At 38.2% G+C, this 285,922-nt stretch overlaps 3 protein-coding genes and 1 long non-coding RNA gene across 4 annotated transcripts; 3 read left to right on the top strand and 1 right to left on the bottom strand.

The window, feature by feature from the left end:
• Positions 1-9,682: 9,682 nt before the first annotated feature.
• On the top strand, positions 9,683-17,297 carry LOC125229019 (alpha-tocopherol transfer protein-like). The gene is made up of 6 exons (XM_048133779.1): positions 9,683-9,879; positions 10,794-10,944; positions 11,848-11,952; positions 12,670-12,817; positions 15,326-15,533; positions 17,043-17,297. The coding sequence occupies exons 1-6, from the start codon at positions 9,756-9,758 to the stop codon at positions 17,195-17,197; spliced, it is 891 nt and encodes a 296-aa protein (XP_047989736.1). The 5' UTR covers positions 9,683-9,755; the 3' UTR covers positions 17,198-17,297.
• Positions 17,298-42,445: 25,148 nt separating this feature from the next.
• Positions 42,446-186,546, top strand: LOC125228620 (semaphorin-2A-like). Its single transcript, XM_048133269.1, has 14 exons — positions 42,446-42,936; positions 156,919-157,006; positions 161,918-161,969; positions 164,759-164,929; positions 165,638-165,908; positions 166,218-166,448; positions 169,091-169,236; positions 176,579-176,694; positions 178,097-178,251; positions 181,788-181,968; positions 182,457-182,732; positions 183,235-183,369; positions 184,937-185,045; positions 186,272-186,546. Exons 1-14 carry the CDS (start codon positions 42,807-42,809, stop codon positions 186,341-186,343), a joined length of 2,133 nt encoding a protein of 710 aa, XP_047989226.1. The 5' UTR covers positions 42,446-42,806; the 3' UTR covers positions 186,344-186,546.
• On the top strand, positions 150,971-152,005 carry LOC125228621. The gene is made up of 2 exons (XR_007177311.1): positions 150,971-151,355; positions 151,767-152,005. It is a non-coding gene; the product is annotated as an uncharacterized LOC125228621 (long non-coding RNA).
• Positions 186,547-243,405: 56,859 nt separating the features above from the next.
• LOC125228514 lies at positions 243,406-245,204 on the bottom strand. The gene is made up of 3 exons (XM_048133107.1): positions 245,108-245,204; positions 244,498-244,665; positions 243,406-243,915 (listed from the first exon to the last, which is right to left on the bottom strand). Exons 1-3 carry the CDS (start codon positions 245,186-245,188, stop codon positions 243,727-243,729), a joined length of 438 nt encoding a protein of 145 aa, XP_047989064.1. The 5' UTR covers positions 245,189-245,204; the 3' UTR covers positions 243,406-243,726.
• Positions 245,205-285,922: the final 40,718 nt, after the last annotated feature.

Raw genomic sequence — 285,922 nt, 5'->3', positions numbered from 1 at the left:
CACGTAGAATTACCTAGACTAACACACATTCTAGGACTGTTGTAGAAAATTTTCTTTTATATGTTGTAGTTTTTTTACTTTAATCAGTAAACCTGAACGCATTTGCCACTGACGGCCTTATTAAATAAGCTAAAGTGAAAAAAGCTCACTACGTGGGGATTATTGGGACAACATTGCACAAGCAAAAGTCGCATTTATTCGATTTTATTGTTGAAAGATGCCATCAAAAGAAACATGGTACCTACCCTTAATCTAACTAGGGTAAATTGCCAATACCTGGCCCCCTTATTAGTAACTGGCCACATTGTACTAAAAGTAAACTCGATATGTATATTGGTAATCAGTCTTCATTTTAGCATAACGTGCCGAGTTATGAAAAGTAGACAGTAACAGAAATTGTAAAAATGAACTCTGTTTATAGGTGAAGACAGTTCATTTTTAATTCAGAGTGGTCAGTTATAGGACTGACGCTGTCCAGTTACTGGCAATTTACCCTATTTTTTTTATTTGATTTATTTATCTAAACAACACTTAAATACTACTTTAGCGAAAACCACTAACGGTTATTACTGAGGTTACTGTCATTCATCACTTTCTGTAAGGTGCATAAGGGTAATTCCGAAAGTCGCATAAAAATCACCATTATTTTCATCATATCAAGATTCCCTTTCGAAATTACTTGAGCATTTCTGTCATTTGTAATTGCCATAATGCACCTTACCTAAATATATTTATTCACTAAGGATTTACCATAAATCTTGTTTAAAGGGTTCTCTTAAATAGCTCGCAGACCTAGGTTACCTATCCCCCGTCCGATTTTAATGTCAAGTACCCTTTTCAATACGCTATTCGACGTTGATCGAGTGTAAATGGTTTGAGCACTAGATATTGAATGGTATCGACATCAGTATAAAAAATGTGATTTATAGACTAAATTGAAAGGCTTCTAAATTGGATTTGGGAGTTATGTCATCTACGTTTAAAGATTAACCGAAATAATTTGAATTTACGAGAGTTAAGGCCGGTTGCATCAAACCGTCTGTCACGCGTTCGTTAAATTTTATTGTATGGGAAGTTCCATAGTCGTCTGGTGTGTGACGATGATGTGTCTGTCAAATGTGGTTGGTGCAACTGGCCCTTAGTCTGACGATAAAAACTGGCCAGTAAGGATTTTGAATTAGGAATCAGCTTATGGCACTGGTCCCACCGCGAGCTAGTAAGCTATGAGCTATCGGCTATAAAAACGAACAAAAGATAGTCGCTCCCGTGCAAATAAAAGAGACACGGCGATGTTTATAGTTACTCGCCCAGCGGTGAGCTATCAAAATAGCCGTGTCTCTTTTATTCGGAGTGCTTATCTTTTGTTCGTTTTTATAGCCGATAGCTCATAGCTTACTAGTTCACGGTGGGACCAGTGCCTATAGCTAGCGATTTTCTTACTTCGAATTCTCAGGGCTGGCAAGGAGCAAGCCCCGGAATTTCAATATTTTAAGCAATAGGATAGCTTAATCACACATACACATACAATCACGCCTGTATCCCATAAAGGGGTAGGCAGAGCACATGAAACTGCTAAAGTTACAGTGCTACTCTTGGCAAATAATATTATGTTGACCTGCTTAAAATTTTTGCATACAAGACTTTTTTGTTATTTATGTCTTTCTAAACCATGTTTGTACCTATATTTATAGTTTTTAAGCATTATTTAAGAGAATTGTGATTGTTTTAATTTTAGATATTTTTCTATGAAATAAATTTTATCTTATCTTAAAAAAAATAAAAAAATAAATAAATAAATAAGGGGTTGAAAGAAAACGAACCTGTGACATCATGTGGATAGCTTAATATGGGTTTAAAATTTGATATTGGGTAAACCGTTACAGTAACGGACATATTTTAGGTAAACATATTATGAAGAGGCTTGATCAAGTGTGGTTATGGATTTATTAATCTTAGAAAGTTAATTAATCAAATAAGTGTTTGTTATTTGTGTGGGGTATTGCTATGATTGTCAACTCCTTGGCAGGAAACTGAGTACACACGTAGGGTAGATGGAGTTTTAATTGGTCAATTGGGATGGTATGCAGAAAACTAGGTGTTTAGGACGCATTCAATAGACTTAGGTAAGGTCACAGACCAACTCCTATAGACATCCATTACAAGACGACTCGCGGTCGCCAGCCTTCCTATTATTTGCACTGATATAAGCGCGGGCGCTCGCCGTGCCCGATCAGTATCGACCAAGTGACAGACCCGAAAGCAGCGCGTGTTTTTCGCACTAAAAAATTGGAAAAGGGTATTTTGATGCCTTAAAGATGTCCACCTGTAGTGTGAAATGGTGTGGAAAGGTAACAAGAAGCTCAAATTTAAAAACAGACGGCATTACATTCCACAAATAAGTCATATTTATAATTTATTCAGAGCCGGCATAGGTCAACTTACATTGGCCACTTACGCGTCAGTAGAGGGACAGTCATACTTCTGTCCCTTTTCATCTGGCGCGACTGCCCGCCGTCCTTGAAACGGCCAATCACAGCGCGCTTAACACATTCCCCGCCCGCTCCTCGCACCCCAAACACTGGTGACTCGTATCGCGAACAAAATATACAAGATTTCTACTCTATAGGAGGTTCTCTGTGGGTAAGGTCAATACGGGTAAGTGTGTCAAAAGGGGATCAGTAATCAGTAATCAGTAATTTATTGCAAATTCATAGGTACATAAAGTTATTACAGTATTTATTTTGTGAACATCTATGAACCCTGTAAGGGCACTGCAAATTTGTATCCTTATTGCTAGCTTACTATCTAAATTCTAATTAGTAAACTTATTAGTCTTATTACTAGATATATCTTTATTTATAGTTACAGTAATATTTATGAGATCTCTTTTAAATTTAATGTAGTTTAACTTTCAAAAAACTCTTGCATATTATAAAAGGTGTTTTCTAATAAATATTTAGTTAGTTTTTTGGTGAATACTTTGTCCAATTTTTCATTTTTTATTTCTATGGGAAGTTTATTGTAGATCTTAATGCACATAATATATGGACTGGAGCTATGGATGTTTAAATTTGAAAATGGGACGGGAATATTATTTCTAGGGCGTAGATGTGAGATGCTCGGATCTTTTGGTACTGGAAACAAATTATTATTTTTCCTTTTAAATTTACATATTTCGAGTATGTATAGAGAGGTCAGTGTTAGTATGTTAAGTTTGAGGAAATGGGGTCTGCAGCTATCTGTTTGTTTTAAATTGGTTAGGATTTTTATGCATCTCTTTTGTAAGATAAAAAGATCGTGAATGCTTGTGCTGTTGCCCCACAAAACTATGCCGTATCGGAGCCAGGAGTGCGCAAAAGCATAGTATGCAGATGGGGAAGTGTGTCCTTCCCATTTGACCTGTTTAAACACTGATCAGTGTTCATTGAGAGTTCAATACGTTGATCTCTAATCGTGAGTAACAAATAGCAAAAGGATGAACTCACAAAGCCACCTGTGACAATGAGTAACAAGGCCAAATGTGAAGGCCAGACCCATTTCACCTTATGACACACTTACCCATATTTATTTATTTATCGTATGGCAAATTGTTTAAATGCAACATGGGGATTAGTTAAAACAAAACATCATTTATTTTTTGTATCCAGGGGACCGATTTTTGAAACAGACTTTCGAACGGCGAATTCATGCGTTTGAGATTCAAAAATCGGTCCCCAGTTTATTGTTCATATCCTGGATATCAGTACACAATTCATTTGACACGAAGTAAACTGTGGCCGAACCTGCGCTTTGAGTGGACGCAGTGGCCTGTGGTATCGACTGAGTTGCTCACTGGCCACGGCCGCGGCCGCGACGCCTGAGGCTGCAGTACAGAATATATTATAATAGTACAAGCTGCAGCTAGTGTTGGGCCGCTGCTAGGAGTAAATACCCCCCAAATGTGGAATAACATGTATTATCTTAATAGGCCCTTTGTACGGTCCTTGGAAACCTAGCCCCTATAAACTTATCGGGGCTCCCCTTTTCCCTCTCAAATCTATTGCCAGGGTGGCTAAGGCATACCTAACTGTTAAATATGATATCGTCACTACTTTAAAAAAAACTTGTATCTTCGTCTGTCAATGAAACGAAAATTGTAGTAAGTATGTATGGAATGCATATAGACTTACTGCGTTTTAACTTTGAGAAGCAGCGTGAGATACGAGATTTTTTCAAAGTAGTGACGATATATACTTATACTTACTCTTTTTAGGGTTCCGTAGTCAACTAGGAACCCTTATAGTTTCGCCATGTCTGTCTGTCCGTCCGTCCGCGGATAATCTCAGGAACCGTTAGCACTAGAAAGCTGAAATTTGGTATCAATATGTATATCAATCACGCCAACAAAGTGCAAAAATAAAAAATTGAAAAAAATGTTTTATTAAGGTACCCCCCCTACATGTAAAGTGGGGGCTGATATTTTTTTCATTCCAATCCCAACGTGTGATATATTGTTGGATAGGTACCTATTTCAAAATGAATAAGGGTTTACTAAGATCGTTTTTTGATAATATTAATATTTTCGGAAATAATCGCTCCTAAAGGAAAAAAAAGTGCGTCCCCCCCCCTTTAACTTTTGAACCATAAGTTTAAAAAATATGAAAAAAATCACAAAAGTAGAACTTTATAAAGACTTTCTAGGAAAATTGTTTTGAACTTGATAGGTTCAGTAGTTTTTGAGAAATATACTACCTTACTTGGTGGATATTCCACGAATCCGCACGAAGCGCTCTGCTTCTTCTTTTCTTATGCGCACTGTCAAGGAGTGGAATTCCTTGCCGGCGGCTATATTTCCGAGCTCATATTAACCCGGCAACCTTCAAATCAAGAGTGAACAGGCATCTTCTGGGGGAGCTCACTCCATCGTAGGCCACGTCTTTGCCTTTGGCTAGTCTGTGGTCAAGAGTAAGCCCATTTATAATTAAAAAAACCGGCCAAGAGCGTGTCGGGCCACGCTCAGTGTAGGGTTCCGTAGTTTTCCGTATTTTTCTCAAAAACTACTGAACCTATCAAGTTCAAAACAATTTTCCTAGAAAGTATTTATAAAGTTCTACTTTTGTGATTTTTTTCATATTTTTTAAACATATGGTTCAAAAGTTAGAGGGGGGGGGGGGGGGGGGGACGCACTTTTTTTTCCTTTCGGAGCGATTATTTCCGAAAATATTATTATTATCAAAAAAACAATCTTAGCAAACCCTTATTCATTTTTCAATACCTATCCAACAATATATCACACGTTGGGGTTGGAATGAAAAAAATATCAGCCCCCAGTTTACATGTAGGGGGGGTACCCTAATAAAACATTTTTTTCCATTTTTTATTTTTGCACTTTGTTGGCGTGATTGATATACATATTGGTACCAAATTTCAGCTTTCTAGTGCTAACGGTTACTGAGATTATCCGCGGACGGATGGACGGACGGACGGACGGACGGACGGACGGACGGACGGACAGACAGACAGACATGGCGAAACTATAAGGGTTCCTAGTTGACTACGGAACCCTAAAAAAAGGAACCCTACACTGAGCGTGGCCCGACACGCTCTTGGCCGGGTTTTATTGGTTAAGTTTCTGTCAAATTTCAGCAATTATTTATGTACCTAATATTCTAGCGTATCCGAAAAATGGCCAGTCAGAGAAAATATCCCCTAATAGCCCATCCCTTACATAGCGGTTACATCAAAAAGAAATCAACAAATACAAGGGAGGTTTCCATGCCACTGCATTTAATTCGTATTGTTGCAGAAGCGGGTCTATATTAATTCGCATAACTGAATACTCCTAATATGAATTGGCATACCGTTTATTACGCATAACGTTTAATACGCATATCATTATTTCGCATAACAGATTTCGTATAATGCTAATGCGCATAATGTAAATTGTTATAACAATGAATTGGTATAAGTATAATAAGCATAACTTTGTTTCGTAGAATGTTTAAATGGCATACAAGAAAATTATATTTTCACCACACTAACGGGTTACGGCTTACTTTTCTGTTCGAAAACAGATAGCAAAATTGCATTTTATTCACAAGAGTGCAAAGTAATTTCATACAAATTTTACCTTGATGTCTTAAGCTAGCTGATAGAATTTTACCTGTAAATGATGATTTTGAATCATAAATATTGAAGAAATCGATGGATTTGATTTAGTTTGATGTTTTATAGTCAGTATTTTGTTCGTGTTGGGGTGGTGAAAAATTTGGTTTTCAAACTCGGTGGCAATGTTTAACGTGCTAACGTAACGTACGAAGGTTAATGTGCCTTGAAACCCTCGCAACGCTCAAGATTCCACTTGTTGAACCACTCGGTACGCTCGCGGTTCAACATTGGAATCTTCCGCTTGCTCGGGTATCAGTATCGGCACGTGCGATCAGTGAAAATCTGAACGATGAAATGATATTATTTAAATACTATCCATTTTCAATTTCTTTAGTAAGGTACAGCGGGGCAAATCTAGACTAAAAGGCAATTGTAACTAATCCATTTTTTCCATTATTACACTATTTCCATTATTCCATTATTACATGTAGGTACCCACTGAACACGCTTACTACATAACTGGTAGACACTCTATTTTCTGAAAAACACTTATAAAAAACGAAAAAACTTAATAAGTAATGTATAAATAAAATAAAGACTCCTTAACTCAAATAATCTTTTTAATTTAAGATTAGCAGATAAGTTCATAGTTGCATGTAGGTATATGTTTCTTAAAAATAAACAGTTTTTTTTAATAATGCAAACATTGTAAAAAATGGAAGAAATTGACCAGTTACATTTGCCCCCCATTCGAGATTTGCCCCGCTGTACTAAGGTACCCCTATTTTTTTCATGCTTAATAAGTGAGACAGAATAAAATTAAACACTCAAAATCGAGCGCTCGAAATTGGAAAATCAGCCCCTGATTGATCCAATCGCTTGCTCCATACTGTTAGTATGACAATTCATTTTAGGATAATTAAAGTTATACGAAATAATAGTATGCAAATTTCAATTATGCAGATTCATTGTTATGCGAAATAAGAATTATGCATTTTTAATGCTTATTCAATGTTATGAACAATTATGTTATGCCAAATCTGTTATGCGAATTCAAATTATGCGAATTAATGATAGGCGAAATAGAGGGCACCCTGCAGAAGCGATATAGTGTTTTCACCACACCAACTGTTAAAGGTTTACTTTGCTATTCGAAAACAGAATGCAAAATAGCATTTTATCCACAAGAGTGCAAAGTAATTTCATACAAATTTTAACTTGTTATCTTAAGCTGACTGGTAGAATTTTCCTATTATTGATGATTTTGAATCATAAATGTTGGATAAATTGATGGGATTTGATTTAGTTTCATGTTTTATAGTCAGTATTTTGTTTGTGTTGCTCGGCGGCAAAGTTTGTTTAACCTGCGTGCCTTGAAACACTCGCAGCGCTCAAGAGATTCCACTTTTTGAACCACTCGCTACGCTTGCGGTTCAATATTGCTGGCCAGCGACAGCAAACTGGATATGTTTCACAGCACGGAGCCGCAATTCCTTGCGATCAGCGCCCGTCACTTGGAGTCTATAACTACTCCAAGTTCGATCCACGTGTGAGTACCTACTATATTATGTACTCTATGTTCCGCCACACTATTTTATATAAGTGTACCAGGATTATTCATGTTTATACCCTCCTGTACGACTGACATGTTTAGCTAGGCTGTTAATGTTAATTTAAGGAATAAATAAATAAAGAAATAAATAAATAAATAATATTGGAATCTTTCGCTTGCTCGGGTATCAGTATTGGCACGTGCGGTTAAACAACAACTTTGCCCCCTTGTAAAATAAATAACTATTTATACTCTTTACTTTTAGGTACCTATTTAAAAGAACGAAAACAAATAATTTATACATTGCGGGTAGTTACAACATTTATCGGTCAACCAACTAAATACAGAAACCAAGCGGACCTGTCACTGAGCAACCTGTCTTTAACTTTAATTTAAATATTTTAATTTAACTTAAATTGATTTATTTCAATCTTCATAAACATTACAACTAAATAACGATAAACTAATTAATTAATTAATTAAACTTAAATTAAAAATTAATCTAAATGAAACTAAATCTTTATTCATTTATTTATAAACAACATAAAAATAATACAATAAACACTTAAATTAAAACTTACAATAAAACTTATAAATAAAATATTTGGCCCAGGTCTTGCTCGTTGGGTAAGGTGCCCAGAAGGCTGGCCGCAAAATGCCACTAAATCTTAAAAATAACAAAATGAGATAACTAAATTAGTCCAATTTTATTTAAAGTTAAAAAGTATTCATTATTAAAACTGTACTTCAAGTATGAAACAAATTCGTTTCCGATCAGCGTGCTTAATTTTCAGTCAGTTGAATAGTTTTGCAGTTCAATAACCACAAATAATTAAAAAAATATATATGTATATAACTTGAAAATTCACATTCATTCAAAAATCCAATCATGTTCGGCGACACGATTTTTTCATGCTCACTTCATTTAAATTTTACGATGAAATCGGAATATCGATTTTAATTTCCAAGAATATACTATATTAAGACGATACGGTAGGGGTCAATTCTCCATACAAACGCTCTCGACTATTTCCTCCCTGGTTTTTGAAGATAGAGCAATGATTTTTTCAACACAGATTGTTATTATTTTTATCTGTGTCGGACCGTTTCGATTTTTTTGATATTATGCTTTTTAAAGATTCTAGAGCCAATCAAAAAATTCCAAAAACAGCCTTTTTCATTGTGGCGCAAAAAAAGGTGTGACACTCAAGATTGGTAATAATTAACCAAAAAATCTAAACGGTCCGACATAGATTATTTCATTGTTATTCAGATTCTCAAATTTCGTTTCGATTGATTAAGTTTTGAAGGAGGAAAGAGTCGAGAGCGGAACCTCGATTTTAAAGATTTTTTGGAAATATCTTTTGACTGAGTTGTTCTTAATGGACAATTTTTTTTCGATAAATCTAGTTAATAACACTTGTATATTTAACTAAAATTTCCAAGTTGAAAGGGGGCCTCCTTTCCATTTTAGCATTTTCGCTACCATATCCTCTTAAATCCTTGTAAAATATCAGTATCAAAGATAAAGTTCAATCAAACAAACATTACTTTATTGCACATTAAAAATTGTACATAAAAGGCGAATTTAATGCCAGAAGGCATTCTCTACCAGCTAACCTCTGGGCTAAATAGAGATTAATAAGAGCATATGATTAATAAGTGCAGGAAATAGAGCAATGACGAGAAATGGAATACATATTAAGTAACCATAAATGCATAATATGACCCTGCAAGGGCCCAGCAATCTCTCAACTAATTGAACTACCTAATACATATTTAGCTAAGTTACAAATTATGCATTGAATGACTGAAGGATTGTTCATTACAATCACTACGCAAACTATAAGTATTATAAAGAAATATAATATATGCTGTTATTATTAGAACAGTGACAAGTACCTACACAACTATCAATTGATATTATTGCCAATTTCGATACAAAAACAAGAATATAAGCACTAAATTGTCGCCTGAAGTTTTATTTGATCCGATCGCTGTCTGACCTTGCACCAATCTATTCATGCAGACGTGACTCTGAGTTTCCGAGACACGCTTGTCTGTGTCCAATTATAGATAAATTAGATTCATACGGCTATATTGTAAAGTGAGCGAGATGGTTGTCGTAAATATTGTGGAAAGGGAATATGAGAAAAATCCGGAGATGAGTTCGGGGGATGTGAAAAACATAAGAGAGTGGATGATGACTCAGCCTCATTTGCCACATGAACATATTACTGGTAAGTGAAAAATAAATATATTTTCCCTTCACTAGCTCGGAAACACGTGTTTTGTCCTTTAATACCAGCGGGTAAAAACTCATTTTATCCACTAGTGGGTAAAGTAATTTGACCTTGAATATAGTCAAATTAACTGCTTTAAAATTGATAAAAGTAGGTGAATCTAGTAATGAAGATGATTTACCACCTGTGGAACTACTGGAAGCATTGATAAACGCATTTTTTGCGTTGTAGTTTCCTCGCTATAGTGAGGGGAAAAGTTTTGTGTTACACTCGGGTGCAAATGTATTTTACTTCTCGTGTATTGAAAAACTCGCTAAGTTCAGGATTCTAGTCTCGAACCACTCGCTTCGCTCGTGGTTCAACTATATAATCCTTTCACTTGCTCGTTTTTCAATTCCACACTCGGCGTTAAAATACAACTTTGCCCCCTTGTATAACAAATAACTATTTTATTTGGGACTGTGATGGAAATCACAGAAGGATAGAATAAGTTGCCAGCGATTTGATAGCTTCGCCAGCGCAACAGTTATTTTAAACGTCAGCAAACTTCTCAAAATTAAGTTGTTAGGCAGGGCTGTCAAAATCGTTGCTAACTTAGTTTGGTCTGATTCTAAGCATTTATAAAGATCTATTTTACTGATTCGCTTTGACATAGTGATAATTACATATAATTATACTGCAAAGTAAATATGATAAAAAAAATTAACTTTATTCCTCGTTGACTAACTCTAAAAAATAGGGTAATTCCGAAAGTCGTCTAATTACGAAAGTCGCATAAAAGTCGCCATTATTTCCATCATATAAAGATTCCTCCTTCGGAATTATCGACCATTTCTGTCATTCGGAATTACCCTGATGCAGCTTATAATATTTATAAGTAGCTATTTTCACGAATAACTATTATTTTTCAGATCTTGATATAATATTGGCATATCATAGATGTGACCAAAATGTGCAAAATACAAAAAAGTTAATCGATCTCAACTTCTCATTACGAAATTTGTTTTCGTTTTATCAAAACCGGAAAATAAACAAATCATTGGAAAACGCTTTGAAAACTTGGTGAGTAACTACTTATTTATGTAGGTAATAAGTTTAACTGTAGGTACAATAGTTTACAATTAATTAATTTTTGGCACACTATTTATTACTAGCCACCTTACCATGTTTATTACTTGTCGAGGTTTTGAGGCAAAACAAATAAAAGCAGTACCGATGGTTGATTGGTAGAGAATGCCATTAGGCATTAAGTCCTCCATTTGTACATTTGTAGGCGACTATGGGATATGGGTTAAATTGTGGCGTAGGCGAGAGGCTGGCAACCTGTCACTGCAATGTCACAGTTTCGTTTTCTTTCAACCCCTTATTTGCCAAGAGTGGCGCTGAGGCTTTAGTGGTTTCATGTGTTCTGCCTACCCCTTTATGGGATACAGGCGTGATTGTATGTATGTATGTATGTATGTATGTATGTATTTGTACATTTTTGTTTCATTAGTGCAATAAAGTTTAAATAAATAAAAACAGTACACTGAAAAATTAATAACTTTGGCAGGACTCGAACCTGCGATCTTCTGTATTGCCGGCGCAGCCGCTATGACCAACTAAGCAACGGAGGCGAAGTTGTTCATAGCGGCTGCTCCGGCAATGTATCTGGTCACAGGTTCGAGTCCAGCCGGTGTCAATTTTTCTATCCATTAATTTTAAAATACGTGATAGAGTCACCGGCAAAAATAAGTGACGATTTCTGTATCTTGTCGCTTTTAATCATTTGACAACTTCGTATGACGGTATTTATGCCGGTAACAGTATATTCTCTTATTATTGAACTACCCCAAAATCCAAAAAAATAACTCTTCCATATAACATGTTAAGTTCTCATACTGCCAAAATTTAGCCCGTGAAATTATTACTTGTGACTAAAACACCTTGTATAATATTTTTATAACTCGTGATCATTTCTTGAAGGTTGATTACTCCGTTGAAAACTCGGACGAAAGATGGATATACAGCCATTTATTGTCAAATATTAGACACGGACCCCGCTAAATTTGTGTACAGCGATGTAGTCAGGTAAGACCAATGTTCAATTTGTTCAGACAGCAGCCGCACTTCTAGTTACTGGGTACACTTTGAAGTCAGCATAGAAAATAAGCGACGCGTACCTATATTTCTAAATGTAGAAAAACAAGACTGGAAAATTAATATATTTTAAGTATTATCAAAATGCGAAAGCTTTTCCATAGTAATAAAGAAAATTGATAAGTCCTGAGGAGGGGGAGGTAGTCTGCTGGATTGGGGTGGGGGGAGTTATATATATGCATTATAGCTGCAAGCTTAGTTAATTAGATACAGCCACAAAGGACGTCGTCCTGATATGGCTCCCTCACACCCAGAAGGGGGAAGTGTAAGAAAAACATAGTAAAGTTAGCTAAGCAAGCATATCTAAATATATAGGTAAAAGAAGAAACTGACTGACTGACTGACATATCAACGCACAGCCGAAACCGCTGGTCCTAGAGATTCCAAATTTGGCACGTAGGTTCCTTATAAGGTGTAGAGGAGCACTAAGAAAGAAATTTTCAAAATTCACCTCCTAAGGGGGTGAAATGGGGGCCTAAGTTCAACGTTTGAATAAGATTACTTTTAGTACCTACGCGGGCGAAGCCGCGAGAAAAAGCTAGTTCATTGGCATTATTATAAATGGCATTATTTCTTGACTTTTTTAAAACATGTGTGGATCTTCGCTCAAGCATTTTATAAATTAATAACCTTTGGTATTTATTTCAGAGCTTTTGTAATGGTAATGGACCTCTGGCAGCTGGAGGAGGGCACTGCAGCAGGCGTGGTTGTGATACTCAATATGGACCGGGTGCTGATGGGCCATCTGTACAAGATAGACCTCACTGTGGCCCAGCATTTCTTTTATTTCTTGCAGGTTGCTTTTTATTTCAATGTGTATTTATTTATTGTAGACTGAAATAAGCTCTAACAAGTGAAAACTGTCCTAGAACACCTTGGTTCTGATTACAAATTAATTGAACAGAAATTCGCCTAAAAATACCTAACATATTATGAATAACCTAATTACAAAATTAAAATTTCAAAAAAACCCCGACCGCGACATAGTGGACCGATTTTCATGAAACATGGCTAAGAACATTTCCGACCAATTCAGCTTTCAAACAAAAAAAAAAACAAGTCTAAATCTAACTAAATCCGTTCGGGAGCTACGATGCCACAGACAGACACACGCACAGACAGGCAGACAGACAAACAGACAAACACGTCAAACTTATAACACCCCATCGTTTTTGCGTCGGGGGTTAAAAATAAAAATTATCAATTTCGTAAAAGTTGTATGGGAACAGCTTTCTTGGGTAAGTGGCTCTTCTAGTCAGTAATTTATGTTTGGTTGTGATTGATTAGCATAAAAAAATGATTGTAAAATTAAGTAATTTTTTCTCAAACCTAGTAGGCTTGTGCCGTTTCGTTCGTTAATCGGAGCGCTCCGATCTCGTTCAATCGCTCCCACGAACTAGTTCGCTCTTTTAGGTCTTTTGCTCATTTAGTTCAGCCAGACCAGCGACTACTACGGTCGGAAAGATCAGAATGAATGGAAACGAATAGTGTCAAAATGATACGAATAGTCCACAGATAATAACATTCCGGGCCTAAAGGTTGTAAGTAACCGAAGCTTAATATGAAAAATTGATGTTTTTGTGTTGTTCTGCTAAGTAGCTCTCGCTCTCGGTCGGCGCAGTCACACACTCGTTCTCGTTCCGAACCGCTCGCGGTCGCCGATCCTATACTGAACTAAATGAGCAAAGACCGATTCACAGAGCACGGAAAGATTCAGTTCATTTCGGTCATTGATGGGATTTTATTCTTAACAGTTTATAGTTCGTGAACGACACAAGCCTAAAACCTAGTGTTTTGTTCCAAAATCTGTAATCGCTTATCTTCAGATATTTGAAATCAAGGGAATGTCGTTATTGAGTAGTAGCACGGGAACTGGTAGATGTCCTCACTATAACCATAGAGGATCGACCCATACAAAAAGTAGGAATCAAATGAAATAGAGTATTTACTGTGATATTAATAGAATTTCTGTTGCGCAATGATAGTTTTTTTACACGCAGTAGTGCGAGCAAATCAAGCAATGATTCATTTCTTGTCTGGTCGAAACTCTTAGCTTGGATTTAGGTACTGAAAATCGTCATACGATACACGTGCGAAAAGGACATTCACAACTCGTGTCGATTTAAAACACTCCCTTCGTTCGTGTATTAATTTATCGCTACTCGTATCGATTTTCCTCTTTTCCGCACTCGTATCTACAAGTATTTTGTTTGGGTTACAAAAAAAAACATTTTATTTACTCTACTACGTTTTATTTATGTCTCTTTAACATTACAAATTTGTAGACACTTATCTATACAAAAATCTTGACAAAAGAAGTACAGATCGCTGAAATTAATGTTGATAGTAATATTATTGACGACTACTTCAACAAGTGTCAATTGTGAAATGCCGCAAAATACTAGTTGCTCTATAGAAGACCATAATAATATGATCCCCGATCCTTTACAACCCAGCAGCTCGGTACGCACGTTACATTTTTTTTAAATCTTCTTTAGTGAGGGCAACTGAGTACGACGGCATATTTAATTGTTTATAAAGTTTGAGGATACCTGGAAAAAATTAATACAAGAATTACGCCATTTTGAAAACAGCTTTCGGTCACGCGTGTACGCTGCGACCATTTTGCGACCGTTTGTCGACCGTTTGGTGACCGTTTGGCGACTGTTTTTTACATGGAATATTACCGTCTTAATCCATATTTTAACAACTTTATTGGTTTTCTAGGCATTATTTTTAATATTTCAGTATAGTGTATGCACCGGAGCACTAAAACTTCACCAATCAATATACATAACACGCAAACACCGAGTAGTCAATAATATTATTACTGGTTAAACTGAGGTAAATTGATGGCGCTTTGATAAATTTAGACTTATTTTATGAAATCACTCGAGCAATTTAATTGGCCATGGGAGTATTATAGAGAGTTACTGTCAAAGTAAAATGTGTAATCACAGTGCATATACTGCCATCTCTCGACACAAGCTTATAACTTTTTAACCTCAGTTTTGTCAATTTGGCCCATATTCTTAGCCATCTAGCCGAGCGTTCCCCAAAGGTGTAACGCTATCTAGGCCACCGTAACTTTTTTGCTATGGCTTTGAGGTACGTTTTTTTCTTAGACTTTATCCGTCTATACGGAGTTACATATGTCTTTGCTATAATGAATGCAAGATTAAAAACAGGAGGACTTTGTTTTGTTTATATGTATTAATATTATAATGACAATGACATCGGTGGTTGTATGTTTATAGAAGTTATGCATAGTAAGTGGAATAGACGATTGCCACCTTGTTTTCAGGAAGCAATGTTCGTCCGCCTAAAAGAGTTCCACATCATCAACGCCCCAAGTTTCGTTGACCGTCTGCTAGTCATGCTGAAGCCGTTCATGAAGAAGGAGTTGCTACAACTGCGCGTGCACACCGTCGGCACCCAGTCTTTGGACGAACACTTCGGTTGTGAGGAGCTTTCGAAAGAAATACGGGAAATTAATGGCGTGAAAATTAGTAGTAAGTCGTTTAATGTTAGGCTTAGAATAAATTTGAATTTAAAAGTGGAAAATGTCGGAACTCACGTCGATTTACCGAGTTATCAACTAGATGGCGCTGTCGTCGAGATAGATCGCGCCAACGTTTGGCAACGTGGAAGCACCCCACTCTTTTTCAATTTCTTTTAATTTTGGTTAATGTCTTAATATTTATATTAATCTTATTATAAATAACAATTAATAATGATAATTGATTGTTGGATTTTGTAGTCCAGTAACACAAACTGTTCTACTTAAAAATATTTTCTACTTTTTACTTCGATTGCTATTGTAATCATTTCATTCAATACAATTTTTAGGGACAGAAACCAGATCCAAACATAGACAAATATTAGCTAATTGTCACTGCTACCAACTTTTGCTGACCATATAAATAGGCATATGTGTATTTTGAGTGTCCGAATTGCGTGTCATTGAAACGATCACTGGTTGTTATGACGTCCACGGGCACTTGATGCCAATTGAGTTGTTATTAACGTACGTGTCATTATCTGATCAGGCAGCTGCATCAGAAGGACCGCTTAATGGTAGTTTACTCGTATTGAAAGCTGTTGTTTGACATGAATTACACAGATCATGCATTGACCTGTTTATATGTACAATACCTGGGCGACTGAGCTTCACTCAAGAGTTCTAAAATCCGAAAATTCGCTTTTCCCGGATCCTAAGACTAAGTTAGATCGATTTTTCTCCCCGAAATACACATATAAATTAACAAATTTCAGCGAGATCGGCGGTATATATAAATAAATAAATATACTTATATTATAGAAGAATTGCTCGTTAAGGTATTAGATATAAAATTGGTAGAAAATATCATCAATCTGTTCAGCCAGCCTAGCCGAAATGACTATCGTTGACGTCAAACGGCCATCGAAACGCAATCTGGCTCTGTCGCGCCAATTCGGAAGAGCGATACAGATAGCTGAGCATTTCTTTTTTTTTTGCCACTTTTATGATATTTTTGTGTGATATTTTTGAAAAAAAAAAATGCTTATTCTACTCAGAATTACTAGCTTTTTCAATCCCAGTAGTTAAAAAAATTGTCCCATACGATTTTTTCTTAATTTGTTACCATTTTCCGTACATGTTGTATGGGGTAACAAAAAAGGAAAGTAACAAAAATGTATGGAAATGGGACACTTTTTGTCTCCCAGTGAGATTGAAAGTACTCGTGATTCTGAGTACAATTGACCTAAAATTCCCTAAAACAATCAAAATTTTTTTAAAGGCAAAAAAAAAGGAAATGCTCAGCTACGATAACGATATTATCGCGTGTGTGAAAACATGGCTAATAAGACTCCCGACTAATTCAGCTTTCAAATAAAAAAAAACGAAATCGAAATCGGTTCATCCGTTCGAAAGCTACGATGCCACACGTCAAACTTATCGTCGTTTTTGCGTCGGGGGTTAAAAATGAATGTGTTATACGTTCGTAAACTGTTCTTATAAAGTGTGATTTGCATTTCAGATGAAACTTGGAGAAAACTACAAGAAAATGAAAAGTTTTTTGAAGATGAATCTAAGAAACGAGTTGATGAAGCTAAAAGGCCTGGAGAGTCGGTATCAATCAGTAAAATATTTAGCAGCATGGAGGGCACTTTCAGGGCTTTGCAAATAGATTAAATAAGTATTTATACTAATACACTCTAGATATTACGTGCCCACTAAAAAAATATCGTTGAAACTCCATGACTTCAGGCCCCGTAGCCGAATGGCATTTCTCCGACGCCAAACGAAAGCGATACGCCGCTGGCTCTGTCGCGCCAATACGCAAGCGCGATAGAGATATATATCTACTAGCGCTTCGTTTCGTGAGCGTTTCGTGAGCGATTGTGCCATTCGGCTAGCCACCCAGGTGCCGTAGCCGAATGGCATTTCTGCAACGCGAAACGAAAACGAAACGCCACGAAAGGTAGTCCGGCTCTGTCGCGCCAATACGCAAGGGCGATAGAGATAGATATCTACGAGCGTTTCGTTTCGTGAGCGTTTGTGTCATTCGGCTACGCACCCAGGTTCATGGGGTCCCAGCGCTCTTAAGTTTTTTGCGCACACAGCGTCTGGTTGACGTATCTGGGTGGCTGAAAAACTGGTGACTTATCACTCCATCCACCATCAGCAACACAACATACGTATCAGTACGGCGATACAGTGAGAAAAGAACATGGTATCGTCCTCGTTACAATACTTCAATGGCCTATTTTTTAGATAAGTATAATATAAGCTAGTTATTAAGCTTTATGTTAAGTCTTAATATCATACTCTCACAATCCATACTAATATTATAAATGGCAAAGTGCGTGTGTCTGTTTGTTTGTCCGTCTTTCACGGCAAAACGGAGCGACAAATTGAAGTGATTTTTTAAGTGGAGATAGTTGAAGGGATGGAGAGTGACATAGGCTACTTTTTATCTTTTTATATGACGACCGGTCTGGCTCAGTCGGTAGTGACCCTGCCTGCTGAGCCGCGGTCCTGGGTTCGAATCCCGGTAAGGGCATTTATTTGTGTGATGAGCACAAATATTTTGTTCCCGAGTCATGGATGTTTTCTATGTATATAAGTATGTATTTATCTATTTAAGTATATATATCGTCGCTTAGCACCCATAGTACAAGCTTTGCTTAGTTTGGGGCTAAGTTGATCTGTGTAAGGTGTCCCCCAATATTTATTATTATTATTCTCATTATTTATTTTCATTCTCTAGGCTACTAGGTTTTTTACAATATGTATATAAAAATAAAATATAAAAACATTTACAAAACAATATAAAAACATATAAACATATTATAAAAAACCTAACCTAGGGTGCCGCCAGCAGCGGGGCAGGGCCCAAGCTGCCGGTGGTTAGGGCTGCAGAGAGAGGAACCGTCGGACTATCCGCGCCGTGTCCAAGATCACCGCCTTCTGCATCTGGCCCTTGATCCAGCCACCGAGCGAGAGACTCTTAAGATGTTGGTCGAGATTCTTCGCTATGAGACCGTTCGCTGAAACGACTATCGGAACAATGATCGTTGAATCAACATCCCACATGGCGGTTATCTATTATTATTATTATTTATGGTTCCTTTATTTATCTTTTTTCTTATGCTAGGTTTTTTACAATATGAGTATAAAAGTAAAATAAAAAAACACTTACAAAACAATATAAAAACCAATATATATTATTTATTATTATTATCTCTTTCTAACGCGAGCGAAGCCGCGGGAAAAAGCTAGTACTATAATAAGTTGACATTTTATTGCTTGTAAGTAGTATGATTACTTGATTATGATCTTATCAGACCACTGTTAGTACCAAGTACCAACATTGGTCTAAGATCCGCTATAAGAAATTTATATTGCCGTATCTCTCGATATTGTTATACATTGAGTCATATATTACTAGTTCTTACCCGCGGCTTCGCTCACGTTAGAAAGAGACAAAAAGTAGCCTATGACACTCTCCATCCCTTCAACTATCTCCACCTAAAAAATCACGTCAATTCGTCGCTCCGTTTTGCCGTGAAAAACGGACAAACAAACAGACACACACACTTTCCCATTTATAATATTAGTATGGATGACAAGACATAATGCATCATTGTACAGTAAGTTGCTGAGAAAACTTACTTCATATTTAGAAGCAAGTGCAGCTTTTATCTGAAGCTTATTTTACAGTTGTCTATTCCTAGGTTGGTGAAAGAATAATATTCAGCTTCCCATTTTACTTGTCAGGCCGGGATGAAGATATTTTTGTATTTTTATTCAACTCATAAAATACTTTGTTATTTTTAATATAGGTATTTTATTTTAGTCAACATTGTAATGCAAACAATTTCTATTGAATTAAACATTTGTACCCACAAAAATATATCTATTTCAATTTATAATTTAGAGGTAGATTGAAGTTACGCTTATATTTTTACAAAAATATCCACCAAAACGGAAATTAGACTACAACTATAAAGGTCATCAGAATTGGCCATCAATTTTCATAATTTATTTTTGTAGGTGTATCCTACTTTTTTAAACATTATTTGTATGTTTGTAAGTATAACAAAGATCATCAGAATTGGCTTCTTGGATTAAATGTGCAACACTTTAACCTCACATACACAATGGGGCAATTCTTTTATCGAAACAATAACGCTTCCCCAGAAGTCCAGATTCCGTACAAAGCTGTACAATGCGAGCGGGAGAATTTGCGGTGTACTGCATTTTATAAAGCGGGTTACGTTCTGTTTCTCGGTGTTGCCATATACGGAGAAATGCGGAGATCTACGGAATAGGCGAGACGACTAAAAAAAAAACGAATTAGTCCGTCAGTTAGATTATCAAAGAATATTAGACACGTATTTTTTTCTTTTTTCTCGTAAACGAGAAATGACGACGGTACAGTGCGTTGAAGTTTCGCGTGACGTCACGCCTAGGTACAATTTTTACTTAGAAGTGACGTCACAAGCCCCCACTCAGGAACTTTGATGCTCTATATCTTTGTATTTTATCATTAATTAGAAAAAACCAAAAATATGTGTTCAGTATTTTTGGACGATCTAACTGACGGACTAAACAGAATGCCATTTTTTATGTAGTCGTCATCCCTATTAACGCCTCATTTTATGAAAACAAACCCCTTATTTTATGGAAACAATATCGTTATAAAAACATCGTGATCAAGGAACGTGATATACCGGGACTGACAAAGCCCATACAAAAAAGTGTATATACCTACCCCTGAAATGCATGGGCCTTTTAGAGATAATACTAGATGGCGCTGTTTCGTAGCCTGAAAGTGCCAAAAATCATATTTTCCCCAAATATTTTGCGAGTTTTTATTTTTTATAAGAACAAATGACATATTTCTTTATTTTAATTTCATGATATCACGACAATACATATATTGAAAAAAAAAAAGAAACTTGTAGGCATCATCAGTGTGGTTATGATAGTATTTAATAGGTGGCGCTAAGAATTGAGGTACGATTATTAGTAGGTATGAAGATTGTCAATCTTGAATCATTCTTGATCGTGATTTTATAATATATCTGTTAAACAAACCAAGGGGTATTGGGGACGGTGCTACAAAATGTATACAGCCAGGCAAAAAAGAAATAGGGGCGCCAACGTCTATATAAATCGCTTTGCATCTGGCAATTATTTTGACACTTCTGTTTAAGAAAAGTAAAAGTAATAGCTATGTTAAAAAAATAATTCAATTTGTACTCTTCTTGCCAACAATCTAACATAAGTTAAACTTCGTTAGCTTTATTAGTACCCCCAGTTTATAGTTTTTGGTTTCACAACAGTCACACGATGAAATTCAAATTAAAAATGTGTCGCGGTAAATATGCTTTTTGAGTAAGACTTCTGGCAACACAGTTGAGTCGTGCTGTTCCTCACGTCGTGTTATATCGATTCAATGATTCAGCGATGGCGTAATGGCTCAAAATAAACCAGGAGCTGCAATCACTGCACCATTGTCTCCCCACCTAAATGTGCCACAAAAGAAATTCGATTGTATCGCAAAGTTTTGTTGAAGTCCGGGTGGAATTGCATTATACCAAATACCTGGAATTGTTTTCTTAATTATTTTACCTGACTTCGACGGATAATTAAGGTTGCATTTGACCGGAATCCTGTTTAGTTCCTATAATAAATAATAATTCAGATCTATCTCTGAATCAGAAACCTATAAGTACCTTGGTATGTCACAGTCGTTGGGTATTGAGGATGTTGGCATTAGACGGTCGGTGAAGGAGCGCTTTTTCAGTCGGCTGACAAAAGTCCTTAACAGTCTTTTGTCAGGAGGCAACAAAGTGCGCGCCTTTAACGCCTGGGTAATGCCTCTACTCACATACTCCTTTGGCATACTAAGGTGGACACAGACCGAGCTGGACGCCCTGGATCGGAGGGTCCGGTCACTGCTTACCACACACCGTATGTTACACCCGCGCTCGTCTGTTATGAGATTGTACATCCCACGGAAGTGCGGAGGTCGAGGCTTCCTAAACGCCAAAAATCTCCACAACCGTGAGGTGTACAATCTCAGGAATTACTTCCTTAACAACGAGTGTGGGATGCATCGTGATGTGGTGGCAGTGGACGGAAACCTCACGCCGCTCTCCTTGGCGAAAGAGAACTGGCGCAAACCTGTGGTACTAAGTACTGCGGACCGCAAGGCGGTATGGGAGAGCAAGCAGCTACACGGGCGGTTCTACAAGGCCCTCACGGGACCCGATGTAGACCTGCTCGCATCGGTGAACTGGTTACGATTCGGGGACCTCTTCGGAGAAACTGAGGGTTTTGCCTGTGCAATTGCGGACGAAGTTATGATGACGAACAACTACCGGAAATATATCCTGAAGGACGGCACGGTCGACTCAGGCATATCATTTCCGGTTGTTCTCATCTTGCTAACGGTGAGTACTTGCACAGGCATAATCTCGTAGCCCGGATCATTCACCAGCAGCTTGCTCTTCAATACGGCCTTGTGGGCCGCGAAGTACCGTACTACAAGTACTTACCTGCGCCAGTTCTTGAAAATGGCCGTGCCACGCTCTATTGGGATCGATCTATTATCACTGACAGGACTATTGTAGCCAATAAGCCTGACATTGTGATAATAGATCGACCGCAACGCCGGGCCGTGCTCGTTGACATCACCATCCCCCATGATGAGAATCTCGTGAAAGCCGAGAAGGACAAGTCCAGTAAGTACCTAGACTTGGCTCACGAGATAACCACCATGTGGGATGTTGATTCAACGATCATTGTCCCGATAGTCGTTTCAGCGAACGGTCTCATAGCGAAGAGTCTCGACCAACATCTTAAGAGACTCTCGCTCGGTGGTTGGATCAAGGGCCAGATGCAGAAGGCGGTGATTTTGGACACAGCGCGGATAGTCCGACGGTTCCTCTCTCTGCAGCCCTAACCACCGGCAGCTTGGGCCCTGCCCCGCTGCTGGCGGCACCCTAGGTTAGGTTTTTTATAATGTGTTTATATGTTTTATATTGTTTTGTAAGTGTTTTATTTTATTTTACTTTTATACTCATATTGTAAAAAACCTAATCTAAGAAAAGAAATAAATAAAGGAAATAATAATAATATCTTTTCTCCCTGATGACCTGGCCCCGTAGCCGAATGGCATTTCTCCGACGCCAAACGAAAGCGATACGCCGCTGGCTCTGTCGCGCCAATACGCAAGCGCGATAGAGATAGATATCTACTAGCGCTTCGTTTCGTGAGCGTTTCGTGAGCGATTGTGCCGTTCGGCTAGCCACCCTGACCACGAAACAGCTGAAAAGATGTTTTTATACTGCTTGCGTAGATTTACTAGGTAGGTATATTCAAAATGTTGGTACCCTCTGGTAAAAATCGAAATGACGTAGGTATTGTTTTTAGTATAATAAATAGGTAAAAGTATTAGGCGTCTTTATTATGAAAATGTACCTAAACAAGTGCCAATATAGAAGAAAAAACCATAAGTTTTCGACGAATTATCAATTTTATCCTTACGAACGTAATGAGCGAGAGTCAGCCATCGGGCCAAACAGAGACATGTAAAAATGGTGCAAGGTGCCTTATGTGCTATATCCATACATGACCCGCCGCAGGTAACGCAATAACAAAATGTGCAGAGCGGTCTCGCTACGATACCACACGATACACTCAATATTTATAAATTTTCATCTTGACATCTTAATTTCACAATTTGTCACAAAATCGTTTTCTTCAACCCCTTATTTGCCAACAGTGTCACTGAAGCTTGAGTAGTTTCATGTCTACCCCATTATGGGATACCGGAGTGATTGTATGTATGGATGTATACGTGTATGTACATCTCAATTTATCCGGCCGCTTAAAGCTCGTTATCTCATCATGAATATTTCAATATCGCCCTTTAAGTACAATGCCCAATGCCCATAGATGCAATGCAACTGAATGTGAAAGGCTTCAATATTAAAATTGGCGGGTTGAATAAAGTGCATGTGCTGTTACATAGTAAATAATTCTGGCCGGAGTTTCGGCATCCGCACTTGCAATAAAACGAACAATGCAATTTAGGTAGTGCTGCATTCACGCGATGCTGCCTGTAAAAGTTGGTAGTTACCACACTCCATCCGGCCCGTCGATTACCGCGAGATATAAAATACTAGCGGCCCGCCCCGGCAGCGCACGGGGATTATCATAAAAATGGTTAGAGTAGTTAGTTATCCTTATTTAAAAGATCAGACCGGCGCGAAGATCGACCAAACAGACGGTGGGCGCGGGCCGACGATGTAACCCAGGCCACAGGTAAACAGTGGATGACGCTAGCCCTAATACATATATGGAGAAAGATGGAGGCCTTCACCCAATGAGGGTTTTATAAAAAGGAAGAGAATGATACAGACACAATAAAAAAAATGTGAATCAATTAATGAATAAATGACTTTTATTTATTATCTATTTATCCGTAAAAGATAAACACATGCCATCGCGGACTTTTTGTAGACATATTAGAGAGGCACAATTTCGCCATAGATTGTTTTGATATAGCTCAAACGGTTTGGGCAGCGTTTTCGATTAAAGCTCTCAGCCAGTGGGATTTTGTCCGAGTCGATTAGAAAATATTGTTATATTTCAAGTTTCAACCAATTCATACAAAATCTCTTACATGTTCCTTTACTTGGCTCATATAACTCTTTCTTGGCCTTCCCCTTACTCTCTTTTCATTTAATTTCCCTTCTATTATGTTTCTGATGAAATGGTCGTGTCGTAGCAGGTGGCCTATCATCTTTCCTCTCCTATTCTTAATAATATTCAATAAGGTCCTCTTTTCCTTCACTCTATGTAGGACTGCTTCATTGGTTACCAGGACACTAAAAGGCTGGCTTCGGATCGACCAAAGTGGAGACAACTTCATCAATCTGCACCGACAAGAGCCCCGCTCTTAAATTGAATAATAATACAAAATCTCAACAAATTATATACCTAAACCTTCCTTAAGAACCACTCTATTCGTAGGCGAAAATCGCATGAAAATCTGTTCAGAAGGTTTTGAGTTTATCGCGAACACACACACAGACAGATGTGGCGCGGGACTTTGTTTTATAAGGTGTAGAGAAAAGTGGGGTAACCAAATCACAACGCCGCTACATATCATAGTCAGGTGCTGGTGTAACAGAATGTATTGAAAAACAAAATATCTGCGCCGAGAACACATGTTCCAACGATACTCTTTTTATATACACGTCCAGTGTTTTATGCGTGTGGATTCGTGAAATATTACAAGCTAGTGCAAAATAAATACAGGGTGAAATGAAAAGGACCAGGGGGCCGATATTTGAATCTTGGCCATTCGATTTCATGAAATTCGTTCAATAATATCTCCGCTACGATTTAAATTATACTAACAGAATCGAAAACGGGTGGTCATTACCACTACTTTTAAAATAACTAGGCGTCCTTTTTCAAAAATAACATTACGTCGTAGTCTTTCAAACGGCGAATTCGTGTGTTCGAAATTCAAAAATCGATCCCCAGCCATACTTTGCATGGTGACTTTTGAGGTCATAATTGAACAACTTTTTTATGGGGCCAATGCTGAAATCGCGAATAAAAATTTGCCTGTTCCATAGAAATGAACGGCATCACGTCAGTCGGAATTTATGAAACGGCAAATTTTTAGGGTTCCGTCCCAACCGCCGAAATCAGTTAACATTATACTGAATTATACCTACCTGAAAAACCAACATACTATACAGGTCGCGCAAATTAGTTAGCGAATTCACCGAGAGATGGCGCTATACACAATAATGCTCATTAGTACCTATACTTAAAATCAAGTCTTTAGATTTATATAACAAACATGAAATTATTTTAACTTTTGAAAGTTTGTAATACGGATAGGTGCGGAATACGGAACTCTCGGTGGGCGAGTCCGACTTGCACTTGGTCGGTTTTTTTTTCGCGATTTCTACATGGTCCCATAATAAAAGTTGTTCATTAAGACCGCAAAAGTACCTATACAAAGTATCTTCCTTTTTATTTCACCCGGTATAAACGAAGTAAATAAGGAGGTAACATCGTGATTATGTTATTGAGGGCCCTGTGGGTTTAGGTTCTTTTCTTCATGACTGTACGTGTTTGGGGTCGCGGGTACTGTGTTTTGGATGTTTGGAAAGGTCTTCCAAAGAAAAAATATGTAGGTACACGAGTTTGTAAAAGTACTTAATTTAGAATAGTCACTTTGATATTTAAGTTTTTAAAATGCATAATATTGTCTTCGGTTACCGCGATAGTTACTCATGAAATAAAACTATGGAAACTATGGAATTTAATCCGTTTCCATAGTTTTATTTCATTTTTAAAATGCTTCAAGACTTAATAACAAAGCGCTATATTTTTAAAATATAATGTGCTAGTCCCCTATTGTACCTTCTTTAAAAACGGTTTATGGGACAGTCACAGAACATTTTAAAACCGTGGAAACAGAATAGTATTTTATCCGAAAATTGTTACTAAGGACGCCACGAGTATTTTTTGACTCGGTTAAACACCGTTGCATACAATACTTTTCTACGACCATGCACTTACTTTTTAATAGTTTTCTATAACAACTTTCGTGAAATTCGCACTATTTCCTGTATTTTGACGCGTCGGCCTCCCCTCTGTTTCTGCACTCACCCTGTCGCTCGCACTCCCCCGCGCCGCCGCCAGCCCCCGGCGCCCCGCGCACCCACGCTATATCCTTTAAAGGCTTCCTAACAATACTTTAAGAGCTACATCGTATGCGTGGGTACGCGGGGCGCCGGGCGCCGCTGGCATCTTTTATATAGGGTTTTAACGATCTATGCACGGCACTGTAAATGACGAATAACAACACGGGAGTAGAAAATCTATATTAAAGTTTTAGTAGGTAACTACCTGTTTGAATTACTAGTACAGTAACTGTTTTACAATCAATATTTTTTTATAATAATTATGTATAGTAAGATCAAACGCGTACCGTACCAAACACCCCGGGTCATAATAGTGCCTATTGCCTTGGAGTTTCATTTTCACGACCATACGCAACCGGTAAAGTAAAGTAAAGTTTATTCATTGTTAACTGTGTACATAAGATGGTATGATATACAGGAAATACAGTATCAACAGTTGCCTATTTCGAGCGTACAATATTCTTAAAAAACAACTGACTATATTAGCTTACTGGCTAACTTAAAATTACTACCCGGGATATTTCAGAAAAAACTCATTTAGGTTGTAGAAAACATTTTCTATCAACCAATGTTTTAACTTAAGCTTATATCTATTACCCTCCAACATCTCCGGTTAGCAAAATATTTGTCAATCTTATACGATTTGTTAGTTTTTCATGTATTTGTGTCACTAATATGTTTTTGTGATGGGTTACAGGCACTATTCCTCATAAAATGCCATCGGATTTGTGGAAAGCGTATAAAAATTGCAAAGAGCGGTGTGCGCTGCCCGCGCGCCGCATCACTGCATAAAACATGCAAATTGGACCACTTTGCTGGTGTGCCTAAGTTCACTCGCTTTTGCACTTTTATGTAAAACCGAGGGCCATTAGTCATGTAAATATTATTAAACGTGCTCGCCGCCACAATACTGAGCCTCTATCATAACTTTTTAGAATAGAATAGCGTAAAAGTTATGGAATATCAGGTTCACTGTACATGGATAACCAATAATACAAAATTTGACGCGGAATTTTAGACCAATGGTCCAATGAAGGAAACTTATTACATACTTATACAAATTTTATCATTAAAATATGTATATCATTTGACATATGCACTAGATTTTTAGGGTTCCGTAGTCAACTATAGGAACCCTTATAGTTTCGCCATGTCTGTCTGTCCGTCCGTCCGCGGATAATCTCAGTACCCGTAAGCACTAGAAAGCTGAAATTTGGTACCAATATGTATATCAATCACGCCAACAAAGTGCAAAAATAAAAAATGGAAAAAAATGTTTTATTAGGGTACCCCCCCTACATGTAAAGTGGGGGCTGATATTTTTTTTTATTCCAACCCCAACATGTGATATATTGTTGGATAGGTATTTAAAAATGAATAAGGGTTTACTAAGATTGTTTTTTGATAATGTTCATACTTTCGGAAATAATCGCTCCTAAAGGAAAAAAAAGTGCGTCCCCCCCTCTAACTTTTGAACCATATGTTTAAAAAATATGAAAAAAAATCACAAAAGTAGAACTTTATAAAGACTTTCTAGGAAAATTGTTTTGAACTTGATAGGTTCAGTAGTTTTTGAGAAAAATACGGAAAACTACGGAACCCTACACTGAGCGTGGCCCGACACGCTCTTGGCCGGTTTTTCTTACATATTGTCTATTTGTGTACGGGTGAAGTATTAATAATTCTAAAAAAATAAATTAATAGTTTAAAAAACACTATAAAACACGCTTTTATAAATGCACGTAAACGCCAAAAATAAATTATGGATCGTTCAAGTTGTCTCTATTTGTGAGCTGAAGTTTAAAAACTATGTGCTTTTAATTATAATATTTGATTGTAAAAGCGTGGGGCGCTGGAACAGGAAAGACATTTTGTATAACTTGCTGATAAATCAAATTATGCTATGTTACGGGAAGGAGGTTACACAGATTGACGCGCTAACTGCAGTTGCAGCATGACTAGTAGGTTCTACATTAAACAGTCAAATCAATTAAAAGTCAGTGTTCAAAGTAGGTACCAGTTTGTCGAACTCAGACAAAATATGCGCTAGTAGCGAGGAGAGTCAACAGCCACCGACACTTAGAACGCCGCTTTTTTCCGGTAATCAAAGTACAAAAGGGGAAAGTGTCTACAGTGACAGGAGGCAGGTTCTTGTTCGTGGACGAGATATCTTTGGTTCTCTTTGGTAACTCTTAGGCGGCATATGTAAACGTTATGTTCTTATGCAACTTCATTCGCCAGGAAGTTCGGATTAGTATTTGTTTACAAGAAAGTCTTTCCTGTTCCAGCGCCCCACGCTTTTACAATCAAATATTATAATTAAAAGCACATAGTTTTTAAACTTCAGCTCACAAATAGAGACAACTTGAACGATCCATAATTTATTTTTGGCGTTTACGTGCATTTATAAAAGCGTGTTTTATAGTGTTTTTTAAACTATTAATTTATTTTATACTTTTTAGTCATTAATAATGAAATACTTTTAACATTTATACATAAATTTATTTCAAGTAGGCGGATTTTACATGCCATTTGTGGCTTAACGTGTACTTATTGCTAATTGCAACTTAATAATAACTAGCGGCTACCTTCTTATTACGGTATTATCATAAAAATGTTTATACCTAGTAAGTTATCCGTAAAAGATAGACATGTGCCATCGCGGACTTTTTGAAGACATTAGAGAGACATACTTTCGTCATACATTGTTTTGAAGCTCTCAGCTAGTGGGATTTTGTTTGACTCGATAAGACAATATTGTCACATTTCAACTAATTCAAACAAAATTTAAGTATTTCTTTTTTGCCGAGCCCCCCTTTATTTGCTCTTAAGGGTCACAAGAAAACCCTAACGCAACTTATTTTAAATACAACGTTTATCTTTATTTTATGCGGGGGGGCTTCGCCCCCCGAGCCCCCCTTTGTTTGCTCTTAAAGGTCACACGAAAACGCTAACCCAACTTATCTAAATACTACGTTAATCTTTCTTTTATGCAGGGGGCTTCTCCCCCCGAGCCCCCCTTTTCGTTACTCTTAAGGGTAACAAGAAAACCCTAACCCAACTTATTTTAAATACAACGTTTATCTTTCTTTTATGCGGGGGGCTCCGCCCCCCGAGCCCCCCTTTGTTTGCTCTTAAATCTTAAAGGTCACAAGAAAACACTAACCCAACTTATTCTAAATACTACGTTGATCATTCTTTCATGCGGGGGGCTTCGCCCCCCGAGCCCCCCTTTTCTTTAGTCTTAAGGATCACAAGAAAACCTTAACCCAACTTATTTTAAATACAACGTTGATCTTTATTTCATGCGGGGGGCTTCGCCCCCCGAGCCCCCCTTTGTTTGCTCTTAAAGGTCACAAGAAAACGCTAACCAACTTATTTTAAATACAACGTTGATCTTTCTTTTATGCAGGGGGCTTCGCCCCCCGAGCCCCCCTTTGTTTGCTCTTAAAGGTCACAAGAAAACGCTGACCCAACTTATTATAAATACTACGTTGATCTTTCTTTCATGCGGGGGCTTCGCCCCCGAGCCCCCTTTTCTTTAGTCTTAAGGATCACAAGAAAACCTTAACCCAACTTATTTTAAATACAACGTTGATCTTTCTTTCATGCGGGGGGCTTCGCCCCCCGAGCCCCCATTTGTTTGCTCTTAAAGGTCACAAGAAAACGCTGACCCAACTTATTCTAAATACTACGTTGATCTTTCTTTCATGCGGGGGCTTCGCCCCCCGAGCCCCCCTTTTCTTTACTCTTAAGGATCACAAGAAAACCTTAACCCAACTTATTTTAAATACAACTTTGTTCTTTCTTTCATGCGGGGGCTTCGCCCCCGAGCCCCCTTTTCGTTACTCTTAAGGGTAACAAGAAAACCCTAACCCAACTTATTTTAAATACAACGTTTATCTTTATTTTATGCGGGGGGCTTCGCCCCCGAGCCCCCCTTTGTTTGCTCTTAAAGGTCACAAGAAAACGCTAACCAACTTATTTTAAATACAACGTTGATCTTTCTTTTATGCAGGGGGCTTCGCCCCCCGAGCCCCCCTTTGTTTGCTCTTAAAGGTCACAAGAAAACGCTGACCCAACTTATTCTAAATACTACGTTGATCTTTCTTTCATGCGGGGGCTTCGCCCCCCGAGCCCCCCTTTTCTTTAGTCTTAAGGATCACAAGAAAACCTTAACCCAACTTATTTTAAATACAACGTTGATCTTTCTTTCATGCGGGGGGCTTCGCCCCCCGAGCCCCTCTTTGTTTGCTCTTAAAGGTCACAAGAAAACGCTAACCCAACTTATTCTAAATACTACGTTGAACTTTCTTTCATGGGCTTCGCCCCCCGAGCCCCCCTTTTCTTTACTCTTAAGGATCACAAGAAAACCTTAACCCAACTTATTTTAAATACAACGTTGTTCTTTCTTTAATGCGGGGGGCTTCGCCCCCGAGCCCCTTTTCGTTACTCTTAAGGGTCACAAGAAAACCCTAAACCAACTTATTTTAAATACAACGTTGATCTTTCTTTCATGCGGGGGGCTTCGCCCCCGAGCCCCCCTTTGTTTGCTTTTAAAGGTCACAAAAAACGCTAACCCAACTTATTTTAAATACAACGTTGATCTTTCTTTTATGCGGGGGCTTCGCCCCCGAGCCCCCCTTTTCGTTACTCTTAAGGGTAACAAGAAAACCCTAACCCAACTTATTTTAAATACAACGTTTATCTTTCTTTTATGCGGGGGCTTCGCCCCCGAGCCCCCTTTGTTTGCTCTTAAATCTTAAAGGTCACAAGAAAACGCTAACCCAACTTATTCTAAATATTACGTTGATCTTTCTTTCATGCGGGGGCTTCGCCCCCGAGCCCCCTTTTCTTTAGTCTTAAGGATCACAAGAAAACCTTAACCCAACTTATTTTACAACGTTGATCTTTATTTCATGCGGGGGCTTCGCCCCCGAGCCCCCTTTGTTTGCTCTTAAAGGTCACAAGAAAACGCTGACCCAACTTATTCTAAATACTACGTTGATCTTTCTTTCATGCGGGGGGCTTCGCCCCCCGAGCCCCCCTTTTCTTTAGTCTTAAGGATCACAAGAAAACCTTAACCCAACTTATTTTAAATACAACGTTGATCTTTCTTTCATGCGGGCGGCTTCGCCCCCCGAGCCCCCCTTTGTTTGCTCTTAAAGGTCACAAGAAAACGCTGACCCAATTTATTCTAAATACTACGTTGATCTTTCTTTCATGCGGGGGCCTTCGCCCCCCGAGCCCCCCTTTTCTTTACTCTTAAGGATCACAAGAAAACCTTAACCCAACTTATTTTAAATACAACGTTGTTCTTTCTTTCATGCGGGGGGCTTCGCCCCCGAGCCCCCCTTTTCGTTACTCTTAAGGGTAACAAAAAAACCCTAACCCAACTTATTTTAAATACAACGTTTATCTTTCTTTTGTGCGGGGGCTTCGCCCCCCGAGCCCCCCTTTGTTTGCTCTTAAAGGTCACAAGAAAACGCTAACCCAACTTATTCTAAATACTACGTTGATCTTTCTTTCTTGCGGGGGGCTTCGCCCCCCGAGCCTCCCTTTTCTTTACTCTTAAGGATCACAAGAAAACCTTAACCCAAGTTATTTTAAATACAACGTTTGTCTTTCTTTTGTGCGGGGGCTTCGCCCCCCGAGCCCCCCTTTGTTTGCTCTTAAAGGTCACAAGAAAACGCTAACCCAACTTATTTTAAATACAACGTTGATCTTTCTTTCATGCGGGGGCTTCGCCCCCCGAGCCCCCCTTTGTGTGCTTTTAAAGGTCAAAAAAAAAACGCTAACCCAACTTATTTTAAATACAACGTTGATCTTTCTTTTATGCGGGGGGTTTCGCCCCCCGAGCCCCCCTTTGTTTGCTCTTAAAGGTCACAAGAAAACGCTAACCCAACTTATTTTAAATACTACGTTAATCATTCTTTTATGCGAGGGGCTTCGCCCCCCGAGCCCCCCTTTTCTTTACTCTTAAGGATCACAAGAAAACCTTAACCCAACTTATTTTAAATACAACGTTGATCTTTCTTTTATGCGGGGGCTTCGCCCCCTGAGCTCCCCTTTGTTTGTTCTTAAAGGTCACAAGAAAACGCTAACCCAACTTATCTTAAATACTACGTTGATCTTTCTTTCATGCGGGGGGCTTCGCCCCCCGAGTCCCCCCTTGTTTGCTCTTAAAGGTCACAAGAAAACGCTAACCCAACTTATTCTAAATACTACGTTGATCTTTCTTTCATGCGGGGGGCTTCGCCCCCCGAGCCCCCCTTTTCTTTACTCTTAAGGATCACAAGAAAACCTTAACCCTAATTATTTCAAATACAACGTTGATCTTTCTTTTATGAGGGGCTTCGCCCCCGAGCCCCCTTTGTTTGCTCTGAAAGGTCACAAGAAAACGCTAACCCAACTTATTTTAAATACTACGTTGATCTTTCTTTCATGCTTCCCCCCTCGACCCCCCCCCCCTTTTTCTGTTCTTTTCTTCCGGCTCCATCATCAGACCTTGAAACCTAATCGTAGTCAAAGTTCATTACAAGACTTTTCTAAGAAGCCCAAAAACAGCTATGATACGATGTTCCATCATGTAGTTCCAGCTCATATCTTCCGGCTCCATCATCAGACCTTGAAACCTAATTGTAGTCAAAGTTCATTACAAGACTTTCCTAAGAAGCCCAAAAACAGCTATGATACGATGTTCCATCATGTAGTTCCAGTTCATATCTTCCGGCTCCATCATCAGACCTTGAAACCTAATCGTAGTCAAAGTTCGTAGTAAATGATTTTGTTCATTACAAGACTTTTCTAAGAATCCCAAAAACAGCTATGATACGATGTTCCATCATGTAGTTCCAGTTCATATCTTTCGGCTTCTTCATCAGACCTTGAAACCTAATTGTAGTCAAAGTTCATTACAAGACTTTTCTAAGAAACCCAAAAACGGCTATGATACGATGTTCCATCATGTAGTTCCAGTTCATATCTTCCGACTCCATCATCAGATCAGCTCAACAGTACCATATTATTGTATTGTCATCGGAACTACATATAGCTGCCAATTTTCATTACGCTACGATCCTTGGAAGATGGTTAAATTAGCCTCCGCAGATTCCATTACATAGTTAGTTACATACACGACGACCTAATAAAAGCGTGTTAAAAATAAAGTAAACTAGTCGTAAATGCTTGATTTGATTATTGAAATACAAGTACTATTTGTGTCGAAGTCTAACCGAAGGTCTTTTGTTTGTACCTTTACCAATACGAGTAAATAATTAATCAGGCAATAGAGGGAAAAGGGACAAGGCAGAGAAACAACACATTTAGGTTGAAGTCACATCTATCAGCACCGAGTCAATATGACCCACTGATAATACAAGCTTTTATTTTATTTTTATTATTATTTTCAACTTGCCTTGTTAGTGTGTTAGTGTGCGTCAAAACGTAGAAGCAAAATTTGACCCACTTCCCGCTTTCCGATTGAGCAAAAATTTTGCACACATATGTAAATCACGTGACAATGCAATATTATGGTATCATGGAGCTGATCTGATGATGGAGCAGAAAGGTGGTCATAGGAACTCTGCTATGAAACGTCGTATCCCCATCGAGTACCTAAAGAAACGTCTCGGAGAGCAGTAGATAACTGTTGAAAGAAATGTACAGTCGGCTTTAAAAGCTTGTGCCAAAAATGTTTTTTTTTTTTTGAATAAATAAAATTATGTATGAAAAATTGCTCATTAGTATGACGATATTTACGCGTCGGAAAGCTGAAAGCATGCGTACGCATTTTCATACTAACGAGCGATTTCTTATATTTACACAAAATGCGGCTCGAAGCCGATAGATGTGACTTCACCCTTAGCGTGCTAGGACATGGGATTCTTCAAGAAGGGGTATTTAGGGTTCTCAAAGGTCGGCAACGAATAAGTGACTCCTCTGATGTTGCTTATGTCCATGGGCGGCGATGGCTGCTACCCATCAGGCGGCTCGTCTGCTCGTTAGCTACCTGTATAGGAGATTCATCAGAACATCAGATCAGAACTGATAAATGATAATTTAAATTTGTATGTAAAATTACAAAGTCATCATCCTCTTTGCGTTATCCCGGAATTTGCCACGGGTCATAGGAGCCTGGGATCCGCTCTGACAACTAATTCCAAAATTTGGCGTAGGCACTAAAATTACAAAGTATTAAATATTAAATATATTAATCAATCAATCAATCAATATCATTTATTGCAAACCATGGTATTACATTAAAGATGTTACAATACGAAGGAGGTCGCATGGCACCCAGGTAGCGTATGGCAATATTGGCAATTATACATTAATTATTTACTAAATTATATCTAGATTATTCCTTAATTTATTAGTGCATTTTCAGAATTTGGGTCCCCCCAATTAGCAAAAGTTGTTAACAAAAATTAACTTGCTGTCAGTTTTGTGACGGCGATTAAGCATAAAATCTGTCTAAAAATTTACCTTTTTCACATTTTGAATATAGATTATCGTAAACTAGAACTTTCCTTTGCTAATCCGCGAATGGATAACGTGCAAGTCAATCAGTGCTAACCTGTTATAATTACTTGCGTATTTTTTACATGCAATTAATTTTCCCACCCTCCCACCGCAAAAATATGTTGGGATGGGAAAATTAATTGCATGTAAAAAATACGCAAGTAATTATAACAGGTTAGCACTGATTGACTTGCACGTTATCCATTCGCGGATTAGCAAAGGAAAGTTCTAGTGTACGATTAACATGGATTTCCGCAAAGTAACGCCTGATTCCATCGATTATAGATTATCGCTTAAAGTTTATGTAATTAACACAAAAACAATATTTTTATTGAAATTTCATGCTTAATTTTATTATCGTCACAAAACTGACAGCGAGTTAATTTTTGTTAACAACTTTCGCTAATTGGGGGTCCCAAATCCTGAAAATGCTCATTATAGCTACTCACATTATTACATACTTAGGTACATTATATAAATACACAAGAAATATATGAGAATAGCGGCTTGTAAAAATCACAAACTTCATAAAATATTGATGGATAAAACCAATATCACAAGAACCTTTTCAATCCAAATTTTGAGTAGATTAAACGCGAAATTGGAGAATCAAGTCTAAATTCCAAGAAACACTTATCCCTCGAGTAAATATCGGCTCAGACAATAATACACTACTTAAACGAATATAATTAGCCAAAAATGTATTTCGAGGTTTAAATTAAGTTTTATTTTTGGATGATTTAGTTTATGATATTGATAATTATGATTTATTTGAGTAACAGACTAGCCGAGGCGGAGACGCGGTCTATGAAGCGATTTCACCTATAACCACCTATAACGGTTTTGAGCCGTACCACATTGACGTTTAATCCATATCCATACTAATATTATAAATGGGAAAGTGTGTGTGTCTGTTTGTTTGTCCGTCTTTCACACCAAAATGGAGCGACGATATTGACGTGATTTTTTCAATGAAAGTAGTTGAAGGGATGGAGAGTGACATAAGCTACTTTTTGTCTCTTTCCGACCCCCCACTGCCCTTAAATGGGGATGGAAATTTGTCTGGAGCATTCCGCAATTTTCGAATTTAACGCGAGCGAAGCCGCGGACAAAAGCTAGTATATTATACATAAGGACTAATCTTATGTTGAAACTAGTAAATTTTGCCCTTATGGTTAGCAATAATCTGGCTTACGTGGAAACGTCACATATAGTTATATCAGATCAGACATTAGATAATAAACTACTTACGTAGATAATTTGTTTAAAAAAACAAATGAGAGATAAAACTTCGTAAACTCAGAGAAAAATGAGCTGACCTCCGTGCGTCTCAGTAGATAAAGTTAGTTTTACCGGCGCCCTAAAGCGATTAAAGCGAGGTTCCCACTTCATCAATTACCGCCCCCGCGTCCTGGCTCAGGGATAGATGTTGCAGAAGGAAACAGAGCACCACTGATACAAACCAGTGTTCCACCTATGATTCCAGTCGACTTCGCCGAAATGACAATCTTTGACGCTGTAAACGCCGATCAGAACGCAGTCCGGCTCTGTGGCGCTAATAAATACAATCATCATCATCATATCAGCCGAAAGACGTCCACGACCGGTCTGGCTCAGTCGGTAGTGACCCTGCCTGCTAAGCCGCGGTCCTGGGTTCGAATCCTGGTAAGGGCATTTTTTTTTTGTGATGAGCACATATATTTGTTCCTGTCATGGATGTTTTCTATGTATATAAGTATGCATTTATCTATTTAAGTATGTATATCGTCGCTTAGCACTCATAGTACAAACCTTGCTTAGTTTGGGGCTAAGTTGATCTGTGTAAGGTGTCCCCAATATTTATTTATTTATTTTACATAGGCCTCCCCAAAGATTGCCACAATGACCTGACTTGCGCCACCCGCATCCAACGGACTCCTGCGACCTTCACCAGGTCATCAGTCCACCTTGTGGGGGCCTACCCACGCTGAGCCTTCCGGTACGCGGTCGCCACAACACAAGATAATACAAAGCATTTATTCATGATAAACCACAATTACAACCGATGAAAATCACAGGATAAAAAACAATTAAATAATGTTTGCCACGAATTGGTCCTCCTCCTTCCATAAGCCTCAGCATAATGTCAGCATAAAGTCAGCGCTGATCTTCCGGCGAGACTATTTGTGGGCCACGGACGCAAACGTGCAACATGGGGGTCATGGGGCCCATCTCGAAGCTACAAGTTACAATTTACGAGCGGTAGTCAATGTCTAATATGACAAGTTGGAAAGAGACTTCCGCTTGTAACTTGTAACTTTCAGTTTTGAGAAATGGGCTCATGGTCTTAACCCTGAACAGAATATATAATAGTACAAGTACCATTAGGTGAAAGTCAGCGCCATCATAATAATAAGGAAGAGTAATATAGATTGTGAGCGATATAGACTGGATAAAATATCGCGCGCGTTCGCTAGTTGTTTGGAACAGCGGTGCTGACTTTTCCAGCGCCCGGTGACACGCCTCCTAACATCAGCTTTCAGATGAAAACGTTTTGTTCCTCTCCAGTGATTGATATCGGACCATACATAAATCAATTCGTAGTTAGAACGCATCTAGTACTAGAAATTGAAGCATGCGGTGTAATTGAAGCATGCATGGTCAGGAACGTAGGGGATTTACCCCCTTTCCGTATCCTAGGACTTAACCGAATTTTCGAAAACTATTGGACGTCGCCGTCGACAGAAAACTGTCTCATCCCTTATCTGCATGAAATCCTTGAACCCGAGACGGGGTATTAGGAATATATGTACTAATGTATACTGTATGGAAACAAGACGTTTCGTTTGTTTACAAAAGATTGACGTCTTGGCTAGGTCCTCTGGCTGCAAAGTCAAGTTTCCAATCGCTCCATAGCGAAAGAAACGCAACTGACTCAAGGTGCGTAGCCAACGTTCTAATTGCTAACCTCTTCTGTAGCGAACAAAATGTAACTGCATTGAAAAGTTATAAAAGACTAGTTCGCTGTTTTAGCGCAAGCGATCTTCACTTAGGCTAAGCCGACTGTCGCTCTAATACGGAACAGCTACAAAGATACACTTCGGAGTGTGACCGATTGACATCTTGCCTACACCCCCTGGTATTGACTAAGATATTGTGAAGAGGTGGATGGCAGCGGCGAACCGGAGTGCGACCTTTCCCCTTAATGGATACCGAAACCCCGCTTTTACGCGAAAAATCTTTCGGAAAATAAATGAATCCATACCGTATGTAAATGGGACGGCGTCGAAAGTTTTTATTGAAAAACTTGAACTGATGAAAATGGGGCCGCGACGTTAAAGATCTCCTCGCGCCCCTTATGAAATATTTACTGAGATCGACCGTTCTTGCAATGTGGTCTGTGTTACTTTTCAGTCAAGTTTATTATTAGATAATATTTTAAGTATTGAGATTTATCCAAATGTCGTGAATGGTATTATGTTATTAGAGTGTGGCGAACCTCTTTTGAATCTTTGGGTTAGCTTACCTCCGCCTACGAACGCACGCCGCTAAGATAATGTTTATACCTCGTTGTCAAAATACTATTATTATACTCTTTGGTCAAAACTGACTTATGTTATTCTAGATTTTTGATTTGTCAATAAATAGTTCAAGTTATTTTGATATTTATTTAATCTAAATAGTAGTCCCACAAGAGTAAATAACACATATTTGTTACTTGCAGTGCACCAATGCACAATTACTGTACAATTATGTTTTTATTAATAAATTATTTGTATTTGTATATGTCAAATGTCAAATGTCAAAATGCGTTTTGTGAGAAAAACACGAAAGTCGAACAAAAATGGGTGCAGATGTATATGAAATTACGCTTGTATCACAAAAAGGGATACAGACAGAGCACAAGTTTCTGTGCCATTCTTAGTAATTGAGAGGGACGGGGGGGCGGGGGCATATCCTACAATCGAGTTGTTTGACACCCACGGGAAGAAAGGGGGTTGAAATAACCCATCAACACGAAGAAATAATATTAGAATTTGCTATACATACATACAATCACGCCTGAATCTCAGAGGGGTAGGCAGAGATCACGGATTTCCATTTACTACGATCCTGACAAACCAATTTCGCTTTACACACTTTCATAACGTTTTTCATACACGCTCGTCGGTTTCGAGTACTTCTGACCTGGCCTTTTCGCAATATTTCCCGATTTGATCAAGAAAAGTTCGCCTAGGTCTTCCACTTCCAACTGACCTTTCCACTCTTTTTCATATACTTTCTTCGTTAATCTCCTCTCATCCATTTTCTCTACATGCCCGAACCACCTTAACATACCCATCTCATCTCATATCATTTGCTATAATGTGAAGTAAATGTACATGCCGAATTTTCCGCGTGTCGCTTAAAAACGAGAGAGTAACTTATGTGTTCGTAACTTCCTAACGTCCATATACGTTATACAGTAGATCGCACACTGGCCGTGAAGGGTTAATATAACTTTACACGAAGTTACGGCGAAAGGGTGCTGTTGTTATAATTAAGTTATTAAGATTAAGACGTAAGGGGAATGGCCGCGTGAAATCGCTTTTTTTACAAATTTAACCCTCATTTTCCTCTTTATTACCAAAATAATTTTATTATACTTAGGTATATTGACCGGGATATAGACCGAGATTACTTTTTTGATTTTTCTTGAGGTCCCGATATTTGGTCATGGCCTGTCCAAACACTACACTCACCGTGACCAACCAGTTTGAACGTGACCAGTGCACTGCTGAGAGTGAACGCAGCCGACGCGCGAATGAGGGTAGATCGCGCGCTGTCTACGCAACTTTGACATCCACCCGGCGTCTTCAGTTTCCCGTGATAATGATGCATGCTGCGTCGAAATATCGGAACCTCAATTCAAAAAGGTAATCACGGTCTATATCCCGGTCAATATAAGTCTCACGAAATCATTTTACCACAACCTTTTCTCCCGTGGCTATCATAGAAGTCGACGTGGGCGATGGGCTAGCAACCTGTCATTTCAATATCACAACCTCGGTTTATTTGAACCCGTTAATTGCTAAGAGGGCACTGAATCTTTCTGCAGTTTAATGTGCTCTGCTTTTTGGGAGTACCTACAGGCCTGAATTTATGTATGTAAAGCCGGATGCCAACATTGCCAACTTAAAATAATTTCATGTTTTCATAATTCATATAACTCTAATGACTTGACTAGAAGATAAAAGTATAGCTGCTAATTAGCATTATTGTGTATAGCGCCATCTCTCGGTGAATTCGCTAACTAATTTGCGAGACCTACAGGTCGTTCAGGTTCGTTATAGTAAGGCGGCGGAATTGAAAAAAGTCGTCTCGTTTTGAAATTGATGTGACTGGAGAGTATACTGCTGACAAGTGGTATCGTTGTGATCGGTAGACTTTACTGAGTACGAAATAATGACTTGTCGCATTCTCAGACTGTAGCTGTGGGGGGGTATTCCCGATGAACTACAGTATGGGGTTCTTCAAAAAAGGAGTGTACAAGTTTCTAATGGGTCGGCAACGCGCACGTGACACCCCTTGAGTTGCGGGCGTCCATAGGTTACGGTGACCGCTTTCCATCAGGCGGGCCGTATACCTGTTTGCCACCGACGTGGTATAAAAAAAAATTTGCAAGTGGGCTGTTTTATGTTTTGTATTGAAAAGACAAAATTCTGAAGTAAGGTGAACGTTGGGCAGGGTATAAATTTTCAAGGGATTGTGCGACATCTGATATTTTTAGGGAGGATCATAGATTTTCTAGGGAGGAAAACGAGGCCTACATTTGTATGAAGAAGCGGCCGCTCCTTTCCTCTTAAAGGGCGGCGGAGCACTGGGCAGCCGCAGAGGCTAAGTAATTGATAAAGCTAACCCCGCCTTAATCATGGTCAGCTCAGGGCGGGACTTATCGACAAGTTCACAGACTACTTAATAAATAGATTAGTTGTTAGTGCCCTCGACAGAGACCTCCTCAATTAGTAAAGGTTCATAACCTGTGGAGCAAGTTAAGTTGGTTTGTGATCCCTAAAGGCGGCCATTGACGATCACTCCGCGGATGGCAACGGTCTGTCAGGACAGGAAGGACTGAAGTGACTAATATTTTTACTAAGCATTTTTAAATTTGCCAGCGCTTTGGTGCAAACTGTAATGCTGTGTAAATTGTATATTATATTAATGTAGGATGTAACTGTTGGTAGTTAATAAAAATAATAAATAAAGCGTTTAAGGATCTCACCCTATTTAGTTTTCAGAAGATTTTATTGACCTGTTTTTAGTTCAATTTAAGTCGATAAATCCTTTTTCGTGTGTGTTTGCGAATAAATTATGTTTTATTCTAAATATGTTACTTATGAATATAGATTAAGGTACAGTGGGGCAAATCTCGACTGGGGGGCAAATGTAACTGGTTCATTGTTTCCATGTTTTACAATGTTTGCATTATTAAATAGAGTGTCCACCGGTTTTATATGGAAGACGTGTTCAGTGGATACATGTAGAACTCAACATCATAGTGCAATAATGGAAAAAATGGATCAGTTACAAATGCCCTTCAGTCTAGATTTGCCCCGCTGTACCTTAGACAAACTTCCTACAAAATGTTTAGATGAGCTTTTAATATAATAAATTATGCAAAATAATATATGTTGACTTAGAAACTTAAACTTCAAAATATTATCAGGATTGTTAATAATTCTAATATTCTAACCTAAATATTAACAATCTAAAATGATAAGAATCAACATTACATGATGTGTGAATTAAACTGACGTCAAACAAAAACGTTGCATTTGATACTGACATATCCGATCCATATCGTATCTAGAGTATATTTTTGACGTTTGTTAAAGTCAGAATCAGTCCGCTCATTTCAACGCGCCATTAATTTGCTACTTAAGTCATTAGACACGAAAATAAATCAATTTATGCTTTTTTACGTAACATATCGTCACTACTTTGAAAAAATCTCATATCTCACGCTGCTCCTCAAAGTTAAAACGCAGTAAGTCTATATGCATTCCATACATACTTACTACAATGTTCATTTCATTGACAGACGAAGATACAAGTTTTTTTGAAAGTAGTGACGATATTTAAATGCAAATAAAATAGGGCGATCGTAGTTTGTTTCGTGTGACTGGCCGATATTTCCAGCGAGGCGACGACTTGTTTAAATTCCTCCGTTATTTACGACCACATGTCTCCCGTGACTCATACAAGCTAGCACTAGCTCGCTAATAAACATACACAAAAGAAAAAAATAAACTACCAACTTCCTTTCGCGTGCTTACGAACATAAAAGTTTTTCGTGCGTATCCTAACGAAAACATAAATTAGGTAAATTTACTACGTTTTATAGAGAGCATCCCCTTTGTTACAATATGTTCGTAACGACCGGGGGTCAACGCAGTCAGATCTCCCCCACGATTTGGAAGCCGCTCCGGATCGGCGAAATTATCAAAACTTTTTAACTTACAAGTTTCCGTAAAGTCTTGTTACGAGTGGAGCGGTTCCTCGTGGAGCTTTCAAAGTTCGAGTCGTTTCAGGTTCGTGCCGTCCTTGTTTGCCGCAACGAGGGGTACGCAAAGGCAGAGACGAGTTTCGGTTAGATCCGTTGTCTCATGTGGCGAGTTTACCGGTTTCGAGTCCTCGGTCGGCAGTCAGTCGCCGCCGCTGCGATGTCGGGGGCGCACGCCGCGCCGACGCTCGACTTCTGCCCTGACGATCGCGAATTCTTCCCCAACTAATAAATCAAGCGATACCAACAAAGTAAGCGCTCACGAACAGATTATAACTCGATATGAGATAAGGAGCGCATGCTAGTGATTAATCGTTAAAGTCCGTTCAACTCTTCGGAATCAACCGCAATCCCGATTTCGATTTACGCGTAATGTAAACACGTTTGAAGTTTTCCGGAATAAGTTGTTGACTTTGGTAATAGTTATGGATGCATTGTTTGAAGGATTGTTAGCGATAATGTAGCCCATCTAACTAGTGTTTGGTGAATGTGATAGAAGGACTTGAAGATGGGTGGTCAGTGGACTTTCGGGGCGTTATGGACTTTGCTGGCTGTGGTGCTGGGGGACTCATGGACGGCCTACCAGGAGCAGCCGTGCTGCCGGCCGGTCGCGCATCACCGCGTGAGGCATCATCGAGGTGAGTCACCCTCTAGACCGCAACCTTTTAACCTGCGGCCGATTTTTGAGTCTCACGCGTTCGAATTCAGAAAATTGTCACTGAAATAATAAGCAAGTTTCCGTTTTCAACCGGCATTTTAGTGACAAAATCCCGTATGCGAGATTCAAAAAAATCTCCCTCTCACGGCGTTCGAATTCAGAAAATTGTCACTGAAAATAATAGGCAATTCACCGTTTTCAACCGGTATTTTAGTGACAGTGAGACTCAAAAATCGGCCCCTGGACGGAGTCATCGTGTGTAGACCACCAAACCTACAACTGTCGGTAATTTGGAGACAATTTGGTATTAAAAGAACAGTGATCTATGTAGTTGTGAGGTTGTGATTGTGACCGATATCACAGAATATAATAATAGTACAAGTACAGAAGGCTCACTCCTTTGATATTCACACAATGCCGCCATTCTAAATTCTTACCTACATTAACAAACGGACCGCACGCGAGCAGCCGACATTGAATTCTATTGCACCGCGCGAAGGTCGTCTCCACTGAATGGGCCGCGAACTCGCGGCCTCCGGCATGTACTTGTAGCGTGGCGGTAGAATTGCGGAGTGAGCCGCCCCTGCCGATATCACGATTTTAAAGATGGTTGTTTGTCACTGTGGTTCGTTATCCTTGTAATTTAGTTAAGTAGAAAACGAAATGCTGTTCATCAGCGATGTAGCGTTAATATTTAAAAACTTTAATATGCACTGACTATTTAAATATTTCTTAAAATTGTTTCAAATGAACAAGCGTGCTCTATGTAATTTATACTTTGATAGGAAATTAATTACTTACTTTTAACGTCGATGTATCAGCGTTAAAGTGATAAGCAGGTTTTCTTTAAAGTTATTCTGTTAGTGTACAAGTTTCTAATGGGTCGGCAACGCGCAGGTGACACCCCTTGAGTTGCGGGCGTCCATAGGTTGCGGTGACCGCTTTCCATCAGGCGGGCCGTATACCTGTTTGCCACCGACGTGGTATAAAAAAAATCTTATACCCATTCAAAAATATTTAAACTTGAACTTAATTTAAATTTCAAAAGGGTAAGGTTATTGACCGATAGACAGGCAACTAATGTTTGAATACGGATAACTAGGTTTACCTTTGTTCTCGAGTTGTGACTAATCGGAGACCCGCAATAGGTAGGCGTACAGTACACAATTGCCTTTAAAATTGTGAGCAAGGAATATTTAATATTCCTTGCTCACTGGAAACATGTGGACTGCCAATTCCGTTACACAATGATAGTTTACATTTACATTTTAAGTTGTCCACCCCACTTTTTTGTAACATGGGTATTTTTTACGCGATCCATACTCAGAATCGCGATGTCTTTCGATCCTGATAGGAGACAAAATATGTCCCAAGACTTGCATAGATCTGTCAAACCTTCCATTTCGTTTTGTTACGGCCATAAAAAATGTAGGTATGTATAAAAAAATGGTAACGTAATGGAAAAAAAACCTTGGGACACTTTTGTTCTCCTATTAGGATTGAAAAAGCTCGCGATTCAGAGTGGAAACCATATAAAAAAAACCAAGTTCAAAAATGGCCCATTTGCACTTTAACTATCCAAAAATGTCTATCGGATCGGATAAGGTGAAAGTACTAGTGCTCGACGATGAACTAGTATTCGACATAAATTTGAAGAACGAATACTTTTCTATATTCATATTAAACCTTGTCACTTTGACTTAAAGTGCCCCTGTCGAATACTAGTTCAGCGTCGAGCACTAGTACTCTCACCTTACCTAATTTCAGTGTCAAAAATCACGTATCTTCATACAAAATTACTTTTGGCACTGATATATCCTATCCATATCGCATCTAGAGCTAATAGTTGACATTCCTTAAAGTTTGAATCGGCTAGATATTTTTACTTTCGTTGTTATTGTTAATCCCCGGAAAGCTCGACTGCTTTCCCATACAAGAGGAGATTTGTTCTCATTTCAAAACTATTTACGAATGGGAATTGGGAATTTTAATAACATATTCTCATATTCTCATTATTTTGCATAATGGCATTTTCGCGAATAAAGATTCAAAATCTTAGCATAGGTCGTTTAAATATTTTTTCCCCTCACTAGCTCGGAAACACGTGTTTTGTCCTTTAATACCAGCGGGTAAAAACGCATTTTATCCACTAGTGGGTAAAGTAATTTGACCTTGAATAAAGTCAAATTAACTGCTTTAAAATTGATAAAAGTAGGTGAATCTAGTAATTAAGATGATTTACCACCTGTGGAACTACTGGAAGCAGTGATAAACGCATTTTTTGCGTTGTAGTTTCCTCGCTGTAAAGTTTTGTGTTACACACGGGTGCAAATGTATTTTATTTCTCGTGTGTTGAAAAACTCGCTAAGTTCAGGATTCTATTCTCGAACCACTCGCTTCGCTCGTGGTCCAACTATAGAACCCTTTCACTTGCTCGTTTTTCAATTCCACACTCGGCGTTAAAATACAACTTTGCCCCCTTATATAACAAATAACTATTTCCTACTCAGAATCACGAGCCCTTTCGATCCTACTAGGCGGAAAAAAGCGTCCCAAATATAATTTTCCACTTCGTTACCATTTTTCAAACACTTTGTACCTACAGCGGTTATAAAGTGGAAAGTATGCAAAATAATAGATAATTTTGGGACCATTTTTTTGGTTCTCGTTTTTTATCCTAGATCGAAAGGGCTCGCGATTCTGAGTAAGAAAAACATAAAATTTAACTACATTAAAAACAATTTTTTTGGTGATTCTTCTCGCGAAAATGCCCACAAACATGGTGTCCATGGGCGGCAGTGATCGCTTACCATCAGGCGACGTGTCTGCTCGTTTGCCTCCTATCGTTTAAAAAACTATAGGTATAAATAGAACAAGTTTGGATGAAAAACTTAAAATTGCTCACCAGGGAGTGTACAAGTTTCTAATGGGGTGGCAACGCGCATGTGACACTCTTTGAGTTGCAGGCGTCCATTACCATAGGGTTACGGTGACCGCTTTCCATCAGGCGGGCCGTACGCTTGTTTGCCACCGACGTAGTATAAAAAAAAATAACCAGGAAGCTAATCAAATAGGTAGATACAGAGTGTAACAAAAATGGTGGTGATCCGTTTAAGGGCGTACTCAGTATCGTATTCTTATCAGGAAAAAGTAGAAGAAAATTTTTTTTTCGCTAAAAAAATTTTCACTTTTGTATGAGCCGGACCGCGCGAATCGGTCGAATCTCCATACAAAGATAAAAAAAATTTTTGCGAAAAAAAATTTTTATCCTACTTTTTCCTGATGAGAATACGATACTGAATACGCCCTTAAACGGATCACCACCATTTTTGTTACACCCTGTATTTTACTTTCCTTAAATAAGGCAGTTTCAAAGTGACGTCTACCAACGAATGTCTAAATTTAGCGTTAAATTGCATGTTAACAGATGTCCGCGTCTTGCAGCCGACGGAACTATAAACCAAAATAAACTCGGAGAGAGGCAACTTACGAACGATTCGAACTTTTAGATACGACAAATATAAGCTAAGCTCTGAAGCCACTTTAGACGAGCAAGTTCTTGCTGTAAGTTTTGAAACAGAAGTATAAAGTACAAGAAAGAGAAGATATTTGCCACTCACTCTTACTTATAGTTGCGTCTCAAAACTCAGCTTTACAACGATATGGATGGATCGGATATGTCTGTGTCGAAAATGGGGCGTTCCATGAAATAGTGTACCGTTGTCCCTTTGCATACGCGAATTTTCTGCAAAATGGCTGTCGTCAGAGAATTTTTATCTAATTGTAAGTTAATGTGAAAAAAATACACAGAAAAATGATGGCGTGTCCGACTGTTGAAAAAAAATCGCAACATACGAAATAAGTATATATGTTTGTATGGGACAGCCAATGGAATGCTCCAAATGGCTTCAAAAAAAAACCTAACTTGATACTGATCCATATACATATATTATGTAGTATATGAAGTAAATATTTTGACATACTTATCCTATTAGTTACCTATGGGATTTACTTATACAAAAATCAAAAGTTTTCACAAGAACCGGCTTAGAAGGACACTCGTAGCTATCCATACTTACTAATATGTATTATAAATGGGAAAGTGTGTTTGTCTGTTTGTTTGTCCGTCCTTCACGGCAAAACGGAGCGACGAATTGGCGTGATTTTTCAAGTGGAGATAGTAGAAGGGACGGAGAGTGACATAGGCTACTTTTTGTCTCTTTCTAACACGAGCGAAGCCTCGGGCAAAAGCTAGTTAGGAATATTTTAGTAATTTCTCGTCCAAATGCTCAAATACCTAAATAGTTACTGTTTGCAAATGAAGGGTAATTAAAACACGCAATTATCTAATTATAAACGTAACTGGATTTCTGAGTTCGTGTTATGTTGCTATACTTGCTACCTACGTATTAAAATTCTAGCAAACTACTATTATAAAGGTATATTAGAAAACATAATAATATTACTGACAATACTTTAACCCCCGTATTCATAAACGTTCACTAAAATTATCACGCCGATAAAGTTCGTTTGTCCCTTTCCGACGTATTGGTGTGATAGAAAGGGACAAACGAACTTTATCGGCTTGATAACTTTAGTGTATGTTTATGAATAAGGGGGTAAGTGTTCATTTCCTAAATTAGGGTACAAGTACAGTCAACCAATCTGAATCCTAGGTGCCACTCTAAAACCTTTTCACAGTAAAAGTCAAACTGACTTCTATAACAAATAAAGCACGGTGTCAATACCACAGGGTTCTAGAGTGGCCTAGGATTCTAATTGGTTCTGTACCAGTGCTGGATAGTGTCCCAGTAGATGTTAGCTTCATTTTTACGTCTCTATGGAATGTAGAAGTATAAGGAAAGGAATTTGTCAAAGTAGAACAGTCGAATAATGACGTGTCAAACCCTTATGTACCTGCAATTGCAGCGCCACCTATCTATGGTTCTATATGTGCAATTAAAATTTTTAAACGTTGTCAACTGTCAATAAATGTGACATAAGGGTGTCATCTATTAGACTTGACGGTGTCGACTGTCAAACACTAGTACTATTACCTAAATAATATTTTTGTCAAATACTTAGTCGAAATTTAAATAAATTTTAGAAAGATTTTTGAATAGCTGAAATTTGGAGAATGAGCAAATAGATACGATTTATAATAATGAAATATTTAAAATCTAGAGTTTGGTCTAATTAAGAAGTTCAGTATGATTATAGTTAATCATGAATATTCTAGTTTCTCTGTGATATATTTGAAGTTTTGAGCGCATTTTCGTGTCGAGCGAGATGGACATTTCATATTTAGGCTTAGGCTGAGAGGAGTAAAGATTTCAAAAATATGGACAAGACATATAATTTCGAATAATCATTCGTTTGATTCTCCTTGATGAACTCGATTAGTTGATGAGTTCGCATTTATTGGTCGCATAATAAATTGCATGCTTTGGGCTTTTTGCTCGCATTCGTGCACAGCGCGTAGCTGTATTGTTGGCAAGGTATTAGGGTTGGTTGGTACAACTTGACGTCCCTTTAAGTTCGCTACCACAGATAACTACTTGATTTTTGACAACTCTAATTTACCAGGACAATTTTACCCGAGTTGCAACAAATTCCCCGATCACTGACTATTATTCTGTGCCACTGGCGCCTCTGTGCTGATAGCATTTTTGGCGCCCATATGCCTGTCCTTACGAAGTATTATATAAGTCAAATGGGTCGAAGTGAATTCTTTTGGGGAGCGGCGGACAGTCTCCGTCATTAGCAAGTAATAAGCATTCCTCAGTGGCGCCATGCAATAAAAATGCTAGATATTAATGCTCGGTCATGACGCTTATAAGTTTTCTCAAATATGGCCTGTTAAGTTTCATAACAATTTCATTTCTTTGTTATGTTTTTTGTAGGCCTTTTTAAAGGCTCTTCTTATCTGAGGAACATGTCTTCGGTATTACGAATAGAATACCATAAAGCGGACGGCTAATATAGTATGCATTTAGCATTGAAATACAAATACAAAATGTGCAGCGTGGGGTCGGAAGTTAAATATTGCACACGAGAGTAAGTTAATTCACGACGACGGCTTGCCGAAATGATTTAAAGACTCTAGTTTGCAATATTCTTACGGCCCGGGTTATCAACAATGCAATGTAAATTACTGGAAATTTAATAGGTAAACCACAAGGGAGAATGTTTTTTTTTTTGTAACTCCCGCTCAGTCTGCGTGCAAATGCACATTAACTGTGGGAATGATACATTTTTAGTGGCTGTTGTCACATCATCTAAGTTTAGTCATTCGCTTGCCTTTATCCCAATTATTTGGGGTCGGCACAGCATGTCTTTCTCTCCCATACCTCTATCGCCCGTCATCTCATCATCTACTTGCTTTTGTTTCATATGCCTCACACATTCCATCCATTCTTCGGTTTTACTCTCCCGTACTTCCTTCCCTTTTCATCTAAGTTTAGTAATACCTAATATCTCTCATTGTAATTTCAATTCGATCCCTCGCAGCCATTCGGAATTGTATCTTTAACAAGGAATCGCGTGTGAGCAAAAAACGTGAGGATACAAACGGGTGCCGGGGAGCGGGGTGCGGGGCAAACCGGCTGCGCGGGCGCAGGTAATTGACTCCGTCTGCCGACTTGGCTAAATTGAGTTATAAACCAGTCATAGGCAAAACTAAATGGTCGTAAGTTGAACGATTAACGACGTGATTCGAACTTTAAGATACGTCAAATATTAGCTCTAAATGTGATATCGATTGGTTATTTTAGTGCCCAAAGTGATGATGTTTTTGTTTGAATAACTATCTACGTTGAAATAAAAACATATGATGGCATATCAGTAACTAGATTTTGCCCGCGGCTTCGCTCGTGTTAAATTCGAAAATTGCGAATGCCCCATACATACTTCCATCCCCCATTTTAGGAAGGTGAGGTTTAAAAAGAGACAACAAGTAAATTAGTAAGTAGCAAAGACCTATATAACTTCGTAAAGACCGATAAAGTCTAAGAAAAAAACGTACCCCAAAACCATACAGAAAAAGGTACGGTGAGCTAGATGGCGATACACCTTTGGGGTACGCTCGGCTAGATGGCGCTAATATAAATATTTGACATTTTAAAACATATCAAGCTAAGAATATGGGCCAAATTGTCAAAACTGAGGTTCAAAAGTTTTAAGCTTGTGTCGAGAGATGGCAGTCTATGCACTGTGATTACACATTTTACTTTGACAGTCATTCTCTATAATACTCGATCCTCTTTGGTAAGTAGTAAGACTCTCCATCCCTTAAACTATCTCCACTTAAAAAAATCGTCAATTCGTCTCTCCGTTTTGCCGTGAAAGATGGACAAACAAACAGACACACACACTTTCCCCTTTAAAATTTTGTGTGATGCATGTCTAGGTCTACATGTAATTTCTCCGTTTTTTTGACGTACCTATAATAATGTATTCCAATCGGTGCGCAAGTCACAATCCTGCCACCAAACGATACGATTAGATTTTTGAACCAAATGGCATGTTATTTGGCATGAACATTATGTAGGTGACAGAGGAGTCTCAACTATCAGCCATCAGCAATAGGTAATTTAGCCTGTCGAGAATTAGAACGTTTACCTTAACTGTTCCTTTGAACTGTATGATTACAATTCTGATAGGTCACCATAGAACCGAAGCCATTATCCCAAGCAACTATTGCAATTCAATTCAATTGTTGAAATTTCTATGTATGACGTCAACGTCACAATGAATGCATCTTCCAGTAGGTAAACGAACCTAAGTGCGTTTTCACATTATCCGATCCGATATCGGATGTAGGACCGATATCCCATACCAATTGAAACTCTCCGACATCCGCCACCGGATCCGTTAAAGTGAAAACGCACTAAGTATAGGTGGAACCTCATTACATTACCAATTAAGTGACTATTAAGTAAAAATTCGAGTTTTTATTTCACGTAACCTAAAAACGTCACAAAAAAAGTTCATGTGAGTTGGTAAGGTGGCGTTTATTATTTGTGCGACGGGTTTTTAAGAATCTCTTTCATACCTCTGACCCTGGTCACCCTGGTGCGATGACGTCATATTTGCCAAAATACCCCCCGTGGTCCACGTGAAACTGCATCGCTTGACTAATTCTGACTGTGTACTCAGCTGCAGAGAAAAGTGACTCCCTCTACATAGAAGTTTGTGAGCAAAGGTGTACTAAGTATTGCTTTGTGTTTAAGTTAGTTAATTGTAGATGTAGATCCTCTAATTCTCGCCTGGTTAATGGACACTTCCTAAGACAAATCATACACTGCCAAAACGTTATCACTTATTAGATCTCATTTGGAGCTTCTAACTCTGCACATTTTAATTTTATTGTACAAGCCCAATTGTTTGAATAGACCGGTTATAGTTTGGATTTACATATTTAAGTCATTATAACTTATAACATAAGCCAATAATGGTATTTTATGATACTGTAGTTGTTTCAATTACTTTTATTAAATAGATTTAAAATGTTCTAGTAAATTATACTAATTATGTAGTCTCCAATGAAATAAGGTTTGCATATTTGAGACTAAATACTACCTATACAACGAAATTACGGAATCAATATTAATTCATTACAAAATTAAATTTAAATCTATTCTCTACATAAACCATTGCAAATAATGGGTCACAAAATACTAGGTAGTCAGAAAATTACCGGTGACAATAACTTATTCCTTCTATTTTTAGATGTCTCCCGTAATTTATCTTCGAAGTCGCGCTCAGTTTAAAAGCTTCTGCGGGTAGTCAACAATGGGACATTAATCTTCACGGGACCAACGACACTGGACAATAATGTACAATAACGCGCTTTCTTCATTGCGAACCACAGAGAACCTCCTATAGAGTAGAAATCTTGTATATTTTGTGCGCGATACGAGTCGCCAGTGTTTGGGGTGCGAGGAGCGGGCGGGGAATGTGTTAAGCGCGCTGTGATTGGCCGTTTCAAGGACGGCGGGCAGTCGCGCCAGATGAAAAGGGACAGAAGTATGACTGTCCCTCTACTGACGCGTAAGTGGCCAATGTAAGTTGACCTATGCCGGCTCTGAATAAATTATAAATATGACTTATTTGTGGAATGTAATGCCGTCTGTTTTTAAATTTGAGCTTCTTGTTACCTTTCCACACCATTTCACACTACAGGTGGACATCTTTAAGGCATCAAAATACCCTTTTCCAATTTTTTTGTGCGAAAAACACGCGCTGCTTTCGGGTCTGTTACTTGGTCGATACTGATCGGGCACGGCGAGCGCCCGCGCTTATATCAGTGCAAATACTAGGAAGGCTGGCCACTGCGAGTCGTCTTGTAATAGATGTCTATAGGGGTTGGTCTGTGTTGCGAACACATCACGCGACCATAGTCGGTCTTGCCTGAATCTGAAGCCATCTTTGACGCTAGAGTACTGAGGTTTTAAGTGATTAGATGTGTCAAATTGGCGCGTTATGAATGTTACGATGAATTACAAAATCTGTATACCGACAGACCGACACCAAGATTCTGTTAGAATCAAGTTAGAATAATAGTATTACCTCTAGAAGCCGATTTTTGAATTTCGAACGCAACGCACGAATTCGCCGTTCGGAAGTCTCTGGAAAACGTCGAAATGCTATTTTTGAAATTTTAAATTTCAATTACAAACTGTAACTGTCATTCGAGCGAGCGCGATAGTGTAGTGTTTATTAGTTAGTCAGCTGCAGAGATAAATAACGTAACCTGCTGGCAGTAGCAGAAGATTGTATGTTAATAAGGTGTGCAAGTATTGCTGTACCTACGAAGTATTACGTCCTATCATATGTCGGAAATGGTAAAAACTCATTTTACACTTTGCTATGCTTACAGAACAAACGAGTTAACCGTACTATAAAATGTGTATGACCCTATTGTTTTAGCTGTCGGTATGTGGCATGAATGGTATGATGTGGTGAGGTTGACCACAATGGCCCCCAACAATGTCTGGCGTGTGGTCCGATGGCCGGCCGCGGAATCGCTCTGACAGCCGATCTTATCGCCATCGCTATCGCTATAATATGACCCATTAACATTGAGTTGATTCGGCGTCGGATACCGCTGGTGGTGTGAGTTTACTCAACAGTTTAACCACAATACTCTTTATAGTGTATAATATTGTGTCAATTTTAATTCTAATGGTCTTTAATAATAACCTGATTAACAAAGGATATTTCCTGTGATTTCTAAAGTGCCGTTAAAGCAAGTTTTACCCACTTTGTTGGAATATGGAAAATGTTTTCTGTCACCCACTTATAATCAATAAGTCCTATCTTTTGATTGGTCTCATTAAGACGTACGTCACTCAAAAATACCTTAAGCAAAGTAGGTTTATTTGGGACTTTGAGAAGCGGCCTAACAAGACTGAAAATCCATAAATATGTCAAAATTAAAACAAAAATTTAACCGTTAAGCAAAATAATTGGTATTAAGAACACCGACGTGAAATGTATCTCACTCCCCGTCGTATATCTGTTCAGTTTCCGAGACACGGCGATATTGCATGGCATCTTACAGGGATTTCCTGCACGGCGTTAACCGAGCTTTATTGGCCGTGTACCGAGTCGCACCGAGTCGTGTGACTCGACTCGACTCGAGCCCGTGCAAATCGAACTGACAGTCTTGATACGATTGACGCACGCCTCGTACGAGCCACTTTATCTAGGGTAAATACCGCGTGCATCGAGTAATTTGAACTGTCTGTAGATGTCAGTTGATTGAGAGCTGAGGCGTGAATGAAGTTGAAAAATGTTGGGTTCGAAATGTGAACTAACATTGGATATTTATAATTATGACACTTACCAGATTAGGAGAAATGAAGATGAACAAACCATATATCATTACAGGACTCGATTCAAAAAGGACCAGGGGCGGGCATTTTACGTTTAAAAACATATATTTATTAAAAAGTTTTGCAGATCTTCATGATTTTTTTGTATGATAAAACGTGACATATATTCGAACGAGAATTTAAAAGCTTGTCAACTGGCCAGCACAAAATGCCAAACGTAAGAAGGTTTTATTGTATATCGCTAACAGTGGTGACGCAAAGGAAGGCGGAGCAGGATAGGAGGAAGCACCTATTTCAACCAGCACAAAACCCTCAGTTCCATTCAAGCAAAAAAAAGCCGAAAGGCTATCAGAAGATTAAAGCAGCAACCTTCGACGAATTCGACTTTTCGTGGATGGCGATGTATTCGTTGTCTCGAAGACGAGTTTAGTATTAGGTACATACATATTCGTATTAGTAGGAATATATGTATAGTAGGGATAGAGATTACAAACTTCTTCGTCGCCAGTGCGTGAACTACCCAATAAATACCTCGTAAACGGCTCATAGCGTTCAGGTAAAGTTGCTCAGTTTTAGTTTATCTAACTTAACGTTGCACCGTTGTCTTATTTCGACGTTGACAGGTTGTAAACGTGGTGAAATACGGCCCGCTTTATGGTCCGACGTGAAGATGCATGCGTTAGTTTCAACGGAAAATTTACTGTGAAGAGAATTTAATTGGGCACTAAAAACAACGCGGTACAAACAATGTTTACAACAGTGAAGCTAGATTGCATTTTGGATGGAATGATATAGTGAGTTGGTTTATTAAATATTTAAAAAATATAACAAGGTTGAAACGTGGTAAATTAAATTCAATAACCAACCCCGTTGAAATATAAATTGGCAAATGTTTTCCAATTTTTGTGCAATTCATACCCGCCGGGTTGTGTTTATGGCAACGCTTAGTTGAGTGGAATGATTGTGTAAAACTGTTGGACGGACTCCAACGGGCGCGAGAAACAAACGACACGAATAAAGTCAAATAAGTGAACGGCTGACTCCCGCTGCAGCAGGGAAATCAACTGGTTTTGTCCAAGTCCATATTTTGAAATACACTGATATGAATATGGTGGGATGAGACTCGTCCAAATTATGGGAACAAATATAGCTTTGCGTGGTTTTCTGTTACCTTTTAACTGGACGGCGTTGAAGACTTCAAACCAACGCCGTCTTTGAAGCGTCGTTTTTTTTTATACCACGTCGGTGGCAAACTATACGGTCCGCCTGATGGAAAGCAGTCACCGTAATCTATCGACGCCTGCAACTCAAGGGATGTCCCATGCGCGTTGCCGACCCATTAGAAACTTGTTCAATCCTTTAAAATTGATAATGAGCAATATATCGTAAAGTTTAAATTAGAGCTTTGCGTCATCGATTTTGCCTCTATCTACCTAAGTTTGTAAAAAAGCCGGAGGCAGAAAAACTTTTTTCTTTCTACGATAGGCCAGACGTTTCAGGTGAAGTAGGTACAATGACATTGTCGGACTTCGCTCGACATGCCAATGAGCAGGCACACTCAAAGGTTATGACAGATGGCGCCACCTTAGTAGTCCATTGCACAGATAAAGAATTTTATACGCGAGAGCGATACGATGATTATTTTTTCTCTCTCTCACATATGAATGACAGTAACATGCCTAGACACTTGCACAGGCGCCGCCTGGCGGGATAAAAGGTCAGTGTGCTTTCTCATTCACTTATTTTTAGGTGATTAGGCTAAGCTATTCCACCTTACAACTTGTATAGGATACTATTAGTGAGAATAAGTACAATAATCACACATTTCAATTTGTGTCAGTTAAATTATCATTAAGATAATAATTTAAATTGTATACCTATCACATTGTTATTCTCGTGCCACATTGTGTAATTAATAACTTTAAACTAATATTGGAAACTGTAAGATACTAATATTGGAAATTAAGAAAACATGTTGTGACCATATTTGATTGAATGACTGTTTGTTTCATAATAAAATAAATAAATAATAATTTAAAATTAAACTTTACGAATAGATGCATCCTATAAATAAAGACTGTATCGTTAAGTATGAAGACAACTTTGAGTAGCCGTATTTATTTGCTATTATATTTTTTTCTTATAACAAGCCATGGGCTTAATAAGGCACATAATAAGGTACACATTTTGTCCTAGAAACTCGACGTAAAGCATATGGTTTAGACAGTATTGACTTAATCCTCCCGAGTACCAATTACGATTCCGGACAAATGCTACTAGAAAATTCACAAAGTGCGTAAAAGACGATACGATTTCGAAAAAAAATTGTATGGTGCGAACCTCAACGACACATGATCCACAAAGCAGAATATCTGGACATAGTCTAGCCCCTGTTATTTAAAAAAAATATAGTTCAGGATCTGTGTATGGCGGCCATTTAGAGAATGTGGCATGGTGCTTACTCTAACTCCGACTTTGATGTCGAATTTGACTATCATACATTGTTTATATCGATCTGGTTTAAGCACTGTTCAAACACCATGAATGTCAATTAGACTTTGGCCTATGGCTAATTTTTTTATCTGTTTCTCTCATCCTGCTAGCATCAAAAATTTACGGCAATCCGGAACGTTGCTCAAAATTGCGTTTTTTTTAATTATATAAATTCGCCGCATTTATTCTACAAGTACCCAATTGGAAAAACCATGAAGAGGACTCTTATAGAATATATTTTGGCAGCATATTAACCTTTGTTTGTTGAAATCGTACAAAGAGTCATTGAAATATTCTCAAATTAAGCCAGATAGGGGTTGTCCGAAATTTATTTGCTAGACCTTAATGAAAGTACCATAAAGTCCCTAAAATAAAAAAAATATCAGACCTTCTTATATCAAATAGTACTTACCAATACCTTAAGATCATACTCTCGGAACATAATAATACAAAATTATGCACATGTCAACATTTAGACGAGGTTTGTTTTGTCCTTATACTTAACGATACAGTCCTTATTCTAAAATATTATAAACGACTACTGTCTTTAAAAACAAATAAATCCCGATACTAATTCCCCTCGAGCCCGCGGATTCTTATCGTAAATGAGTTCGTCTTATCTTCCGAGATATTCTTGGTCAATAATCCATTCTGTTTGGGTTTATACCAACCTATACTTAGGTACATTACAGGCGTTCCTTCACAGGCGATCGGTAATCTAACGGAAGTGATAAGAACGCCGAGGAATGCGATGGTTTCCCCGCCTAAAGGTCAAATTGTTGTTTATATAATAGGCTATAGTTTTAGCTAGGTCTATTTCCTTTGTTATAATTTATATTTATGGGCAGTCAGTGGAAAAATCCATTAAATCGTAAATATCATGTGTAACATGTTGAAACATTAAACTAAAGTGACAGCTTGGCTAAAAATATTAGAAATCAAAAAGTGGCAACATCGTAGTGTCGCTCCATTGCTTCCAAAGGGATGACACTATATATACATGGTGATTTGTTTCGTTGGATTAAATCTTATGTAGAAAATCGTACACAGTCAGTGGTAGCGTCGGGATTTATCTCTCAAAGTAAATATATCAGCTCAGGCGTGCCTCAAGGCTCCCATTTGGGACCTCTGTTGTTTATTTTATATATAAATGATATCGTAAAGTGCATCTCCCACTCTCACGTTCTTCTTTATGCAGATGATGCAAAAATTTATAAAGTTATTCGCAATTCTTCTGATTGCGAACTTTTACAAAGAGATCTAAGTAATTTTGAGATATTTTGTAGAAAGAATAATTTATTTTTAAACACAGAGAAATGTAATACAATTACTTTTTCCAGAAAAAAGCATTATCTTATTTCAATTACAAGTTATGTAACCATGACCTGGTAAGAGTAAACGAGATTCGTGATCTTGGAGTAGTCATGGACGACAAATTATCATTTATACCTCATATTGATTCTATCCTATCTAAGTCTTTTAAGCAATTAGGTATGATACTGCGAATTGGTAAACCTTTTAGTAATACCTTAACGCTAAAAATTCTTTATAACAGTTATGTACGAAGTCGGATTGAGTTTGCAAGTGCGGTCTGGAAACCCTATTATAGCATACATATTAACAGGATAGAAAGATTGCAAAAAAAGTTCCTAAAAGCACTTGATTACAAATGTGGATCTGAATACAAAGATTATGTGGAATCCTTAAACCGACATAAAATGCAGACGCTTGAGTGTCGGAGAGACTGCATTGATTCTGTTATCCTATATAAAATAATAAATAGCCATATAGATGCCCCTAGTTTGTTGAAAGACATATGTATAAGAGTTCCAGGTAATAAAGAACGCCGATGTCGTCTCGGGTTCAAACATTTATTCTCCATCCCAAGAAGTAAAACTAATTATTCAAAAAATACCTTTATTAAGCGAGCATGCGCACTCTATAATGAGAATAACATCTTAAAAACTGTAGACGTATTTAATAGTACCATAGGCTCTATAAAAAGGAAGTTCAGTTCTAGTAGTATGTCTATATAAATAGAATAGAAATAGAATAGATATTATATCACATTTATTCAAAAAGTGTTTTATACACGATAAACATGTTTCCTATTGTATGTAATTAATCAGTATCTGAATTTTTTGTAAACCAATTTTTGCTAAGACTGTTTACTAAGACTAAATCTCACACAAGTTAAGTAGGTATTGATTGTGCTTTTAAAAAAATATTTGTTAAAGAAAAATGGAAACTATAGGTCTAGATTAAGAAAATAAACTGTATAAATATTTTTGTATGACCGTTTGTTTCATATCTAAATAAATAAAATAAAATAAAATAAAAACTATATAATGTTGCCACTTTTTAACCGACTTCAAAAAAGGAGGAGGTTCTCAATTCGACTGAATGTTTTTAACTTCTACTCTTTTTAGTCTGACTGTATATTGTCACTTGTATAGGTATATAATAGTTTCCTTAGGTTGTTTCAGTGAACAAGTAAATGATTTTTCACCACACCAACTGGTAATGGCTTACTTTGCTATTCGAAAACAGATAGCAAAATTGTATTTTATCCACAAGAGTGCAAAGTAATTTTATACAAATTTTAACAAATTTGGCTGGTACAATTTACCTATAAATGATGATTTTGAATCATAAATATTGAATAGATTGATAGATTTGATTTAGCTTGATGTTTTATAGTCAGTATTTTGTTCGTGTTGGTGTGGTGAAAATTTTGTATCACTCGGTGGCAAAGTTTGTTTAACCTTCGTGCCTTGAAACCCTCGCAACGCTCAAGATTCCACTTTTTGAATTACTCGCTTCGCTCGTGGTTTAATATTGGAATCTTTCGCTTGCTCGGCTATCAATATTGGCACGTGCGGTTAAATAACAACTTTGCCCCCTTGTAAAACAAATAACTATTTCTACGTTTATCAACGTTTTTCTGATAAATCAGTCAATGGCTAAAGGTAAAACAGCAAGCACCCCGTTTTTGGAAAAGTCGCACAATCGAGATACGCAATTCCGATAGTGTCATGTCGAGAGGTACTAAATCAATAGTGGATTTAGGTCGAATCTAACCATACGGGCTCCATTGTCACTTAAGGGGAGATACGCGTAATCTCTGCGTCGTGTCGGCATGGTGTCGGAACTGACAGCTTTTGTATGTTATTATGGTATCTATCTACTCACATTGACATTATCGTAATATGTTACGTGTTAAAGAACTCCACGGTCAGATAAAAAAATGACATTGAACAAGATGGAACAAATCATACCAATCACCTCGGACACTGGCGATCAGACATATGAAAGAGGCGCGTTCCTAGCTCACAGTCTAAGCTCGTGTAGGTGAACGCGTACTATGCTTGTATGAGTGAAATATGACAGGAAATGAAATATGAAATACCGGCAGGACTCGAACCTGCGACCTTTGGTCTTCCCGGGGCCATCGCGCTTCCAACTGTGCTGCAATGGCCCCGGCAAGGCCAAAGGTCGCAGATTCGAGGTGTGAATTTTTCCATTTTTTCCTTTTATTTAAAAATAGGTATGATCGCTCGCAGACGTTTTTGCATGATGACAAAACAAACGTGTAAATTCATTATACGCGATATAAATTGTTTCCATAGTTATTTCATGAGTAACTATGGCGGTAACCGAAGACAATATTACTTCTTGTTTTATTTTCCTATGGTGTAAATATGTCTTTACAGTGATATCGTAGGCTGCTGTTGCTCGCTGGCATCGCTCCAGTCGTTTCAATTTTCCCGCGGGAGTCTGTCTGTAAACACCCTAAATGATAAACGGATAATTTAACGGTTCAGAGGAACTGGAAAAATTGTGCATCCATTTATTTCGTCGGCCATACGAGCGTGAAGACGTTCGTTGTGGAAATTTATGAGTTCATGTTGGAGGTCGCCTTTAACATTTTAGACTATCGCGTATTGTTTTATATCTGTTGATATTGGTAGTTTATTTGCTCTTTGTGATTTGTGAGTTCAAATTTTTTAACCCCCGACGCAAAAACGAAGGGGTGACGTGTCTGTCTGTCTGTTTGTCCATCTGTCTGTATGTGTCTGTCTGTGGCATCGTAGCTCCCGAACGGATGAACCGATTTAGATTTAGTTTTTTTTGTTTGAAAGCTGGGAAGTCGGGAGTGTTCTTAGCCATGTTTCATGAGAACCGGTCCAATATGTCGGGGGTTTTTTTTAATTTTAATTTTGTGGTTAGGTTGTGTTGTAGGTTGTTGTGATGGGGGATATAATATATGTTGTTGTTTCGTTTCTATCTAAATTGCATTGGGGTAATTTTGAAGCACAGAAATGCTCTGGTAATTTCGAAATGGGAATCTTGATATGATGGAAATAATGGTGAATTTTATGCGACTTTCGAAATTACTTCAATGCACCCTATAACTTTCTTTATACATATACACACACAAACATACGTATATAAAGTAACGCCGGTATTCCCAAGAGGAAGCCGGGCGCGTAAAACGACTCAAGTTTTTCACAACTGAACCCATATCCCACAGTTGATTTCTACGACACCCACGGGGAGAGGGGGTTAATTTATTATCTGTAGAAAACTTTTAAACTTTCGACGGGATACAATAATAAAAAAAACTCTCTACTTATTGTTGTTTTAAACTCACAAAACAGTGAAACCTTTAAGATAAATAATAAATATTGGGGACACCTTACACAGATCAACTTAGCCCCAAACTAAGCAAAGCTTGTACTATGGGTGCTAAGCGACGATATACAATTATACATACTTAAATAGATAAATACATACTTATATACATAGAAAACATGTATGACTTAGGAACACAAATAAATGTCCTTACCGGGATTCGAACCCAGGACCGCGGCGCAGCAGAGTCACTAACGACTGCGCCAAACCGGTCGTCAAATCTACTTATTGTTGTTTTGAACTCACAAAGCAGCAAACACATTTACCTTTTTAGATGCAGGGGATAATTTCGACTTACCCGCCTGTCGAATCTGTACGAATCTAAACAATGTCCACATGGTGGCCAGTGGTCACGCCATTTAATAAAAAAAAAATTAAAACATGGAAATAATTCCGATTAGTTGATATGATCTGTAAGTCTAAATTGTCTCCCTGTACCTAAATTGTAAGTTCACCGTTATTTTCTAAGTTAGAAATATAATATTTATGGTTACTACGAGTATAATTACCGCTCTTCAAAAGCTGGTGTCTTGATGATGGTCATAAAGCTACGTCTATCTATACAGCCTGCTTTACGATTATTTCATGTGCTATTAAGAGATGATTAAGTTTAGAAAGCTGATGCAATGCTAAGCAATGTTTTGTAATCAATCTGTCATTAAAATACAATAATATTATATACGGTATATTATAACATTTATAACAATATGAGTAAAGTTTATCATTTTTTAAGTTTGAAATAAGCTTCGATGTATTTTTCATTATGTAAATATAATTTTAATTTTAGGCCTACGTAGCTACGACGTAGGTACCTTTTTTCGTGTATTTGAGTAATTTAATTTACCCTTTAGAGAGCAAAGTAAGACTTTTCAGCATGTGTATAAAATAAAATAAAGTTAAAAATGCATGCGGGTAAAAATTGCGTTTAGAATGTCTAACACGATCTCAGAGCTAGTAAGTGCACGTTTATTAAATCCGCAACTATGTCGCCATCATAGTTTGACATACCCTCTACCATGAGATTTTGAGGTGAATACGTTACGCGACAAGATATTAATTATTTAGATAAAGTGAATTGCGACCTGTATCTTATCTCATATCGACGCTATAATTCTGCATCAAACTAATCTTTGTACTTTTTGATGCACAGGTACGGTATTTTGCCGTTTCAAGATACAAAGTATTTATTTGCCAGAATACAGTGAGGGCATAGATGGTAACATACAGTCAATGGTGGTGGTGGTATTTTTTTTTCTTTATTTGAACTTTTTTTTTAATTCGTTGGTACAGACGCAACTATGGGAACAAATCAAATTATTTTTAACAAATATTTTGATGTGTTTTTTAAGTAGTCACACTACTATATATAAATTAAAAACCGGCCAAGAGCGTGTCGGGCCACGCTCAGTGTAGGGTTCCGTAGTTTTTCGTATATTTCTCAAAAACTACTGAACCTATCAAGTTCAAAACAATTTTCCTAGAAAGTCTTTATAAAGTTCTACTTTTGTGATTTTTTTCATATTTTTTTAACATATGGTTCAAAAGTTAGAGGGGGGGGGACGCACTTTTTTTACCTTTAGGAGCGATTATTTCCGAAAATATTAATATTATCAAAAAACGATCTTAGTAAACCCTTATTCATTTTTAAATACCTATCCAACAATATATCACATGTTGGGGTTGGAATGAAAAAAAAAAATATCAGCCCCCACTTTACATGTAGGGGGGGTACCCAAATAAAACATTTTTTTCATTTTTTATTTTTGCACTTTGTTGGCGTGATTGATATACATATTGGTACCAAATTTCAGCATTCTAGTGCTAACGGTTACTGAGATTATCCGCGGACGGACGGACGGACGGACGGACGGACGGACGGACGGACGGACAGACAGACATGGCGAAACTATAAGGGTTCCTAGTTGACTACAGAACCCTAAAAAAGATGAAATTAATACAATTTAAATATATGTTATTGAACCATAGAATGCCGTTCGCTAGTTTGCAGGTGGTACAGCGACATCTAACGAAAAATGTGGACATCAAAAAATACTTATGTAAGGGGATGAAAATCCGTAGAGGGGTGGGGCGTGTGCGAGAGCGTAGTGAAAGGCGGCGTGTAGCAGACTTAGGCTTTTATTTCCAGTCGGCACTATGCTAAGTACAATAAACTAGGTATCAAAGGCCGTACAGCGTCCTTGAGGACAGCAGTCGAGCGCTAAGGGAGCGATGATAGATTTAGCCAAATGGTCCACCAAAGTCCCGATACGGTACATAAGGTGTGCACGAATTGACTCCTAACTATTTCTCAAATAAAACATTGTTCAGTACATGAGGTCATTATCCCAGGAAAAATCTTAATAGCGTCAACTAGCTTTGGGATGCGCCACAGCACAGCGACACCTATTGAGTTTTGTTTGTAACAGATAAGTTGATCTTAGTACTAACATTGTTGTTTGTTTTTTACATGTTTGACTACTTATTTACAATCTTTACATTTACTAGTTACTTCAGTAAAATATACAAGTTACGGGAACGGCGTTCCATGGCTTAAATATTTAAACAACGAAGCTCAATATCACAATATTGATACCCCTTGCGCCATCCGTTGACGGGCGGCCAAACTAACAATTTGACGAATTTTGTCTTAGAGTTACATATTGACATGGTTACTATAAAATTCTAGGCACCCGTTAACACATGTTGCACTAGGTTTTAGAATTTTAAGTCTACGGAAACACTTAAATACTTGCTAAGTTCACTCGGAAAACCAGTACCGGTGGCGCCATCTAGTAGCGGCCGGTTAAACTAAGCTTGTTTGCACTGAGTTTATACGTTTTGGTAAATGTTCGCGTTACACTTATACATTTTACGAAAACAAGTCATTGCCCAGTTTGCGGGGGTAACAGTGACATCTAGCGAACGACAGCGAACAACTCTATCGTTGAGTTTCCTAAACATATCCTAAGTACATTGGGTTTCTCAACAATAAATAAATAAATAAAATTTACTTTTTCTTTTGACTGAAAACACCGTGTTGATAACCTCTCTCTCCCTCCCTTTCTTCCCTTGGCTTCTGGCTGGCTTCCTAAACTTTGACGAGCCATAACATAATATTAAAAATGTAGGGGCTAAGTTTTGATTCCCATAGAAAAATTGAATTACGCGCCATTTCCAGTGCCAAGTTTCGATTGATCGTCATAGTTGACAGACGTCAAAAATACAACGTTACCTCTTTAGTTTTCTAACAGATGGCGTTAGTTATACAAAATAGTAAACGATGTTTTCTTACTCCTTAGAGTCCTAACAGATGGCGTTAGTAGTACAATATTGAACACAAAACTGAGATTTGATTTTTTTTTTTAATGACAATAAAATAATATTTTTTTACAGATATGAAATCTAGATATGAATATAAATTACTATGTTTAAGCACAACTTCATAGGCGTGATAGTTTTTTCAAAAAATGTACCACAAGGTTCGGAACTTTGTCGACTATAGGAGGGCTTCGCTACCGCTCGCCCTGATAAGTAGGATACTGAAATCTTCTTTCTTCGTTGAGCCATCACAGCTAACTTTAACTTACAAACGGTCTTAAGCACCTACACTTCTGAAGGCGCTTAAGTCATTTTTGCTAATAAAAAAAAACCACAACGTTCTATGAACATTGGTCAAGTGCGAGTCGGTTTTCGACTTTTCCATACAAAGAACTCATGAGCGCCTGAACGACTATGATGGCAAAGTTAACGTTTCGAACTTTCAAGACTTTACGTATATATCTCGGAAACGATAAGAGATAGAGCAAAATGGACTTCAGATTTGGGCTTTCGGTGGCACAAATTCTATGTTTTCGTCAACAGACACCTTTTTTTGGACCGATTTGAATAAAATTTTGCTCAGTCAATTTATAAACGGTCTTAAGCGCCTCCTTTTTAGTAGGAACTTAAGTCATTTTGTACAAATGAAAAAAAAATTGAACAAGTTCTAAAAAGAAAAAGACAAAAATGAATTTCTTTATACCTGTCCAACTCGATTACACAATTTTAAGACGTTTAGTAACTACTTGCAGCGGCAGTGAGTGAAATTCGTAATCTGAGTTTTTTTCTCTTAAGTCCGACTTACGCTTGACTGTAGATTTCTAATAGGTTTTCCTGTAATCTACATGGAGAGGGCTATCTCGTGTATTTTTTTGAAAATTTTACGCTAAGTAGTTTCGGAGATAAGGGGGGGGGGAATGGTCATTTTTTGCTTATTTTCTTAAATTACTTCTAAATTACCAAAACCAAAAATATAAAAAAAATATATTTCAGATGCTAATAAAATGCTCTTTCATTTGATATGTAACACAATATAGTTTTAATAACTTTGATTTTTAATTTTCAATTTTACCCCCCAAAAGTGACCCCTGTGATTAAATTTCATTTAATTAAATTACATGTCCGTCTTTGGGCCACAGGTTTACATAAGTGTGCCAAATTTCAAGTAAATCGGTCCAGTAGTTTCGGAGAAATCGGCTGTGACAGAGGGACAGACAGACACGCGAGTGATCCTATAAGGGTTCCGTTTTTCCTCTTTGAGGTACGGAACCCTAAAAATCGAAATAAGATGTCATATATTAAAGAAAAAATGACGAGCACCACCAGTGGTGAAGGCCGGATTCGAACTGGCGTCTTTAGCAAACCGGGCTAACGCCATGAACCCCTAGGCCACCTCGCCACCACAGTACAGTTTAAACAAATAGCGGCCACAAAAAGTTACTTACTAGAACCAAAAATTATATATATATTTTCCGTGAATTTTACGCTAAGAAAGAGTCGGACTCTCTTACTCTCGAAGATTGCAGGTTCGTGTCCTGTCACGGTCGCCAAAATGTTCGTATACTAATACTAAGCTCTTCAAGAACTTAATGTAAAATCTTCTTATGAAGAACTCTTTTTAATAGCGTTAACACAAGGTCTTCTTATACGTCAGAAACCCATGGTAGTGGTTTAGGGTGGAGCGAGAAATCCAATTCCCGCGACACAACAACGGGCGATAGCATCGGGGCCTTCGTCGCGGCGGCGCATAAATCTAGCTTTGATACATTTTGGTGAGCAGCCAACAACGCCAGGTTATTGTGCAAATCAAATAGTCCCTATCGTGCAGGTGAGGATACCGCGAAAGAGGGTAAAATATTGAAAAGGTTTTAGTTACGTTTATTATATCGGTATTGGCGATGAAGTTAGTGAATGGTGAAATGACGAGCGATAGAGAGAGGTATGGAAGAGCAGTGGTGAGCAGGCTAGGACGCCAGGTTATTGTGCAAATCTAATAGTCCCTATCGTGCAGGTGAGGATATTTTGAAAGAGGGTTAAATATTGAAAAAAGTTTTAGTTATATTTATTATGTCGATATAGGCGAAGAAACAAGTGAATGATGAAATTACGAGCGATGGTACAGACGAGGAAGACATGCTGCGCCGACTCCAAATGAATTGGATAAGACTTCGGAATTTACAGGAACCATCAAAAATTTTACAGATTCGCGTTTCTCTTGCGATCTCTGCGGCTGTAAGTGCCGTGCTGCCATTGGACTTTACAGCCATACCTCCGATCTCTGTCGGCACACGTTACATACCTCTTAAAAAGTCGCTGCAAAAATCATCTGTTAAAGATGCTGTGGCCAATGATACTGGAGACGTAGCAACTGGTGAAATGACGAGCGATGGTATGGAAGAGGACATGCTGCGCCGACTCCAAATGAATTGGATATGAACAAGCGAATGATGTTTAGCGCTATATAATCAAATGTGGTTTTTTTGTCAGGCATGAATGCTGGCGACAAGTACACTCTGCGGTACACTCAACGTTAAGCACTCATGCTTAATGAAGAACCACCAATTGATCCAATCCATAACCACGGGCGATATCATCGGGGCCATCATCGCGGCGACGTATAAATCTAGCTTTGGTACATTTTGGTGAGCAGCCAACAACACCAGGTTATTGTACAAATCAAATAGTCCCTCGTGCAGTTGAGGATACTTTAAAAGAGGGTGAAATATCGAATTGGTTTTAGCTTACTCTTGGCCACAGACTAGCTAAGGCAAAGACGTGGCCTACGATGAAGTAAGCTCGCCCAGAAGATGCCTGTTCACTCTTGATTTGAAGGTCGCCGGATTATATTTAGAGTTCGGAAATATACTTAGCCGCCGGCAAGGAATACGCGAGTACAGGTAGAATCAGTCTTTTAAGTTTTTAACATATGTCTCACTAGGGTTTACTTAGTGCCTAGTACGGATAATGTACGATAAAAATCTTATAACGGCGTTTAAAATAAGTGATTTCTGAAGGTATACAAAATTATATAAACATTGAGATAAAACAGTCTACTCCTAACGATAGCCGAATTCAATATCGAAGAGAGTGGCTACATTTGCTTAAATCATAAAGCAGCAATAAGAGAGGCTTAACCTCATTGTCATAAACAATATAGTACCCTACAATCGCGCCCCGGAATCTCATCAAACTGCCGACTACAATGAATATGAGCTGAATCACCAAACCTTGTTCATTCGATATTCACATTATACAAATCCGATTGTAACAAAGATTTATCTTGTGCAATAAAGGCTTTGTGGTATTCATGCGCATTCATTTCGAAATAAAGACATTATGTTATCATGTCGGTAAACTAGCAGATTGTTTAATGAATCTGTTGCCCGTTCGATTCCCATCTGCGGCCGCTCCTTAATTCGCGTATTGTCGTTGATAATGCTGAATTCCTCATCATCATACTCCTTCCGTTATCCCGCACTTACGCACTTAAGCACTAGTTTTAAGAAAGCGACCCGAAGGGTAACTAGGCCTTATTGAAATAAGTCCGGTTTCCTCATGATGTTTTTGTGCTCAAAAGCGACTGACTAAAATCAAATGACATTTCGCATATAATACCGAATCCCTCATGTAAGTGATTTTTATTGAATTGCCTTCATAATACTTTCAATATCATCATATATAATTTAATAACTGTGTCAATAGAGAATCTCGGATTTGGCATTCTCACGGACGGTGGAGACTGTCCTCTCCGGAATGGAGACTATTTATATAATTCCGTGAAACCGTAATGGACTCGTGTAAAAACGTTTCACCGTAACGGTCCCTGTTTAGATTAGAATATAATGAGAAGCAAATATAAGAATAGGAAAGTAAAAAATAAGTTGTAGTACAAGTTAAGTAAGTAAAATTCTACTGCAATAGGATACAGGAACTACAGGACTTATTTTATTGTAGGTAAGTATACAAAAGTATCATTGGTATCAGTTTTCATTCCCAGATGAATACAGGCTTCTTTCATAGAAAACTAGGAGGTAAATATAAAAATATATTTCCACTGTTTTAAAGAAACATTATATGACTATATCTTGTCTTACAGAAAGTGTTGTAAAAGCGAAGATGGAAGATTTTATGATTCCTTTATAGAATCTTGTATGCCTGTGTAATGTTTTTTGCTTGCCATAAGAAAGTTTTTATATAAATAATCAAGCAAATCTCGTCCATGATGGTAAGCGAGAAAGTGGAACCTTTTTGCTAATCAACACAACTTCGGCACAATTTGGTAAAGTAATTTTAAATGGTGTTAAAGAAGGGATAAACAATATGTACTTAAGAACTTGAACTCTTCTGACAAGCCAAATCTAAACGGGCTGGCTGAAAGATCGCATCGCAGTTTAACACATTCATTGCCCACGGGCCCCCGGGCTAAAGGGGTGGATTACCAGGTCACAAAAATATAATAATATAAGACCCGATACTCAGGTACAATTGCACAAATATCGATCGAATCGATACCTAATACTTACATGCCGAAATTCCGAGTCGGGTACACATACAATTGGATACTTTGTTCGTCAATAGTGCCCAATACCGTACCGGATCTAGACTTTTTTCAAGGGGGTCCCTTGAAAACTAAAAAGATACCAAATTTGGTGCCCCTCTTGGTCTTGGCGCCCGGAGCAAGGGCTCCGACTTGCTCCCCCCTAGATCCGGGCCTGAGTCAGTGCCCAATATCAGACCTGCCGGTGTAGCTTCTAGTCATCTATAGCTATAGTACCAAGATTCTGACTATCGGTTCGTTCGGCCTGGGAACGAAATAATAAAACACCAGATAGTAGGGTTGTCGGCGAACGTGTTAACTGGGGAAGTTGGAATGAAGGTTTTTTCTTAGCCCTGGCCCTGGGCGGGTGTCGGGTGTTGAGTGGGTTAAGTAATAGGGTTCATTTTCAAGTCGGTGAGCCCCGCTCGTTAATCACCCCGATCGTTTCCGTCGCGCGGCCAGGGTCGTTGTTCCACGAGTTTCCGAAGAAATTAAAGAGTCGATCTCTTAATTTCAAGTAGGTATTGTAATAAGGTACACTTTCTAGGAAAGATGAGCCTTACGGCTGATTAAATTGAATACGATTTATACTTTTTAATCTATCACACTTAAACGGCAATGGGACTGAGCCGTTACCCGCATGAAAACAATGTCGGTTGCCTGTTGCCTGGCAACCTCCTATTTCCAATGGTGACTGCATTAGGTAAACGATGCAGTGTATTGCCGCTTTTATTGCAAATACCTAAAAATTGGCTTCTAAGGAAGACAAAACTAGCAGAAATATTTTCACGTAGCGCCATAATAGCGTGTGTATCATTCATGTGTATCCAATTTTCGTTATTTATGGAATTGTTTTCCAAAATTCCAGCTCATTAAGCTATAAGATAAGCCAGGTAAAATGGTTGCCTTCAACGTTCGACTTACACTTTAACAGTCAGGAATATATCGTCGGCAAGCCCGCGACCGCCGGAACATACAGTTTATTTTAGATTGTTTTTGATAAAACAAACAAAGACGGATGATTAGGACATATCGTTAATCATTTCTGGCGATTATACCAAGTTTTACGCAACGAGTGTACTGCAACAACGGAACGGGATAAATCATTTTACATAATTATTTTGCTCCGAGGAAAAGTATAAGTAATGACATTAATGAATAAAGGCAAAGTGGAATGTTGAATATCAGACATAAAACCGACTAAGATGCTGAGAAGCAAATATTTTTATTAAGGTACAACGGGACAATTTCTATTGGCGGTCAAATGCAACTGATCCATGTTTTTCCATGTTTGCATTATTAATGATAGTGTCCACTGGTTATAAAATTTTATATGGCATGCGTGTTCAGTGGATACATGTGGAACTCAACTTAATAATGGAAAAAATGGATCAGTTACAATTGCCCCCTAGTCGGGATTAGCCCCTTTTATTATTTATTAGCCCCGGGATTATCTATAAGCAAAAATCGTTTTTCGCTCAGTAAACTGTGCAAAAAGGAAGCAGATACCTCGAAATTGACGTCTTCTCTAGAATACAACGCTCTTCGAAAGTGACCAACGTCGTAGGAATTTTGAGAGTGATCGCGAGCAATCTTCGCCTGAAGGTGAATATTGTAGCTTATTTAATACATTTTAACACGCTTTTATTTTAAATACAATTCTATAGGAATTATTTTCAAAAGAGATTAGCTAAAGTATTTACCTATAGCTTCAGATACAAAGATACAAAAAAAAAACATGTTGTTGCTCAAGCTTTTTTATAATAATCTGGAGCTTTATTGACTCTTAACAGCACATAATTTTTAAATGATAACGAAAATTCATTCGTACGGGAAGGTGACATTTGTCGGAGCTTCCTGCGGAGTCTTGTACCTATAATTTGTTTGTAAGCTGTGATCAGCCAAGTATGACCACGATATTTCGGAGATGAGCCTCGCCGCCGCTTCCTCGACCGAATACGGCTATTAATAATCATATTATGTATGATACGGTTTGTTGCTAATACATCTGAACCATTTCTTATGATACGTATCAATGATGTATTAATCTTTGTTAAATACAGTGGAACCAGAATCGATACGAATTTGAAGAAATGCCAAAAGATCGAGCTAACGAGATTTTGTCTTATCGATTCACTTGTAGCTTTTTGTTCGCTTTAAAGAGGTTTCGAGTGGTAGAAGTGAAACAAAAGAGAAAAATATTTTAGAGGTAATAATATAAACGTAAAGTGCAGTCTTATCGTCTTTTTCAAGTTAAAAAGTACATAACTTTTTTCGAGTTGTAAGTGTTAAATTGAACTGAATAGCTGTGAAGGACGTCCTTGGACACCTGTTTTGTCATAATCACTGTGTTGTTGTAAATATCTTATATGTATTTCATTTATCACTCATTTATTTTCATACAGCAACATCACTAAGTCGCTTGAAAATGCAAGTGACGAGAGCGTTCAAATTTACAATTAGAATTCATATTTCAATGTAAGTGACCTATTTCTGTACGTATATTGAACGTTTCCGCACCTCCACGAGATTTACGATGCCAATCAAACCGGTGGGCGTCATTTTTCAACATCCAGCGATACAAATTGTGACGCGTTAATTTGGAGCCGCCGGCGCTGCGCCGGTGATCGCTTTTTCATAACCGTTCAGCCGGCCTAGCCGAAATAACAATCGTGGACGCTAGACGCCGATATAAACGCAGTATGGCTCTGTCGCACAATACGGAAGAGCGATAGAGATAGTTAGCTGCAATAACGTGCGTTTGGATACCTATAGCCAGTGGTTGTAGCCATGAGTACAACGTACATGTTTCGTAGAGTATCGTAGTTATCTCTCCCTATTTTTATTGGTGCTTCAGGTGCCGTAGCCGAATGGCATTTCTGCGACGCGAAACGAAAACAAAACGCCGCGAAAGGTAGTCTGGCTTTGTCGCGCCAATACGCAAGAGCGGTAGAGATAGATATCTACGAGCGTTTCGTTTCGTGAGCGTTTCGTGAGCGTTTGTGCCATTCGGCTACGTAAGTACGTACCCATCAGAATCAGATGCGTATCGTTCGAACAGAGCGTGATCAATAGTACTCTTTGCTACGGGCCCAGGACACCGGTTCCGAGCATTTAAGATGACGCATCGTGCATCAATAAAATACATGAAAATGCTACGCGAAACTCTCGGTCATCCCGATATTCCAGATATGTGCTTCGCGCGCAGTGAATTTGCTTTTCGCTAGCATTCAATAAGGCCGTATGCAGCAATAAGGGTTTACCGGTTAATAAATATCAAAAAATAATTGAAAAATCTCAACTACAGTTTGAAGTGTGTATTCAGATTCATGTAGATGGAATATTTAAGAGTTTGAATCGGTCCCATGATAATCTATTTTTAAATAGCTCACACGAATGAAACTAGGACTTTAGTAAAGTTTTTTGCCAGAACCAGACTTCACGTGCTCAACTCAAAGCTAGACGTGCCTATTTTCAGTCGGGATGTGTGTATCTAAACTCAGCGAGACTTTACAATTTGGGGCTTTTAATTGATAGATTCAGTAGGAGGTAGGACATAGCGAATGATATTCCGCTTTGTGTGGTAGGGCACAGCACAGCGGATATCGTCTCGCTCGAATCTAGAGCAGAGTCCAACTGGGGTAGTACCTCCGCCTTACAGAAGACCGCAGCCAAATAGCACTAGACCCTACTCATAGTGTTGTGTTCCTGCCGGTGAGTAAGGCTGCCAGAGCTCAACGAGGGTGAGGTGTGCTGATGACGGGAGGACTTACGGAACTAACTTGTTCCGTCTATTGTCCTTTGAGTCGTCGGCAACCCGAACCCTCCTTGGAACTTGTACACTCCTTTTTGCTATGTACTTAACACAGCAAAAGGGAGTGTACAAGTTTCTAATGGGGTGGCAACGCGCATGTGACACTGTTTGAGTTGCAGGCGTCCATAGGTTACGGTGACCGCTTTACATCAGGCGGACCGTATACTTGTTTGCCACCGACGTAGTATAAAAAAAAAAAAAAAAATTGACTTGCCAAGACTGGATATACCAGCCGGCATATTATGCTTCTAATTTTATCATTTATTTATGTGGATAAAGCATCCGTCACGCTTTGGCAAGTATGTCAGTGTGAGAGTGACATAATATGTCTTATCCACGTGGATAAGTGTTAAAACTGGAAGCATAATAAACCGGCTGGTTAATGTATATCAAATCCAGATAGAATAGAATAGAAAACAATTTATTTGTTAACACTCATACACACATAAAGGAAACATGTTACATATTTAAACTGAAATAGATATCATACACGAAAGAAAAAACGATCCCCGGCTCGGCCACTAGTGGGCCTTGCCGTTTTTGCTTTCGTGTATGATATCTATTTCAGTTTATAATTTATATATATGTAGTAGTGTGACTACTTGAAAAAATAACAAATCAAAAAAATATTCAATAAAAATAATTTGATTTGTTCCCTAGTTGTATGTTACATATTTGTCATAGAAGACATTAAAAAGAAGAAGGTGCTACGAAATAGTCTTACATCCATACTTTCTACTTTTTAATAAATTATAAATGGGAAAGTGTGTGTGTCTGTTTGTTTGTCACTCGTCGTCGTCTTTCACGGCAAAACGGAGCGATGGAGTGACATGACTTTTTAAGTGGAGATAGTGGAAGGGACGGAGAGTGACATAGGATACATTTTGTCTATTTCTGACCCCCTACTTCACAAAAATGGGGGGTGGACGTTTGTATGGAGCATTCCGCTATTTTCGAATTTAATGCGAGTGAAGCCGCGGGAAAAGGACTTCTAGACCATTCGGATCTAACTCGAAAGGGCCTATTTTAGACATTAGCTAGCTTTTAAGTTTAGTCTTAGTTTCTTATATAATTATGTAAATATGTTCATGTAAATAAAGAGATATTATTTACTCGAAAACTTCAAATCAGAATCAGAATACGCCTGTCAATCGCAAGAAATTCAATATTAATACAAAAATTCAAATATATTCATACATTCATTGCAATTCCAACGACGAGTTCGAAATACTCGAAATAACGGAGTGCACTCTGCTATAAGTAATTAACTCTTAATCGGGTTGTGTTTATCAACGTGAAAAATGAATAAAATTCCCAAATTATTGAATTGAAAGCATCTCATATCGAGTCCAGTGAACTGTGTTATTCAATTTATTTGTTGTCAGCTGCGCATTGATTTCGGGATTCATTTCTGACAAGAGATTTGGGCTCTTTAATAAATAAATAAATATTATAGGACATTCTTACACAGAGATTGACTGAGGCCCACGGTAAGCTCAAAAAGGCTTGTGTTGTGGGTACTCAGACAACGATATATATAATATATAAATACTTGTACAGACTGGGGCCTGTAACAAAAGCAAAAAATTAAACTGTAGGCTATTCTCCTTATACTGATCAACATTTGTTCAGCGACTTTTAAAAATAACTTGTATTTTGATTTTAATTACCATTGAAAGTTTTTTCTAAGAGGTAATGTATTGCGAATTCTGTTAAGTGTAAAGTGTGTCTGACAACGTCAATGACAACATTAATGGCGTCCATTGAAGCTAATATTTATTTTGTGTGAAAAGTTAGAAAATTAGAGACTTCATGATTTTGTAAAGTCGCTAAACAAATGTTGGTCAGTTTAAGGAGTACAGCCTACAGTTTAATTTTTTGCTTTTGTTACAGGCCCATACATAGATCTTTATAAATCCTACCTATATTTTGTACCTATTACAGACCTGCGTATATTGTCGCGTTTATAAAAGAAAAATATTTTCAAATATAATACCATATAGGCACAGAAAACATGTTTTATTTTGCATCTTATTTAGAAAACACAATTAATTGCGATCAGTTTATTCAAATTGTTTTATGTCTTTATACATAGGTATTTGTAATTTTTGGAGATTTTAACATCAAGGGTCAGAACTGAGAACCGGCTTCTATCCACCTACTTATAGGTATTTTTGTCGGCAATTCGGCATATACTCTCAGTCTGAATTAAATAAATGTGTTTGTACTTGTACTGTGTATAGGGTTATAAATATAAATAAGTACATATAGTACATACATAAGCTCACGCCTGTATTCCCAAAAGGGGTAGACACTAGACAGAGCATATGGAACTACTCAAATTTTAGCGCCACCGAGGGGCTGAAGGAAATCGAATGTGCGATGCGATAGATATCGGGTTATGAGAAGAATAAAATTCACATTTAAAAATATTTAAGCGGGTTACTCACGTATTAAGTCGATATAGCGTTCGACATGTTTCGGTCCAAGCGTGTATCGCGTCGCGCTCTCGACATGTAAAGGCGGGGTCGCTACTCTTGAGAAAGGTCCTCGAAATTGGACCGAAACATGTCGAACGCTATATCGACTTGAGTAACCCGCTTAAAATATTTTTTAGATATGTATGAGTCTCACAGGAGTTTTATAGTTAATAAAATTCACGACCAAATTAAGCGTTAAATGCTCCATCAAGCGTCGAAGCCACTATACCATTTAAAGTAACCGGACCTTTCTGTAATCGATCCACTGCGGATGCATTAACGCGTTCGTTGTCAGGACGACGATCTTTCTTGAAAGGTAGGTACTTACGTCTCGAAGCGACAACGAATTTATTATCACATTTCGGCTTTATACGATTAAGTTTGTACTTCCCTACACTCTGCCTACAATAAATATTTTATAAAAAAAACATAATTCCCTGAGTAGTTACGTATATGACGCAAAAAATAACAGGTGCGGTATAGGTGAACAACTTAAGAAAGTCACCTGTTGTATGTGTGAGTGACGTGTTCGAGTAGAGAACACATATTTAAAATTAGTAACACAAACAAAACAAACGCCTATTCGAACACGTCACTCACACATACAATAGGTGACTTTCTTAAGTTTTTCACCTATAAGGCCGGCAACAGACAGTCTGAAAAATTCATAATCTTAAAAAAGATTTGTATGTAAACTGACATTGACAGATCTGTCAGTGTCAGTTTGAACGGTCAGTTTGCATACAAATCTTTTTTAAGATTATGAATTTTTCAGACTGTCTGTTGCCGGCCTAAGTCTCATTTGATTCGACTTATTTAAACTTCAATTCTATTTGCAACATAAAGTTTTCACATTTCGTAAAGTCGTTATTTCTTTCCTGTAGCCTTACCATGACTTTTTTGAGTTAAAAAATACGTTACGTTTTCAGTGAGAGTTACGGAAAATGTATGGAAAAACTGAACAGCGCTCCAAGCGGAAACGCTCACGTACTAAAATTTTCATCGGTACCATAAGTTATTAACGTGTTTACTCCGAGTTTTCAATACGTTCCTAACTTTACAGCTAAGGCGCTCTCTTTCTGATTGTATGAAGTCAATAGAACCAGAACTATTTGACAGTCTCTAGTGAAAACTCAATACCTTACGTGAGTAATCATTGACAGTCACTAGCGTAAAAGTAAACCACCAATTCACTGTGATGTCGTGTCATTACTGTCAAATTATATAACAATCCCACAACATTTTCTCGATTATATTTGCAATTTTAAATACAATTATGACTAATATGTATTAATTTATAATATTACGTGAAATTCAAGAACAGCTTAAATGTAGCAGTTAGTTAGTTCGATAAAAAGATAAACCAGTGATGAAACCAGTGTTTGATACTTTTACAAAGGTAATGAGTTATATTTATTCATCATTTTGTACTGTTTAGCTACAGTTGAGATGATTATATTGGTTGCTTTCAGAAAAAGAAGATATTATTGAAAACAATATTTCCATGCCAGCCGTATGGTATTCAGCAAACCCAACGTAGAAGATTGTTCAAATTGATAATGATTGAGGCAGTTAAGAATCAACTGATTACCTACAGCAGCAGGCAGTACCAATTCATGGGCATGTTAGTTCCTCAATGCACAATACTTGTACCTGTCAGTCACCATAACACCATATCTCGTGGGTATATATTAGAAGTGAACCAAAGGAAAAAACTTCAAAAAAATTGTCCTATTACTGAAATAAAGTATCTCATTCTGTGACTTTGTTTATTTTGTAATATTCTTGAGTAACAGGCTAAGTATTTAATAAATTGATGTGAAACGAAAACTAAAAACCTAAAATTCAGCGTTTTCGTACATATCAAACATCAATTACAACACATCGACATAGGTAACGACAAAGTCTAAGGTAAGGTATAGAACTTTTGAAGGCGATAAACCATTATGGGGTGTATATGAAGATTATAATTTGATACAAAAGTGAGTAGAAAAAGCATTTTGAAACAAGTAAAAATTGTATCTAATTTTTTGGCAGGGCACGTAGCCAAATGCACAAGCGATTATGATTAACATCGTTATCGTAGCTTAGCTATCTCTATCACTTTTCCGTATTGACATGACAGAGCTAGACTGAATTTCGATCGGCGTTTAGCGCATAGATTTAGTCCATGGTTCAGCGTCAACGATTGACATTTCAGCTAAGTCCTAGTGTCAAAGTTGACAAAGCTATTTTTTTTTTAATTTATTGGGAGCATTGGCAACTTACAACATACAGCAGAAGAAACAATTACAGGAATAACAATTACTTTGTTAATCATAAAAGTAATATTGCACATATTGAAATGCTAAACTTATGACTATTTAGTAACTACACAATACAATGTTTTATGAATGAAAAGAAGTATTTTTGAACAATTACAAATTATTTACAAAGCGCCAATAGTGTGCATAATAAATTCATAAATTATAGGGTTTATGCCTACAGCCTTCAAGTTCATTTCCCGGTTCTTTGCTTGGCGGAAAATCCCAACAAACCCTAATAGGGATAGGGGTAGGGTTAGGGATAGGGATAGGGGTAATCGGTCGGCATTCGGTAATTGTAAGCGATAATGCGAGAAAATACTTTTTACCCACCGACAATAGTGCCCAGATACGGAGCTATGTGAGTTCTGTTGTACAATGGGTAAGTAATACGAGATATAAGAACGTATCGTATATTACTTATAAAATATACGCTCACTTTGTATAAGCTTGTTCAGCATAACGTTCACTGGTTATAATGCTCAAAATCGATAATAGCAAATAATCTAATTTCGAAGTGGATAATGTTTATTCTCTATAATATCAGTGTATATAAAGATTAACGTATATAACGTTAGGGAGACCTAATGTTTATAAGATATATTAATCAATTATTCTAACATCAAAAGGTGTAATGTTCATAATATCTAAGATCTATGTTTATAACGTTTGGGATACCCAATATTAATAACATATATTTTTCAATTAATCTAACATCAAAAGGCGTAATGTTCATTCTGTGTGTAAGATTTTAAATGCATAATAACCTAACTTAACCCACTTTCTTAGCAACAGTTTTGTGTGCGGGTCGCAGTTCTAACCTAACCTAAACCTACTTTCTTAGCAACAGTTTTGTGTGGGGGTCGCAGTTCTAACCTAACCTAAACCTACTCTCTTAGCAACAGTTTTGTATGGGGGTCGCAGTTCTAACCTAACCTAAACCTACTTTCTTAGCAACAGTTTTGTGTGGGGGTCGCAGTTCTAACCTAACCTAAACCTACTTTCTTAGCAACAGTTTTGTGTGGGGTCGCAGTTCTAACCTAACCTAAACCTACTTTCTTAGCAACAGTTTTGTGTGGGGTCGCAGTTCTAACCTAACCTAAACCTACTTTCTTAGCAACAGTTTTGTGTGGGGTCGCAGTTCTAACCTAACCTAAACCTACTCTCTTAGCAACAGTTTTGTATGGGGGTCGCAGTTCTAACCTAACCTAAACCTACTTTCTTAGCAACAGTTTTGTGTGGGGTCGCAGTTCTAACCTAACCTAAACCTACTTTCGTAGCAACAGTTTTGTGTGGGGGGTCGCAGTTCTAACCTAACCTAAACCTACTTTCTTAGCAACAGTTTTGTGTGGGGGTCGCAGTTCTAACCTAACCTAAACCTACTCTCTTAGCAACAGTTTTGTATGGGGGTCGCAGTTCTAACCTAACCTAAACCTACTTTCTTAGCAACAGTTTTATGTGGGGGTCGCAGTTCTAACCTAACCTAAACCTACTTTCTTAGCAACAGTTTTGTTTGGGGGGTCGCAGTTCTAACCTAACCTAAACCTACTTTCTTAGTAACAGTTTTGTGTGTGGGGGTCGCAGTTCTAACCTAACCTAAACCTACTTTCTTAGCAACAGTTAAATGTTATATATGGAGAACGGTATGGTGTATAAACTGATATTAAGCTAATATTATAATCGTTATATTAAGTAATGTTATTTATGGTGGACGGTATACTTAGTGTATGGTATCTAAACTGAAATTAGCTAATTTAAATATTATATTAAGAAATGTTATGCATGGTGAACGGTATCCGTTGTGTATGGTATATAAACTGAAATTAAGTAACGTAAACGCACAGAACACCCCACTAGAAGCCTAATGCAAGCGATATTGTTCGAGACGCAAATCACCAATCCTTGCGGGGTGAGGCGGGCGCGCACGGTGCTGCCATTGGTCGTTTCAAATAATGGCGCGCCTTTACGATTAGCAGTAGGGATGGGAATGGGACATGTCTATTATAGACAATGGTACCGGTACCAGTACTGTGGTGAATTTGTTTTGCAACAAATTATAATATTATAATTAAATTATAATAAGGCCTAGTTACCCTTCGGGTTGGAAGGTCAGATGGCAGTCGCTTTCATAAAACTAGTGCCTACGCCAAATCTTGGGATTAGTTTCCAAAGCGGACCCCAGGCTCCCATGAGCCGTGGCGAATGCCGATGCCGGGATAACGCAAGGAGGATGATGATTGTGATAGCACCTCAATAAAAATCATTCTAGTAACTAATAACTAAACTGTGCATTTTTACTTACGTTTACTAAGTTAAATTACCAACTAAATATTCTAAACTAATCAATCAACTAAATAACACTACAGACTCTACAGATTCTAGATAATTATTCACAATTACAAATCTGCTTTCTTTTATATTTCATAAAATGGTAGCACATGGTACGAACGGCAGTACGAAGTTCCCGCAACAGACATAAACTAACATGGCCCCATCCCTAGTCGTTTACGTGAAAGGGATAGCATATCGCATTGTTAACTAGGCAAAAAGGGATGGACGCGCCTCGGCGCCGCTCAGTACAACCATATTGACCAGTATAAATGAACTCCGCGGATAATAAACAATATTCAACAAAATAATTAATTTGACTTAACTGTGGAATGTTATTCCATCTTTTTTATATGTAGAAGTGTTAGAAGGCTTGCCACACCACTTTATGCTGCAAGAGACCATTGTTTGCAACCAAATTTGATTATTTAAGATTTTTTCCCGAGCGGACATGAACACTGTTAGCGGGTCGTATACTTGGGCGCTACTGATCGGTGTCGCACGCGTTCAAACTTTTATAAACCTGATTTGTCGTATGCTTGGTGACCGCGAGTCGCCTTGTAAGGGCCGTCTTGTTGTATTGGTCTGTGCGTAAACGTTATACTAAAAAACGTTATGTGAAACTAATATTATGGCAATTCAGCGTTATTTCTTACAAAAGTATTGATGTTGGTGTTATATCTAACGTTCATTATTGCTGCTGAACGTTAGTAACATGAAATTATATATATTAACGTTATATCTCGTGGGACGCACCCTTGTACAATATGTAATTTCCTCAGTGTATATAGAATACATACCTACTACCTACGCTGTGGTTGCTGTGTAACATTTGTACAACCACTGCAAGCATTTCTTTTTTAAAAACAATAGTAATATGAGTAATTGAAAAAAACGCAGACAAACGTCTGCATAGAAACCTACGGATCCAAATGAAAATTTTATTATTTGTATATGTTTGAATAAGAATTCTTTTAGTACGCGAGCGAAACCGCGGGCAAAAGCTAATTCTATATAAGATGCTATGTACCCTTTTTCTGTAAAAAAAAATTTCTATTTCTTTACTACTCAAGAACATCACAAATAAACAAAGTCAATTAATGAAATACTTTATTTTAGTAACAGGATTATTTTTTGGAGTTGAGGTTTTTTCCTTTATTGGAGCACTTCTATACATATACCTGTGATGATCATGGCCAATAATACCATTAAGTGCATCGCGGAACAAAAACACCTATAAATTGGTACTGCTCCCCTCTGCTGCCCTAAGGTTTTGAGTAGCGTAACTGCCTGAGTGCCACAGTATTAATATCAATTGAACCATCTTCCATGTTGACTGAATACCATACGGGTTTGTTCGGAAATATTGATTTCAATCATAGCTTCCGTCATCTTTCTGAAACCAAAAACTGCTTTGAACATTATAATCATCTCAATTGTAAATAGTACAATATGATGGCCAAAAATAACTCATTACCTTTTTTGATTTGTTTACTGGTTTATCTTTTTATTCAATTTTAGCTAATCTTGAATTTCACGTAATATTATAAATTAATGCAATTTTTAATTTTATTTAAAACTGCAAATATAATTGTGAAAATTCCGTGTGATTTTTGTCTAACTTGACAGAAATGTCACGTCAGAATGACTTTGCCTATGGTTTGAGGCCTACTACCGAATACCGAAGTTATCGACATGTGGACATGCGTCTCTTTTACTCTTATCAGTATAAAGTGAAAGAGGAAGAATCCCTCAGTGCGTATGTTTCGAAATTTGCAGTAGACCCTATATTGACAGATTTCGATAGGTAAATTACATTTACTTATGATTTTAGTTGCATCGCGTAAACACCAGAGGCGTAGCATTCGCCTATAGTTCTTTCTCCGTTTATTGATAAACTTAGAAAGGGATAGAAGCAGCTTCTTTGGCGTGAAGTTAGGCACAATATATTGTAAACAAACGTAAACTCACTTACTTTCTGAGTAAAGTAATACGGCTCTCACTTGGGCAGCCCATGGTAACGGTACTGCTAGGATGGGAGCAAAGCGATCCCTTTCCGTTTAAGGACACATTTTTGTAAATTTATACAAACATTTTACAACACAGCTACTCCCAATTTAAACGTCAAAAAATAATTAGCAAAGTAGCAAATTAGTAACCTGTAGGTATTTCTTATTTTATATTAAAATGGAGGATTTGATTTAGATGTCGAAGGGGGATTGCACCCACCTTCTGTCAGATCCGTAGGTAAACATGGGGTAAGAAAGCACTCAACAAGAGGTTTTTTAAGAATCTGAATGAGATACGGGGTCAATTGAAAAGTTTCCCTCTTCTAATCTACTTAGACTCATAAATTTTTCGGGGTTGAATTTTTAAAGAAGGTTGCAAAATATTTTTGAAAATCAATCATTCATAAACTCACGCCTGTGCGACGTGTATTCCCAAACGGAGTAGGCAGAGCACAAGCAACTGCTCAAGTCTCAGTATCACTCTTGGCAATTAAAGGGTTGAAAGAAAACGGAATATACATACTAATATTATAAATGGGAAAGTGTGTGTGTCTGTTTGTTTGTCCGTCTTTCACGGCAAAACGGAGCGACGAATTGACGTGATTTTTTAAGTGGAGATAGTTGAAGGGATGGAGAGTGACATAGGCTACTTTTTGTCTCTTTCTAACGCGATCGAAGCCGCAGGAAAATGCTAGTTTTTTACTTTCAGTCGATAAAAATAATTAGTTCTTTACTTTTTAAAATGATGACTCCTGATAGTGATGGCTACAGAAGAAATGCATTAATCTAACAATACTGCTTAAAATATTCTTATTCTAATCTAAATTATGTGCCTATAAACTAGACAAGCTGAACATTTAAGACGATACAGGAGTGAAAATGCTGAAATGGAAACGAGCCCCCCTTTCAATTAGGGAATTTTAGTTAAATATACTAGTGTAAATAACTATATATATCGAAAAAAAATTGTCCATTCAGAACAATAAATCTTTAAAATCGAGTTTCCACTCGAATCTCGACTGTATCCTCCTTCAAAACATAATCAATCGTAACGAAATTTGAGAATCTGAATAACAATGGAACAATCTGTGTCGGACTGATTAGTTTTTTTGGCTAATTGTCACCAATTTTGAATACCACGTTTTTTTTTACGCCATAATCAGTAATGCCGTTTTTGGAAATTTTTGATGGGCTCTAACGTCTTTAAAAATAAGTATATCAAAAAAATCAAAACGTTCTGACACAGATAAAAATAATAATAATCTGTGTTCAAAAAAAATCATTGTATCTATCTATCTTCAAAAACCAGGGAGGAAATAGCCGAGAGCGATTGTATCTTAAACTAAAAGTATTTATATGACTATATTATAAATATAATGCTATAAAAATACACTTGAAGGTCGTTTACCTTCTTTGTAATAATACTAATCCAAGTAAGTAACATCAAAAAAGCGTGGGAGGAACATTTACCTACATTGTATCTTATTTTCGTGCCTTCGGGTTATAAATAAACCCAAGCCATTCATTAAAAGCTACGTAGGATTTTATTTTATTATAGCTGGATGCTCAATCGATTATCTTGTTCCCTTTAATAGTTATGAAGTCAGCCGCAAGCTAACACAAGCTTAATGTTTATAGAAATTAACTACATTTTTATTAAGTTACACAAGCTATTGAACATTATAGTTAATCATGAGCAGTCAAAAGCTTTACGAAATTTCTTTGTCAGCAATTAAAAACTTAGGCTGATTTTAGCGTCACGCGGACCGACAGAGCGATCCGCACTGGACTAATATGTGTTAACTTCAGGGAGCGTTTTACGGCGTGTCTTGTGTGGGCGACGGTCGCGCGACCGTCGCCGTCGCGTGTCATACTTACATATCGATAAGGTTTGATTTCGTATGCGTTGCATCGCCGTCGCGCGATCATCGCGCGATCGTCGTCCACGCAAGCCACGGCGTTAGAGTGGCGCGGACGGGTCCGTCATCATCAAATTCATACAAATTGGTCGCGCGGATCGCTCCGCGCGGACGGTCCGCGTGACACTGAACAGCCTTACGTTTACAACCGTTTAAATTATAAACATTCGGTGCCCTACTTTTTGGCTGTTTCATCTCCCATAAGACTGTGCTAAAAATACAAAACGTTCACCGATATAATAAGAATAACAACCATAAAATATGAGAGAGATATCGCTATTTCATTAGTGTGTCAATGGTAGTAAGGCTAAGTAGGTATACTAAGATTGTATGTGGCGATGTTGAAATAATAATATCAGATTGGCTACAATTCCTAGAAGGATGTCAGTGATCCTGTGACAGTATGAATTAAACAAGGCTCGGTTAACTTTCTCAACTGACTTTTACAAATAACATCAACCTTAATACATGTTATACACCGTGTTTTTTTTTGTTTTCCGTTATTCGACATGTCGTTAGGTTCGTTATCAGGAACCACCCTGTAACATAACACTTTTAGTTGAATTCGCAAAAAAAAACATTTTTCATCGTTTTCAGACATAATAAATGAATTAATTAGTGTGAGAGACTCGATAACCGTAAGAGTGAAGACGCTAGTTTCTTAGAGAAATTAATTGTATTTGATCTAAGGAACCTTCCCTTAAAGTTAACGGAATTATAAAAAACACGGTGTATAAATTTCACATTTCACTCCAGCAGAATATACGAGCTTAGAGAAGTAAGTATGCAGTCAATATCCCCAAGAGTAATGTAAATTTCATTGCATTAAACCGGCGCTGCGGGGCTCGGTCGCACCAGGCGCCCGCAATCGTTATTACCTAAACGTTGTAAAACTAATCTTGTATTTGAAAAGTAGGCGTTATGATGCACTTGGGTTGATATTTATGTTCTTAACAAGCAATGTACAAGGTGCAGAATATTCAAAATTTCCGGAAATTACTGGAATTTTTTATGAGAAAATTGTCATGCAATTTGCCACTGAGAACATTCTCTTTTAGATTAGGATGCTGCAATGTTCTTAACAGTTGAAAATCGCTTCATTTGGTGTTTGAGTTACATACTGGCGTTTATTATCAACTCAACAAATGCTATAGAAACGGTTGTCTATTGTTTGCCCGACAGTCATCTAAATATATAAAAGAAGAAGCTGACTGACTGACTGACTGACTGACTGACTGACTGACTGACTGACTGACTGACATATCAACGCACAGCCGAAACCGCTGGTCCTAGAGATTTCAAATTTGGCACGTAGGTTCCTTATGTAGTGTAGAGGAGCACTAAGAAAGGATTTTCCAAAATTCACCTCCTAAGGGGGTCAAATGGGGGTTCAAAGTTTGTATGGGGAAACAAGATTAGTTTGACTATTTTATTCGAAACTTCACAGGAAGATTCCTTAAGACATATGACTGAATACGTGTTTCAGGTTTTTTGAAAATTTAACCCCTAAAAGGGTGAAAAGGGGGTGATAAAGTCAAAAAAATCAATATGGGTATCGTTTTTATGGTTTATCGGGTCGCTGATCACGATAAATACAACGTTTTTAAAATCTAACGAGGCGGAAGTGAAATACCTTCTCCCCTGTTGTGGTGCAATGGGGTTTAAATATCAAAAATATATATAAAAGAAGATATTGACTGACTGACTGACATATCAACGCACAGCCGAAACCGCTGGTCCTAGAGATGTCAAATTTGGCACGTAGGTTCCTTATATAGTGTAGAGGAGCACTAGGAAAGGATTTTTCAAAATTCGCCTCCTAAGGGACTCAAATGGGGGTTCAAAGTTTGTATGGGGAAACAAGATTAGTTTGACTATTTTATTCGAAACTTCACAGGAGGATTCCTAAAGACATATGACTAAATACATGTTTCAGGTTTTTTGAAAATTTGACCCCTAAAGGGGTGCAAAGGGGGTAAAGTCAAAAACACAATATGGGTATCGTTTTTATGGTTTATCGGGTCGCTGATTACGCTAAATACAACGATTTTAAAATCTAATGAGGTGGAAAAGAAATTTTCTCCCCTGTCGTAGTGCAATAGGGTGAAAATATCCAAAATAGCCATAAGAGGAGCACTAAGAAAGGATTTTCACCTCCTAACATGATAATTTGACAGGGGCAAGGACAGGGACAGGGACAGGGACAGGGACAGGGACAGGGACAGGGACAGGGACAGGGACAGGGACAGGGACAGGGACAGGGACAGGGACAGGGACAGGGACAGGGACAGGGACAGGGACAGGGACGGGACGGGACGGGATAGGGTTAGGGTTAGGGTTAGGGTTAGGGTTAGGGTTAGGATTAGGGTTAGGGATAGGGATAGGGATAGGGATAGGGATAGGGATAGGGATAGGGATAGGGATAGGGATAGGGATAGGGATAGGGATAGGGATAGGGATCAGTGGCGGAGCGTCGATACAACTCGATTCCCAACGGGTTCCCTAAAATTCTCTAGTACCTGTAGAAATCCAAACCTGTAGAAGTCCAAACAGATTCCAAAAACCCCTCCGGCTTTACCAACGAAAATTTTCACGCGCCGCCACTGATAGGGATAGGGATAGGGATAGGGATAGGGATAGGGATAGGGATAGGGATAGGGATAGGGATAGGGATAGGGATAGGGATAGGGATAGGGATAGGGATAGGGATAGGGATAGGGATAGGGATAGGGATAGGGATAGGGATAGGGATAGGGATAGGGATAGGGATAGGGATAGGGATAGGGATAGGGATAGGGATAGGGATAGGGATAGGATAGGGATAGGGATAGGGATAGGGATAGGGATAGGGATAGGGATAGGGATAGGGATAGGGATAGGGATAGGGATAGGGATAGGATAGGAGATAGGGATAGGGATAGGGATAGGGATAGGGATAGGGATAGGGATAGGGATAGGATAGGGATAGGGATAGGATAGGGATAGGGATAGGGATAGGATAGGGATAGGGATAGGGATAGGGATAGGGATAGGATAGGGATAGGGATAGGGATAGGGATAGGGATAGGGATAGGGATAGGGATAGGGATAGGATAGGGATAGGGATAGGGATAGGGATAGGATAGGGATAGGGATAGGGATAGGGATAGGGATAGGGATAGGGATAGGGATAGGGATAGGGATAGGGATAGGGATAGGGATAGGGATAGGGATAGGGATAGGGATAGGGATAGGGATAGGGATAGGGATAGGGATAGGGATAGGGATAGGGATAGGGATAGGGATCGGGATAGGGATAGGGAATATAGTCGGAATAATCGGTCGGCAATCGATATCTAGGCAGTGTAAAATGCAGGTGGCTCAGTGGGAAGGGATTAGTAAGTAGGCATCGGCGAGTATCCTGCATCCGTGATAACTATTATATTCAATGTGCTGTAAGAAGATCGTTGTTTGCTTGCCTTTTGTAAGTTTACGTTTGCAATAAGTATAAGCAAAATGGAAAAAATTGTAAGCGATAATGCAACATACAACATAACATACAACATACAATCACGCCTGTATCCCATAAAGGGGTAAGCAGAGCACATGAAACTACTAAAGCTTCAGTGCCACTCTTGGCAAACAAAGGGTTGAAAGAAAACGAAACTGTGACATTGCAGTGACAGGTTGCCAGCCTCTCGCCTACGCCACAATTTAACCCATATCCCATAGTCGCCTTCTACGACACCCACGGGGAGAAAGGGGGTGGTGAAATTCTTAACCCGTCACCACACAGCAACGCTGTGGTCGCTGTGTAACAATTCTACAATCATTGCAAGAATTTCTTTTAAAACAATAGTAATATGTGTAAGGTACAGTCAGCCAAAAAGCAGTGTAAGGTTCTTGGCTGACCGTAAAGCAAATAGATCAGTTACAATGGCCCCCCAGTCGAGAATTGCCCCGCTTTACCTTAATCGAAATAATCGCGGACAGATGTACCTACAAAGAAACCTATGGATCCAAATGAAAATCTTATTTTTTGTAAACGTTTCAATAAGAATACTTTTATTACGCGGGCGAAGCCGCGGGTAAAAGCTAGTTTAACATAATATTCATATGCCCGAATCTAACTTGCCTGAATTTCATTTGCCCGAATGATTTGTTTACCATAAAAATTGTATGACATACTGGTTGTTTATCCGAACATTACCTTCCATAATCGCACAATGCCATACTATTTGTTAGCCATATTATTAAGTGCAATAATATGGTTTAATATAATATTCAAACGCCATAAGCAATTATTGCCATATTCATTGTTGCCCATATTATTACCTAACCTACTTTCTGATAGCAGTTTCATTTTCCAGGGGTCACAGTTCTAACCTAACCTAATCTACTTTCTGATAGCAGTTTTATTTTCCAGGGGGTCATAGTTCTAACCTAACCTACTTTCTGATAGCAGTTTCATTTTCCAGGGGTCACAGTTCTAACCTAACCTAACCTACTTTCTGATAGCAGTTTTATTTTCCAGGGGGTCACAGTTCGAACCTAACCTAACCTACTTTCTGATAGCAGTTTTATTTTCCAGGAGGTCACAGTTCTAACCTAACCTAACCTACTTTCTGATAGCAGTTTTATTTTCCAGGGGGTCACAGTTCTAACCTAACCTACTTTCTGATAGCAGTTTTATTTTCCAGGGGGTCACAGTTCTAACCTAACCTAACCTAGTTTCTGATAGCAATTTTATTTTCCAGGGGGTCACAGTTCTAACCTAACCTAACCTACTTTCTGATAGCAGTTTCATTCTGTAGTGCTTGTAGTAGTGTCGTCTCTGTGATAATTACGCATTTATGATTCATATTGATGATTCTGCCAAATCACATTATGGAAATTGACTTTTCTGGTCGCTAATTTGGATGACAAATGATGGTATGGAACTATAGAAACTTACCCTGATGCTATACCTCTATAACAGTAACTTTGTCGCCTGAATGTATGGGGCAGTATGCGTCAAATCCGGTAGTTCTGATTTTTTGCAGACTTGTTTATGATGTTGGCCTAATGAATAATCCAAGTTTGTAACCTCGAGCGCCGAACGCAACTTTGTCAAAAATCGAAAAAAACCGCTAAAAAATCATTTCTTTTTCAAATTTTAGCGATTATAACCGTAAAGGACTAGTTATTCAAAAACATTTCTAAAGACGTTTTTAAAGTAAACTGCTACAATATGATACTAAAATTGCCTCTGTAGACCTAATAGTTTACGAGATAAAGCCTTTCAAAATTTATGATTTTTTTCGAACTTCGTAATTTTTTTATAAAGATATTGAGGAGTGCGAACGAGTTAAACTTGTGTTCACGAGATTTCAAGAAGGTCATACGCTCTCCTGCAGAAGGCCCGAAATAGGCATTGGGCAGAACTCGCTGTACTGAACAGGCATCTTCTGGGCGAGCTCATTGTTATATTTCTAAGAAATTCAGGTCCAGCAAAAGCTTTGAGAGACCTGCAATGTTTGTGTCACTGTCAGCCGATATACTTTTCATTAGAGCATTCGCAATTTTGGAAACTTCTCTTCGGTGCATTGCTATTCTTAACCTTACGTGTCACTATTATTTGAATACCTACTAAACTGCCTACCCAACAGAACTTTTCAAAGCTTTAAAATCCTAAAGATTAAACCTTGGCACTGGAATTCCAAGAACTCTCCGATTGCATGTTTCTGTCCCGGAACCTATTAAGCAGAGATCGGTATTGATTGCAAGCCAATAAACGAACCTTTTGCATTTCAATGAAGTTCGAAGGCGCACGTAATACCTGTAGGAGCCCGGTGTCACGTAAATAATCTCCGGGCCCTCTCCGCGTCCACAGAAACCCGTAAATACTTGATTCGAGTACTCATTTGGCTGAGTGCCCTTTTTGAGAAAAACCTGAGGAATAAAATCTTCATTTCTGAGAATTCTATTATTTTATTACGGGGCTTTATTAACTTGTTTGGTAATTACTTGACTCGGATAAATGAATTTTGGAGATACGAGCTTTCCAAAGTTGAATTAACGATGATTATTGTATTGGTACCTAAACTTTTAACGAATGAAGCCGTCAATAATGCAAAAGAATATATATTTATAAAAATGTATTACGCAATATTTACAAAATACTTGTTAAACATACACAGGTACAGTACACAGGTGCAAGGTGTTAGTTACAAGTAATTTCGTAGAATCACTATGTTATTGTGAGATGTATAATAACTTTGTGTAACTATTTACTATTGATACGTCGACGATTCAATAAATTATTAATTACATTTTTTTTAATCTTAGTCTAGTTTTGTAGATCATATCTAAAATGAACCGAGCCTTATCAGGTCAGGCAAAATTATGTAAAATTATTAAAACCTTTGTGTAAAATTTAACAAAGTATAAAATAGTGTTGCCAAAACTTTGTTATGGACTGTGTCTAAAATGCTCTAAAAATGCACACTCATATAGAAATGTTTTCAAGCGAGAGTTTACACCGAGGATTTGCGGTGATATGCGCGGCGTTGGTCTGCGTTTATTTATTTGGAAGGATTAAGCTGAAGTGAGGATAGTGCAGAGAGTAGTGAGTAGTTCTATGAATTCCTACTTAAACTTTGCTAAACGTCCAGCTTTCTGAAAGCCTTCTAAACTCGGGCTGTTTGTTTTGCTTTTATGCTGAAATAGTGTTTAAGCATACAGAGGGATTAAACGGATGCACTTTTAGACAACCATCAGACTCATGAACAGCGGTTTTCTACAACTTTATTTTAGTAGCGACCTTTTATCGTTGATAGTCAAGAATTCTAGTTATTTAGCGGTGCATATAACATTAGCAATCTAAGTATTTTATTGCTTTCTCTTGTTAATACGTGTGATATTATACTTACGTTACGTTCGTAATTTTTTTTTCAAAATGTGAATTGACATGATATCATGATACCTATTAAAATAAAGAAGCATGTCATTTGTTCTTATAAAAAATATAAACACGCAAAAATATTTCGGGAAAATACGAGTATGATTTTGGCCAAGTCCAGGCTGCGATTTCAGGGGTACGCTTTTTTGTATGGGCTTTGACTGTCCCGTATTATAATATATGGTCCTTGGTTTGTATTTAATTTTTCTCAAATATGAACAAAACTGTGATTGTAGCATTGGATGGATCATCAAAGCAACTTTCAACTTTGTACTAAATCCCCATTTGACACATAATTTTCTAGGTACAGCGCACACCACTGTTCAAAACAATACTATGGATATGTACGACAACGAGGCTTCAAAATGGTAAATACGAGAACTTTTAAACTAGTTTATCTGACTACTCAAACCATCTGAACATAAACACGTCATAGACTTGTTATTTCCGAACGCAACGTTCGGAAGTTAGCCGTAGGTAGTCTAAACAATGACGGGTCTTGCTTGTCAAAAGTTTCCAACAAGCGTAGTAGTTCCCGCGTTCCCGGGATTCCTCGCGGGAAGGCCCGGCCAGTGTGACGAGACAGGCTATAAATTTAGCACCCGGAATAGTCGTAAATACTAAGCTTGTGCTCTAATAGCAACCACTTTAAGCGCCTTACGAAGCAACTTCGAACAGACATAGGAAGGAAGGAGATCGGACATTCCAGGCAATTTGTATTGAATAGATTAAATATAAGATCATACTATCCCATACATTAAAATGCGACCGCCTAAGAACTCGCATATATACACTACCTACACCACACATAAATGGCGCCACAAAAAATGCCTTGTTGCCATCGATTATTTGTAGATTGGCGTTAACTGTCACTTTCGAGCCACAAATCTATGTCAAAAGTGACACTTAACGCCATCTACAAGTATAATCGAAAGCTACAAGACATTTTTTGTGGCGCCATCTATGTGTGATGTAGTGTATGCGCGTTCTTATAGGCGGTCGCATTTTAATATATGGTATGATTTTCTTATATTTAATTTATGATTGAATACGCCTGTAACGTAGATTTAGGTTCAAGAATTTGCAACAGGCTAACTACACACATGTAGATGGACGCTCCTATTATCCGCAATAGGCTAGTTTCCTACTAGTCGTCAAATCAGCTTCTTTTTAAGAACTGTCAAAACGATTTGCTAATATGGAATTACTATGAATTACTGAGGAGTGACGTCACGGTCAATTGATTTACTTTATATTCTTCTCTTTGACTTATTAAATAAAAATTATGCTTAAATATAACTACTGTCAATATTTTTCTCCTAATTATGTGGTCTTTTATTTCGTGCACTTTATAAAACGTTTTATTTTAAGTATAGGAAACTAGCCTATACACGCGCATCATTTCCATGTCTATGTACATGCGAACTTAAACAAAGGATACTATAGACTAGACAGCCAAATAATAATACCACTACCGAACGAGATGGTCACATACAAATTATAATAAGAGTGACAGAGAGCAAAATGTTATTTTTTATCTTTGTCATAGTTTCACTTTTCCGCCGCTGCCACAAACGAGTTTGTGGCAAACAATAAGGACGTGACTTGTCAAGCTTATTATCCGCCCAAATTACGTAGGTTGTGTATGGTAAACTGTCAGCCATTTTTAAAGTGATTCTTAAATTCGCTCCATTATTCTATATCTGTCCCTTACGGGTGTACCCTTGCGTCAAGTCTATAGTATCCTTCGTCTGAGACATGCGAACGACAAGCGAGTAATGTCATCACTCAGTAATGTCATCATGCACGCACACAGCGACAACTGTATGCTCAATGAGCAAACATCTGCGACACGTCCCCCGGTGGATTGCCCGCTCTCTATTATATGCTCTGAGGTTCTCAGTGATTTATTACCATATATTAACCAGATGCCTTACTGGACGCATATAACATGACACTAAAATATGCTGCTCTAAATTGGATTGGGAATCAAAGAAATAGATTAGAGTTCCATAAAATTTAATTGAATACCCATCAAAATGTCAGGATAGCGATAAGCTTCAATATTCCTGATCTGTCCGGGAGATGGCAAATGGGAGTAAACTTGAGGACAGTTGCAGATAAAAATAAACTATATGATTAAGAATCATGAGAAAAATATTAGTGATTTTACATCAGCCATACTCAAAGTGTGCTCCGAGGATCCCTAGGGCTCCGCAAAGCCTCTCTGGGGGCTCCGTGTGAATTTTGGTTACCTGATATGCAACTTCAACTCTTGCATAAATAAAACCAAATATTCACCAAGTGTTAAAAAATAAAAAACAATACTATTATGTATTGATTTAAACTAACACGAAAAATAAAAAAACAATACTATTACGTTTGTGCGTGTAACAACATCGTTGTCATTTTTAATTAAGTGTCGCGATTCGAACTTATTGCCTACGTGCGTAAGACTTAAACCGCGTAGGGATATACCGTTTTCTGCAAACATTCTAAGGGCTGCTAGTATCCGTCTATTGAAACAGCAAATAAGGAACAATTACGCTGAGTTAGATAGAGTGCAGTGCGAATTATACGGGTTGCATAGCGAGTGTAGTGCAGTGTTATCGTGTAGTGATTTTAATGTGTGGGATCGGATAACCTTCGAACAAGCGGACCGTATTTATTATTATCGTACTAAGGTACATGATAGGAAGTATGAGAAGCTGATGTATCGATATGGAAATAACGAGACTGCGGGTGGAAATAACAATTCTAATCCCACCTCCACGGTAATAAACTTATCAACCACTTCTTTAGAAAAAGTGACCGTCGGTATATTGGAAAAAGGGTTGAATTTCGCTATGACACCTAAGCGGATTCCATATGAGGCCGTGATCTGTAGTGTTGAAGAGGCAATATCACGTAACAAGGTTCCGTCTAGGGATGCGGAGGTACTTAGACAGGATGTTGCGGTTATTTTGCGGAAGGCGACATTACCCAAGAGTAACGTGACTACGGAAGAACGTTTAGCTCTGAAGAACCTGAGAGCGAATGAGAATATCCTGGTTCTAAAGGCGGATAAAGGGAACGCCACGGTGGTCATGGACTCGACAGATTACGACGACAAAATTCGGCTTTTACTGAATGATACGAATGTGTATAAGCCCGTTTCATATGACCCTACTGCCAGAGTTACGCGCCGGATAAGGGCTGTCATTAGGGACTACAGGGAGTTGTTCCAGGATGATGTCTTTGACCGTTTACACAGGCCTAGAATAGTGCAATCGCCGAAATTGTATGGGCTGCCGAAGGTACACAAAGCTAACGTGCCCTTGCGACCAATCGTAAGTCAAATCGCCTCACCTACTTACGACCTGGCAAAGCATGTAGCATCGGTGTTGCAGCCGCTTGTGGGTAAAACGTCGTCCTTTGTGAAAGATTCTCGTCACTTTGTGGACATTCTGAAGGATGTTAAGCTGGAACCAGATGACATAATGGTGAGTTTTGATGTCGAGTCGCTTTTCACCAATGTTCCAGTTAAGGAATGTCTTGAGGTGGTTAGGACAAGGCTAGCTGACAATGAGATACTGGAGTCGGTCATGGTGTTATTGCGAAACTGTCTAGAAGGGAGCTACTTTTTATATCGACGAAAGCATTATCTCCAGATTGACGGAGTTGCTATGGGCAGCCCGGTGGCGCCGGTTTTAGCAAATATCTGGATGGAGCATTTTGAGGCAAACATAGACCTGCAACCATGGGCAGTGAAGTTATGGAAGCGGTATGTCGATGATGTCTTTTGTATCATGAAGGGTGGCAAGCAAGAAGTTGAGCAATTACTCCAGTATCTCAATTCCATTCATCAGAAGGTGAAATTTACGTATGAATTGGAATCAGATCGAAGTTTGCCTTTTCTGGACATAAAAGTGATAGGTCGGATGGATGGATCCTTGGCGCACACTGTCTACAGGAAGCCTACTCACACAGATAGATACCTCAATGCTCAGTCTCACCACCACCCTCGTCACCTACTGTCCGTCGTTAATTCCCTAAAGAACAGAGCACATGACCTTTGTGACCCTGAATTTTTAGAGAGTGAGATGTCACACATTCAGGAGGTTCTTAGAAAGAATGGGTACAGGGTGGATTGTCGGCAACCAAGACGAAAGCCTGCGAAGAAGCATCCGAATGTTGCAAGACGACCGGCATCTATGCCCTATGTCAAGGGAGTGACAGACAAGGTTGGTACCATACTAAAGAAGTATTCGATACAGACTGTGTACATGCCGTTGTCGAAGGTGGCGGGGCAACTAAGGTCAGCAAAGGATGTTATTCCATATCAGACGCCAGGCGTTTATAAGATTGACTGTAGCTGTGGTAGTTCTTATATTGGAGAAACCAAACGCACCATAGCGGAAAGGGTCAAAGAACATATCGCGGCGGTCAAAAAACGACAAATAAATAAGTCTGCGGTTGCCGAGCATTTGCTAGAGTCAGGACCGAACCACTGAATTGAACTGCATAATCCCAAAGTCCTTTCAACTGAACGTCTTTACTATAGCAGGAAAGTACGTGAAGCGATTGAAATCAGGAAACATCGTAATTTCAATCAAAATGAAGGGCAAGGGATTTCATCTTCGTGGAATCCAGTGATTAGCAAGTGTAAACGTGAGAAAACTTCCCGTCTCATACCATCGGATGTCGTGAGTGTTGTATGTAGGCAGAGTGGCAACCCTAGCGTAAAAGTGACTGATGACAATCAAGTGCGGGTAGTTCGAAAAACTCGTACAGCTAGAAGATGTTGATACAACTCCCAGCCAGTCTACCCGTGACCACGGACGTAATGTCATGTCCGAAACGTCGGGTTAAATATAAAACGTAAGTTTTACGCGATTAAGTCCCGTTTTAATTTAATAATATAATACTATTATGATTAAATATGTACTTATTATAAAATAAAGATTGAAATATTTTTTTTATTTAATTTGAGGGTTCCGTCAGATATGTTTGCTTTCTAAAAGGGTTCCATGAGAAAATAAGTTTGAGAACCGCTGACCTAGATGATTTTGCACGTGATACACATTTGTAGTTTAAGGTTAGAAACGATAGATAGGTACAACACGAGCCTATGTATTTACATAATTATGTCATATATAAATCGTATCTACTGTTTTCAGACCTCATTACCCATACAGATTCATAAATACGTGAACATCTATGAACTTTTCATAAGACCGCGTAAGTAAACAGAGGTAAAAGGAACCTAATGCAATACAAACAAACAATCGTCTGACATCTGACTGTGTTCACAGAACAACACAAACGGCTTTAAAAGCTTTTTGTGTTTTTGATTTAGAGTGGAAATCTCATAGATATGTTTTTTTTGTACTACGTCGGTGGCAAACAAGCATACGGTCCGCCTGATGGAAAGCGGTCACCGTAACCTATGAACGCATGCAACGCAAACAGTGTCACATGCGCGTTGCCACCCCATTAGAAACTTGTACATTCCCTTTTGCTGTGTTAAGTACACATCAAAAAGGAGTGTACAAGTTCCAAGGAGGCTTCGGGTTGCCGACGACTCTAAAGGACAATATACGGAACAAGTTAGTTCCGTAAGTCCTCCCATCATCAGCACCGCACCCTCGTTGAGCTCTGGCAGCCTTACTCACCGGCAGGAACACAACACTATGAGTAGGGTCTAGTGCTATTTGGCTGCGGTCTTCTGTAAGGCGGAGGTACTACCCCAGTTGGGCTCTGCTCTAGATTCGAGCGAGACGATATCCGCTGTGCTGTGCCCTACCACAAAAAGCGGAATATCATTCGCTATGCCCTACCTCCTTAAAATGTATGATATGTTTTGGTAGTGCGATTGTGCTAAGTTTCTTAGTTTAATGTGGTTTAGTAATTCGTCACGTGTCGGATTCAATTTGCTACTCGCAAAATGTAAATTGTATGTAAAAAATAAACGTTTAGTCGTATGGCAAGAACAGAAACAAGTGCAGATGAAGTGCGAAAAGAGTTGCTTTCGTATTGTTACGGAAACATACGAACGTGTCATGCTATTTCAGTCAGTCTCAGTACTAGATGTAAGGGATAAGCTCGCCTTTGTACATAACCGTTATAATTATTCACTGTACATGTAATTTGTTCTGTACAATAAAGTGTTTACTACTACTACTACTACAAATATGAACGTTTCCGAAGGAAACCCTTTTCGGACTACATCTGTACAAATTGGCCTCGGGCCTCGTCGCTAAGGGTCATCAGGTATGTAGATATATTGCTTAGAAAACAACGAGTGCAAACAATCCACATATCACATATCACACATATATTATGTGCAGCGAGATTGGTTTATTACAAGCTTTTATTTAACTTGCCTTGTTAGTATGTTAGTTTGGGTCAAAACGTAGAAGCTAAATTTGACACACTTCCCGGTTTCTGATTGATCTGAAAATTTGCACACATATGTAAATCATGTGACAATGCAATATTATGGTATCATGGAGCTGATCCGATGATGGAGCAGAAAGGTGGTCATAGGAACTCTATTATGAAACGTCGTATCCCCATCCAGTAAGGGGTTTTTAGAAACGCCTCGGAAAGCAGCAGATGACTGTTGAAAGAAAGGTACAGTCGGTGATAAAAGCTTGTTCCAAAAATGATTTTTTTGCAAAAAAACTTCAAATTTTGTCAAGTGGACGAAAACTAGCACAATCACCCCACACTTAACTCGTTTGTCTTTTCTGCGAGACTTGTCGGGTCAACTTGAATCATTTTTGGGTACTTATAATTAAATTTTATGATGATTTATTTATACATTAATGCAAAATTGCACCTCTCTTGCACTAAGTCTATTAATAATTCGATAACTCACAATCGATTTCTGTTCGACAACGGATGTCGATTCGAACGAGATAACGTGTCGGACTACAATTAATAATAAACGGTCTTGTCTCCGTGGGCCGGAAACTGAGTCTACTGCGAATATCAAAATTTCGATATCTGTCTTTCTATCGTTCAAAATTCGAATATGGGAGCGAAGGAGAAGTAGATAGCAAAATTTCGATTATTGATGATAGTGTTAGAAATTTTATTTCACGCCTTGACCATTTTGAAGGACTATATAATATTTTGGTGTTAAGACTCGTACTTAGTCCATGTTTTGCAGAAAACGCAGTGTAGGTTATCGAACCGTCAACGCCGTCAACGGTAAATAAAACATTCAAAATTGTATATGTGCAGTTTATACTCACCACCATACGGTAAAACCACAGGATATTTACAAAACAAAATTATTTACACGTATTATTTTACATTGACTTGACAGAACACTGAAAATTATGTAGGTACATAAAAAAACATAAGACGCGCGCTGGCAGCGGCATCCATTTCGACCACGCTGCCAGCACCCGCGCAGCACAGAGGTTGTAGTTCCGTCACCTAATATATAAGGTCCTAATTTATTAGATGCTGATAGTATAGTATTTCTACGCGGCGCTGATAGTACTCGGTCTCTGGAGTTCTTATAGTGTTAAACCGTGAAACATTATAGCTTTTACGATGTTTTTTTGGAGAAAACGGAAAAACAAATTTGCTACGTAAAAACACCCTGTTTATGTGATTATTAAATGAAAACTCATTGAACAGATTCTAGTACCTCTTTTACGTACCACTTAACTGTAACTGGCCACTTCAATGACATGTGCAGTTTTCCCGCCGAACCTTTACGACATTTACAACAAACAATTGTTGACATGACAGACAGTGTTATTGTGACATGTGATAATGCACATGTGATTTTTTTTAGACGAAATTATAATTAATTTTTTTGTTAGGAAAATCAAATCAAAAAAGTTACATGAAAAGATTTCTTAATTTATATTTAAAGTTAATTATTTTAATATAAAGTATCATGTGTTAAAATATCTGCAGCTAATAAATTTGGACCTTATACATTGCAATAAGTATAAAGAAAAAATCCGCCTGCATATTTAGTACAATGCGTCAAGACTTCAAGAGCCTATTTATAGAATTGAGATTGTTATTAAGTATGCTTAGTTCTAGTAATTTTCTTATGTAAATAAATCTGCAATTTCATTCCATTGTCTCATTTAGCATTTATTTATAGCACATTCAATTTAAATACCGCTTTCCTTTTATAGTAGCACTCGCCCGTCGAAGGCTCGGTTTTATTTGTTTTGTCAGTTTTGCTCTTATTTTGGGTGCTACCGGCGGGAAACTGGTTTACTCAAGGAATGATGCTTGTTTGCACATAAAATCTACAAGGGTACAGAACAATAAAGGCGAATAGCTGAGCGGAGTTCGGGGGAATTTCGACGGCCAAGTTTGCTATTGCGCTTTTGGCATTTACTAAAATCTACAAGCGATTCTAAAGACACTTGAAGATTTTCAGCACGGAAGGACTGCGTCAAAATGGTCAAAAAAGAAACAAAGTTGAGAGTAGTCCCATTTAATAGGTACTTAATACAGATGTAGTTCGAAAGGGTTTCCTTCTTATTTTTCCGGAAACGTTCGTATTTGTCTTTGCTATGCTGTTCAGTCAATATCAGTACATCTTGTACTGAGACTGACTGAAATTACATGACACGTTCGTACGTTTCCGTAACAATAAGTAGGCAAATCTTTGCATACTACATCTGTACTCATATTTATCCACAACATTTCATGATATTATGGTAACTATAACTGATGAAAAAATCAACTTTTAATCGAAAATGTGTGCATTTACTCGATCGCTCGAACCATTTGCCACGCTCGCCTGTTAACATTTGAAACTTACCTATAGGCTCGGTTGCACCAAACCGTCTTTTGCCGCTTTATATGAGAATTTTATTTTCGCTTTTAAAAATTTTTAAAGACTATGAAATACTTCTCCTGCGTCACGTTCAAAATTCATTTATTTCGTCATCATGGGTTAGAAAAGATGTCAGTTTATATTATAAGTCTATCTATGGTGTGCCTTTCGGCGTACGACACAAAAAATACTTATGCTAAAACATTTACATGCACAAAATTCTATAGTTGGATTCTATAGTTGAACCACGAGCGTAGCGAGTGGTTCGAGAATAGAATCCTGAACTTGCGAGTTTTTTAACACACGAGAATTATATTTTAATACATTGGCACCCGAGTGTAACACAAAACTTTTCCCCTCGCTATAGCGAGGAAACTACAACGGAAAAAAATGCGTTTATCACTGCTTCCAGTAGTTCCACAGGTGGTAAATCATCTTAATTACTAGATTCACCTACTTTTATCAATTTTAAAGCAGTTAATTTGACTAGGGTTGTAAAAAAACGGTTTTTTTTCTGGCTTAAAAAAAAACATGAAAAAAAAACCGTGAAAAAAAACAGTTTTTTTTCTGGAGTATGTTTTTTTTCTAAAGTACGAAATCTCAAAATTTGCAAAGTAGTTAATACTTTTATACGGTTTTTTAGACTTAATGTTAACTATTAAACGAATTTAATCAAATAACTTTAATTTCTGGTCTTATAAAAGTAACATTTACGAAATCTGTAGTTTGTAGTTATCACTATTTACTTTTTTTGGCAACACCACCGCCTCTCCACGCTACACGCCGCATCGGGGATTCCCCAATAAACGTTTGTATACTGAATTAAAATGTACGTTATTGTTATTGAAACACGTTACAACTCACGAAAAACCGTTATTGTCGTATTATTTGTTCATCTGAAAAAAAAAACCATATTTAGAAAAAAAACCAAGGTGCTCGGTTTTTTTTCATGTTTTTTTTTCATAATTCTGAAAAAAAAAACATTTGGTTTTTTTTCTATTTACAACCCTAAATTTGACTTTATTTAAGGTCAAATTACTTTACCCACTAGTGGAAAAAATGCGTTTTTACCCGCTGGTATTAAAGGACAAAACACGTGTTTCCGAGCTAGTGAGGGGAAAACTAAATTATTAAAAAAACAAATTGCAAATGTACTTAACTTTACAATAATCATGTCGAGCAATAACAGTATTTAAATTAAAAATAAAATAATATAATAAAATAATAATAACAATACAATCAAAGATAAGATTACGCAATCATTCAATACATTCATTAATAAATTAATTGATCGAATAGTAAGCTTTTTCTATCAGGTACGTTTTCAAAGCTTGTTTATGTGTTTGTTAACTGTTGTTGGTGCAACTGGCCCTGCACACTGAGAGAAATTTGCATTGTGAATTTAACAAGTTCGACTTGTTGCGGTTTATCCGTTTGAATCAGCCAAACGTATGTTTAAAACAATATGTGTCAGGTTGTTGTTGTATATTGCCGATTCAAATGACAAGTAGCTTGTTGTTTGAACCAAAGAGCACGTAGGCGCTATTTTAACCAAAAAAACTTGTTGAACGAACATGAAAACTGGTTGTATGTTTTCTCAGTGCAGCATTGGGTATAGGTTAACCTCAAACTTTAATCAAATTATGAAGTCATGCAAGGCCTTATGTACTATCAAAATTGGTGTCACTCTAGCTAGCCATATTCCTTTACAAACGATTTTAAGAGCACTTGCAGATTGTTAGCACAGAAGCATAAACAGTTAAGGAAATTGTCAAAGATGTAATTAAAACGAAAGTTGTGACGGCAGCGGTGGGGCTCGTGCCAAGTCGGGACGTGCCGCGGGTTTCAATGCCGCCCTAAGGGACCTAACCCTTATCCCGCTTTGGAACGCACTTTAGAGACTCACCCGGGGTTTTTTGACGTTTAAGAATACGTTACTCTGTAGAGCAGAGGTCACGGAAAATGTATGGAGAAAATTGAACAACGCCAGCAAATGGTACTTACGAAAACCGCAAATTACATAAGTTCTTCGTGACTTTCTTCAAACTACCGAGTAAGGTATTTTAGTATCTTTGATGAATAAAAAGTGAATTGGTATATTGACATCCGAACATGAAACATTTTTTATCTTTAAAATTAAAATGATTAAAGTACCTATAAATTACTCTTAATAAATTACTACTAGCAAAATACGTTGTTTTATAACTTTGGTTGACCGTCTTAATGAAGTAGTTAACCGGGAAAAAGTACCTGAATAAATCCAACAGGGAAAAATAGTTGGTGAGTAATAACTGCAGTTTTTGTGCATCTTGGAAAATTAAAAGCTCGGTGCAAGCCGGGCTAATTAAAAACCAGGCGCGATGCACCGGGGGACCTGTGACATCACGCCAGGGTGCCCACGCGATTCCTATTTATTTTCGTCTACATCCATATCACACCCTCGTTAGTCCTCTGAACACAACAACTACAATTTCTGAACATATCCCAAAATTTATTTTGAACTTTTATTGTGTAGCAAATGGTTCCAAATTCAAAAGCAGAACAAGTGCTTCCAGGGCTCTCGAGGATACCTTTAAAGTCTACCTACATTCTCCAGCCTGACAAAATATAGTAGAAATTAATAGGGACGCCACCATACAGAGTGTAACAAAAATGGTGGTGATCCGTTTAAGGGCGTACCTACTCAGTATCGTATTCTTATCAGGAAAAAGTAGAAGAAAATTTTTTTTTCGCTAAAAAAATTTTCACTTTTGTATGAGCCGGGCCGCGGTCGAATCTCCATACAAAGATAAAAAAAATTTGCGAAAAAAATTTTTTATCCTACTTTTTCCTGATGAGAATACGATACTGAATACGGATCACCACCATTTTTGTTACGCCCGTAAACTGTTTTGCATACTGTGGCAACTATATGTATTGAGTCACTTTTGTATGAGAACAGTAAGTGTTGCTATGATAAAAAAAAAACCATTTCTACTCTATTTTGCTAGGCTGCACTTCCTATAGGGAAGTCAGAAATGATAAGCTAAGGTGTCCCTCATTTTCGTTCTTGAGTAAAAAAAACAAAGGTTACAAAGAGAGCTTTAGGATAAGGACAGCAAAATCAGGGACTGTATGAAGACTTTTTAAGCCTAACTTTTGATTAATATTATGCACTTAATATAATATAATTTGTTTTTTGTTGCAGGTATGAACATAAATTACAAGGCACCTATGGTAGTATAAGTACTGTAAGTAGGCACATACATATCCCCAAAACTTACAGAACGATGGCCAGCCTAGCGCCACAGACGCGACAGAGTTATTTGTCTCTCCTCGTTGCCCTTTTACAGTCCCGTAGCTACCTTGCACTTACAATACGTAAGTATTGTATTCGTATGATAGATGTGTCAATCATACCTATGTGTCGGGATCAAAGACATATTTAACTCCGTATAGACGGATAAAGTCTAAGAAAAAAACGTACCTCAAAGCCCTAGAGAAAAAGGTACGGTGGCTTGGATGGCGTTACACCTTTGCGGAACGCTCGGCTAGATGGCGCTAATATTAGTATTTGACATTTTAACACATATCAAGCTAACAATATGGGCCAAATTGTCAAAACTGAGGTTCAAAAGTTTTAAGATTGTGTCGAGAGATGGCAGTCTATGCACTGTGATTACACATTTTACTTTGACAGTAACTCTCTATAATACTCGATCTTCGTTGGTCGGGATTATATGTATACCTACACGGTGAAATAAAAAAGGACCGTTTAAACTTTGCATACTGACTTTTGAGGTTATAATGAGCAACTTTTATTATTGGACCAATGCTGAAATCGCAAAAAATTTGGCTGTTTCATACATTTGGACTGTCATGATGCCGCTCATTTGTATGGAAAAGTCAAATTTTTTTTCGCGATTTCAGCATTTGTCCCATAATAAAAGTTGTTTATATGTCCTCAAAAGTCACTATGCAAAGTTTAAACGGTCCTTTTTAACCCCCGACGCAAAAACGACGGGGTGTTATAAGTTTGACGTGTCTGTCTGTCTGTCTGTTTGTCTGTCTGTGTGTGTGTCTGTCTGTGGCACCGTAGCTCCCGAACGGGTGAACCGATTTCGATTTAGTTTTTTTTGTTTGAAAGCTGAGTTAGTCGGGAGTGTTCTTAGCCATGTTTCATGAAAATCGGTTCACTATGTCGCGGTCGGGGGTTTTTTCAAAATTTTAATTTTGTGGTTATTATTTCACCCTGTATATATTACGGTTTATTTCCTAAAATTGTTTTTTTTTTCTTAAAGATACTTTAAAGCAGCAACTGAGTTAAACGGAAAATGGAAGCATAATTCTTTGACCATTATCATAATATTCATAATGTTATCCTTATAAATTTGTGATTTGTGATAGTATCGTCAACAGCGGTAACCTATATATTAAGTGGATTTCATTTGGTGGCGACCAAGGTTACGACTGACATCTACACTACACTACAACATGACCTGGGATCGTAACTTTACATAATAGCTTTTGAACATTATTTACCTACACGTGTATTTCATTTCGTTAAAAATACCTTAAATATTTTGATATGATTTTAACTGACAGGTCGTCAGACGTCAGTCAAATGTTTGTTCCTCGATATCTCCGTCGTCACTGGACCGATTTTGAAAATTTTTTATTGATTGAATGTATATGTATACAGATTGGTCCCATTTGTCTCAGAACCCAGTTCTGATGATGGGATCCTGGAGAAATCGAGGGAACTCCTCAAATCTGAAAGACATACATGTGGTGATTTTTGTATTTTTAACAGAACAGCGTGCATTTACGTACGGAACAGTGACATTTGGTGCAGTGGAACTCCTGATGATGGTCAGAATGGAACTCCTCAAATCTGAACGGCACACTTATAGTGACTTTGGTATTTTTATAAGAACAGCATGCACTTACGTCCAGAACAGTGACATTTGGTGCAGTGGAACTGCTGATGATGGTCAGAACGGAACTCCTCAAATCTGAACGGCACACTTATAGTGACTTTGGTATTTTTATAAGAACAGCATGCACTTTACGTTCAGAACAGTGACATTTGGTGCAGTGGAACTGCTGATGAAGAGTGAGCCGCCCCTGGTTAGAGTTCCGTTCTGATAATCATTCTCATCTGTAAGTACTTCAGAATCATCCAAATTTCAAAATTGGTTCAGAAATGACGGAGATATCGAATAACAAATATTAAAAAATATACAGACGAATTGATAACATAATCCAACATTTGAAAATATTTATCACCAGAACTCCAAAGGAAGGCGGTTTTTTTTTCTTAAAAATTATTTAATGACGACATCATATTTACACCGCGGTCTAAGCACAACTTGCGCTTTCGCCCGTGGGTCAATTCTTGAATCGTGCTTGATTTATATGGACTCGAACGCGACGAGCGTATGTACATAAGTTGTCCAGGTTGTACTATTATATATATTCTGTGCCCGCGTAGTGTAGGTTATAGTTGAAAAACAACGAGAGAAACATCATACTCCTTTTATGAGCAGAATAGGTTTCAAAATCCAAACCCGGATCCAACGCCACACATTCAGAATAATTTTTAATAAAACTTCAACAAAGTCCTTTTGTAATATGGATTCAGAAGTTGTGACGGTTTAATTAAAATTACAACTTGTTGGAGTGGCTCGTCGTACGTGTCTTATGACTGCACGTGACGTGCATCGCGATATTGTAGCCAACTTTATATGACTTGTCTTGCACGAGTGACATTTTACGTAATTAAAATTGTAATAAAAATATGAGATGGTGGCCTGGTTTCATCTAAAGAGACTCAACAAAGACGGCGACTTGTGAAACAAGAAGCAGCTTATAATATTTCTATGTATATTGATGTAGCAGACCTTTTGGAAGACAGTTACTCAGTTACATAGTACATACACAACTACGTAAGATGCTCTTAGTGCGTTTTCACATTATCCGATCCGATATCGGACGTAGGAAGGATTTCAAAGGCAAAAATCAAAGATGGCGGCTTAAATATATTATGGAATATCGGTCCTACATCCGATATCGGATCGAATATTGTCAAAACGCACTAACGGTAGATGTCGCTACAGGCCCCATTGACCAATAAGGTGGAACATTTCGCTGGCATGGTTGAAGTCTAAAGTCTTGGTGGCGCTGGAATATAGTCAATCCAGATGCCGCACGTTCAAGTTTCATCCAAGGCAGTACTTTGCCACTTTCAATTTATTCTAAGCTTAGTGACATTGATTGCAGAAGTTTCTTCTTGTCAGAAAATTAAAATTCAAAACTATAACAAAACGTTACATAGCAGTCTAAATTTCCTCTTTTTTAAACAGTTTAAGAAGAACAAGTTTGGTTTTCAACAGAGTAACTCTGTTGACAACTAAATAAATATTTTCATACAAACACTATCATTGCAGTAGGTACTTGGCGCTCCACACTCTCCGCAGGAAAAAAGTAATGTTAATAAAAAGTTATTGCAAGTTTAAAGTAGTATTACGAAAAACGTGCAATGGGGCATTATTCAAGTGGGATAGCCGGTAGCTTTTAGCGGATGCGTCCGGCAGGTAATTAATGCGCTGGTGCACTGCTACAAAAATGCACTGCATGTTGCCACTGAGTGCAGAACAGTCGAACCGTGCACTCAACAAACCAGGGTACTTATTCGAAGGTAATGTTACAATCGTTTTCCCCTCACTAGCTCGGAAACACTTGTTTTGTCCTTCAATACCAGCGGGTAAAAACGCATTTTATCCACTAGTGGGTAAAGTAATTTGACCTTGAATAAAGTCAAATTAACTGCTTTAAAATTGATAAAAGTAGGTGAATCTAGTAATAAAGATGATTTACTACCTGTGGAACTACTGGAAGCAGTGATAAACGCATTTTTTGCGTTGTAGTTTCCTCGCTATAATGAGGGGAAAAGTTTTGTGTTACACTCGGGTGCAAATGTATTTTACTTCTCGTGTGTTAAAAAACTCGCAAGTTCAGGATTCTATTCTCGAACCACTCGCTTCGCTCGTGGTTCAACTATAGAATCCTTTCACTTGCTCGTTTTTCAATTCCACACTCGGCGTTAAAATACAACTTTGCCCCCTTGTATAACAAATAACTATTATCTAGTGGCGTCTCTTCTGCGTGCGTAGCCGAATGCACAAACACTCACGAGACGAAACGCTCGTAGATATCACTCTCACTCGTGCGTATTGGCGTGACGAGCCAGACTACCTTTCGCGGCGCAGAATTGCCATTCGGCTACGGGGCCTGAAGTGGCGCCACAAAGCCAGACTGCGTTTTGATCGCCACCTAACATCACCATCAAACAACTACCTAGCGTCACAATCGCCTTCGTTACGTAAGCGTATCGTGGCTAGTTCTCCCTTTCGCTTTTCTGTAGTGGCACGACAGAGCCAGATTGCGTTTCGATCGCAACGTAGCATCAACGATTTCATTTATTTCATTTCATTTATTATCAACCAACTTACACTAACAGGTAAACCAAACATGTAAGTTATAGGTTACATTACATTAAACTATACATACACAACTATATAGGTAAATTGAATAAAATTAACGAACTAGACAGGACTACACAATATTACATATACACTGTTTTAGTTTAAATTTGACAGCTTATTATACTACTTACTAAATAATTAGCCTACCTAAATAATTAGTACATAATAACAATGACGCTAAGACGTTATAGTTGTAGGAGTGGAGATCGACTCCAAATACCGAGTAGCAGTGGCTAGAAGCTTTGGTTCCCCCTGTGAGAATATGTCAGTCTGGGGGTCAAACAAAAGAATATTATTAATGTGATTCAGTGCTACGTACAAAGGGCTGGAATCTAAAGCTACAGTGTTGGTGCTGGGGATAACAAACAGAAGTGTGGCGCGAGGTCTAAGAGTAGTTCATACAAAAATCGTTGGTATTTTAAAAGAGACATATTGCAACAACCACGGATTTGCGATTGATCCACGAATTAATCTTATAAAATAATTTACTACTGCTAGTTGCCTTCGAACCTCAAGGCTAACGAAACTAACCATTCCCAATATAAATTGCGTAGGATACATGTATGGATACGTACATGGACATGTACGATTGTCGCTTCGGCTAAGCCGTCAGGCCGTCTACCAAAGAATTTTACGCGGAGTGTTGTATTACTTGTATTCCTGCCGTTGAGAAAGGTCGTCAGAGTGTCAGGAGAACACCTCAGGTGCCGTAGCCGAATGGCATTTCTGCGACGCGAAACGGTAACGAAACGCCGCGAAAGGTAGTCTGGCTCTGTCGCACCAATACGCAAGAGCGATAGAGATAGATATCTACTAGCGTTTCGTTTCGTGAGCGTTTGTGCCATTCGGCTCCGCACCCTGGTGTTGCGCCCCTGCGGTGACTGCTACCATCGGGCGGGCCCTAAGATACGAGTAGATTTCCGGCGACGTAATAACTAACTATCTCTGTTTTTGTAATATTACGGACGACCGGTCTGGCTCAGTCGGTAGTGACCCTGCCTGCTAAGCCGCGGTCCTGGGTTCGAATCCCGGTAAGGGCATTTATTTGTGTGATGAGCACAGATATTTGTTCCTGAGTCATGGATGTTTTCTATGTATATAAGTATGTATTTATCTATTTAAGTATGTATATCGTCGCTTAGCACCCATAGTACAAGCGTTGCTTAGTTTGGGGCTATGTTGATCTGTGTAAGGTGTTGTTAGTTTCCTTTCAAGCTTTTTCTCTTGATTTTGTTTATAATCATCTCAACACCTACTCATATTTACTTATTAGAGTCGTAAGCGACACAGGATTCTAGTACACCTGCGACCTTTTCAGTACTCACATAGCATTAAAGCTCACGATTATCCCGGTTGTGTTCCCATTTCTCACTGTACAGAGTGCAGAGCCGATCCTATATCTTCTTAAGTCGGGTCTATGTACTACTTGTCGGGTCTTGTACTTAATACGTGGAAAAACTGTAGGGCACAGGAACTCTGGTAACATGTAGAGATATATGTAGGTAGGTACGCCTTACATTTTAACTGTTTTCGGATTGAAGCCCGGTTTTATCCGGACGAAATTGAAAATTGTGTTCAACTATAAAATACCTTCCCTAATCTCGTCCCAGTTAGTCATGAAGCTTAAATGAGACTGTTCATTGACAATGGTACGCGCCGCTAAACAATATTTGAGAGGAATCGCTCTCGAGAGGGCAGTTCGGCTCCAGAAAAGGAAATTCACGAACTCATCGCGGGACCATCGAGTCCCAACAAAATAAATATATTTCGCTGATTCGAGGGGAAATTTGCAAGTCTGCCAAGAATATTCGTACAAAATCGTTTTCCTATAATTGGAGTAGGTACATGTGAATTTGTATTCAGAAGCGCATCCAGGCGGCGGGTATTTCGACGATTCGCGGTACATCATGCGTCTTTATAGATAATTTGTACGAAAATGTATGGAATGGACTACGCTCGCGGCTCAATATTGAAATCATTCGCTCGGGTATCAATATTCGCACGTGCGGTTAAACAACAACTTTGCCCCCTTGTACAGGTCGATTCACGAAAGCTGGCACGAATGAAATGAACGAAACTTTGATTGTGTGAGTGATTTTTAACACGCTTTTATTAGGTCGTCGTGTATGTAACTAACTATGTAATGGAATCTGCGGAGGCTAATTTAACCATCTTCCAAGGATCGTAGCGTAATGAAAATTGGCAGCTATATGTAGTTCCGATGACAATACAATAATATGGTACTGTTGAGCTGATCTGATGATGGAGTCGGAAGATATGAACTGGAACTACATGATGGAACATCGTATCATAGCCGTTTTTGGGTTTCTTAGAAAAATCTTGTAATGAACTTTGACTACAATTAGGTTTCAAGGTCTGATGAAGAAGCCGAAAGATATGAACTGGAACTACATGATGGAACATCGTATCATAGCTGTTTTTGGGTTTCTTAGAAAAGTCTTGTAATGAACTTTGACTACGATTAGGTTTCAAGGTCTGATGATGGAGCCGGAAGATATGAACTGGAACTACATGATGGAACATCGTATCATAGCTGTTTTTGGGCTTCTTAGGAAAGTCTTGTAATGAACTTTGACTACAATTAGGTTTCAAGGTCTGATGATGGAGCCGGAAGATATGAGCTGGAACTACATGATATTGATGGAACATCGTATCATAGCTGTTTTTGGGCTTCTTAGAAAAGTCTTGTAATGAACTTTGACTACGATTAGGTTTCAAGGTCTGATGATGGAGCCGGAAGATATGAACTGGAACTACATGATGGAACATCGTATCATAGCTGTTTTTGGGCTTATTAGAAAAGTCTTGTAATGAACTTTGACTACGATTAGGTTTCAAGGTCTGATGATGGAGCCGGAAGATATGAACTGGAACTACATGATGGAACATCGTATCATAGCTGTTTTTGGGCTTCTTAGAAAAGTCTTGTAATGAACTATGACTACGATTAGGTTTCAAGGCCTGATGATGGTGCCGGAAGATAAGAACAGAAAAAAGGGGGAGGGGGTCGAGGGGGGAAGCATGAAAGAAAGATCAACGTAGTATTTAAAATAAGTTGGGTTAGCGTTTTCTTGTGACCTTTCAGAGCAAACAAAGGGGGCTCGGGGGGCGAAGCCCCCGCATGAAAGAAAGATCAACGTAGTATTAAGATAAGTTGGGTTAGCGTTTTCTTGTGACCTTTAAGAGCAAACAAAGCGGGGCTCGGGGGGCGAAGCCCCCCGCATAAAAGAAAGATCAACGTTGTATTTAAAATAAGTTGGTTTAAGGTTTTCTTGTGATCCTTAAGAGTAAAGAAAAGGGGGCTCGGGGGCGAAGGCATGAAAGAAAGATCAACGTAGTATTTAGAATAAGTTGGGTTAGCGTTTTCTTGTGACCTTTAAGAGCAAACAAGGGGGCTCGGGGGGCAAAGCCCCCCGCATGAAAGAAAGATCAACGTAGTATTTAAGATAAGTTGGGTTAGCGTTTTCTTGTGACCTTTAAGAGCAAACAAAGGGGGACTCGGGGGGCGAAGCCCCCAGCACAAAAGAAAGATCAACGTTGTATTTAAAATAAGTTGGGTTAAGGTTTTCTTGTGATCCTTAAGAGTAAAGAAAAGGGGTGCTCGGGGGGCGAAGCCCCCCGCATGAAAGAAAGATCAACGTAGTATTTAGAATAAGTTGGGTTAGCGTTTTCTTGTGACCTTTAAGAGTAAACAAAGCAGGGCTCGGGGGGCAAAGCCCCCCGCATAAAAGAAAGATCAACGTAGTATTTAAGATAAGTTGGGTTAGCGTTTTCTTGTGACCTTTAAGAGCAAACAAAGGGGGGCTCGGGGGGCGAAGCCCCCCGCATAAAAGAAAGATAAACGTTGTATTTAAAATAAGTTGGGTCAGGGTTTTCTTGTTACCCTTAAGAGTAACGAAAAGGGGGGCTCGGGGGGCGAAGCCCCTCGCATAAAAGAATGATTAACGTAGTATTTAAAATAAGTTGGGTTAGCGTTTTCTTGTGACCTTTAAGAGCAAACAAAGGGGGGCTTGGGGGGCGAAGCCCCCCGCATGAAAGAAAGATCAACGTAGTATTAAGATAAGTTGGGTTAGCGTTTTCTTGTGACCTTTAAGAGCAAACAAAGGGGGCTCGGGGGGCGAAGCCCCCCGCATAAAAGAAAGATAAACGTTGTATTTAAAATAAGTTGGGTCAGGGTTTTCTTGTTACCCTTAAGAGTAACGAAAAGGGGGGCTCGGGGGGCGAAGCCCCTCGCATAAAAGAATGATTAACGTAGTATTTAAAATAAGTTGGGTTAGCGTTTTCTTGTGACCTTTAAGAGCAAACAAAGGGGGGCTTGGGGGGCGAAGCCCCCGCATGAAAGAAAGATCAACGTAGTATTAAGATAAGTTGGGTTAGCGTTTTCTTGTGACCTTTAAGAGCAAAGGGGGGCTCGGGGGGCAAAGCCCCCCGCATAAAAGAAAGATTAACGTAGTATTTAAAATAAGTTGGGTTAGCGTTTTCTTGTGACCTTTCAGAGCAAACAAAGGGGGGCTCGGGGGGCGAAGCCCCCGCATAAAAGAAAGATCAACGTTGTATTTAAAATAAGTTGGTTTAAGGTTTTCTTGTGATCCTTAAGAGTAAAGAAAAGGGGGGCTCGGGGGCGAAGCCCCCCGCATGAAAGAAAGATCAACGTAGTATTTAGAATAAGTTGGGTTAGCGTTTTCTTGTGACCTTTAAGAGCAAACAAGGGGGGCTCGGGGGTCAAAGCCCCCCGCATGAAAGAAAGATCAACGTAGTATTTAAGATAAGTTGGGTTAGCGTTTTCTTGTGACCTTTAAGAGCAAACAAAGGGGGCTCGGGGGCGAAGCCCCCGCACAAAAGAAAGATCAACGTTGTATTTAAAATAAGTTGGGTTAAGGTTTTCTTGTGATCCTTAAGAGTAAAGAAAAGGGGGCTCGGGGGCGAAGCCCCCGCATGAAAGAAAGATCAACGTAGTATTTAGAATAAGTTGGGTTAGCGTTTTCTTGTGACCTTTAAGAGCAAACAAGGGGGGCTCGGGGGGCGAAGCCCCCCGCATGAAAGAAAGATCAACGTAGTATTTAAGATAAGTTGGGTTAGCGTTTTTTTGTGACCTTTAAGATCAAACAAAGGGGGGCTCGGGGGGCGAAGCCCCCCGCATAAAATAAAGATAAACGTTGTATTTAAAATAAGTTGGGTCAGGGTTTTCTTGTTACCCTTAAGAGTAACGAAAAGGGGGCTCGGGGGGCGAAGCCCCTCGCATAAAAGAATGATTAACGTAGTATTTAAAATAAGTTGGGTTAGCGTTTTCTTGTGACCTTTAAGAGCAAACAAAGGGTGACCTTTAAGAGGGCGAAGCCCCCGCATAAAAGAAAGATCAACGTTGTATTAAAATAAGTTGGGTTAGCGTTTTTTTGTGACCTTTAAAAGCAAACAAAGGGGGGCTCGGGGGCGAAGCCCCCCGCATGAAAGAAAGATCAACGTTGTATTTAAAATAAGTTGGTTTAGGGTTTTCTTGTGACCCTTAAGAGTAACGAAAAGGGGGGCTCGGGGGGCGAAGCCCCCCCGTATGAAAGAAAGATCAACGTAGTATTTAGATAAGTTGGGTTAGCGTTTTCTTGTGACCTTTAAGAGCAAACAAAGGGGGGCTCGGGGGGCGAAGCCCCCCGCATAAAAGAAAGATCTACGTTGTATTTAAAATAAGTTGGGTTAATGTTTTCTTGTGATCCTTAAGAGTAAAGAAAAGGGGGGCTCGGGGGGCGAAGCCCCCGCATGAAAGAAAGATCAACGTAGTATTTAGAATAAGTTGGGTTAGCGTTTTCTTGTGACCTTTAAGAGCAAACAAGGGGGGGCTCGGGGGGCGAAGCCCCCCGCATGAAAGAAAGATCAACGTTGTATTTAAAATAAGTTGGGTTAGCGTTTTTTTGTGACCTTTAAAAGCAAACAAAGGGGGGCTCGGGGGCGAAGCCCGCCGCATGAAAGAAAGATCAACGTTGTATTTAAAATAAATTGGTTTAGGGTTTTCTTGTGACCCTTAAGAGTAACGAAAAGGGGGGCTCGGGGGGCGAAGTCCCCCCGCATGAAAGAAAGATCAACGTAGTATTTAGATAAGTTGGGTTAGCGTTTTCTTGTGACCTTTAAGAGCAAACAAAGGGGGGCTCGGGGGGCGAAGCCCCCCGCATAATAGAAAGATAAACGTTGTATTTAAAATAAGTTGGGTTAGGGTTTTCTTGTTACCCTTAAGAGTAACGAAAAGGGGGGCTCGGGGGGCGAAGCCCCCCGCATAAAAGAAAGATCAACGTAGTATTTAGAATAAGTTGGGTTAGCGTTTTCTTGTGACCTTTAAGAGCAGACAAAGGGGGGCTCGGGGGGCGAAGCCCCCCGCATAAAAGAAAGATAAACGTTGTATTTAAAATAAGTTGGGTTAGCTTTTTCTTGTGACCTTTAAGAGCAAACAAAGGGGGGCTCGGGGGGCGAAGCCCCCCGCATAAAAGAAAGATAAACGTTGTATTCAAAATAAGTTGGGTTAGGGTTTTCTTGTTACCCTTAAGAGTAACAAAAAGGGGGGCTCGGGGGGCGAAGCCCCCGCATGAAAGAAAGATCAACGTATTATTTAGAATAAGTTGGGTTAGCGTTTTCTTGTGACTTTTAAGAGCAAACAAGGGGGGGCTCGGGGGACGAAGCCCCCCGCATGAAAGAAAGATCAACGTAGTATTTAATATAAGTTGGGTTAGCGTTTTCTTGTGACTTTAAGAGCAAACAAAGAGGGTCTCGGGGGGCGAAGCCCCCCGCATAAAAGAAAGATCAACGTTGTATTTAAAATAAGTTGGGTTAAGGTTTTCTTGTGATCCTTAAGAGTAAAAAAGGGGGGCTCGGGGGGCGAAGCCCCCCGCATGAAAGAAAGATCAACGTAGTATTTAGAATAAGTTGGGTTAGCGTTTTCTTGTGACCTTTAAGAGCAAACAAAGGGGGGCTCGGGGGGCGAAGCCCCCGCATAAAAGAAAGATAAACGTTGTATTTAAAATAAGTTGGGTTAGCGTTTTCTTGTGACCTTTAAGAGCAAACAAAGGGGGGCTCGGGGGGCGAAGCCCCCCGCATAAAAGAAAGATCATCGTTGTATTTAAAATAAGTTGGGTTAGCGTTTTCTTGTGACCTTTAAGAGCAAACAAAGGGGGGCTCGGGGGGCGAAGCCCCCCGCATAAAAGAAAGATAAACGTTTTATTTAAAATAAGTTGCGTTAGGGTTTTCCTGTGACCCTTAATAGCAAATAAAGGGGGGCTCGGCAAAAAAGAAATACTTAAATTTTGTTTGAATTAGTTGAAATGTGACAATATTTTCTAATCGAGTCAAACAAAATCCCACTAGCTGAGAGCTTCAAAACAATGTATGACGAAAGTATGTCTCTCTAATGTCTTCAAAAAGTCCGCGATGGCACATGTCTATCTTTTACGGATAACTTACTAGGTATAAACATTTTTATGATAATACCGTAATAAGAAGGTAGCCGCTAGTTATTATTAAGTTGCAATTAGCAATAAGTACACGTTAAGCCACAAATGGCATGTAAAATCCGCCTACTTGAAATAAATTTATGTATAAATGTTTAAAGTATTTCATTATTAATGACTAAAAAGTATAAAATAAATTAATAGTTTAAAAAACACTATAAAACACGCTTTTATAAATGCACGTAAAAGCCAAAAATAAATTATGGATCGTTCAAGTTGTCTCTATTTGTGAGCTGAAGTTTAAAAACTATGTGCTTTTAATTATAATATTTGATTGTAAAAGCGTGGGGCGCTGGAACAGGAAAGACTTTCTTGTGAACAAATACTAATCCGAACTTCCTGGCGAATGAAGTTGCATAAGAACATAACGTTTACATATTATGCCGCCTAAGAGTTACCAAAGAGAACCAAAGATATCTCGTCCACGAACAAGAACTCTGCCTCCTGTCACTGTAGACACTTTCCCCTTTTGTACTTTGATTACCGGAAAAAAGCGGCGTTCTAAGTGTCGACCGGGCTGTCGACTCTCCTCGCTACTAGCGCATATTTTGTCTGAGTTCGACAAACTGGTACCTACTTTGAACACTAACTTTTAATTGATTTGACTGTTTAATGTAGAACCTACTAGTCATGCTGCAACTCCAGTTAGCGCGTCAATCTGTGTAACCTCCTTCCCGTAACATAGCATAATTTGATTTATCAGCAAGTTATACAAAAAGTCTTTCCTGTTCCAGCGCCCCACGCTTTTACAATCAAATATTATAATTAAAAGCACATAGTTTTTAAACTTCAGCTCACAAATAGAGACAACTTGAACGATCCATAATTTATTTTTGGCTTTTACGTGCATTTATAAAAGCGTGTTTTATAGTGTTTTTTAAACTATTAATTTATTATAAATGTCCACCTCAATCATCAAGTATCTATTTGTGCCAGTTGATTGTTGTCCAGATACACGTGTACACTTATACTTATACACGTGTCACACTTAATACAGTGCTTATTGTAAGCCTATTTGAATAAAGAATATTTCGAATTAGAATTTACACACGGTCGTTACTAAGCGTAAAGCAAAATCAGCCGAAACTAAACTATAAAGTCCATTTTTTCTCTGATGGGGGGAGCCCTTTACCCCACTTCTTTTTCTTTTATTCTGACCTCGGACACTGGCGATCAAATATATGAAAGAGGCTCGTTCCTATCACATAGTCTAAGCACGTGTAGGTGAACGCGTACTCTGTTGGTATGAGTGAAATATGACAGGTCGATTGTTCGCGTTTTTGACGGTAGCTGTGAGGTAACCGAGAGGGGGTGGGCGGCACTTTCAGCGGAGAGCGGGAGTGGCCATACTGTACGTTAGTACTCTTTATTATACTGTACCTTTACCCACTTCTTTTGCTTTTCTGACCTCTCTTCTAACCGTGTCAATACCTATTATAGAATGACCTTGTGGAAAAAAATGATTGCTCTAATTTGATTTCTAAATATGTGCCACAAAATATATGTCTAATGTGGAAAGAAACCGAGGAATATCCCACTAATTAAAACAATAAGTAATAGGTATCACGTAGATTTATAGGTACATATAAGTATATGTAGTTCATTTATAATTTTTTAAGAGTATTAAGTATATTAGCAGGGAATAGGGTTTTTGTTTGTCATCACAGCTGCGACATTACGAATTATTTATTATTCTTGTTCATAATGTTATCCTTAGTGGCAAAGTAATAATTATGAAAACAAATTCCCCGACCGTACTTAAATATAGCGACCAATCAATCCAACAGGGAAATCTAATACCGATAAATAATTATAAACAAAATTAAGCTACGCTTAATCTTCTAAAACATAATGACTCGATTTTATAAAATTGGAACGGAATTTTCGAAGGTTTGTACGCCATCGTAAATTATTAAGCGGATTCTCCGGAGAATTTTTCAGTTTGCCGTCTTTACATATAGACAGCAAGGCCTTTAAAATAAATTGCGCCTCTGGGGTTTGCTCGGCCTTCTCGATAGTCATTTATAAATAAATATAGCTAAATTAAGCATAGAAAATCAGCGTTTATTCTGTTTAGCGTTTAGAAAATGTACATTGCATTATTTTGGTATTTATTTTTGGTACCTACCTACACGTATATCGTCACTACTTTTAAAAAAACTTGTATCTTCGTCTGTCAATGAAAAGAAAATTGTAGTAAGTATGTATGGAATGCATATAGACTTACTGCGTTTTAATTTTGAGGAACAGCGTGAGATACGAGATTTTTTAAAAGTAGTGACGATATGTATAATGTAAGTATGAAAGACAAGTGTGTTGTAATGGAAATTTCTCTAATTTGACATAATCGTGAGGGCCAATTTTATGTTCGTTGTCTGCTTTTATTATGCCGTAAAATATGTCGGAGAGGAGCTTCTTGTACATGGTAAAATTTCGTTCTTAATTTTGCTAATGTGATCTATAATCAATTGTGACAGGTTAGAAACAAAACGACGAAAATACCCAACTAAGACATCGTTCTCCTTAAGACATTACCACCAAGTTGCACCTGTAAATATGACTGTATATGACCCAAATCCTGCAGTGCCTATAAATATGTAGTGTGTAAAGGTGAGGGTAGTCAAAGTGGTTCTACCAGTAATGTATGCGGCATAATGAAACCACTCGCGGGCTATGGTCATCACAGTTCGTTGCTCACGTATCCTGGCCCTAGCCAAGAGTACAACAAATCCTACAGTATAAATATATAGTGTGTAAAGGTGAGGGTAGTCACTGTAGTCAGGGTGGTTCTGGCAGTAATGTATGCGGCGTACAGCACTGACACCGCGGGCTATCGTCGTCACGGTTCGTTGCACACCTGGGAGGCCTATTCAGACAACTGCATTTCACATGGCAATTATATCAACTCGATGTAACTCGCACGTGCCTTATATAGGGGCATTTTCAGAAATTGGGATCCAAAATTAGTGACAGTTGTTAACAAAAATTAACTCGATGTTAGTTTTGTGACGAAAATTAAGAATAAAATTTGGCTAAATGACTGATAACTAAGCTAGGCGTCCATAGATCCGCATCGTACACATCGGACGCATCGCCTTTAGTATTCTTTGGTCACACAAACTAGTGCGTCGACTGATCCGCGCCGTATACGTACCGTAATAACAGTGGACGAAATGCAATGCGATACGGACATCGGACATGTGAACGCCTCAAATGTATATTAAAGTTCGAATCAGGTCGCGATAGGTCGAAGTTAGAACGGGTGTGGAAACATGCATAGTATTTGATGTGATAGCAAACTATTGTTTACAAGAATAAAACAATTGGCTACTACCAGCTAGGCATATGAAAATTTCACTTGCCTTTTTATTTAACAAGTTAAACCTTCTCAAAATAGTTTCCACAACGGATGCTGCTGGAAAAACTCGAAGAATGCATTGCCTCAGCCTGACGGGAAACTCATGCTCATTTCACGCCAGGCGCCTTCCTACTTTATACCCGAAATATGTATGTGGCTTACCATGTGTAAAGGATCCTAAATCGAGACCGAGGTGAGTTGTGACGACTTCGATTTTTTGGAACTTAACAACGTATTTTAGCTTGCTCGCAACAAGCTTTGTAACTCAAGTCTTGGACTAGCAATCGCGAGCTATTGAGATTTTGCTGATAGTCAATAAATTCCCACAGTTGTCACAACTCGCCTCTGTCACAACTCGGTCTCCCATAAACACGAACGAAACTAACATCGGGTTCAGTTTATATGAATGTTTAGGGTAGATTAATAAATTGATATACTTACTTTATGTTAAACTTTCGTGTACTCACGTTATTATATCGCTATTGCTGCGACATGTTTCGGGCCAATTAGGAGGCCCCCTCTTCAGGCATATAGGAGTTCACGCGGCGGCTAAACTCCGTGAACACACTCTGGTTATTGTTAATGTTAATGATGATGTGTGTCATGAATTTCTATTAACATGAAATGCATTCATTTATTATATCTGTAACTCTAACTTAATTATATTATTGTAAATTGAAATTAATTATATAGACCAATATAATCCATACTAATAAGGATAAGTTCGCCTTTGTACCTCTGTTCTTGTAAACTGTATATGAATCTGTTGTACACAATAAAGTGATTACTACTACTACTAATATTATAAATGGGAAAGTGTGTGTGTCTGTTTGTTTGTCCGTCTTTCACAGCAAAACAGAGGGACGAATTGACGTGATTTTTTAAGTGGAGATAGTTGAAGGGATGGAGAGTGACATAGGCTACTTTTTGTCTCTTTCTAACGCGAGCGAAGCCGCGGGCAAAAGCTAGTGTTAATTATATTGGTTACTGTTAATGAGCCTAACTACGTATCGAATTTAACGGAAATACAAGACTATAAATATGTGTACAGTCAACCATTGGAACCCTAGGCCACTCTACAACCATGTCAAAATATCAAGCAGTAAGAGATTTCTTACAATCTGATTTATAAGTTTTTTAACGTCACTATGACATAGTTATACAGTGGCCTAAGGTTCCAATTGGTTGACGCACACAAAATGCGAGAATAGGGATGACGACACCATAAAAATAATGGCATTCTGTTTAGTCCGCCAGTTAGATCGTCCAAAAATACTGAACACATATTTTTCGTTTTATCAAATTAATGAAAAAATCAAAAGATACAGAGCATCAAAGTTCCGGAGTGGGGGCTTGTGACGCCACTTTTAAGTAAAAATTGTACCTACCTAGGCGTGACGTCACGCGAAACTTCAACGCACTGTTACCGTCGTCATTTTACGTTTACGAGAAAAAAGAAAAAACATTTTTTGATAATCTAACTGACGAACTACCTAAATCATGTATTTTTTTTAGTCGTCTCGCCTATTTAAAGAGTGTACCTATGTAAGTTTTCAACAGAAATTCTGATTACAGCAGTTCTCGAAAAGTTTGTACAAAAATTAAGGAAAAAGTTAAATTTTGATGATTTTTTTGATGAATTGAGATTTTAGTAAGTAGTTAACCTGTATATATTTTACGAAAGTCGACTTATGTTACTAAATGTTGGTAATATTATAAAATAGGATCAATTAAAATTTGCTGACGTGGCTATGTACAAAGTTGCCGGGAACTGCTCATAAAAAGATTCTCATTGTGCATGAAGCCAAAGCTCTTTACGCATGGAACGTCTCACATGTTTACTGGGCTGGAGGTTTGCTTGAGTTTTATTTTAGTAAAGGGGTGTATTGCAGAATTATTATTTAAATATATGCCGATGTTCTCTTTGTTTGTAGCCGTAATGCTTGCTGAAAGCATTCGGGAAATGTTTGTAGGAAAACACATCAAATAATCCTATTTTGTTAAAAGTAAGTGTAACTTGAATAAGTAGTTTTATTTCATTATTACAGGGTAGGAGGTTTTTCGAGTTGGTTGACAGTAAATTTTTGAGTGTTTTTTTGCATAAGTAGACTTCGATAAATCTAACCACAGACTAAGAATAACTTGTAGGGATTTTAGGGATCATACATTATATATACATAGTATAAAGAAAAGAACTGAACTAAAATGAGCCTATAATGAGCTACGAAATTGCTTCGAGAAATTAGCTATGAATGAAGGCAGCATTCTTGAAGCTTATGAAAAAGATTCATCTAAGATCAGACATTGATGACTTCCAAAATTATTAGAAAGGTATACCTTTTTTTTTACGGTATACCTCACAGAACTTAATTTAGATAGAAGAAACAAATTCATATATTTGTATAGGGGCCGAGCGTGTCAAATTTTGTACTGAAGTTGATTCTTGCCTGTAATTTTAAATATGTCTCAGGCTCTTGATTGTTCATAATTTTTGTGTTGTTGCAATTGAATATCACGTAACGAGGCATTTTTTGTGTTTAAAGAACTTTATTTCCCAAAAGAAAATTTACATTTTCACTTAATGAGAATAACGTTATACTTATACTAAGAATACATCAGTAAATCAGTGAGCATCTTAAAGTATACATACCTATAAGAAATCAATTAAAAAAAAAGAACATCGCAAAAATAACTAACTAAAAATAACACTAAACTTTTTATCACATAGTCATAGTTAGTCATAGTTTGTACATAGTCATAGTTTGTAGGTATAGTAGTAAGTACACAATGCAGAATGTAGGTAGCACTACAAAAGTATACGTAAAATGTAGAAACAAGCTAATTTCATTCCAAACAAATATACAAACATGCAAAGACAGAGCGATCTTAATTACATATATTTAAAGTTTAAGATTTGTTGCAAGCTAATGGTAACCAGTTATCGATAATAACTATTTGTCTCCAAGCTGCAGCTCCCAGGGCCGGGCTTAGACGTTACTAATAACATAATCTCGTAACTTGCGTTTAAATTGGTTAATATGTTTACAATCTTTTACGGATTTTGGTAATTTATTGTAAAATTGTGCCCCTTCAAAGCAGATGTTTTTTTTGCCACTTTTGGTTCGTGTTGACTGTAAACAAAGATCGTTGGAGTTGCGTAATGGGCGTATTCCGTGATCGGATTTAGTTTTGAAGTTTAGTTGAGAGTGGATTTTCTTATCTATAATTAACGCCCGAAAGCTGCAAGCTGCGAGTAAAGACGGACAACTCAGTGGATTTCACTGAGTTCATTTGACACGCTAAGTAGATACGTTTGCTTGATCTATGGTATATATGACATCTGTGGTATACCTAGAGCTTGACCCCTTGAAAAAGTTGCAACTTACGCAAAATTTTATATGCATAGGTACTAAATTGACAAAAACCATTATTTTCTATACAAAATCTGCATAATCTCACTATCCTCGTAGTTAAACGTGACTGGAATAGAAGCGGATTGTAAACGCGATCTCCCGTAGCCACTCACACCAAATATGGGTAAACAGCCCGCGCTGGAGTGCCTTCCGACATAACGGCTGATTTAAGAGTGCTAGAGCGAGCTTCTCCATACAAAAGTTACGTTACCATTTTAAGATTGCGCTGAAACTTTGTATATATGATTAGGATATATGTGCCTTTGGATGTTTGGATTATACAGGGAATATTTAGATTTTTATAAAAAAAAAATACCTTCAGTTTGTAGAGGCCATAACTATTCCAGATTTCATACTGATAGCATAAAGTAGTTCTCGAGATATTTAGTAATGTGACAGACGGACAGAGCGGCGCCATAAGGGTTCCTTTTGTATTCTTGTAGCTCTCGATTATACTTGTAGATGGCGTTTAGTGTCACTTTTAACATAGATTTATGGGTTGAAAGTGACACTTAACGCCAATCTACAAACAATCGATGGCAACAAGGCATTTTTTTGTGGCGCCATCTGTGTGTGGTGTAGTGTATGAGCGTTCTTAGGCGGTCGTATTTTAATGTATGGGATGGTATGATCTTCTTATATATGTATTTAATCTATGATTTAACTCATGTTTTTATACATAAATGCATGCAGTAATACAGCCCGGCAAAAAAGAGTCAAAAACAAAAAACAACATAGTCCTGCCGTCTTGCTTTCTCATTGACTTAAAAGGTATATTATGTTGCCACTTTTTAATTTATACTCATTTTAAAATAAGAACGAACCATTTGTGAGCATTTCTTTTGTTTTTGCCATTTTTTTAATTCTTTTAGGGAATTTTAGGTCAATTGTACTCAGAATCACGAGTACTTTCAATCTCACTGGGAGGCAAAAAGTGTCCCAGTATTTCCATACATTTTTGTTACTTTCAGCTCTTTTGTTACCCCACACAACATGTACGGAAAATGGTAACAAAATAAGAAAAAATCGTATGGGACAATTTTTTTAACTGCTAGGATTGAAAAAGCTAGTGATTATAAATAGAAATACCATTTTTAGGGTTCCGTAGTCAACTAGGAACCCTTATAGTTTCGCCATGTCTGTCTGTCCGTCCGTCCGTCCGTCTGTCCGCGGATAATCTCAGTAACCGTAAGCACTAGAAAGCTGAAATTTGGTACCAATATGTATATCAATCACGCCAACAAAGTGCAAAAATAAAAAATGGAAAAAAATGTTTTATTAGGGTACCCCCCCTACATGTAAAGTGGGGGCTGATATTTTTTTTTCATTCCAACCCCAACGTGTGATATATCGTTGGATAGGTATTTAAAAATGAATAAGAGTTTACTAAGATAATTTTTTGATAATATTAATATTTTCGGAAATAGTCACTCCTAAAGGAAAAAAAAGTGCGTCCCCCCCCTCTAACTTTTGAACCATATGTTTAAAAAATATGAAAAAAATCACAAAAGTAGAACTTTATAAAGACTTTCTAGGAAAATTGTTTTGAACTTGATAGGTTTAGTAGTTTTTGAGAAAAATACGAAAAACTACGGAACCCTACACTGAGCGTGGCCCGACACGCTCTTGGCCGGTTTTTTTTTCAAAAATATCACGTTTCATAAAAGTGGCGAAAAAAAAGAAATGCTCTTGTATGGGAAGGTGATGTCGAGCTAGGCGGACTAAAGCTTTTGAAAGTCGTGCACCAACCTATTAGAGTGCAGTAAACCGCCTTATCTACCCTATTCCTTTAAGATAGATGGCGACATCTTCCGGGGAATGCATCTTTAACGAGTGCCGATAAGATTTTATGTTTTATATAATGCGTGGGTCATTGTGGGGCTTGCAATATTCTGTTAATACTTTGAAAAGTTGTACACAGTGATGAAATACCTACAACTCGGAGGCATTACTAATATCAGAACAGAAGTAAGCCAAGATAAGCTTGGCTATTCTAAACTATGATCTGGGGAGCATGTTTTATTTGTAAATATTTTTGGTTGTTTAGTTTTAACCACCACCACGTGACCACAGTATAATAAAGAGTACTATCGTACAGTATGGCCACTCCTGCTCCCCGCTGAAATCGCCGCCCACCCCCTCTCGGTTACCTGACAGTTACCGCCTGTCAAAAACGCGAACAGTCGACCTGTCATATGTCACTCATACAAGCATAGTACGCGTTCACCTACACGAGCTTAGACTGTGTGCTAGGAACGAGCCTCTTTCATATATTTGATCGCCAGTGTCCGAGGTGTGACGTGACCACGGACGTAATGTCATGTCCGAAACGTCGGGTTAAATATAAAACGTAAGTTTTACGCGATTAAGTCCCGTTTTAATTTAATAATATGAGTGAAGATCGTGTTAGTTTAAATCAATATATTGTTTAGTTTTAAATTGTCAAAGCGTAGGTACCTCAGGCTCCCATGAGCCGCGGCGAATGCCGGGATAACGCAAGGAGGATGATGGGTTTCAAATTGTATATTATATTGGTATTGGTGATTTGGAAATTTATGAATGTAACACCTAGTGTGTCTGTGTGAGTGTGAATAGGCTTACAACTAGCAAACGTAATAAGTAAAATGATGCAAATATGTAATTTAAGTTCTGTATAATTAATTTTTTACCCGACTACGGCAACGCAAAAGGAGGGTTATGATTTTGACCGGTATGTATGTGGGTATGTATGTATGTTCATCTGTTCCCTCATAACTTCTAAAGTACTCGTTAGATCAATTCGTGGATCAATCGCAAATCCGTGGTTGTTGCAATATGTCTCTTTTAAAATACCAACGCCTTTTGTTCGAACTACTCTTAGACCTCGCGCCACACTTCTGTTTGTTATCCCCAGCACCAACACTGTAGCTTTAGATTCCAGCCCTTTGTACGTAGCACTGAATCACATTAATAATATTCTTTTGTTTGACCCCCAGACTGACATATTCTCACAGGGGGAACCGAAGCTTCTAGCCACTGCTACTCAGTATTTGGAGTCGATCTCCACTCCTACAACTATAACGTCTGAGCGTCATTGTTATTATGTACTAATTATTTAGGTAGGCTAATTATTTAGTAAGTAGTATAATAAGCTGTCAAATTTAAACTAAAACAGTGTATATGTAATATTGTGTAGTCCTGTCTAGTTCGTTAATTTTATTCAATTTACCTATATAGTTGTGTATGTATAGTTTAATGTAATGTAACCTATAACTTACATGTTTGGTTTACCTGTTAGTGTAAGTTGGTTGATAATAAATGAAATGAAATTAAATTAAATTAGACTTTGACAAACGATATGTCATTCGAATCGTCTTAATCGTCCGCTGGTTATAGGCTAGGTATATGACGTCACCGCAAACGAAACATGGCGCCCTCTAGAGGTCATAAAGTAACGAAGCAAAAAAATAAAATGAAGTTAGGATGACATGTTGTATATCATTTGAAAGGGCTTAATTAGCACATTTCAAATATGTATATATTGTTAGCTTTTATTTCCAGCTTTACTTGATTACACCGGATAATTAGCACATTTTATAGTAGTCGGGTTTTAGTTTTTGAACTTATTTTTTTTATAATTATATTAATACTGACTCACAATAAAATTATTATCAACAATCCAATATACAATTAATGATCAATTTAAGTACCTGCCTAATTGTAAGTAACTGTATGGCGTGTAAAAAGGAATATATTTTTACCAATAAAGAATCTGAATCTGTGTTAGGTACTGTATTTTTGCAAATAAAATTATTGATTGATTGGTAATCATGTATTAAAACAATGTATATATAGCCACATACCACATGGATAATCACGTGAATTAAAATATTTAAAATCCAATCATATTATATTGATTTAGACTAACACGATTTGCACTCATAATTTTAGAACAAAACGGGTCTTAATCGCGTAAACACTTACATTTATATTAGCATTTATTTTAACTCGCGCGGCTAGAAGATGTTGATGCAATTCCTCGCCAGTCTACCCGTGACCACGAACATAATGTGATGTTCGAAACGTCGGGCCTAATATAAATGTAAGTGTTTACGCGATTAAGACCCGTTTTGTTCTAAATTCCAATCATATTATTGTGACCCTCTGAACTAATAAATTAATAGTTTAAAAAACACTATAAAACACGCTTTTATAAATGCACGTAAAAGCCAAAAATAAATTATGGATCGTTCAAGTTGTCTCTATTTGTGAGCTGAAGTTTAAAAACTATGTGCTTTTAATTATAATATTTGATTGTAAAAGCGTGGGGCGCTGGAACAGGAAAGACTTTTTGTATAACTTGCTGATAAATCAAATTATGCTATGTTACGGGAAGGAGGTTACACAGATTGACGCGCTAACTGCAGTTGCAGCATGACTAGTAGGTTCTACATTAAACAGTCAAATCACTTAAAAGTCAGTGTTCAAAGTAGGTACCAGTTTGTCGAACTCAGACAAAATATGCGCTAGTAGCGAGGAGAGTCGACAGCCACCGACACTTAGAACGCCGCTTTTTTCCGGTAATCAAAGTACAAAAGGGGAAAGTGTCTACAGTGACAGGAGGCAGGTTCTTGTTCGTAGACGAGATATCTTTGGTTCTCTTTGGTAACTCTTAGGCGGCATATGTAAACGTTATGTTCTTATGCAACTTCATTCGCCAGGAAGTTCGGATTAGTATTTGTTTACAAGAAAGTCTTTCCTGTTCCAGCGCCCCACGCTTTTACAATCAAATATTATAATTAAAAGCACATAGTTTTTAAACTTCAGCTCACAAATAGAGACAACTTGAACGATCCATAATTTATTTTTGGCTTTTACGTGCATTTATAAAAGCGTGTTTTATAGTGTTTTTAAACTATTAATTTATTTTATACTTTTTAGTCATTAATAATGAAATACTTTTAACATTTATACATAAATTTATTTCAAGTAGGCGGATTTTACATGCCATTTGTGGCTTAACGTGTACTTATTGCTAATTGCAACTTAATAATAACTAGCGGCTACCTTCTTATTACGGTATTATCATAAAAATGTTTATACCTAGTAAGTTATCCGTAAAAGATAGACATGTGCCATCGCGGACTTTTTGAAGACATTAGAGAGACATACTTTCGTCATACATTGTTTTGAAGCTCTCAGCTAGTGGGATTTTGTTTGACTCGATTAGAAAATATTGTCACATTTCAACTAATTCAAACAAAATTTAAGTATTTCTTTTTTGCCGAGCCCCCCTTTATTTGCTCTTAAGGGTCACAGGAAAACCCTAACGCAACTTATTTTAAATACAACGTTTATCTTTCTTTTATGCGGGGGGCCTCGTCCCCCGAGCCCCCCTTTGTTTGCTCTTAAAGGTCACAAGAAAACGCTAACCCAACTTATTTTAAATACTACGTTAATCTTTCTTTTATGCGGGGGGCTTCGCCCCCCGAGCCCCCCTTTTCGTTACTCTTAAGGGTAACAAGAAAACCCTAACCCAACTTATTTTAAATACAACGTTTATCTTTCTTTTATGCGGGGGCTTCGCCCCCCGAGCCCCCCTTTGTTTGCTCTTAAAGGTCACAAGAAAACGCTAACCCAACTTATCTAAATACTACGTTAATCTTTCTTTTATGCAGAGGGCTACTCCCCCCGAGCCCCCCTTTTCGTTAGTCTTAAGGGTAACAAGAAAACCCTAACCCAACTTATTTTAAAAACAACGTTTATCTTTCTTTTATGCGGGGGGCTTCGCCCCCCGAGCCCCCCTTTGTTTGCTCTTAAATCTTAAAGGTCACAAGAAAACGCTAACCCAACTTATTCTAAATACTACGTTGATCTTTCTTTCATGCGGGGGGCTTCGCCCCCCGAGCCTCCCTTTTCTTTAGTCTTAAGGATCACAAGAAAACCTGAACCCAACTTATTTTAAATACAACGTTGATCTTTATTTCATGCGGGGGCTTCGCCCCCCGAGCCCCCTTTGTTTGCTCTTAAAGGTCACAAGAAAACGCTAACCCAACTTATTTTAAATACAACGTTGATCTTTCTTTTATGCGGGGGGCTTCGCCACCCGAGCCCCCCTTTGTTTGCTTTTAAAGGTCACAAGAAAACGCTGACCCAACTTATTCTAAATACTACGTTGATCTTTCTTTCATGCGGGGGGCTTCGCCCCCCGAGCCCCCCTTTTCTTTAGTCTTAAGGATCACAAGAAAACCTTAACCCAACTTATTTTAAATATAACGTTGATCTTTCTTTCATGCGGGGGGCTTCGCCCCCCGAGCCCCCCTTTGTTTGCTCTTAAAGGTCACAAGAAAACGCTGACCCAACTTATTCTAAATACTACGTTGATCTTTCTTTCATGCGAGGGGCTTCGCCCCCCGAGCCCCCCTTTTCTTTACTCTTAAGGATCACAAGAAAACCTTAACCCAACTTATTTTAAATACAACGTTGTTCTTTCTTTCATGCGGGGGGCTTCGCCCCCCGAGCCCCCCTTTTCGTTACTCTTAAGGGTAACAAGAAAACCCTAACCCAACTTATTTTAAATACAACGTTTATCTTTCTTTTATGCGGGGGCTTCGTCCCCCGAGCCCCCTTTGTTTGCTCTTAAAGGTCACAAGAAAACGCTAACCCAACTTATTCTAAATACTACGTTGAACTTTCTTTCAAGCGGGGGCTTCGCCCCCGAGCCCCCTTTTCTTTACTCTTAAGGATCACAAGAAAACCTTAACCCAACTTATTTTAAATACAACGTTGTTCTTTCTTTCATGCGGGGGCTTCGCCCCCGAGCCCCCTTTTCGTTACTCTTAAGGGTCACAAGAAAACCCTAAACCAACTTATTTTAAATACAACGTTGATCTTTCTTTCATGCGGGGGCTTCGCCCCCGAGCCCCCTTTGTTTGCTCTTAAAGGTCACAAGAAAACGCTAACCCAACTTATCTAAATACTACGTTAATCTTTCTTTTATGCAGGGGCTTCTCCCCCGAGCCCCCTTTTCGTTACTCTTAAGGGTAACAAGAAAACCCTAACCCAACTTATTTTAAATACAACGTTTATCTATCTTTTATGCGGGGGCTTCGCCCCCGAGCCCCCTTTGTTTGCTCTTAAATCTTAAAGGTCACAAGAAAACGCTAACCCAACTTATTCTAAATACTACGTTGATCTTTCTTTCATGCGGGGGGCTTCACCCCCCGAGCCCCCCTTTGTTTGCTATTAAAGATCACTAAAAAACGCTAACCCAACTTATTTTAAATACAACGTTTATCTTTCTTTTATGCGGGGGGCTTCGCCCCCCGAGCCCCCCTTTGTTTGCTCTTAAAGGTCACAAGAAAACGCTAACCCAACTTATCTAAATACTATGTTAATCTTTCTTTTATGCAGGGGGCTTCTCCCCCCGAGCCCCCCTTTTCGTTACTCTTAAGGGTAACAAGAAAACCCTAACCCAACTTATTTTAAATACAACGTTTATCTTTCTTTGATGCGGGGGCTTCGCCCCCGAGCCCCCTTTTCTTTAGTCTTAAGGATCACAAGAAAACCTTAACCCAACTTATTTTAAATACAACGTTGATCTTTATTTCATGCGGGGGCTTCGCCCCGAGCCCCCTTTGTTTGCTCTTAAAGGTCACAAGAAAACGCTAACCCAACTTATTCTAAATACTACGTTGATCTTTCTTTCATGCGGGGGCTTCGCCCCCGAGCCCCCTTTTCTTTAGTCTTAAGGATCACAAGAAAACCTTAACCCAACTTATTTTAAATACAACGTTGATCTTTATTTCATGCGGGGGCTTCGCCCCCGAGCCCCCTTTGTTTGCTCTTAAAGGTCACAAGAAAACGCTAACCCAACTTATTTTAAATACAACGTTGATCTTTCTTTTATGCGGGGGGCTTCGCCCCCCGAGCCCCTCTTTGTTTGCTCTTAAAGGTCACAAGAAAACGCTGACCCAACTTATTCTAAATACTACGTTGATCTTTCTTTCATGCGGGGGCTTCGCCCCCCGAGCCCCCCTTTTCTTTAGTCTTAAGGATCACAAGAAAACCTTAACCCAACTTATTTTAAATACAACGTTGATCTTTCTTTCATGCGGGGGCTTCGCCCCCCGAGCCCCCCTTTGTTTGCTCTTAAAGGTCACAAGAAAACGCTAACCCAACTTATCTAAATACTACGTTAATCTTTCTTTTATGCAGGGGGCTTCTCCCCCCGAGCCCCCCTTTTCGTTACTCTTAAGGGTAACAAGAAAACCCTAACCCAACTTATTTTAAATACAACGTTTATCTATCTTTTATGCGGGGGCTTCGCCCCCCGAGCCCCCCTTTGTTTGCTCTTAAATCTTAAAGGTCACAAGAAAACGCTAACCCAACTTATTCTAAATACTACGTTGATCTTTCTTTCATGAGGGGGCTTCGCCCCCGAGCCCCCCTTTGTTTGCTATTAAAGGTCACTAAAAAACGCTAACCCAACTTATTTTAAATACAACGTTTATCTTTCTTTTATGCGGGGGGCTTCGCCCCCCGAGCCCCCCTTTGTTTGCTCTTAAAGGTCACAAGAAAACGCTAACCCAACTTATCTAAATACTACGTTAATCTTTCTTTTATGCAGGGGGCTTCTCCCCCCGAGCCCCCCTTTTCGTTACTCTTAAGGGTAACAAGAAAACCCTAACCCAACTTATTTTAAATACAACGTTTATCTTTCTTTGATGCGGGGGGCTTCGCCCCCCGAGCCCCCCTTTTCTTTAGTCTTAAGGATCACAAGAAAACCTTAACCCAACTTATTTTAAATACAACGTTGATCTTTATTTCATGCGGGGGGCTTCGCCCCCCGAGCCCCCCTTTGTTTGCTCTTAAAGGTCACAAGAAAACGCTAACCCAACTTATTCTAAATACTACGTTGATCTTTCTTTCATGCGGGGGGCTTCGCCCCCCGAGCCCCCCTTTTCTTTAGTCTTAAGGATCACAAGAAAACCTTAACCCAACTTATTTTAAATACAACGTTGATCTTTATTTCATGCGGGGGCTTCGCCCCCCGAGCCCCCCTTTGTTTGCTCTTAAAGGTCACAAGAAAACGCTAACCCAACTTATTTTAAATACAACGTTGATCTTTCTTTTATGCGGGGGGCTTCGCCCCCCGAGCCCCTCTTTGTTTGCTCTTAAAGGTCACAAGAAAACGCTGACCCAACTTATTCTAAATACTACGTTGATCTTTCTTTCATGCGGGGGCTTCGCCCCCGAGCCCCCTTTTCTTTAGTCTTAAGGATCACAAGAAAACCTTAACCCAACTTATTTTAAATACAACGTTGATCTTTCTTTCATGCGGGGGCTTCGCCCCCGAGCCCCCCTTTGTTTGCTCTTAAAGGTCACAAGAAAACGCTAACCCAACTTATCTAAATACTACGTTAATCTTTCTTTTATGCAGGGGGCTTCTCCCCCCGAGCCCTCCTTTTCGTTACTCTTAAGGGTAACAAGAAAACCCTAACCCAACTTATTTTAAATACAACGTTTATCTATCTTTTATGCGGGGGGCTTCGCCCCCCGAGCCCCCCTTTGTTTGCTCTTAAATCTTAAAGGTCACAAGAAAACGCTAACCCAACTTATTCTAAATACTACGTTGATCTTTCTTTCATGAGGGGGCTTCGCCCCCCGAGCCCCCCTTTGTTTGCTATTAAAGGTCACTAAAAAACGCTAACCCAACTTATTTTAAATACAACGTTTATCTTTCTTTTATGCGGGGGCTTCGCCCCCGAGCCCCCTTTGTTTGCTCTTAAAGGTCACAAGAAAACGCTAACCCAACTTATCTAAATACTACGTTAATCTTTCTTTTATGCAGGGGGCTTCTCCCCCCGAGCCCCCCTTTTCGTTACTCTTAAGGGTAACAAGAAAACCCTAACCCAACTTATTTTAAATACAACGTTTATCTTTCTTTGATGCGGGGGCTTCGCCCCCGAGCCCCCTTTTCTTTAGTCTTAAGGATCACAAGAAAACCTTAACCCAACTTATTTTAAATACAACGTTGATCTTTATTTCATGCGGGGGGCTTCGCCCCCCGAGCCCCCCTTTGTTTGCTCTTAAAGGTCACAAGAAAATGCTAACCCAACTTATTCTAAATACTACGTTGATCTTTCTTTCATGCGGGGGCTTCGCCCCCGAGCCCCCTTTTCTTTAGTCTTAAGGATCACAAGAAAACCTTAACCTACCTTATTTTAAATACAACGTTGATCTTTATTTCATGCGGGGGCTTCGCCCCGAGCCCCCCTTTGTTTGCTCTTAAAGGTCACAAGAAAACGCTAACCCAACTTATTTTAAATACTACGTTGATCTTTCTTTCATGCGGGGGCTTCGCCCCCCGAGCCCCCCTTTTCTTTACTCTTAAGGATCACAAGAAAACCTTAACCCTAATTATTTCAAATACAACGTTGATCTTTCTTTTATGCGGGGGGCTTTGCCCCCCGAGCCCCCCTTTGTTTGCTCTGAAAGGTCACAAGAAAACGCTAACCCAACTTATTTTAAATACTACGTTGATCTTTCTTTCATGCTTCCCCCCTCGACCCCCCCCCCTTTTTCTGTTCTTTTCTTCCGGCACCATCATCAGGCCTTGAAACCTAATCGTAGTCATAGTTCATTACAAGACTTTTCTAAGAAGCCCAAAAACAGCTATGATACGATGTTCCAGCATGTAGTTCCAGTTCATATCTTCCGGCTTCATCATCAGACCTTGAAACCTAATCGTAGTCAAAGTTCATTACAAGACTTTTCTAAGAAGCCCAAAAACAGCTATGATACGATGTTCCATCATGTAGTTCCAGTTCATATCTTCTGGCTCCATCATCAGACCTTGAAACCTAATCGTAGTCAAAGTTCATTACAAGACTTTTCTAAGAAGCCCAAAAACAGCTATGATACGATGTTCCATCATGTAGTTCCAGCTCATATCTTCCGGCTCCATCATCAGACCTTGAAACCTAATTGTAGTCAAAGTTCATTACAAGACTTTCCTAAGAAGCCCAAAAACAGCTATGATACGATGTTCCATCATGTAGTTCCAGTTCATATCTTCCGGCTCCATCATCAGACCTTGAAACCTAATCGTAGTCAAAGTTCATTACAAGACTTTTCTAAGAATCCCAAAAACAGCTATGATACGATGTTCCATCATGTAGTTCCAGTTCATATCTTCCGACTCCATCATCAGATCAGCTCAACAGTACCATATTATTGTATTGTCATCGGAACTACATATAGCTGCCAATTTTCATTACGCTACGATCCTTGGAAGATGGTTAAATTAGCCTCCGCAGATTCCATTACATAGTTAGTTACATACACGACGACCTAATAAAAGCGTGTTAAAAATACCCTTACTTTGATTATCATTGAACGCAGTCAATGGAGTCAAAGGCTTAAAATAACTTTAACGAACTTAGATTGTTGTTCAAAATCTGAAAGTGATTAATGTTTATCGTTGAACCCAAAGAGCAATTAATTTCTTGTGTAAATCTTTGGATTAGATTTCGTTTATTTTTAAATTAATAATTTTGTGAGCCTTAGTAAATTTGTGTAAGAATTATTTGTAATATTTTTAAAATGAAGTAGGTATGTGGTACCTACTAAAATATTTAATGCTTCTTAGAGGAAAGTACTTGACATACTCTTTTCTAAAATGACCAAATTAAACCTAAAATATTCACTTAAGTATACGTTCAGTCACCTGCAACAATATATTACTCTTAGGCCCACTTGCACCAAACATTTAACTAGGGGTTAGTGGGCTGTCATCTGTCAAATTCCATATAAAATGGATTTGGATTGGATTAATCCGAGGGTTAACGTACCATTTTGTATGTTGTTGTTGTTGTTGTAGTCCTAAGGCACCCCAGAGGTGCAAAGGGCCTTCACAAGCTCGCGCCACGCCTTTCTATCTTCAGCGACCCTCGTGGCCTCGCTCCAGCTCAGACCAGCCGCTCGTAGCTCATTTTCGACGGACCGCTTCCATGAGTGAACAGGGCGCCCGGGGCCACGGCTTGCATTCTGCGGTTTCCAGTCGAAAGCAATGCTCGCATTATTTCTTCCCCCTCTCCGAAGAGTGTGTCCAATCCATCTCCATTTTCGTGTCGCGATTTCCTCGTCAATGGGTGTTTGCTGGCATATACTCCACAGGTCTTGATTTCGGATAGTGTTTGGCCAGAAAACGCGAAGGATCGACCTCAGGGACTTGTTGACGAATACTTGGAGCTTTTTCGTTAGGCCCTTTGTCACTCTCCACGCTTCGCAGCCAAACAGTAGCACAGATTTCACCATTTTGTATAGGAGACAGAATTTCAAGTACCTAGGTATACACACTGGCACTGAAACTTGAGTAGTTTCATGTGCTCTGCCTACCCCTTCATGGGATACAGGCGTGATTGTATGTATGTATGTATACACACTTATATGTATAGGTCTGAAAAAAAATATTAATCGTTAAATAGAAGACCTAGTAATCTGATAAGCTTTACATCTGAAATCAGAATAGTGATTATTTTCCGTCGGTCGTCTTCATGTCTGTTGATTTAGTAGTTAAGCTACACTTAATATAGTTTTACTACATTAAGGCCTGAAAATACGATTGAAGTAAAACTTTTGTATGCCTATGCTCTATGCTATATGTATAACCTGTACGATGGCGGCAAGGTTCGAAGGCTAATCCCCAATTAAAGATTACAATGATTAGGAGCGGGCGCGTGCGGTGACGGCGGTGCCAAGTCGGCAGGAGGGCAGAGGCCGCGGCACACTGGGCACCGAACCCGCACCGCAGAGGCAGGTCCACTCCACTGACCTACATCCGCTTGGCACCGCTCACAATCACCGCTTCAACTTAATTGTCCCGACACTCGGAGCTTCCTAACGACTGTGCCGCAATCGACCGATTAAGGCATTCCGAATCTCTACACTCTTTGCCGGCCCGATATCCACCGCAGTGGTTATGCAAATAAAGCTTTGTCACTAACAATTTTAAACTTAAGACGATACAGGAGCGAAAATGCTAAAATAGAAAGGGGCCCCTTTTTAAATTTCGATAAATCTAGTTAATACTAGTGTTATTAACTAGATTTATCGAAAAAAATAGTCCATTAAGAACTCAGTTAAAAGGAATTGCGCAAGAATCTTTAAAATCGAGGTTCTGCTCTCGACTGTTTCCTCCTTCAAAACTGAATCAATCGTAACGAAATTTGAGAATCTGAATAACAATGAAATAATCTGTGGCGGACCGTTTAGTTTTTTTGGCCGATTGTCACCAATTTTGAATACCACACCTTTTTTACACCATAATCAGTAACGCTGTTTTTGGAAATTTTTGATGGGCTCTAGCGTCTTTAAAAATAAGAATATGAAAAAAATCAAAACGGTCCGACACAGAAAAAAAAAAATCTTTGTTGGATAAATCATTGCTGTATCTTCAAAAACCAGGGAGGAAATAGTCGAGAGCGTTTTTATGGAGAATTGACCCCTTCTGTATCGTCTTAAGCAGACTGTCGCGTGGTTTAAATAGACTAGCTCTGTGTGCATGTTACGGGCATATCTACACGTAATGAAAGAGGGGATTACAATTTGCCTTTGTGACAGCGTCGTCCAATTACATTAATCTGGCGCACTCGTGCCGTGGCGCCGCCGCAAGCAACTTGATTAAAAATTCTATTAGTTGAAAGGCACAGACATCTAATAGATAAAGTGCGCGGAGCTAGTTGCCTCGCGTGAAGCCTTCATTTTTGCGGGAAAGACGGGAATTCGTATTACGAGCAAAAATGCGTAGCTGGCGAAGGCGCAGAGACCGTTCCAGATATATATTTTCACTTCAATCTTATTCAGTTTATCGTACTCCAACGATGCTTAATTTATTTGTTGTAATCCTGTCTAATGGGCAACTTGACTGTACTTAAAATAAAATATTTTTTAACATGCACGAAATAAAGCATCAAATAATTAGGTATAAGAAAAACAGGGACTGAAGTTATTTCTAACTCCAATTTAATAAATGGGAAAGTGTGTGTGTCTGTTTGTTTGTCCGTCTTTCACGGCAAAACGGAGCGACGAATTTAAGTGGAGATAGTTCTTCGGATGGAGAGTGTCATAGGGTTCCGTAGTCAACTAGGAACCCTTATAGTTTCGCCATGTCTGTCTGTCCGTCCGTCCGTCCGTCCGCGGATAATCTCAGTAACCGTTTGCACTAGAAAGCTGAAATTTGGTACCAATATGTATATCAATCACGCCGACAGAGTGGTAAAATAAAAAAGTGGAAAAAAATGTTTTGTTAGAGTACCCCCTCTACGTGCAAAGATAGATAGGTATTTAAAAATGAATAAGGGTTTACTAAAATAGTTTTTTGAGAATATTAATATTTTCGGAAATAATCGCTCCTAAAGGAAAAAAAAGTGTGTCCCCCCCTCTAACTTTTGAACCATATGTTTAAAAAATATGAAAAAAATCACAAAAGTAGAACTTTATAAAGACTTTCTAGGAAAATTGTTTTGATCTTGATAGGTTCAGTAGTTTTTGAGAAAAATACGGAAAACTACGGAACCCTACAATGAGCGTGGCCCGACACGCTCTTGGCCGGTTTTGTCTGTTTCTAACCCCCGACTTTCCTAAAATGGGGGGGGGGAGAAATGGAGCATTCCGCAATTTCCAAACTTAACGCGAGTTTTGACAGTTGTTAAAAAGAAGCTGATTTGACTAAGAGGCAAGTAGCCTATTTAAAAATCATCTTCAATTCATTTAGTGTATCTAAAAGAAACGAGAAAGTACAGCCAAGATGTGAATGAGATACTGTCTAGACGGCTACCGTAAAATGCGTTCTGCAGCACTAACTGGCTACTCTGCACTTCCGAAAATTTTCTAAAACAAGGAATTTTAAGATACCACGATATATCAATGTCGAAAGTCGAGTGGTTAAAAAGAAAGCAAGTGTATTCGAGCACCGATTCCGTTGGCCGATATCGGGACCACAGACCCGCGGACAGATTTACGCGTGCACCCTATCTCGGTTCCACTAGGAAATAGAATAAGGATTTCCAATAACTACTCTTTCAAGCTCTCCGGCCCTATTCTGTTACTGTAAAAGCAACCTTGCACGATTGAAAATCGCGTTCACATTTTAGTGTAACTTTAAAAAGATATAGGAGTTTTAATAAGTAAGCAGTTGATTTACATCACTGACCGACAATTCCTTATTGCTGCAGATGAAGATAGCTGTGACAACTGAATGGAATGGACGAGATCTTCAGACTTTGATTCAGATTGTTACTTTAAATTTAGTGTTTAGAAAACCGCGTCAATTTTTACCCTTTTTCCTTTTTCTGACAGTGCTTCCTGTCTACGTACGGTCACTGAAAATTTATGGTTCACATGTTGGGGCATTTTCAGAATTTGCGGGCCCCAATTAGCGTAAGTTGTTAACAAAAATTAACTCAATGACAGTTTTGTGACGATAATTAAGCATGAAATTTCAATAAAAATGTAGTTTTTGTGTTAATTACACAAACTTTAAGCGATAATCTATATTCAGAATGTGAAAAAAGCAAATTTTTAGACAGATTTTATACTTAATTGTCGTCACAAAACTGACAGCGAGTTAATTTTTGTTATCAACTTTTGCTACCTTTTGGGACCCAAATTCTGCAAACGCCCGTTGACGTACTGTCAGAAAAGGGTTAATTTAAAACATTTCTTTTCGTTGTGAACTTAAGTGTAATGTATGAATTCAAATGGAAACTAGAAATAAAATCTACATATTTAATTTATTTGAGCAACCAAGTAATACTATTTAATTAACTAACTGCAAAAGTTACCTAAAGGGTTATAATTTTAAAAGATAGCTTGAGTAGGTACCTAAGTTTGTAAGTTTTATTAACTGTATAAATATTTAATGTTCTTTCTAAAGGAGAACACATGTTAAAAGGTTGGTTAGTTACGTTCATTCTTTATTCGACTGTCCGAAAAAGAAGTCTACCTATAACTGCTTACTTATTATTTTCAGAGTTCTTGTGTGATTGTTCTACTTTAGGGGCGTTCCACGAGAATGTCGCTTACGACATGCAATTCTTCTAATACTTCTGAAGACGCTAAGAAAGCGAAGTTGTGTCTGACAACCTTTCATGATTTGGTTAACCAATTGGCAGTATTTTCTCGAGCTTTACGGATTTGATTGATATAGCTGCCATACAAGGCAAAAGCATGCACGACTTTCTCGTGGAATCCCGTGTTTTTTTTTCCACTATATTTAACATTGAAAGGATTTAACCCCGATTTAATACCTTTAGAATCATTTCACACTGGGTAATATAGGCTATGTGATGATGTCATCATTAAAAGAATACGAATAATAACTACAATGAATTTTAAGTTTTTAAGTATTGCTGAAAACAATTAATTATATAGGTTATTAATGATGATATTGATAATTCAATGTATTTTTATACAATATTTTTTTGACATTTAGAATTTATTCTAGAAGTTTTTAGACTAGTATTTTTTTATACAATTTAAATTGCTATCATTTTATTAATTCAAGTTTTAAAACAATATTGTTTATTGCACCAATAAATTGCTCTGATATTTAGAATAAGATGAATTTTGTACATTGTTGACAATTTAAAAGTGCTTATTGTAAGCCTATTTGAATAAAGAATATTTTGATTGATTTTGATTGATTAATTGATTAAGTTACTTACTTACTGCGCTGGCTTAGCGACCCGAAGTGGATCTTGGCCTCCGATAATAGATTCCGCCATTCGCTCCTATATCCTGTGCAATCTGATGCCACTCGGTCACTTGAAGGACACACAGGTCTTTCTGGACCTCATCGATCCGTCGGTACCTGGGCCTTCCGATCGGCCGTTTTTCAGTAGATCTCCACAGGTGATCTCTTTTGGCCGCACGATCCTCTCCCATCCTCTCCACATATCCGAGCCATCGCAGACAAGAGAGCCTTGCTCTTGCCGATGACGTTGGGCTCGCCCACTTTCCACCTCCAAGGTCTTCCTGACTCTCCAAGAGCCATCCTCTCGTCGCGTAGGGCCCAAAATCTTTCTGAAGATCTTCCGCTCTGCCACTAATTTTAATATGGTGTTGTTTTAAATAAATTATTTTCATTTTAAATAATATTTAATGAGTGCGTAAGAAAAAATGTGTTGAGTTAGGTATCAAAAAGAGTTGTTATACAATTATAATTAACGAAATCTTCAACAAAATAGTACGGTTTAAAAAGGCAAGGACTGTGTCAATAAGACTAAAAAGGCACCGGTTGCGTGACAATAAAATAAAAGAAACCGCTCGGTAAAACAGCTGCAGCTTGTGCACACACCGAGTAACGTTGGGCAGCGCTTCTCTTTTTAACCCCCGACGCAAAAACGAAGGGGTGTTATAAGTTTGACGTGTCTGTCTGTCTGTCTGTCTGTCTGTCTGTCTGTCCGTCTGTCTGTCTGTCTGTCTGTCTGTTTGTCTGTCTGTGTGTGTGTCTGTCTGTGGCATCGTAGCTCCCGAACGGATGAACAGATTTTGATTTAGTTTTTTTTGTCTGAAAGCTGAGTTAGTCGGGAGTGTTCTTAGCCATGGTGTATGAAAATCGGCCCACTATGTCGCGGTCGGGGGTTTTTTCAAAATTTTAATTTTGTGGTTAGGTTATTGGATTGTTCAGTTATACCCACCATTCAACTGACAGGCTTGCTACTTGCTACCACAGACAATATATACCTAAGATATAAGAAGATCATACCATCCCATACATTAAAATGCGACCGCCTAAGAACGTGAATACACTACACCACACATAGATGGCGCTACTAAAAAAAATGTCTTGTAGCTTTCGATTATACTTGTAGATGGCGTTAAGTGTTACTTTTGACATAGATTTATGGCTCGAAAGTGACACTTAACGCCAATCTCCAAATAATCGATGGCAACAAGGCATGTTTTGTGGCGCCATCTATGTCTCATTTAGATGGCACCACATATTTGGTTGATGTTCAGTTAGATAGCGCCAATGTGAATTATTTAACCATCAAGTAAATATGCCTATGGGTGAAAATGTAAAAATAGTTTTGACAAGAATCCTCTATAATTTGCTACTATATTCTCTGGTCCCAGTGAAACAGGTTACAAGTCCCTGCAGCTCAGTAGTAAAACGGCTTAAGTTGTATGGAGTCTTACACTATTTTACAGCTGAGCTGCGCGAGACTTATACCTCTTTTCAATAGGGTTACAGTATTGTTAACAGCACAGAATCTATTCAACTTTCGAGTATTCAATCCGAGAATGCAAATTAAGGGTTTAGCTTTGTTCATTCTCTTGCTCTTGCTACCAAAAACAATGTGTGTTGTGTATACAAAAAACAATGTGTGTGTGTCGGTTTTTTGGTTTCTACATACAAGTTGGTCTTGTTTTCAGGTACACCATAGATTAAACTTAAGAAGATCATACCGCGCATACACTACACCACACATAGATGGCGCCACAAAACATGCCTTGTTGTATTATTTGGTGATTGGCGTTAAGTGTCACTTTCGAGCCATAAATCTATGTCAAAAGTGACACACGCTATCTACAAGTATAATCGAAAGCTACAAGCCATTTTTTTTGCAGTGCCATCTATGTGTGGTGTAGTGTATTCGCGTTATTAAGCGGTCGCATTTTAATGTATGGGATGGTATGATCTTATATTTAATTTATGGATACACGGCTAACCCTGGTTAATATGAAGAGATATATGTAAATAGATAATTGTATTGCGCAGTATCTGCACAGGGTGCGTAGCCGAATGGCACAAACGCTCACGAAACGAAACGCTAGTAGATATCTATCCCTATCGCTCTTGCCTATTGGCACGACAGAGCCGGACTACGTTTCGTTTTCGTCTGGCGTCGGAGAAATGCCATTCGGCTACGGGGCCAGTATAGAATAAGTTGTGCGAAAGTGTGATCGGGCTTTATTTAGACATTTAGACGTTCTTTACAAAATCTCATGGGTCTTAGATTTCAGTGAATTATCAATTCCCCGGCCGCGAGGAAAAAAAAAAGTGAAAAGTACTCGTGAATCTCGTAATAAATTTACCTTAGCAAAGGTTTTCTACCTTACTACGTTGACGCAAAAAGACGGTTATGATTTTGATCGGGTAATATATTTATGTATGTTGATCTTATCCGTTCTATCATAAGTTTTATTATTTTGACAAACGATGTGTTATAGTTATTGTTCGAGTCGGTTAATAATACATATCTTCTCATAAAAAGCATACTGCAAATAAATAGATTAAACAGTACAATTAAAACTGAATCATAGATAGATAGATAGATAGAATACTCTTTATTGGCACACCTCAGCAAGAGATACAGAAAAAAGTTACAGCGGAGACAAAGCAAATGATTATAAATAGAGGCAGACAACAGGCGGTCTTATCGCTAAAAAGCGATCTCTACCAGACAACCTTTGGGTAGCGGAAATAAAAAAAACATAATCAGAAAGAGTAGATGCTTCGAAATGAAAAATCATACTTATTCTAATTTCCAACACACAAATTGAATAAACATACACATATAAGAGAATATAAATAGACTTACATAAACATACTTAAATAGTAATATACAGCAAGACAGATATATAGTAACAAACATCATTTAAATAATTTTTCCCCTCACTAGCTCGGAAACACGTGTTTTGTCCTTTAATAGCAGCGGGTAAAAACGCATTTTATCCACTAGTGGGTAAAGTAATTTGACCTTGAATAAAGTCAAATTAAATGCTTTAAAATTGATAAAAGTAGGTGAATCTAGTAATAAAGATGATTTACCACCTGTGGAACTACTGGAAGCAGTGATAAACGCATTTCTTTGCGTTGTAGTTTCCTCGTTATAGTGAGGGGAAAAGTTTTGTGTTACACTCGGGTGCAAATGTATTTTACTTCTCGTGTGTTAAAAAACTCGCAAGTTCAGGATTCTATTCTCGAACCACTCGCTTCGCTCGTGGTTCAACTATAGAATCCTTTCACTTGCTCGTTTTTCAATTCCACACTCGGCGTTAAAATACAACTTTGCCCCCTTGTATAACAAATAACTATTAAAGCAGTTTTTTCGCAAACAGTGAGCTTCGGTAGTTTACTTGTTGCGATGTTTCACCGGCGATGTTATCTGCATAATGTGGTTCAGCGGTGTCCCGCGTTATTACAGATTTCCATTTTAACCACACTTACCCTAATTAACTGTTATTTTACCGGAATATTGTATTGTATATTTATATTATTAGTTCATCGTTGATGAACTAATTTACAATACTACGACGTCGCGTCGACGCGGCGTCAGGCTTTGCCCATAGGTACAGTTGGCCCGACGCTACGCTAGCGAGACGCTAGATGTGGACCCTAAACCCTATGATGGACGTGGTAGGTACCAGCAGCGGCTGGTCCATACAAGCCGATTCCCACCGGCTTGCCTAAAACTGATTAGGTACTAGGAAAGTACCTTGTGTTAAGGTAGGTTTTTTGCTCAGTGTTGCCTAGCAGAAATTTTCACCAGCCGCCACTGGTAGGTACTATCTTAAATCTGCGTATACATTTCGACCCGTTACTAACAATGGGATAGTAGGTACTGTAGGTAGACAAATCTACTTAACATAATTTTTAAAATACTGAAATAATTTTACTACAAACAAGAGGTATTTAAGGAAGAGACTATATAGTAGTTAGACAAATGTGCCTTTCAAATCCATACTAATACATATCATAAATGGGAAAGTGTGTGTGTGTCTCTTTGTTTGCCCGTCTTTCACGGAAAACGGTTTTTTTATGTGGAGATAGTTGAAGGGGTGGAGAGTTTGTCTCTTTCTAACGCGAGCGAAGCCGCGGGCAAAAGTTAGTCGTCTATAAATACACCACATCAAAGCTTAGGTACCACAAAAATATAGGTATGGAAAATCACAATTAAAACTCTTTTCTTCTTTCTAGCTTGTCTCGGAATATAGAATTTTTCCACGTCTCGTGAAAGCCTAGGGTCCGCTTTGTCAACTAATCCCAAAATTTGGCGTAGACAATAATTTTTAAATACTGTAACATTTCAATAATTTTAAAGCAGTTTTTTCGCAAACAGTGAGCTTCGGTAGTTTACTTGTTGCCATGTTTAACCGGCGTCGGTATCTGCATAATGTGGTTCAGCGGCGTCTGTTATTACAGCACGGGAAGCATGGTCGCGCGATAGATGATAAAATATCAGGCCGTCCCTATCGCACTTACAAATAGTGCGATAGGGACGGGTTATGTTAAATCAGAAAAAAATGCAGGGAATTCCGAAACAATTTTTAAAAATGCTATAGTTGAGCATTTCTTTTTTTTGCCATTTTTTTTATTTTGATTTTTTTAGGGAATTTTAGGTCAATTGTACTCAGAATCACGAGTACTTTAAATCTCACTGGGAGACAAAAAGTGTCCCAGAATTTCTATACATTTTTGTTACCTTCCTTTTATGTCACCCCACACATTGGTGTACGGAAAATGGTAACAAAATAAGAAAAAATCGTATGGGACAATTTTTTTAACTACTAGGATTGAAAAAGCTAGTGATTCTAAGTCGAAATAGCATTTTTTTTAAATATCACATTTCAGAAAAGTGGCGAAAAAAAAAGAAATGCTCAGCTACATTTTCCACAATATTCACTAGGCAAAAGCTTTATTTACATGAACATATTTACATAATTATATAAGAAACTAAGACTAAACTTAAAAGCTAGCTAATGTCTAAAATAGGCCCTTGAGGCATTGTACCAAGGATACTGGCGACATTTCCTCGCTGTATCGCAATGCTGATACGTTGAGCGAGGAAGTCGCCAGCTCTTCGGTCACCAATTACCTCAACCAGACGCTTCGCGATTTCTGTGAACAGCTTGTTCGCGCTGGGGCCCCATGGACCTAGAGTTTCTACACCAAAGGGTACAAAAAGGTATTCTTTGCCAAGACTTTTGTATTTATTACGTTTCAAAATTTCGGCACTTTCTGCCGCTGCGCCCGCTTTTATCTTGGTCCGTTGGAGGTGAGAGCTAATATTTGACTTTTCCGTTCCGTAGTCAACTAGGAACCCTTATAGTTTCGCCATGTCTGTCTGTCCGTCCGTCCGTCCGTCCGTCCGTCCGTCCGTCCGTCCGTCCGTCCGTCCGTCCGTCCGTCCGCGGATAATCTCAGTAACCGTTAGCACTATAAAGCTGAAATTTGGTACCAATATGTATATCAATCACGGCAACAAAGTGCAAAAATAAAAAATGGAAAAAAATGTTTTATTAGGGTACCCCCCCTACATGTAAAGTGGGGGCTGACATTTTTTTTCATTCCAACCCCATCGTGTGATATATTGTTGGATAGGTGTTTAAAAATGAATAAGGGTTTACTAAGATTGTTTTTTGATAATATTAATATTTTCGGAAATAATCGCTCCTAAAGGAAAAAAAAGTGCGTCCCCCCCCCTCTAACTTTTGAACCATATGTTTAAAAAATATGAAAAAAATCACAAAAGTAGAACTTTATAAAGACTTTCTAGGAAAATTGTTTTAAACTTGATAGGTTCAGTAGTTTTTGAGAAAAATACGGAAAACTACGGAACCCTACACTGAGCGTGGCCCGACACGCTCTTGGCCGGTTTTTACTATTAAAATTCAACAATTCAACAGTAGAAAAATGTTCTCTTACATAAATGAGTGTCCCAATGGGTAAAATGGACCTAGGCCCTGTAGCCGAATGGCATTTCTGCGATGCGAAACGCCGCAGAAATGTAGTCTGTATCTGTCGCGCCAATACGCAAGAGCGATAGAGATGGGTAGCTACGAAAGAGTATTATCGTAAGCGTTTCGTGAGCGTTTGTGCATTCGGTTACGCTGACTGTAGAAAAACTTGGAGTCGCTTTGTTGGGTTGGGGTTTGAACGTCCTTAATTGCCATTATCCACTAAGATTTGCAGAAACTGTTCAATGCATAGTTTGATTACTGTATATTCCTGTTAATTTACTATAGATAATGTCGGATAAATTACAGTATGATTTTAAGACTAAATATTAAAACTCGCCCCTTCATTTTAAAGCGACCCCGTTTTACCTACCGTTTACATAAACTAGGCTCATTTGGTTATTAATATGACATGATGCACTGTATGTATAACCGAACAAATCGCTGCAAACAGTTCGTTAGATATCCAAACAATGGATTCATTAGCGAGGTAATCGCTGTGGTCATGGGGTCTCATCCGGAACAGTGCAAAATTATTTCCAAATAGAAGTCATAGATGGCGCTAAGTGTCACGATTGACGATTATTATTTTTTTATCAACTAGATTTAAAGGTATTTGAAGCGTCATAAATTAAGTACATTATAAATTAAATACAAACATCGATGACAACACAAATTTAATGCATTATTTTAGAAATTTTCAAAGAAATAATATCACGTAATATATTGCTACTGACTATGACGCAACAACGTGAACAACCTGCGCGCGACAGTATCGAGCTACCTAAATTTTATTGCATATTGTCACTAGATGGAGCTGCCACTATCTACAGTATACTGCCAACGAAACGGTGCGATTGTGTGCGTTCCGTTCATTGAGATATATGTACTACGTACTATAGGCGACGTTGCCAGACGGAAACTCTGCACAAGCTGACAAATGCGCGGAGTGCGCGAAGCGGTAATTTACGCGTAGAGTAGTAAGTCCACCATCAGATGTGACACATTATTATATTCCGCCTGTCAAAATTATTTATTTATTTATTTATGTACAACTTAAAAAATACAAAGTAAGCGATCACTGCCGCCCATGGACACCCGAAACACCAGGGGTGTTGGAGGTGCGTTGCCGGCCTTTAAGATGGGTGTACGCTCTTTTCTTGAAGATTTATCTTCTTCTTTAAAATACAAATATATACTTATATATATAATAATATATATATAGTGCGGTCAGTTTTTTGGATAAAGCGTATCCATTGTTCTCTTTTTTCATGACCAGGCCAAAGAAAACAGCAAAAAGTGAGCGTGCTAAAAATACAATTTTACTCAATAACTATTAACAATCAATAAACAAATTAACTATTTTTTATATTATAGTAACATAATTCATAAAGTAGTAAGTAGTTACCTAATAATTTTCCAAATTGAAATAAATATATTTCGCAAATCTATTAGAGGTGAAACACATTAGTAGGAACAATGAAAATGGCACATCTGCGTGGTTAACTTTTTAGTCTATGATTGCGTCACCAAAATCGCGGAAGCCTCGCTCCCGCTCGCGTGTTCGTAGAATATTCAGCTGTCGTGTCGGCCGATAATATTTGTTTGTGTGCGTTAATAATGTAGGTATACGTTTGTAGTAGTGTGCGTGACAAAAATGTCGTCTATTAAACAGCTGCCAATGATCGAAATTCAAATTAGTTGAACAATTTCCATTGAAAAAAAAAGTTTGTAATGCATCGGTCCGAATTGCGGATACTAGTTTTATCATCTTTTAGTAGATATAATTGAATGTAAAATTATTTATTTTGCCTGACACTCTTGAGTATTTTTTTATGCCGTTATTTTAATTTTACAATATAATATTTGGAATATAGTGCTTTATAATTATTAAATATAAAACATTTTTTAAATACTTTTTGATACAAAATCATACTTCATTGATTTGGAACAACGCTTTTTATCGGACCTACATCCGACACTATCGGAAGCGTTTATCGGATGTAGGATGTCGATCTGACACCCGATATCGGATCGGATAATGTGAAAACGGCCTAAGCATTCACCGTTAGTGCGTTTTCACATTATCCGATCCGATATCGGATGTAGGACCGATATCCCATACACTGAAGCCGCCATCTTTGATTTTTGCCTTTGAAATCCTTCCGACATTTGCCACATGCACGACCGATGCGATGCATGCGAAATCAAACCTTATCGATATGGAAGTATGAGACGCGACGATTGCCGACTGGCTAGGATTTCCGAACGCACACGAATGCGCGCTCGGTCGCCGATCTGCGGCGGAGTGGGCCAAGACCTCGACGCGACGCCGTCAGCAACTAAGTACTACCTAGGTACTTATAAATAGTCAAGAGCGTTTGTATTATAAGGACATCACTAGTCGAACGTCCCCTTCACTAGCATCGCTGTCAAAAAATGGCGGCAGACGGACTCAGGGCGTCACTTGAAGATAGCTTGTCATTGAACTTGTATTTTGAGATTCCGTTTAATAAACTGTATAATTAATAGTGGTATCCTGGTGTTTTTACTCTAACAGTTTCAGAAGCGCGATATTAAGTTACCCATATACGCCCGTACTATGAAATTTGTCCGAAATTGACAATGTCATCATTCTCGCGCCGCGCTCGTAACCATTCATTGTCATCCAACAGTATTTAATTAACACCAGTCGATCTGATTCAACGAGTAAAGACACTAGCACCATATACTACAGTTAAAAGTATCCATTGCAGTTTAAGATATATTCAAACTTTGGAGTAGTATTTGATCATAATGAGTGCGTAACAGGAAGTAAAGGTGGTCCAAACACAGTGTTCTGGGGCTGAAGTGATCAACATCCACTATTGTCCAATAGTGTGTTGTTTCTTTCTTTCAGATCAAATTATGTACATGTTGAAGAAGTAAATACTTGCTCACAAAGTGTATCACAGTAACCCATGGACTGTGAAAGATGAACCACATCCAAGTTGTCAAAGAGTATTATTAGTATAATATGTATAGAGAGGCTGCTGTAGTGAATAATCATTAGCTCACCTTGTGTGTTGTGTTTTTGTGCTTCCAGATATGTTTCAGAATACATAATACATATTGTACCTACTTGTGATATATTGACAATTGTCACGGTGTCACAGTGAAACAAAATATAAGATAAGTTTCAATCTAAATGGCACCTAAATGATTCCTTATAACAGGTGACTTTATGAGTTTTATGATCTACAAAGAGAGATGATCATTATCTTGCCCTATTTGTCATATTAAAAATAAGTTTGTCCGGAATGACATGGAATAAGGTATTTATCCTACTCAATAATATTGTGCCATTGCATCTGGCTTATGTAAGTATGCTCACAGTAAATACATTTTAAATTCACTACAGGTTAGTATAATGGATGAGTAAATAAGCATAAGAAAACTTTGACAACTCTTTTGTTACTATAAGTTTTGTCACTTTACCGGGGACTGTATTTTGAAATCTGTCTTAGTGACATTCTTATGCATATAAACTCTGTATGATCTTGCATTTTTCTAAATGAGGAAACATGTTGCTATATTACATGGCACAAATTCATCAAAAATGTTGATAAAATAATAATAATATTAACATAATAATATTTTGATGAGGTTAATTATGCATCTTTGTAAAACCATAATGTGTGTTAAAATTAAGGGCATAGCACTGAAGTATAGTGTATTGTTGATGCTGTTTTGTTTATAATAATGCTGGTTTAGCATTGCAAACATTTTTGACAAAAAAAATGTATTCAATGTAATCATGTTCTAAATTGAACCAAAGACAAATATATTACCTAGACAGACACTTGGAACATTTATTATCATGACATAGTCCAGTGTCCATTTAATGCATTGACAGTGATATAATTTGTTCTTTAAATTACATTCCTTTCCAGATTAATTTATTGATTACAGTAGTTGCCTGCCGGTAATCCGGAGACTATTGACCATAAGTTGAAAATACTTGCATTGATAAGGCATGATTCCAGAAGTTCCTGAGGTTAAATCTTGCTAAAAGCTGGAAACACCAAACTGGATATCTATTGAACTATTTATGACACTGGTAAAATTTGTCATAGCTAATGGTAAGAGATTTTGATATTTATAGACCCGATGGACTTTAACGGTCTACATGCTATACTTGTCTGTTACAACAAATCAGTTTGATTTGGAATTGGGCTTGAAACATGCCAATCAGTTAAGTTTTTAAAAGATGTGCAATAATCTGAGGTAAATAACTTAATTGGAGCTTCTAATAATTTTAACCACTTCACTGCGAAGGAATGTTTCCGAACCGAAGCATGACAAACAGGTTACCGTTTGAAGTTGACAAGTATTGTCTACTTTTAATATGTTCTGTTCCTTGAAATATAAAAATAACTGTACACTTCTATTGCTTCTTGATTTCACAAGAATATATATATTTTACATGTTTGTGACTTTTGCAAGAATCAAAAATAATGATATTTTGTTATAAAAACTCATTAACTTGTACTAAGTATTCTTGCATATGCATAGTATTAACACAACTAACAAAATTATGTAGTTGTGCAGGTGGCAGCTATATGGATAATGTTGTGCTTTAAATTGCACATATACCTACAGCTATAGCATCTCTCTAGTGTGTCTTTTGAAGCATTGTCTGGCAAGCTTGATGGTTTAATCAATAAGCACCATGCCTGATGATGATATATAAATACCTTTGTCAAGAGCCATTTGGTGGGTGAACAATGATAGATAAAATATTACATTATTTGAATGTAGTGAAACCTCGATAAGTCAAGCCAAGTGCCATATGATTATTCTTGCTTGACTGGAATGTATTTCAATACTGGTATAGTAGGCGTGTTACCTTATTTAGGAGCACGGGAAAAATAAGCCAAGTTTCATAAAATTATTTTTGGTTGGCTGAAATGTATTTCAATACTGGTATTTATAGTAAGCGTGTTACCTTATTTAGGAGCACGGGAAAAATAAGCCAAGTTTCATAAAATTATTTTTGGTTGGCTGAAATGTATTTCAATACTGGTATTTATAGTAAGCGTGTTACCTTATTTAGGAGCACGGGAAAAATAAGCCAAGTTTCATAAAATTATTTTTGGTTGGCTGAAATGTATTTCAATACTGGTATTTATAGTAAGCGTGTTACCTTATTTAGGGGAACGGGAAAAATAAGCCAAGTTTCATAAAATTATTTTGGTTGGCTGAAATGTATTTCAATAATGCTATCTATAGTAAGCATGTTACCTTATTTAGGGGCACGGTAAAAATAAGCCAAGTTTCATAAAATTATTTTTGGCTGGCTGAAATGTATCTCAATAATGCTATCTATAGTAAGCGTGTTACCTTATTTAGGGGCACGGGAAAAATAAAACAAGTTGCACGCCGGATTGAGAACCGAGTTGTGTTTTGTCTTATTACTCTCAGATTTAAGAACTGAGTTGTCATTACATATATGCACACCGGATTAAGAACCGAGTTATGTTTTGCCTTATTAATCTCAGGTTAAGACATGAGTTGTCATTACATATATGCACGCCGGATTAAGAACCGAGTTGTGTTTTGCCTTATTAGTCTCAGATTAAGAACTGAGTTGTCATTACATATATGCACGCCGGATTGAGAACCGAGTTGTGCTTGTCCTATTATTCTCAAATTAAGAACCGAGTTGCCATTGCATATATATACACGCCGGATTAAGAACCGAGTTGTGTTGCCTATACATGATGTTAATAATATATTCTGTTCACAGGGTTTCCTGATAAGCACATTGTACCTGAATCTTGTGGTATCCATGGTAATGTAACTAATGTGATATCCACAAGTAAAAATTAAGTGATTTCCATCACTTAAAGTGTGAATCATAATTATAATGATTACTTTAATGTCTGCTATACATTTGTTACTTTGATTATTGTTTCTTAAGTAGTTCTGTTTATGCAATATTGGCCTTAGGAGGCGGACCATATGCATAAGACTTCTAATTGCGATGTAGACTTTAAGAAGTGGAACATCGTGTGTTATATAGACTATCCTTAAGAGGATTGGTCTGTTTCTGTTATTTGTGATGTAGGTCTTCAGAGACGCCATCATGTGTTATATAGACTATCCTTAAGAGGATTGGTCTGTTTTTGTTATTTGTGATGTAGGTCTTTACAGACGCCATCATGTGTTATATAGACTATCCTTAAGAGGATTGGTCTGTTTTTGTTATTTGTGATGTAGGTCTTTACAGACGCCATCATGTGTTATATAGACTATCCTTGCGAGGTTAGTTCTGTTCTGGTATTTGTGGTGCAGGTCTTTGGAGATGGACCATCATGTGTTATATAGACTATCCTTGCGAGGTTAGTTCTGTTCTGGTATTTGTGGTGCAGGTCTTTGGAGACGGACCATCATGTGTTATATAGACTATCCTTGCGAGGTTAGTTCTGTTCTGGTATTTGTGGTGCAGGTCTTTGGAGACGGGCCATCATGTGTTATATAGACTATCCTTGCGAGGTTAGTTCTGTTTCTGGTATTTGTGATGCAGGTCTTTGGAGACGGACCATCATGTGTTATATAGACTATCCTTGCGAGGTTAGTTCTGTTCTGGTATTTGTGGTGCAGGTCTTTGGAGACGGGCCATCATGTGTTATATAGACTATCCTTGCGAGGTTAGTTCTGTTTCTGGTATTTGTGATGCAGGTCTTTGGAGACGGACCATCATGTGTTATATAGACTATCCTTGCGAGGTTAGTTCTGTTCTGGTATTTGTGGTGCAGGTCTTTGGAGACGGACCATCATGTGTTATATAGACTATCCTTGCGAGGTTAGTTCTGTTCTGGTATTTGTGGTGCAGGTCTTTGGACACGGGCCATCATGTGTTATATAGACTATCCTTGCGAGGTTCGTTCTGTTTCTGGTATTTGTGATGCAGGTCTTTGGAGACGGACCATCATGTGTTATATAGACTATCCTTGCGAGGTTAGTTCTGTTCTGGTATTTGTGGTGCAGGTCTTTGGAGACGGGCCATCATGTGTTATATAGACTATCCTTGCGAGGTTAGTTCTGTTTCTGGTATTTGTGATGCAGGTCTTTGGAGACGGACCATCATGTGTTATATAGTCTATCTTTAAGAGGTTAGCTTGAGACCTTGTTTGTCAAAAGCATGTTTTATGACCTTAAAGAGTAGTGATCTCAAGGTTACCTTGAAAGGGTTGCTTGCACTAATGCTTTCCAGAGGTTGCTGGTGGAATTACGGTTTCCAATAGAGTGCATGCTACAGGCTGCGCGACAACCTTGTCATGAAGGGCCAACGTCTGCGGTCGTTGCGCCGCCAGCCTCGAAAGCAGCCGTATCACCGTGGCTTGCGTATGAAGCTTTGATATGGTAATGTTTGTTATCTTATAGCAAAATTGGTGGCTAGTACACATTGATTATTACCTTTTATTAATTTTATCATGTTGATAGATAAATAATTAGCAGTTGTTAAAGGTCCTGCCAAGGAGCAGCCATGTATTCTGCTTAATATATTTTCATAAAAAAAAGATTACATGACAATATTTTCTAATATCTTCATTGTCATTGTTTATTACTAAATTATTTTACGGCTATGTAAGCCGGATCTGTAATTGAGAGCATCGACTATGCCAATTGTACATTAATTTCTCGTAACCTTATCATGTTACTTGAACGACAGTTGTGTTGTACTGATTCTATCACCTACTGGCTTAGTTCCAAGGAAAAATTATCACGTTCTCGTTACATTAAGGAACTTAGTATTTCCCATGTATGTTACAGAGCTTTTTAATAAGAGCTTTCTTGCTGCTTGCTGTGTTAGAAGGCGGCTATGCTCACGCATGGAGTGTGTCATGTTCACCTCTCACGAGTTTGATGTACGCGTTGTTGCGCGTGCGGGGAGCTTCACAGCCTACAGTGACGGAGCCAACTGTGAGTTTGTTCCATGTATTTGCTATTTAAACGACGCCAATCATCATTATTATATTGAGCGGTTGGTTAGTTTGGAATGCACCGCTCACGTAAGTCTTAACTTAAGGCATAAATGGCATAATACTTACCTGAAAATAAATGAAATGTATTGATGGGTGAAGTTATTTACAAGCAAATATTAGATGGTGTTTTGTACACCAGTAATTACCTGCCCGCCGCTAGATGTCATCTATTTTACATAATTAATTTGACTAATATATAGTATCGATCATGGCGGTAAAACATGTACTTTTCGTACCATCGCACCTTAATAGTTTTAAAGCCTTACTGGCTGTGGAGTTGTTAAATAATGACCTGACTTACTTGTACTAGGCTAGTCTGGTCATGCAATCTTGAGTTTAGTTATGTCATTACTATGATTCGACTATAAAATGAGACCAATTACATATCTTGGTGTAAGTTAGTCTTAAACTACACCGGCCGTTTCCAACGGTACTCGAGTTAATCACTTCAAAGGACCAGGGCCTGAGTGTATAGCTGGAGTATACAAAGTTCTTGTTCACTCCGCAGAAAAGAAAAGAACAAATGAACAGATGAAGTCTACCGCCACCAGTTGGAGGCGCAGCCTGCTTCGGCTGCGTTGACTGCGGCAGTCATCAGTAGCAGCATGGATAGCAGAGACTTTCGGGACGAAAGGTCAAGGTCAGAATGGTCGAGTATAAGGACATCACTAGTCGAACGTCCCCTTCACTAGCATCGCTGTCAAAAAATGGCGGCAGACGGACTCAGGGCGTCACTTGAAGATAGCTTGTCATTGAACTTGTATTTTGAGATTCCGTTTAATAAACTGTATAATTAATAGTGGTATCCTGGTGTTTTTACTCTAACAGTATGGAGAATTAACTCCTCCTGTATCGTCTTAAGGATGAAATGTAATAATATTCATTTCTATATTTCTAAGTAACTACGCGCCTGCTTTCGAGTGCTTTAAATTTTAACAAATCAATGCATCCTTTGGTCGGGGGCTGGGGCCTCTCAACTCAAGGTCGCCGGCGCGCGGCGCCGTGGTCGCGGGGCGCGGGGCGTGGGGTGCGGGGTGGGGCGCCGCGGATCTCGTTCATTCAATTCCGCTTGCATGTGTTGCGGACAGAGCGAGTATATTATACGTACGCGGCGAGCACACATACAAGCCGCACGGCAACGCCATCTAGTAATGTTCGACTTTAAACGTCCATGTGACGTTATAGGTTTAGTGCGTGATAGCTAAAACAGATGTCGCAAGATGTTGCAGTTTGAAGACTATTTCGACGTAGGATACTGATAAGAGTTTTGTTGGCCACGCGTGGCTACTGGCGCCATCTAGCTCTTTGAATGTGGATTAAATTTAGCCTACAGGTCTAGAATACTTAGGACGGCGCCCATTTTTAGTATGGGATTAGGTATCTGTACTAGTATTATTTGATCTGTGCTGTGGTATTCGACCGCCGAATGCGGGTTAGGCCGGCAAAATACTACCCTGCGTGCATCGAACCTGCCGGTTGCAGTTCTAGTTCCTATTTGCGTAAACCATACTATTATTGGTGCATGCGAGTATCCAAATTATAAATATGTATGTCTGTTTGTATGTTCTTCTGCTTATACCGCTAAAACCAATTAAAAATCTGGCAAAATATTAGAAATTAAAATGTGGAAATATTTGTACCGTCGATGTCGCTGTCGTCACTTTTAAATCAATATGTGTGAGGGAACGGGACGACACGATGTTGCCATTTAATTTCTACTAATTTTTGCCAAACTAGATTAGATTAGATTAGATTTCTTTATCCATACTATCCATACTAATCCATACTAATATTATAAATGCGAAAGTAACTCTGTCTGTCTGTCTGTCTGTCTGTCTGTCTGTCTGTCTGTTACGCTTTCCCGCTTAAACCACGCAACCGATTTTGATGAAATTTGGAACAGACAATCTTTAGACCCTGAGACAGAACATAGGCTACTTTTTATTTCGAAAAAAAAGGGATGAAGGGGTTGAAAAAGAGGTTGAAAGTTTGTATGGGATTTCTTAATTTTAAATGATAAAACCATGAAACTTTATATTTTAGCACTTGATAAGAAATCATTAAACATATATTTAAAGTCACATACAGGTCGAACGCGATTAATTAACATTATTTTTACCTTTAAAATAAACATGGTGGGAAATAAACATTAACTAAAAGCGGGTAGATTATATTTATTTGTCTACCCCGAACATTTATATAAATTAATATCGGGTAGTTTTGTGTTGTTTACATCTCCGGTGACATTTTGCTGGGACGTCAGTCTTCCGCGACCACGGCCAGTGCAACCTGGCCGAAACGTTGGGAAAAAAGGTAAAAATAATGTTAATTAATCGCGTTCGACCTGTATGTGACTTTAAATATGTGTACAAAGCGCGAGAACTTAAAGTGTTATATCATTAAACATCTTGATAAGGGATAGGGATAGGGATAGCGATAGGGATAGCGATAGGGAAAGCGATAGGGATAGCGATAGGGATAGCGATAGGGATAGCGATAGCGATAGCGATAGCGATAGCGATAGCGACAGCGATACGGATACGGATACGGATACGGATAATATGGGTATCGTTAGCGGGATACGGATAATCGGTCGGCGGTCTCTTACAATCAATGTGCTCTAAGACGATCGTTGTTTGCTTGCTTGAAGATTACGTTTGCGATAAGTATAAGCAAAATGTAAAAAATTGTAAGGGATAATAGAAAAAAGTACTTTTTTACCCACCGATCATAGTGTCGAAATACGGGCTATGTGGGATGTTTATAAAGGTTTCCCCAGCGTATATAGAATTACCTACGCTGTGGTCGATGTGTAATATTTCTACAATCATTGCAAGCAAAAGTATTATGTGCAATCGAAATAATCGCAGATAAATATACCTACAGAGAAACCTACGGTCCCTACGGATCCAAATGAAAATCTTAATGAATACTTTTATTACGCGGGCGAAGCCGCGGGTAAAAGCTAGTTTCATGATAAAAATTACACTATAAATTGGCTACATATGTCAAAATTATGTGTATTTTCTCATCATGATCGTCAAATTACATAATAAATTCTAAATAAAAATAATTTAAATTTGGCACAGATACAGTTTAAGCCCCGGGTATGTCCTTCGCGTAGGATATTTTTGTCCCAGATATCTTACTTTTACTCCGAAAGTGAGATAGGTAAGGCAGCGCCTGTTAGTTTACTGGAAGAATTCACCCCAAATTACTAACTCCATGCAGGGGCACGGACACAAGGTAGTTATAAATAAATAAATAATAAAATGCCTGTGTGGTGACGGGTTAAGAATTTCACCACCCCCTGTCTTCCCGTGGGTGTCGTAGAAGTCGACTGTGGGATTTGAGTTAAAATTGTGGCGTAGGCGAGAGGCTGGCAACCTGTCACTGCAATGTCACAATTTTCGTTTTCTTTTAACCCCTTAATTGCCAAGAGTGGCACTGAGACTTTAGTAGTTTCATGTGCTCTGCCTACGCCTTTATGGGATACAGGCGTGATTGTATGTATGTATGTATGTATGTAAATAATAAAATATTAAATTATTCACGAGTTTATAGATAATTTTTCTTTATCATGTTGAACTTCATCGAATTTAGCTCAGATGCAAACTCGACTCAGGCGCGTTATAACGGCATCTCGGCACGTAGAGTACCTTCCTTCGCAAGTCAGGAGTTTATCAAACTTAGCCCGTCTCGGCTTTTGCTAGATAGGTTAGGTTAACCTATCTTTACTCTTGCTGCCAGTTGACATTGTATTCAAAATTATACAGGGTGTCCCAAAAAGGACACGCCACAGTGACACTGGATTCTTATTAACTATTCATGGCACCGTACACATACAAAAAACTCATTTCGAGGGCTTTCTAAGCGCACACTGAGTCTAAGAATGTTAAAAACGGCTAAAATTTACGAACAAACTTAAATTGACGATAACTTGAAAACGGTGAAACTTATACTGGGGTCATGTTAGGTTGGTTGGAATTGGAACCCTCTTGGGCTGGCCTACCTTCAGTGTCACTGTGGCAGTCGTTTTTGGGACACCCTGTATATGATACTGATGATTCATTTCGGGTTTTATAGTAACATATACACGTAAAATAAAAGTAAAATAATATACATTTGGGTGTATTAGTCATTAATTTAACCTACCAACAAAAAAGTAACATCTATCATAAAGTTTTTGATAGAACAAAGTGAGATTGATCACTGATCAATGATCAGTCTAGTTACCTTTGAAAAATATGAAATTAAAATAAAGTAATAGTGAAAGTCAAAGCCAAGGTTCAATAGCATTCAGATATTCCTCACAAGTACCTATAAAATATCAATGCCAAAAAACCGGCCAAGAGCGTGTCGGGCCACGCTCAGTGTAGGGTTCCGCAGTTTATCGTATTTTTTTCAAAAACTCTTCAACCTATCATGTTCAAAATAATTTTCCTAGAAAATCTTTATAAAGTTCTAGTTTTGAGATTAATTGCAATGGAAGGGTCCATTCTACACAAATTGCTCAACCCGACGCAACCCCTCCAAGGATTTATCAAAAACTATCACTGTACTACCTATAAATACACGGTATGAGTATTTAAAAAAGTATAGATTCGTTTAAGCCCTTATTTGGTATCACGTTCTCATTGGGTAGGTACTACAAAAAAAGTCGATTTAAATATAATATTTTCAAATGCATTATCTTTTTACACCCTGTATATATAATTGTTCGTCATCTCTAGTACATATCATTAAATAATATACATAGGTACTTTCATCAAATTTTGATGAATTATTTGGTGAATATTTAGAAAATGTGTCGCCGAAAGTTTGCCAAAACTTTATTAATGACAGTTTTTGAGCCTGTAAAATTATTTGTACTACAATAAAGTTATTTATTTTAAACTTACATGATCAGTTTTTAATAAATTTATTTCTTTTGTCCACAGATCACATAAGGGAGTTCTCCTGCGGGAGACTTTTTTACCGCACCATGTACATGAATGAAGATAGAAATACGCTTTACGTAGGAGCTATGTAAGTATACCCATCATAATTAAATTCAAATTTTAATTAAATTAAAAGCCTGCGTCATTTGTTGAACACTGTCGCTGTAGCTAAAAAAAAATAAAGGTTATAAAAGAAAACTGTTACCCAGTGAGAAAAACGGAGGAAAAGTTTTAAAAGTTTGTGTAATGACATTGTTTTAGTTTTTTCCGACTAATTAATGCCTTATTTTTATACGAAGTCTAATAGATTTATAAGATGAATGGGGAAAATTCACGTACACAAAACTCTGCGTAGAAAGAGTCACTAACACAAACAGTATGCTGTTATGATAAGTCGGATTTGTTATTTGGCAAAAGTCACATTTTCTCGATTGAAGGATGCATTACTGATATCTCCCTTTCGTTGTCCATAATATCTCCAAACACCTGATTTACTGAAAGGGCAACTACAGAAATTACGGAACCAGTCGGAGTTACGGCCCGGCCACGACATTGGTCTATTAAGCGCGACAGCGGTGAGCGGCGGCCATACATTTGAGCGAGACACAGCGATGGGACTTTTCATTCGCACGTATGGCTGCCGCTCACCGCTGTCGCGCTTAGACCAATGTCATGGCTGGGCCGTTAGTAAGATCGAGATTGGATGCAAGCGGGCGGCTACCGGTCGCCGCTGTCATTAAAAACAGATTCATTCAAGTCTTTTGTATACATTTTGTTCATGCCGGTTCAAACTGGGCGGTGTGCGCTGCGGTCAGCCTGAGCCTTTCGCGCGTAAAATAAAAATGTAAAGAACGCGCCATCATTATTATACGTTCGTTCAGTCCACGGCCTTATACAAACATTTCGAATATTTGCAGTTGAAAACTAAACATTTGCTGAGATTAGCCTTTTCCAAGTCATTTAGTAATAAATAATCCTCTGAGCTCACGGTATTCAATGCACCCCTTAATGTAAATTGTAAGTTAATAGTCAGTCAAACAAGCCAGTTTACGATATAATGAGGGAGGAAATGGGTTGAGACATGGAAACCGAATTATCTGCCATTTCCGTCAACTCCTGTAAACGTTTATTATAGTTGGAGAACTTTTAAATGACCGTAAAGTTAGTGTAACTAACGCTAAGTAGTTTTATAGGTGTTTACTGTTTACGTTTATTATTATAATTTTGAGGGATTCACGATAAGTTTTTATAGACATACATTGTATTGACCGGATTCTTCTGAAGAAATATTGATATTTTAGGAGCTAAAAAAAGTCATCACGGTCTTTATCCCGGTCAATATAAGTTTGCAAATAATAAACATTTGGTTTTGTACCAGTGTCCCTTAAAAACCCTGTTTTTGTAGGAGATTTTATGGTGGGCAAGTTTCTTTTTTATCACGAGGTATCAATGAAGTACTAGGAAAAATAATCATCGGCTTAGAACAGTAACGAATTACAAAAATCATCGTGTAATAGACAAATTCATTGTGATTTCTCTGGAGTCTTATTATTCCTTTATTTATTTTACTTCTTAGGTTAGGCTGTTTATAATATGAATATAAAAGTAAAATACAAAAACACATACAAAACAATATAAAAACATATAAACACATTATAAAAAACCTAACCTAGGGTGCCGCCAGCAGCGGGGCAGGGCCCAAGCTGCCGGTGGTTAGGGCCGCAGAGAGAGGAACCGTCGGACTATACGCGCGATGTCCAAGATCACCGCCTTCTGCATCTGGCCCTTGATCCAGCCACCTAGCGAGAGTCTCTTAAGATGTTGGTCGAGACTCTTCGCTATGAGACCGTTCGCTGAAACGACTATCGGAACAATGATCGTTAATTCAACATCCCACATGGCGGTTATCTCGTGAGCCAAGTCTAGGTACTTACTGGACTTGTCCTTCTCGGCTTTCACGAGATTCTCATCATGGGGGATGGTGATGTCAACGAGCACTGCCCGGCGTTGCGGGCGATCTATTATCACAATGTAAAGTAAGATTAAAAGTAAATTCTACCAGGGCTCACGACCTCATGAGGAAACAATCCAAAATTATTAGCATCGCACAACTTTCATCAATGAAAAATAAAGATTACTATTACAAATAGGAGTCTTAAAAATATTATTAATTTATTACGTATATCTACGAGTCCCTGTCCTATTTAATATAATTATTTAAGCGGGAGGGTCAATAAAACGCTTTGTGCACTGAACTGCTATAAAAGCTCCGACTAACTTCAACCAGTACATGAAAACACAATTTACTTTGCTATTAACTGCCCGCCCGATTCGAACATTAATATACTACAAATATTAGATTTAGATACGATATGAATCGGATATGTCAGTGTCATTTGAAAAAAAAAACGCTTTAAAACGGACAGATAAGAATTATATCGAAATCTTACTCAATTCGTAGAAGTATACTTCTAATTGCAGCTCACTATACAAGCATACATTATAGTTACTCTTATATACCTACACGAGTATGTTTTTGCATTACACGTGTCATATTTGACTTGAATTTCCCCAATTTTAAATTCAGAGGATAAGATTGTCTATTATTAAAATATTTTTCTTGCTAAATCAGCAAAAAATAAACAAAAGTAGGTATAAACATTAAATAAATGTCATATACAAAGAAAAAGTGACCAAAGCCTCCAGTGCTCCGAGCTGGAATCGAACCAGCGTACTCCGCTTACCGGGCGAATGCCAGAACCACTCGCATTCGCGTTTTTTTTTTCTTTGTATATGACATTTATTTAATGTTTAGAACATAATAGTAGTGTTACTACTTAAAAAAATAACAAGTTAAAATATTTTCTATGAAAGTAATTTAATTTGTTCTTAGAAAAGTAGGTATATGTGAAAGTAAATGTATAGAAGGAAATATATATAATATTACTGACTTACTCAAAGGAAAAAACATTCCTGTTCAGTGGTAATTTATGCGGCTCGTTGAACAATTCCATAAAGCGGACAAAACAAATAAAATGTCCGCATTCCGCGCACATGCTAGCGACAAAAACTTTTCGCTCCGTTTCCTTAGTGGACGTACTTAATTTCAATGTTTTGTTTTTAGCATCGACATATTAAAACGAATGAAATAAACGAATAAATGACTGATAACCTAACCGCCACAAACTGTGAAAAATACATAACTAACGAGGACCTCCATCACGATTATAACATTCCATCAGTTAAAAACTATATAAAAACCTCAGCTAGAAAATTCTTCGACAATAGTCCACACCACCCAAACCCGCTAGTTGTAGCCGCCTCTAACTACGTCCCAATTCCTGATCCTAAAATGGTCAGGCGCCGTCCTAAAAACATACTATACTGGATCCAGACGACGCGATCACTCAACGTTTAACAATTGATCCGCCCAAACTGAACTTCTCATCAGAAACAGTAGTAAAGTATGAAATTACACACCTAAACGATAGCGAATTCAGTCTAATCCTAAACAAAATGCATTAACTGTCGTTGTCACTTAAACAGGGTAAAAGAGTGGTGGAACCCCACCTCTTCATCCAAAATCTAGATACACTAGTGCGCACAGCGCGTGAGCAGGCGGTTGAGTCGGCCGCTGTGGATTCGACCTGAGCTGCATGGTTACTCCTCTCATTTTAGTTTAGAAAGCTCGCCCCGTCCCTTCAACCTCAACCTTACGCACGCTATGACTGACATATACTTTGTTATCCCAAGACATAATTACGGACAGACACCGACATCTACATCTCCATCTTGCTCTTATGAGCCAAAAAGACCTGGCCCCCTTAAGGGACCAGGCATATACTCTTTCCCCGGGTAGCCCTCTCAGGTCTGCCCGGCGTCCTGACTTGCGGATACGATAGAGGTCTCCTCTAAACTCCCATCTCTCACTACAAAAAAAAAAACACAAAATTAAAATTTTGAAAAAAACCCCGACTACGACATAGTAGACCGATTTTCATGAAACATGGCTAAGAACACTCCCGACTAACTCAGCTTTCAGACACAAAAAAAACTCATCTAAATCGGTTCATCCGTTCGAGAGCTACGATGCCACCGACAGACACACACACAGACAGACAGACAGACAGACAGATAGATAGACAGAGAGACACACACACAGACAGACACGTGAAACTTGTAACACCCCGTCTTTTTTGCGTCGGGGGTTAAAAATCGCGTTTCTCGGATATTGTGGGCCATATACATATAAAGGTACACAAAATACTTACCGTCAGTCGATATTTATGTGTAGGTACTTTACGATAAAATATAAATTATTTGCGCTCTGTGTGTTAGTTCATTGAATTATGGAACCATATTGAAAGATCATCATCATCCTTGCGTTATCCCGGCATTTGCCACGGCTCATGGGAGCCTATGGTCCGCTTTGACAACTTATAGTCCCATGGTTTGGCACATTTTTTACGAAAGCTACTGCCATCTGAGCTTCCAACCCGAAGGGTAAGCTAGACCTTATTGGAATTAGCCCGGTTTCCTCACGATGTTTTCCTTCACCGAAAAGAGACTGGCAAATATCAAATGACATTTCGCACATAAATTTCGAAAAAATCATTGGTGCGAGCCGGGGTTCGAACCCGCGATCTCCGGAACGAAAATCGCACGTACTTACAGTTAGGCTACCAGCCCTTCCATATTGAACGATATGGGCTGAAAATTCACCAGAAAAATGCATGTGTGCATAATTTTAGTAGCATATTTTTACATAAAACCAGCGTGACTCAGGGGACCGTAACCATGGCAATAACAGGCAAGAAAAAGTTGATTCACCCATTTATATATTTATGTTATTATTATTTATGACATGATCCCCACAAGGTTTTATTCACCTTCTAGAAGTTACACGTGTTGCCAGCCACGTTGCCAGTTTTCTCGTTTCTTTCCTCCAAGGTTTTTAATCTGGTAAAGGCAAAAATAATAAAGTGTGTTTTTGTTTCAGGGATCGGGTGCTCAAATTAAACATGACTGATATTAGTCAATCACATTGTGAGGTAAGCTTTCTCATATTATGAGGTAAGTAATACTGAATCATCCTTACCTTTAATTTTATTACCCTTAGTCCGTTTTCACATTATCTGATCCGATATTGGATGTCGGAAGATTTCAATGGAAAAAATCCAATATGGCGCCTAATATGGATGAATGTATGATGTGAAAACGCACTTAGTCGTATTATTGGATTATGCAACGTTCTTGCCAATGTCACTTCTTCCTATTCGCAATTCTGGACAATCTGAATTTTACGCAATTAGTAATTCACCTCATTCGCTATTGTGCACAGTTATTACTTGTGAATAGTGGCGATTCTTCCTGTTCGCAATTCTGCACATTCTGAATTGCACACAATTGCAATTTTTGACCTCAATAGCGCATGAGGCGAAATACCTATTGTGTGGAATTCGAATTGCGTGGAATTGCGAATAGGAAGAAACTATATTGTATACAATCATTATTTGTATAGTAGGCCTAGCACTTGATGGCCGCGAGAGTATGTCGCCGCGAGATAGATGACACGTCTTCTTCTAACTGTATTGATGACACAAGGACGGGTAGTCTATCTCGCGGCGACATACTCTCGCGCCAATCATGTGCTAACCCTGCAGGTGCCGTAGCTGAATGGCATTTCTGCGACGCGAAACGAAAACGACGTCGATTGTCGCGCCAATACGCAAGAGCGATAGAGATAGATATACGAGCGTTTCGTTTCGTGAGCGTTTGTGCCATTCGGCAACGTACCCTGTTGCCGCCTGCCAGATTTAAAAGCCAAGAATTTTCCACATTCACATCACTCAAGTACCATCACTTAGAAAGACGACCTCTTACAACGCTTCTCTTTTTATAATTACATTAACACTTTACCTGCAAAGCGTGTTTTCACGTATGGAAGAGGCACTTTATTAAATGGCGTTTTACTTAGTTAATGAGCTTTTATAGGCTTAATTGCTTTTTGTGTACGCCAGAAAAGTAATTAAAGGGTGCGTGGTAATATTTTAACTTATAACTCAATAATGATATTTCGCACTAGATTAGATCTTACAACGCGGTTCGAATTTTAGTACAACGTCAAATATTAGCTCTAGATACGATATGTCAGTGTCAAAATTTGATGATTTTATTTTGTTAAACGTCATTTTTAACACTGAGATATTCTTGGTGCCGTATCTTGTTTGAGGTTCTTAATATTATCTTAATACTTGGAAGCAGGTCAATTTCCATTAAATAATTAGTAATACTCAGCAACTAATCAGCCAAAATAACGAACCCGCGTCAACGTCAAAATAGTCTCTTCTTTACCGGGTACCTAGCCAACGTCATAATCACTTACGATTCATAAGCGTATCGTAGATATCTATGACTCTTCTGTAGGGGCGCGACAGAGCCAGCCTGCGTTTCGATCGAAAGATTGTCACTTCGGCAGGCCGACGTCATATCACTCGTATCTTCGTTGCTGCAGGGTCGTCCGTCCCACTGACACCATGGTTTGCACCACCTTCTTTCAACATATATTCTGCGCCTTGGCCATTTGCACCTTAAGTCCTGTCTTTACTATACCGGGTGCCCGGTAATTAATGGATACCTTTTAACCACCAAGAGAGCACCTTATACTGGTCCAGAAAGTCGCCTGGTTTTCGAGATTTTCACACTTTTTAAAATTTTAGGTAGTATCAGGGGCGGCTCACTCCGCGATTCTATCGTCGCGCTACAAGTACATGCTGGCGGCCGCGAGTTCGCGGCCTAGTCAGGGGTGGCGCGCGTTCTCACGGAACGCACGTTCGCACTTTCTATTGTTACTTTACGTAGCGAGTTTTTATTAAGGTTTATATGCGATGTCCGCATGTGCAATGGCTAATAATGCTTAGTTAAATGACATCATGAATAAATAGGACAATTTTACACATCTACTAATGATTAAGTCCCACAGAAGAGTTTAATAAGTCTTGTGATGTTAGGGATTCAACAAAAATAGGTATATAAATACTGTATATATACCTAAGACTTAATTATGATATATAATAGTATAACATTTTATCTGAGTATTAATTCGTTTTAATCTATAGGCAACCCTATCGTCCGACGCTGCGCACGTGCGGCTCGTTTCTTTGTTAGAATTTTGTAGGTATTTATAAAGGCGGCATTTCGTGAACGTCAAAGCAGTGGGCCTTCTGTACTTGTACTATTATATATTCTGTGGTAGTATTAAAATTTTAAAAATTGTGAAAATCTCGAAATCTTTTACTAAACCTTTTTTTGACCGGTATAAGGTGCCCTCTTGGTGGTTAAAAGGCCTCTCGCCTGGTTTTCGAAATTTTCACACTTTTTAAAATTTTAATACTACGTAAAAATTTTAAAAGTGTGAAAATATCGAAAACCAGGCGACTTTTACTAAACCTTAATGTCGGTTTTCTGGACCACTATAAGGTGCCCTCTTGGTGGATAAAAGGTTGTTCATTAATTACCGGGCACCCTGTATATCTATCCACCATGTAGCAGAGTTTATAGATGCCATTGCCATTTATAGTAGTAGAATTATCTTTTCTTCCTCGGTTCCTCATGGCTGAGGGTCGCGACTACATGAGATCATTATTTTGTGCAATAAAGCTTTCCATTGAGCATGGTCTTCTGCAGTCCTGTGCAGGTGCATGTGTTAATCCCTGACAGGCTTTTATAACACTGGCCAGTGCCCACCCAGAAAAATCCAATTATAGGAAGAGCTTATAATTCTACCATCTGCCGTCGCCACCTGAACGCCATCTAGATTCTCAAAACTTTTCTGTTTCAGCGCGACGCTCTAATCCTGGAGGCTAGTAACGTGGCACGCTGCGTCAGCAAAGGGAAGACGGAGCCCTTCGAATGCCGCAACCACATCCGCGTGCTGCAGCCGCTGGGAGACGGCGAGAGGCTGTATGTGTGCGGCACTAACGCACACAGTCCTAAAGACTGGGTTGTCTATGTAAGTACCTACTTTAGGTCACTAATACATAGGAATACTGTTAGTCTAACGCAGGAGTGGCTGGACGGTATCTCGCACGCGGATTAGTCATTTTTTTGATAAAGTAACTGCTAAGTAGTCTATCTAGAAGGTTAGATACTGGCTCACGCACGCCACTCTTATGCTAGGCTGGCCACACCAGCTCTATGAGTGCTGCACTACCGCACAGACGCACATAGCCCTAAATACTGAGTTGTCTATTTGAGTACCTACTTATTACTTGATCTCACTAATGTGTAAGACGGAAACGGACTTTTGCGTTCTGCAACGCCTGTTGGTATAGTGCAAGAGTGGCTGGACAGTATCTCGCTCGCTCGCTGGTCAATCTATCTGTACTTTGATATCTTCACTGGCGAGATTTTGTCACACCACTCTTGTGCTAGGCTGGCTACACTAACTGAGTACTGTATTAATCTATATGCGTCACTGTGAAGATTTGATAGCAAACGAATTATCACAAGGAGTTATGGATTTTAGAGCCTTATATTAAAAATACGGGTAAAAGCTTGGATATATAAAACTCATCTCAAGATTGTTTAAAACAGTCTTCTTTAGCGGCGCTTGGTTAGATACTATCGATACAATAATTTATAGCCGAAACGAAATTATAGCCGTCGAAAATTAATAATAATGCCATAACGTGTTTTCTAAACGACCTTATTGTTTCAGTTAAATCTTACCCACCTTCCTCGTCACGAGTACGTGCCGGGCGTAGGTTTCGGCGTAGCCAAGTGTCCCTACGACCCGGCTGACAACAGCACAGCGGTCTGGGTGAGCCACGGGAACCCCGGCGGCTTGCCTACGCTGTACGCCGGGACTAACGCAGAGTTTACCAAGGCTGACCCTGTCATATTCCGGAATGACTTGTATGACTTCCGGACGGGACAGAAGAAGTACAACTTTAAGAGGACGCTGAAGTATGACTCCAAGTGGCTTGACAGTGAGTGTTGTGTTTAGAACCATGTGACATTTTATGGGAATGAGGTGTTTTTGGTTGAACATTATAAAAGGTTCAATGATATACAGTCATAAGATGGTTAAAGGTTTGAAAATATCAACAGGGTAAAGATAATTGTAAAACTATTTACCCCAGCAATACATAAAGATCTCCACATAAAGAATGAATACTTTTTTGTTACCTATTTTGCCGATAATATCAAAAAACCACTAAGTAAATTATAGCGAGTGAACAACCTCTTCTTGTTCGTCTTTACAAACATTGAAGTAATTCTATTTTACCTTGTTTCAGAAACCAACTTTGTAGGTTCTTTCGACGTTGGAGAGTACGTGCTATTCTTCTTCAGAGAAACTGCCGTGGAGTTCATGAACTGTGGCAAGGCGGTGTACTCTCGTGTAGCCAGGGTCTGCAAGCAGGATACTGGTGGCAAGCACATACTCAACCAGAACTGGGTTACTTACTTGAAGGCCAGGCTCAATTGTAGCATACCTGGAGAGTTTCCTTTCTACTTTGATGAGATACGTGAGTATTTTGGTTCATCTGTACTTATTTTTTTGGACGATAGTGTCTAAAATACGAATGTATAGGAAAGTACATTACTTTTCTGCTTAACGTCATATAGTAAGGCGGCGGAATTGAAAAAAGTAGTCTAGTTTTGAAGTTGATGTGACTGGAGAGTATACTGATGACAAGTAGTATCGTTGTGATCGGTAGACTTTACTGAGTACGAAATAATGACTTGTCACTTTCTCAGACTGTGGGGGGGTTAACTATGACGTCACAAAGATCGCGGTCCCGGGTTTCAATTTTTTGCCAATTTGTCTAGAACCCCTTATCCAATTTTGAAAAATGAGGTGTCGATTGAAAGCGTATAACATGCTGATTAAGATTTATTATATGTGAAGAGTATAGTTTTGTTAGTTATTTTTTAATTAATAATAATGCAAAAAATACTTTTTTTTTTTACTCTCTTTTTTGATTTTTGTGACTCAAAAAGGCAATGAAAACGGCCACTTAGCTAAAAAATATGTTATATAAATCATTTAACTACATTATTAAGCTATCTGTTGCTTTTTAAATTTCTACGATCGGATAATAAATAAGCAAACTACAACCACATACCTGTAGGCGGGGAGTACCGCTTGACACACGTTCCCATACATTCGGCGTCTACCAAATTACACCTCGCGCAAAATTCGTTTCAAGCAGATATACCTCTAATCTTATTCATCGTAACCTATCAATATTGGTATCATTTGAAAGTACAATTAAAGTACTTTAAGAAACAATGTCAATCATTTTCATAAAATCAATAATCGCCAGTCTGTGGTGGTTACAAAGGAAAAAAGTGGGTATGCAATTTGACTGGTTTCCTAGGTTTGATACCCTAGACGAGTTTAAAAGGGGAGGTAAAGGTGACATATGGGTTGTTCTCTGGCCTAAAAGCTATACAGAGGGTCAGGGGGGAGAAAAAAACTAGGGTTTAAGTTTAGTTTTAAGTTATTTTTTCTTTTATTTGTTGATTTTATTGTGTTTAATTTTTTTGTAATTTTATCAAGGATACACATTGGTTTCTTTTGCTGAAAATTCCCTTTTTTATGAGAAATGTTATGAATTTCATGGCATTTTCCGATAGAGACTAAAATTAACTTTCAAATAAGGCCACATAGTCATACTGATACATAGTCATACCCTTAATATTATATAAGTAAAAGTATGACTATGTGGCCTACTGATACATAGTCATACCCTTAATATTATATAAGTAAAAGTATGACTATGTGGCCTTATTTGAAAGTTAATTTTAGTCTCTATCGGAAAAAGCCATAAAATTCATAACATTTCTCATAAAAAAGGCAACTTTTAGCAAAAGAAACCAACGTGTATCCTTGATAAAATTACAAAAAAATTTAACACAATAAAATCAACAAATAAAGGAAAAAATAACTTAAAACTAAACTTAAACCCTAGTTTTTTCTCCCTGACCCTCTGTGTAGCTTTTAGGCCAGAGAAAAACCCATATGTCACCTTTACCTCCCCTTTTAAACTCGTCTAGGGTATCAAACCTAGGAAACCAGTCAAATTGCATACCCACTTTTTTCCTTTGTAACCACCACAGACTGGCGATTATTGATTTAAAAAAAATGATTGACATTGTTTTTTAAAGTACTTTAATTGTGCTTTCAAATGATATCAATATTGATAGGTTACGATGAATAAGATTAGAGGTATATCTGCTTGAAACGAATTTTGCGCGAGGTGTAATTTGGTAGACGCCGAATGTATGGGAACGCGTGTCAAGCGGTACTCCCCGCCTACAGGTATGTGGTTGTAGTTTGCTCATTTATTATCCGATCGTAGAAATTCAAAAAGCAACAGATAGCTTAATAATGTAGTTAAATGATTTATATAACATATTTTTTAGCTAAGTGGCCGTTTTCATTGCCTTTTTGAGTCACAAAAAAAAAAAAGAGTAAAAAAACGTATTTTTTGCATTATTGTTAATTAAAAAATAACTAACAAAACTATACTTTTCACATATAATAAATCTTAATCAGCATGTTATACGCTTTCAATCGACACCTCATTTTTCAAAATTGGATAAGGGGTTCTAGACAAATTGGCAAAAAAATTAAACCCGGGACCGCGATCTTTGTGACGTCATAGTTAACCCCCCCACAGTCTGAGAAAGTGACAAGTTATTATTTCGTACTCAGTAAAGTGTACCGATCACAACGATACCACTTGTCAGCAGTATACTCTCCAGTCACATCAACTTTTCCCGAGACCCTCTCGCCGCTCTACTAATAAATACTTTCTTTTATTACAAATTCAGATATTTATACGAAGATCTAACCTTGACTTTAGAAACATTTTGCACTGTTTCTAAATTAAAAATCAGATCGTACGTCGAGAAATTATATCCTTCGCCGAAAGGTACACCATATGCCTTTTTTAATACAAAGTCGATTGCAACAAGCCTACGGCCCTCTCGATGGCAAGGAATCTTTGTAAACTATGAACGTTTGCAACTACCGAGATACATTTTCCGATCATAACACTTCCACACCCTCGTCGAGCTCTGTCAACTTTGGACCTGTTTATTAGCCAAACTTTTTGTAACTCATCTAAGGAAATAAATGACCTTGAACTGTTGTATACAGAAAGCGTGTACATGATGCCGGGTGAGGTCCCCCGGTTCCATGCCGTTTTCACGACGGGCGCCAGCGACGGGCTGGTGGGATCAGCTATCTGCACGTACAACATGGACGACATACAGGAGGCCTTCGCGGGCCGGTTTAAGGAGCAGGTCAGTTGTGTTCACGCTTTACAGCCAGGGCTCCGCTGTTATGTACGACATTTTACAGAAAGCCTTTAACATGATGGCGGGCGAGGTACGACATAGTCATTTAGTCATTTAGTCATTTATTTAATATTGCATTGTCATGTACATAATAAGGTGTTAGTTTACATTTGATTCCAGTTCATGACACCCTGTAAGGGCACCACAATATATAACTTAATTTAGGTTATACATACATCAATGATTAATTTAGGAATTTTAACAGTATGTTGTTTTAGAAAATCGCTGTATTAATTAATTGGTCAAGTTATTAATATAGATATTAATTTAATAAATGTCATTTTATAATAGTATAATTGTAGAAATATAAAAGATTATGAGTTAAAAGTCCTAAACCAATTCGATGTCACATTAAACTAGTGTATTATCTTTAAGGAATGATTCGACTGTGTAATAGCATTTTTCTAATAGTAGGCATTTCAGTTTAGAGTTGAACAATTTATCAGTGGGTTCGAATTTAATAGTATTGGGGAGTTTGTTAAAGATTTGAATACATTTATAGTGTGGTCCTTTTTTATACATAGCTAAGTTGGATTTAGGTATTAACAGCTTATTCCTATATTTTCTTCTGGTTTTACAAGTATCTTCTTTTAATGGAAATAATTCTGTATGTTGCCTTACAAATTGTGCAGCCTCCATTATATATATTGAGGCTAGCGTCAACAGTTCCTGCTGTATAAAATGCGGTTGGCAACTGTTAGGGACGCGTATGTTCGCCAGGATTCGAATGCACTTTTTTTGTAGGATAAATATTTCTTCGGCGTTTGTGCTATCTCCCCAGAGAAGTACGCCATATCGGAGAGCAGAATAGATATAAGCAAAATACACGGATAAAGCCGACTCAAGATCAGTGTTCGCTTTTAATATACCAAGGGCGTAGATAAACTTGACTATTCTTGTTTTAAGACTTTCGATGTGAGCCTTCCAGTTTAACCCTGAGTCTATTGTTATTCCCAATAACTTAAAATCATTTACTTCTTCTATAATATTTTTACTTATTTCAAGCTTTAGTTCCAAGGATTTTTTCTGCGTAGGTTTAAACTGGATAATTTTTGTTTTCTGTAGGTTTATATCTAAATTATGCTCGGCAAGCCAATTTTTAACAGTGTTTAAAAGATTCAAGAGTTTCTGATTTGCTTCGGTACTGTCTGTGGCACTAAACAGCAAAGAGACGTCGTCTGCGAACATAACACATTTTGTATTTACATCTATGATTTTTGGCAAATCGTTGATATACACCAAAAATAGGGTACAAGCTAAGATACTACCTTGAGGTAAGGAGCAAGTTGTTTGACGCAGTTCAGAGTTTACGCTGATCATCTCTCGGTTCTGGTGGTCGTAATAATCTATTTGGACGTATTGTTTCCGATTTTGTAAGTATGACTGGAACCATTTGTAGGCCATGCCGCGTACTCCTACGCCGTATAGTTTAGTCAATAGGATCTCGTGTGATACTTTGTCGTATGCCTTGGTCATATCTAAGAGAAGGCCTATGCTATATTGTTTTATGTTTAAGTATTCTAGGATATGTGTTATATAATGGTAAACAGCTAGGGTTGTTGAATGGCGTTTTCGAAATCCGTGTTGATTAGGGTCTAAAATATTATATTTTTCGAGAAAGCTATACAAACGATTTGCCATAGATTTTTCAAAGATTTTTGACACGGATGGTAGAAGGGCAATCGGTCGATATTGGTTTGGGCTATGTGCAGTACCGCCTGGTTTTAAAATTGGTTTAATTTTAGATGTTTTTAATAGTTCTGGGAAAGTACCTTCGTCAAAAGACTGGTTTATTAATAGAGTTAGTGGGGTCGCTAGTTCAACATCACATTTCTTAATTAAAGCAGCTGGAAGCTCGTCAAAGCCATAGCTTTTTTTATTTTTTAATTGACGTATCAGTTTCCGTATTTCGTCCTCTTTGACTGGAGTAATATAAATGGAATTCGTAGTAGGATAGATAACAGGTCGACCGACACGTGGTGTTATCTCTCCCGCGGGCGCGCGTGCGCAGGGCGGTGGTGGCGGGGAGCTCGGCGCGGGAGCCGATGATTCGCCTACCGATGCGAAATACTCATTAAACATGTTTGTTATTCGCGCGGGCGATTCTAAAATATTATCTCCTATTTTTAAAGTTATATTTTTACGGATAATTTTTTTATTTCTCCGGGTTATGTTATTAATGAGTGTCCACGTTGTTTTTACTTTATTATTTGATCTCTTAATTTGATTAATGTGATTGATTTTCTTCGATTTTTGTATGCATTTCTTGAGGATTTTCTCGTATTTTTTATAGTGGTCGTGTATGATTATGCTATTTGTGGTATTGACGAAGCTTTTTAGCTGTCTTTTATGGCGGCAAGCGAGTTTTATACCTTTTGTTAGCCATGTTTTATTATGGGTGGGAGATACTAATTTAATACGTCTCTTTGGTAAATATGTATTTAAAATATTTTGTAATGTGTCATGAAATGCTTGGAAATTTTGATTTAAGTTGTTTTTTGTTAATAGTATGTCATTCCAATTTATTTCAGCGAGTTTTTGTTTGAATAGTACCATGTTTTTTTCACTAAATATTCTACTGTGTGCGTACCACTGCTTTTGAGTATTGTGTGTATCTTGTCTTTGGAGTGTCATTAAAACGCTTTTGTGGTCCGATATGCCGTTATCTTCTACCTCAACCTTACAATTGGTTTGATTAGTAAATATTAAATCAATACATGTAGATGAGCTATTTTTCACCCTTGTGGGTTGTTTTACAATTTGTTGAAAATTATAGCATAACATGGTTTCTATTAATCTGGTTTTTGTAGGTGAATTACCCAACAAATTTATATTAAAGTCGCCAACTATAAAGATGTGTCTATTTTTCTCTAGGTTTTGTATCTTACAAAGTAATATATCCAAACAATTAAAAAAGGTTTCAATTTCTCGATCTGGTCTGTAAATGTTAACTATAAGTATATTTTCCTTGGGTATTTCTATGGCACAACACTCAAAAATGCACTCTTTCGATAATTTAGCTAAGTCTTTTCTTTCAGTAAATTCGATGTTTTGTTGCAACAGAATTGCCACATCTCCTCCTTGATGTTGACTCCTATTATATGAAGCTGCGAAATCGTAGTTGTTAATGGTAACTAATTCCTTTTGGTTTTCAGATATCCAGGTTTCAGTTACACATGCTAACGAAATATTTTTGTCTAGCAGAAGGGTCTCCATGATGTCGGTTTTATTTTTTAGGCTTTGGGCATTTTGAACTAAGATAGTAAATTCATTCACGAAAGGAATTATTTTTGTTGTTGGTGCCGTCTGATTGTGTACTTATGTGTGAGTATTCGTCCGTCGTATTGGGGCGGGCCGGAGTTGATTGTTGTTGTTTGCATGTAGGCATGATTTGCGCGTCTTGTTTTGTGTCTAGTTGCTGTGCTTGCATTTCTTGTGACCTATTTTTGTCATGGACGTATTCTATACCATTTATAAAGAGCCTGTTGTTCCTGATGATAGCATATTTTCCCTCATGACGTGCTTTTTTCATATTTTCTCTAAGTAGCGTTCTTTCTTCTAATGCTTTCTTATCTAAGAGAGGTGAAATTGCGTAGCCTGTGTTTTTAAAATAGTGTGCGTTTTGAAGTGCGTAGTTAGTCATACGTCTGCTTAAGAGATCTAATCGTACAGGGCGACGACGGTGCCCTCTTTTGCCTATTCGAGTGGCCTGTTCTATAAATCCGTTAATATTTATATTCATAATATCTGAAAACATGTTATCAACACGATGACATAAATCTGATTCCGTTTCCAATTCGTACTCGTCCAAGCCATACACAATTATTGTTTTGTTTTGTTCGATATTTTTAGTGGAGTTTGTTTCCGTTCCTATTTGATATTTTAGCTGTTGTAGTTCCGTTTTTAATTTTTGGGTTTCGTTCTCTAATTGTTCTATTTTTGTTTTAGTTTTCAGTAATTCATTCTTTTGAATTTCGTGTTGCGTTGATAATGTGCTGATTTCTTTAGTTATATCTTGTTTTATTTGGTGTATACTTGTATTTATTTCTTTTAGTATAGTAGTTCTCATCTCAGCTAACATGATTGTTTTATATCGATCCAATTTTTTATCCAATAGGGCGCTAAGTTGGTCTAGTGTGAGCGGCTGGTCGTTTATTGTTGAGGGTGCGATGTTTGTAGATAAGTTGTGTGATGTGATGCTTGTTTCGGTGTTATTATATGTTTGGGTGTGAGTGTCTTCCTCTAAGTTTAGCAGATCGTCGACTGACATGGTGGTGTCGTCGAGGCCGGGGCCGACGCTGGTGCTGGGGGTAAGTATCGATTTCGTACTGGGGTGTTATCATCTCTTTTCCTACGTGTGACGTTATTGCAATTTTGGCAGGTCCAATATAATTTTAGATCCTTCCCGTGTTCCCTATAATAGGCTGAAGTCATGCTAGTACACGAGTAGTGATACGCTGCGTGGCAGGTGACGCATTTCAATAGCTCTAAGCGGACATTTATGTCTAAATTGCATCCTAAGCACTTCATCTTAAATGTTTTATTGTGTTTCTGTTCTTAATATCTAGGTATACTTGCTGTGAAGTCGGTTTGTTATTGCGTTGGGTAGGCGCCGCTGTTAGCGCGTGCGAGCGGTGAGTCCTATATGCAAGTCCACGCGCGCGACAGAGATGCCGTCGGCCGACATACGGGAGGCCATCGTGGGCCCATTCAAGGAACAGGCCAGTTGTAATCACGTTTGTTTAGTGCGTGGCATCTCCAGCGAATTCTATCCGTACAACTTGTCCTTAGCGAGTCAGTTTTTGGAATCAATTATTCCTTATTCCGTGTTCTTCACCCTGTCCGTTTGTTTCCTGTGAGCTTTCTGGCTTCGCGGGAGTGTTCAAGGAACAGATTAGGTAGTTGTATTCATTTGCGATTGTTTAGAGTGGGCTCTCTGGCTCGGCCGTTAGCACATACGATATAAACAAACATACTTAGCTGCTCTAGTCCCATGTTTCATTGCGATTTACATCTATATTTACAATTATAAACATAGAGGGTTTAACGGGTGGTTCAAGAAATATGTCAGTTTATACCTCATTTGCATCGACATCATGGGAATACAAAAGACCGTCGTGGGCCGGTCTAAGAAACAAGGTTAGCCTGAGCTTTGCCTTCACTGCGACCCCGAAATCCGGTGTCGCGAACATGGGTCGGGTTGGATTTGGGCCGGTAGCGGTAGGGATAGCACACACCCGGCGCTTAGAGCCTCCGTATAATCGTCGACCCATCGTGGAGAACGATACGAAACGATATCGGGCGTCAACAATTGCACGCTATTTTTGAGAGTGGTCTAACCGATCTAGACACCGCAGCAAAGTTTGGACCTCACACACCCTTCGAAGGTAGGAAGGAATATAGACCGCGTATGTCCGCATGATATTCAGACAGTTTAGGAATAGGTGAGCTGTAGGTCTATCCACGAGTTCCACTTCAAATTCGTTTATTAAACCCATTTAGACCTACAAGACAATAAACAGATGTGAAAAGTTTGGATACAAATAAACTAATTTAGAGAGAGAGATTTTTCCTTATTTATTTATTATTAAGAGCCCATATTGTCCCACTGTTGGGCAAAGGCCTCCCTCAAATTCCTCCACGCATCTCTATCCTCTGAAGTCTCCCACCAGTCCTCGTCAAAGGCGTCAAGCTCGTCACGCCATCTCTGGCGAGGTCTACCGCGACGCCTTACAATTTGTGGTACCCAACGTGTGGCTCTCTTGGCCCACAGGGCATCCGGCATCCGGCAGACGTGTCCTGCCCAGTCCCATTTAAGCTTGGCGGCTGTTGAAGCTACGTCCGTTATTCACGTTCTGGAGCGCAGTATTGTATTTCTAATGCGATCGGTTCATTTCACGCTTAGATTTTTCCTTACATACACATTATTTACCTCCACATCACATATTTTTTTCCATCTTTTCTTCTCCTTGTAACTTCATATTACTTAACTTTGTAATCTTCATTAGCCCTGTCATAATTGCCTGTCATACTTCAGCAAATGCTCTGTTTATTGAATTGCTCAGAACAGAAGTTGTAAGTTAATCAACAACTATTTTGGTAGGTTCTGACAAGGTTCTGACCATCTACTAATTGAATACGAACACTTTTAATCGTTTTACTTCTAAATACAAAAAATCAGAGATTGTATATTCGGGCGTAGACAATAAAGTTTATGTTACTTACCTGAAGTTGTCTATTGGTTTACTACTTAAACATTATTTGTCAAGTTAAAGCGTTAGAATTAATGTTTATTACAGAATAAAAATTATTTTAACTGTTTTTCTCTTTTTTATTACATAAATATGGGAACGAATATCATAGTTCATATCGATTATTAGCATAGAGACAGTCATACTAAATATTTTAAGTTTAAATATACCCCTAATAAATATTATTTAAGCCAACGAAAAACTTTGCAATATACTTAAGGTCGTTTTTAATAAAATTATAATTATTTTATTAAAAAAGACTATCAAACGAAACCACGAAATATCATGGCCTAATTGTATATTCATTACCAATCTAAAAAACGAATTGTAACCAGCATAGCTATTAAATAATACTAGGAATTGGCTATTTCGAATATGTTTCAAAGCCAGATAACCTAGAAAATGTCACAATTTATTACGCTTCGCAAGCGTGTCGTAGCTAGCTATCCCTATACCTCTCTTGTACTAGCGAGAGAGCGGACTGTGTTTCGATGGCCACGAGCCGTCAACGATCGCCAGAAAAAAAATTGAAATATTGGTGTAATATAATTACCAGGAATTTTAGTTACTTGAAGAAAAAAAAATTTTCAAGAAAATTGAAAATATTAGAGTTCGTTTATTTGGCGTTTAGTTATTGAATGAAAGAACCTATTATTTTTAAGAAATTGTTTGTGAAATATGCGAAATTGAACTGTCAAGTGACTGAAATACGATTAAACGAACTTGAAAAACTCGTTAACCTAACAATGTTCGTTACTTTCTTTAGTGTTAATACATATCGAGGCGCGGCAAGGTCATCCCAGGTTATCCCGTAAGTGAGAGCGAGAAAAAGATATCCCTTTCTCGTTCTTACGGGATAGCGTTGGTACGGTCTGGTAATGTGTTATTTCGAATCAAATATCGCTATATTCGCAATGTAATGAATTCTGAAATCTAGGTAGGTATATAGTTTCCTCCCCATACCTACCCAGTCTGACAAAGGCATGTATTTTACCCAAAGCCTGAAGAATACTGGTCTAAAAATTAGTCTGTTGCAGGCTACATCCAGCTCGGCGTGGCTGCCTGTGTTGCGCGCGCGCGTGCCCGAACCCCGGCCCGGTACCTGCGTCAACAACACCGAGGCGCTGCCTGACAACGTGCTCAACTTTATAAGGTACCTTCTAAAGCTTCAGGCTGTATGTATATGTGTAGTGTCTTGAAGGTGATCTTCAGCTCGGAGTGGCTCGGGCAAGTACCTATTCTTGAATACGTATACTATTATTAACAAGTGCAAAGAGTGAAATTCGTAACTTTCCCTCCTTTCGGTCGTGTTTGATCGCCACTCGTTTCGAACTTCCTCTTTTCTACGTAATGTACTTTATTGTACAACTAACTAACTACCTCTATAATGACGTACACGACTACCTAGTTACCAAACGCGTTTTCAATGAATACTGGTGTATTCTGGTTCCGAACGTCACAATAAAGCGTCACTGTTTCGAACCAGATTGAATCCTTCCTGGAACTAATATAGCCGGCTGTACAGGCCGGGAATCACACGATTCCACACCGCGCCGTCAATTAAAGCACGTGACCCAATTAGAACGCGAAACTAATGTGGGGGGAATGGGGTGGATTACCCAAGACAAGATGAAGGGTTGCAGTATTCGATAATGGTACCTGGTTAATACGTAAGGGGAAGATTGGAAGAGCGGCGTTTCATATAAAGGTATGACCCATTTTCCTCTATTGGATGTAATGGAGTAAGGCACGAGATACGCGGCTTTCAAAACAACTTTTAAAGCACATTTTTTTTAATGAGGTCAGAAGTCAAACCAATTGAAGTTAAAAACACTTACCTTACCTATTTATACCAAAATTTAAATTTGTACTTACCTGTTTTATTACTTATAAAATATTCTTTTTTAATAACATATTTTCAGGAAAAAATATATAACTATAATGTAAAAGTATTTTCCATATCTAATTATCAACATCAATATCAAGAAGGAGACGAAATGAGGACAAATTTTGTATTGAAAATCGGTTGTTCGCCTTGTTCCCTAGCTTATTGATATACATAATTAATTGAATTATAAGTTCGAGCTTGATGATTATTATGATTACAGTAAATAATTGTGCTAATATAAAATCATAATTTGATGACACGGAGCAATACCTAATAGCGTAGCTTTTTTTCTCAATGAACGTATTAAACTATAAAATAAGTCATATATTATTGGCATTATAGAGTAAGTAATATCCTGTCCGTGAGTTTTGGCTTTCAGATTTAAAGCTGAATTACACCTGAAAGTTGTTGCTGCTTTTGAAACAAAGATATATGCAAGAAAAAGATGCAGATATTTGTCACTCACATTTACCCATAGTTGCGTCTCAGAACTTGCAGCAATGACTTGCAGGAGTGAATCTGACTTGAGAATCGGGAATCAGCGATGTGTATTTTAAGACTAATGTCCGATTTTACCAGAAACTCGAATGCTCTTCTGAGTTCTCACGGGCTGTACATTCACTTAGTCTGTTTCTTTTGCATCTATCTCACTAGTTTTTCGTTTCAGGTCTCACCCACTGATGGACTCCGCAGTTCGACACGAGGGCGACGCGCCAGCCTTCTACAAACGAGATCTGGTGCTGACGACTCTGGTGGTTGACAGTCAGTTTGTTGACATGCTGGGAGATGACATCACTTACACGGTGTTCTATGCTGGGACGAGTAAGTTGTGGTTACTGCTTGTAACTAGTGTGACTTGGTTCTGACCTCGCTGGACGATTATATTACTTACACGATGTTCTACGCTGGGACCAGTAAGTGATTTGTGCTTACTTTTACAAACGAGATCTGGTTCTGACCGCCCTGGGCGACTGTGAGAATATAGTGGTATTTTATGCTAGGACGAGTAATATGTGGTTACTTCTACAAGCGTGGCCTGGTGCTGACGACTGTGGACAGTGGATCGTGGATTGGAAATGATGGGTGATGACATTACACGGTATTCTATGATGGGACCATTGTGGTGGTGACTTCTATTAGTGAGACTAGGTACTGACATCTCTGTTGGTGATAGCCAGTTAGCCATTAGACTTAGGTTTAGGGTTATTTCACTTCACATGCTACCTCACGTTCACTTCTTGTATTTTCTTTCGTTTTTAGGGGCTGCTTGCAACGCCCGTACCTTTATAAAAAATACTCTATTCAAATACCCCAATTTGCAGCTAATCTCAACACCCAAATGTACTTATTCAGATCGCATATAACCGTCGCTAGCATAATAATAAATATGGCTCGACATTTTCATTTTCTCGTGCAGCGGGAATCCATTCTAATTTGCATATAGCCGGGTTCATTTAAAAGTAGTTTGGTTACCTCGATTTAAAAATGCTTCATGTCTAGGGTGTGCAAACCGGTTAACCGGTTAACCGAAAAACCGGTTAACCGAGACTTTTTGGCCGCTGTTAAAAACCGGTTTTTATAGTCTCTAACCGGTTAATAACCGAAACTGTATTTATTTCTCAAAATTTGGAAAATTAGGCATTAAAAGGTTCAAAAATACGTAATTATTTAATGTTTTGTAATAATAAAGATTTATTTGTTACTTTTCATTGACAACATTATTATCTGTAATGATTTTATTTTAAAAATTAGTCCCGAGTCTACTCAATTATACATTTTATACAATACAGTAGAGTCCAGTTAGTATATTACGACATCTCTACGCAGCGCCAAGGGGTCAAGCCGATCGGAGATATACTGGCAGTTGACAATTCGAGTCGCTCGTCGTTGGATGCGGTCCAGAGGGAGAAGCTGGTACTGAGGCGCCCCTGCCCATAGATGAGAACAGTATGTGTGGGCGAACCTGCGCCTTATAGAGCTGAAGGCGGTGGGCCGGTGTGAAATACTGTCTCGATCTATTGAGCACACCCAGCTTTTTTGAGGCCAGTTTGGCCTTACCTTCTAAATGACCGCGAAACTGGACTGCACTCGAAATATCAACGCCAAGAATTCCTATACTGGCTGTGGCAGTGAGGGGAGTGCTCTCAAAAAAGGGTGATGCGAAAAACTCTAACTTTTTTGCGGTAAACGCGCAAACCTGTGTCTTGGTGGGGTTAAATCGAACTAAGTTAAGTCGACCCCATTCTGAGACTTCTTTCAAGGAGGTCTCAATTTCAGACACAAGTTTGTTCCGGTTTGCTCGATGACGTTTTCCCGAGAGATATTGGTGCGGCCGGTGTAAGTAGCATCAACCGTACTATCATCCGCATAACAATGAATGCCGCTGGTTTGCAGCATGTCGTTGATATGCAAGAGGAATAGCGTAGGTGATAGCACACAGCTTTGGGGAACACCAGCATTCACAGGCATGGAGTCAGAGCATTTACCGTCAACTAAGACCTTTATGCTTCTGTCTGTCAGGAAGCTACCCACCCAAACACATAATCTCTCGGGAAGCCCGTAGGATGGTAACTTCGAAGGAAGTGCTCTGTGCCAAACGCGATCAAAACGCTTTCGCGATGTCCAAATTAACGGCCAATGCCTTCATCTCGATTGCCTGTGCCCAACGATGTGTCAGGTTAACTACAAGATCACCCGCCGAGCGGCCTCTACGGAAACCGTATTGTTGGTCACTAAGCAGCTGGTGGTCCTCTAGGTACCGTAGGGGCTGGCAGTTGATGATGGATAGTATGAAATTACATCCGTTTATTACGACTCCCTGTCTTGCCTACAACAAGTAGCAAGATTACATTATGGCCACGTAACTTTTTGGAGTATTGCTTTTAAAATTTTAACAATTTGTTCGCCTCGGGTCTAATCTTATAAGCTAAATAGAACCCAATTTGTATTTTTCGATTGCGTATAAACTAGCTTTACTTACAAATGATGAGCAAGTACGCATACTAAAAAGGACTTTTCTAACTAAACAAGTCACAATAAAATAAGGTATTAATACTATGATGATAATAATACCCTGTAAATAAACCTATTGATTAGTAAATGTTTTAGTAATAGAGATGTAGATATTACTTTTAATTAAAAGAATTGAAATTCGATTTGTACGACATCTACATCTGGTTAGTACGACGTAATATCAGCGGTCCCTCGAGCGTCGTTATCTACCGGCGGACCGGACGACCGGAGTCTACCGTATATTTCAAACTATATTTTTTAAAAGAAAGGTAAAATGGAGATCTTGGTTTTCTTACATCAATGGCTTGTATTACTAGGGGCTTTGGGAGCTGTAGACCTTCGCTACATGCCTAGAAAACGCAACTGTCGAATCACATTCAAACCACACAAGCCTTTTTTAGCAATTTCCGCATTTACCAAATTTCCAAAAACTGGATAAAAATTATCTTCATCGTGCAAGTAATACCTGCTACGATATCATCAACATCAGAATTCTTAAAGGTAATGGTAATTACTGCGTAGTACGGCCATTTACTAAAAATCCTCAAAACCGGTTAATAACCGGTTAACCGGTTTTGAAGGAATAGTTTCGGTTATTAACCGGTTTTTTAAGTTAACCGGTTTTTGCATACCCTATTCATGTCATTCATGTGACCAATTATGTAAACCTCGTTTCGTGCTGGCACCTATCTATATGAATGAATGGCAATACACTTACTTATATATGACAGACTAGCTTTTGCCCGTGGCTTCGCTCTCGTTAGAAAGAGACAAAAAGTAGCCTATTGTCACTCTCCATCCCTTCAACTATCTCCACTTAAAAAATAACGTCAATTTGTCGCTCCGTTTTGCAGTGAAAGATGGACAAACAAACAGGACAGTATGGATTATAGGCAAGCTATTTAAGCGCTTGAAAAATAAAATATGCAAAAAACACAATTTTCAATAAATAAAACACACTTTTGTATTCTTATGAATCTTTTAAAACCCGTATGAATTGAAGTAAAAACTCAACAAAAAATAACTGTTTTATGTGAGGATTATGTTATAGGTAATATTTAACGCCTATACAATATTATTTACTTGTGCCATAATACGACTGAATAAATAATTTTATTCGGGTATCTAATAGGTGTGGAAGAAAGGGGAGGCCTTTGCCCAGCAGTGGGACACAATTATAGGCTAGTAAAAAAAAATCTGATAGGTTAGTAGATGAACCTACTCTTATTTTAGCTGTTATTTCTATTTCCCGTATTATTTCATTGCAATTCAGCGCTCCGTAACTTTGTCACCATTTAATATCATACTTATCGGTCTCGCTGTTTGATTATAAACTGTTTGTTCAGGTGAGGGGTCCGTGTACAAGATTGTGAAGTGGGCCGACGGTTTCTCGCGCGTTGCTGACGTGTGGCGCGCGGCTGGCGACGAGCCGGTGCGCGCTTTGGCGCTGTCGTCGCGTCTACACTCGCTGTACCTGGCTACTGACAACAGACTGCGACAGTTACCTTTGAGGGCGTGTGCACATCGGTAAGTACATGAAAGAATCTTATGTGTGGATAACGTGTTTCGATTTTGGTGCGCGCTTTGGCGCTGTCGTCGCGTCTATACTCGCTGTACCTGGCCACTGACAACAGACTGCGACAGTTGCCTTTAAGGGCGTGTGCACATAGTACTTATAACTTAGAGCTAGGTGTCATATATGTGGACGACGTGTGGTTAGCCGGTGAGAGCGTTGTCGTTGTCGTCACATCTGCAGTTGCTGTACCACGTAACAGACAAGAGACTGCCACAGCCGCTGTTGAAGGCGTGAGCTCGTCGGTTGGTATAATTATTAGACAGAGCTAGCTGTCTCTTGTGTGTGGATGAGGAGTGCCGCATGGCGAATGACGAGTTGCGTTGCGTCTACACTCTCTATACATATAAGTACCTACATACTACTACTTTGCGTCTGCATTATATTAAAGTTAAAGGAGAACTTTTCAAAGAAGCATTGTAAAGCACAATTTTCTTCCCAGGTACGACAGTTGCACACGATGTGTCCTCGATCCCTACTGCGGCTGGGACAAGGAAGTCGGGGCGTGTCGCCCATACACCCCTGGCCTCCTACATGACGCCACAAACTCCACGCCATCTATATGCGAAGCTAGCGCTCCGCTGAAGACGGTCAGGGCTAGCTACGGACAGAGCATCCATCTGGCGGCTTTTGCTAAGACTCCTGAGGCACTGAAGGACCAGCATGTTGTGTGGTTCCATCATTCAAGGGAGAAGGGAAGATACAAGATAAGCTTTAAGTAAGTGGAACATAAAAATATCGTCTATATACTTACTTAACTGGTGCCGTAGCCGAATGACATTTCTGCGACGCGAGATGTCGCGTAGCCTGGCTCTGTCGCGCCAATACGCAAGAGCGATAGAGATAGATCTACGAGCGTTTCGTTTCGTGAGCGTTTGTGCCATTCGGCTACGTACCCTGTGCACGATTTGAAGTCAAATAACTCTTCGATCATTAATGGAAGAGCAGTTCAGAGGGAGTGCTTATAACAAGTGGTTATCTAAAGATTCACACTTTATTTTCATTAAAAAAATGTGATGGCGATGTGATAAGAGAAATAGTTTACCAAGTGTTAAAATATATGAATTTGAATGATTGTGACATTCATGATGGATAGGGAGAATTCGACCAGGATGTCCGTTAACAATAACGAATTGCCACGTTTCTTGGTGTTGAAGTATTGCATAGTAATATAATTATACTGTGTTTATTTTTATTATTAAAATAATGTCGTCATGTAGTTGGGAGCGAGTTCTACAGACGTCGGAGCGAGGCCTGGTCCTGCTGACTGTGACGGAATCTGATCGAGGCCGGTACGAGTGCTACTACGGGCCCACACTCGTTGCTTCTTATAACTTGGACATTGATATGCATAGGTAAGGATTTTATTAAAAAATAAATATTAGATATAAGACATTATTAAACAGATTTACCAAGATTCAGGGTAATATAACTACTTTCGTAAGTACAAAAATATACTAAGTTTAAAAAGTAAAAGAGCTTTTTGAATAATATTTTTTTCTACTTGGAAGTAGGCCTGCAACCCTTTGTTTATACGCGACTATATTATGTAGTTATGTACTTATATAATCCATGTGAGTGTGAAATGCGTCAAAAATACGAGTATACGAGCCCCTAGCACAATTTGCCTTGTCGCGCGCGAGTCCATACTTGAAGTCGCGCTTGATGTATGGACTCGCGCGCGACAAGGCAAGTTGTGTTACCCTTTGGTCAGTAACCTCATTTATTCTGAAGGTGATTACGAAATTGTTATACAACGACACTGATAAGTAATTTCAGGATATTTTGGTATCAGCTAGACGATTATTTAATAAGTTAACTACTAGGTATCTATCTAGTTGATTTAAGTGGAGGGTAATAATATCTACTTTCAACAGGCTAATCATCAGCAATTTTGATTTAAGTCGTGATTGAAATACAAATTATGGTCTAAAGGATACAAACAAATAAAAAATGGGCCATTTTAATATATTTCTGATAAATATTTTAATAGAACTCATCGACTAATAGCGTTGTAGCATTCCACCAAGGCACAAGCGAAATTAAATGAGTTTTCTTCTCTTGAAATCTTTGGTCAGGTAGGGGTAAGATGGACGGCTGTCTGTCATTTGTCACCATGTCAGTCACGTTCTAACGTATGTAAGTGCGAAAGTGACGCATAATACGACAAGTGACAAAAACACGACCATGATACGGTTACAGTAGGGCTAGCACATGATTGTCGCGGGAGTACGTCGCCGCGAGATAGACTACCATCCTTATGTCATTAATACAATTAGACAAACACGTGTCATCTATCTCCGGTGATAATAATTGCACATTGGTTTTTCGTCTTCGTAGAGCGTTGTCTCTTTCTTGTCTATGTGACGTTATTTGTCTCCTTCCAAAGACCGATGTGCATTCTTTATCGCCGTTTACTGTACGTGTATTTCTATGCCATACTAAAAGTGTATTGTCGGCCATTTTTTTCAAAGTTTTTTTTGTAACATGGGTATTTTCATTTTTTACGCGATTCATATTCTGAACCACGAGGTCTTTCGATCCTGATTGGAGGAAAATAATGTCCCAAGATTTCCATACATTTTTCAAACCTTCCATTCCTTTACCGCCATGCAAAATGCATGAAAAAATGGTAACGGAATGGGACAAAACCTTTGGACACTTTTTTCTCCTATAAGGATTGAAAGAGCTCGCGATTCTGAGTGGAAACTACATAAAAGATTCCAAATCCAAAAAAAAGTGAGGTGGACAGCTTTAAAAAAAATTGTCCCAGTACGCGTAGGTAGGTAGGTAGGTAGGTATATTTAGTAGGTATATTTTAAGAATATTATGAATAAATGAATATGAGTATGAGTATGAGTATGAGTACCTATATACCTACTGTATTGTACTGTATAAGTAACAATGCCATGTGTATTGTAGGTGCACTCAGCCAAGCAAGACGACGGACTACAAGCAGGTGTACTCGGACTGGTGCCACGAGTTCGAGAAGTACAAGAGCGCTATGAAGACCTGGGAATCTCGGCAATTGGTAAGAATAACCTAACCAAAAAAAAAAAATGGAAAGAACCCCCGACCGCTACTTAGTGGACCGATTTTTATGAAACATGGCTAAGAACACTCCCGACTAATTCAGCTTTCAAACAAAAAAAAACGAAATCTAAGCAAGTGGCTAGTGCTCGAGCAGCCCGACTGGCAGGGTCGCCATATAATGGTTGGCGGTAGGAGTGGTAAAATAATACTCTTGCTTCCAGTGCAGTAGTGAATGAATGAATGGTTTATTTGAAGATGGTTAGGCTTATATAGTTGATGCCTAACATTTAGGCTGACCTTTATGTATTGTTTTAACATAGATATTAATTATGGTTCATTTAGGTCAGGCCTTTACATTATAAACAAGCTACGTCACGACTATGCTACAATCGGTTCATACGTTCGGGAGCTACGATGCCCCAGACAGACACACACACAAACAGACAGACAGACTGACACGTCAAACTTGAGACACGTCAAACTTATAACTTCTCGTCGTTTTTGCGTCGGGGGTTAAAAATAGCTATGAGTATAAATTGGTAACCAATTTCTTTCACAGACAGTCATTGTTTTCATATTGTCAATGAAAAGGGTACTTTTATCGGTTGTCACTATTTCTGTAATAGCTTTCATATGAAATCGATCTTATTGGCAAACGCCAATGAATGTAGTCTTTTCAATTGAAAACGGGACATTTTATTACTTCTTCAGTATACTATACGAGATCTGACATTTTTAATTTATTAAAACGGGTTACTCGCGTCCTCAGTCAGCGTCAGTCCGCTAACGCAAAATCGTGAAAACACTTCTCTATAGATATACCTACATGTCGAGCGGTGTGAAGTATGTCGAGCGTTTTTTGCCTTAAAATACTTGCGTAACCCGATACTATATAAATAAATAAATAAATAAATATTATAGGACATTTACACAGATTGACTGAGTCCCACGGTAAGCTCAAGATGGCTTGTGTTGCAGGTACTCAGACAACGATATATATAATATACAAATACTTATATACATAGAAAACATCCATGACTCAGGAACAAATATCTGTGCTCATCACACAAATAAATGCCTTTACCGGGATTCGAACCCGGGACCGCGGCGTAGCAGGCAGGGTCACTGCGCGCTAGGCCAGACCGGTCGTCAAATATTTTATATACCTATTAACAATGTTAAAATTGTCGGTGCATGATCGTCTAAACTATGTAAAATTTTCAGCAATGCTCCAAAAACGTGAACGCGTCTACCAGTCAGAACAGCCTCGTCAACGACATCGTCGCGCTGCGGTGATAGACCATCAACCTGTGAAGTACAGTGCCTCACATTTACTAGAACCTTAAGCTTACTGCTCAGACTTTGGAGACACAGTGTGTGTGGAGACACAGATATATAGATACACAAGTTGGTCAAAAATATCGACACTAAGTAGTCACACCTCGGACACTGGCTATCAAATATATGAAAGAGGCGCGTTCCTAGCACACAGTCTAAGCTCGTGTGAAACGTAGATCACATATGCACGGTGTAACATGGGAACCCGAAAAATGATAACAGCATCGTATTCGTCATATTAGAGGAGTAAAATATCATGTAAACTTTTCTGGATTTCGCCTGCTTTCAGAGTTAAAACTAATAAAAGCATTAATTAAAAACAATTAACTAAACTAAGTAAAGCAAAAAATGCAGTTTTTATGGCGTTGATGTCGTTTTCGGACATAATCTAACTATCCTCGTTGGTAGACATCAAAAAGTAGCTATTAGGTAACTCATTGCAAAAAAGAATATTTATAAAAAAATTGTAAATTTTTATTGGAAGTGCCAGTTTCACTAATAACATTTACTTATTATGTGAAAATACATAAAAAACCGGCCAAGTGCGAGTCGGGCTCGCGCACAAAGGGTTCCGTAGCAGCAAATATAATAAACCAATAACTTAACCAAAATTACAGTTAAATCAACCTATCTCAAAAACTATAAGAGATACTTTGATCAAACCAAAAATCGTTGAAAGAGTTAATTAGCATGCATCACCTCTATTTTTTTTAGAATTTTATACCCCGTAGTTATAAAAATAGGGGGGGGGACATACTTTTTACGACTTTGAGAGCTGATATCTCAAAAACCGTTCACTTTAAGAAAAATGTTTTTTAGAAAACTTTATATCATTTTAAAAGACCTTTCCATTGATACCCCACACGGGTATGTACATCGAAAAAAAAATTTTCATCCCTCAGTTACATGTATGGGGGCCCCACCCCCAATTCTTTTTTTTACTATTTAGTGTCATAATTTTGTAGCGGTTCATACAACACATATTCCCATCAAATTTCATCACTGTAGTACTTATAGTTTCCGAGTAAATCGGCTGTGACAGACGGACAGACGGACAGACGGACAGACGGACAGACGGACATGACGAAACTATAAGGGTTCCGTTTTTGCCATTTTGGCTACGGAACCCTAAAAACAACAAAAAATGCATTTTTTTTGTGTACTTAACATTTTATCTTTATTTTGACCTCAGAAATGCGTCGTTAAAATCTTTCCGTTTCCTCATGTTACACCGTGTATAGTTACCGTATTTGAGTGACCGAAGAAGATAGGAGTTTTTTTTAAGGCAGTTGTGACTATTTTTGAGTAACTTGTGTGTAACTAAAATCAATAAATGCGACAGAAACACGTGTTCTAAACGTTCGCAGTGTTCGCACGTATATCGTGATAATGTTTTAAAATATCTTTTCCGTAATTATGTAGGTACCGTCAATCGGAGAGAAAAAGACTGGCTTAGGTAATAGGGGCACAGCTAAAAATGTTATTTTGCTATTTCTGACAGTTAAATAATACCTATTTTTATTTTTTAGTCACGAATTGCATCATACAAAATTAACAAAATCGATTTATACAATTTATCTGGGTATTTTTTTACAAATCGTCGGGTAAAACACATTTTGAGTTTCTTCCCGTTTTACCCCGGTTGATGGTACCTACCTATAGACGTTTTATAACAATTTTTTCCACATTTTGTGTCTCCAAAGTCTTTACAGCTAGCTAAGACGGAACTCTATACGATATTCGCTCAGCAATAAGCAATAACCCACCCTTTTATTTGGTACGATACTCATCAAGGGTAAGATATCTTGCCCGCGAGGTATACTCGTCCCACTCTAAGTAATACAGTTTGAAAAGGATGGGTAGTCTGACTCGCGGGGGAAATACTGCCGCGCACATCGAGTTTGCCCTGCAGCGGCGATAGGACGGTCATATTTTTATCGCCTGTCATCAATGTCGTCATGCTTATCACGTTCTTGTAAGCTCGTAAGTGACAAGTTAGTGACAGGCGACAAAAAAATTACCATGCTGTCACCGCCGATTTATTTTCGATTGACACAATTAGTCGTTTCAAATATGTACCTACGCTTTATACCGATCTTGTTAAGAAACTTTAAATATAAGACCTAAAATTAGGTACCATTTTGATTCATTGATAAAAAATAATTAAATGAAGTCGATCTCGGTTTTTTTATATAATTCACTTGGGTAATGAAGGTAAATTAACCTTGTGCCTGAAAACTACATGTAGACATAAAGATTTATAATTGAAAGTTGATTTCGTAAGAACTTTTTAGAAATAAGTTACCTAATATAAAAGTCTCAGTGTTTGACGCTGCTGTTACACGGGCAACACAATTGCCAGTAATTCACATACCATTGCCGCATTTTTTCAACACGCACCAACTAACTATGGAGCAAAAGCGGCAATGGTATGTGAACTTCTGGCCATTGTGTTGCCTTAACACGCTAATGCCCAAATTGCTCAATAGATGACGCATTTTTTGACAATGACTTAAAATTGAAAGCGGAATCTATTGGGACACTGTCGAGCACTGGTACCTTACTGATTACTGGTTGTTTACATTACAGCATCCAAAACAATGTGGAAACTTGTACTATTATACAACTTATAGTGCGGAATAAACATGTAATATAAGAAGAAGGATGATGCCTGTTTAAATAGCTCCCTCTCTCGTTCCCTTCGCTTTGATGGATGACTGACTTGTTTAACAAAGTTAATGTTGGTTTTTCCTTTTCTTTGTTGGTAACTTTGTCGAGCAAATGTCGAAAAGTTTATATGCAATTCAGCAACTGTTAAAGAATTGTTTGTTGTAAAAAGCGACTGACTCTAAATATGCAGATAGTTTTTCTTGAGAAAATTCTTTTCACCACACCAACTGGTAAAGATCAATTTTGCTATTGCATTTTATCCACAAGAGTGCAAAGTAAATTCATACAAATTTTAACTTGATGTCTTAGCTGCCTGGTAGAACTTACTTATAAATAAATGAAGATTTTGAATCATAAATATTTAATACATTTGATGGAATTGATTCAATTTGATGTTTTACATTTAGTACCTATTTAGTTCGTGTTGGTGTGGTGAAAAATATTGTGTTTCACTCGGTGGCAAAGTTTGTTTAACTTACGTGCCTTGAAACCCTCGCAACGCTCAAGATTCCACTTTTTGAACCACTCGCTACGCTCGCGGTTCAATATTGGAATCTTTTGCTTGCTCGGGTATCAATATTGGCACGTGCGGTTAAACAATTACTTTGCCCCCTTGTAAAACAAATATTTTATTATTTATTTATTTTCTAATCTTTTATCTTTGCGTAATATAATTACTATTACAGTCTAGTTTTGTGTATTTGTCAAAGTACTTTTATGTTATTTTCGCACAATGCCATGGAGGGATCACCTTTGTTCGCGCAAAATTATAGTTATACGTGTATTAAAATGTGCATGTTTAGTCGACTAAATTTGCAATCTTAAACTATTAAATTATTTAAGCTACTTTGAATACACATGTATACCTATGACATGTATAACGAGGTGCAAATATATATGCGCACATTATAAATCGCACACACGTGTTCAGTACATCGGTTGTAAGATTTTTCTGCAACAGTTTTTAGTCGACTGAACCATGCTCCTAGTATGTAAGTAAAATAATATTTAGCACAAAAATGAGGGTTCCAACAATACAAAATGCTGTGATATCAGTTCTGTATTATTGTGCGGCCAGTTGGAAGTTTAAATACGTTTCCGTGCGAGTAACACCATAGAGAAATAATAAACATAATAGAGCGCTGACGCTGAAGTTTTTTTTAACAAAATTCTTATTAGGTATATAGCAAATATGTCACAAAAGAAGGCGCGAAATTACAATCTTCTTTGGAAGATAAACCTTTGCCCCTACATTTTCAATATTTTTTAAGTATTATGGTTTGTCGATGATTCTGACAACGATAGGCACTGGTCCCACCGCGAGCTAGTAAACTATGAGCTATCGGCTATAAAAACGAACAAAAGATAATCACTCCCGTGTAAATAAAAGAGACACGGCGGCGATGTTTATAGTTACTCGCCCAGCGGTGAGCTATCAACACGCCGTGTCTCTTTTATTTTCACGGGAGCGCTTATGTTTTGTTCGTTTTTGTAGCCGATAGCTCATAGCTTACTAGCTCGCGATGGGACCAGTACCTCAAGGTTTAGGTAGGCATGCGCTTTAAATGAAGACAATGTGACGGTGAGCCCTACATTTTTTTCAAATTTGCCGCTTCTTTTGTGGCGAAATTTGGTAGACCGTCTATAAATTCACAAATTAAGGCTCGGTGTACGTTTTGGTAAAGAAACCGATCTGTGAGCGTTCTATTCGTACTTCTCTATGGTAACACCCGAGAGACTGGGTGGTCTCGACACTTAAACTACTGATAAACATCGCTCTCCTTCTTTTATCTGGACGTCTATCTGGCATCCTCAAACCACATATACCGTTGTCTATTTTATTGCTATTTAATGAGGTGGAAGTTAGTTTTAAAGGCTTAGATAAGAAGCAACATCAGTATGGCATCAAATTTATCAAACAAGGAAAGTATTTAGGTCAATTTAGGTCGACACAGAATTTTTTAACTGTAGGTAAACAAGTTCGTCACTAGACAAAGGCGCGAAATTCTACTTGTCTATGAGACGCTAACTTTTTTACTTCCAAACTTGCGCCAACTTATTTTAAATATGCCGCTTATGCCGCTCGTGACAGACATAGCTCGACAGACTATTTTGTGGCTTTCCATTATAGATGATCCTACTGTAACGGAAAGTTTTAAAAAAAGTCAAAAACTTTGCTTCACGTGATACTAAATGATTTCTTTATGGTAAAGGACCAGCTTATCGGATTTTATATATAACTATATAGATAGAAGTCTCATTTTCTGCGGATATGGTTTTTGGATGTGAGAAAAACAAAAGACGGTAACTTACTACCTAATACCTATTTAGTTTTTCTTTGTAAACATTGCATTTTTTTTTAGTCGGTAACTGTATACATAATTATAGTTATAATTAACATAATTTGTACCTATGATAAGAGAATGAATATAACAATATAACAGCAAATTAAAATGTAGTAATATGATCGCCAATGTAGTTGTAAGCTTAAAGATAAAAAATAGTTTAAATGGAAATGTGTAGATAAAAATGAAAAGCTTTTGAATGATGTTATTGGGTAGAATTGTTGAAATATTTAATTTAGGGATGTTTTTATTAAAATGGCGTTAGTGAGGTTGCATGTGACAAGTTGTGTTGATTCGTTACAATTTTGTTTTGTTATAGTAATTGACCATTATTGTGTTAGTTCTCGTCCATGTTTGAATACATCTGCCTTGCAGCACGAATGTGGTCTTGATGCAAGCATTGTAGTAATCAATAATATTTGCCAAGAAGTAAATAACATACATAATCTGTCAAGTGGACAACAACTAGCACAATGAGTGCATGACCTTACTTTGGAGTTGGCTTGTTAGTTGTAATTCAAATTATTTGAGAGTTTTGAGACCCACATTGGGAGGTTGAATCGAATTTAAATCATTTTTCATTAAACACGTTTTGTGGTAAAAAATAATCTCGCTAGAATAGTGCCTTCTGATGCATGCTTACCTACAGAATAAAGTACCTAAAAAAGTATTTAATATTTTTGGGTAGATTAAACGTAAGAAGGTATAGAATTTATTAACAATTGTTCCACTTAGGTAGTTCGTTTGTTTTCAAAACAAAGCAATATTTGAAAAAGTATGATAGGTATAAGATTTGGCAGTATTACTTGTACAAGAATTAAGTATCATTTGCTGTGTTTATTGTATTGATCGTACTTAAAATAAAAGGGTAAAAATATAAATTTAAGCATATAACTAAATCTTACAGAATGATGCAAATGCTATAAATACTACTGAATTAAATAGTTTTGTCATTATAAATGTATCTTCGTTGTATATAAATTGTGAAATTTAGTAGAACGCTGTATGCCATGCGGTTATTATAAAAATACGTATAAGCGATTGTTTTACAAAAGGAAAAATAAATTATTTTAGAGCTACTGTGTTTTTCATTTATTTAGACCTTCAATCCTAAAGTTTATAGGCTTAAGACAAGTTTTTGGCAAAATATTCACTCTTCTGGGGATCGATTTTTGAATTTTGAACGCACGAATTCGCCGTTCGAAAGTCTGTGGAAAACGACGTAATGCTATTTTTGAAAAAGGACGGCTAGTAATTTTAAAACTAGTATTAATGACCACTCGTTTTCGATTCTGTTAGTACCTCTAGAATTTAAATCGCTAGTAGTGGAGATATTATTGAACGAATTTCACGAAATCGAATGGCCGAGATTCAAAAATCGGCCCCCTGATGACCTAGTTTTTATCACCGAATATGCTTTTCTTTCCATCAAATTCTGAAAATCCCAAACTACACCATGTTATATAACGTTATATAACAGCCAGTGTGGGAGCACCATTATGTTATCATGATATTGCATTGTCATTCGATTTACATTTCCATACAAAATTCACAAATAAAAGCCCGATATCGTCCGGCCGATATCGTACAGTGGGCAATCTGTAGGTTCCTTTAAAGGTCCATGTCTTTTAAGAATTAAATTGAAAATTTTATAAGCGTCTTTAAATGAACCGCTTTACGAACAAAAGGCAATGAAGCTGTGTATCGTAAACTCTTAGATTGGCGAGCATCATGGAATTTAATTACCAGGCGGGCAGTAATAGGCGACTCGCCGGTAATGGCCAACTTTACGGCGCAATTTATAGATTCTCGCCGCAACACGGGACCAGCTTTCTTATTGATTGGGGAATTAAATAGTATACAGAGTGTTTATTACGTGGTAAATGTAGGTCATAGCAAATAGTGAGCAACTTTTCATATGGGACTTATCCCGAAATCGCGAACCTTGGCCGTGACCTTGTACTTTGAAGTTTCTATGGATGTTTTTTTTTAGCAAATCAGCCTACTTACCTATCACCTACATTTATATAAGGTGTTACCAAATTATTCACGAATAGTTTAAGGGACGTTAATTAATATCAAAACAATTAACTTTCACTAGAAACTAAAACAAAAATTTCATGTTTTTTTTGTTTGTCTTTAACAGAAAAAAATATTTTAATTTATTTTCGTGACTAATTTGGTAACACCTTATATGTGAGTGTGCACGGGAAAACGTCATACTTGGTCGATTGCTATATTTGCTATACAGCCGCTTTGTCAGTTTATTCATATAAAGATACAAGTAAAAATCGCCTTATTGGTAACCGACAAATCGGGACGTTTTACTATACACACTCAGATATTTTACATACATACAGGGTGATTCACGCCTGTAGCAGGATAAAGGGGTACTGGGGAGGGTCACACTGAGCAACTTTCATAAAACTACTATACATTATCAGTACCGGACATGTCAACAAAGGGTTGAACAAATCGAAAATTGTGACATTGCAGTGACAGGTTGCCAGCCTCTCGCCTACGCCACAATTTAACCCATATCCCACAGTCGACTTCTACGACACCCACGAGAAGATAGGGAGTGGTGAAATTCTTAACCCGTCACCACACGGGCGACACATATATTGTAATATATATAAATACAATTAATTAATAACAAGTAAAATATTCGCTACGTGCACGACCGGTGCTGCCTTCATTTTGTGGGTTAATCCATGTCAATTTTATAGCATCAAAGTAGTTCCTATATGGCCGCCGCTAGCATTAATGTTAGATTTGCCCATAAGATGACTTAAATATAGGTAACATATTTATGACAATCAGCGCCACTCACGCACGTTGATATAGGAATATAATTATAATCTGAGCGCAGACTAGCGAAGTGTTATCAAAATGATTTATTTCTCAATTAATTATACTCATAAAAAGCTAAACCTTAAAGTCACTCCTCAAATAAAATGGACAATACCAGTTAGTTGTTGATTTAACTTATACGACCACTTGGTATTTTGGCTGCCCCGTTCAGTAAATACAAATCCGGCTAGCCAAAGCCGTCAATGGCAGACGCTCGGATATCGCTCATCAATTAAACGCCAAAAGCGAATAGCAGCTGATTTCATTTCGAAAATCGACGGGAGTAAGCCAGTCAGCCAGTTTGTCGATAATTCTCTTGGAAACGGTCAGGGAGTATTATGACCGCTTATCGTGCTTGACTTGTGATGATTAATCACATATGCTGCCACCTACTGACTACTACCACAGTATAATAAAGAGTAGATACTATCATACAGTAAAGCCACTCCCGCTCCCCGCTGAAAGTGCCGCCCAACCCCTCTCGGTTACCTCACAGTTACCACCTGTCAACAAAGCGAACAGTCGACCTGTCAGATTTCACTCATACAAGCACAGTACGCGTTCACCTACACGAGCTTAGACTGTGTGCTAGGAACGCGCCTCTTTCATATATTCGATCGCCAGTGTCCAAGGTGTGCTACTACTTGCACTTCTTCACGTGCTGCTACTTACTGACGCCAAAAGAGGAGTATACCTACCTACATATATCACGCTTGTATTGCAGATCACGTGGAATTGATTAAGTTTCAGTGTCTCTCTTATCAATTGAGGGGTTGAAAGAAAACTAAATTGTGACATTGTAGGTTGCTAGCCCATTGCTCACGCGATAATCGAAGCCAATATCCCACAGTCGACTATCGAGACTCTTCTATGACACCCACGGGGGGAAATCGGGTGGTGAGTGACAGTAAGTAATTCAGTCAGAGTGGGTTTGTCGATAATTCTCTTGGGAACGGTCAGGGAATACTCCCTGACTGAATACTCTATGACCATCACTTATCGCAGTTGACGTTAGATAATGAATCACATACCTAATATACCTATGCTTGACATGCTGCTTTCTACAGTGCGTTAGTAAGAAATTATGTTAAGAAGAAGAAACTGCTCAAGTTTAAGTGCCACTGCCACTCTTAGCAAAAAAAAGGGAATGCAAAAAGGAAATTGTGATATTGTGAATAAATCATTTACCTACGCAGAAACGATATATCCACGGATTGTGATGTCTCGTGTTCTACAATTTCTACATCAAAGAAATCAATACTTAATTTACCTAAAGAGTACTTAGATAAAATTGAATTAGCTACCAAAGGCACAACTTGAGTCATGTTTTTGGTTGCTAATAGTTTCCTCTCACAGCGTGACGACCTCATACATTCATACTATACCTACATACTCGTATAAGTATATGTATTACAGATATCACTGGAAGCAGTATCAGTTACATTTCTAGGTACTAATATGAAACCATATAATTTCATTTTACTCGACTCGTCTCCACGTTTCGATTATCCTTTGATTTTCCAGTCGAGCTCCGTTCCTAGTGCGCGCGCTCTCGATTTCGTTGCGAGTAATCGAATTAAGGAAAGGGCCAATAGAGTAGGAACATTGATTTATAAATCACTTCGTAAGGACGTGGCATCCTCACAGATCTATGCGTTTATAGCAGACAAATTTATGTAGTAAATAGCAATCTATTTCGATATCGGGGTTGGTGACAGCGAAGCAATGCGTGAACGGCATAACTTGGTCACGTTTTTTTCATCGATGCCAAAAAGCCAGCATAGCGGTGTTAGTTACAGTCCATCTGTGTTCAATGCGAGCTAAGCGTGTAGTCTACGCTACGTGACGAATCGCGCGCGTGGTGGGAACTCCTCGGGCAATCGCGCTGTAGCTAGGTGCATCAAACGAAACTGTTAAATATATGGCTCGGAACTGGTATAAAAAAAAAACTTAAACAGATAATTTTTACCTACTTGTTTTTTAATGCTTTTTAACTTCTTATATAGGACTAAGACTGACCCATATTTAGGTAACAACAACGATTTATCAGATAGTCCCATTAAACAAACATAATCATACACAAAAAGAGTAAAAAAATATTTTTGTGTGGAGAAAACCCCGTTTCCGAGCATAATATTTGGACTAAACAAGGGTTCAGACCTAATATTATGAATTGCCTTATCCTTACTGTTGGAATCTTTGAGTACGAGTTAGTTGAGCGATGGAGCGAGCGAAGGGTCTCTAAACGGCGCGGGTACAGTTCGCACGGGCGTGATCGATCACAGGCGGCAGGGTAACATGTTAGTCATGTTACTACATGTTAAACAATCATTCTCAAACAACCGCAAAATATGAAGAAAATAAATAATCTAGTAGTAGGTAGGAAGTACTTGTGTCTAGGCTATTCACAGTATACAACATGTATTTTGAATATTACTGCAACTTTAACCAAACCAATGTTTTTACTGCTAAGAACCCATATAACAAGCAATAATAATTTTGGTCCTGTCCTTACTACCAGAGCGTAGGTAAGTAATTAATTTAAAAAATGCAACTATACTATTTGACATCAGGCGTATAAGCATAGTCGCGCGATAAATGATAAAACATCAGGCCGTCGTTGATATGACCGCATATTTAAAGTGTATTAGTACTACGGAACATATTTTCATTTGGTTTAATTAAAAAATACCATTTTTTCATACAAATTAACTCTTTACTTAATAACTCTTACCTCCAGGCAGGCACTTATAAATTGTGTGATAGGGCCTGACGTTTATTAATGAGTAAAAGTGATGAAATCAATATTAGCCAATGGAAGAAAAGTGTACATGGGCCCACACTAGGCACCAGTTAAAAGGGACTGGTGCAACTTCTCCTTTACCTTTTGCGGGTTGTTGTCTTAACACACTTACTTATGGCCCCACGTTGGGTGCCAGTTAAGAGGGGCTTGGTGCTCTTATCCTTTAAGTGTGCGGGTAGTAGTCATAACACACTTATTCATGGGCCCCACGTTAGGTGCCAGCTAAAACTTATCCTTTACGTTTATGGGTAGTAGTCATAACACACTTATTCAAGGGCCCCACGATGGGCGCCAGCTAAGAGGAGGTGCAACTTATCCTTTACGTGTGCGGATAGTTGACGTAACACATTTATTCATAGCCCCACGTTGGGTGCTAGTTAAGAGGGACTTGGTGCCACTTATCTTTAAGTGTGCGGGTAGTTGTCATAACACACTTATTTATGGGTCCACGTTGAGCGCCAGTCAAGAGGGCAGCTTGTGGCGAGCTGACGGTGAGTCGCGACACCGCGGATCCCTATTCCAGAGGGCACTTCCATCTAGCCCTCGCCTCTGCGCTTGCCTTAACCGGCCGGCCAGAGTGGATTCGCAAGAGCGGAACCTCTGCTCCAGGTTGGAAGTGTAAAATGTCATAACGCCGGCGCCTGCTGAACGGATCACCGGGATCTGGCTACCGCAGTCTCACCTCTCGAACTTTCAGCCACTCTTCAAGTGTTGCTCTGTTGTCGCACCAAGCGTGCGGCCGTTTTGCAGAGCCCATTCAATGAGTTGGCGAGTCACCGCCTGTCTTTTACAATCTAGAGACTAGTTGTCATGGCAGGTGTCCGATAGTCTCCCCCCATAGACCATTATCCAGTCCATCCAACTTGCACAACAATAGCCTATGACCTTAGTTCCCATCGCAGCACAAAAGTGCTGCACTGAAATAGTCTTTACACCTGGCGGGGACCATCTCCAGATGTATCATATTGTACGCTCGGGGATGGTATTCGCCACGTGTATCCCTTGCCTTTAGACTAAAGTGTCTAAAAGGACCTCTGTGCTGTTGGCTTCGGCCCCACACGTGCAACTTATCCTTTACTTGTGCGGGTAGTTGTCATAACATACTTATTCATGGCCCCACGTTGGGTGCCAGTTAGAGGGGCTTGGTGCCACTTATCCTTAAAGTGTGCGGGTAGTTGTCATAACACACTTATTCATGGCGCCACGTTGGGCGCCAGTTACGAGGGGGTGCAACTTATCCTTTACGTGTGCGGGTAGTTGTCATAGCCAGAAATTGCATTTTTGTGCGTCATCTCATACCAAATGTCATCAAAATGGTGATACCACGTCGGTGGCCATCAGGTATACGGCCCGCGTGATGGAAAGCGGTCATCGCAACCTATGGGCGCCTGCAACTCAAGGGGTGTCACATGCGCGTTGCCGAACCATTGAAACCGTTTTTGAAACCCCATACTGTAGTTCATCGGGAATACCTCAGCAGGGAGCTCATTCCACACCCGGAGCGTTCGTGGGAGGAAATTCCTCCGAAACCGCACATTTTTGCTTTCAATATAAAACCATTTATTAATTTCATATTCAAATGATACAAAACATCATCCAAATCCACAGCGTATGCTTCGTTAAATCCGTAGGTACAAACTTATTCCTTACGTGTACGGGTAGTTTCCATAATACAGCACTTGTTCTTGAGGTCCCCCTCCCCTGCACTGGTTCCCATTTGGTGTCTCTTTCCAACCCCCTACAATTGTATAAGAAAATGGTAAGTGTAACCACGTATAACGAAAATTATTAACCCAAAGTAACATTTTACCCTGCATTTATCCTCTCCATTCATTTTACTAGAATACAACATCGGCACACATGTTTACATTTAAATGTTCTTATTCCGCCTCGTTCGCCGTCCGACTAGCCGTATAAATTACCGATTACATGCGTTGAAAGTTTGTTTTTTACACCAAGACTGCCTTTATTTATGGAAGAATGGAAATTCCTTTGCTGCTATTTTGAGTTATTTTTAGAGAAAATGTCATCAGTTGTCTAAACAGGACAAAGTGAACGCTTCGACATATTAAGATTCGTCTTGGAAAAAACTATCAAGATGGTTTGAATTTAATGATACTCATTTAATATTTCTTGTTTCAATGTGAACATGAACAACTTTTGATAGAGAAGAATTCATAATTTCAACAATCTTGTAACGAAACTATAACGTTTTGAACAATTTTAACTTTAGAAGCAGTAAAAACAGGTACCTGCCTGTCTATCCTTAGAACACTCTTGTAATAGACAAAAATTAAATTAAAAAAAAAAAAACAAAGGACCGAAGTATAGCTATTAGTAGAGCAATGGGCTCATCTTCACTCTTAAGGCTAATTTACACGACGTACAAACTCGCATACGACATCAGTTACATTACGAATTAATGCTGTTCAGCACACCAATCAATGACCGCAATGTAATAAAACTCGCATGCTAATTCTCGCACCGTGTAAACAGGCCCTTAAGCGAACAAATCACTCCACAAGTCCTCACTAATAGTAGCGTAGCTCTGAAGGGTTGTCATCATAATAAAATGCAAATTAGCACAGATCTAATCCGGTATTAAACCTCTAAGCTCAATAACTGTTAATAATCGAGGGGTTTTGGGGAATGGCTCAGCCTTACTGAACCCGCTTTCCCTTTCTATCTTAATTAATGTTATCGCTTCAAATCTGTATTAAGTTAAAGGATTAAGATATATATATATTTCTAATATATTTTGAAAATATGGTCTTAGAATTATTGCACAAAAAGTAGGTGCTGTTTTATTGGTAGCGTGCGTAAAAAAGTGGCGCTCACTGCCACAAAAAAGGTGTTGTAATCTTATGGAATGTCAAAAAATGCTAGCAGCAGCCGTTGAAAATATTTTGACTCAGATGCGATGAGATCTAAAGCCTACAAAATGAGGGCATCAATAAATAGTCGCGCACCTACAAAATTAGAGCTGTAGTGAACTGATATTATAAGACTGAAGGTGTCATGATAAAAATATCCTCCTGATTTACCCGTTTAAGAGATACGGCGGCACGGACAGACACAAACGATGTTGCATTGCCGAGAAATTTATTTCACCGCTGTTTCTTTTCCCGTCCATTGAAATTAACTGATATCAATGCCAGTTATTCGCAATGTAACTAATATCGCATACGAGTTAACAAGCCGTGTATAAAGGTTCTATTTTCCCGGATTTGTAAGTTCACATTTTTGACACATTTGTTTTGAAGTATGTTGCGATGTGGCTAAGACGTATCGTTTGCCAAATCTAACGATTAATTTCAAATTGGTTGAATCGATTAGGCCCTATGTACAAGGAGGCGCTTAAACAAGTAGGTATACGATTTCTATCAACTTACTGAAATGTCATTTGAATCGAAATGACAGACTGCCACAGCACTAGTTTAAAAATAAAAATGAATGATAAATGTCATAATAAGTAAATCCTGCGTGATAAATTAATATCGTAAAATACTCACTAACGAAGATCCACAAAAATGTAACATGTGCTAGATTATGTTTAAAGTAAGCGAAATATTGTTTTTAAGTACTTGATTTTTTTTAATATTATTACAGGATTTTATTTAAAATTTCATTAGGTTGCGCGAGTTTACGTATTGTGGGCGCTGTCATGTGTCAAAAAGAGGTTCTTACAAATTTGGGACAATAAGTTATATGTACAGGCCGGATTTTGTGCTTGCTGTGCGGGTAATTATGAAGGGCGAGAAGGTGATATCGCGTCACAAATATTGCCAGCGATGTGGAAATTGCGATCTGACGAGGTTGCCCTTCGTCCGATCTTAGCCGAGTTAAGTAATCTTTTGCTACATCTGCTCGAAAGATTCCAGTAAAAGTTTAATCCATTTCACCGAAATCAATTAATTGAGTTCTCGTGATAAGCCATAACTCCATAAGTCAGACTGTAATAGAAAGAAACGTGGAACGTTCGTAATCTTGAAACCTGCGAGCGGTGTCGGCAGCGGCAGTAGCACTTGCCTGGCTTTTTAATCATAAATACTCTGAACTCTTCGTAGCTGAAAGGATGTGGAAATACTGACAGTGACTGTAATAATGTAGGATATCGGAACTCTGAGGGAACATTAACATTGTAAAACATGACCAGTGTCGCGAAATATATGTAATATAAGATTAAAAATATGTTACTTTTGTGTGTTTCAGAAATTATAAATAAAATTGTCGCTAGAGCTAGTAAAAGTGCACTTTCTGCATAAAATATCTTCTCCCCGAAAATAAATAAGAGCCGTTACGCAATATCTACTAGCCGCATGAAACTTCGTCTGTCACCTACAGTCAATTAGGGCCAGAAAACCAAGTGCCAAGCTTATACACATTTCTAAAACATGTTGGTAATTCTAAACTTCTAATACAATAAAATGTATCGAAGTTCTTTACAAAATGGTTGCATTAGACGTGCTGTCCATGTTTAGTCGCTAGCGATCAACAATCGCTTGTCACCATTACCATTGGGAAATATGTAAGTGAAGATACATTGCTCTCTCTCTATACAGTAGTATTCTTATTTCTTACCAATTTCTTTATAATTTTCTAATTTGTTTATCAACATTTTTAAGTCAAAGGGAAGTGGAAGGGTCGTACATCATTAGAGGAGGATTCTGCTTGTTAAAAATTGGTTTCTTATTTCGTATCCGATGCTGCGAATGACAATCGTTGACGCTAGACGCCGATCAAAACGCAGTTTGGCTCTGTCGCGCCAATACGGAAGAGCTATAGATATAGTTAGCGACGATAACGATATTATCGTAGGCGTTTTTGCTTTAGCTAGCCCTAAGAATATCTGTCGAGCCCCCTGATAAGCCTCAGATTTAGTGTTGAGTGATTTTGTTCGGGTAATTTACTTTTCAAGTTGAGAAAACTCGGAATTGTACTTTTTACTTAGTTGGTAATTCTGTACCGTTTTTTTCGTTTGCAAGAAATAGAAGGTGAACTGTTGGGAGCTCTAAAATAAATACGGCCTAGAGCTAAGTTTGCGACTTCTTTTATAGAATCTATTTCGAAGTTAACCTATTTACTTATTATGCAATAAACGTTTAAAAGTACTGAATTGAGACCTTTAGTTTGAAGATGGTAACAAATTAGAAATGTCACTTTTCTCTGAATTACGAGGATAATAATAAATTAGACAAATTCACAACTGAATCCCTCTCAAGGACACGAGAAGTAGGTAATACAATATTTCTACTTATTTACTTACTTTATTTTATAGCTTCACTTTTACCCCAACGACACTTATAACAAAGTTATTGATTGAAAATACCTTCAAAAATTGCTATGAAAGTTTTAGTTTGACCTCAGTTGTCTCGTAGTTGAAATGGAAAGAAGTGTTCAACTCATAATTTCATCCCTTAGTTAACATTGTTAACAATCAAATATTACGAATTGGTGACATAATAAAAGTATCTCCGTTGTGCGAACAGAATCGAACCCCAAGCACAGTGGATGGTAAGCCCCATAGCAACTGTGGAATAACGGAGTGTATAAATCATAACTAATTAAATACCTGCACGTCAGGCATGAATTGTCTTTGGACCCGGAGCGCTATTCTGACTTAACCATCTGTAAAATGTTTGATATTTTATAACACTGGTATTAAAGAAGACATGCTAGAACGAGATGAGACGGGCTGTAGAGGACGACATCTTTAAACCTCATACCTGTCCCGTATTTTATGAGTACCTACGCACAAATATTACATATTTTTATTTTGTCTTAATTTTAAAATCAATTAAAGCTTAGTCGAATAGGCTACTAGACTCTTATCGGATTTGGCACAAGAAATGATTGTTTCCTGTAGTATTTGACATAAGAAACCAATTTTTATAGATTTTGGGTATTAAAATGTATGGTGGCTGCGTATTTTCGATTAAAAATGTGTGTAATATTTATTTTAACTTTGGCCACCAAAAACGCTGTCAGACGTGCAGTGACGTCATAGAACCTAACTTAACTTCATGCCGAGTCAATCACTGACATGATGAACTTTATACCTAAAAGAAAGAAGAAAGAAAAGACGTTTATTAGCACAACATACTTCTAACTAGCTTAATCAAATTGTACATAATAGTGGATTGCGCTAAAAGGTCCTTACTCAGCTGGGTGTCTCGGCCTGAGCCGGCAGTATGGGATGCCGCTCTGTGCCCTCCCACGGTACATGGCGTGATGGTATAACGGTGCGCTCCGCGACGCTGATTTTCAGTAAGGACCAGGAGTTGGACTAGGTGGCACTCAGTAAATAGACTATATGTATACAAATTGTTAATGAAAACTAAATACTAAATAAAACAAAGTTAGCTTAAAACTTAGTGTTTGAGTGTAATGTATGTAAATGTAAATGTGTGACTGTGTGTGAGTGTGCACGATTGCCTAAGTGTTGCATTTTTGCTTAGCCAGTATGAATTTACGAAGGTGAATTTTAAAAGTGGATACGGTTTTAGAATTGCGTACTGGTGGTGGCAAATCGTTCCAACACTTTGTGACAGCGAAACGGAAGCTGCCACGGAAGGCAATCGTGCGGTGTGGAGGGAATGTGAGTCGTGATACTCGTGATGCGTGTCTTATAGCGCGACGAGAGACGTTAAGTTTTTTATATAGGTATGAAGGTTCTTTATATCTTATTACTCCAAAGAGCAGTGTCGCAAAATGCAGATGTCTACGTGACTTCATGTTAGGGAGATTGTGCTGGCTTAGAAAGGGCGAAACATGTGCTCGTCGTCTCAATACAAGTTCTGACGTTGACCAAAGTAGCATGATAACAATTCGCACATACAATACACAACGGTGATACTATGCATGTTTTACTACGGCACCAAACTTGACATCGCGAAGAAAAATCTGTCTCTTAGAAAAAATGTCAGACAAACTAAATGTATGTAATGGAATTTTTATTTACGATTTCTCGGTTAATAGTAACACTTTATAACTATGATAAAGGTCTTATACATCGCTTTACTATTGATTGAGACTGAGACAAAGACTGCCGGGTGTTGGAGTATACGTCTCCGTCAACATTAGGGACGCGTCGCGGCCAGTCTGGGGCTGTCAGCAACCCCATCCATCAACCCTTACACTGCCGTGTAAACGCACTGATAACGGGTTTTTGCCTATGTTGTTGCTAGTTCTGAACATAAAAATAAAATAGACGATGGTGATACTGAGCAGCTTCAATAAATCGTATCATTCATAATAACGTCAAAAATAATGTTATTTTATTGCGTTCGACAATCGACTCGTAATGTAAAACACGAGAATTTACAATCTGGTGCCTTATAACCACTACAAATGCAAACTTATGTACAAATTACTGGTTTCATAGACATTTCGTCACATTGTATTGTTAGACTGGCTGCCACAGCAACTGCTTGGGAGCTGAATTCTGATTTTACGATTCGTTTAAAGCTTTGATATTATCGTAAAGGTATATGGTACAATTTACAGAAGTTCTTGCAAGGGCCACTAGGCTGAATAGGCATCTGAAGTTTGAGCGGGATGTCTCGACTCGTTGGTCGTTCACATGTACAGTCAACCAATTGGAACCCTAGGCCACACCTCGGACACTAGCGATCAAATATATTGAAAGAGGCGCATTCCTAGCACACAGTCTTAGCTCGTGTAGGTTAACGCGTACTATGCTTGTATGAGTGAAATATGACAGGTCGACTTCTCGTGTTTTTGACAGGCGGTAACTGTGAGGTAACCGAGAGGGGGTGGGCGGCACTTTCAGCGGGGAGCGGGAGTGGCCATACTGTACGATAGTACTCTTTATTATACTGTGCCTAGGCCACTCTACAACCATGTCAAAATGACAAGCAGTAAGAGATTTCTTACAATCTGATTTATAACGTCACTATGACATATAAGTAGTTCTACAGTGACCTAGGGTTCCAATTGGTTGACTGTACACAGACATGGAAGTGATACGCTTGTATTGCGCATCAATATCCATATAGGAGCGTCTAGAGTTTGGCTAATGAAAGTTGAGCCCGAAAAAACGTGGCAATTTCAAAAAAATTGGAGCTGGCAACACATTGAGAACATGGCTTCTTTTTTATTATTTCTAATTTATTTACAGCACTTACTTTACTAATTTTCATGGTATTATTCATTATTATTTATAGATTTCGCTGTTAACTTTTACCAAAATTCGTTAAAGTGACAGTCACACTGACAGATGACAATCGATGATATGACATCCAGAGTTGCTGTTTTAAAAAAATACTGGGTTCAACTTTCATTAGCCAGACTCTACAAGTGTAGTGGGTTCAAGATCTTGCGACAGGCGTATTCAATACAAATAGTCGATCTCCTTCCTTCATATATCTGTGTTAATTCATCATTATTCAAGCACTTTTCATATCTGCTAAACGATGTTTCTCTCAAGTAAAATAACAAGTAACATTCCGTTGAAAAACTACTGCTACATATTAGTCAACAAACATGTATACATGTAGGTCCGCAAATATTAAACAAAACCACATAGTTTATTATTAATTCGTTGCTCATTTTTATGAAACTAAACAACGGGGGTGTCCTAATAAACAATACCTAAAAGAAATAAAATGTTCACAGAATTAAGACAAAAGGACAGGAGAGTGGTTTTTTGTTTTGTTAAATTACCCATTGTTAGCGTGGCAGTCTAAATTTATATTAACGGTGACACATTTAACCTTTTGGACCTTTTTGTTGTAAGGACACTAAAAAAATCCACTATTTAGGTAGTAGGTACCTACAGGCTAAAACTCTTTCGAAACTGATTTTACAAAAAGATAATACGCGATTGAGTCCCATTTGTAATTTTAAATACCTATGTGTAAAAATTGTGAAAGTTTAAATCAATGTAGCAACATTTGAAATCTATAAGTCCCCTTATCCATTTCCAAAGTTCACGATTCATGACACGAATACCTACGTGTTTATTGCAACTGATCTGAATCCATCAAATATTTGGCTCGAACATTTTGACGCAGCACTTCGCCCCGCTGCTGACGAGTCGTCGCCTGCGAATCCAATGCGGGAATTTATTGGACAATAAACAGCTCTGCAAATTTGCAAGTTCACCAAAATGTTTACCCTACACGCTTGCCAGTTTGTGCTTATAATCGATATTTTTTTTGTAAACTGGTAATGGATTAATCGAGGAAATAGTTGCTTCGTCATTGTTTGTTATTTCAAAAACAGAAACCCTTTTTTTAATTTTTTGAATAATGATTCATTTCACCTCCCTGTCTCCCCCTATGGAGAGGAGAGATCCCAATACGGAAAAAACTAATCCGTATACGTGATTGAATATTATGTAAATTATATTCTTCTTGTGTGAAGGGATCATACTATAACTAGATAATATTTTACCTCTCCCACTAACCCTCGAGGGGTAGCTTTTATAAGATCTTCTGCAGTACACTTAGCTGGACACAGGAAACATTGCATGATATATTGCGTTCTTTGTTTGTATAGGTACCACTACTTTATATGTAAATTATTTTTTTTTTTTTAATCTTTATTGAAAAAAAAAGGGTTTTTTCACAAATGAAAATGTCACCCTTATTGTGACATAGCAAAACATGTAAACTCTTAATTTCTACGCTTAATACCTATATTTACCACTTCATACAAATTTATTGCCTTTTCCGATTGTGGGTAGGCCAAAATTGTGTTAACCTCACCTATATTATATAAATCACATCCATATTTCTGCATGAAATGGATCCTCTCAGCCTCGTTTCGGACACATTCCGCCAATATATGGAGCACATCCTCTTTTAACCCACATTCAGTACAGTTTGGTGACTGGTTCTTACCCATTATAAATCCGAAACTATTTAGCGGTATGTGTCCGGACCGAAGCCTGAGAGCAGTAACGACATCTGCAGCCTTACCACGATCTTTTTAAAAACGATTCAAACGCAGAGCAGTTCAGTTTAGGTGCCTAAACTGAGCGTCTCAATTTGCTACCATGACCTCCAATGTTCAGAGTCGAAACTGAACCGCGTACAAGTGAATGAAAGACCGATATTGTCTCTGGTCCGCAACTGAATCGTTTTGACAAGAAAAGGATGACGCTATAGGAATCGTATAAATCTATCTCGTTTTCCCCTTGTGACGTTTGATCGTTCGAAAACCAGGAACGATTACTAATTTTTAATTTTATTTTATTCTTAAAACTGGAAAAAGAAACATTTAAAATATTTAAATGTAAAATTCACAATAATTACAATGATTTTGTGTAAAATATCGTGTCTTTTTGAACAAAACTATAAATAAATGATAAATATATATATAATGACAGTTTGTTACAGCTTATGTTTAGAACATCGCGCCCTTGACTAGTAGGTAATTAATAATAAAGTTTTTATATGTATTTGAAGTGCTGTGCTCGGCTATAGAACTCGCAGTGTTTGGATGATATTTTAACAAATACGTAAGTCATTAGTATTTGTAGGTAGCTCACTCGTGTCTAAATTTAATGTATATCGCTAAGTTATGCTAGACCTAGTTGATTCCTTAGCCATCCTAGGCATAGTTTGTCGCAAGTGTTAACATGACTCCTTGCATATCGACTAAAAAAGGATCAGACTTTTTCTCGCTCTTTTTGATTTGCGTTTTTGCGAAAGTTGCGAGATCATAGGGCACTCTAAAAATGTAAAAACGTGTAGTTAGTTGGAATAGTTGGTCCGTAAATATTACTAAACAAAATCATAAAACTTTATATTTTATTATCGAATCGGTAAGGATCGAAAAACCAAAATAATAAATTAATCAGGTGATGAAACTAGCTTTAGTTATATTTTCCATCTCCTACTCCTTATAAAAAACACAAAACTATTTAGTATCGCTAGTGTTACAACAAAGCGATTCAGAATAATGCGGTAAGTGAGTAACTTCTTATGAATCGCTAAATTTGACATTCCTGCGATTCAGTTTAGGCTCAAGTGGCATGTCATGGTACGAAATACACTTGAGATGAGTGAATGAAACGGCTGGGACGCTTATCGCTCGCTCGGTCGAAATTTGATCGCAATAACAACGTCGTGGTAGGAAATAGCGACGCAGTTCAGTTTAGGTCCTAAACTGAATCGCGTTAAGAGATCATGGTAAGGCCCCTGATCTAGCCATATTTAGACCTACAAACCAAGGAATACGCAGCAAATTTGGCTGTATAGTTCGGTACCAGATACCTTTGCTTAGTGACCTTTCGTTAAAATACTCTTTCCACATATCAAAGCACTTTTGTTTGACTCCATACAAAAGATCACTATGACATGGTAACCACCTAGTAACAAGCCCGTCCGTAACCGCCTGTTTAGCGAGTCGATCTGCCTCCTCATTACCCTGTATTCCAATATGTGACGGTACCCACTGTAAAACTATTATTATTTTATTTGCTTGCAATTTACGAATTGACCTTAATATACTATAGGCTATCGGTGCGCCTCGATACTTCGAGGTGCAATATGTAAATGATATAATTATTATTTATTAGTTATGCATTTTATTACGGAAATGCTATATATGCTATGTTCCTAAAATAAACGCTAATAATTGTCAACTGAACAGCTACATAATGTAATCTAATGTACCTTTATGCCCAAGTAAAGTTCGTCACTACTTTTAAAAAAACTTGTATCTTCGTCTGTCAATGAAAAGAAAATTGTAGTAAGTATGTATGGAATGCATATAGACTTAGTGCGTTTTAACTTTGAGGAGCAGCGTGAGATACGAGATTTTTTAAAAGTAGTGACGAGTTATTTATTTTCCCAAACACCAAGGGGATGAGAGTATTATACCAACACAATTTAAAAAAAAATGAAATTTAATTACTTTTAGGGGCCCTTTTCCCCCACACGGATCTTTTCTAAAAGTTACCATCCCCATCTCGTTAGCGCGGTCCTTCTTATTACTTCCCCGACTGTAATCTGGCCTTCAGATACTTCAAACGACTTGTTCTTTTTCTTATGTGTAATTGAAATATATTGCCGTAATATCCGTCCGGGCGGTGTAAAGTCAAGCTATTAAATATAGATGCGGCCAGAGTGCCATAAACATGTATCTACTACCTTAACGTGTGAGCAGGAAAGTCGTGTATAGATACTTTTGGCACTTTATCCACATATATATTTAATAGGTACCTTGAGTGTGCCACTCGAGCGCATCAGCCTGAGTTTTCATTACTCGGCGAAGTGATTTTTTCATGGGACAGAATAATAACTCATTTTGGTGCCCTCGACGAGAAACTTGGGAAAAACCTAAGATGAGAAGAGGTTATTTGTTAAAAGTTCAAGTGCGCTTGGTACGTGATGCGGCTGTTCAATGGGTTTCCCTATTTTGAAGTGTTTTTATGGCGATGTTTGAGAAACGATATTAATGTAGGGATGATACATCTCACATGATTCCCTGTCGATCGTTTTTCTCGCAATGCAGCGCTATCTATTGTTATACTCGTATCGCGTAAAATAAGTGACCATTGGCCAGACTATGGTGCGCGTGGACGTTGCGATCCGATTCGACCGATCGCCGTATTGAAAAAAAAAAGTTATACCTAAGCATGAGATTGAAATTACTTACCGTTAATATGAAATCTCATAAAATAGATTATGACATTTTTCTATAATACGTTTTACCTTTCACGACACATTCGTATTTTTTGTGGAACTTTTTGAACTGAATGGCGTTTTTCTAGTATTACTGTGTGCCCCATACCACAAAGCGCGAGTGGTGTTACTAAAGCGATTTTAGCACCAATAGAAGGTTCGTATAGCACATCCTTACGAAGTACTTAATATATATCTCAAGCGTGTTTCGCAGAGTTATTTAAATATGTAAGCCGCGGGCAAGCGTATCGTCAAGGCCCAGTCGCGGTCTCTTCCTAACTCTTTTCCCTCTTGGGCTGATTTATAGCGGAAAGCGGCACCAATGACTAACATTCGACTACCACTCGAAATGCTGGCTTCTTTATGACCAACCCTGTATTTTATTGCGGATCGATATCGTTAACTTGCCGAGTTTGGCATACATTGGCACAATTTTGGGTTGATTCGTGTGTAAATTAAACATTAACACATTTTTCGGGTAGGTGCAATTTCGCACCTAACCTCGTGTTATCATTAAGTAAATCGGTTGATTGAGTATAGATTGAGTATACTAGATCAGTGCGCTTTTTAAAAATAATAATAAATTATTAAAATTGCTTATGGCAGGTTGATCCACAGGTGCAGGTGCCTTCCATGTCTGACCATCAGCTCGTCTCGATCAAAAGTGAGCTCCCGACCAACCACCCCATTCAGATTCCGTTTTCCCCTTCCACGACAACCACTTCCAGTTCCACTCGTTTTTTTATAATGTTGCCATACAATAAATACCATTTACCCAAAAACTTGTCGTTAATTACTATATTTTAGTTAATTTATTTAAACATTATTTATAGAATCATGACATTCGGCCATCCGACAGCGTGCAGTCGCCTGGCGCACGCCCTACTCAGTCATAACATAACCAAAATCTACCATCAGTTCTAGGATAAAATGAAAGATAAAAATATTGATTAGTAAAAGGTTTCTTTTTTAGTAAATAATAATTACATGACTAATGGGAATTTCTTTTATTAGTGTTATGTACATGTATATCGTCCAGTTTCATTATCCAACTCCTACTAAAATATATATGATTCATATAATATAATTAATAATAACACACATAATTATGAGGCATAAATCAGGTATATTACAGATTTATTCATATTAAACAATCATGACATTCGGGAGGCTAAGTTTCTGTTGAAGTATCTGACTCGGTACCCGTACTGATATTGTCATCAGAGTCATCACTCTCAACATTAAGGGCTTTAACATTTATCCATGGCCGCATCCTATCTGCAGCCACTACTGTGCAGTACTTGTTAGGTTTACTAAGTCCGGAGATATTAGATATCTGATATCTATCATTTCCCATTATTTTTGTCACTCTATAGGGGCCTATAAATTTCGGAAGTAACTTTTTGCTTTTGCCTAGATTTTCATTGAATGATACCTTTGTGATCTTAACGAGGTCGTCTAGTGTGTATACTCTTGCTGGTTTTGTTTTTGAATTATGACGAGTTTGCATTTTTCTTTGATTTGATTTTATGTTATCTAACGCTTTATCCCGTAGGTCATCAATATTAACTTTGTTATTAGCGGTGTCTTTCAATGCTTCTTTAACAACTACATCCGATTCCCCTAAAAGTCGAGTACCAAAAACTAGTTCGGAAGGCGTCTTTTTTGTCGTAGCATTGACTGTTGTATTAATTCCAAACTGTACTTTAGAAACTGATAGGTCCCAATCTTTTTCATCATGTTTCGAATTTTGTGTGGCTAAAGCTCTAAGAACAGTTTGATTAAACCGCTCTACTTGTCCGTTGGCCCGTGGACATGCAACTGAGTTCAGAACGTGCTTTATCTTTAAGTCAGTACAAAATTGTTTAAATTTTTTTGATGTAAATGCAGTTCCTCTATCACTTATAATCCGTTGCGGTGTCGCGAAATCTTGAAATAAATTTTGAAGTACCTTGATAACTGTGGCAGTCTTGGTGTCTTTAACCGGTTTGACAAAAACATATTTCGAAAATCCATCAACAATTGTTAGAATATAAGCGTTGCCGCGTTTGCTTTTGACGAATGGTCCTAAGTGATCAATGTGAACGGTTTCAAAGGGCTGATTACTTTTCTCTATTGGATAGATATGTCCCTGTTTTGTCGGTATGTTATCTTTGTTGTATGCGCATTCCAGGCAAGAATTTACATATTTTTTTATAAATTTAGTCATTTTTGGGAACCAGTACTGACTTTGGATTCGTTCTATAGTTTTATTAACTCCGAAATGTCCTATATCATCATGATTAAATCGGCATACTTGCCATCTTGCCCCTTTTGGTATGACTAGACGCAATTCGGTATCATTGATTTTCCTATACAACTTGTTGTTTTTAAAGACGTAGTTCTTTTTAATATCGTCGAAGTCGTGATCTAAGTTAGGCTTTAAAAGTTTCGATATTCTATTTATTTCTGGGTCTCCAAGTTGAAGAGTTAAAAGCCAGTCATCTTGCTGAATATGTAAAACTGAGATAACATTTTCAGCAGTACAGTCATCATTAGGCTCCAGTACTGGGTTGCGACTTAGAGCATCAACATGGGCCATTCGTTGCCCAGGCCGATACTCTATTTCGCAGTCATATTCTTCAATCTGTAAAAGCCATCGGGCAATTTTTGGCATAAGGTCTTTTTTCGCAAAAGTAAGCCGTAACGCTTTGCAATCAGTGAAAATTTTGAATTTTGTTCCCAATAAATAAGGTCTAAATTTATTTAAAGAACCCACTACGGCCAACGTCTCTAATTCATAAGAGTGATAAAACCTTTCTTCCGGCGATGTTTGTCTGCTGAAGTAAGCAACTGGCTTAAGTTCTCTGGGACTATTTTGCCATTGCATAAGAATGCCGCCTATGCCTAAGGAACTGGCATCTGTGTGAAGCTCTGATTCTAGATTCGGATTGTATAGTGCTAGCACTGGTCGTACACATAACGCCTCTTTTAGACTACAAAATGCTTTATCTTCAGCAGATGTCCATCGCCACTCGGTATTCTTCTTTAATAAGTTTGTTAATGGTCTAGCTATTTCGCCAAATCCTTTAACAAACTTCCTAAAATAACTTGCCAGACCCAAAAATTGCCTGGTTTCGTGTACATTTTTGGGCACAGGAAAATCTTTAATAGCAATAGTCTTTCTTTCGCTGGGTTTTATGCCATCTGCAGATACTTCATATCCCAAATAATCTATTGATGTTGCAAAAAAACAGCATTTTGATAATTTCAAGGTTAAACCATGCTCACGTATTAATTTTAAAACTTCTTCTAACTTAATGAATCCCTCATCTACAGACGTGGTAGGTATTAGCAAATCATCCATGTAAGCCATAATTGAATCAAACCGCTTGGGGCCTAAGATTTTATTCATTACCCTTTGAAAGACGGCGGGTGCATTGGCCAAGCCAAACGGCATTCTGTTAAACTCATAATGACCGTCTGGGGTGACAAATCCTGTCAGGTGTTTAGTTTCTTCGGAAAGAGGCACTTGGTAATAACCTGATGCCATATCGAGCGTAGTGAAATATGTATTACCGCTCAAATTTGCAATTTGATCTTCGATCAAGGGTAACGGATACCTATCTTTAACCGTTTTACTGTTCAGTGCTCGAAAATCTACGCACAGCCTCTGTTCGCCAGTCTTCTTTTTAACCATTAAAATAGGACTAGCATAATCAGAGTTAGAATCGCGTATTATATCGTTATCCTTAAGTTCATTGATCATTTCTCTAACTTTTGCTCTTTCCGAATGTGACAAACGATATGGTCTGTATACGACAGGTTTATCATCAGTCAATTTGAGGTTCATTTGGAATTCTTGTGAAACACAACCTATCTCTTCCAAAGACATTGCGAAACAATCCCGATATTTTTGAAGCAAGGTGTGCAGCTTCTGTAAATTGTCAGAACTTAGCTCTGTTCCTACTTTAATGTCCTCAATTTTGATAGGATGCAACGTTTTTTTCTCATTTATACGTCTAACATTGATTTCATTGGTTTCCCTAAAGCAAGTCGCCCTAGATAATATAGTGTTTTGCCTCAGACTAACCGGTGTTTTTGATCTACTCGTCACCAATATATTACCCTTACCATTCACAATTCTATATGCACCTTGATGGACATAATATTCTTTTCCGGGTTCGTTTCTATTTTGCCCTTCAATATATAGATCACCATTATAATCTTTATCACTAACTACGGGTACCAAGTGAGAACCTGTCAACATGACTTCCTCCGAAAGGGCCAAACTGACTTGTAATATATTTAAATCGGGTAGAGGTGAGCTATAAAACATGAGTTTTTTGCAGGTTTTCAATACTGTAACATTGGGAAGTTCTGTAAAATTCTGACCAATGAGTAAAGGGTGTTGTAAAAGGTCGTCGTACACAGCGTATACTTCGATAAGCGCATCAACATCGTCAATGGAAACATTTACTTCACATTTGAAAAGCGGTATGACGCGACCGTTTCCAAAACCCTTTATAATAGGTAAATCAATATAAGATTTATTTAATTGTAATGATTCAGCAATTTTACACTGTATTAGAGAGCAATCACTACCAAAGTCAATGTAAGCTTTAAATGATTTATTATCAATATCGCATTGTTTTACAAATTTATCATTATTTCTTTCACGATCACTGGAGACATGAAGAACTCTTTCTGTTCTTGGGTTATCATTTTTGGTTGTAGAACGATTTCGATAGCAGTTTTCTTCGGTGTGTCCCAATTTGAAGCAAACTTTACATTTATTGACGGTTTTCGGACAGTCGGCAACTAGATGTCCTTCTTCGTTACAGTTGAAACACGCTCTAGTTTTAGTATCCATTGAAGACTTTTTATTCCTCTTGAAACACTTATTTGCCATGTGTCCTTCATTACCACAAAAGTAGCACTTAGTTTTCTTCAGTGAGACAACGGTATCAAATCTGGTAGTATAACCTCTCTTCTTTTGTGTTTGTGATATCAAAACGCCTTGAGGCTGCTGTAACACAAAGTAGTGTAACAGATCCTCGGGCTCTTGACACTTCAACGCTGTGGCACTGTTCCTCAGAGATGTATTCGTTATTCCATGGATAATACAGTCGACAGCTTTTTTTCCGGTTATTCCACAGCGGTTCAAAAGCACAAGCTTGTCATAAAAATACGTCCGTAAACTTTCTTCTGGGTCCGTCTTCCTACTAAACATCTCTTCGAGCAGCAAAGCGAAATTATCGTCAACGGGAAATGCACGTCTCAATTTCTGTTGCCACTCTATCCATGTAAAGTCTAAACTAGGTTGGGAGTTATACCAACTTTTGGCAGTGCCCCTTAATCTTTGGGTAGCACAGTGTGATGTCTGACGATCATTCCATTCATAAATCAAAGCGCACTCGTTTACTTTACGCAACCATATATCAATATTTTGCGCACGACTATCGGGATCAAACTCTGGTATAGCATTCAACATCTGTTGCATACTGAAGACTGGCTTGCTACGTCCTGTAAGCGCATTGATAAAATCTGTAGCATCAATCAGGGTGTGATTAGTAGTAGTAACACTACTGCCACCTGATTCTATCATATCATTTTGGATTCTTCTACGTCGAACGGGTGGTTCATCTTCATCTGACGAAGATGGCATATTCAAAATCCTCCTTCTTCCTACTGCTAATTGCAGACCACTGGGCCCAGCTTCATCATTGTTCGACATGTCCTAAAACAAATTATATTTTTTTTGGTCATTTATACATCAATCACAATAAATTCATACATGTTAAAGTCAAAGCATATGGACCAGATCTGTTAAGCCTACTAGAGAATAAATTATAATATACTTTTCAGCATCAATTTACATACTAACAATATTAATTCATAAACAAACTTGACTACTATTTTGCAGTAGTTTTACAGCTACTCAATGTTTTGCTTATACCGTTCTCTTACTAAAACCAACTTCATCTATGTGGAATAAACGTTAAGATTTGGTCATACATTCATCCTTATTATGTACTTTGAAAATATATTTCATATAAGGCCAAAATAATCAACATACTCTTGTACACTTCCATAAAAGAAAACTTACGTTATATAAAAAAAATATCCAAGACTTAAAGACACAACAAAGGTAAGCATTTGCCTACTAAATGGCTTTTGTATACAGTGTTTTTTTTTATATATAATAAATAAATTAGTTAATCAGTATGAGAGACACTTTATAATAACATTCAAGTTAGTGTCAAGTAATTGACGTCACATGTGCCACACTACCCCTATTAAGACTTTTTTTTTTATATATATATCTTAACTCAATAACAGAGTTCAGACACTAGTTTTTTTTTTTTGTGGCATTAACTGTAATTCATCACATGACATGACTATCCAAAAAAAAAAACAAAAGAAACTTCACACGTGTGTCCACAAAAGTCTGGAAATTATACTTGACTTGTCTTGTATTAGCATTCTAGATCTCTATTGTTTCCCATAAAAAACATGTAATGTTTTTTCGTCTGCATTTCCGTAAGTTGTGATTTGGCTTACTAATTTATTAAACTTGCCTTGTTAATGACATATTAATACTAAAAAACGTGTTTAGCTCATGCAAAAGACACTACCGTGTCACCAATAAAAAAAAAACACCGCGTCAAAAGACACCACCGTATCACATATATACCAGATGCCACTGCGGCTCACAAAAAGACACCTCTGTGTCACATACAAGACGTCACTGCGTCATACAAAAGACACCTCAATGTCACATACAAGACGCCACTGCGTCATACAAAAGATACCTCCGTGTCACATACAAAACGCCACTGCGTCACACAAAAACACCGTGTCACATGCAAGACGCCACTGCGTCACACAAAAGACACCTTCGTGTCACATACAAGACGCCACTACGTCACACAAAAGACACCTCCGTGTCACATACAAGACGCCACTGCGTCACACAAAAGACACCTCCGTGTCACATACAAGACGCCAATGCATCACACAAAAGACACCTCCGTGTCACATACAAGACGCCACTGCGTCACACAAAAGACACCTCCGTGTCACATAAAAGACGCCAATGCATCACACAAAAGACACCTCCGTGTCACATACAAGACGCCACTGCGTCACACAAAAGACACCTCTGTGTCACATACAAGACGCCACTGCGTCACACAAAAGACACCTCCGTGTCACTGACCATGCTGACCAAAACTTTTCAATGTAAATAACTTTTTGTGGTGTGTGAAAGTACAGCATAGTATTTTTAATAAAAAAAAACAAACGAGCAGACACGTCCCCCTTAATAACAATCGATCACCGCCACCCATATATACCCGGAACATCAAACGAGTTGTCATGCGTTACTGGCTTTTAATATGGGAGTATGCTCTTGATGTCACAATAAAATTATTATCTATTTATCTGTATAGTATATTCAGTTTTAAAAAGAAAAAAAAAATGGTATTTAAACCAATATTAGATAATTATCAAGAAATAACTCAGGATAATAAATAACGTTTGCTCTCAAGTATTTTTTCACCTTAAAAAAAAGTTAAATGTTGCTTTCTACTACGTCGGTGGCAAACAAGCGTACGGCCCGCCTGATGGAATGCGGTCACCGTAACCTATGGACGCCTGCAACTCAAAGAGTGTCACATGCGCGTTGCCACCTCATTGGAAACTGCTTTCTCATTAGATTCTCAACTTAGCTTAAATCTTAAAAATAATAAAAACTGATGAAATAAAATGTATTTATGCACGCCAAGTTTAATTTGGGTATTTATGTAACAACCTTACGCGTGTACAAAAATATGCATAGAAATTGATAAAGATGACCAATAATTTACGTAGGTACATAATTAGGAGGAAGATGACAGTTGTGAAATAAGGAACTAAAATTGTTAAATGAACATAATTATCGTACTCATTTCATCTACCTACACCTAATGCACAATTTGTCAACCGCGCTGTGTCGTAGATTTTAATTGCATGGGATTTATGCAGTGGTTGAACAGCAAATAAATGTACTTGTCACGTATTTACATTAATCAAATGGATGTAAAAGCGAACTAGATGTGGGTAGGTAACTTAGGTACAGTAATAGTTGTGATTAAAATACTATCATTTAATTCCTCTAATAAGTCCACTGTTAGTTAGCTACCCTCAAATATTTTTAATTAATACGAGTATACTAGTTAGAACATTATTATAAACAGTCGAATCAAATAGAATAACGCTGAAAAGTAACCGTCACTCAGTTATTAAAAACTGGTAGATATGAATAAAAATAGCAATACCCATAAATTTAGAATACGTTTTCAAATTATGCTTTTTGTTACACTTTTACATTAGTATAAAGGCTACCTATACCATAAAACTATACTAAACATCCCATTGAACCACTTTGAGCGTTAAATCAAAACTAAGATGTGGGTAATCACTAATCACACAAGAATTGAAACACTTACTTGATTTTTGTAGACCGACGGTCATGAGCGTGAAGATCTGGACACTTCTGAGATATTAAAATTGCTTATGGCAGGTTGATCCACAGGTGCAGGTGCCTTCCATGTCTGACCATCAGCTCGTCTCGATCAAAAGTGAGCTCCCGACCAACCACCCCATTCAGATTTTATAAATAAACGGTTGTACTCACGTTATGAAATCGCGACTGTTGCGACATGTTTCGGGTCATTTAGGAGTCCCTTCTTCAGGCATGTAGGAGTGTTCACGACGGCTACATGTAATATTTTAATCTACTTTTTATTAATTATCATGTGTATCATTTTATGAAATATGTAATCCATAACGTGAGTACAACCATTTACCTATTGATTAAATATTTCAATATGTTGTCTCACGAAAATAAAAATAATATTTGATTGTAAAAATGGAACAGGAAAGACTTTTTGTATAACTTGCTGATAAATCAAATTATGCTATGTTACGGGAAGGAGGTTACACAGATTGACGCGCTAACTGGAGTTGCAGCATGACTAGTAGGTTCTACATTAAACAGTCAAATAAATTAAAAGTCAGTGTTCAAAGTAGGTACCAGTTTGAGGAACTCAGACAAAATATGCGCTAGTAGCGAGGAGAGTCGACAGTCACCGACACTTAGAACGCCGCTTTTTTCCGGTAATCAAAGTACAAAAGGGGAAAGTGTCTACAGTGACAGGATGCAGAGTTCTTGTTCGTGGACGAGATATCTTTGGTTCTCTTTGGTAACCCTTAGGCGGCATATGTAAACGTTATGTTCCTGCAACTTCATTCGCCAGGAAGTTCGGATTAGTATTTGTTTACAAGAAAGTCTTTCCTGTTCCAGCGCCCCACGCTTTTACAATCAAATATTATAATTAAAAGCACATAGTTTTTAAACTTCAGCTCACAAATAGAGACAACTTGAACGATCCATAATTTATTTTTGGCTTTTACGTGCATTTATAAAAGCGTGTTTTATAGTGTTTTTTAAACTATTAATTTATTTTATACTTTTTAGTCATTAATAATGAAATACTTTTAACATTTATACATAAATTTATTTCAAGTAGGCGGATTTTACATGCCATTTGTGGCTTAACATGTATATACATATTGCTAATTGCTACTTAATAATAACTAGCGGCTACCTTCTTATTACGGTATTATCATAAAAATGTTTATACCTAGTAAGTTATCCGTAAAAGATAGACAATATAGACATGTGCCATCGCGGACTTTTTGAAGACATTAGAGAGACATACTTTCGCCATACATTGTTTTGAAGCTCTCAGCTAGTGGGATTTTGTTTGACTCGATTAGAAAATATTGTCACATTTCAACTAATTCAAACAAAATTTAAGTATTTCTTTTTTGCCGAGCCCCCCTTTATTTGCTCTTAAGGGTCGCAGGAAAACCATTACCCAACTTATTTTAAATACAACGTTGATCTTTCTTTTATGCGGGGGGCTTCGCTCCCGAGCCCCCCTTTGTTTGCTCTTAAAGGTCACAAGAAAACGCTAACCCAACTTATCATAAATACTACGTTGATCTTTCTTTCATGCGGGGGGCTTCGCCCCCGAGCCCCCCTTTGTTTGCTCTTAAAGGTCACAAGAAAATGCTAACCCAACTTATTCTAAATACTACGTTGATCTTTCTTTCATGTGGGGGGCTTCGCCCCCCTTTTCGTTACTCTTAAGGGTGACAAGAAAACCCTAACCCAACTTATTTTAAATACTACGTTGATTTTTCTTTTATGCGGGGGCTTCGCCCCCCGAGCCCCCCTTTTCGTTACTCTTAAGGGTCACAAGAAAACCATAAACCAACTTATTTTAAATACAACGTTGATCTTTCTTTCATGCGGGGGCTTCGCCCCCCGAGCCCCCCTTTGTTTGCTCTTAAAGGTCACAAGAAAACGCTAACCCAACTTATTTTAAATACAACGTTAATCTTTCTTTTATGCGGGGGGCTTCGCCCCCCAAGCCCCCCTTTGTTTGCTCTTAAAGGTCAAAAGAAAACGCTTACCCAACTTATTTTAAATACTACGTTAATCTTTCTTTTATGCGGGGGGCTTCGCCCCCCGAACCCCCCTTTTCGTTACCCTTAAGGGTAACAAGAAAACCCTAACCCAACTTATTTTAAATACAACGTTTATCTTTCTTTTATGCGGGGGGCTTCGCCCCCCGAGCCCCCCTTTGTTTGCTCTTAAAGGTCACAAGAAAACGCTAACCCAACTTATCTTAAATACTACGTTGATCTTTCTTTCATGCGGGGGCTTCGCCCCCCGAGCCCCCCTTTGTTTGCTCTTAAAGGTCACAAGAAAACGCTAACCCAACTTATTCTAAATACTACGTTCATCTTTCTTTCATGCGGGGGGCTTCGCCCCTCGAGCCCCCCTTTTCTTTACTCTTAAGGATCACAAGAAAACCTTAACCCAACTTATTCTAAATACTACGTTGATCTTTCTTTCATGCGGGGGCTTCGCCCCCCGAGCCCCCCTTTTCGTTACTCTTAAGGGTAACAAGAAAACCCTAACCCAACTTATTTTAAATACTACGTTGATCTTTCTTTTATGCGGGGGGCTTCGCCCCCCGAGCCCCCCTTTTTGTTACTCTTAAGGGTCACAAGAAAACCATAAACCAACTTATTTTAAATACAACGTTGATCTTTCTTTCATGCGGGGGGCTTCGCCCCCCGAGCCCCCCTTTGTTTGCTCTTAAAGGTCACAAGAAAACGCTAACCCAACTTATTTTAAATACAACGTTAATCTTTCTTTTATGCGGGGGGCTTCGCCCCCAAGCCCCCCTTTGTTTGCTCTTAAAGGTCACAAGAAAACGCTAACCCAACTTATTTTAAATACTACGTTAATCTTTCTTTTATGCGGGGGGCTTCGCCACCCGAGCCCCCCTTTTCGTTACCCTTAAGGGTAACAAGAAAACCCTAACCCAACTTATTTTAAATACAACGTTGATCTTTCTTTTATGCGGGGGGCTTCGCCCCCCGAGCCCCCTTTGTTTGCTCTTAAAGGTCACAAGAAAACGCTAACCCAACTTATCTTAAATACTACGTTGATCTTTCTTTCATGCGGGGGCTTCGCCCCCGAGCCCCCTTTGTTTGCTCTTAAAGGTCACAAGAAAACGCTAACCCAACTTATTCTAAATACTACGTTCATCTTTCTTTCATGCGGGGGGCTTCGCCCCTCGAGCCCCCCTTTTCTTTACTCTTAAGGATCACAAGAAAACCTTAACCCAACTTATTCTAAATCGTTGATCTTTCTTTCATGCGGGGGGATCGCCCCCCGAGCCCCCTTTTCGTTACTCTTAAGGGTAACAAGAAAACCCTAACCCAACTTATTTTAAATACTACGTTGATCTTTCTTTTATGCGGGGGCTTCGCCCCCGAGCCCCCCTTTTGTTACTCTTAAGGGTCACAAGAAAACCATAAACCAACTTATTTTAAATACAACGTTGATCTTTCTTTCATGCGGGGGCTTCGCCCCTTTGTTTGCTCTTAAAGGTCACAAGAAAACGCTAACCCAACTTATTTTAAATACAACGTTAATCTTTCTTTTATGCGGGGGCTTCGCCCCAAGCCCCCTTTGTATGCTCTTAAAGGTCACAAGAAAACGCTAACCCAACTTATTTTAAATACTACGTTAATCTTTCTTTTATGCGGGGGCTTCGCCACCCGAGCCCCCTTTTCGTTACCCTTAAGGGTAACAAGAAAACCCTAACCCAACTTATTTTAAATACAACGTTGATCTTTCTTTTATGCGGGGGGCTTCGCCCCCCGAGCCCCCTTTGTTTGCTCTTAAAGGTCACAAGAAAACGCTAACCCAACTTATCTTAAATACTACGTTGATCTTTCTTTCATGCGGGGGCTTCGCCCCCGAGCCCCCTTTTCGTTACCCTTAAGGGTAACAAGAAGACCCTAACCCAACATATTTTAAATACAACGTTTATCTTTCTTTTATGCGGGCGGCTTCGCCCCCCGAGCCCCCCTTTGTTTGCTCTTAAAGGTCACAAGAAAACGCTAACCCAACTTATCTTAAATACTACGTTGATCTTTCTTTCATGCGGGGGGCTTCGCCCCCCGAGCCCCCCTTTGTTTGCTCTTAAAGGTCACAAGAAAACGCTAACCCAACTTATTCTAAATACTACGTTCATCTTTCTTTCATGCGGGGGGCTTCGCCCCTCGAGCCCCCCTTTTCTTTACTCTTAAGGATCACAAGAAAACCTTAACCCAACTTATTCTAAATACTACGTTGATCTTTCTTTCATGCGGGGGCTTCGCCCCCGAGCCCCCTTTTTGTTACTCTTAAGGGTAACAAGAAAACCCTAACCCAACTTATTTTAAATACTACGTTGATCTTTCTTTTATGCGGGGGCTTCGCCCCCGAGCCCCCCCTTTTTTTACTCTTAAGGGTCACAAGAAAACCATAAACCAACTTATTTTAAATACAACGTTGATCTTTCTTTCATGCGGGGGGCTTCGCCCCCGAGCCCCCTTTGTTTGCTCTTAAAGGTCACAAGAAAACGCTAACCCAACTTATTTTAAATACAACGTTAATCTTTCTTTTATGCGGGGGGCTTCGCCCCCAAGCCCCCTTTGTTTGCTCTTAAAGGTCACAAGAAAACGCTAACCCAACTTATTTTAAATACTACGTTAATCTTTTTTTATGCGGGGGCTTCGCCACCCGAGCCCCCCTTTTCGTTACCCTTAAGGGTAACAAGAAAACCCTAACCCAACTTATTTTAAATACAACGTTGATCTTTCTTTTATGCGGGGGGCTTCGCCCCCCGAGCCCCCTTTGTTTGCTCTTAAAGGTCACAAGAAAATGCTAACCCAACTTATCTTAAATACTACGTTGATCTTTCTTTCATGCGGGGGGCTTCGCCCCCGAGCCCCCTTTGTTTGCTCTTAACGGTCACAAGAAAACGCTAACCCAACTTATTCTAAATACTACGTTCATCTTTCTTTCATGCGGGGGGCTTCGCCCCTCGAGCCCCCCTTTTCTTTACTCTTAAGGATCACAAGAAAACCTTAACCCAACTTATTTTATATACAACGTTGATCTTTCTTTTATGCGGGGGGCTTCGCCCCCCGAGCCCCCCTTTGTTTGCTCTGAAACGTCACAAGAAAACGCTAATCCAACTTATTTTAAATACTACGTTAATTTTTCTTTTATGCGGGGGGCTTCGCCCCCGAGCCCCCCTTTTCGTTACTCTTAAGGGTAACAAGAAAACCCTAACCCAACTTATTTTAAATACAACGTTTATCTTTCTTTTATGCGGGGGCTTCGCCCCCCGAGCCCCCCTTTGTTTGCTCTTAAAGGTCACAAGAAAACGCTAACCCAACTTATCTTAAATACTACGTTGATCTTTCTTTCATGCGGGGGGCTTCGCCCCCCAACTTATTTTCAACTTATTTTCAACGCTAACCCAACTTATTTTAAATACTACGTTCCCCCCTCGAGCCCCCCCCCCCCTTTTTTCTGTTCTTATCTTCCGGCACCATCATCAGGCCTTGAAACCTAATCGTAGTCATAGTTCATTACAAGACTTTTCTAAGAAGCCCAAAAACAGCTATGATACGATGTTCCATCATGTAGTTCCAGTTCATATCTTCCGGCTCCATCATCAGACCTTGAAACCTAATCGTAGTCAAAGTTCATTACAAGACTTTTCTAAGAAGCCCAAAAACAGCTATGATACGATGTTCCATCATGTAGTTCCAGTTCATATCTTCCGGCTCCATCATCAGACCTTGAAACCTAATCGTAGTCAAAGTTCATTACAAGACTTTTCTAAGAAGCCCAAAAACAGCTATGATACGATGTTCCATCATGTAGTTCCAGCTCATATCTTCCGGCTCCATCATCAGACCTTGAAACCTAGCTTCGCCCCTCGAGCCCCCCTTTTCTTTACTCTTAAGGATCACAAGAAAACCTTAACCCAACTTATTCTAAATACTACGTTGATCTTTCTTTCATGCGGGGGGCTTCGCCCCCCGAGCCCCCCTTTTCGTTACTCTTAAGGGTAACAAGAAAACCCTAACCCAACTTATTTTAAATACTACGTTGATCTTTCTTTTATGCGGGGGCTTCGCCCCCCGAGCCCCCCTTTTTTTACTCTTAAGGGTCACAAGAAAACCATAAACCAACTTATTTTAAATACAACGTTGATCTTTCTTTCATGCGGGGGGCTTCGCCCCCCTTTGTTTGCTCTTAAAGGTCACAAGAAAACGCTAACCCAACTTATTTTAAATACAACGTTAATCTTTCTTTTATGCGGGGGGCTTCGCCCCCAAGCCCCCCTTTGTTTGCTCTTAAAGGTCACAAGAAAACGCTAACCCAACTTATTTTAAATACTACGTTAATCTTTCTTTTATGCGGGGGGCTTCGCCACCCGAGCCCCCCTTTTCGTTACCCTTAAGGGTAACAAGAAAACCCTAACCCAACTTATTTTAAATACAACGTTGATCTTTCTTTTATGCGGGGGGCTTCGCCCCCCGAGCCCCCTTTGTTTGCTCTTAAAGGTCACAAGAAAACGCTAACCCAACTTATCTTAAATACTACGTTGATCTTTCTTTCATGCGGGGGCTTCGCCCCCCGAGCCCCCTTTGTTTGCTCTTAAAGGTCACAAGAAAACGCTAACCCAACTTATTCTAAATACTACGTTCATCTTTCTTTCATGCGGGGGGCTTCGCCCCTCGAGCCCCCCTTTTCTTTACTCTTAAGGATCACAAGAAAACCTTAACCCAACTTATTTTATATACAACGTTGATCTTTTTTATATGGGGGCTTCGCCCCCGAGCCCCCCTTTGTTTGCTCTGAAACGTCACAAGAAAACGCTAATCCAACTTATTTTAAATACTACGTTAATTTTTCTTTTATGCGGGGGGCTTCGCCTCCCGAGCCCCCCTTTTCGTTACTCTTAAGGGTAACAAGAAAACCCTAACCCAACTTATTTTAAATACAACGTTTATCTTTCTTTTATGCGGGGGCTTCGCCCCCGAGCCCCCTTTGTTTGCTCTTAAAGGTCACAAGAAAACGCTAACCCAACTTATCTTAAATACTACGTTGATCTTTCTTTCATGCGGGGGCTTCGCCCCCAACTTATTTTCAACTTATTTTCAACGCTAACCCAACTTATTTTAAATACTACGTTCCCCCTCGAGCCCCCCCCCCTTTTTTCTGTTCTTATCTTCCGGCACCATCATCAGGCCTTGAAACCTAATCGTAGTCATAGTTCATTACAAGACTTTTCTAAGAAGCCCAAAAACAGCTATGATACGATGTTCCATCATGTAGTTTCAGTTCATATCTTCCGGCTCCATCATCAGACCTTGAAACCTAATCGTAGTCAAAGTTCATTACAAGACTTTTCTAAGAAGCCCAAAAACAGCTATGATACGATGTTCCATCATGTAGTTCCAGTTCATATCTTCCGGCTCCATCATCAGACCTTGAAACCTAATCGTAGTCAAAGTTCATTACAAGACTTTTCTAAGAAGCCCAAAAACAGCTATGATACGATGTTCCATCATGTAGTTCCAGCTCATATCTTCCGGCTCCATCATCAGACCTTGAAACCTAATTGTAGTCAAAGTTCATTACAAGACTTTCCTAAGAAGCCCAAAAACAGCTATGATACGATGTTCCATCATGTAGTTCCAGTTCATTTCTTCCGGCTCCATCATCAGACCTTGAAACCTAAATCTAGTCAAAGTTCATTTCAAGACTTTTCTAAGAAACCCAAAAACGACTATGATACGATGTTCCATCATGTAGTTCCAGTTCATATCTTCCGACTCCATCATCAGATCAGCTCAACAGTACCATATTATTGTTTTGTCATCGGAACTACATATAGCTGCCAATTTTCATTACGCTACGACTCCTGGAAGTTGGTTAAATTAGCCTCCTTAGATTCCATTACATACATAGTTACATACACGACGACCTAATAAAAGCGTGTTAAAAATAAAAATAAAATATTCTAAAATGTTATTATATTGTGTACATGGAGTGATGTACTGTAACGTAATTTTTTTGCAGTAGTTAGGTATATGTTCTGACGATAATGGCTATTGCCACAGTTCTAAATAAAATTAGAAAAACAAAAACATCCCATGTATTTCCTGTTCCGTGTGTTGCATTAGGTAAGTAATTACAGTAAAAACCGTTTTAAATAAAAGCAATTTCAGTCCGCTGTTGCAATAGGTAGTGTATATAATAGCAGGGTAAAACACAGTGTAGCTGGTTATTGGCAGTTATCCACTGCACGGAACATCACGTGACCGTGTCGCCGTTCTGACCGCTCGACATTAAGCCAAGGATACACTAGGGGACAAATGTCCCACGACATGTGTCGGCGACATGTCAAGCGAAGCCGGCCGATTTCGCCTGACATATCTGGCGACATCGCGCGACTTATATCCGCAGCGATGTCTAACGAAGTCGTACGACTTCGCGAGACTTCGCCTGACATATCTGGCGACATCGCGCGACACCCGATGTCACTGCCCACACGTGTCGCGCGATGATGCCAGACATATTTGTGATTGTGACGACCGGTCTGGCGCAGTCGGTAGTGACCCTGCCTGCTACGCCGCGGTCCCGGGTTCGAATCCCGGTAAGGGCATTTATTTGTGTGATGAGCACAGATATTTGTTCCTGAGTCATGGATGTTTTCTATGTATATAAGTATTTATATATTATATATATCGTTGTCTGAGTACCCACAACACAAGCCTTCTTGAGCTTACCGTGGGCCTCAGTCAATCTGTGTAAGAATGTCCTATAATATTTATTTATTTATTTATTATTTATTACATATCGAGCGAAGTCCGGCAACGTCGCGTTACATCACCTGATGTCACTGGCGACACGTGTCGCGCGATGTCGCCAGACATGTCGAGCGAAGTCGGACAACGTCGCGCTACTTCACCCGACGTCGCTGGCGACACGTGTCGTGGGACATTTGTTCCCTAGTGTATCCTTGGCTTTAGGCTAAGTTAAGACCAGTAGTAACTCTTCTTACAAACGTATGCCGCGCGATGTGTATGTATGCGTACCGTGTTCGTATACGCAACACATGTAAGCGTCATGAGAATGAACGAGAATGATTTTTTCTCATCCGCTTACAGGCTTGTTGAGTTATTACTGTGGTTATGATAGTATCAAATCAATGTTGTTGCCTATATGACCGCACGTACCGCCATACACCGCGCGTAAGATATTCTATCGAGCATAAGCGTCGAGCCGCCATCAGCTGGCTTAGCCGAAATGACAATTGTTGACGCCAGACGCCGATCGAAACGCAGTCTTGCTCTGTCGCGCAAATACGGATGAGCGGTAGAGATAGCTGGCTATGCGTTCATCTGAACTTATCCTTATATATCATGCCATTCACTCTGACGCGCAGATATTGAGTTCTTACCTTCATACACATGACAATACGAGTGAAACGACGCGTCAACGTGTACGAAAAAATAGTTTACGATACTTATAAACCAACAGCAATTGTAAATATGAGTACTTGTTTGTGGGCACACAATGTGGCTTTCCGCTGCCATGTGACTCAAGTCCAATAAGGATATTTTCATATGGAATTCAAACAAAAATCTGTCTTTAATGTAGATGATGCTCATCAGGACCCTTTTAGAACATAAAGTCACAATTAGTGTAGGCCCGTAGCCAAATGGCATTTCTGCGACGCGAAACGCCACCGAAACGCCGCAGAAAGGTAGTCTGGCACCAATACGCAAGAGTGATAGAAATAGATAGCTACGAAAGAGATATTATCGTGAGCGTTTGTGCATTCGGCTACGCACACAGAACTCGATCTACACCCTAAACACATTTGCTACGCATAGCAAAATTTCCAGTTGCATTTCCCCCCACTTAATATTTTAACCGATCGTTTATTCTCAGGTTCCTTAATATTTTAACCGATCGTTTATTCTCATAGATATCTATTCCGTTTCGTGGAACTAGCCATTCGGCTACGCACCCAGGTCTGGGTACAGTCAGCGTCAAATACCTTGTGACGCCCAAAGCGCCAAATATATCGTAACACAATTTTGTTAGCGTAATAATAAAGATCTTTTCCGGTATATTGGGCGCTTTGGCACAATGTATTTGACGCTGACTACTACTTTTACAGCCCAACAGGGCGCGTAGAATGCTGGCCAATTGTACATACTGCTCCATAACAAATTGTAGTTTCATTTTCAAAACATCATAATTATCATGTCTGAAACGGTTACCTACGAGACAGGCTTTGCCTAGTGTAGGAACCAGCAAATCCTAATGATAATGCCTAAATGTACCTACATAACTGTCACTTAGTTGTAAGACCAGATAACTCAATTTCTGTTTAAGTTTTTTTGTGTGTACAATAAATACTTTTTTACTTTTTACTTTACTTTTTTACGTTATAAAGACATCCTCTGTGGGCGTAAATATGTACGAGTACAGTCGCTGTCATATATATCGAAACGGTCAAACCTACAACTGTCAACACAATAGCGTCAAGACGTTAGATTGTGTGTTCAGATATTTTTGGGAGCTTAGGCAGCTCCGACGTATCTAGTTGCGACTGTAAATATAGTTTTCAGTACAGATGGTGTTTTTTTTACACACTAGTGCGAGAAGTGGTTCATTATATGTCAGTTCGAAACTTCAAATGGCCATCTGTACTAAAAAACGTCGTACGATACACGTGCGAAGAAGAAATTCGTAACTCGTGTCGATTTAAATTTGTCGCCACTCGTTTCGAACTTCCTTTTTACGCACTTGTATCGTAATGTACTAAAATGTTTTAGTTAGCGCATTCACATCCAATCTTTTCGTAGTGCTACACACACTAACACTATCTACCAAAGATATACATTTGCATATGTGTATAAGAAAGCTTTCATCATCTGTTCCACGATGTAATAGTTATTTGTTATACAAATGGGCAAAGTTGTGTTTTAACGCCGAGTGTGGAATTGAGAAACGAGCAAGTGAAAGGATTCTATAGTTGACTCGCTTCGCTCGTGGTTCGAGAATAGAATCCTGAACTTGCGAGTTTTTGAACACACGAGAAGTAAAATACATTTGCACCCGGGGAGTGTAACACCTCCAGTGTGGTAGATTCACCTACTTTTAAAATTTCACCAGGCCATTGAGATCCCCTTTCTTCCCGTGGGTGTCTGTAAGAAGGCGAAGGCTGTGGATATGGTGTTAACATTTGCAGTTTGTTTTTGTCAATTTTGGTAGATTAATTGGCATAGTAATGGTACATTTTTTGAATATTGTATAACTAGCTTTATTAATAGTGTGTGAACCTGGCTGTTCATTAATATTTCTTGTATGTGGGTAGCTTTTGCACATTGTAATTTTTCCTCAGTCACCCATTGACCACGAACGCTGTAAAGAGTGGCAAAAGTCGGGATGAATTTTAAATTCATTATACGTGATTTAATCAGGTTTCCATAGTATTTATTTCATCAGTTAATTCTACTTTATTCAAGGTCAAATTACTTTACCCACTAGTGGATAAAATGCGTTTTTACCCACTGGTATTAAAGGACAAAACACGTGTTTCCGAGTTAGTGAGGGGAAAATAAATAAAGATGTGTAACAAAATCATGGGTGGCTCCTGCCAGCAACTGACCGGGGCTATAAATATAAATAATAAATAAATATTGGGGACACCTTACACAGATCAACTTAGTCCCAAACTAAGCAAAGCTTGTACTATGGTTGCTAAGCGACGATATACATACTTAAATAGATAAATATATACTTATATACATAGAAAACATCCATGACTCAGGAACAAATATCTGTGCTCATCACACAAATAAATGCCCTTACCGGGATTCGAACCCAGGACCGCGGCTTAGCAGACAGGGTCACTACCGACTGAGCCAGACCGGTCGTCAAATTTGTATTGTTTTGAACTACCTCCATTGTCCACGTAGGGCGAAGATTTGTGCGCCTCTATGGAATTTAATTACTCGGCGAGCAGGCCGGCGCGCGATGCAAAAATATTTATGTTTATTGTGGAACTAATGCCTTTATGGAACCACAAACATTACCAAAGTGACCCATAGTTAGAGCACTTTTCGATTGTTCTATCTGGTATCGAGTAAAGTAAAATATGAGCCCATCCATCGGCCACTGCAGGCCTTTCTTATAGTAGGCGACTTGTATAGGTTTGAGCTAATCTCATCCAGAAATGATCCGCAAGCGACGCATTTCTTAATTTCATTATACCTCTATAAAGATACAATAATACGTAGGTAGATTCTAAACCAGATATCGAATTTAAGAATGAGTTAATGCTCTTAAAAATATAAATTAAATATATATAAAAATATAAATATTAGTCTGAAGTACACATAGACATAGACATTTTATTAATAGTATTGCAATAGAAACCAACGATGTGAAAATTGTTTTCTTTTTTTTTCAGAAGCGTTACGTTACGCGTTACTTTATATATATGATTTAACAGTTTAATATAACACCAGTCAAATATATTCACCAAACTCAGGTCAGTTTACACTGCACATATGGTTTTTGTTTATGAAAAATTCTAATACTTATTATATGGCGCAGTCGGTAGGATGATTCCTTTACTACCAATATTAATATAGGAAAAAAAAACTTATAATTGACTATCATTAATTTTCTCATATCATTTTTCATATGTTCAAATATTTAATGTATAGTATGACTGTAAATTACAACTAACATAGTTACGACACACATCAAATTGTTTCTTTCGGTCACTCTCTCTTCCGTATAAAAACTTACACTGCAAAACTCACGCAGCTCCATTGATGTCCAGTTTAGCCAGTTTTCAGTTTTCAACAAGAGTACGGTCCTCGAAAGTCATCAAGGACGTTAGTTTTTAAACGTTATTAGTTACAAGTCATGTTACACTGAGAGAAATTTGCATTGTGAATTTAACAAGTTCGACTTGTTGCGGTTTATCCGTTTGAATCAGCCAAACGTATGTTTAAAACAATATGTGTCAGGTTGTTTTTATAAAATCGACTTGTTGATTCAAATATATTGCCGATTCAAATGACAAGTAGCCTGTTGTTTGAACCAAAGAGCACGTAGTCGCTATTTTAACCAAAAAACTTGTTGAACGAACATGAAAACTGGTTGTATTTTCTCTCAGTGTATAAGCTTCTAACGAACACGTCACTTGAAGCATAATAAGGTCGCAGGTTGTTTATTTTCAGTCACAATTACGGTCATTGCAAGTCAAGCGCGTTGCTTCCAGTCCATTTCTCCTAATAGGGCTTTTATAACCGAAGCGTAATGGAACTCGTTTAAATATCACAGAAGTGGTCGGATTACGGACGGGCACTTTATGCTGTTTAATTACTGCGACAGAAATAATTGGGGGACTTGGATTATGACCGGACTTTATTGCTGACTTGTGAAGGATTTGGTGGTAATTAAAAACTAGGAATTTGGGGAGTCTTTAAGGGCCGAGCCTTATTTTAAATAGCTTTTGCCCGTGGCTTCGCTCGCGTTAAGAGACAAAAAGTAGCCTATGTCACTCTCCATCCCTTCAACTATTTCCACTTAAAATATCACGTCAATTCGTCGCTCTGCTTCGCCGTGAAAGACGGACAAACAAACAGATACACATAATTTCCCATTTATAATATTTTATAATATTAGTATGGATAGACTTTTTGTATTTTTGACATGACTGTGTTGTTTATGACATTAAAGGTTTTGAATTGAATTGATAATAGTTTAATAGTATATAGTAAGTATGGATAGATTCTATCTGATAAAACAAGATGTGTCCTTCGATAAGAAGTAACAATTTTGCCAGCTACTTTGTCTGTGTGGAATTACTTATTACATGTGGATAGCGAAAAAAATTGAGCAAAATTGTTACATTTATTAACAGACAATGCCTAAAATTGCTTTCATGGTTGAGCTGTATTAATTTCTACCATATTAAGGGATGATTATCGGAAGAATAATATCATATCCTTACCTGGGATTCCTGTTATTTTTACCACAAACCTGAATAACCTAAGATGAACTACATAAGTTTAGGCTCATTTCAAAAGTATCGGTTCCGCTGTTTCAGGCATGAAGAAACACAGACTTCCGCATTATATGCATGATCAAAGATTCTGTTATTCTAAGTGACGCAAGTACTTATTTTGACTAAGTTGTCTATCCATTTAGCCATGACTTGTAGACCCATATGCCTTATGTGAAATGTAATTCATTAGCTAAATACATTTAGCATTATGGTCCTGATCCGATAAGCTAAATTTCCCTACATGATGTGCGCGTTAAACCAGCAATAATCTAGTTTAAAATTCCAGCTAGCAGTTTGTATCCATCGCTCATGCAATGGGACATCATGAGGATAGTTCGTTAACTGAATGGGAACAAATGAGTCCATGATTTAGTAGCGATGTTGTAGTCCGATGAACGAGGACCCTAATAAATATCGCATAAAAAGAAAATAATGGCAAAACTTTTATTGTTCAGTGTTGGAATCAAATGAACGCCTTGTGTTTGAGTGGTAGATGCCTAGACAACTCGGTGAGGAAAAAAAACAAATAAAATACATAAACGAAATTTTCATTGCGAAAAGGTTGATGAAAATTAACCCGATTGAGATTTTGGAGAACTAAGATAACTATGCTTATAAAAATCCACTGAGATGTCTCTCTTTTTACTTAATTTACTTTTTTTTTTATGAAATAGGCAGCAAACGAGCAGACGAACCGCCTGATGGTAAGCAGTCATCACCGCCCATGGACATAAGCAACATCAGGGGAGCCACTTATGCGTTGCCGACCTTTGAGAACCCTAACAAACAAAACTTGTACTAGATAGGTACCTACATGCAAAATATTGACCCTTTAGCAAATGAGAGCGTATTCAGAGTAACCCATCTAGATTTGTGTGTAACTCATCACTTGACGATTAACCCCCTTATTCATAAACGTTCTCTAAAGTTATCAAGCCGATAAAGTTCGTTTGTCCCTTTCTATCACACCAATACGTCGGAAAGGGACAAACGAACTATACCTACGTACGTACCTATACCCTACCCATTTGTTGCTTGTTGCCATCGTCGCCCTCGCTGGTCGCGAAGAGAAGTAGCAGTCTGCAATCTGCATTAGTCCGTCAACGCGAGTTCCTCTTAAAGCATACCGTACTACTACTAGATTTTTTACTATTAAATAATACAAAGTTAAAATCAAAACATCTTCACTGACTAGAGTAACAATACCACATCGAATCGCGCCGCGCGTGTTTAACTTACGCATCACTGACTGCTGCGAGCCATCATTCCATTCCCGATTGTTTGTGTGAAATAATATGCTTTAATCATGGCTGTGTTATCTGTTGTCCTGTTAGCTTCCATGTTAGATCGCATTTGAGATATGAATATTTAATCGGGTTGTCGAAATGAATTAGTTTAATAGCTATTAATTATTTAACCGTCGGGTTTCTAGCAAAAGATAATATAGGTTTTTAGGGTTCCGTACCTCAAAAGGAAAAAACGGAACCCTTATAGGATCACTTTGTTGTCCGTCTGTCCGTCCGTCCGTCCGTCTGTCAAGACCCTTTTTCTCAGGAATGCGTGGAGGTATGAAGCTGAAATTTATATCAATTACTCAGGTCTACTGTCCCTTGAAGCTGTGAAAAAATCAAACTTCTAAGCCAACGCAATCAAAAGATACAGCCGTTTATGCCGCAAATTTTCGACACTTGCAAGGGAATCAAAACCTACAGGGTGCTTCCCGTGAACTCAGAATCTTGAAATTTGGTACGAAGCAACGTCTTATAGCATAGATAAAGGAAAAATTACGAAAACCATAAATTTTTAGTTACATCACATAATATATTTTTCATCACACCCGCACTTTAAATGTGCTATTCCACGCAGGCGGAGCGTGAGTTATAGAAAAATCGTTCTCCCAAGGGAATAATGAAATTTCTTGTACCGTACTTAACTTTTTTACATCTATTCACATATTTTTTACATTGCGAGTGTGATGAAATATATTTTTTTTTAATAATTTTAACCTTACTACCCATTTTTTTGCAATAATAATACCATAGTTATGACTCGATTGTCGTAATGAACGAACTTTGTAAACCTTGCAGGTTTGTACGGAACCCTCGGTGCGCGAGTCCGACTCGCACTTGGCCGGTTTTTTTGTTACGAGTATGTTTATGAGTGTAGGTTGTGGATAGGTCATGAAATCGAAAATCGAAAACAGAAACATTTAGGTACATGCAATTTGTCACAACAAAAATATATGTTGTATAAAATATCAATTTTTTCAGGGTTTGTTACTCAGTGAAGTTTTTGAGTTACTTACATTAGTAGGTACCTATCCATGCCAGTTCAATATTAAAATAAAAATTATGTATGATAAAAATCAGTATCAGTAGGCTAAAAATATATTAGATTATTTAATTCCACAAAGGATCACTATAGAAAAAAATTTAGTCAAAATAAGCATTTAATAGCAATTCGAAAATAGTCGCTGCAGGGCTAAGTTGGAAGGCGGTCTATCATAAGTCATATTTAATCACCAATGTCTGTCACGTTCTAACAAGCGCGTAACTATGTAAGTGCGAAAGTGATAAGACAAGTGACAGAAACACAACCGTGATACTGCCACTGGATAGACAAATTGATTCACTAAGGCCCACTTGCACCAATCACTTAACTCAGGGTTATTGGGCTGGCATCTGTCAATTTTTTTATGCGCACTGCCAAGGAGTGGAATTCCTTGCCGGCTGCTATTTATTTCCAAGCTCATATAGCCCAGCAACCTTCAAATCAAGAGTGAACAGGCATCTTCTGGGCGAGCTCACTCCATCGTAGGCCACGTCTTTGCCTTTGGCTAGTCTGTGGCCAAGAGTAAGCCCATTTATAACAATAATAAAAAAATCCATATAAAATGGTGGGTTAACCCTGCATTTTCGTTGGTGCAAGTGGCCCTAACATATTCAAATTAGATTTCCACAGCTCGAATTGGCGTGGAGGCGCCCCTTGTCTGTCTGATTAATTTTCGGCCACCGGACGGCAGCATTAGCCAACGAGATTGGTAATCCCGCTAATGCAACGGACAAATATTGCAAGTTTCACTGCAATTTTTAACATTTCGCTAACGTAGGTACTTACATCTATATTACACGTAAATACATATTATTATACTTGGTATATCATCGGTTAAACTTTGTATTTTCACACAAAATGCAATATTTAAATCTTCTTTCCGGAGATCTGCTGCTGGACAATATAATTTACAGAGATTAAAGAATATAGAAAACATTTTTCACATCTTACAGGTAAGTACTTCAGGGTACGTAGCCGAATGGCACAAACGCTCACAAACGAAACGCTCGTAGATATCTATCTCTATCGCTCGTGCGTAATTGGCCCGACAGAGCCAGACTACCCTTCGCGGCGTTTTGTTTTCGTGTCGCGTCGCAGAAATGCCATTCGGCTACGGCACCAGGCCCCGTAGCCGAATGGCATTTCTCCGACGCCAAACGAAAGCGATACGCCGCTGGCTCTGTCGCGCCAATACGCAAGCGCGATAGAGATAGATATCTACTAGCGCTTCGTTTCGTGAGCGTTTCGTGAGCGATTGTGCCATTCGGCTAGCCACCCTGGTCGTGTCGTACTAGAAGGTGAAGGAGTTGGGAGAGCACCGGACGAGTTGGAGATTACTCCAGCGACAAGAGTGTCAGCTCTTAAGTTTGAAGAAGAAGAAAGTACCTCACTAATGAAACTGCCAATAAATGTTAAGAGAAAAAATTGAGAAAAGTGACTACAAAAAAGGACACGACGAAATTATTTTTGTCCACTGGATTGAAAACTATTGCTAACGCTAGGTGCATGGGCAGCTAAAAGAAAATCCATACTACTTATAAATGGGAAAGTGTGTGTGTCTGTTTGTTTGTCCGTCTTTCACGGAGCGACGAAATGACGTGATTTTTTAAGTGGAGATAGTTGAAGAGATGGAGAGTGACATAGGCTACTTTCTTTCTCTTTCTAACGCGAACGAAGCCGCGGGCAAAAGCTACTAATTATAATGCCGGCCGGCCTATGAGACATGAGACTTACCGGATCTATTAACATGATAAATTAACTCATATTTTAATTACATTATATACGTAACAACATACCTATGTTATAAAACCTACTATTTTAGACGCTCAACGAGGCTCACATACATGACAATAACCAGACGCGACATCCATTTGATTTTATCAAAAAAACGAAAAAAACAGAAATGCACGCACAAGTGCAGCAGACCATTCATTTGCCGGATAGATTAATTTCCGCCGTGAGATCGCTCCAAAGGGAAATGCGATTGGGACAAAGTACCGAGGGTCAGGAGGCAGATATTACATTTATGTCCATTTCTCTTTGAGAGGGGTTTAAAAGCCGTTGATTGTTACTATATTGATGCACCCGAAAATAAAATTTAGTTTTTAACTCTCTATTTCACAGTGTTATTTCATAGTAGTATTTTCTCCCTATTTTCTCTATTTTTCTATGTTTTCGTTTATGTGGAATGTGTTTGTATAGAGGTTCCTTATACATTGTGTTTTTTTTTTGCTTTCCGTTAAATTCGACACGTAGCTAATTTCATTATTAGGAACCACCCTGTATATCACTTTTAGTTAAATTCGCAAAAGAAATATTCATCATTTTCATACAATAAATTTATTAGTGTGAGAGACCCTTAAGAATAACATTCAAGTTAGTGTCAAGAGATTGACGGTACATGTCAAAAGAAATAACATTAGGAATTGGTAAAGGTTGTCACGTGTTCAATAATTATCTTTATTTTTTAATAACTCGATAAAAACAGGTTGTATTGTTGTGTATTGGAGCACTGACTTCTTAGACGCTTCGTGGAACTTATTAAATTTGAGAAAGATTATTTAATTGAGAACTATTCGATGCTCCGGATCTTTGGTCCTACGCGGAGCTCGGCCTCGGCCTTCGCATTAAGACACTTGTATAATGTATGAATTTACGTATATGTAGTATCTGTATTTAAGAACAAGGAGGTTACAAAAACCCTTGTTATTTTTTGCTAGAACGAGATTTAGATATTCATTTCTTAGTCTGTAGTATTGATATGTAGGTATGTGAGTAAAACATAAAAGTGAGTGAGTGAGTAAGTCTCAGGATCATAGGTCACAATCTTTTCATTCGAATCTTTTTTTTTATTTCAAATATTACAGAAAAAAAAATCGTTAACAATAACTTCGCAATAAGATCTGCGTTCCACCCAAGATTAATATCCACACTTACTTACTAATATCCATACTATATAAATGGGGGTGTGTGTGTGTGTGTGTGTGTGTGTGTGTGTGTGTCTGTTTGTTTGTCCGCCTTTCACGGCAAAACGGAGAGACGAATTGTCGTGATTTTTAAGAGGAGATAGTTGAAGGGATGGGGAGTAGCATAGGCTACTTTTTGTCTCTTTATAAATAAATAAACCGAGTGAATACTTTTAGAAATGTCGCAAGAGATCCTGCTGAAACGCGCAAAACAAATTCAACATTTAAACTTTATCACTGTTAAGAATCAAATTCTAAACGTCAATTTTACAAATTTATATGTAAAGTTTATGATGCATTTTACGATGGCCTGGGCCACTACCACGAGTTTTGAACGTTCTAAATACTGGATAGCGTCAACGTTAAGGAAAAATATTTAGATAGTGAACAGGCCCCGTAGGCTTCTGCGACGCGAAACGCCACCGAAACGCCGCAGAAATGTAGTCTAGCTCTGTCGCGCCAATACGTAAGAGCAATAGAGATAGATAGCTACGAAAGAGATATTATCGTGAGCGTTTCGTGAGCGTTTGTGCATTCGGATACGCACACTGAACCCGCAAACGATTGCTTAAGTACCTACTACATATTATAGTGTGTATTTTTAGGTATTTAAAAAAAATGTAAATAAAACCTACCCTCAAAAGGCTCCTTATGCCATTAGTCCGGTTTCCACACGATGTTTTCCTTCACCGAAAAGCGACTGGCAAATATCAAATGACATTTCGCACATAAATTCTGAAAAACTCATTGGTGCGAGCCGGGGTTCGAACCCGCGACCTCCGGAATGAAAGTCGCACGTACTTACCGCTTTGAGTAATGTACCTAAAACGGAAATATGTCGTAGTAGAGGGTCTGGTCAAACACGCGACTGTTACGTTTATGGAGCTCACGCAGGGTTTACTGCCCCGACTGAAATAAAGGGTATATTACTGAAGAAAACTTTAAATTGGTACTAAAAGTTATACAGAGTGCTCGAGAACCCGGGGGTTTATGCTTATTTACTGTGTCAAATTTTAAGAAAGACTCACAAAAATGTTTTTAAAAGATAATAGTACATTGTGCAACAAGGGGAGGAAGTCGAATATTACTAACGAGAGTAAGTTAAATCGCGACGGCTTGCCGGAGCGATTTAAAGACTCGAGTTAGTAATATTCATACTTCCCGAGTTACACACAATGTTTTTCATCACACTTGCATTATAAAAAATATACAAAAAGGTAAAAAAGAGTTCAATACAGTACTAGAAATTTCTTAACTCCCTAGGGAGAACGATTTAGTGTACGAGTGTGATGGAAAATTCATATTCTTCTTTATTATTTTATACTGACATGAACATTTATCAATGAATTCATTCATAATATCTCCATGCAATTTTGCAGCTCACTGTACCTACATTTTTTGATAAGGAGCAATTCAACTGGTAACTAAAGCAGCCTGTATATTATATGCAAATTTATACGATAATATACTAAAATCCAATACTCATAAAGGCAAATCATTCGCGGTTTCCAAACAAACATTTAACAAAACAATTCTTGTGTTATGGTAATAATTCTCGTAGAGTTTCTTTAATGGACCAAGTTACAAAAGTATTTACGCAAAACCGTCTATTTGAATGGTGTAAACGTAATTTGTGGACAAAGTTGTACGTGTAACGGTTAAGGGTGTACAACTGTTGGATTTAATTAAACTGTCGGTGTTGCCAGATCTCCTACGTCATCAAGAAATGGGAAAATTATACTTGCCAATTACCATAATCAGGGAAGAACGGTCGTTAATGTTAAGATGTTGCCAACACGAGGTACTAACTAATAAGTGTTCCGGGTTTTTTAAACGGTGTATTACTTTTTGTAGCATCACGGCGCACTTTTGGGGCCAATTTTGTGGGCGATGTATTAAAATGAAATTGAAATGTTAGTGATGATGTAGACAGTCGGCCTGATACGATCTTTTAAGTGAAATTACTTCCAAATAAGTAGAATATGATATGAATCGATAGGAATGTCTGGTCCCTGGCGAAACGAAAACGAAACGCCGCGAAAGGTAGTCTGGCTCAGTCGCGTCAATACGCAAGAGCGATAGCGATAGATATCTACGAGCGTTTCGTTTCGTGAGCGTTTGTGCCATTCGGCTACGCACGCTGTTCATCAAACCTTTACCGTGAATCAAACTCATGACAATCGGCTGCGCAAGCGTCGGTACACTCGGTACGACTGAGTTTACAATCATAATTAGTCCAAAATATAACACACGCATACATTAAACTACTAAAACAATGCCAATAGGGTCGTTTATATGACATATTCTTCTAGGCGAGCTCACTCCATCGTAGGCCACGTCTTTGCCTTTGGCTAGTCTGTGGCCAAGAGTAAGCCCATTTATACTTATAGAAAAAAATGTTTGGAATGTTGGTTTGTAGTATAAAATGTATTAACTTAATGTTGTTAACTTAACTGCACTCACTAAGCCAAATCGGTCGTTTAAAACATTTCTTCGCCTCGTCTTTCTACTATTTTTTCACATTCAAACTAATTTCTGTTATGCCCGATCCCGAGAGGTGCATTTCGTGCAGGAAGATCTGTAAAAAATGGCCATATCGTTGATAGATGGCGCTAAGTGCAGATGGAGTTGTCCCCGAGAGTGCCTTTTGCTGCGCCCCGTTGAACATGTGCCAATGGAGCCGGGCTCCAGATTTGTTATAAAACGAATGAAGCTGAAAACAAGTTTTAATTCCCGGGCCGGGAAACAGATTTATGCTTTACCATGTTCGGTTTTATGACAGCTTTGATCGGAAACCATGTTGCGAATCATATTCGGTAGCTACCGATTTTTGTCCTTCTTTAGAATTTTATTTATTTTTATTTTTTATTTTTGTTTTTGTTTTTTTTTACTGTCTGTTTTATGTACCTTATGAAATAAAATAAATAAAATAAATAAGGAGGAATTCTACAACCTCCCCTAGGTTGTAGAATTCCTCCTTATAAAATTCTCTCGTAAGAGATGGTCTGTCTGTATGAGAAAGTCGACTGGCGGCAGCCTATACCGAGCATGTCCAGTGACTTATGACAAAGTTAGAGGAGACACGCTACTTGTGATAATTATCGATTTCCTAAGTTTACACGGTGGAGAATCTATTACACGGACACGGACACGGACATAAAACTTTAGACATTATATGAAGTGGAATAAAAAAATACAAAATTGATGCCATGTTTAAAAGATTTTCAATCGTCAAAATTGTGACAGAAAAAAATGGCGACCTCATTATTAATTAACAATTTTATATAGCAATACAACGCACATAGTAATTTACTCTACGCTATTTAAAAATATAATCATAACTTTTTTACAAATATAATTTATATAAAAATACGAGTACCAAATAAACTCAAATGACTACTACCTCTTGAATTTCAGTAAACTTTTCTGGAACATGTTATTTGCTCTGAAATATTAAGAAAGATTATGATGATAATTTACTAAATTGCTGCAGCTACGATTAGACGCAGACATGTTACGTTTAAAATTAATTAAACTACAGCTTTAATTCAGAAACGTCTGCGAGTGAAACTTAAAATATTTGAATTAAAGGAAAAAATGTAAATCTCACACCGGCAGGAAATAACCTGCGAATTTTGGGACACTGGCCGAATCGCCCCTATCAATCGTTTTGATTTGAAACATTTCTCCTTTAATTTAAAAATTTTAGAACATAAAATTATATTTATGTTAGCGGCCGATCGTAAAACCGGGCAGATCGTAAAGGTCCTCTGTAATATAGGTTACATTAAACCAAGATAGGTAGGATAGATTTGTTATTTTTTTTAGATGCCCGAAGGACAAGCTATCTAGGAATAGGTGGCCCTCGATGCGGGGCTTCGTCGACACAGAGAACGGGAAAATGATTTTCAACCAACCTCTGTGCAGTGCGAAGTGCGAGTAATGGCAGCCTGGCTGGTATGGATGACGCTGATAGCGCGAGTCTTTTGTTTATAAAAATAGAATTTTCTTAGTTCAGTGCTGTCATTGCTGTCAGTGATATGAGCAAAAAAAAAAATTATTTTTTTTTGGTAGATTTTATGTGTGTGAATATCCTGTACCTTATCCTTGTAAATAATATATGTGTGGTCATATTATGAACATAATAAATACATAGCTACCTAGTCCGTCTTCAGCATAAACTTTCGGTTTGCTAAAATGTATATACAATGAGCATCTGTTTTTGAACCTACTTCGTCGAGGAGGAATAGAAAAACCGCGTGTGATTTATTGAAAGGTCAGTACTAATATAAATACTATCATAAGTACATTACCATTCAAGTGCGGAGAAGAAGAAATTCGTAACGAGTGGCGATAAATTAAAACACAATCGACGGGAGGGACACCCCGGCATCAAACCGAGCCCAGTTCTAAATTAAAGTAACGCAGCCATACTGGCAAGAAGGCAAAGAACAGGGGAGAAATGGCAAAGCTGGTCACCGTCCGTTACGGTGAAAAAGGAGAAGCTCTAAATTCCCAACACAGAAAAATACGGTCCCATGATTGTATTATTTGATTAATGAAGATTGGCGTTTACAGAACATTTTGGCGTGGTTTCCTCCCGTGGGTGTCCTAGAAGCTGACTGTGGGATATGGGTTAAATCGTGTCGTGGGTGAGGGCTAGCAACCTGTCGCTGCAATAGATATCATAATTTCGTTTTCTTTCAACCGCTTAAGTAATTGCTAAAAGTGGAACGGGAACTTTTTTTATGAAACAGGCAGTAAACGAGCAGACGAGCCGCCTGATGGGAAGCAGTTATCGCCGACCATGGACATAAGCAACATCAGGGTAGTCACTTATGCGTTGCCGACCTTTAAACCCTCAATTCCTGCTTCTTGAAGAACCCCATGTCATAGCGCAAGGGGAACACCTCAGAAGGTAGCTTGGAGCAGATTTATGTGATTTACCATTATCCTTTTTGGGGAAGTTTATGTACCTTATTCCTATCCCGGACTAAAAGGTTGTGAACCCAACAAAACTTTCGGGCTAAAAAATTGGTATGAAAATAAAAGCCTTTTTTTTAAATGGTTATTTATAAATAAATCAATTCCATCCCTATTCAGTACCAATAGTTGCCCAGGGGTCAAATTACAGTAATGTACTAAAAAGTCTAAAATCAATAAAAATATTTTCCATAAGTACATACTTTATTTACACTTCATTTTATCTCGCCAATCACTTCGCAGGGCTAGCACATGATTGGAGCGACAGTATCTCGCCGCGACATAGATCACCCGTCTTTTCCTAATACCTAGTATTAACTAAACGACATAAGTATGGGTAGTGTATCATCGCCGCGACATTATCCCGAGTCAATCATGTGGGAACCCTGTAATACAGTATTTATGATCCTTAGGGCCAGTTGCAACCACAGTTAACAGACACGTCAACGTCACGCAGCAGAAGTCTTACGCCGTGACATGGCAGTACTACGATAGTACTCTTTATTATACTGTGTGGCTTGCGTGGACGACGGACGACGTCGTGTCGCATCGCACCACCATCGCACCGCTTATCATCGATAGTTCAGTCACCAGAATAAATAAGTGATGATTTATGTACCTTGTCACTTTAATGAGCGTTGTGTTTGAAATAAATGAATTTTATTTTTTTTATTTTATTTAACGTTGTGTTTGAAATATCATACGAAATTGTCAAACGATTTAAAGCGACAAGGTACAGATATCATCACTTATTTATACCGGTGACTGTTCATCGACGTCGCCCACCTAAGTCCTAAGACATAGTATAGAGATCGAAGGTATGACTGCGCCGCGTCGCGTCGCATCGCCGTCGCGCGACCGTCGTTCACACACATCTTAGCATGGAACTTCCCACATAAACAGTTAAGAGAACGCTGATGACAATGACAGACGGTTTGGTGCAACCGACCCTTAAAGTAGTGTGTTATTATGTACCTATTGGCGAGATAAAAAACGCCAATCTTCATTATTCAGGCCCCGTAGCCGAATGGCATTTCTACGACGCAAAACGAAAACGAAGCGCCGCTAAATGTAGTCTGGCTCTGTCGCGCCAATACGCAAGAGCGATAGAGATAGATATTTACGAGCGTTTCGTTTCGTGAGCGTTTGTACATTCGGCTACGCACGCTGTTCTAGATTACCATTAACGATTGTATAGCCCGGTACTGCATGACGCCACGCTGCTCCGGTGTCGACACGACCGGGAACGGTGCGTTGGTCGTGGTGGGCACGACAGGGTTGAGTGTGTATTTGTTCTCGTAGAAGGCGACAAGCTTCATCATTAGGATGCCGTTGACGCTGTTCGATGACTTGCGAACCGTCTGAAAAACATGTGGAGTTTCGTTAAATATTACCAAATTACCAACTTATTCCGAGGAAACCCCAGCCAAATTCACAAAGGCTCACGATAACATCGCTTTCGTATTAGCAGGGGCGGCTCACTCACAAATGTAATATTAGCAATAAGGTTTTTTTCAATAAATTATTCTTATTCTTATTCTTACTCCGCGATCCTTTCGCCGCATTACAAGTACATGCCGGCGGCCGCGAGTTCGCGGCCCATTCAGTGGCGACGACCTTTGCGCGGCGCAATAGAATTCAATGTCGTCTTTAATGATCACATACACATACTTACTGTGTTACATACATATTTATACTTTAGTTGTGTATGTACAATTATGTTTTTATTAATAAATTATTTGTATTGTAATTGATTATATTGCGTAGAATTACTAGATGGCCAATCAAGGGGTGAAAAATCCTAATTTACATTAATATGAAAATAAAATACCCAATGTTCAAGTGCAGAAAACTTTGACTGGCTGCATACTTTTTTGAACAACAACGACCCCCCCCCCCCCCCCTCATACCATACCATGAAAAAGAAAAATACTGGTACTTACATTTACAGACTTTGTGGTGACTGGTTCCGCCGTCGGCCACAATATGTAATAAGCCTCCGTCGATGTCGTGCTGGGCTCAACGTATTTCTGCCTATATTTATAAACACGTGACTCCATATTCTGCAGAAAATCCACAAACTCGTCCGAAAATTGCACTGGATTGATTTCCTGCAAATATATAATACATACAGTTTCCCAAAGGGGTTTGAAGAGATCAGATTTCCATGTGCTGACCCTGACAAACTACTTTCGCTTCACGCACTTCCATAACGTACATGCTCGTTGGTTTCGAGTACTTCTGGGTGGCTAGCCGAATGGCACAATCGCTCACGAAACGCTCACGAAACGAGCGCTAGTAGATATCTATCTCTCGCGCCGATTTCGTTTGGCGTCGGAGAAATGCCAAAGTCTTCGTGAAAAGTCTTCATACACTTTCTTCGTTAATCTCCACTCATCCATCCTCTCTTAATGCCCGAACCATCTTAACATACCCATCTCAATCCTTGTCACTATAATACATCCACTCCACACTTCTCTCTTATCACAATATATTTTTTTATTTTAAACAAATAAAACCGAATATCAAAAGAAATATTAAAAAAGTACGCACTACATTTGGAGCGGCGGTCCGATGGTCGAAACTCAAAGTAAATACAATTATCAACGCGATGTTTTGACGACAAGGGTTCATGGAAACTGCTATTATTCTGCGCGAAGAAAGAAATCAATCCGCCTTGCCACAAGAACTATACATGATAAGGCGCGTACTTGCCACTTTTTGTCTTTTTTGGCACAAGTAAGAATCACATTCATGATTTGAATCATCCTTTTTGTGTAGCTGAATGCTGGCACAAAACACGAGTGACAATTGCAGAATCAGTTTGAACTTGGAGCACAGTATAATAAAGAGTACTATCGTACAGTATGGCCACTCCCGCTCCCCGCTGAAAGTTCCGCCCACCCCCTCTCAGTTACCTCACAGTTACCGCCTGTCAAAAACACGAATAGTCGATCTGTCATATTTCACTCATACAAGCATAGTACGATTAGTACGCGTTCACCTACACGAGCTAAGACTGTGTGCTAGGAATGCGCCTCTTTCAATATATTTGATCGCCAGTGTCCGAGGTGTGCTTGGAGTTTATAACGAGAGGGCACAGTAAACAATAGACTGACTCGGATGTCACTTGTGTGCTTGAGATTTCTTTGTTCCTTTTTGCCGGCGTGGCCGAAATGGCAATCGCTGACGCTATACGCCAATCTAAACGCAGCTTTTCCCTGTCGCGCCAATATGGAAGGATTGGAAGGGCGATATCTACATCACTATTATCATAAGCGTTTTGTGCATTTAGTGTTACGCACCTTGGTGAAGCCCGTAGACTAATGACAAACGCTCATAACGAAACGCAACTGGCTCCGTCGTACTTCGGAAGAGCGATAATAAAGTGAGATAACTATTACTATACGCTACGGAGCGCGATCGATTGGCTACTTGGCTACGGGTCCTGGGTGCGTAGCCGAATGGCACAAACGCTCACGAAACACTCACGAAACGAAACGCTAGTAGATATCTATCCCTATCGCTCTTGCGTATTGGCGCGACAGAGCCGGACTATGTTTCGTTTTCGTTTGGCGTGGGAGAAATGCCATTCGGCTACGGGGCCTGTTAAATCTTTAAGGTTACGCCTGTGGTGAGAATGTTCGCTTCGGGCGGACTCGGCTCCTTTCGGTTACATTGCTCAGAGCAATTATTAGGATTGACAAAATTGATGTTTCTTTGTGTGCTCCATAGGATAATTACCTAATTGCATGATTTTTGAAAACTCTAAATAGCCAAAAGTGATATGATAAAGGTGATAGTGTAACATATTCAGAAAGTTTAACACGACTCGACCTTAAATGTCAGTGTTGTTAGTACCGGAATACCAGTGAAAATGTTTCTGCTACAAATCAGATTCAGATTCGTATAAATATCTGATCGTGTAAATTGTATGGATTTTTTTTATAAAAGCAGTCGAATCAGTGTTCGTTTTCCATTTAAAATATTGCTAATTGCTACACGTCCCAAAAAAATACAAAAAAAAATACTGTTGCATGATAATAGTTATTTGTTATACAAGGGGGCAAAGTTGTATTTTAACGCCCAGTGTGGAATTGAAAAACGAGCAAGTGAAAGGATTCTACAGTTGAACCACGAACGAAGCGAGTGGTTGGAGAATAGTATAATGAACTTGCGAATTTTTTAACACACGAGACGTAAAATACATTTGCACCCGAGTGTAACACAAAACTTTTCCGCTCACTATAGCGAGGAAACTACAACGACTCTTTCTGTAGTTTGGGGTTGGAAGTTTAAAAATGCGTTTATCACTGCTTCCAGTAGTTCCGCAGGTGGTAAATCATCTTTATTACTAGATTCACCCACTTTTATCAATTTCAAAGCAGTTAATTTGACTTTATTCACTGTCAAATTACTTTATCCACTATGGATGAAATTTACCCGCTGGTATTAAAGGACAAAACACTTGTTTCCGAGCTAGTGAGGGAAAAAAATATTTATATTCGCAACATATTGGTAAGGGTGACTTTTGTCGAGTCAATTGTGGTTTCTACGGAAGCAGCGCTGTGATTCCCTTGTTTTCGTCGAGTGCCTCTAGTTTACGTTACGTGTGCGAGTAAATGCAAGCGGAGTCAGGTTTAATGGTTCCGCCTTGATCCTGCGCGCTAGATTTATTAGTTCAATTACCCGGCTATGTTCGGAGCTCCGCGCAGACGCTGGCGGCGCTGGCTCAACCCGACTCGGCTTGTAAGCACTGCGCGTACCTGGGACATTCAATTCTATTAAGTTCGCAAATGTATTTAAAGTAGTACCTACTTAACTGTTTATTTTCCAAAACACTTATTAAAATAACATCAATAGCATGTCTGGAAGAGATCGCTCTTTAGCGATAAGACCCCCTCTTGTTTTACCTCTTAAGTTGTTGTGTATACTTACTACATTGTTTCCTGTATTGAGGTGTACAATAAAGAGTATTTGTATTGTATTGTATTGTACATACTTATATACAGGCTAATCCATACTAATATTATAAATGGGAAAGTGTGTGTGTCCGTTTGTTTGTCCGTCTTTCACGGCAAAACGGAGCGACGTATTGAGGTGATTTTTTAAGTGTATGGAGATAGTTGAAGGGATGGAGAGTGACATAGGCTACTTTTTGTCTCTTAACGCGAGCGAACCCGCGGGTAAAAGCTAGTAAGTAATAATTAGATACATAATTTAATTTAAGGAATCATTAAAGTACCTATAGATTATATTCCAAAAAATATGATGTATTTACTACGCAGGTATATATAGCTTCGATAGATAGATAGAATCGCACACCTCAGCAAAAATACAGAAAAAAGATACATACATACATACATACATACAATCACGCCTGTATCCCACAAAGGGGTAGGCAGAACACATGAAAATAAAGCTTCAGTGCCACTCTTGGCAAATAAGGGGTTTAAAGAAAACGAAACTGTGACATTGCAGTGACAGGTTGCCTCTCGCCTACGGCAAATTTAACCCATATCCCATAGTCGCCTTCTACGAAACCCACGGGAAGAAAGGGGTGGTGAAATTCTTAACGTCACCAACAGGTTAATAAAAAATAATTCATAATTCGATGTAGGTATGCCAGTGATAGGTACGCAACGTATAATCCGTTCCTACTTTAAACCATAATTTTGTACCAAAGACATATGTAACTCCGTATAGACAGCTACAGTCTAAAAAAAACCGTACCTCAGAACCATATTGAAAAAACCGGCCAAGAGCGTGTCGGGCCACGCTCAGTGTAGGGTTCCGTAGTTTTCCGTATTTTTCTCAAAAACTACTGAACCTATCAAGTTCAAAACAATTTTCCTAGAAAGTCTTTATAAAGTTCTACATTTGTGATTTTTTTCATATTTTTTAAACATATGGTTCAAAAGTTAGAGGGGAGGGGACGCACTTGTTTTTCCTTTAGGAGCGATTATTTCCGAAAACATTAATATTATCAAAAAACGATCTTAGAAAACCCTTATTCATTTTTAAATACCTATCCAACGATATATCACACGTTGGGGTTAGAATGAAAAAAAATATCAGCCCCCACTTTACATGTAGGGGGGGTACCCTAATAAAACATTTTTTTTTCCATTTTTTAGTTTTGCACTTTGTTGGCGTGATTGATATACATATTGAGATTATCCGCGGACGGACGGACGGACGGACGGACGGACGGACGGAAAAAGGTACGATGGCCTAGATGGCGTTACACCTTTGGGGGACGCTCGGTTAGATGGCGCTAATATTAATATTTTGACATTTTAACTCATGTCAAATCAAGCTAAGAATATAGGCCATATTGTTAAAACTGTTTTTTAAAGTTTTAAGCCTGTGTCGAAAGATGGCAGTCTATGCACTGTGATTATGATTACACATTTTATTTTGACAGTAACTCTCTATAACACTTGATCCTCTTTGTTTTGTACTTATTACCGACTGTCATGTCGTGTTCAGATATTTATATTCACGTAAGTGTATAAATAAACGTAACTGAACGCGACCGTAGTCTCAACCTTCAATTTCCATTCGGTAAACAAATAGAAACCTGTGAATTTCATCGAACATTCTCGAAATATGATATTGTATACGGTCTATTTGTTACTTCTATCAAAAAGGTTATAGAATCCAATAAATACGGGCATGTTCTTGAAAATATTGTTGTAGTATTCAGGAATACGTACAGTCAGCTGCAGAAAAAAGTAGTAGTAGGGGGTCTACTTTTCTCTGCAGCTGACTGTACTACCGTTAGGAGAGCAAAGACACTGAAATATCAAATGCCAGCAATATCTTCATGACAGACAATGAGGAGGCACACTCACAGATGGCGCCACCTTATTAGTCTGCACAGATAAAGAATTTCATACGTGAGAGCGAGAAGTTTTTTTTTTCTCTCAAATATGAATGACAGTGACATGCCTAGGCACTAGGGATAAAATGTGAGTGTGGCTCCTCATTTAATTATTAACTTACAGTAGAAATCAATAGGGGCGCCACCGTCTTGACTTTTGTATGAGAACAGTAAGTCCGTTTTCACATTATCCGATCCGATATCGGGGGTCCGAATTAAGGATTTCAATAGAAATAAATCCAAGATGGCGCCTGTATAAATGTATGGGATATCAGTCCGACATCCGATATCGGATCGGATAATGTAAAAACGCACTGTGTTGCTGTGATAAAAAATAATAAGTTCCATTTCAAATCTTCTTTGCTGTACTTATACCGATTTCAAAAATGTTTTTACTGTTTCGTTTTACACACATCAACCAAGCCACAATATTAGCAAAAAGTTTATTCTATTCGCTTTTTCTCTAATCCCCGTATATATTTAGCAGGGAAGTGTTGGACTCGTGGCGAGGCGGAAGCCGCAACGCCCCCTGTCGATGAAACTTGGCCAACTTTCAAATTTGTGGGTTGGCGCACTCGGGACTACACTCGTCCAGCAACGCTGTCCCAATATGCTGCTGTATCAGTTGTATGGAATGTAACAAGTAAGTATATATACTTAAGTGTCGCATGACGGAGTATTTTTAAAAATTGCTTACTATTTCTAGGATAACTTAGCAACAAAAACAAACCGGACCAAACAACGCAGAAAAAAAGAGAGATTTTAACATCATCTTGATACCATTTAAAGACTAAAATGTCATGATAGAAGAAACAAGTTCATCTATTTGTATAGGGGCCGAGCGTGTCAAATTTTATATTGAATTTGTTTCTTGCCTGTTATTTTAAATATGTCTCAGGCTCTTGATTTTTCATAATTTTTCTGTTGTTGCAATTGAATATCACGTAACGAGGCATTTTTTATGTTTTGATTGACTTCAACTTACAGAAATTGACGCCCGAAAGCTGCAAGCTGCGATTAAAGACGGACAACTCAGTGGATTTCACTGAGTTCATTTGACACGCTAAGTAGATACGTTTGCTTGATCTATGGTATATATGACATCTGTGGTCATATATACTTTTCTGGATTTCGCCTAGTTTCAAAGTTATGCAATATCATTATCAATTGAAAACTAAAGCGAGGAAACTACAACGCAAAAAATGCGTTTATCACTGCTTCTAGTAGTTCCACAGGTGGTGAATCACCTTTATTACTAGATTCGCCTACTTTTATCTATTTTAAAGCAGTTAATTTGACTTTATTTAAGGTCAAATTACTTTACCCACTAGTGGATAAAATGGGTTTTTACCCGCTGGTATTAAAGGACAAAACACGTGTTTCCGAGCTAGTGAGGGGAAAAATATATTTTCTTATTTTTACTGAGTACAAAAAGCTTAGCTTTTAACGGCGTTGATGCCACTATGGAGAATAGTCTCACTATCCTCATTGATAGATGTCAAAAAGTATGAAGTAAAACCTTTCAAAAATGAAATTTTTAAAGAAAAAAAAAAACGTTTAAAGTTATTTTAAGTGCCAGTGCCAGTTTTATGATTAACATTTACTCTTTAATGTGAAAATACTTTCATACCTAAATAGTAAAAAAAAAAAAAAAGTAAATTGTAGCTTCGAGAAATGGGCCTTTGGGGCCTTAATAATTATAACCAAAGCTCTGAACACCGCTAGTCATTTTAAAAATCATTACCATAATTCAGGACCCGGATCTTATGAGTCGTACAGTCGAGTTCATAAATATGTGTACATTTCTTCACCCTAATTCGTACATACATATTTATGAACTTGACTGTACCTAATTGTTCTTAAACCACCTAGAGCCGTTTTAGAGCATGTTTAAACTGTTTAAACATTGATATAAGTAAAATAGTAGTCAATGTTGTACGGAATAGGATACATTGTTTTAAATGACGGGCGTTTTTCGGACCCTTTAGTATTTTTTGCATTCTATTTCAGTACTAAAACACTTGGGGTACGCTTTTCTGTCGTTTTATTTTAATAAATTATAAATTTATTTATCCAAAATTGCAGCTTATTGTTTTACGCATAGCTTGCCTGCAAACCTCGAAGTCCCATTTCAAACTCGCTCCTCCCATTGTCCTACTAACCGTACCTTCTTGTGCGTAAAGAAAAAGCCAGGCCACTTATTATATCTCATAACCGATATACACGTACATAAAGCCTGATGGAATCTAGATCAAGCAATATTCAGAATGATTCCAAATGTAGTAATATTTTTTAGATCTTTTAATTGTCCTTTAATAAGTTCTACCATCGGACTGTTAGTCGCACGGCCGGTCTCCATCCTTACTTGGTAGATATTCCGCAGATTCGCTCGAAGCGCTTTGCTTCTTCTTTTCATATGCGTACTGCCAATGAGTAGAATTCCTTGCCGGTTGCTATATTTCCGAGCTCATAACCCGGCAACCTTCAGACCAAGGGTGAACACTTGAACAGGCATCTTCTGGGCGAGCTCACTCCATCGTACACGTCTTTGCCTTTGGCTAGTCTGTGGCCAAGAGTAAGCCAATTTATAATATAAAAAGTAAAAATCTGCGTTTAGAAATTAATAGTCCTTAAATAAAAGAAGGCCATGAATCCGCTGACTCAGCCACCTGGAAAGGATGGGAGAGGTTCGTGGTCTGAGAAGAGCATATTATGTGGGACACCCGGGTGGAAAACGTCCGCATGGGCGTCCCAGATATCGCTGGTGCGAGGAATCCCTGAAAGATCTGTCCGCACTGTGTGTACCCAACTAGCGTGAAGTTGCGCAGGATAGGGCAGAGCGGCGATCTCTTGTGTCGGAGGCCAAGATCCTTTTGGGTCGCTGAGCCAGTGAAATAAGTAAATAAAAGAAGGACAATCGGTTCTCATATATCTCACAACTAGTATACACGTACATAAAGCCCGGGATACAAGCATGGAATCTGGAGGGCGGCGTGTGCTCGTCCAATATTCATGAGGCTACGGACACGAGCGGCGCGGCTCGGACGCTATCTCACGTTCGGACGCCGTCTATATAACGAGACGGAATTTTTTACCTTTAAGAGGATACGGTAGCGAAAATGCTAAAATGGAAAGGAGTCCCCCTTTCAACTTCGGAATTTTAGTTAAATATACAAGTGTTATTAACTAGATTTATCGAATAAAAATTGTCCATTAAGAACAACTCAGTCAAAAGATATTTCAAAAAAATCTTTAAAATCGAGGTTCCGCTCTCGACTCTTTCCTCCTTCAAAACTTAATCAATCGGAACGAAATTTGATAATCTGAATAACAATGAAATAATCTATGTCGGACCGTTTAGCTTTTTTGGTTAGTTGTTACCAATCTTGAGTATCACACCTTTTTTTGCGCCACAATGAAAAAGGCCGTTTTTGAAATTTTTGATTGGCTCTAAAAAGCCCAAAAAAAGTCTATAAAAAAAGTAAGTCTATAAGTCTTTAAAAAGCAGAATATCAAAAAATCAAAACGGTCCGACACAGATAAAAATAATAACAATCTGTGTTGAAAAAATCATTGCTCTATCTTCAAAAACCAGGGAGGAAATAGTCGAGAGCGTTTGTATGGAGGATTGACCCCTACCGTATCGTCTTAATATTGGTTGCAATTTCATTGTTGGTTGCGATTACGGAAAAAATAATGGATCAGCGGTCTCAGCACGGTCGCGTGATATAGGGCCGGTTGCATCAAATCGTCTGTCACCGTTAAAGCGTTCGTTAAATTTTATTGTTTGGGAAGTTCCATAGACGTCGGCTGCGTGACGATGATGTGTCTGTCAAATGTGGTTGATGCAACTGGCCCGTAGCCTATCGAGTTGGTGCATCCTTTCCGCACTTAAGGGCAGTACAAATGTAGTTCGAAAAGATTTGCCTTCGTATTGTTACAGAAAAATACGAAGGAAACCCTTATCGTACTACATTTGTACCTATTTAGCCAGCAAAATCGCGGTTGTAAAATTTTTGGTTTAGGCTCCGGCAAGCCGTCGCGATTTAACTAAATCTCGTTAGTAATATTCAACTTCCTCCCCTTGTTGCACAATGTACTATAATCTGTGAGGTGGCTGTACATTCTAAACGCCGAATAGGCCTCAAAGGCGAGAGAACCGACGATAATACGTCAAACCGCCGTCTGCGGTCTCCGCCCCCGCCCCGCCAGAATTGACACCATTTATCTGAAATACTCCACAGCCGTTGATCAATCGCTGTCACACAAATATGCACTTAAGTGCACCTATTAAAATAGTCACCCATAATGAAACGCCGTCAAACAAAGAATAACCCATTATTTTAGCTTTTATTTATAACTAAAATCGATACTATTAAAATTGGGAAAATGTGTGTGTCTCTTTGTTTGTCCGTGTTTCACGGCAAAACGGAGCGACGAATTGACGTGATTTTTTAAGTGGAGATAGTAAAAGGGATGGAGAGTGACATGGGCTACTTTTTGTCTCTTTCTAACGCGAGCGAAGCCGCGGACAAAAGCTGGTCTCTCAATATATTCAATTTAGTATACCGGGTAGGTTTGCACGTGTTACATTCCTCACCCGAGTCGCCCGGAATATGATAGATTTTCATATCACTTTGACAGGTACGAGTCGACAGAAATCGTCGATTTTCTTCAAGTTTCCATTTAACTTGTCCTCTCCGTTCGAGTTATATTGTGCGTCAAATCTTGATAGATGTATTTGGAGGAGCTGGACCTAGCAATGCACGGTCGAGAAGTTTCCAAAGTTGCAGAACATTCCTCATGAGAATTTTCGGTAACTTCTGAGAATGTTCTCGAGAACGAGAATTTATCAGAATACTTAGAAACTTCGTAGTTTATACCATAATTTCGTCGAACTCAGCAAGTCAAGACGTAGTCCGTGGTAGTGCGCTGGCTTCGTATGCCGACGTTCTCAGGTTCGATCCTGACAGCGATCTTTTTGTTTTTATTTTGTTTGTTTTTTTTTGTATATACATATATTGGCATGACCAAAAACAGGCATCAAGAAATAATAGTTCGGTACCTAATTTAAAAAAGTCAGGACTAAAACTATGAAGTCTGAAAGTCGAAATGTTCCCTGTAGTATAGTGAGAATTTAAGCAACTTATAGTGAGAATTTAGGCAACTTATCACTTATCAACAAAATAGCTAACTGTAATAGACAATATTATACCTATAATAACATATAGTTTTATATTATGCCCATTTAAACATTATTTCAAGTATATTCTCTTGTTTAAATAATAAATTGCATGTTGCGGGAATGTTCTGCGAACATTCTCAAGAATGTTTCCGCTTTTTGGGAATGTTCTGCAATTTCTACATTACTAGCTGGACCTGATACCTGATGGTCGTATGACGAAGAAGGAGGTGACAAATAACAATGCATTGTACCTTAATGTTTAGGGTTAGAAGAACTTGTCTGAATTAATCTACAGTACCTACATATATGTGAAAACAAAATTTCTGTAAGCGATAAAAGCTGAAATTTTTCCTTAATATATTCTTAGAAGTCTGTCGTCTGACTGTTGCTAATTATATTTTTTTAATAACACAGACAGTTAAGGCAAATCGTCTAACGTAACAATATCGTCAATCAATTTACACGTTCAAGAGTGCCATAAAGGTACTAACATGACTAAGGTACAGCGGGGCAAATCTCGACTGGGGGACAATTGTAACTAATCCATTTTTGCCATTACTACACTATGATGTTGAGTCCTACATGTACCTATCCACTGAACACTTGAGAGTTTTGAATGATTCAAGGTTATTTTCATTAGACTTACCTCTATATTGACCGGGATAGCTCGACAAAAATCAAAAAGGTAATCACGGTCTATATCCCGGTCAATATAAGTCTAATGCAAACATTGTAAAACACGGAAAAAATTGACCAGTTACATTTGCCCCCCAGTCGAGATTTGCTCGCTGTATCTTAAACATATTATTCTCTGTTGGTTAAAAATAACCAAAGAGGTACCAGGAGAGTATAAAAGCGATGTGGTTAAGCGGTAGCTCCGTGGTAAACTGAAAGCTATTCGTCGGGACTGCATCGGTCATTCGTATTTCGGGACGTGGCGAATATGGTATGCACGGGGGTCGATAACGCGGCCGGGAGCCAATAGTCACGTAGAACGAGTAAACCGTGCTGTGCTGAACTTTCCTCGCTTGATTGAATGTTTATGAAATGTTCGTATAACTTTGTTGAGGTTTATTTGTTTCGATGCAATTCGCTAAAAATACGCGGCCCGTGTGGGGACAGATTTAGAAATTCACAAACGTTTTCTGCCGTGGCTCGCAGAAGTCGACTCTGGGAAACAGGTTCCACGGTGGGTGATGGACTAGCGACTGGTCATTACAATATCACAATTTCGTTTTCTTTTCGGTTTTTTTACTAAGATGGCACTGAAACATGGGATCTGCCTACCCCTTAGAATTACAGGTATGAGTTCATGTATGCACACACTCGTATGTATATGATTTACTAACATTCACAATGCGAATGTGGTAAAACATGGAATAAGTAATTTTATAATACGAATACCCAAACACGTCACTTTAAAATTAAACAGCCAGCAAACAGCTACTTCCGAGCCTCGAAAACGAATTTACTATAATACAAGCTGGAAATTATTATTTTGCAACACAGACTTTTTTCTCTCTGAAGCCAGTAATGAACATAGCTTTTCCTCGACTTAATTCAATTTTAGAATATGCAAGAGCAGGAACGTGAGCTAGCATAACTTTGTTTCTAGAACATTGTTCTATTTAATAGTGAACTGATGCTTGCTTTTTTCACGACAACAAATGTTTAGAGGATATGTTATCCTTTCTAGATTCTAATTAAAATAAAAAAGTAGCTTTTGCGTACTGCTAAAAATAGTGCCACAAAATGACATTAGGATCGGTTAGTATCGGCAGTCATGACAGCGTCCACAATAAGTAAACTCGCGCAACCTAATGAAATTTTAAATAAAATCCTGTAATAATATTAAAAAAAATTAAGTACTTAAAAACAATATTTCGCTTACTTTAAACATAATCTAACACACGTTACATTTTTGCGGATCTTCGTTAAAGTGAGTATTTTACGCCATTCGTTTACTTTAAACATGAGAGAATATTAATGTTTTTTATCACCCAGGATTTACTTATTATGTAATTTATCATTCATTTATATTTTTAAACTAGTGCTGTGGCAGAGTCTGTCATTTCGATTCAAATGACATTTCACTAAGTTGATAGAAATCGTATATTTGTTTAAGCACCTCCTTGTACATAGGGCCTAATCGATTCAACCAATTCGAAATTAATCGTTAGATTTGGCAAACAATACGTCTTAGCCACATCGCAACATACTTCATAACAAATGTGTCAAAAATGTGAACTTACAAATCTGGAACAATAACAGAAAAGCATATTGGTCACCTAGGGTCGGTTGCACCAAACCGTCTGTCACCGTTAAATCGTTCGTTAAATTTTAGAATAGAATAGAATAGAATATTTTTTATTTAACATCAAACGGACAAATATAACAAAGATAAATAAAACACATAATCTAGATGTTAAATTGGGAGCCCACTCAGCATATTGCCACGGCATGCCGAAGCGCTGATTTTCAGTGGGTCCTGGACTAAATAAACTAAGCTAAGAGCTAAACTAAAATAAGTGACAGCACAGATATCATACAGATATCACATTGTATGTGAAGTACCATAGACATCTGCTGCGTGAAGATGATGTGTCTGTCAAATGTGGTTGATGCAACTGGCCCTTAGGGTCCTCCAGTAAAACGAGAGCAGAGGCTCTGAGGATAGTTCAAGTTAGCAATTTAACCTACTAGGATTAAAGGCATTTATTTGTGTGATGGGTAAGGGCATATTTGTGTAATGAACATAGATATTTGTTCCTGTCATGTATGTTTTCTATGTATATAAGTACGTATTTATCTATTTAAGTATGTATGTCGTCGCTTAGCACCCATAGTACAAGCTTTGCTTAGTTTGGAGCTAAGTTGATCTGTGTAAGGTGTCCCCAATATTTAATTTATTTATTACTAGCTTTTGAAAGAGACAAAAAGTAGCCTATATTACTCTCCATCACTTCAACTATCTCCACTTAAAAAATCACGTCAATTCGTCGCTCCGTTTTGCCGTGAAAGACGGACAAACAAACAGACACACACACTTTCCCATTTATAATATTAGTATGGATTATTTATTTATTTCCTAACACAATCTTTAGGTAGTAGTCAAATCTACGAAAATAAATTCCGATCGCATTCTCGAAGGTCCCCAGAGCTAACGAGAACAGTGTCACACCATCCATTGTTGGAGATTGTCTCAGATATTAGCGTTGCTTGTGATCAATCACGCGTGTGCCCGTGACATGTACGTAATTAGGCGTGCGAGACGAGCCGATTCCGATCAAAGATATTATAATGGACTAGCTTTTTCCCGCGGCTTCGCTCACGTTAGAAAGAGACAAAATGTAGCCCATGTCACTTTCCACCCCTTCAACTATCACCACTTAAAAAATCACGTCAATTTGTCCTCCGTTTTGCCGTGAAAGACGGACAAACAAACAGACACACAAATTTTCCCATGTATAATAAGGATTTGCCGACAATAATTTTAACTGTGTCGACAAAAATATAATTTGACCAAACGCAATCGACTGTTTCATCCATGAAAATGAAAAATTGCTCAGAACAGACGGTTTCATAGTCATTTATAGGTACATATTTCCAAGTTTCGTCATAAAGCAGAGGCAAAGCAGTCAAGTCAAATCCTTGATTTTACTGACTTTTATTTGATTTACCTGATTTCTCGGTGTCGCTTTTTTTAACAGGTCAGTGGATATTTTTAACTGAAACTGGGGGGTTTTGATTTTAGGGGTTTTCATTTTTACGTCACCACGACCAAGGAACATGCGTCTAAAATATTAAAGACTATTTGTTGAAAACGCGAAAGATAATTTTAATAGAAAACAATATTTCGATAAAACAATATACTTCAAAATATGCTTAATACCCATTCCGAATAATCCCTTGTCATAGGGTGAGTCGACCAGCCGGTGCGATTGCGACCGCCTGTCAACTTCAGCAACTGCCGATGGCAGCGCTAAACATCATCCGCGCGCTCTTATACTATTCTAGCTTTTGCTCGCGACTTCATCTTAATGAAATTATTAATTTGTAAGTTAAAGGAAGATACAAGTAGTAAACAGAAATCAATTTACGGAAAAAAAATATTATATCAATGAACAGGCAGCACCGAGAGCATGATGAGTCATCTTACTCACGCTCCCTCTTTGTATCCAATTAAATGAGAGCTCTATCTAATATTCACACTATTTATTACACTTGATTATTAGTAGAAGCGTTTATCGACAAAAAGAGGCCAAACCTTTTTTTTCTTGACCAAAGCATGAAACTTGGCACAGTTGTTCCTTATATCAAAATAAGCCGATTAAGATCGGGAGCCTTCGGGAGCCTCCCCCTGGGGCTCGGGAGGGGGGTCAAAGTACCGCTTCACCGGGCTTGCTTTGAAAAATTCTAACATACCCCGTTTAGTTCATAGGTCATGTTTGGTATCGTTTTCGAGTAAATCAATAACGTAGAATTCATTTTTGATACTAAAATTATAATTTAATGGTAAATAGAATAAAAAAAATGAAAAGTTTGAAATTTTCATCTAAAATTTACAATTTATATGGGAATAATAAGAAAACTAAAAAAAATAAAAAAATGCAATACTAAACTACTTAACTACTTAAACTATACAAACATGCATTTTTCTGGTGTTAACAAGCCCTTTTCTTAATTTGCCCCCTACAGACATGGACTACATTCATGCTTGTATAATTTCAGTAGGATAATTTTGCATAAAACCAGCGTGACTAAGGGGACCGTAACCATGGCAATAACAGGCAAGAAAAAGTTGATTCACCAAGATACATACACACTTGCCTGTATTCCCAAAAGGTGTTTTCAGTGTACTATTCACTTAAATTGAATGTAAGTAAGCGCTATAATTAGGCATTTCAAAGTGTAAAACAAAAGACGCAACAAAGCAATTTTAATTTCGCCGCTTTCTATCTTAATAATTCGTAAAAGTACTTAATTTGCGAAGATAATAGGTTTCGCAGATCGTGAATCTTCTTAATTACCAACAATGTTGAAATTAAGCTTTAAACGAGTTTTAATTAACAAGTTGGGAAGGTCGCGTGTAAGTGAGCGCGGAGATGTTGAAATGTTTCGGATTTTACTATTCTATTCGGTTTAGGCAGAGAGCGGGTACCATGGGTTTTGCACGTTCATTACTCAATAGCGTAAGTATACGCTATTAAAGGCGTAAAAAAACCATCTGTACTGAAATAGTTATTTGTTATACAAGGGGGCAAAGTTGTATTTTAACGCTGAGTGTGGAATTGAAAAACGAGCAAGTGAAAGGATTCTATAGTTGAACAAGTTGGTTCGAGAATAGAATCCTGAACTTAGAGAGTTTTTCAATACACGAGAAGTAAAATACATTTTTGCACCCGTGTGTAACAAAACTTTCCCCTCACTATAGCAGCGAGGAAACTACAATGCAAAAAATGCGTTTATCACTGCTTCCAGTAGTTCCACAGGTGGTAAATCATCTTTATTACTAGATTCACCTACTTTTATCAATTTTAAAGCAGTTAATTTGACTATATTCAAGGTCTAAGAACAAATTAAATTACTTTCATAGAAAATATTTTAACTTGTTATTTTAAGTAGTAACACTACTATTATGTTCTAAACATTAAATACTATTATATTCAAGGTCAAATCACTTTGCCCACTAGTGGATAAAATGCGTTTTTACCCACTGGTATTAAAGGATAAGACACGTGTTTCCGAGCTAGTGAGGTGAAAATGTTATTTCCGAATATTTCAAAAACGTATTCCGCGTGTGTTGATAGTTGCTAATAACAGGAAGTATAGCATAGATTGGACTTGAGAAACCCAGACATTAGTTATCTCAAGATTTATTACGTTGTAGAAATCTAAACTACATATATATAAATATATCCCAATTAGCGTGATTGGTTGACCGCATAATTATTAACTAATTAATCAATTAACTTCACTTCAAACACTCGCGTCATAAGCGTAGCTGGTGTCATTTTTTATTCTTACTTAATTTTAACCCCCGACGCAAAAACGCCGGGGTGTTATAAGTTTGACGTATCTGTCTGTCTGTCTGAATCAATCCACTATGTCGGGGGTTTTCCAAAATTATTTTGTGGTTATTAACATTATATTTGCCGTGTCTTTTTGCGTATAGGACATAGGATATAAATACGCTTTAAACAGAGTCCAATAATGTTATTTAGTGCGAAAAGGTTTTCCTTCTTGTTTTTACGGAAACGTACGAACGTGTCAAGCTATTTCAGTCAGTCTCAGTACAAGACGTACTGACACTGTCTGAACTAGCATGATAAATACGAACGTTTCCGGAAAAATACGAAGAAAAACTTTTACACACTACATCAGTTTACTCTGTACGCTTGTAGCGCGTCGCTTGTGCTGTCAATCAGTGCGTTCTTTTTCAAAAGTAATTACAATAATCACGATCACTCGCAGCAGGCTACGCTCCGTAGAATGCTGAATATGTCCAAATGAGTAGCAATTTGCCTACGGGTCGAATGTGAATATGAAATGAGTATTTAAGCCACCCATTTGGATCACTCGCTCGATGCCAATCATTTCAAAATGGCCGCGGTCTTGGGCAGATGACTATTGTATAATGTGTCGATGGCTCTGCGGTTTCAAATAGCACTATAAGTAGATGATTGGTCGCTAGAAAATTATTTGAATTTCAATGATTGCGGTGAATAAACATAAGTTTAATCTTGAAGCAGATATTTTGCCAGATTATTGTAATTTTTAAGCCAATGAATTAGCTGCAATTGATATTGTAAAGTATATTTTTTTAATGAAAAGAGGATACCTTTATTTTAAGCAGAGATCGGAAAACTGGGCGTCTTTCTAACCACATATTCCGAAAACGTCATACAAATGTAAGAACTGTCCGATCTCTGATTTTAAGACAGGGCTAGTTCCTGCTTGTAAGTACCTATTATTCTCTTAAATAAAAGACAAAGGTACAGAGACGTTAAATTTTCATGAAACACATTCAAATATTGAAATGTTACTCAAATTAATACATCTTTTTGGGCAACATGTTTCAAGTCATATCGAGATCCATCATCAGACATGAGCGCTCGAGGCGGCTAGACTCCGTACATATCGCCAAACGCTGCGTATTAAAGTCAATATCTGGGCAACCGAGCTTCGCTCGGTTCTGTTTCGTATCCTTGACATGTGTCGCCATCTAGTTCAAAAATGAATCCCCCATTATCGAGAAAAAGAATTTCAGCCTTAACAACACAACTACTCCACACGAGATGGCGCGCATTTCGCCACAAAAACTCAAATAGTGTATTTTCTATTCGTTTTAGCCTTGACCTGTGTCGCCATCTAGTGTTTGCAATAAATAGTACTTACATCGACCGAAAGAATTCTGTCTTAACAGTACAACTACTGCACACGAGATGGCGCGCGAAGAAAAACGCATGAAAACTCGAAAATTCGCGTTTTCCGGGACCTAAGGATAAGTTAGACGATTTTTCACCCCCAAAACCCCCACATAACAAATTTCTGCGAAATCGTTAGAGCGGTTTCCGAGATCGTCAGTGTAAATAAATATATATATAAATAAATAAATAAATAAATAAATAAATATACAAGAATTGCTCGTTTAAAAGTATAAGATAAATAAGTCTTACATTTATTATTCTGATTTTAGCGGGTTAGTTACCGGCTTTTGCTTAACTACATAAAACGGCTTCCAATTAATTTAATATGCAAACATTGGTAAAGTTTTTAATGATTCCATGAAAAACGCGTTTGTGAATATTTTAAATATATCCACATGAATAATACTTGATAAAATATTGATTTAAGATTCCACGAAAGAACCAAATTATTGGAAGCTATTTTATAACCGAAAACGTCGTGTAGTTTACGCACAAGTCGTAAATGTGTTGATATGGGTCTATGTCCCCCGGTGTACTTAAGTAACACCTCGGACACTGGCGATCAAATATATTGAAAGAGGCGCATTCCTAGCACACAGTCTTAGCTCGTGTAGGTAAACGCGTACTATGCTTGTATGAGTGAAATATGACAGATCGACTATTCGTGTTTTTGACAGGCGGTAACTGTGAGGTAACTGAGAGGGGGTGGGCGGAACTTTCAGCGGGGAGCGGGAGTGGCCATACTGTACGATAGTACTCTTTATTATACTGTGCTTAAGTCGAACATTAGTGCGTTTTCACATTATTCCTCTGAATAATGAATAATGCTTGTTAGGTCTCTTTAAAGCAAGAGTAAATTAAATAGTATCTCATAGGTAAGCGTGCTCCACCGTAGACCGCATCATCACTTACCATCAGGTGTGATCGTGCTCAAACGTCTACCTATTCATACAAAAAAAAACTTACAAAAGACATCTAAGATTGCAATAAGTTCAATAGGAAGATTATTAAATTCCATTTGATAGTCTATAGAAGAATCCAGAAGATGGTGCATATATTGAATTTCGAGCGTTATCTTAATATTATATCTGTGCCCTTGTAAGGATACACTTCGACCAATTGAGATCTAATTTTCGAACGTTACCACCCAAGGCCAAGGTGGCAATAATTTGTCAGTAAATAAAAAACTTCCACCAATCTTTAATCTAGTTATGCCGTCAGCATGAATGCAGACGACAGTAACATTGCCGAATTTGTCGCAAATATACCCTAATTTATCGCACGATAATATAATGTTGAACCACATTCATGTAGATCCTCGTAATAACTGTGTCGAAAAGGTCTCCGTTTAGCGTGTCCTTTGCCTTTATAGAAGAGCGCTTTATGATGAGCTTACGCTTCTTAACCGTATCGTAGCTAACTTTCCTTGTCGCTCTTCTATAATGGCGCGACAGAGCCAGACTGCGTCTGCGTTTCGCCACGTAGCGTCAGACAAACGATTGTCCCTTCGATTCCGGCAGTAAGATGTGTCCAACCGGCCCAGCCGAAATGACAATCGTTGACGCTAGACGCTGTCGCGCCGATACGGAAAAGCGCCAGAGGTAGCTAGCTACGATAAAGATATTATCGTAAACAAAGCATTTGGCTACACACCCAGTTTGTCTCAATCCGGGGCGAATAACAATAAGACCCTTTGTTCGGCCGCTTCGGGTGTGTTCAATCTGCTTGGGACATGATCAAGACGTTGTAGGGTTGCCTGGCGACAACACAGTTTTGCCGCGGGGAAGTAAGTGTAAGTGTGGGGTCTCTATTGGTTCCCATAAAGTCTTAATGTATCGTTTGTCCACATTTTCGTTAGTCATAATTTGGTTTCTCTCAGAAACGTGTAGCTTTTCAAGATTGATTTTATAACAAACCTAACCTTAATGAAGACCCTGAAAATTTAATCGTTTCAGAATTATGACTAATGATAATCTGGCAATCATTAGACTATGGTATTGTTATAGGCCTAAACATGTTGTAAGCCTTTTAAAAGTGTATAGCATGCTTAATTAATAATGCTGAGATTTTTCAACAATTCGTCAATTGCCAACCATTGGTATTTTGCGTGAAAATGAGACAAGTATATTCTATATGTAGGTACCTACTGTTCCAAAAGTTTACCTGCGCTCAAAGAACACGTATTTACGATGACTGTTTAACTTTCATTACAGATCACTATCTAAACTCGCACCTAACACGTGCAAATAAACTACGTACAAACTACAAACTTGATTACCAGGAAAGAGAAAAAATAAACAAAAATCAAAGGGAAAATGTTTGCACGAGTACCTTCTTCGACCCCGGATTGAACCTTGGGGGATGCGAACAATGTTTACACGTTGTGTTTGTTGTTAAACGTATTATTAAGGCTCAAAAAATCAAAAACATATTTATTAAATAAATAAATAAGAGATCCATGATTCAATATTACAAAAAGAAATTATAGAGGCGTGACTCGCTCTTAATATCAAAATTTTGTCTGTACAATGAAAAGGTATGTTTAATTAGTTTAATTACAAAAGAAATTTCTTTGATACGATTATCTCTGGTCTTATGGAATGAACTAAAATCCATAGAAAATATTCACGAGTCATAAATAATTCGAAAAAATATAAATACCTCTACCGCCTCTAACGGGTTTCGAATTCATCACTTCATAGACTATGTCACTTATCCACTAGGGCAGACTGGTCATCATCATCGGAGCTCAGAAAGAAAACTTATAATTTGACCTAAGACATGTATAACTATGAGCCAAAAAGCTCATTTTGTTATACCTTTATACAGTGTGTTATCCCCACCCAGGCATTTATTAAAATCCATAATAGTACAGTCAATTAGCAATCGTTTGCACATATCAGCAGATCATAGATAAATAGATAGATAGAATACTCTTTATTGGCACACCTCAGCAAAAGATACAGTGGAGACAAAACAAATGATTATAAATAGAGGCAGACAACAGGCGGTCTTATCGCTAAAGAGCGATCTCTACCAGACAACCTTTGGGTAGCGGAAATAACAAACATAATCAAAAAGAGTAAGTGCTTCGAAATAAAAATCATAACTATTCTAATGTCCAACACACAAATTGAATTAGTTATTTAAATACATAGTTATTTAAATTAACTGAAAAAATAATTTTCCGAAATTTCTTCTAGTCATTTCCAGACAATTAGCCATTTCTCACATCGCTCAAACTTATGAGCTGTCTTTGCATTGCACTCACTTGACAAGTGTGTGTGCTGTGCTGTACATTGCTGGCAACATTTTTTTTATTAGAAAGTGTAGAAAGTCAACATTTTAAATTATTAATTAAATTAAGGGCATGGTTAAGTTAAATAACTAAGTAAGATTATGTTCCTTTTAAAAAGCCCACTTGTTGGTAACACACTGTATTATGTTTGTGTTCATGAATGTGTTCTTTAAAATATGGCAACATTGTAATCAGGGTATGTAAAGTTGCCAAAAACAACGCTAATTAAGAGACATCCACAAACACAAACACGTCAGCTAATTACAGAGGCCTCGAAACCTGATTGGACTTAACTCTTTTTAAACTGGGACAGTTTGATGAAACTGGAAGCCTGCTCTTAATTTCGACCACTAGATTTCATGTTTTTTCATTAAATGGCGACACTACTAGGCGTATATAAATTTTACTACAATAATTGAGAACAAGCGGTTAAAACCACTACGTTCACAATTTCTGTGGCTATTGTTTCAAAAATATCATTCAGCCGTTTTCAAGAGGTAAAAAAATTGAGATTGAAGAGCCGGATGTTCAGAGTATCGAGTAAATAAGGAACAATCTTCTAACTACTCGCTACCCTTACCAACCCATCCAGAAAATGGACATAATATTTACCGGTACCTAGGTTCAGTTATGTGGTTATTTTTGACTAGGTGCTTCTCATTTAGGAGCATTCTACGAGAATGTCGCTTTTACGACATGCTTTTGGCTTGTATGACAGCTATTTCAATCAAATCCGTAAAGCTCGAGAAAATACTGCCAATATGTTAACCGAGTCAAAAGTTGTCAGACATAACTTCGGTTTCTTAGCGTCTTCAGAAGTATTAGAAGAATTGCATGTCGTTAGGGACATTCTCGTGGAATGCCCCTTTACCACATCACACATCATCACATTTCTGACCACCTAGTTACACTGAGAGAAAATACAACCAGTTTTCATGTTCGTTCAACAAGTTTTTTGGTTAAAATAGCGCCTACGTGCTCTTTGGTTCAAACAATAAGCTACTTGTCATTTGAATCGGCAATATATTTGAATCAACAAGTCGATTTTATAAAAACAACCTGACACATATTGTTTTAAACATACGTTTGGCTGATTCAAACGGATAAACCGCAATAAGTCGAACTTGTTAAATTCACAATGCAAATTTCTCTCACTGTATCCGCATCTTCATGATTTCTTCATGTGATCTTTAAAACCAGATTACGCAAATAGCTTCTAAGACATATTTAAATACTTACTTTATTGTCATTATTTAAAGAGTCACTAGGTATTTAATGGTTAATCAGTACTTTATGTACAGTTAACTAATTTGGATCCTAGGCCACTGTAGAACCATTTCGCAGTCAACGTTAAAAGTGACTTCTTTGGCCAATAATGGACGGTGTCAATAAGACAGGGTTCTAGAGTGGCCTAGGATTCAAATAAGTACCTACTCATTTTTAATCATTTTAAATTGATAAATTTTATTTAACCCTTAAATGCATGACCTTGACAAAGATTTATTCAAATTTGAATTTTGACATGCTGTCAATAGAGTCAAAAATGCATGATGCATTTATACATCACTATGCATTTAAGGGTTAAAAATGTCACACTCATAGTATGAAGGGTGATGACCGCTCCGTATAAATCCATGGCGACAGACTTTTGCAGAAGCTACGCTGTGCACAAAATATCTAATCTTAGTCTCGGTGTTGCCGCCATTTTTTACCGGGTGACACCTTATTTTGCGCCCGGCGAATTTTTCAGCACACGTACAGTATGACTGCCGTAATATGTAATAATGTCATGTCACATTTTTAACACTTTCAGTGTATTTATGGAGACGGAAGTACTTTTGTGGATTGTGTGGTGCTTCAAGATTTATAATATCAAGATGGATTTATCTTACTACATTCTAGTTTTTTTCACATGGGGAATAAAGCCCCGATTTACTATACACCCTGTTTTTATTGCATTCCGTTAACTTTAAGGAAAGGTTCTTTAGATCAAATACAATTAATTTCTCTAAGAAACTAGCGTCTTTACACTTACGGTTTAAGTTATTAAAAAAATAAAAATAATTACTGAACACGTGTGTGACAGCCTTTACCACTTCCTAGTGTTATTTGTTTAGACATGTGCCGTCAATCACTTGACACTAACTTGAATATTATTCTTAAGAGTCTCTCACACTAATTAATTCATTTATTATGTATGAAAACGATGAAAAGTTTTTTTTTGCGAATTTAACTAGGTACCTAAAAGTGATATCGTCACTACTTTGAAAAAATCTCGTATTTCATGCTGCTCGTCAAAGTTAAAACGCAGTAAGTCTATATGCATTCCATACATACTTACTACAATTTTCTTTTCATTGACAGACGAAGATACAAGTTTTTTTAAAAGTAGTGACGATATACGGAGTGGTTCTTTATAACGAACCTAACGACGTGTCGAATTTAACGGAAAACAAAAAAACACAGTGTAGATTCTTATGTAAGACCTGAGTGCACGTTCATATTTGGGCGTGCAGCGGGGGGGCGCGTGCATGTCAGACATGCGCGGATCCAGGGGGGGTCATGGGGGTCATGGTCCCCTGGAGCCTAAGTTGGCCATACAAATAGACCACGTGAACCCCCCCCCCCCCCCTGGGGCCCCGGGCCTTTACCACGTGACCCCTCCTGGGCACGAAGCTGGATCCGCGCTTGATGTCAAACAATTGAAGCTCATACTAAGTGTCCTGAGTCGACGCTGTATAGTTTGGTAGCACACCCCGCCTGACGCTCCGCTCCGAGCGTTCACTGAAGCCTTATAGTATAGTATAGTATTGGTACAAGTATATCCCCCAAAAGTAGGGTTGCAAATAGAAAAAAAAACAAAGACTTTTTTTTTCAGAATTATGAAAAAATAAAACATGAAAAAAAAACGAGCAACCTTGTTTATAAATTAAAATTTACGTTATTGTTATTGAAACACGTTACAACTCACGGAATTATTTGTTCATCTGAAAAAAAAACGTACGTATTTAAAAAAAAAAACATTTAATACGATTAACATTCAGTATACAAACGTTTATTAGGAAATTCCCGATGCGGCGTGCAGCGTGGAGAGGCGGTGGTGTTGCCAACAGTAAATAGTGATAACTATAATTTTTTTTTATACCAACTACAGATTTCGTAAATGTTACTTTTATAAGACCAGAAATTAAAATTATTTGATTAAATTCGTTTAATAGTTAACTTATTGAATTTTCAAATTTCGTACTTGAGAAAAAAAACATAATCCAGAAAAAAAAACTTTTTTATTAACGGTTTTTTTTCATGTTTTTCTTCAAGCCAGAAAAAAAACCGTTTTTTTGCAACCCTACCCAAAAGCATTCTCAACCAGCTAACATTAAGGTAACACAAAAATTACTATTTTCTCATTGCCAAGCCTTTATTTACTATAGTATAGGTACAAAGTATATCCCCCAAAAGCATTCTCTACGCTTAAATTAAGGTAACTCAAAAATTACAAATTTCTCATTGCCAAGCCTTTGTTCGAGTGCTAAATTCAGTATTACTGCGGTTAGAAAACTTCGTCGTTTCGGCGAAAGTAATTTTCAGTTCAGGACGGTGCAATTTAGGTCCTACCGCTCCCCACATATTTTCACATGAATCGGGTCCTGGAGACCCAATTTAGATTCAGTGATAACGTTTTTTATTATCTACTTATTTACGGTAAATAGATCCGTTCGTTGTTAAGAAAACCTTGACCCATTTAGGTAAATCTATGTAATAAGGACGAATCTTTAAACGGGGTCTATATTAATTCTTATAACTTAATACTACTAATATGAATTGGCATACCGTTTATTGCGCATAACGTTTAATTACGCACATCATTATTTCGCATAACAGATTACGTATAAAGCTAATGCGCATAATGTAAATTGTTAAAAACGGCGGTGGTTAATGACATAAGAAAATATTACTGTTTGTTCTGTGAGCAGAGCTGTAGACCTAGCGATAAGGTTAGATAAAAAATATGATAGTGAAAAATAAATAGTGCGTTGAGACATTCAATATCACGTGGAACTCTTAGCGGCAACCACACAGGCGACGCATGTCTTAAGACGCGGAACAGACGACAGCGCCACGCCGCCCGAGTGTAATTTAAAAAACGTCTCCTAAGTACATTTTGTATAGGAAGGACGTAAGACGCGCCCCAGGGCCCCCACGCGACGCATCGCGTGGGGCGCGTCGCTTGAGGCGCGCGTCGCGTTGCCTGAGGCGCTGACGTTCGTTCCGCGTCTCAGGACATGCTTCGCCTGCTTGTGGATGGTCCCTTAAGAATAAGTGTGGTTGCTGGGTGTAGGTACACTTTTCGGTCACAAAGTGTTGAAATATTTTAAAAACTGATCATGTACGTGAGCAGTTTCGATTTCGTTTAATAATAGAAGACAAGCAATCTCGTAAAGTAATTAGATTTTATAGACGAGCTACAACCCGTTAATAACAATTTTGTTAATTGGTAGTTAGTGGCGTATGACAATTGATTTATTAAAGTAACATTCTGTATCTTACGGAAAACAAAAGTACAATATACCAATAGACTCTTGTTACACGTGTCAGTGATTCCCGTAAGAGATACACGTATATTTCATTTGTCTCATACAATTTACAACCTTAAAACGAAACATTGTGTTGAGACTGTAACTGCCACTATACTACGCGTATGATATGGTACCTAAGTTACCGAAAAACGCTATGGACTCAGGTGAACTTTGTCCGATAAAGCCGCTTGCACTTAAAAGACGTTAGTACTTTTTATGAAGTTTATATGAAGAATAAAAATAAATAACATTCTTATTTATAGTATTTTATGCAACTGGCGTTTAAGTGAGGTCAAAAAAGACGAGTGGCGTGAGTAACAATTTGAGGCGAAGCCGAAAATTGTCAATAAAGGCGCCACGAGTATTTTTGACTCAGTTAAACACCGTTGCATACAATACTTTTTCTACGACCATGCACTTACTTTTTAATAGTTTTCTAGAATAACTTTCGTGAAATTCGCACTGTTTCTTGTATTTTGACGCGTCGGCCGCCGCTATATTCCTGCACTCACCCTGTCGCTCGCACTCCCCCGCACCGCCGCCAGCCCCCGGCGCCTCGCGCACCCCCGCTATATCCATTAAAGGCTTCCTAACAATACTTTAAGAGCTATATCGTATGCGTGGGTGCGCAGGGCGCCGGGCCCCTGCTGGCATCTTTTATGATCTATGCACGACACTATAAATGACGAATAACACTACGGGAGTAGAAAAAATATTAAAACGCTCGCATCGTTCGAAAACTAAGCTGTATTTAACTCATTACACACCCACAAAATTGTAGGATGTTTCGCCTCCCAATTCATATTTAAATTCTCTCGTACCTACTTATTTCACCCCAGTGCCATGGCACTTTGACACTAATAATTCTGTGCCTATTTTTGGGTTGATAACATTCACTCCGCATCAATATTTCCTTGTCGAGGCAATGGACAGCGAAATATCATTGTCGGACAAATTGTCACTGCGATGAAACAGGCCACAGCCATCCCTTCGTCAGGGATCATGTAGGCAATAACCGATGCTGCATTAATCGTGCATAATTAGTGCAGTAGCAACTGCATCGCCCGCGGCGTGACGAGCGTAGATGTCCGCGGGCGTCATGCTAATGCACCGCGGCCATTCGACCAAGGTTGCATAACTAGATAACTGCGGATTAATAGACTACTAATATGTACGGATTTACTGATATTAGGAGAATTATGAAAGGAAGTACTTTTGATGATTGCGTGGTGCTTTAAAAGGACATAAAATCAACTTGCGTTTTCACATTATCTGATCCGATATCGGATGTAGGAAGGATTTCAAAGGCAAAAATCAAAAATGGCGGCTTAAATATATGGGATATCGTCGGTCTTATATCTATAGGTACCCTTGCTGACGGGTGCGCCAAAGTTCATATAAAATTGTTATATAGATTATTGGTAGTCCGAAAATGTTTCTCATACAATTTTACATTATAACGATCATTATTTATAACAATTTTATGTTAATAACTATCGTAACTTCGAATGACTTATGTTCATAATGTCATTCATCATAAATACGTTTTATACTAATGTTTATGTTTATATACTTATTGATCATAACGATTGCGAGTAATATAATTTATCGTTATATTATTGTTAACAGAACAGACATCACATGTGACAGTCCAGTTAGGTGCGACGACGAGCGTAGCGAGTGGGAGCGTGTTAGGTTGACCGTGAGCGAACCAGAAACGAATTTTTAATGTAAATTGTATATGTCACTGTAAAAGCTTCAAGCGCGCTTCTATAAATGACACAAGTTTTTCATAGAACTTCCCCAAAACTTTTAAATAATTTTATGATGAATGATTTTCTTAAACACAAAATTATGAATGTTATTAAATATTTGTATAGAATTTATGATTAAAAATTTTCGACTAAATGATTATTATGAACAGTACTATTGATAATAATGAAACAAAATTATGATAAGTAAAATTATGAGAAATGATCATTCGGAGCACAAATCGGTATAAACAATAATTTTATAACAAATAATTTTATATGAGCCAATATGGACCCCTTGCTGACAATATAGTTTTTTTTTTCACATAGGGAATTCTGAGCCTAGCAAATTGTCAGCCAGCAGCATCAAATTTTGAAGTGAGTCCCATAGTAAAAGTTCCTCAGTATTAAGTACTATTAATTCAAGTAAATTATTACTGTTTTGGTGAGAGCACTATTTCAACAATTTCAGTACTTTGACACTGTGAGCATACCTAGAGTATTAAGGAATATTATTTACACAAGTAACCTCTCGCTGTTGTCGGCGACAAAACAAAGCAATTTCGACTCATTGCCGGAAACGAGCCCAGATAGCACGGCATACTTACTAGGCATTCTTTTCTAGCTGGCAAAGTTAAACTCACAGATTTCACAGATTTCGTATCTTCTGATGACAAAAAATATTAGGGTTATATCGGCCTATTGTCACGACTCAGGAGCCTGATGGGGTCCGCATTGGCAAGTATAATAGTACAGTCAACCTGTGCACACAGTTTTGGGACGTTGTATTTATTTTATGTCATTTGTAAAATGCTTATTCAATAAACAAAAAAAAAATACTTTAATAATTATTCCCGATAATTAGCCTAAGGGTTTTAGGGGTTCTGGGACTTGGTTCGAACCCAGACGGTAAACAAGTCCTTGTTGGGATTAGTCCAGCCTCCTCACGATCTTCAGGTTGAAATTCACTCTTATAATATTTGAGGCGTAAAGTAGGGGAAGATTGAAGGGTTTTTCTTGCGGGGGTAAAATAGAAAACCGTTTTTTGTTTTCTTTTTTTTAATGTGTACCTACCTCATTTAATATTTTTGTGATTGAATGTACTCGGATTTTACAGAAAAGGCGACATTTTATCGGACGTTTGTTTAAATACATAAAGGGGGTTAGAATGCTCAAACTAAACAAGCCGTTCTCTCTACAGTGCCAAGGAAGACGGGAGTTGGCGTTGGCAAACATAAGAATAACATTATGATGTGTAAGGGAGCACGGATGTTTATCCCCAACATGTTATTCAGCATCTTCCATTTGTCTAACAAGACAAACAAAATATGAGTTACCTACTTAATGAAATTTACTTTGGGAATCAGGGAAGTTAAAAGCCTTAACAATTTTGGAACAATTGGTTGTAAGTATCTAATTAATGCTTTGATTTAATTAATGTGGAGAATATAATACTTGTGGTTCTCATAATTTTCATACCTACACATATATATACACCCTGATTTTATTCACATAAGACACAACATGTAAACAGTTACCTATCAACCAGTAAGGATTAAAGTTAGAACTGAGCGCAGCGCCAACAAACTGGTTATTCCCGTTTGGCGCATTAATTGTACTGCATAAGTGTAATTGTTTATTATGAATAAATAAATAATAAAAAAATAATATTGAATTCCGTTAACTTTAAGGGAATATTCTTTAGTTCAAATACAATCAATTTCTCTAAGAAACTAGCGACTTAACTCTTACGTTTATCGAATTATTAAGAAAATTAATTTAATTACTGAACACGTGTCTGGCATCCCTTACCACTTCCTAATGTTATTTGTTTTGACATGTGCCGTCAAACACTTGACAATGACTTTAATATTATGATTAAAGTCCTCTCAGACTAATTAATCCATTTATTATGTATGGAAACGTAAAAAAATTTTCTTCGAATTTAACAAAAAGGGATATACAGGGTGGTCCCTGATAATGAACCTAACTGAGTGTTGAATTTAACGGAAAACAAAAAAACACGGTGTATATATACAATACTAGCTTTTACCCGCGGCTTCGCCCGCGTAATAAAAGTATTCTTATTGAAACGTTTACAAAAAATAAGATTTTCATTTGGATCCGTAGGTTTCTTTGTAGGTAAGCGGGGCAATTCTCGACTGGGGGGCCATTGTAACTGATCTATTTGCTGTACGGTCAGCCAAGAAAGTGGTTTACCACTTTTCGACTCTATTGATCGAAAAGTGGTAAACCACTTTTTTGGCTGACTGTACCTTACACATATTACTATTGTTTTAAAAGAAATTCTTGCAATTATTGTAGAATTGTTACACAGCGACCACAGCGTAGGTAGTAGGTACGAATATGTTTGTATTTTACCTATATAAATATTTATACTGGGGAAACTTCATACAACCCACATAACCAGTATCTCGCACGCTATGGTCGGTAGGGTAAAAAGTACTTCATTGCATTATCGCTTACAATTTTTTCCATTTTGCTTATAGGTACTTATTGCAAACGTAAACATATAAAAAATAAAACCGCCTTCAAAAAAAGCGTGTTACAAAACACGGAGAAACTAAAAAGCCAAAAATAATAAACCTTCGAATTCAGATTTCTTATCGGATTGCAATAATCTAAACATCCAAATTATAAAAAAATCAATTATTTTTGTAGTCGGTACCAGACCTGTTCGTCGCCTTGCTATTTCCTGTTTGCCCCACCCAACCATACGCAGGCTGGCCCAATCCCTATCCCAATCCCTATCCCTATCCAATAGGGATCCCTATCCCTATCCCTATCCCAATCCCAATCCCAATCCCAATCCCAATCCCAATCCCAATCCCAATCCCCAATCCCAATCCCAATCCCAATCCCAATCCCAATCCCAATCCCAATCCCAATCCCAATCCCAATCCCAATCCCAATCCCTATCCCTAATCCCTATCCCTATCCCTATCCCTATCCCTATCCCTATCCCTATCCCTATCCCTATCCCTATCCCTATCCCTATCCCCCTATCCCTATCCCTATCCCTATCCCTATCCCTATCCCTATCCCTATCCCTATCCCTATCCCTATCCCTATCCCTATCCCTATCCCTATCCCTATCCCTATCCCTATCCCTATCCCTATCCCTATCCCTATCCCTATCCCTATCCCTATCCCTATCCCTATCCCTATCCCTATCCCTATCCCTATCCCTATCCCCCTATCCCTATCCCTATCCCTATCCCTATCCCTATCCCTATCCCTATCCCTATCCCTAACCCTATTCCTAACCCTAACCCTAACCCTAACCCTATCCCGTTCCTGTCCCTGTACCTGTCCCTGTCCACAGGGACCTGTCCCTGTCAAATTATCATGCTAGGAGGTGAACTTTGAAAAATCCTTTCTTAGTGGTCCTCTAAGGAACTTCCGTGTCAATTTGAAATCTCTTGAACCAGAAGTAAAGATAAAAACTAAACCTATACTTATGGCTATTTTGGATTATGTTATATTTTATTTAAGTAAGTACCATATTTTATTTTATTCTATAACTTATTAACAAAATTAACATAAAAAGTACATATTAGTAGTTAACTTAAGACAAATAAAATACAATTAAATTAAAAACTAATCTAAATTAAACTAAGTCAACTTAATAATTATAAAGATATATACATAATATACATATATGCAACTAATGGCTATTTTGGATATTTTAACCCCATTGCACAACAACAGGGGAGAAAATTTCTTTTCCACCTCTAATGAGGTCTAATCTAATGATTTTAAAATCGTTGTACCTATTTATCGTGTTCAGCGACCCGATAAACCATAAAAACGATACCCATATTGTTTTTGACTTTACCCCCTTTTCACCCCTTTAGGGGTAAAATTTTCAAAAAACCTGAAAAATGTATTTAGTCATATGTCTTTAGGAATCCTCCTATGAAGTTTCGAATAAAATAGTCAAACTAATCTTGTTTCCCCATACAAACTTTGAACCCCCATTTCACCCTTTTAAGAGGAGAATTTTGAAAAATCCTTTCTTAGTGCTTCTCTACGCCATATAAGGAACCTATGTTTCGGCTGTGTGTTGATATATTATGTCAGTTAGTCAGGCAGTCAGTTTCTTCTTTTATATATTTTTTGATATTTAAATCCCATTGCACTACAACAGGGGAGAAGGTATTTCACTTCCGCTTCGTTAGATTTTAAAAACGTTGTATTTATCGTGATCAGCGACCCAATAAACCGTAAAAACGATACCCATATTAGTTTTTGGACTTTATCACCCCCTTTTCACCCTTTCAGGGGTTAGATTTCAAAAACCTGAAACACGTCTTTAGTCATATGTTTTTAGGATCCCTCTTGTGAAGTTTCGAATAAAACAGTGAAACTAACATTGTTTCCCCATACAAACTTTGAACCCCCATTTAACCCCCTTAGGAGACGAATTTTGAAAAATCCTTTCTTAGTGCTCCTCTACACTATATAAGGAACCTACGTGCCAAATTCGACATCTCTAGGACCAGCGGTTTCGGCTGTGCGTTGATATGTCAGTCAGTCAGTCAATATCTTCTTTTATTTATATATTTTTTTGATATTTAAAACCCATTGCACCACAACAGGGGAGAAGGTATTTCACTTCCGCCTCGTTAGATTTTAAAAACGTTGTATTTATCGTGATCAGCGACCCGATAAACTATAAAAACGATACCCATATTGATTTTTTTACTTTATCACCCCCTTTTCACCCTTTTAGGGGTTAAATTTTCAAAAAACCTGAAACACGTATTCAGTCATATGTCGTAAGGAATCTTCCTGTGAAGTTTCGAATAAAATAGTCAAACTAATCTTGTTTCCCCATACAAACTTTGAACCCCCATTTGACCCCCTTAGGAGGTGAATTTTGGGAAATCCTTTCTTAGTGCTCCTCTACACTATAATTATAAGAAACCTACGTGCCAAATTTGAAATCTCTAGGACCAGCGGTTTCGGCTGTGCGTTGATATGTCAGTCAGTCAGTCAGTCAGTCAGTCAGTCAGTCAGTCAGCTTCTTCTTTTATATATTTAGATACATACAAGATTTCAAAAGTAAGGAGAAGGCAATTCATATATTTTCATTAAACGTTATTGTGTGCTGCTCTGCTCCTTAGTGCAACGCTACATCACTATTGGTTAATCGATGAGTTCGCATCACGCGTGCGATTGGTCACTTATACTGCACGCTTGGCTCGCTTTTTGCACAAAGTATACTTACTGACACCGCTGTGCTGACTGCAATTTTGGTGCCCATACGATATCTGTATGTCAAGTTTAAACAAAGTTTAAAATTTTAAAGTGACAAAAATTTCGTTTAATGAGCTTTAGTGGAACGCTACATTGCGAATGGTTGACGAGTTTGCATCGCACTCGCGATTGGTCGCTTGTACTGCACGCTTGGCTCGCTTTCGTGCACAGCCGTATTACTATCACCACGAAAACGAATAAAACAATTTCAAATAGATGTATATGATACGCGATTGGTCTTGTAAATAGCACACTTGGCTCATTGTTGGTTCATGTTACAGACACCGCTGTGCTCACACCTTTTTTGATGCCCGTACATACAAGGAACTAAATGGTTAAATGTAAATAAGTTAAAATAACCCTTCTTCACCGTTCCGAAGACATCGAGCGCCGTGTTCAATGGCGCGAACCACTTCTATTCCTGCAGATTTGCATGCGAACTGAAACTTCATGGTTATGAGGACATTTTTATATTTTATTCAAACTATTATCGAAGTCGGCTGCGCTCTGCTTCGTACTTTAGTGCGCGCTTTGCACCTGAGGTCTCTCGCCTAAGTTACGAATGCTTTTTAAAATTTCTCTTATACAATTTTAAAGAAAGTAATAATTATTATACGGTATGTAACAGTTATGTCATTATTAATTCCTCACAAAAATATAACATCTAAGTATTTTAGGTAAGTACTTAATTTCATGTTAATATTTCACGGCGTTTTTTACTAAATCATTTTTTTTAATAAGTGATCTATATATATATATAGTATCTTGTATATAGGTATCTTGGAAAAAAACCTACATAAGCCACTACTGACGATTAGTGTCCTCCCTACAGTAACTGTTTTTCAATTGTTCGACCCTGTTACTGTTTAGGTATATCAACCTAACCTAACCTTTAGTCATTTATTATTCTAACTCTCAAAAACAAATTCGAAAAAATTGATGAATGAGTAGATATGAGTATCTCGCGTAATCTACTCACAATTTCACACCAGAGAACAATACTCTCTCAAAAGAGGAAAGACTATTCTTTTTCGTTTCGAGTGAATACAGCCTGTTAATCAGCTAAGCGAACTGCATTAACATTAATCATTGTTAAGTGTGTGTGATACGAATTCAGAGCTATACTCCGCAGCTAGGGATTGCGCCGAACCGGGTGAAATCCGGCAGGATTCGGCACTTTTTCGGAGCTATTAGATCCAGTTAAAATCACTACATGAAATAATGAAATAAAATATACACCTAATACAAATACACACAAACACACATTACGCGTTTTAGATGTCGTAAAAGTGATGGAAAATATGAATTGAACAAAACAAAGAACGAAAGGAAATGATGTACAGTCACCGGCATACATATGTGATGATTTCGTCACATTAAAGTCTTGTTTGAAATGTCATACGAAATTGTCAAACGACTAAAAGCGACAAGGTACAGAAATGATCACTTATTTATGCCGGTGACTGTACCTATATTTAAATTTTAACTGATGTCCAATATATTTTCACAGAGGGACTGGCGTTGTACTGTAAGACTGTAACTAACTGTTTTTTTAATACAGTTGCTCAAAAAGTGCCCGTTTTTTGGCTGTTTAGCGTGCGAGAAGTTGTATTTAAATAAATAAATAAATATAAATATTGGGGACACCTTACACAGATCAACTTAGCTCCAAACTAAGCAAAGCTTGTACTATGGGTGCTAAGCGACGACATACATACTTAAATAGATAAATACATACTTATATACATAGAAAACATCCATGACTCAGGAACAAATATCAGTGCTCATCACACAAATAAATGCCCTTACCGGGATTCGAACCCAGGACCGCGAACTACGAACTAGTGCGTAAAAAGTATATACGTTCCATTTTACGACTACTTGCCGAGCTGTTTTCATATTAGTCTAGTTTACTAAGACAGAATAAAACTATAAACATACTATTAAGTGATTAATATTTAAAACGTTAATATTTCATATGTATTTGTTTGTATGTATTGTTTGTTTTAGTCATACTAAACATAATTTATAAAATGGTTTATACTTTGAAAAATCGGTCATAATGAGTCGTGTAAACAGAACATGATTGGAACGAAACGCGTCTTCTACTGTCAAAGTAGAGGCGTCTACCATGTTTTAACTTAATGCACGTTCAAAAAACCTCAATATGTTACGCGATTTGTCATAATTATTTTACGTTATTTGCAATACGTCGGGGCATAAAAATGGATCGATTAAATTAAAATGTAGTTGTACATTAAACAATCGTCCCAAATCGTAAATGTTTATGTTTTTATGGCACCCAATGAAATAAATTATGTTAGATGAATAGCAAACTCGAAAATATGCACGCAAGTTTAAAAGCTTCAAAAATACGCCTTTGAATTGTCAAATAATCCGTCAATGTCCATGGGAAAATTGATAGTTCGGATTGTTTTATTGTCTCGGGACTCGTGAAGTAATAACATACTTCTCGCACTTATAACGAAATGTACTATTATTTTATAGTTCAAAAGCTCAAAAGATTTTTTAATCACGCAAAAGGAAAGCAGAAAAATAATTTTCACCACACCAACTGGTAAAGGCTTTCTTTGCTATTCGAAAACAGATAGCAAAATTTCATTTTATCCACAAGGGGGCAAAGTAATTTCATACAAATTTTAACTCGATGTCTTAATCTGGCTGCTAGATTTCACACTTATAAATGATAATTTTGAATCATAAATATTGAATAAATTGACGGATTTGATTTATTTTGATGTTTTATAGTCAGTATTTGGTTTGTGTTGGTGTGGTGAAAAATTTTGTGTTTCACTCGGTGGCAAAGTTTGTTTAACCTTCGTGCCTTGATACCCTCGCAACGCTCAAGATTCCACTTTTTGAACCACTCGCTACGCTCGCGGCTCAATATTGGAATCTTTCGCTTGCTCAGGTATCAATATTGGCACGTGCGGTTAAACAACTACTTTGCCCCCTTGTAAAACAAATAACTATTATTTACGTATTTTTGATATATCTACGTCTATGAAACCGGATTCTGTCCAGATCCGTTCGGATTATAGAAAAATCTGGGGATTCGTCCGGATTCTTTAATACCCCCATAGAAAACCGAATCCGGTCCCGCCGGATCCGACCGGACTAAGGCCTAAATTCGGCCGGACTGCAAACCAATCCGGCTTGCAATCCCTACCTGCAGCCAATTACCTATCCGTAATCAAGGAAATTTGCGAAAGGGTTCAGACGAAGCTCAATCAAAGTTTGGCAATCATCACGCCTATCTAATCTCAAGGGTAACAATGTAACCCAGATTGGATCCTCGGCGGACCACATTACTACCTTCTTATTGGGGTAATGATAACAATATGGCATCCCTTTGCCACATCTTATGTTTAGATGCCTTTTCGCTTTCATGTGGCTGTACCTATTATCAGAAAAATAATATGCACTTAACTTTATGTGGTTTCAATGTACAGTTATAATGTAGTACTCCCGCGTTGACTGAAATACATTTTTATTTGTATACATCGTGGGACAGAGACAACTTAAAAATATTGACATTGACGGTCAAGGAAATCTTGACACAAAAAAAACATTCAGTCGAATTAAGAACCTCCTCCTTTTTTGAAGTCGGTTAAAAATATAAAGAGCGTGTTTTCCTAAACCTTGACCTTTCCATTAGATCATGACAGGATCATCGACGAGACATACCTACACTTAAAAAAAATTGAAAATATCCACATCGTTCATATATAGAAACTTTGAATTTTGTTCCTTTTTTAGTAACAAGAATTGCTTGTTTTTATATTAAAGGAAAAAATGGAAAAATTTACGCTTCCGGCGGGACTTGAACCCGCATCATTTGCAATCCGTGCAAGACTCTTAACCAATTGAGCTACGGAAGCCACGCCGGACATCGCAAATCTTTCCATGCCTTTCCTTATGTACACACGTCTTGGGGTGACGTCTGGGGTAGATTTGCGATTGTCCGGCGTGGCTTCCGTAGCTCAATTGGTTAAGAGTCTTGCACGGATTGCAAATGATGCGGGTTCAAGTCCCGCCGGAAGCGTAAATTTTTCCATTTTTTCCTTTAATATAAAAATGTGTAGAATCGTTAGCAGACGTTTCTGCTTGTTAAAAATAAAAGAATTGCTTGATCGTCTATACTTATTTTATTATGTTGTCCCTGTCCCCATACAATACAATGTTATTTATTCAATAAAAAAATAACAGCAAATGTAAGACGTACGAATGAAAATACTTATATTTGCCATCCCCAATAATGTATGTATACAGAAATATTAAAAAAAGACATATTACAGCAATTCCCGTTAAGTTTGTACATTTGGATCACATCTCCGATTTGGATAAAAATTGGCGGGCTGAAAGAGTCCATGATGCTGAGCAAGATCCACTAGGTTTCCCAAAATGTCCTAGGTTGATTGTATGAAACTTTCCTTTTTTGTTACCGAAAATGTATAGAAATCCGGTAACCAAAAAGGAAGGTTTCATACAAACTACATAGGACATTTTGGGAAACATAGTGGATCTTGCTCAGCATCATGGACTCTATCAGCCTACCAATTTTTATCAAAATCGGAGACGTGATCCAAACGTACAAACTAAACGGGAAATGCTCATTAATGGTAGGTATTTCTCTAAATCCAGAATTTTCTAAAAAAAAATGCCTGATAAAAAACTATCGAAATAACAAGTCCTATCACCAAACAAAATCAAATACTTCCAAACGTCCAAACTAATATAATATTCACCAAAGAGAACATCATAAATCTAAAAACGAAAACGAATTGCCAATACGAGGTACACTGGGCGAGTCTATGGAAGTTTTTAATTTCCGGCGCGCTGAGAACTTCCGGCCCGAAAAAGTGTTAATTGAATATGTATGCTTGTTGCCAAACATAGACTGATCTCAAATAAACCGAGTTTTTGTTTGATTTAGGTACTATGATTATGATATCTACTGATGTCTAGAAATATTAAGAGTAATCTGAAAAAAAAAATCATCAAGGTAAAAATAAAGGTTTACTGAGCCTTTAGAAATACCAAAATGGCCGGAATGCGCTAATTGACGGAGTCTAGCCGAGCACTCATGTCTGATGATGGGTCTCCATATGACTCGAAACATGTCGCCAATAGCGATATAATAACGTGAGTGCATCCGTGTATTTAATTCCGTGTAATTATTAGGTATTACTTTTATTCAGGCCATTCAGGGCAATCATTTACAAGCGCTGGTAGCCTAGCGATAAATACGTGCGACTTTCGTTCCGGAGGTCGCGGGTTCAAACCCCGGCTCGCACCAATGAGTTTTTCGGAATTTATGTGCGAAATGTCATTTGATATTTGCCAGTCGCTTTTCGGTGAAGGAAAACATGGTGAGGAAACCGGACTAATTCCAATAAGGTCTTTACCCTTCGGGTTGGAAGGTCAGATGGCAGTCGCTTTCGTAAAACTAGTACCTTCGCCAAATCTTGGGGTTAGTTGTCAAAGCGGACCCCAGGCTCCCGTGAGCGGTGGCAAATGCAGGGATAACGCAAGGAGGGTGACATTTATTAAGGTCAATACGGGTAAGTGTGTCATAAGGAGAAGTGTGTCTGGCCATCACATTTGACGGTTTTACTCATTGTTACAGGTGTTTTTGAGAGTTCATACTGTTGCTACTCGTTACTGTAAACGTATGAACTCTCAATAAACACTGATAATTGGCTTAAATAGGTCAAATGTGAAGGCCAGACACACTTCCCCATATGACACACTTAACCGTATTGACTTTACCTAACCTTCAATGTCTTCTCTTCAAGCTAGCGTTTTCCCGGCCTAGCGCCAGGGTCCGCCATAACTATAGTACTAATAATTATCGCTCCCTTGACTGATCTATCTAAATTAGAGATGCACCGAATATTCGGTATCCGGCCTATTCGGCCGGATACCGGATAGTGACGTACTATCCGGCCGGATACCGGATGTGCTACTTTTGATTGTATGATTTTTTTAAATGTAAAAAAAACAGTTACAGTTATAATACTTATAATCATAGCCCTTTATTATTAAAAAAAAAATAAACATTTAAACAAAAACGGACTCCACGCGAAGTTCACTACGAAACAAGTCAAAAGTGTCAAAACCGGCACGACGCGCCCGCTCCCTGCTTAACACGTTCGCGGACGCTCAGTCACCCCTCTGGGGGTGTACCCTTATTTCGCCGACAAACTTTTCATCGAATATCATTTCATCGACAACAAATCATCGAAAGTTTAGTTCGAGTAAAATTGTTTCGAGTAATTTTGTTTCAACTACTATTTATTTGAAATTTTCTTAGTTATTATAAATACTATTCAACGAATATTGTTTCATCGCTGATTCGTTTCAAAGTACTTCAAATAGCAGAACTACAAAACATCGCAATTCATTTATTCGACGTATTATTACAATACTTTCTCATTTGTCGTACTACACGTTAATAGATGTTTCTATTCTAGGAAACTTCAAATTGTCGATTTTATCGTGGCACATCACATATTTACGTCCATAATTAAACTATGACCATTGGCTTAAATCCTAGAGTAGGTTTAGGTTAGGTTATAACTGTGGCCACACACAAAAATGACCGGCTTACAGAGTAGGTTTAGGTTAGGTTAGAACTGTGATCACACAGAAACAAACGGCTTACCGAGTAGGTTTAGGTTAGGTTAGAACTGCGACCTACACTACAACCAATGGCTTTTAAATTAGGTTTAGGTTAGGTTAGAACTGTGACCACACACAAAAACGACCAGCTTACAGAGTAGGTTTAGGTTAGGTTAGTACTGCGACCTGCACTACAACCAATGGCTTTTAAATTAGGTTTAGGTTAGGTTAGAACTGTGACCACACACAAAAACGACCAGCTTACCGAGTAGGTTTGGGTTAGGTTAGAACTGTGACCAAACAAACAGTTTACAAATTGTACAATTTTAGAAAGAATCATAATTGAAATAATATTATGCGTAATGAATTGTATTTAATGTAAAACAAAATGAAATGAAAAAACACGAAATGAAATACCACGATGTAAAGTATACTCGGAGTAAGTTATCTATGAAATAAAAGTCTACGGTTTGATTTTACTTGTGTCGATTGTTCTATGATATGAACTGTCGATGAAATGAAATTATTTGAAACGTTGTCTTTGAAATAATATTCGAACAAGTGTCTGTCGGCGATTCAAGGGTAAACCCCCCTCTGGGACACTAATATTTTGTATGGGAATTTTTCGACTGCTATAGCATACCTGTCCTTAGACAGCTTATATTAGGGTTATTATGTGACGAGGAACGCTATAGCATTCGGATGCTATAGCATACCTGACAAAATACAGAGGTAAAATGTGATCTTATGTGACACCGTATGCTATAGCATACGATGCTGTAGCATACCGTGACACAATACTGAGTCAAAATGTGATCTTATATGACACCGTATGCTATAGCATACGATCCATAGATGGTGATACAGCAGATTCATTCTGTAGAATCATATCAAATAAAACATTTAGTGTTTCTGGCTGCGGGGATGATGCCCACAAATAAAAGTATAAAGCTTGTTCACGAATACAGAGTTTTTTGGTACAAGAAGAATTGTCTAAATGTGTATCTCCTACAGACTCTTTTGGAGTACCTAACTTTCGTCAGAACTGTAATCACCCGTTTCGTCATTGAGACTAGAATAATGTTTGTTCAAACCTGCTGTTGTATAGGTGCTAAAGGCCTTCGTTTGGTGCGATGATTTCTGGGTAGAACTCATCCACTACCTCTCACTACGCGATGATTCGCCCAGCTTTATATACTTTTTACAAGCATCTAAACCAAGTTCAAGTAGTTAAACACCAACAAAATTCACTCAAAAAGACATAATTTAACGTAAACAGTCAGTATCAACCAGAAATAGAGTTTATTCACAATTATATGAGCAAGGCAATGACTAAGTACGAAGGAAATTACTCAAATAATAGGTATAAACATGCCTCGGTTTTCTTAATTTATCGTAACCAAAATCACGGTGTATTATTATAAAACGACAGTGGACATGTTTGTTAACAAAACCGCAATACAAAAATATATAGAAACTGTAAAAATAATTACTTATGATTTTTTAAACAATCCGTAAAATTGCGTTTGCGCTCGAAATTTGGCCACATTTCACGGGCCAACTCCCGGTGACACTCGAGGGGCTACTGAGCAAATTTCCATACAAAGAGGTATTCTATAGCATACGCGTCACAAAAAGGTGAACTCGATTTGTGACGCCCCAGCATATTTTTTAACTGCGATAAAACTATGTAATGTTGCAGTATGCATACTATGATTCTAGTGAATGGTAGAGGAAATGTTGGTGAATAATATTATACTGTGAACAAGCAGATTACTAAGCAAACAGACGCAGAAATTCAAACCAAATAACGTATTCTATAGCATACGCGTCACCAGAAGTAGTACAAAAACGTATGCTATAGAATACGCGTCCGCGAACGTGTTAAATTGTAGCCATTGTAGGTATTGTAGGTAAAATTCTGCTGTCCGAATATTCGGCGGCCGGATACCGAATATTCAGCCGATGGTTAGGCCGAATATTCGGTATCCGGTATCCGGCCAAACAACTATTCGTTGCACCTCTAATCTAAATTATAAGTTTTATTCTTTCTACTTTTCAATGACAAATACAAAGTCTAAGTATGTATTTTTAAGTGTAAATTTTTTCCATTAACATTAATAAATTTAAATACAGCTTTAAAAAGTGCCCAACAATGTTCTAGGCACACAATATCGCGTTTTGAAACTAATTTACTTGAAATGAGTAAAACCTTTTTTCATTAAAATTGTTACGGCAACAAACCCCTAAGTTTAAACCAATTTCATATTTAATACAATTAATGTTTTGCAACTCTACCCGAGAGGATAATGT

The sequence above is a fragment of the Leguminivora glycinivorella genome, chromosome 8, assembly GCF_023078275.1.
Source record: "Leguminivora glycinivorella isolate SPB_JAAS2020 chromosome 8, LegGlyc_1.1, whole genome shotgun sequence".
Lineage (NCBI taxonomy): Eukaryota > Metazoa > Arthropoda > Insecta > Lepidoptera > Tortricidae > Leguminivora > Leguminivora glycinivorella.
Note: the sequence above shows the minus strand (reverse complement) of the source record. Positions and strands in the feature narration are given on the sequence as shown.

What these genes read in the sequence shown, in the direction of transcription:
- LOC125229019 (XM_048133779.1), top strand. Translation starts at nt 9,756, where the DNA reads ATGGTTGTCGTAAATATTGTGGAAAGGGAATATGAGAAAAATCCGGAG. An exon ending in GAAAACGCTTTGAAAACTTG is followed by an intron (nt 10,945 to 11,847) that starts GTGAGTAACTAC and finishes CATTTCTTGAAG; the next exon opens with GTTGATTACTCCGTTGAAAA. An exon ending in ATTTCTTTTATTTCTTGCAG is followed by an intron (nt 12,818 to 15,325) that starts GTTGCTTTTTAT and finishes CCTTGTTTTCAG; the next exon opens with GAAGCAATGTTCGTCCGCCT.
- LOC125228620 (XM_048133269.1), top strand. Translation starts at nt 42,807, where the DNA reads ATGGGTGGTCAGTGGACTTTCGGGGCGTTATGGACTTTGCTGGCTGTG. An exon ending in GGTGTTCTATGCTGGGACGA is followed by an intron (nt 178,252 to 181,787) that starts GTAAGTTGTGGT and finishes CTGTTTGTTCAG; the next exon opens with GTGAGGGGTCCGTGTACAAG. An exon ending in TTGAGGGCGTGTGCACATCG is followed by an intron (nt 181,969 to 182,456) that starts GTAAGTACATGA and finishes TTTTCTTCCCAG; the next exon opens with GTACGACAGTTGCACACGAT.
- LOC125228514 (XM_048133107.1), bottom strand. Translation starts at nt 245,188, where the DNA reads ATGAACCCTTGTCGTCAAAACATCGCGTTGATAATTGTATTTACTTTG. An exon ending in GGACCGCCGCTCCAAATGTA is followed by an intron (nt 244,666 to 245,107) that starts GTGCGTACTTTT and finishes ATATATTTGCAG; the next exon opens with GAAATCAATCCAGTGCAATT. An exon ending in TCACCACAAAGTCTGTAAAT is followed by an intron (nt 243,916 to 244,497) that starts GTAAGTACCAGT and finishes CATGTTTTTCAG; the next exon opens with ACGGTTCGCAAGTCATCGAA.